The following is a 250,672-nucleotide window of genomic DNA, read 5'->3' on the forward strand; positions in this document are numbered from 1 at the left end:
ACCGCCATTTGTAATAACAGCATTTGTTGTTCAATATCCATGAGCTCCATCTCCAAAAACACCCGCTCCATCTCAGTTGCCATTGTTTACTGTCTGACCGGAAGAAAACCAAGGAATCCGATATGAACCCCCCGAAACCAAACAAAGACACAGCCACACCCCCCTAGCGGTTTGGCGGTGAATTGCAGAACAACGCGTTCCCTCGACGCAGAACTTCGAATGCTCAATGACGGCGTAGGTTCGACGACGCAGCTACGCCGTCGCCGCGACGCAGAAGCATAAACCAGGCTTAAGAAGGCTCGACACAACATGAAAATCACGTTAGTAGTAGCACCTCCGGCGCGCCGTCATTATGGCAGACAAAAAGTGTCGATCCCAGAGTGCGACCCAACGGGTAGGAGGTCCACCATTACTCTCCTGCCTGTTAGGTCGCACCTGGGGATAAGAAAGATAGTCTCCCACTACATTTTGGCAGCCTGCGGGGGCAGACTGGGCGGGAAAGGACAACAGATCTCAGGCCTGCCCCACATACAAGGGAGAAATTTATATTTTTTCTTCATTTACAAGTGATGCTGTCTACTCCCTCCCAGCTCACAAGTCTCAGGTATTGTCCTAAAAACCTCTCCAAAAAAACCTTAAACTGATAATTATGAAAAATTTTAATTAAATTAAGGTAAATTGAATTAAATCATTACTGTAATTTTATTTTTTCATTTTTTTCATTACAAAAATTATAAAAGTAATTTTAATCGTTATTATTATTTGTTTTATTCTTTATAAATAAAAAGTAATAACCTGAATTGAGGTATTTAAAGTGAAACTCTCGCCAAAAAGCAACCAAGACTTTATTTGTGGTTGAATATGAGTCAAACCTTCGTGTAAATGCATAATTACGATGAAAGAGGCACTTTTAAGATTTAACGTAGTTTCGTTTTCGGGCAAGCTAATTTTCAATGGAGTGCATGGGGCACTGGCACGCTACCATCAAAATCGCTATTTTTAAAACACTAAGAAGGATCGACACGACATGAAACTTTGCTCGTAGTATCACCAGGGTCTCTACACATGAACAAGAGCATTGAGAACATTGTTTGTGCACGCAGAGTTTACTAAAAAGAAGGTTTTTGAACTACTTACCATAGGAGCTGGACCTCGGTCAGGCAGACAAAAAGTGTTGATCCCAGAGTGCGACCTCACAGGCAAGAGGTCCACCATTACTCTCCTGCCTGTTAGGTCGCACTCTGGGATCGACACTTTTTGTCTGCCATGAGGGCAGCGCGCCGGAGATCCAGCTGCTACAATGTTTTCGTCATGGTGAAAGGACCTGAGCTCCAATGAACGCCTACTTTGAGACATTTAGGTGGAGCTCTAAAACACTGTTCCTTTTTGTGTCACATATAGATTTTGACTTTCTGTACATTAAGGTTCCTGAAATAAATAATAATAGATTTTAAGGTTCTTTTACTGGTTTTTAAATGTTTTAACGACCTTGCGCCCTCCTACTTATCTGACCTGCTTTTACCATACCAACCCTCGCGGACCCTGAGGTCCTCCGGCTCTGGCCTTTTATCCATACCAAAACCAAGAACTAAAACCCACGGTGAGGCAGCATTTAGCCACTATGGCCCCCGCTTGTGGAACAGCCTGCCGGAGAACCTCAGGTCTGCAGAGACTGTTGATATTTTTAGGGGAAGGTTAAAGACACACCTTTTTAATCAGGCTTTTAACTAATATTTTAAATTCTTATTCCATTCTTATGTGGTTCTATCGTATTTTATGTTTATTATGTATTATGTATATTTTATTTTATTTATTATTATCTTACGTATTTTATCCTTTTAACTCTTCACTCCATTTAATTATCTTCTGTCAGGGTTTTAATCCTATCTTATGTTTTTAGTTTTTAAAGGTTAACTCCAGAGTTTCCTCAGGGGGGTCCTCCGCACTGGGAGCTGTGTCTGGGATGCTGCTGGGGGTGCTGTCCTTGAGTCCCTTTGGCCTGGCCAGCTGTTGTCTGTCAAGGTCGGGGGGCCTGGGCACTGCTGCCCCCCTTGGCACAGCCTGTGACTCCTCCCAGTGTGGATGGCCCCAAAGGTGGCGTTTCCTCAATCCTCAGTGCCTTGCCATGTCTCCCTATTGCCAGTAGTAAGAGTGTGTAGGTGTGAGTGTGTGTGTGTGTGTGTGTGTGTGTGTGTGTGTGTGCCTGTGTGTACGTATGTGTGCGTGTATGTAGTACGGAGGGTGGGAGGGAGGGGCTTTCTTTATTATTGTTCTATGTTTCCTGTGTAAAGCACTTTGTGCTTCATGCTCATGTATGAAAAGTGCTCTATAAATAAAGTTGATTTGATTTGATTTGATTAGTAAAGTGGCCAAACATGTACCAAAAGTGTTATGACGCAGAGATAAAAGCAGGTTAAAATCGTTAAAGTCCGGCGGGGAGAATTGGAGCCTCCGCCTCAGCTTCGCTGCTCCTCAGCTGTTGATCCTCGGTGGGACTGATGCTGCCGTCGCCGCCGCCACGGCCGGGCTCAGCTACGCTCTGACCGACCGGGAGCCTCATGGAGCCTGCTATATAAACCTAGCAACAGCGATTAATTAACATAGTGTAGAGTTATGATTAACTGTGCTATATGTGACTTTCACCCAGCTGGAAGAAAACATAAAAGATGAAATGAGATGGCTGGTATGCTCTGGCTTTACCGGTGTTCTACTGAGGAAAGTACTCTTAAAGCTGCTGGGTTAAAACTAACCCAAATTGGGTGGAATTGCTAACCCAGCGCTGGGTCCAAAAGGGACAGAGCCAATGCTGGGTTATTTATACCCAGCATACTGGGTTGAGGATTTGACCCAGCACGCTTGGTCAAGATTTTGACTCAGCAATGGGTAAAAACTACTCATGCTGATGAGTTAAAGCTACCAAGAAATGGGTTACCAGGTTATCAGTATAGCTGTGGTTAAAAACAATACTAATTTAATTCCCAACATTTTCTAAAAATGTTACATATGATTTGATTCAACTTCAGTAGCTTGTAATTTGATATAAATTACTATTAAATGATGAAACAACAAAATACTATTGCAAACATTCTTTTATTGGTCATGAAAAACAAACAATAATAACAACCTGGGAGACCAACGATTATTAAAATGTTTTGATTTCATATTTGATCATAAATCCTAAAATCATCCAACACGATTTATATTTGATCTTGTTTAATCTACAAAGTTATCAATCATCAACACTTGGTCATCTGAGCAGTTGTATTTCTTACCAAGAATCCTTTCAGCAGTCTGTTTTATTTCAGGTATCTTGTTGATTGTGCACAATCAACAAGATACCTGAAATAAAACAGGGAAGCATTTGAATGTTACTTTAAATAATTGCAACCTGGATGATTCACTTTTGCAGGTAACAACATTTCAGGTTACAAAATGGAGGACAGGTAATACAAGGTGAAAATGGTTTCAAGGTTATTTGGCACACAACGGCATGTGTTGTTATCAGTAAATCGGATTGGTAGCAGGTTTATTATATTTACAGCAGGTCAAAGCCTCTTTGGGCTCATCAACTAAAATGCCAGCTGCAGATCTGATGAATCTGTTTTAACTTGTTCTGACAGTTACCACTGTCACTTAATAGGAAAACTGATTCCTCAGTTTGCCTATTAACATCATTCAAGTTAACTCCTGGCTGATTCTTTTAAAACATACAGAACATGAAAACTTTAACCCAGAACCCTATTCTTGCATTGCATTCAATTGTGCTCTCATGAGCTTCACAACATTTGAAACATCTCCTGGCATTTCAAAAATTGAATTGAAAGAATTCCCAAACCTGGGTGCATGATTCTGGATAGACAACATCGAACACAAAGTATGCCTTGAAGCATATGAGGTATCTGGACGGCAACACATTCTGGCCCTTAATTCAACTCAGTTAAATTTAATCTGTTCCTCCTTGTGTAAGTTAAGGAATGTAGACAATACGGGGCTCACAGCTCCAAGGGACCTTGGAGGCAGCACTCAGCTGTGTGTGGGTCAAAGGTTAGCAGGAGACAAGTCCACTACTAAAACGGAGCCTGACTCCTATGTCAGATGGAGGAAGATATCTAAACGTGTACATCTCCAGAAAAGGATAGAGAGATCATTTCGGTAATTTCGGTACAAGACCCAAGGAGGGACAGTAACAGATTTAGCCTTTTATGGGAGATGAGCAGGGAGATAGACCACCTCCTTTTCATGTCGATTGGATCGATGGACCTTCAACCCACCACAGTGACCAATTAGGAGTAGGCAGGTACAGCCCAAGGGACTTTAAGAAGGCTCCTACAAGTAGAGACGGGGGGGTGGTACTTGGTAAACCTCCTAAGGGCAAAGGCTGAGGTTTTGATGGAGCAGAGGGCAAAGCATTTTGGCATTGTTTTGTCCACAGATTTGATAATATCAGAACGCGGCCGCTTCTGATCCAGACTCAAGGCTCTAGGTTCTGTTTTAATAAAGATTGCTCTATTATTCCACCCAGCCTTGCCTCCGCAGAATTCTTTTGTCATCAAACTACACGCCGACACCTTTGAGGAGGGAAGCCCAGAAACTACACATACATCAACAGCACCAAGAAGTGATGGCTGCTCCTAAGCAGTCCCATTTACAATCACAAATGCTTGGGAACACTCACGCTCCTCCCCCAGCATCAGAACATGTGGACAATCTGTAGCTGCCCTTGAAAGGTACTCCACCATGTTAGTTCCAGGCTGAGAAAAAAAGACAAAACACAATTGATACAAGTTATTACAACAGGCTAGGTTCAGTGAGGGAGATGTACAGTACTTCTGGAGTGTCACAAATTGAAAGAAATATATAACTGTGACAGACAACATGACCCCAAAAATCTGTATGGATTGCACCAAGGATTTATGAACCATTCCACCCCTACCCTTAACTCACCAGCTGGACATCAATAAAGGTTTTTCGACTCTCCAAGCTGCTGGGCCGGAATACTCTCCTTCCAACTTTGTATGGTGCAGCTGGGAGCAGGACGGGGAGCAGCAGCAAGGCAATATCCCCTTCTATGTCTGATAAATCATTAAAATGTTACATAAAATATTTAAATCATTTCATACAAGTTAGAATCTGAATTTTATTCACTGGATCCATAGGGGTCCACGCAAACTATAGACAATGACAAAATAGGTGTTATAGAATGCTACAGATGGCAAAAAGATGATTACGAAGGTGTAAATGCTCTGTCCTATGCAAAGTTAGGATGAATGGACAAAATATATGGCCATATGTTAATAACTCTGCCAATGACAAAATCAGTAAATTAAAAAATCTGATTACCTGCCATCTGTGAATGTAGATTGGTGTCAGCAGGCTTCTCCTTCTTAGCCATGCAAATAATGTAGAATGTATAATAAAGAAAACATAGGCAGATGTTAAATAAACTATCATCGATTGTTTACAATTTCTTCTGAGGAGGAAACCTTACCATGCCTGGAGTGTCCACTAAGCAAGGAAACTCAGCAATGATCTGAGGAATTGACACCGTGCCATTTGAACTGATCCACTGTGCCCTATGGATGGCAGCGTCACACATGTACTGGACAACCTGGGATTGGGGCCAGATGTTATTTGTTAGCCACTCTTTCATCTGGATGGCCCACTCTCCAGTTATCGGGGATTCTGCAATATGTGACAAATTAGTGAATTCTAAGGACCTGCAAGACAGACACAACTTTAAAGTGTGAAATTTGAGTGAGACAAGTTTAGTTTGTTGCAAACTAGACAATGTGTCGCATTTCACATTTACTACAGATAAAAGAACATGGCCTCTTTCTGTACTTGGCACAATGATCTGGGTTTCTCTTTGTGGCACCTCTGCAGAATTCTTCTGCTTGCTGCATCGGAGCCTTTTCCATACATTGCGGAGGCGCTCCTCCAAAAACCCTGTTGCTGGCCTATGATTCCTCCCAGGCGTGAACCATGCATCCTTAAGATTAAAAGTTAGAAAAACAAGTATTAAAATCGCATATGGGAATAAGAGAACTAGCAACAAAAAAGAAATGAAGATCGAATGACAGCTACATGTTGTCCTGCAAAAAATCTTAAACAAGCATTGTTTGAGCTGAGACAGAGAAGGTGAGGTGAATATATTTTGATGAATAGTTAGTTCCTTAGTTAGGAATTGCTTTATTTAGTGTTGTAAGGAACTTTACTCACAAAGCCTGTGCCCAGAGAGTCTCTTAGGCATGGAAACTGATCCACAATCACTGACGCCAACATTGTCTTCGTACCTGAGGTTGGACTAAATGACAAAATGAATGTAATCATCATTTGTTGACACTGTCAAACAATTAACAATTATACAGCTGAATATTCTGTGTGACAAACACTTACCTCTCACCGTAGCGCTCCATCAGGTGCGATACAAGAATTCGCACCTTCCATCGTCTTTTATTTAGAGAGATGAGGTGATGTTCTTCAACACTTGTAACAAACCCTTTCCCATCAGTTGTCTTATTTAATATTTCACAGATATTCTGGAAAGTAAGGAATGATTTAAGGAATACAAATGCAAGAAATTAACTATATTAGTTTAATGTAGACAAATCCGATATAAGATTTTTTTAACAAGCTTTAAGTCAACATGCAGCTATGCTTGTTTACAGGATTCTTAAATTCATAATTACACATGCTTACAGAGAACAGATTAACTTACAAATTGTGCTTGTTGCTCCACAAATACAATGTGCTGCACTGCAGGTGACTCTTGGGCAGAAGCTCCAGCTGCTGACACTGGTTGGGGGCTTGAATTCTTTAAAAAGTGAAGATCCAGACATAGTGTGAAGTGGTTAAATGGTTCAACAAAATGATAATGTGTCATGATGAAAAAAATACAGATTCAGACTGGGAATACTTACAAGATATACTCAAAACATGACTGATGGACCTCTCCCAATAGCACTATTAGTCTTAATTTGCATTACTTAAATCAATTGCAATAAATGAGGTGCACTGTCACAGCTCTGGACAAACAGCATCTAATCACTACATTATAACAATATTTACAATTATATACAGTATGACCAGAGGAGGATTAAGGTAGTCATGGGCCCCTAGGCTATTTTTTTATGTGGCAAACTTTTCAGTTTCAGATTCAGATTCAGCTGCAACAGCACAGACCACCCTGTTCTATAGCAAAGGCACATATCAAACAGTAGGGCTGACAATCAAATTCAACAGAAGCATTAACACAGCAGCAGAGAACCTACAGGTGTGCGTGTGTGAGTAGTGACCTCTCACAGATTTGAAAATTCCTTCACAATAAGTGTCTTATAGAGTATATACAAATTTACAGCACATTTCTGTTTCATGAAACTCCATTTGTCCAGGAGCAAAGATAATCTGAACAAAAAGATTACAAAGTGTCTTCATATTTCTTGCAGAAATAAGCCTTTTAGAAGAATTGTTTTGGTGCTTAGCAAAGTCTTAGCATCACAATATCAGTGGAATATTTGAATTAAATATTAGATAAATGTAATATCTCAAATGAAATGGTTTTGGAGGAGAATTGAAAAAAGCTTTTTCAAACGCTGCTTGGTAAAATTATTCATGCACCAAAAGCTGTGGTGGTTGCCCAGTGAAACCATGATTATCTTCAGATAAACTGAAGAGTTTGTGTTTAATTTACCTTTACATGGCTCTTTTCCTTGCTTTCCTAGCTGAGAAGTCTTTGATGAGGCTGGTAAATTCCAGTTTTCTGAGAACATCACACTCAATGGACATCAGAGACAGATGATTCAGTCTGTTTTGGCCCATTGTGGATCTCAGTTTATTTTTCACAAGTCCAAGTTTTGAGAGCAAACGCTCCCCACTGGCATTGGTAACAGGTAAAGTCAAAAAGAGTCTCAGTGCTATATCAATACTTGGAAACACAGCCTGTAGTCTCCTTCCTCTTACAAGACTCAGCAGTAGCCTAGCTGAGGTGTCCTCCTGTCCCTTAATTAGTTCTCTGAATTGTCCAAATTCATTCACAAAATCTTCTTCCAGATCACCTGGATATTTCCTCTGGAGATCAGCCGCTGCTGAACGGAGGTCTTGTATGGAGATGGATGGAATGTTGTTCAAAAAATCCAAATGTGTGCTGAACATGTGTGTAGGAGTGATACCTCCGATCCATTTCTGCAACAAGACGATGGAGAAGACGTGTCCGCTGGCTCTGGAGAAGATGTGTCGGCGGGCTCTGGAGAAGACGTGTCCACTGGCTCTGGAGAAGACGTGTCCACTGGCTCTTTGGAGAAGACGTGTCCACTGGCTCTGGAGAAGACGTGTCCACTGGCTCTGGAGAATACGTGTCGACGGGCTCTGGAGAAGACGTGTCGACGGGCTCTGGAGAAGACGTGTCAACGGGCTCTGGAGAAGACGTGTCCACTGGCTCTGGAGAAGACGTGTCGATGGGCTCTAGAGAAGACGTTTCGGCGGGCTCTGGAGAAGACGTGTCCGCTGGCTCTGTCCGCTGGCTCTGGAGAAGACGTGTCTGCGGGCTCTGGAGAAGACGTGTCGACAGGCTCTGGAGAAGACGTGTCCGCTGGCTCTGGAGAAGACGTGTCGGCAGGCTCTGGAGAAGACGTGTCCCAGGCTCAGCCTCCTCACTAGCTTGAGTAGATGACGAGCCGCGGTGGTCGCGGTCAACGTCCTCCACCTCCGCATATTCTTGACCCCGACAACAGGCCCGGTTCTAGACTGCCTTGATTGGGGAGGCAGTAAGAAATGTTGATGGGTCACCAACTGCTACTGTTTTGAGTGCCATAGGGATGACGTTTTTTTATGCCTACCAGTCTATGATGCCAACCCAGAAGTAAGCATCGGCAAAGCTCTAACGGGATTTCTTTTTCTGGATTGACGAAGAAAACAAATTCTGTGGCCAACAAATTATTGATGTCAGTCTACTAACATATTTTCTATTTAAATTTGAAGCTACACCTCCACCTCCCCAATGTAGGACAACTTTATCAGTGCCCAATTATAATTAGTTATCTAATATTAAATGGAATCTAAACCTAAATATTGCACAACTGGCAGAATACACACCTTTGAGCCCCAGTGATGCTATAAACAACTGCACCAAAACATGGACATATCAATGCACAACCCCAATGCATAAAAAAAACTAAATCATCAGAGCCAGCTGTTCCATAATAAAAATGTCTTGCCATCATTTGTTATCCATGTTTACCTCTCCTAGATGAAGCTGCACTTGATTTTAAAAACAAATCAGTCGGTTTGCAGCATTTTTCAACGTCAGCCTACAGTGCTCTCAGATTTCTCTCTCTCTCTTTTCTCCGCTCACCCCTTGTGTCGCTTGATGCCTTGATTCATTTTTTTGCTAGCTTAATCTCAGTCAGCTTCTAATTTTGAATCTCCAACTTCCAACAACCACGCAGACGCGGTCCACTCGATTCAGTCTTGAAATTCCCCGAAGGCATTGCTTCATTTTTAACTTTTGCAAACAAATAAATCAAATAAAAAAATGGAGGCAGATTTGTATTATTTCAAACCATGCACGTTTTTGAACATCTGAATAAGAAATTCGCTACAAAAGAATGCAGACTGATGTAAAAGTTCGTGACTGTAGAGGGTAACCATGACTGTGATATAGAGACTTATATGTGGTATATAAATAGTGATCAGATTGTTGTTTCAACAGATGTGAAGAAATTGGAGAGACTAAATTGTCATTTAGCCTTTGAATAATGCTAGACAGGGAACAGAGTGATTAGTCAGCTGGCCCATAAGGGCTTGTGGTTCCTCTGGCATCTGCCAATGTTTAAGATTGTCAGTCTGTCACATACATTTTGCCCCACCGCCAAATTTCCCAAATTCATCGTGGTAGATATGAAGGGAGGTTGGGAAATGTGCTGGTGGGGCAAAATGGAAGTTTCTTTATAATCTGTGACAAAGCAATTTTGTAAACAGCGCTATAAAAATAAATAAATAAATCTCGTCTGATTGGTTGATGCTATATTATTGTGCACCACTTTCTTGCACTTTGGAAAGTCATGTGTGCCTGCCTGGGTTCCCTATTTCTCCCTGCCAGATGCCAGCAGCCTCAGATTAGCCGCTATCGGAGGCTCTGGCCCCAGGAAGTAATGTTAAACAGTGGCCGGCGGCGCTAACCTGAATTTACAGGTTATGGAGTCCCCTCTCACTAACGTGTGTTGTTTAATCCTGTCGGTGGGGGTGGGGGAGGCTCGCGGGCCAACAGGACTAACAGCGGGGCTGGCAAAGTTTGAAAGTTGAAACCCGCTTCACAACTGGTACGTAGCCTGCCCGTGTGGCGCTTCCCATGCCGCAGAGTGGGACAGAGACAAACTTGGCAGTAGGCCGGCCCGAAAACCAGCAGCCTTAAAATATCCCGTTAATTTGGGAATCTTCCGTAATAGTTCTCTGTCCCTCTTTTCTTTCTCCCGCTGCACTTTTCTCTTCTTTGACCTGCTAGGTTTTTTGTCAGACATTTTGACACTGCAAAACTTTGGTTGACGGATAACGGCCGGTGATGTAGGTAGGTCAACTCCAATCGATGAGCTTGATTGGATGAGGTGACCTATGTCTGCCCAATCAGTGCTGTTTTGTTTGTTTATTACCCCACGGACCAATAGAGATCAATGTTTTTTTTTCCATTCAAGTGTATTTAAATTTCAAAAAAATAATCTGACCAATTGAAGGACCCCTCCACACGTGGGGCCCCTAGGCTGCAGCCTAGGTAAGCCTGTGCATTAATCCACGCTTGAGTATGAACTATTCCCAGTCTATGTTTAAAATACCCTATACCTCATGGAAACATAATGGTTGTCATTATTCTCCTTGTGAGACTTTACTACATGGAGGGGGTGATAGTCACAGATGCAACCAATGTCAACTGCCTGGTTTTCTGTTGTTAGACACACAGTGAAGGCAAAGACATGCCTCGCAAAGCCTGTTGTCTCCCATTTTCGCACAATCCGTTTGACCGTTGAATTCACCAACACAATCCTCTGAATGGTACCAAACTGCGGCTCACCATCAGGAGAGTGTGAAAGCAAAAGTGTCATGCCTGGCCTATACCTGCTTCCTTTGTACACTATCCAGTCTGACAGATACACTTCTGTGAAACGGCCTCTCAATCAAAACCACTTTTCACCTCCTCAAAGTTATCTATGGTACCAAGAAGTGAGGTGCATCCTGGTCCAACTACAAAGTCGTGATTAAACATTTGGCCAGAGAGCAGAGTGTAGCACATCATCATCTGATGTCTATAGGCCTGTGTTTTACAAATGTTCTTAAAGTTGCAGGTCACATGGCTCACCCGTTTAAAAAATCCATGTTTTGCCTCAAAACGCATGGACCAAAAGTGAACCAGAGGCCCAAGCTTTCTGATGGCACGAGGGTAATGCAGCATGAAAGCACGTGTTTTGGCTTCAAGTGTCTGTCTGGGTAAAGCTCGGCATACAGACAATGATGTTCCTCAATGAGATAACCCAAAAAGATTACTGCCCCTTGTGTCAGTGCAGGAGAAAAGATCAACTCCATACAGCTCAGTAATAAAAGGAGCAGTTCCCAGTGTTGGTTCCCCTCAGGCACCAAGTCCCCTATCATTAGAGGCAGCAATCTTAGTAGGCACCAGGTCTGTGATGCCCTTTGCCGAAGAGCTCCATCAGGATTTTTCCAAGTCCTGGGGTTTTATGGCAGATGGCTTGTTGTGAACATCACAAAACCCATAGTCAAAGCTGGTCAGTCTATAGTTAAGCTGTTCAAGTGTGAAAAGTTTTTGTTCAATCAGTGAATTAACGACAAGCTTAAGTTCGTAACCACCAATGCCTTCAAGGATGTCATGCATGATGAAAACATTGAAAGTCACATGATAGAACTCCAACTTGTTCAGGGAACTGTCTCTTTTGATCCCAGTTTCACTTTGGTTGTTTACAAGAAGATCTGAGCTGTAGTTGACTTTATCACAAATCAATGCAGAATCCTCTACAGTCTGAACCTTGAGAACCTCTCTTTGTACCCGACACCATCGGCACACACTCCTTGCGGCAAAGCTTTCTGTGTAACCAAGGATGCTGTTAAGTCCAAGGTTATCTCCAGACCTGTGCTACACCAGCCCTTACAACACCTTTGAAATGAGTGGTGTTAATCTGAATACCTTCCTCTTCCAGTTCCTTGATGTTGTTCACAATTGGGTCAAGAACTGCATTCATGCCATACATCTTAACGTCATCAGTTTTGTAAACTGCCAACAAGAAGTGAGACTTGAGACTTGAATGATACTCTGGTGGCAAACACTTAATAGTGTAATAGATGAACCCAAGCTTGTGAACTGAAATTTTTGAGCCAAGGGGATTAACCATCTCACAATCATCACAGTAAAGAAGTAACAGGACAGAGAACTCTTCGAAGAAAAGTGGATTAGACTGGAAGGCTGTACCATCTTGAAAATCCTCAAGGGTTGTACTTTGCTGTTTTCGCCACTCACTGAGTTTCTCCATTGCCCCTGGACTTTCCAAGACGAGACTGGATTTGTGTTCAACAACATCTCTGATGGCACTAAATGTCTGTGAGGGCTTAGACTTCAGGTGTATGGAAGCAAATTTGTACCATAATTCAAATTAAAATGCATTAACAGAAATGCTTTTTCATTTTCAGAATGTAGCTGCATTTTTTGACTCATAAATGAAATTAGTAATAAGTCATCCAAATTGCATTTTCATTTTCTTCTTCAAGACTGCTCATTTTGTAACTTAATTCAAATGATAAAGAAAAGGACATTTAATATTCAAAAGATGACCCAGCAAATAGGTACCAAAAATCAATTTGAAATGTCAAATTTGAAAATTAAAATGCATTAGCCGAAATGCTTTCTCATTTCAAAGTCAGAGCTGCATTTTTGACTTTTGACTTAATAAAATTAGTAATAAATCATCCAGATTGCATTTTCATTTTCTTATTCAAGACTGCTCATTTTGTTACACAAAGAAAAAGAAAACTGCTTTTTCGTTTTGAAGCCCGCCCCCTGCAAAAAAAGGTCCAAAATTCAATTTGAATTCGCAATCCCAAGCGGCGCAGGAGAGTGACGTCAGCGCCCTCTCTTCTTCTTCAGCCCCCAGTCTGACCGACCGTGCTACGCTACGTTAGGGGGCAGCGGTGTGCTTATTCGACACTGGAGCAAGAAAAGGGACAAGAGGAGAGTGTGAAGGCTGTGTTGGTAGCATAGACTGTGGTACATGTTTTCAGAAACAGCGGGGAAATCACCACCATGTCCAGGGGCCCGTTTCAGAGAGCGGGTTTTGTGAAAACTCTGAGTTTGTTAACCCTGAGATGAGTTGAGAGAGTTCCAGAAAGAGAGGTAACTTAAACTCTGGGTCTGTTACTGCGGTAACTTACTCTGTGAACATAACCTGCTCGCTGGCAGGTTTACCTGAAGAAACCCTGAGTCTGACGGAGCTGTCTGACAGCAGCTGTCCTTTCCTTCTCAGCCCGATCATGTTGAAGCAGAAATAATTCACATAATTTTACACCAGGAGGAGAATTTAGATTCATTTACATGAGCTCTCACTCCCTGACGAGGACTGAACCGAACAGTAGACCACTTCTCATCAGTCCGTCATTTATATTCTCTGGCTGCACAGCGAATATCAGGCTACATGTCATCGCTGACGTGCTCTCAGATCTGAACAATCCTCTTTGTTTTTTTCTTTTTTTAAATCACTTCGAAGGTTAATCAATCACCTTCCAGAAGCCAGAAAAAGAGAAATAACTCACATTTCATTTGGCTTTCTTTATTTCCCACAGATAACCACAAAAGTAATCATCAGTATGACAATTTAATTCCTCTCTATTGCGTGACAAAAAATTCAAAGCTCAGTTTGAAAGTAATTCTAAAGAGTTTTTGGAGTTTAATGTTGGCTCTGTTTCAGATACAAGGATACTTTGGGAGGCAGTGAAGGGCTTTATAAGGAGTAATACCACCTTATACGCTTCAACACGAAATAAGGAACGTGCAGCCAAATTAGAGATTTGGAATTAAGATATGTGACCCTTGATGCGAGTTTGCAACTTAACTTTAACGATCATATAGCCCTGCAGAAGGAACTGACCAAGAAAGAGATTAACTCTCTTCTGAGGCGCCGCTCAGAGTTTCTTATGCATAAAACAAGGCAAACTTACTATTTCAACTCCTCAAAACCTAGTCATCTGCTAGCAATGAAGCTTCGGACTGACGAGCATTTTGCTGATATTTTTTGCATTAAAGATAAGGATGACATTCTTCAGTCTGACCCAAAAAAATGTAAACGCTTCCTTTGCCTCCTTTTATCAGGAGTCATATAATTCCGAAAGTAATTTCAACAAACATGTCTGTAATAATTTCTTGGATAGCACCAAACTGTCTCGCCTTAATAATGATGACTTCGCTAAACTAGATGGTCCTATCACATTGCAGGAGTGTGAGGCGACTGTTAAGGACATGCGTAAAGGCAGATCACCAGGGCCAGATGGTATCCCACCCGAATTCTACCTCATTTTTTGGCCCTTGATTGGCCCACTGCTAGTGGACATGATTCAATACTCAATCAAAGAGGGTTCATTTTCTAGGGATGTCAATTCGGCACTAATCTCACTACTTCTTAAAAAAGGAAAGGACCAGCTACAGGCCACTTTCACTATTAAATGCAGACCTAAAGATCTACGCGAAAGTATTGGCCCGGCGGCTTCAAGGCCATATGACAGAGTTGGTTCACAGTGACCAGACAGGGTTTATAAAATCTAAACTGGCCACAGATAATGTTAGAAGATTATTACACATTATAGATGGCGCTCAAGGCTTAAGTACCCCTGCTGCTGTCCTTTCACTAGAGGCGATGAAGGCTTTTGACCGCCTGGAGTGGCCCTTCTTATGGTCAGTGCTTGAGTTTATGGGGTTTGGCATGCCGTTCATTAACATGATTAAAGTACTGTATAAAACTCCAACAGCCGTAGTACTCACAGGCAAAACTAGCTCTCCTCCCTTTGCTGTCACGAGAGGTTTGAGACAGGGCTGTCCTCTCAGCCCTCTGTTATTTGCCCTTTCTCTCGAACCGCTAGCACAAGCAATCCGCAACTCCTACAATTTCTCCAATTTCTATTAACGGAACTCACCATCACATTTCACTATATGATGATGACGTCTTATTATATTTAAACAACCCAGTGCAATGTATTCCACATGATTTGTCAATCTTTGAACATTATGGCAGCCTCTCCAGTTTTAAAATAAACTGGCAAAAATCTGCTTTGCTACCTTTAAATCAGGCCATGTGTAATGCTCCCATCCCTGCATCTATCCCAGTTACTAAAAACTTTGTTTATCTGGGGATAGATATTTATCCCTCCATACAGACACTAACTAAAAACAATTTTTGTAATACACTCAACAAAGTCGTGGTGGACCTCGACAGGTGGTCGGGCCTCCCAAATTCACTTCGTGGTAGGGTGGCTATAATTAAAATGAATATTCTGCCCAGAGTCAATTTTGTGAGTTCAATGCTCCCCCACCCCCTCAATATTGGAGAAAATTGCAATCAGCAATAACAACATTTCTTTGGCGTGGTAAATGACCTCGCATTAAGTTCACCACAATGCAGCGAGAGAGGCAGGCCGGTGGCCTGTCTCTCCCGAACTTCATTCATTCTGAAGGATATTCAGTAGCTTGTACATAAACATATAGACACAAACACATATTGTATAGATTCCTAAAATTAAACAATAATGGTTAAGATTTTGTACAGATTCATCACGATAAAAAAATTATAGAACCTAATGGTAAAGGTTTTGTACACATTCATCAAAGATAAGCACTTATTTAACAAGGTTTGATATCATTTGTGGATATCAACATTACAGCTGTATATATTTACATAGCATTACCACATTTCAAAAGACAGGACCTTGAAAATTTGTTAAAAGGGCACAAACACATATTGTATAGATACCTAAAATTCAACTATAATGGTTAAGATTTTGTACAGATTCGTAGCGATAAAAAAATAATAGAACCTAATGGTAAAGGTTTTGTACACATTCATCAAAGATTAGCACTTATTTAATGAGGTTTGAAATCATTTGTGGATATCAACATTACAGCTGTATATATTTACATAGCATTACCACATTTCAAAAGAGAGGACCTTGAAAATTTGTTAAAAGGGCACAAACGGCCCACAGTTGGTTAATGGAGCCCACAAGTGTCATGGGTAACACTTTATCAAATATATGGTACTCTTTAATCAGCCTAATGGCACGCTCTACATGGATTCGCAGTCTCGCTATTGCTTGAGTTTTTCGAACTTCGTCTGCAGTGAAATGCCCACTTGGACCTAAAAAAGGAGGGATTACAAGGGAGACCTGTATTTCAAGGAGAAGGTCCTTGATGAGAAAGCCTTTGTCAGCCATGACCATATCTCCTTCTTCAAGCAAAGAAAGTATACCTGATTGTTTGGTAATCTCTTTGTCAGATATGGAACCTGTATACAGGTCACTGACAAAAGTGATTTCTCCTGAGGGTGCAATGCCAATCAGACCCTTGAATGTGGTGTTGCCTTTGTAGTGTGAATAAGTCACTGAGTTGAGGACCTTGGAACTGGGCTTCTGAACGTGAATTTCTGTACAATCCAGTATCACCCTAGTACCTGGGAACGTGCATTTAAAACACTCTGGCATAAGCTCATCCAAGGTTTTTCTTGTAGGCCAAATTGGAAGTGTTCCCAACATGTAGTACAGAAAGTTGACCCACGTCACACAGATCCTACTAACTGTTGACTGAGAAATGTGGAAATGGGTAGCAAGGTCCTGCTCAGGAAACCCCTGCCTCAACCTGCAGAGAAAAAGAAAAAACTGGTCCATAGTGGACAATTTAGAGGCACTAAAGCCTTGCCGAATTACCTCTAAATTTGCCTGTTTGAGTCGCTGAGCCTGACTCCATCCCACCATATTTTCTGCAGTAGGTTGCAGGGCCAGAAACACAGCTTTAAATGTGGCATAATCTGGGAACCCTGTATAAAATGATATCAGTTTATCATCACCCTTCAAATTTTGCACCACAAACTTTTTTTGTTGAAGCTCTTTTATCAACACTCCTTGCTCACAGATGGTCTTTCGAGCTTCGTAAAGTTGATCTTCAAGTGAGGGAGGCAGTACAGCATATTCGTGGTCTGGGTGTGGAGGGGGCGTCTCTTCACTGGAAATATAAGAGTATAAGAGTACATTGATAGACACATTAGGTCTTTACAAGGATACATGGATATGTGGATTAAAACATGGATTTTAATGTCACCTACCGTGAATTACCAAATAATAGCCGGTTTTCAATTAACCGCAGGGTCCCCTTTACACGCCGGGTGCAGGTGTATATTTTGATAAATAACAGCCGGTTCCAAATAAATGCCGGGTCTGATTTATTTATTTTTTCTAAATCAAGGAAGAAGACGTGTTCACTGACACTGCACGTTTTTCCTTTTCGCCTTTTTCACGTATCATGCTGCTTTCCGTCAGTCAATATCACATCAGCTGCTGCTAGACGTTTCTCTGTCAGCCCCAAGAGAGTGAGAGATAAAACTGAGATTCAGCGTCTGTCCGAGGAGGACAGCAACAGGACCAGGCTGGTGGTGGAGAGAAGGCTAGTGAGGAGCCTGAGATAAACTTGCGGGGATGAGTTACAGCAAACGGGCACGCCACGAGAGAGTGTCCCACAAAATGATCAGGGCGAAACAAATGTCCGCCACCATGAGTGACAGCAGAGATGAGGAGTTATCTGTGAGTGCTGGTTGGCTGAATCATTTCCTCCACCGCAACAACTTCACCTGCACAAGACAACTATTGCCCAGCAGGATGCCGGAGAATTCACAGAGAAGCTGGGGAAATTTGTGACATTTTCATCCCGGATTTTTGAGAGGAAGGAATTAATCGCCTGTCCCAAATAAACGCCTGGTCCCAATTTAACGCCTGGTCTGTTAAGTGACTGAAACAAATACATGCCCTGGCTATTATTTGGTATTTTACAGTATACTGCAAAACATATGAAATAGCATTTGAATGTTTGTAAAATAATTCACGTTTCATTCATCAACAGCAGCATAACAATGGGCTCAGAGACAGTGTTGTAAGCACATACATGTGTTGCTCAATATCATGTAACCAAATACACCTTTACATACCTCAACACATTCACGACACCATCACCATCAACAGGGTCCGTGGAAACATTACTGGAATTAATCAGTGGAGAAATAATGTCATTACACTGTTAATAAATGCACTACAAACTGGTAGATTCACTCATCTAAACACTACCTTGCAGTTCTAACAACAACTCTCCTCTCTGGTCTGACCGAGCTCCAGGCAAAGACAGTGGGGAGAGCACCTTCTTTCAGCTTGGTGAGGCCATTCTTGGTTTTAACGAGACAGTCTGGTAGGAAATGCTCTGAGCATACCTTTGTGTGTGTTTTTATCTGCACCAATAAAGAAAAAAAACAAGAATCATTGTATTGATCAGACTCGATGTGACTCCTGAGCATCCTCTTTCTAGCTAGCACTAGGGACACTGACGTGTACACTGGTGTTGCCTAGTGATGTAAAATCAGATAACTAGCTGCTAGCTAGTGACTAGAAACTAATACATACAAGTTCACTCAGAATACACTTATATACGAGTGAATATGTGGTGGTAGATTTAATTAACATACTACTAATTTTGGACTAGGCGGTAAATGTAAAGAACCTGACTCTGCTAGTTCTAGCTAGCCTGGTTAGCGATACAAGCTAGTTATGGAGACTGACTCTGAGCACCAACTATCTGAAAACTTACCTTAAAATTACGACCAGGGTCCCTTCTGATGTTTTTAATCCACTCCCGACGTAGTCTCTTTTCCAATGGGAAACGGTGGAAGGTTTGTCCTCTATTTGATTTTTTTCTGTGTGAAGACGTACACCCGGGAACACAACAGTGTGGCGCCATTGCCGATAAGAAATAGCGACTTGAGAATTACTGGAAGTACGACAATTTTATTACACATGGATGATATCCTTCATAACTTTACGACTTAGTATACAGGAACCACAACTGGTCAGAACATAAGATAACAGGTCATTCAAAAACATTGAAAGGCACACTGGTCTAGGTTTGTAAAGGTAACTTTGTACATGGCTATTGGCTGGGAGGAATACAGTCAAATGGCCTGCTTGTAATACTGTAAGTATGGAAAAGGAACCAGAACAGTTCAGAACATTAGAAAAAATTACATTAGGAACAAACAATTAAAAAACATTAACAAAAGAGAACTATATACATAAACAGATTATCAATGATGCATTACATGTTCTTGTTACACACAGCAGGCAGAAAGAAGGTGAAAAAGAATGTGTCCAATTTACATTTCATGTTCTCCCACCTCTTTGGTTCAAAGTGCACCCGCTCCAAGTGATGGTCATCTTTGCATTTCACAAAAAAGTCACACCACTTCAACCCAGTGATGCCCATCTGCCCCATCACTTGAAAGTAGTACTCATGTGTGGTCTTGAGGCTAAGGCTACCATCAGTGTTGCAGTGCAAGTACTTGCAATCCCTCACACTGTCTTTGTTGGGGCACTTGATCTCGAGGACGCCATGCGTTGGTGAGGCACTGGGGTCAATCACCTTTCGATCAGGTGACGCACCTAGGTGTGGGGCGTGGTGGTTGACGACAAAACCACAGGGGAAGATCTCAAAACCGGTGAGGTCTTGATAGTCGGCCGCAGCAACAGGCTCCAGCTCCAGGCCTCGCTTCATCGCCTTTGTCTGCACTGTCTTTTTTTTCAGGTTGTCAGCTAAAACGTTGAAGTCTGCCACCCTTGAACAAATCCTCTTGAAGGAAGAGGAGGTGAGACGGTTGGTCCGGACTTTATGCCAGGTCTTACTGTGGCTCTGTTCCCTAGTGTCTATTTCCAGCTGTATTGCAACAGCCTGAGTGACCGTCAGGCCACTATAGAAGCAGGCCTCAGTGTCATCCAGAACTGTGCTGAATGAGCATGGCTGTGATGGTAGAGGAAACGGAGGATAATCACCAGCCCTGGTAGACTGTGCTGTGTGGTAGGTAAGCACAGATCCCTTTGGAAGGTCTCCGAAGTTGGTGGAGACAGGAGCAGCGGGCTGCTTTCTGTTCTGCTCCAGCAGCTTGAACATCTGGCTCTTGCTCTGTATTGCACTCAGGTTTTGGTGTAGGCTTTCTGCAAAGGCATTTGATGGAAGCGGCAATGACACAGGGCAGTACAGATTCGACATCACACCTTCAGAAGCGCGTTGCCTCTTTGGCGGGGGTGCGTTGGCCGCTAGTGGTTTCAACTTTGAAACACTCACAGAGCTCACCGTTCTTGGACTGACACCCAGGGCCCTTGATGGAATGTGCCAGGCTTGAGGCAATGACGTTTTGCTAGTCGCTGGGGGGACAGACGTGTAGCCCATCTTGACAAAATGAGCCAGGGTATAGAGCAGCCCGATGAGGTGGTTGCACTGTCCCAAGCCAGCTTTGCAGTTGCACTGGGTCTCCCTTATGTATGGCTGCTCAAGTGACAGCTCCACCTGAAAAGATAATCAAACTTTACACACTTGACACTTCAGAGTTGCTATTAAAGTGTAAGTTTGGTGTAAACTGACCCATAGCCCTGTTGTATAAGCTCACCACATGCAGCCCATAGGGAAAAGAATGAGATAATTTGGAACAACATACCCATTGGGGCATGGAGCAGTTAGCAATTAGCACTGCTCCATGCCCCAATGGGTATGCTATTAGCTGCCTGTCCATGACTTGGCCTATGTTGTTCCAAACTGTCTCATTCTTTTTCCTATGGGCTGCATGTGGTGAGCTTATACAACAGGGCTATGGGTCAATTTACACCAAACTTACACTATAACAAATACGCAACATATGTATTAAATAAATATACATACACTGAGTGTGCAATGAATTAGGTCCATCTGGCTTTTCAATGTTCTGCCATGAAAATCTTATAGGTTGTTTACAATGATATTTGCAGACACAACTTCAAATATACCTAATATCTTGGACACTCATTGTACAAAAAAGTCAGGGTTGTGGAATAGCTCACAGTATGGATTTTAGACATAGTTACTTGTGTTATTTTAAGTAATGACATTCTATTGTATTATGTCAAGCCAATTTTAAACAGACACGTGATTTGTAAACCTAAAGCTAAATAGATTTTGAAAAACCTTCCTCAACCCTGGATACACTGCTCCAAGAACTGAGCAACTCTTATCTTAAAAAATGTTACTTACCTTACCTTATCACTTACCTGATACTATCATTACAATATCCTTAACCACAAACATGCACCTAGCCCTGTCTTGCTAATTTCAAACATAATATTTTGGAGGATATCAATGAGGAATGTGATATCACATAAATTACAGGCAACACAGGTTTATTTTGTTCTTCTACAGGTTTAAAGTTGTTGTGTCATACATTCACAGTGTTGACTTTAAGACTGTGCAGAAGAAACAAATAAACCTAAGTTAAATCTGAAGGCAAAATGAACCTATTTAGTATACAGGTAACATGTTCATGAGATAAAATAAACATATTATTTTCAGTCAGACAGGATAGGTACATTGTTGATATTAACTCATAATAAACATTTAGCAAGCTGGTTTAGCTGTGACACTGCTCTGCGAACTGAGCCGTTTGTCCACTTAGCACAATGATACCTGTATGTTGTAAGGTGCCTGATTTTTCCGCATAGAGGGAAAAGATCTAGCCCTCACGAATATCCGTGAAGGACTCCTACCAACTGTCGATTAAAGACATGTTAAGTGTTTTAAAATTGCAACATAGCGGACAGTCTTTCAACAACTCCACATCACTGCTAAGCTTACTATCCTAGCATAACAAGTTAGCAGGAAAGTCTGTAGCCCCTGCTACAGTTTAAACGTTTGCTTTACCTTCCACGTCGTGGATATATCCTTCAACCCAGTTACTGTATCCCTTTAGTAACACAGCCAGGGGGATGTTGCCGTCCATATTGGCCCACTGCTCCACATTTTGGATGGTTAGTTCAGGTAGACCAGTCAGATTTGTTGTCCACAGAATTTCCATTGCTGCTGTCGTACCGAATGTATCGGAGTGCGACTTCCGGGTTTGTGTACCCCTCAACGGCGTCCGAGTTTTCAAAATGGCCGCCAGGTGAATAAGACGAATTGGCTGTAGTGTGGCTGAGTGTGACAATCTGTCAATAAAGATCAGCCAACACTTGTTCTCCTCCGATCTACATCAATCTTATAAGTCGCCTATTTGAAGTTTGAATGACGGAAATTCGTCGTAGTGACGGAGAACTTTAATCCATGCATCTTTGATGGGAACCTTTCTAGACTACAGAACGAAGGTTTTACATTTTCCCCACAAAAACGTGACAAATTGTGTCCCGGGAGAGATTTATGTTTTCCCGGGACAGCTGATGAAAAAAGAGAACAATTCTGGGAAAAACGGGACGGGTGGCAACCCTACGTCAGGCACGAGCTCAACTTAGAGTTAACATACTCAGAGTCGACTTACCTAACTCAGATCAGCTGTTCTGGAACTGAAAACTCAGAGTTTCACTTCACAGGGTAAGTCAACTCAGAGTTTCGGTTTTGACTCAGAGTTTGTTAAACTTGCTTCCTGAAACATGCTCCAGTACTGCGGTCAAGCCAGCCATGGTTCGCGTTTGCTTGGTTAAATCAGCCGCACATTTTTTTCCAGTGCGCAAATGCTCTTACATTTACGGTGATCATAATGAAGCCGCTCTGAAGAGCTGCTGGCAGTGACTGTGGGTCAGACTGCAGTCTCACAGTCAGACACATGAAACACACACGGTACTTTACAGTCAGTATTCCCGGTAATAAACTGAAGGTATCAGCGCTGGACCGTACGTCGATGTCACCACCATATAGGATGTGGCAGCTCAGCCCCGTAAACTAATACAAGTCAATGGAGTGAACTTTATAAAGCTCCTTCTACAAAGTGCTATAAGCTAATGTCTCTCTCTCTCCCACACCCACGCACCTGCAGCGGGTCACAAAATCACCGGCCGCTTTATAGCCTGGGCCTCGCGCCTCCCCGTACCTGACTGCCCTCCACTACTCTGCTCCTTCAAGTGGGTTTTGATGTAGTTGAGGCCTATGGGGGATACAAAACCAAATGAAGAAACATAATTAGCATAAAAGAGAAGGGGATGTAGGGAGAAAGGAGGGGCCGGGAGCAAGGGAGTGCGAGGAAACGAGGGAGTAAGGGATGGAGGTATGGAGGAGGCAGGGAAGGGTTGTGGGGTTCTAAGCAGGGCTGTAAACTAACTTTTTGGCTCACCTGCCAAGGTGTAATATTCCTCCTTTTCCAAAAGCCGCCTCTGAGGTAGGCGTGAACATGTGACGTGATGTGAAGCTCGACGTTGGGCTGTGAACATTGAAAACGAATTTGTCTTCAAAATAAGAGCTACATTGCACCCTATCGGAGTTTAAAACTGGGTTCTTAGCGGGGGGCTTTTAATTTGAAAGTAGCGACCGTTCCTACTAGCTTGCGCTACAACAACTAGCTAACACAACCAAACAGCTACAGAGACCGAGGAGACGCTAGCATCTCCTGGATCTCAGCGGCTGTCCAGTTGCTCATCTTAATGTCCGCGGATGAAGTGATGGACTGGTTTTACACCTCCGCCCATCTCACCCACGGCCGGCACTTTTCCGGAAATAAGTGTACCCTCCAAGGCGGAAAATCGGTGGACCAAAACAGACCCCCAATTTGCCGGCCTCTGTCTAAAACCGCGCTGCCAAAAGGACGGGCAAATTGGCGGCTTGGTGCTCTGTCTAAAAATGGCTACAGTCACTGCGCCAAACTTTTTACGAGCGGTGACGCTCACGCTACGTTGCTTCTGAGGGGAACTATTTTCTACAGCGGTGACGTCGGGGGAGCTACTTCAGTGCGACACACAACAAATCACCGGTTAAGCACTGATGTTTGCTACCGTCATAATTTATCACTTTACAGCTACTACAATGTTTTGTTGTATCATGCATAATTTATTGCAAGAGCACGACCATCGGGACAAACATTTACCCGCCCCATGGCATGTATCCCTCCAAAATGAAGTCGCCAGGGGAATATTTTAGTCGCATTTGGCGAGTGGCGACCGCTAGTTTACAGAACCCGCACGGGGGGCGCCGTGACATTCCGACACCTCTCCATTGCGAAACACCACCCTTCCGAAACACCCCCACTCCGAAACACCGCTGTTCCGACCCTCCCCTCAAAACACCGCCGTTCCGAAATTAAACACCGCTGTTCCGAAATTGATTTTCAAGTTTACATTACTTCCTACATCAAACACTGCCGTCCGCATTCACACAACTCATTGCTTTTTATTGCTAATAGGCCTATGTCACTATCTTCATTTATTATATAGTATATTTTCGCTTGCAGCAAACACATTTAAACGTTTGTCTAATCTTTTTACACGCACTATCCGTGGTGCTGAAATCCCCACTTCCAGCCGCACTCGCACAATTCTGAAATAAGCTGTGGCCCATGGGTGCGATCTGCTGGGGAATGACCCCTCTGCTCGTTCGTTTTAACATAACTTGTCTTTGTGGAAGGTTAAAAATGTATGAGTGGATTGAGCACTGCTGCTCAGTTTGTCTTTGAAAAAAAAAGCAATTCAAAAAAGCATTCAATAAACATTACATGAAATTGATTGTGTATCCATCTCTTATAGCCATAGACTATCATGACCACGGGCCTACACACGGAAACTGTGCGCACGCAAAGGCGCTGTAAGGCAAGGCTGTTACATAATTACATTTTATGTAATAATGTCCGCAAACGTAATAAACCTCAAACACCTACTAATACTGACCGTGCGTGCAAAATTCAACTGCTGACCCTCCGCTCCGCTGTCACACAACGGATCCCCCGTCCGCGCTCCCTCTCTCTTGCCCGAAAAATAATTTCCATGAAGAAAACATCGCCTGACATTTAAATTTAAATTCCCATTGAAAGTACAAATCTCAAGAAATCTGGATGTATTGCTCATTTGTAAACACAACACTTGTCAGTCTGTAAGGCAAGAATCTAAAGGTTTATTAATGCAATTCATTTCAAATTCGCTTTATTGGCATGAATGCCACAACAACAATATTGCTCCAAGAACCAAGAACCACGAAAAGAATACCTAGCACAGTAAATAATAATAATAATAATAATGATAATAATAATAATGATAACTTTGAACATTATCACAATTAAGTTATCAATCTGCGATGTAAACAAAATGCAAACATTACAGACTTCTAACCATTTTTTCTAAAAGTGTCTGTATTTTAATTGAGAATAGTTTTTATATAAATTACACAAAAGGAAAAGAAAATATGATTTGTTTTACCTATTTCAGCCATAAGCGGTCATATTGACCGCACATCATTTTGCGGGATTTCATACATTGTCTCTCTTGTGTCTAACTTTGTTAGCGGTCTCCAGCTGTGCGACTGTAACACAACTTTATATGAAGAAGGACTAACACTAATAGCCTAATTGATTGTTATTCCTTACACTTACAGAACTGTTTACGACTCGAAACAATGTTATTATATATGACGTTTCTGACCAAATGTCGCGGCTTCAAATGCATCAAATTCCCACATCCAGTTACGCAGGCAGCTGTCCAGGGTGCTGAACCAGGTGACAGACAAAGGCTGCACTCTGCGTTCTGATGTTTGCTGGGCAGATCTGTCCCCCTTGGTTTCTCATCCACTCTGTTGTGGGAGATCTCCCACAGAGCAAAAGTAATACACATTTTTTCTCTCCCCGCTCGGCTCGAGCCCGGCTGAACTCTGGCTTGAGCCCACTTCACCCAGGCGCGAGCCTGCAGCCCCCTCTCCTGCTGACAACAGACCGGGGGAGAAAACAGACATTCCTTTGCTCGGAACCCATATCAGGCTGTGTCTGAATATGTCCGAAGATCGGTATAACGCATTGGAGCAATTTTCATACAATTTCGGATATTTAGCATGATAAAGTAATTTCAATTCAACATAGCCATTTTTCCAGCTGAAGCATAATGAGCATTATGTCATTTATATGAAGTAGGCTTGTTTTGCGGTTAATCAGCCACCTGATCCGTTTGAACCCACGAAGAAAAAAAGGATAAATGCGCAGCCTCCGTTTCCTTTCTGATTGAGTCCGTTCGGAGTGGGGGGGTTTCGGAATGGAGGGGTTTCCCAAATAGACTTTTCGGAATAGCGGGGTCTTTGAAAAAAAGGGAAACCCCGCCATTACGATGAATTGAAGTCTATGTTCGGAACAGCGGGGTTTCGGAAAGGCGGGGTGTAACCCCCTGCACGCAGGTGAAATTCTTACTGCTCCCATACATAATCTGAACGCCCAGCCCTGAACCACATCTAATAATCCAGGAAAAGTTTTGATGCAGACCCATTAATTAAACTTCAATAATCTAACCTCTGTTTCTTTGTTTATTGCAAGATTCCTTCATCCTGTTTCCATATGATTCTAATGAGGCAAGGGATATAAGTCCCAGTGAGAAACAATGAATCCACAAACTAAACACAAAAGCTAAATATTTGTCCTTGTAACATTTTCTTCATCTAATTATGACTGTTAATCCTATACGTTCTGAATTCCATTCAAATTAGCGGTTTGTGAAGGTATTTTAAAGGAGATACAGTTATATGCACTGAGAGACTATCGATGGCTGTGTAAAAACAAATCACATCTGAAATCTATCATGTGTTTTTTCCATTTAGTTTAACTATATCTTAATATCAGGTCTTAAGTATTTATGACTTGGACATAGAGACATGTTGTTGAAAGCTGTAAATTGCATTTTGCTGCCCGACATCAACACTCATGTAGTGAGTCACAGTAGAATGAATACAGTGGTAGTATAATAGAGTATTATTTCTCGCAGCCCTTTTAATAAGCTATCTGAACACTCTATGATTGATATCAAAGTGTCTGTGTTAGTCTATTTAGTGCTCAGTAATAGGAGCTGTGTGCATAACTCAAATTAATCTGAGAGAGTGGGAATGTGTGGAGGACTGTTACAGTAGATTTAATTTCAAACAAAAACAAAGCATTCTTGTAGGCTTTAAGTACAACAATTAGCCCTGACGTAGACAACAATCTCTTAGCATAAATGTCTTTGCAAGCAATGATTAGATAATAATTGTAAAAAAAACTTTACGCAACACAAAGATATCTACACAAACTAAATTAAACTCTATTGGCTCTTTCTAGCCAAAGTAAACTCAGAGGGTGTAAGTATGAATCATAGAATCAGTAATGTAGAAGAGATATCATTCACCTGTGGACTAGCCTCTATTCCCTGCCCATTCTTATCCTGAATGAATAAAACCCTTGACATTACAGACTACAACACCATTCATGTATCTAGCATCCCAGAGATCACAAGAGCAGTATGTGGTTTGTATTCACCATGGTACAACCGAGATGGCTGTGGACCAATCCTTTGTGTTTAATGACCATGGCTATTTCAGGTAAGTCATGCTCAGGCATTAATAGCTTGTATTTCTATCATTTATAGGTCATTCAGGAAAGTCCTGCTTGAAAGATTATTCTGTTGTTTTTCTTTTAAAAAGAAAGGTACAGTTCTATAAAATGAGATGTGTGAAATATATATAGAATCTGTGGGATTAACTGAGGAAGCTGAGAGACAACAGATTTTAGATGCCAAAATCCTAGTGGCAATATATACATGCAGCTATGAATCATGCATCTGAACAGCCAGTATCAGAAGCCTTGTTTTAAATGGTAGTGTTATTATGTTTAAATCAATTTGGTATTAATAATTATATGTGGCTGTTCTATAGCTGTCAGTCATATCACACAGTCTCTCTCTACTGATAGAGTTTAATGGGATTGTAGATGTTCAAATTTGCCATTCCTCTGAGCTCATCATTGACCTTGGAAGTTGCATTTATTATGGTTTTAAATTCCCCTCATCTTAATAATGAACAAAGAACCTCCCAACAGCTGCACTCCCAGGGACGCAAATCAGAGCAATTTATAAAAAAGGCCAGGCTTATTCTACTGTTGATCCAACATGAAACTGCTTGTTATCCAGACAAAGTCACATATTTCTACAATTGATATTTTCAAATTCACCTGATATATTTTTGAGTATTTTTATCATGATTTTCAAACAGTCTGTCAACAGCTCATTCAATAGAGTTGGGAATAGAATACATAACAATGCCATACTCAAATTCAAGACAACCTAATGGTGTAAACTGTATGATTGGAACCTACAAATAGGGTCTGCAGTTGGAGGAAAAGGTAAAGAAAAGCTGCAATAGACCTTATGTTGCTTAAATCAGTCACTTATATTATAGACAGTGCTTTTGACAATATGAAAATTATTTCTATCCATATTTTGCTACACTAATGTTCAATCAATTCTATATACAGGGTTTTGAGGTGACAAATCAGATCCAAAACATGAATGTGTGATCCATATTTTTCTCCCAGTTTAATGATTATATGTCCTATTGAAACCTGCAGGGCTTGTGGCTGTTCAGTCTCTGCACCTGAAAGATGTTCTCAGTGCAGAGCAACTCAGCTCTGCTCAATACAGCGCCTTCTACCTGCCATTGGAGATCACCAACAGAAATTTCAGCTCTGCACTACTCAATCCAGCATCTGAGAAGTATCAGACCATGTATAAAGAAGTCACTGCCTTGGTAAGATAAATAACAATAACTGACGATGTACCACCAGGGTTTTATCTACAGTTTAGGACAGTGAGATCATGACCTGGACGTGGAAAATGTTGTTGTTCATTGTCATGACACAATTAACAAGACAAAGTTGAGACCTGGTCTATGACTGGATCCTGTGTGCCTGGCAGTGACGTCATAGCACCTCATGTGTCAGGGCGTAGTTGTGCACTTCCCAATTTTTGAAACTAGATGTCCACTGTAGAGCTGGACTTTTCATTTTAAGATGGAAGTTAGAGAGGGTTCTGATTTTTCTCACTGTGTTGAATACAAAATATCTGCAAAACATAAAAGATCTCGTCTGTGAAATGTCACTGTGATCTTATTAAAATGTCGGATTTGTACAGAAGCGTATTAGGGCCATGGGTGAGAAAACAAAGTTGAGGAGGAAGTTTTTAAAATTTTCATTATGCACTTTGAATCCAGACACCAGATGCTCGGGCAGCTTGCAGAGGTGTCAGTCACTCCCAGGTCGCTCCCCTAAATGGATTTCAGTGACCAGAAGAGTTGACTTTATTCTCAACATTTCAACCTTATTCATTACATGGTATTTAGACTTTATTCTCAACATTTAGACTTTATTCTCGACATTACAATGTGCATAATGAAAAAAATAACAACAATTTCCCTTGTCCCTGGCCCTCATACTATTCCATAGATTTTGGTGTCACATGTTTAGCAAATTTAGGGCTCCTATGTCATCTTTAAGCTTTCGTGGTAGTGAACATTATTTTAGCTTATTGGCAAGCTTACTTAGCCTATACAGTTAGAAAATTATCTTGCTAAACCCACAGTAGCTCATGTAGCTTCAGTGCTAATAAGGTACTAGAGTCTAATAAGTTGATTTTAGTTACTTAAAGACATGCAGTTAGGGATTTTGTTCAGTTTTACTGAGGAGTTTTGTTCGATTGTACATATTTCATTTTGGGGACATTTTACTTCCAGGAAGCACATTAAAATAGCCCTGATGATGTAAGAGGGCTATGATTGGTTGATCACAACATTGGTCCAGGAAATTCAACAGTGTGCTGCAGGAATTAATTCTAAAACACAGAAAATAAGTTAGCATTTTTGCACTTCCCTTCCCTCAAAGTCAATTGGCTTTTATGAAAGGATTTTCTGTAAGAAGCTTGAAACAAGGTCTGTCTGAACAAAACTTTCAGAGATTCTCACAACAACCTAAAATTCATCAGTAAATACCCTACATTTGAATAATAAAGTGTATATATGCCTTAAAAAGGGCAGTCGTTAACGGGGCCATTAAATGATACCGGGCCTGATACAGACTCAGTCACTCTGTCTCCTGCAGTCCCTTCAATTGATACCCTTAATAATAAAGAAACAAGACAACAGAAGAACTGAAACACAGTGTATGTGTACAACATTACATGTTTCATCTCTGTATGTCATAGAGACTGTATATGTTGTTGAGTGATATTGTTTTCTGTTCTTGTCTTTCTTGTTTGCAGCTAACAGGTGTCTATGGCTGTGCTGATAGCACTGTATGTCAGACAAATAACATGTATTCAGGTGTTGTTGGAATGACCTTCAGGTATTATCAATATCATTTATGCTTTAATCATCTACAAATCATATTTAGGGGTTTACACTATGTCCTATGATACTGGCAGTGTGGATTCATCAAATCATAAGTGATACCCCATATAATATTAGCATCCATGTTGCCTGAGTAAAAAAATATGTGTACAATAAGGTTAGACATGTTGAATATATGTAAATGTTTGAACCAGCAGTATCAGGTGAGGTGTGCCAGAGACTTTGTGAGGAAATTTTGCTGCAGAAATTCAGTATTTTTGATGCAGCATTCTTTCAGTATTTACATCAGAACAAGTACAAAATTTAGGAATATGATATCACAAATGATGAATAAAAATGTGAACAACTTTCTTTTCACAGCTCTGGATCAGTGATTGCCAATGCAACTATAGTCTTCAATACCTCCTTTATCAATCATATAGTTGTCTTTAACTACTTTCAACTCAATGTCAACAAGGTGCAACCCCAAACTCTCCTGCTGAATATGGACTATACAACCAGTAAGATATCACGTTCTACAGCTCATTGCTACTGCTCCTCCTCACTTTGAACATGTTGGCTCTTCGTGTTAAGTTATCGAATCACTTCTTCTCCTTTTTCTTCAGTCGACAAAATAAAAAGGACTGCTTTCACGGCTGCTACTACAATCACCACAACTACAACACGTACTACCACTACAACACCTACCACAACACCTACAACTACAACACCTACTACAACTACGACACCTACCACAACACCACCTACCACAACTACAACAACACCTATCACAACTACAACACCTACAACTACAACACCTACTACAACTACGACACCTACCACAACACCACCTACCACAACTACAACAACACCTATCACAACTACAACACCTACAACTACAACTACGACACCTACCACAACACGACCTACCACAACTACAACAACACCTATCACAACTACAACACCTACCACAACACCACCTACCACAACTACAACAACACCTATCACAACTACATCACCTACAACTACAACTACGACACCTACCACAACACGACCTACCACAACTACAACAACACCTGCAACTACAACACCTACCACGACACCTACAACTATAACACCTACCACAACCACAACAACACCTACAACTACAACACCTACTACAACTACGACACCTACCACAACACCACCTACCACAGCTACAACACCTGCAACTACAACACCTACCACAACATCTACAACACCTACCACAACATCTACAACACCTATCACAACACCTACAACACCTACCACAACACCTACAACTACAATACCTACCACAACACCTACAACTACAACACATACTACAACTACAGCACCTACAACTACAACACCTACAACTACAACACCTACATCAACTACAACGACACCTACAACTACAACACCTACCACATCTACAGAAACACCTACAGCTACAACATCTACCACAACTACAACAACACCTACAGCTACAACCACTACTAGAGCTACAATACCTACAACTACAACCACAACCACAACACCTGCAACTACAACAGCTACCACAACTACAACACCTTCAACACCTACGGTACCTACTACAACTACAACACCTATAACTACAACATCTACCACAACAACGACAACACCTTCAACACCTACAACTACAACGCCTACTACAATGCCTACCACAACTACAACACCTACCACATCACCTGCAACTACAACATCTACCGCAACTGCAACAACAACTACAACACCTACAACAACTACAACCCCTACTACAACTATAACACCTACCGCAACTACTACAACTCCTACAACACATTTAACTACAATACCTACCACATCATCTACAACTTCAATACCTACCACTAATACATTTATTACATCTACAACAACAGCTACAAATACAACCACAACACATACCACAACTACATCTACCACAGTCAGAGATCCTGAAACAACATCTTCAAGCCAAAGGAACTCCTCTACTGATGACACAATCATGGTTTCAACCATCAGCTCTACTCATGGGAACCACAGCCACACCTTCACAACAGAAGAAAGAAAAAAGCCAGTTGTGGACAGCACTACACCTGACAAACACAAAGTGTCAACTGGACAGCCCAGTGATCCCCAGACACCAGGAGGTGGCAGCAGCAGTGGGAACAGTGATTGGGTACCTGGATGGGGTATTGCCCTCTTAGTATTAGCTGCTGCCATCTTGTTGCTACTCATAATCATCTTTATCATGATGGTGAGTTATTAAGCAGGTTTTACATAATCTCCTTTATAATTTCTTAGCTCTTTTTTTGATGATGGCTGTGTATGGCTGGATGTTGCAGAAATATTACTGCTAACTTAAGTAGAAATGGTTATATTAGCAAGAATGGTGTCAAAGAAAGTCTTAGTCATAACAGTTTATATGTGGGAGGAGAGGTATTGCCTTCAGGCAGGCACAGAACATACAGACTTGTTGGCCACAAGCTGTAGTCTTTGCAGTGTGATCAAGTGTAGCTTTTTGGCCAAGACAAAGGAGATGTGAGGTGTGGAACAGCCGGCCTTTGTCACACCTAGTCAGCTAGTCAACTGTGTGTGTCAGGGCCTTAAGGCCACTGACCAAACTGCAGTACTTGATAAATTAGGAGTGCGAATGTGCTGGCAGAGATCACTGCCGTTATTTCTCCACTTTCAGTTAATCATTTTAGTCATTTATTAGATTTTTGTACACATTATATCTTTAATATCTGAAAATCTGGCTGTGTCTCTCTGAAAATACAGTAGCCTACTTTTCTCATGACAGTCAAACACATAACTGATCAAATTAAGAATGGCTGATCAACATTTAGGTGTGTGAGTTCCCAGGGCCTGCCTAATGTGGTGAACGCTGACTTACTGCAACAGAGCCAGAACTGAAGCTGCACGAGTCAATATTTGGAGCTTAAAGGGATAGTTCGGGCTCCAGCCCAGACGCTCAGCTTTGTACTGCAGTGAACGGAGTCCAGATGCAAAGAAAATTTTAACCACCTAAAACAAGGCCCACCTAAAAAAATCTATATCAGTTCAAGTGTACGTTATATAGAGAAAATTCACACCGCTTTACATCGCCATCAGACCGCCCTTTCTTTTGGCAATACATTTTCTCAACCGTAGAACCTCTGCATCCCTACGCAACAGGTGATCTGCAAGCAGCGAAATACAGTGCGAGGCCCAGTTGTCGGACGAGAGGTTTATACACACAACTCTTTTTACTTTTGATCAAAACAAAACTTAACAATTTAAGACACAGACCGTAGAACCTCCATATCCCTACGCATTTATGCGTTTTAGGTGATTAAAATTCTCGTTGCATCTTGACTCCATTCACTGCAGTACAAAGCTCAGCGTCTGGGCTGGAGCGGCTCTCTACTTCTCCAAACTGAGGCTGCGCTGATTGGTGATAACGTTAGGGAACAGACCAACTATAGATATGTACTTTATATGACCCCACTTCAAAAAACACTAACTATCCCTTAAAGTTAAACTCTCGCCAGAAAGCAACCAAGGCTTTATTTGTGATTGAATATGAGTCAGACCTTCGTGTAAACGCATAATTGCGACGAAAGAGGCACCTTTAAGATTAACCGTAGATCGTTTTTAGGTAAGTTAATTTTCAATGGAGTGCAGGGGCACTTCTACACTAGCATCAAAATCAATATTTTTAAAACACTAAGAAGGCTCGACACACAGGAAACTTTGCTCGTAGTATCACCAGGGTCTCTACACAAGAACACAAAAACACAAAAACCTGCTTTTTAGTAAACTATGCGTACACAAACAATATTATCAATGCGTGTGTTCATGTGTAGAGACCCTGGTGATGCAACAAGCAAAATTTCATGTTGTGTGCGAGCCTTCTTAGTGTTTTAACAATAGCGTGGAAGTGCCCCTGCACTCCATTGAATATTAGCTTACTTCATCGTAATTATGCTTTTACACAAAGGTTTGACTCATATTCAATCACAAATAAAGCCTTGGTTGCTTTCTGGCAAGAGTTTCACTTTAACATGCAGAAGGTTACTGATGGAATTAGTTGTTCAATCAGACACAAACTTAATGTTATAGTAATTGCACTGTACATTTATTTGTCTGTTCTGAGCTACTGTAGAAACACGGCAGATTCTGTGGGAGAGGATGTACTCCCTTTGTAGATATAAAAAACAATATTATATTCCTTAATTTCTGCCAGTGTATCTCACTAAATCATACACATTGGACCTTTCAAAGGCCACATCATTTGTAAAAGGACCTGAAGCAGGATGAAGCTCCCTGACATGGTTGTTCACTCTAATTTCTCCTCTCTGAACTCTGTTTTGATGTTCTATTGTTCCAGTTGATTCGATGGAGTAGTAAGAAACCTGAAAGTGGCTACATGGACACTACTCAGGATCCATACTACACAGAAAAGACACCACACCCCCAGGACCCACTGCCAGTGTACACACCACAAGCCCCAGTGACACCGGGACCAGGATCAACCCCCATCATTGTAAATACGACCTGTGCAGTGTTTTTGTTCTGCTTATAAATTTGTATCACTTTGTATGTGGAAATAAACTGTTGACATGTCTAATACATGGAAACATTCCCAAATACAGAATTTATTGATCTTGTCCTCTCATGTCAACAGGGGGACACGCCCAAGAAGAACAGGACAGGATTTTATGCAGTGAATCCCTGAGACAGTCTGGATAAATAATATCGATCAAGCAACAGGTGGGCAACTTAATTCATCCATGTCAAGGCCCAAAAGTCTGAGACCACTAGTCAAGAAACTATTCAGTTGCATATGCTTTGACTGTAATAATATTTTTTTCACAACAAATTAAATTTTCAGCTTAACGCCTCCAGTGAAATGTCAAAATTTGAATGATGAAGGTCAGAATATTTCAGTTTTTGCTTTGTCCCCCTTTTGCTTTAATGACAGCATGCACTCAAGCTGCATGGAAGTTAGTATAAAATCTGCTGACTCATTTTATCCCAGTATGATGTGACAGTGTCGCACAAAGCTTCTTGTGATGTTAAGTTATTAAGAGTTGTCATGTTGGTGACAGGTGTTTTTTATCCACAGGAACATTGTAATAAATGACTAAATAAATAAATACAGCTGAATTTTTATTCATAACTGATTGCTGTTATATAACACCTTGTTGTAATTTGGAGGGAGTGACCTCTCTTAATTTCAACAATAGGTCCTAATCACGGCTCGCTCATTAGAAGATTTGTTTGACACTGACATCAAGGCAGTCTGACTGTCGAGGAAGATGGACTTTGTATGAGTTCAATAAATAAATCCTACTCACCCAGACAACAAAATGTGCATGCTTTCCTGTATGTATATGTATAAGAACTAAGAAGTGTGGTCCTGCCTCAAAAATGCATCAGGTGAAATGTCAGCATTCATCCCTCTTACTTACTGAACCACATTTGTGCGTGTGCTTTCAAGGCAGGCTGCGGTGAGCAGAGGCAGAGTGAAGGAAATTAAGCCTGCAACAGTCAAGAGCAACGTGGACAGTGTACAGCACGGATTAACACTTATTTATTACACAGTTGTTTCCTTTTTATTTCAGTTCCAGTTCAGAATGCTGAAGTATAAATTGTATATACCCATATAGACTGTCGTAACATTATTTATCTGCATAGCAATATTTAATACAAACCAGTGATGAATAGCTTATATGTTTTCTTTAGTAATGTTTCTCTGCATGACTTTAGGAACATTAATCACATCAGAAATCAAAAGAACCAAATATGTGCCCTTGAATATGTGTTGCAAATGTCACATGTTTTTTTTTTATTATTGTTAAATACTGAAAAAAAATCTGATTAAATCTGTTTCAAACTTGCCAGTGTTTTTGCGTGTTTGGATCTTTTGTTGTGTATTTCTACCCTCCAGACAGCCAGACTTATTCATAATTCATTTTCATCCACACATACATACATACAAAATACATAGCCAGGCATAAGAAAACATGTACAGCGAGCATCAGAGACATCCCTAAACATATTTCAAGTTAAAAACAATTTAAATCCTCTGTAATTCATACTTAAAGGCAGTCTTTACTCGAAAGGGAATAGGAGTTTAACAGGCCTGACATCTGCTCTGGTTCTAAATGAGAGAATAGATGTAATTAACCGAGGTAGCTTTTTGAGAAGACAGTTATGAATGAAACAAAGAGATATACTTCTCTTCCTGTTGCTATGAGGGCCACCTGACCTTTTCATTTCCTACTGCAGCTGGCACTACTCTTCAGTTTAACATCAGAGAGATGTTGGACTCAACCATCTAATATTGAAAAGATGTCGAATTTTGACTTAAATCCAAACAAATATCAACATCAATACTGTATGTCAACTTGATGCTGGTATTAAACGTTTTCCTGACATTTCATTTAAATATATTAAACATTTATTTAAACATAAATATAAACATCATCCTCAGTACTGAGACTGTCTCCTGTAGTAAAACACGAAACACAACAATAAACTGCAACATTGTCATGTTAAGGTCAAGTGAGGAGCTCCACAGACACTACAAAGTTAGTTTTATCGTTACATTAGTAGTCTTAGCTTTAATTTAGTGATGAACTGTCTCAATGACTTTCCCAAATCCATGTATTAACATCCTTTATACATTGAAATTGGTGTTTGATGCCACGAGGGGTCACCGACATTCTGAATCTTTTCAGGAAATGATGGATTGTAGATGGCGAAATACCTATTACAGTCATGCATTGATAAACATTCCTGTTTGCTGTTTTCCAAACTGTTTTGCTTATTTGGTTTTGGACAAAGTCTTGAACCTTGCCCCACCCTTGCTTGTTAACAGATTTCGAGGATACTCCTTTGATACCCAACTATGATCCTGTCACCTGTCACCAATGCTTGCAATGTTTACCTGTGGAATCATCCAAACAGGTGTTTTTTGTGCTTTCCACAACTTTCTCTTCAATCTTCTGTTGCCCCATTTCTGACTTGTTTGAGACATGTTGCTGCATCAAATTCACAATTATTATTTATTACTGTTATTTTTACGAAAAGTAAAAGTTTACCAGCTAAAACATTAAATATATTGTCTTTGTACCAAAGACATCAAATCATTGTGAAATCTTTGTAGGCGAAGTGAAAAGGTGCATTCTGCTTTGAGGTGCAAATATTTGATTGTGATGTTTTCCTCAGGGTTCTACAAGGACTTGTGATGGCAGCATGCAAACATATACCTGTTAGGGATGTATTGTCAAATTGTAACTACTGTTTGAATGGTATTGTGGTGCCACAGTACTGGGCAGGTAACACTACTGACAACTCCTCTCTTAACTCTTTTAACAGTGGCTAATCAGTGCATTAACCACAATTATATAATACTGAGTGCTGTGTAAACACTTAACTCCTGCTCTTTCTTCCGTGCTGGAGAGGCAACATTTACTCAGAGCAGTTAATCGGAAGATTAATGGCTGCTGCGTTGTCAGTAGAATAGTAGGCAGAATGGAACAGCACAAAGGCAACCATACAACGCAGGGTGTAACCAAATACGATCCTAATGTGGCCACACACGCAGACGTGCATGCACGCACGCTCACACACACACACACACATACATACACACACACACACACACACACACACACACACACACACACACACACACACAGCACTCTCTTGGTATCATTGCTGGAGGAGAAGTACTGTAGGTGAATATATATCTTAAGATGTGTTGCTGAGTACAGCATCAATGACTTTTTCAATGTGTGAAATGCAAGTTAACAAGTTATTACAAGTTTTATTACATTTGAGAAATATAGGCATAGAAATTACATGTTACAGTTGCTTCATTGACTTACTGAATGCAAGTTAATCATTTTGTCTCAACAATTCGTTTAATCTATTTTAATGAACACTGTTCAAGGACAATGATTCAGTGATTCATTTTACTAACCTGCTGACTGTAGTGCAATGCATTTAAATGAAATGCTTGGAAAAACAGAAAGTTTCAAGCGGAAAGATGAGGGATATTGATATTGGACTGTATTTAAAAACAATTGTCCAGCAGAAAATGCTCTGACCCCATTGTTTATCACATCAATGTCATGATGTGAGGCGGGAAAGCACCACAAAACTAACTCATTCAGGTGCAAAATGCATTTTCTACATATAAAATATCTAATTTTCCATTCCAGCTCAGAAATGTGCTGTATATAGCTCAGTGTCTGGAATACTTGTAGTTTTCAACAAATTTACATATTACATTGTACTGCTACTAGTTAAATATGTTTGGATGGTACTCGTATGCGTGCTTTCTAATTATCTAGGCCCACAGAACTTCTCCCTACAGCCCTTTTTAGGTAGAAAAGGTGGCACATTTGCTCCAAGGTAAGGGCGGCAATTTGCCGGCCTGTCTTTCTAAAACGGAGGCGTAATATTCCTCACCTCTGGGGTAGGCGTAAACATGTCACGTGATGTGAAGCTCGAAGCGAATTTGTCTTCAAAATAAAAGCTTTACATTGCACCCTATTGGAGTTTAGAACTGGGTTCTTAGCGGGGGGATTTAAATTTGAAAGTGGCACCCGTTCCTAGCTTGTCGCTACAACAACAAGCTAACACAACCAAACAGCTACAGAGACAGAGGAGACGCTAGCATCTCCTGGATCTCAGCGGCTGTCCAGTTGCTCATCTTAATGTCCGCGAATGAAGTGATGGAATGACTGCTGTGATCAGCTGTTTCCTGGTTTTAAATCTTCCCCGCTGTGGGTCGCACAACAGTGCACGTCATTGACACCTCCGCCCATTTCACGCAGGGGCCGGCACATTGACGCCTCGGTTTTACATAGCAGGCGAGGCAGAAACAAGTGTACTGAGTACCGCAGCTCAGTTGGCACCAGCAGCTGTCACACAAAGCTTGACAGCTAACTCAAGTGACAAGTCATTTATTTAGAACAGAGCTGCTAACATAGCAAAAAACAGAAGTGAGCAGTTTACTCCAACGTTCCACCGGACTGTGCACAGCTCAAATAGGTACCAATCAACAACAAATGGCCTGAAAGGAGCCATGTCCATCGCTAAAAGTGCCCATAATGGCCACGTAAGCAGCAGAACTGAACCACAGAGCAATAGAAGATGGCTGGGTCTGATGTCCGCCTTGTACCTGAGGAAGGGATGGCACCAGGAAAACACATCCTCACAACAAAACAACTGGATAGGTCAATTATCAGCATCTCCAGAAAGGCCTTTCCTCAAACTACAGTGACACATGTACGAGGTCTTCATCGTACCCTCACAGTTTGGTTTGTTAGTTTTAGTTAAACTGATACAATTTTTAAAAAGTTAAAATAATTACACTTCTTTTGTCACATCGGTTACAAGCATATCTGCATCACCTAAGTCATTTATGTTTTGCTATTTCACGTTACGCCTTGCTACACTACACTATGCAATGCAACATTAACGTGTTACGTTGTGTACGTTACGTTGTGTACGTTACGTTGTGTACGTTACGTTGTGTATGTTACGTTGTGTATGTTACGTTGTGTATGTTACGTTGCATTGCATTGCATTATGTTACCTATTTGGTGTTTTTTTCTGACGAAGATGGGATCCACCAGGATGCAACATGGGAAGAGTGCTGTTCTCTGCAATGTTCTGCTCAGAAACCTTGGGTTTTGGTTACTTTGACATATACCACTGATCCAAACATTGCAGACCACGTTCACCCCTTCATGGCAGCAATATTCCCTGATGCCAGTGGCCTCTCTCAGCAGGATAATGTGCCATGCCACACTGTTCAAGAATGTTTTGAGGAACATGACAGAGTTCTCAATGTTGATCTTGCCTCCAAATTCCAAAGATCTCGGTCTGATCGAGCATCTATTAGATGTGCTTGAACAAGAAGTCTGACCCATAGAAGTCCCACCTCACCACTACCAGGAGTTCAATGCTCTGCTGCTAAGGTCTTGGTGTAACATACCACAGCACAACTTCAGGGGTCTGCTGGAGTCCAAGACTCAACAACAGGTCAGAGCTATTTTAGCAGCACAAGGGCAACCTACACGTTTAATGGTGTTGCTGATTGATGTTGTTCATAAAGAGAAAGAACCCTTAATGTGTACTCTAAAAGTCTTTGTTCGTTTAATTGACATTGGCAGGGCAAGTGGATGACTAAGCAAACCAGCGTCATTTAAGGACAGCGTCACACAAATGCTTTATCTGTTTCCAATTTAACAAGTATTCATTTAGTCCTATGTTATCCAGATAAAGGCCATATGAAAAGGGAGTGCCTACAATGTTGTGGGTTGCTTGCTTTCAGCCCCACACTTCTGTGCATGTGACTCATACCGGTAAAACGGTGTTTCATGTTATTTGTTGATCTATGTGTAAAGTAGCCACGAATCATACAGCTGATGTGAACATGAATGAATAGATATTTAGTCGATGTGAAGGAATTATTTTGCAATTCAAGTTTTTATTGTTGTTGTCTTTGGTGTAAGACAGTACAATAATTCACTTTATGAGACAAACCTTGTTAATTACCACGTACATAGTATCAGTGGTTAGATGAGGAAAAGAAACATGGTAAATTAAATAAGTACAACACAAAAGCCCTAAGGACACAAACATAGCTTAGAAAACATTTAAAAGCATGTGGTAGTGTTCATACGGCAGGTTTATCAGACAGTGTGATATCCAGAAAGACCCCACATTGATGCTTTTCGGTTGGGTCCGTCACTTGTCCTGTTGAGCATATGGTCATAGGAAGCTGTTCTCCTCATCATATTTGCCCATTCTTTTAGTTCAGTAGATTTTGGCTTTTTTCCAGTGCCTAAGTATTATCCCAGTGGCCACTGTGGTGCTTACCATGACCACCGAGAATTCTCTGTCTGAAATGTTGTGTATTTGGGTTCTGTCCCCAAGTAAACTCAGTCTTGGCGATACAGGTAAAGTCTTTCCCAGCCAGTTACTCAAATATTCCAAAATTGTCCTCCAGAAGGGCTGTATAACTGGGCATTCCCAGATGCAGTGTGAGAAAGTGCCTATGTCTCTCCGACATTTCCAGCTCAAATTGCTATTTATTAAACCCATTCTGTTGAGTCTTGACGGTGTCCAGTAAAATCTGTGTGTTATCTTATATTGGGTGAATTTCCCTTTAGCTTCCCTTATGTGCTTCCCATTGTAAGATATCATTTTCAGCTATTCATTGTTCTCAATTTTATATCCCAAATCCTTCTCCAAAAGTCTCTGTAAACTTTTACACTCAACAGCAAGCAGTTGGTTTGTTGTTCTGTAACAAACAGAAGCAGGATGTTGCTCCACTGGTAACCTGAAGCAGTCCGTGATGTAATTTCTATCTTTGAACTAGATCCTGGAGGTTATACAGTTCTGGATTTATAAATATTCCCAAAAATGTTATTTTCCTCTAAGGTTATAGTTCCTCATCTGAACTGGTCAACTAAGAACAGTACAGAAGACTTGGATGTCTTACACCTTCTCCTTGATCGAGTAGGCAGTAAATGCATTACCAGACTCATCTGTACATACACAATGACTCTATTGGCTATTGGAATCTAAACAAGAAACTGTTTAGTCACACTGTGTGGTCACATGTCATACACTCTAATAAGAGACGGTCTGTCCCTCTGTCTGCAAGAGTCTGAAGCAGAGTACTTCATATCTATTGGCCTAGCTTGCCCCAGAGACAGAGACAGATTGGGACAGCTGTGCTGACCAGTCCTCCTGAGGTAACACAGAGGTGAACTAACCCCAGAAGAGACTGTGACACTTCACCTTTAATAACCTAAAGAAGGAAAATTCTTTCAGTCTATACAGTATGTGTATGATTACTGTACATAGCATCTACAGGTTGAAAATGAATGGTGAGGAGAGAAACTTTCTCTTCTGACTGATATGATCTTCCATCGTGGTCCCTTACAAAACCAACGTTGATGTTATGTTGTTGTCACTTTGCTAAAACTTATTCTAATTTTATTCTATTAACCAGAGTGGCAGAAAAATGTTGGAAAACTTTAACTCAGGTAAAAGAAGCAACAACATTATGAAGCCAATTTTGATTATTTACTCTAAATACACTCAGTTATGTAACAGTGGCCAGAAGTGTCTGAAAAACAGTAAGTTCCTCTCTGGTAATTTAACAGCATCAGTGTATGTTTCCACGGTCAGAATTCTGTTCTCTACTGACATCTACTGCTTACAGCACTGAACTGCATGCCAAAGAGGCTATAACTCAGATCAGTAATCTCAGTGCCTATATTTCTCAAATGTATTTGGCACAATGACGTGATGTGCAATTTTGATGTCCAAAGCACATTTATGGAGTAAAAATACCAAAAATGTTAATAAAAAACACATTAATTCAATCTATTAATCTAGGAATAGAATAGAATAGGAATAGGAAAATGTATTGAGGGTTTTACAAAGTTTAAGAGTTATTAGACACAATGGTCACAAAATATTATACCGGATAACTGTCCGGACCTCATGGTGAAATGCAAAAAAGCTACATAAATAGTTAAGTTAAATTAAAAAATCTCTGCCCCAGGCATTATTGTATGAGTGTTGCCTTTGATAAACGAAAATGTTACAAAAAATATGACATCCAGTGGATTGTTATGCTCAGGAGCAGCTTGTCTCAAAACTGGAATGACAGCCAATGTTATCCGGGATAACAAGCAATCTGGAGCAAACTTATGGGGCATTTTATTTTGACACATTATCAGACAGGAAGTCAGGCCATCAGGAAGACCCAAAAGGACCCCCAAAACATGGTGAAAGGTTAATAAGTCTCTCTTAAAATGTGCTTTATTTACTCTTTTCAGTCACTGGTACACTATGTAGTAAAATCCTGTGTCATATGGGATAACACTAAAAACATATAATGTTGATTTTATGCATCCATTATACAGGATGACACATATTTGATATTAGTACTGTTTTCTGCTTTTATTTGTATAATTTCCCTTCTTACTGTGATATTAACACATTATCATGCACATTTAAATGTATTGCTGGCATATTATATTTTAACAATGGTATTTTTAAGCACTTTTTAGTATTTGAACACTTTAAATTGCTTTAAGTTTTTAAAATATGTTATGTGTCCCTGAGTCGACTGTCCCCCAGTTACTCTGATGTAATTCCCCTGAACACGGCCCCTGACTATTCCTCTACTCACATGACTCAGAAGGTAGCATACATTTTTGGCGGGAAAATCATCAACAAGAAGCAGAGTGAGTATCACTCGTTAATCAACCTTTTTTCAATGTTTTAGAATGCTTGACTGATGACATGTCCCCCCAATTTCTGAAAAACATGATTGTCCCCCCCAATAAAAATACCCTTAATTATTCAAAATTGAACAAATGTATTTTCAGACATCACATTCTTAACATTTTAGATTCATATCTAAAAATAAATAATTGAAATGCCGTTTTTAGACAGGGCAGCAAGCCGCCAATTTACCCGTCCTTTTGGCTGCTCGGTCCACGGTTTGAGACAAAGGCTGGCAAATTGGGGGTCTGTTTTGGTCCGCAGATTTGCCGCCTCGGAGGGTACACTTATTTCCACCTCGCCTGCTATCTAAATTCGAGGCGTCAATGTGCCGGCTCCTGCGTGAGATGGGCGGAGGTGTCAATGACCTGCACTGTTGTGCGACCCAAAGCTGGGGAGTTTTGAACCAAGAAACAGCTGATCACAACAATCAGTCCATCACTTCACCCGCGGACATTAGGATGAGCAACTGGACAGCCGCTGAGATCCAGGAGATGCTAGCGTCTCCTCGGTCTCTGTAGCTGCCTTCGTTGTTCGCTTGTTGTTGTAGCAGCAAGCTAGGAACGGTCGCTACTTTCAAATTAAAAGCCCCATGTAAGAAAATTATATAGTCTTCCTGTTAGTGATCAAATGTGCTGTAAGGACAGGAGGAGGAAGGGAGAATGTCATGTTGCTTGAGGAGAGATCAGAATCAGCCACAGGTGGGGCCCTTCCTCCACATGGGAAAATATAGAAATGTAGGCCTAAATAAGATGACATTTGCTGTCCCATCTGCTGCATCAAAGAGTCACTATCCTGGGAAGGACAGGATACACCCAAACATCAAAGAGTCATTGTATGTAAAGAAAATGTTTTATGACTGTTGTAAATGAAGGTAACCTGAGTATTCTGATTCTGTACTTAAGGGATAACAATTTAGAGTTCGGGAGAGAGCGCTTTTGACTTCTCTCCACGCTGCATGTTATTAAAGAGATCAGGGCCCGTATTCACAAAGAATCTTAAGGCTAAAAGTAGCTCCTAACAGGCGAATTTAGGAGCAATTTCTAAAAATAATGGGCGTGTCAGTCGTAACTTTAGGACTCCTAATTTTTGAAAATAAGAGTTATGCACAAAACAATTTAGGCCTAAGTAGCACCTAAGTCTGGGAGACCTTAGAAGTAGTCCAGAGGACTCCTAACTCACTAAGAACTAGTCACAGCCGAATGTTTTGGAGACGCTAAATAACAGGGAATTATTAAAACGATGTTGGGTGGACCGCGAAGGGATTGAAGTTGTGGTTGAGTTGGTGAGGGACGTAATAACGTTCCCAACCAACCGAAACAATCCAATAAACCAGAGTTAAAATGTTTTGCAACACTCTGGTATTTGGCTACAGGGACTAGTATTACCTGGGGACCTCAAGTGATTTAGAAATTATCCCACCACGTCTGTGTTTCGTGCGGCGCATTCGCACAGGAGAAGCAAAGTCTGTGTTTTAACTCGGATTTACTGACATCATCCCCGGGTCGATCACACCGGAGCCCTTGTTGGAGCAGCACAATGGTTAGATATGGATATTTTTAATATAATAACTGGTGAGCCTGTTGAAAGATGGAAAAATGTTCCTTACCGCATGCTGCCATGCATGTAATCCATCGAATCATCTTTCGAGATTTTGCTCTTCTGATGAGCCTCCTGAATTTGCACCCAAAATGCTGTCAAAACTTTCATTCATAATTCCCAACGCAGCCTCCATAATTCCCGACCGGGAAAAGGCAGAAAAAAGGTGTGGAAAACACAAAAAACCTTAAGAAAAACGTACTTAAACTTAACTCGTTATCACGGGAAAAGGGAGGAAATAAAATATAATAGGGCTTCCATAGTTAAGTTAACAGTCTCCATGGCAACCCGGATGCGAGAGGACGCTGGCCTGAATATGGCTGCATATTCGACTCTTTTAACAGAAAAAAGCTGTTTTGACCTTATGCTGTATCTAGACCTGGAGAAAATTAAATATAATCTGAGGGGAACACCAAGAAAATTTGATTCTGTTTGGGGCTGTATGATTAGTTACATAGCTAAATTAACAGCTACAGTAGCTACACTACAGGACAAATGAAATGCTCACCTCTGACAATTAACCTCTTACCATATTTCATTTCCCTCTATGCCTCATTCTAACCCACTGACAATGCCACCTTTCTGTATGTTGTTATTTTCTGTATACTTATTTATTTGTCTATCTGCTTACGGTAAAAAGGAAGGATGTGTATTACTTCTCACCTGTACAGATCTGTAATAAGATTATGTAGGACTGGGAGGGGGGGAGGAAGGGATAAGGGATTGGTGTTTTTTGTTTTTTGTTTTTTTTAAGTCCTTATTTGTCATTTTATGCACTTTTGTCTGTCAAATTAATAAAAACATGTATGTGCTAATAAAGATGCAAAGGCGATACTATCCTTAAACTTCTTCTTAATTGTTTGAGGGTCTGATAGTACTCCAAAAATGGCCAATTCTGCACAAGGCGTCAACTTTATATTTTGTGCTTCTGCAAGATGTTAAGAAATAGCTGTCCAGTAATCTTGCAGACGGGGACAGGACCAAAACATGTGTGTCATATTTGCTGGTGTCAAGTAACATCTGTTGCATGTGTCTGCGATATTGGGATACATTTTGGAGAGTTTGGAATTGGTAAAGTAAATACGGTGGATGACCTTAAATTGAATCAAATTAAGCCTGGAGCAAGATGTACTGTTATGCAGAGTCCCAGTCACTGTCATCTAAAACTCTGCCAAGTTCTACTTCCCAATCTTTTCTGATTTTATCAAGAGATATATCTCTAAGGTGGGAGATCAGGGTGTAAATTTTTGAGATAAGGCCTTTCTGATTTGTGGGAATGTCCAAAATTTAGTCAATTACTGAGTTAGGTGGAATATTGGGAAAAGAGTTACTATTTGATTTAACAAAGTTACGGACCTGAAAGTATTGGAATAAGTGAGAATTCAGAAGGTTAAATTTTACACATAGTTCACTGAAACTGGCAAAAACATTGTTAATATAGAGGTCCCTTAGCCTGACAAGGCCTGAACTCTGAGGCATTATCTGTACTGGGAGTGAGGAAGAGATGATTATTATGAATGGGGCTGTGATTAGACAGTTCTTGAAGTCCAAAAATACATCCAAATTGAAACCAAATTTTAAGGGTCGAGATGACAATTGGGTTACATGTAAACTGGGATGGTCAGAGGAGCAATTTTGATGTAAGCCCTGTGCAGTACTTTTTGAATGATATGGCAAGCCTCTACAAAGTTGTGATTTATTGTGGCATGGTATGAGTTGCATATAGGCAAAAAAAAAAAAAATCTCTTTTGTGTCCCCCTCAAACCTGACATTGGATCTGCACCCCTGACTGTAGAGGATTTTCAGACATTTTGCAGATTGAATCACTTTGCAGCATTAAAATGTAGGTGAGAACTTGAACAAGTAGGGTCATGTCTAGAGCAAACGCATTATAATGAAAAAAAGGAATTGTCTAAGTTTCATTTTCTGAGCTCTTGATAAAGGTAACTGTCTTACTTTATATTTTTATGAAGCATTATTGACTTTAAAATGTCATATATAATAATATTTTGAAAATTCATTAACGTTATTCAGTATGACATTTTTGACTGGTGTCATCAAATAACTCTAAATTAAAACACATAAAATACATCTGCAGTTTTAACCTATTTACATTTTTGGTCAACTTGAAACCTTATTCATCACAGAGAAATGTACATGTGAATAATTAATTGCAATTCACACATTGAAAAAGGGATTGATGCTAAACTCAGCAACACACCGTAAGATATAGCTTCGCCTACAGTACATCTCCTCCAGCAATGATAGCAGCAGAGTGAACATTTTCTAGTGTGATGTAAATGTGCTGTGGGACACAATCGGTGACGTGATGAGCAGTGGTGTGCACAAGGGGGGGCAGGGGGGGCGGTTGCCAATGCCCTGCGTTCTCTATACAACATACACTGAACTGACATATACTTTTTTAGGTGGGCCTTGTTTTAGGTGGTTAAAATTCGCTTTGCATCTAGATTCCGTTCACTGCAGTACGAAGCTCAGCGTCTGGGCTGGTTCGGCTCTCTACTTCTCCAAACTGAGGCTGCGCTGATCGGTGATTACGGTAGGGAACAGATCGACTGTAGATGTGTACTTTAATGATCCCACTTCAAAAAACACAAACTATCCCTTTAAGAGAAAGCATGTTTGCCATAATATTTATCAAACTTCAAACATTCTTTAGTAGGAACATTGCTGGAAATACATTTCACTGAAATATAGCTTCATTTAGTATACTGTGATACAATACGCTTATTTCGCAGAGAAAAGCCCAAAATCAACATGACTATCTTCTACACAAAACATGAAGTGGACCTCAATTGAAACCATGTTTGCCATAATATTTATTCAAACATTTTGGAGAGAAACTGGCTTGAAAAACCTTGTTTTCACTCAAATGCAGCTTACTTGACCACACTGTGTAAAAAGATGCTTATTTCGTTAATAGACGCTAACAATAGCCAGAAGTTTTGACCAAAAATTTATTGAACTACATGAAACATCATAAATATAATTGTTTCCTTAGTTAAAGCATGTCTAATGTCACTGCTAATCTGAAGCCTAAAGGCCCACTAGTGGCTATTGGACTCTGCAGTGTGTATTACACTCAATACAAATAGTGTTAGAATGAACACATAAATTATTTGGTTAAGAGTTTGTCCGTCAGGAAATAGGAATGTGTTCACTCAGCAACACTCTTAGCAAGCTCTTTGGATAGATTGAGACATATTTTTACATACTTTTATATAAAGTAAAGTTTTTGCAAAATGGAATGTTAAAAAGTAAAACGTACATCCTCTGGGGAGCATAAATGTGATCAGCAACTTTCCAGGCAAATCTGGATTTTTTTTTAGAATTTGTTGCTTACAAATCAGACCTAAGGATATGGTAGAGTAAAGGCTCAAGAACCACTACAATTTACGTTCATCTGCCGAGACCATAAATTGCCATAGCAAATGTAATGTCAGTCCTGTTTGTTGTTGTTCTCAATCCTCTCTTACAGACAGACATCACAATCACCATGCATAATTGATAAATGACAGACACTGATCATTGTTAGATCATATGTTTATTTTATTCTCACAAACGGTATTAACACAGTGTGGTTACTGCAGCAGGACATGTGGGACGTAAGCAACACAGGACCTGGTGAGTGTTGGCTCTATACAGATCTGACAGATAAATAAACACCCGCTACTGCAGCATGCTTTATATTGCTTGGTTTGAAGAAGCACTAAATATTATTGAACCATGTGAAACAGTGAAGTCACAATATTTTCTTTAGCAACCTGTCTGAGTATGTACAACTCAACTTCACAACCACATTTGAATACAGTAGAAACAGCTTGTATACAGAGATTTCTTTGCAATAAGCATTCATGACAGTGACATTTAGTACAGGTCAGGTCTTTTCGAAGACAGAGAGAGATATTCAACACACTATATAGTCTATATCCATGCATCAATGACAGTTTACTCAGTTAGCAAGTCTCTGTTTATTCCTTTGTACACAGAGCAGAGCAACAAGTGCATCTTCTTTATTTTTTTGCATTTTACAAACTGGATCCTCTCTGTTGATACTACTGAGCTAGTGCTCCAAGTGGCTGCCTAACTGGAAGAGTTAATAGATGAATGTCTATATTAAAGCCTTCCAGATGTTGTTCTTGTGGATATTCTTTTGTTATCATTTAATAACTGGTTGATGAGGTGGTGTGTAACCGCATCAGACATATCACTACACCCATACATCCCAATTTATATTGGCCTAAATCACTTGTTTCGCTGCAGAGTCAAGCTGAATTTTCCCCAAATGTTTTCAGGACAATGTCAGGAATATGAGTGGGAAAGAACATCAATACAGTGTTAGATTGTATGACTTCCTTTTACCATACATTATCGATACAGTGGTGCTTAAGACTTAATTTCACAGATTGAAATGAAGTCAGTGAAACACCTGCTGATCCTTTCCAATGATATGGTAACTCTGAAACGGTTCTGCTTTCTTGTAGCTCAACCTTTGCTAGTTTAAAGCTGTCGTGTTACATCTTCAATAATGGCACATCCAGACTGGTGTGTCATTGACGCCAACATGAACAAAAATCTAATAAAATGAAGCTATGTATTTGCCAGGTGTTTCGTAAGAGTTAAGTCTTCAGTGAGAACCAAAGGGCTTAAGTCTGAAAATGGTTTTGAGAGACTCACTAACACATTGTTGGTTTCAGCCTGTACATAGGATTTGTTGATAAGAAAAATACACAGCGATCAGCCACAGCATGAAAAGGGCTACCAAGTGAAGTAAATAACATTGATCATCTCATTACGATGCACTGTTCTGCTGGGAAACCTTGGGTCCTGGCATTCATGTGGATGCAACTTGACACGGACCACCCGCCCAAACACTGTTGCAGACCAAGCAAAGGCAGTGGCTGCCACCAGCATGACAATGTGCCCTGCTTTACTGCTGAGGAATGGCCCAGTGAATGTGACAAAGGCTCAAGGTGATGACTGTAGAACTATAATCTGAGCTGTAAGGCGCACCAACACAGAGAACATGCAAAAACCTCTTCAGCAGTTTTATCAGTGTTCCTCTGAGAGTGTATTTAGTGTGATACACTGAGCCAGAGGTAAAGCCAAGATCACATGCAGGCAGTATGCACATAACCTTTGAAAGCAGTTGTGATTTACACAGTATGCATTGTAGATTTAACCAAAATAACTTCTTTGATCAGCAGAAACACACAATCATTCCATTATTGTACCAAGACATGTTTGAAAATACTTCCTCTTAGAGCAATAATGTATATTTTTCACAAATTTCAATTTATATAGAGCTAAAATTCAAGTCATGAATGTGTGCAGAGAGGCCCATGTCTGTCAACAGTCATTGTATACTTACATGCTAGTCAACTATGTTCTACATGTGCTATGAATACGTCATGGAGGGAACCAGACGTCAGAATCCATTGCTAATGACTGAAAACCTCTCGAGTTGAACCTTGGCAGGGTTCTCTCACACTCCACTTCAAAACAGGCTGGTTAAGTTTCATGGAAACAGTTACATCTTCTCTAAGTTGACTCTCATTGCAGTTGGCAGTTAATAATTAGTGTAACTGCATGATTCAATGGTTTCTGGTGATGATTTTGAGTCTGAAACATTCTTTTGATTGATGATCTGAAGTTTGAATAAAAATAAAAAAAATTGCTTCAGGTGACCCAATGTGACAAATACTGAAATTCTCCTTTAACATGCAGACATGACAGATCGACATCTGTCTTCTCATCTTACCAACAGAAGCATTATTAAACATATATTGGACCACTACCTTTAAGGAGGATTCATTAATTGGTAGTTGCTTTTTTGGCAGCTAGCTTCATGTAGCATCACCATTTGCAATGCATGTTTCTGCAGCTGATGTAAGCATTGCATTACAAATATGAGATTTCAGTCATCATGAAGTATGTCCTGATGTTAGAAAACATCTTTAATGTCTATCAGTCTAATATTCTTATCAGGTTAACTGAATTAAATGAAAAAACAACGACATTCTCAAACTTCCAATAGTTGCGTTTGACAGCAGGATGTTTGTTGTACCTTTAAACGACTGTTTTTAATATTTATTTCTGTTGTCAAATGTGATCAAATGCAAACAAAAATGGTTGCTTTAAAACAGCTGACTGGCATGTTGTGTGGCAGTTCTGTATTGAGATTAAGGACTTTCTTCATTCCTAATAATGACGAAACTAAAATTAGATAAAGGAAAAGCAGAGTAATGTTTTGAAGTTCTGTTTAATTCAGGGGCAACATTATGAGATTCTAAGACTGAGTTCTTAAGCATCCATTTTACTGTGTTCCTATTGAGAATGAATTAAACTTTGCAGAGTCACATGGACCTTGGACACACCATTGATTCAAGTGGCCGTTTATCCTCTAATCATTGTCCTTGGGTCAGTTCCTGATCTGTCGTAGCGAGGACAGGAGGGAGGGCAGCAGGTTGAGGGCAGGTCGATGCTCTTGCAACCCGAGTGCAACCAGTGCCCCTGCCATGAGAGAAGTTACTCTGGGTAGGACAGGTGGCAGAGCTGGCATCATCTGCAACACAGAGAGACGAGAATCAAAAAGAAACCTCAGTCGGACACATTAAACAGCTCAGTAAATGAGTAACTTCATTTCCAGAAAAGTCCTCTTCCCGTGAAAATGTGGGATATTAAGTTGATTAAGTTATGTTGAACTAATAACATCTGTGAATGTTTTCACAATCTTTTCAACAACTGCTGGCAATTAGAGACAGTCACTGTCTATTTATTGTTTATTGTCTTCAATGCACCTTATTCACCAAGACAAATCCCTTGTTGTAAAATCCTTCTTGGCAATAAATCTGATTCTGAATAAAGACTTGAACTAGAGGTGGATTTCAGTTTCTGTCGGTCAGTTCGGCAGGAAGAATCGTTCATGTAGTTTGTTCGTTCGTTCATTCAGTCGCGCTTCCGGTACAACGTCATTCAGCGGTGAATCACGTAATGCACAGTTCTCAGCTCCTCGTTCTCAAACGATCGTGCTAATGGTCAACATAACACTGTAGTACAAGGCAAACACATAGCTGAAACTTCATGATTATGTGTACTTTTAGACAACACAACAGTTAGCCGCTAACAGCTAAAGCCGGCTAGCCAAGAACGAGTGACTGATTGAATGGGAACGAGAACGAGCGGTGAATCATGTAATGCACAGTTCTCAGCGCCTCGTTCTCAAAATATCGTGCTAACGGTCAACATAACACTGTAGTTCAAGGCAAATACATAGCTGCAACTTCATGATTATGTGTACTTTTAGACAACACAACAGTTAGCAGCTAAAGCTGGCAAGCTAAGAATGAGCGACTGACTGAGCGAGAACGCCAGGAGAGGAGTCAGTGAACGAACGAGAACGACGAGCTACGAACGAAATGAAATGGGGTTTTTTCCACGGAAAATGGTTGCTATGCTTTGCTGTTTCTCATTGGCTAAAATTCGACGACAGTGTCCTAGACTCAGCATACGATTGGCTGACTCTCAGTCCTCCTCACCACTCTGATAACTTAACAGTGAACAACACAGCGACTAGTCTGTGAGAACGAACAAACAAACGAGAGAGAAGTTAAAAGGGGAATCAGGTCAGTTCATTCACGTTTAAGAGTCATTTGTTGGAACTGATTCGTTTGCGACCGAGCCTTCACTAACTTGAACATTCCCTCAGTCAGTTTTTAAATGACAACACGAGCATCTGAGTATGCTAAAAGCAGTGGCAGTTGCATTGATTCATACAGTAATTCAGAAATGCTTCCATTGGTACCCTTTTCCCAAACTTTTCCATGGGAAGATGCCATCCTCCAACAGTTTTTGAAACAGGCAATATGTGTTGGAAATAAGATTGTGAGCCGCTTCTCCACAAGATCCACTCCAGTATGAACTTAATGGTATAAAACACAGTTTAGATGCTTACCTTTTCAACTTTATGACAGTGAATGAGTCCATCGTGTCCAATGTAAAAAGTAGAGAATGCATCATATGACCTATAACAAATTACATATAGATGAAGTTAGATTACAAACCATTGTGGCAAAAGACTTAAAAACAACAGAAAAAACATTTAAACATTCCGTGTCATCAAAAATGTTATCAAAACTAAAGAAATATAAATATTATTATCTTTATTGACAGACTCGAGGTCCAGATATAAAAGACACACACAATAAACAGACAAACATAAGATTACACATAAATAGACATGTGTGCTCAATGGTTAAAAAAAACATACACATGTTGGTTCCAATATTTCCAAAAGCTGGAGAAATATCTTGTCTCACTTTGGGTAGGGTCAGTCAAAGATATTATAATCCCATTCCTTGAATCAATCAGCTGACGCATACATTTATACATAAAATTCCTAAGTAATGCCTGAAAAGTGGGAACATTACAGTTCAGAAACATCTTGCTAACACTTTCCCACCTTAGGTATTTAAACAAGATTCTAAGAGCATCATTATATGCCACCTTAATCTTATTCATCTTTGCTTTACTATGGCTACACCACAGGTGTGCTGTGTAAAGCGGAGTGCAGTATGCTCTAAAAAGAGCTGTTTTAACTTCATCAGTGCACATATGAAATTTGCGTGCCAGCATATTTGCCTGAGCATATAATTTATAGCACTGGCGCTGAATATCATCATCATCACTAAGGTCATTTCTGATGATATGCCCTAAGTATTTTATTTTGGTTACAATATCTAGCTCTTGGTCAGACATGTAAAAAGAGGGAAACTTTAGCTTCTGATCCTCCTTAGTTCTAGCTATCATGATAACACTCTTTTTGGGATTAAATTTGATGTCAAACTGCAAACCATACTTCATACAAACTCTGAGCAGTTGCTGTAAGCCAGCACTATATGGTGACATAATGATTAAATCATCAGCGTACATTAAATGGTTAATAAGTTGATTCCCCACCATACATCCAGTCTTACACTCTTCTAATTCTCTAGACAGACCATCCATATACAGGTTAAAAAGGGCAGGTGACAATATTCCGCCTTGTCTGACCCCATTGGTAACAGGGAATGGGGTTGATATTGTTTTGCCCCATTTAATTTGCATGGCTTGGTGAGAGTACCAATAATGCAGAATAAATAAATATTGATACTGAATATTTGAATGTGTTTGAGTAATCCTCTTCACAGTATCGATACAGCGCCTACCAGGGTTTACATAAGCCGCTATTGCGTGTAATTGTTTGCCAAATGAAAATATCAGTCAAGTGGAAAAATTTGTCAAATACATATTAACAGCTTATTAACAGCATATCAAATAAATAACTTTGTGTAACCAATATCATATTTTGCCGAGGCAACTTAAATACAAACTTGTATTATGCAAAAGTTTGATTTTACCACCGCTGTAATGACACTGAGAGATTAAACACTGAGTGTTTAATCGTGTCCAGCGTTTTTTTTCCTCTCACCGCACAGGAGCTTCATCTCAGCGTGCAGCCAGTGATTTCTGCCCCCAAAATATGTATGGAGATGACATTCTGCATGTCAGGTTTTTCTGGCAGTTTTTGGACTCAAATAGAAGTAAGAATATTCTCGACTCTTCAGTGCAAGTCACCGAGCTGCACTAATCAGCACTTGCCCCAACAACTATAGCACAGAACCCAGCACCACAGGCGGTGTACAGGCATTTCTCCGCGCTGGTCAATTCTGAACTCTATCAGAGAGAGGGGTTTCTCTGCTGCTTGCAGCCTATATGCATGTGTATGTCTGTTCAGCTGAGGAATAAATACCGTATTGACCCGAATATAGGACAAGGTTTTTTTCGATGAAAATAATGTGAAAAAGTGGGGTCGTCTTATAATCGGGGTTTAACCGTTGACATATGCTGATAGTTGTCTGGGTCGCTACACGACCGCAACGGCAGAGGGCGCCACCTTATTGTAGAGACATCACTGACACTATGGCTGGGGTTATCTGTCAATCACAGAGGAGAAGAAGTGACAGGAAATGAAAAATGGAGAGACGCTGTGATTTTACGGAGCAAAGTGGATCAAAAGTGGGGCAAGTTAACAGACATCTGAGGCGGAGCTATGATCCAAATTTAAGATAAAGGTGATCAATGCAGCGGAGGCGCCAAACAACTGTCAGCCAGCCAAGAAATATGGAGTTACGGAGTGTAACGTCCAAAGACGGCGGGTCCAAAAAGATCGTCTGAAAACGCTAACAGTAAGAAAAAAGCTTATAGTGGTCATCTAAGCGGCTGCTTCCAAGAGATTGACAGGAGGGTATGTGAGTTTGTTATTGAGAAATGAATTTTGGTTAGTCTTGAAAAGAGGGGTCGTCTTATAATCAGGGTCGTCCTATATTCGGGTCAATACGGTACATAAAAACACATCACGAACAGCAGTAACACCATTTCTAATAGATTTTCTGTGTGTTTTTTGTATTCACTTGTGGCAAAGTAAATTAAAAACTAGAACTGCAAGCAGTTATGAACAGGGGCCAAGCCCCCCGCGCGACTCGGACCCCGCGCACCGCAGAGCCCACAGAAGTTGGCCCAGGATGACGGGCTCTGGGCAAAAGTGAAGACACAGGCCTACGTCTGAGCCGTGGTATTCACTGTAATGGGAAGTGCACTGGAAGTGCAAAAGGCTGAATGTGTGCCAAAATTCTTTTGATAACTTTAGATCAGGTCCAGCTGAAGAGTGTACGTGGCAAGTTTCACGCAGATCGGACAGAATCCCAAGGAGGAGTTCTAAAAAGTAGGTTTTGCATATGTGGCGCTTTAGCGAAAGAAATGTGCAGCAGAAGTGGGCGTGTCCTATGTCAGAAAACCCAGCTGTATTCAGGGAACATATGGATATAAGGTTTGCAAATGTGTTGTTTAAAATGTGGAAGTTACAGGCAAAAACGCGACTGCATCCATTATAACACCACCTAGTGGAGTACAAGTGCAATTTTTGGTAACGAAGAACTGTGTCCTATCTAGGGCTGAATGATATATCGTTATCGTATCTATATCTAGATATGAACATTCAAGATATTCATATCGAAAAAGCAACGATATAAACGATATAGATTACCCCGCTCACCCTGCACGTACAGCTCTGGCAGTCACAACAAACATCCTTTTTATGATTGCCCTTGAATGCACCACTAAGGCCAGCCAACCACAAAGCTTATTTCATGCTTGCTGTGGATCGACAGCTGAAGCCAACCAATGACAAACATACGAGGGCGGGAGTGTGGGAGACAGAGACTGAGACGCACACACACAACTTGGCGACTTTCTAGCTAGTTTAGCGACTTTTCAGACCCTCTTAGCGACTTTATTTATAAAAAGCGGCTAGCAACAAATTTAGCGACTTATTCAGATCATCAGGGGAAAGGCGAGAAATATATTATATTGTAATTCTCCCACTGCTCAGAGACATCATTCTGTGGCTTCCCTGCAGCAGTGCCGGCTCTCTGTCCTCTCACACGGCTGCAGGCGGCAGGCCGGTGTGTGTGGGGGCTGGCTGGGGCAGCAGGAGCGGATGCTGCGGCCGCTCGCTCTGTGGATTTGAGCCCGGATAGCTGCCGTCTACTCTGTTTTGATCCGTTAATTCTCTGACTTCTTAGTCTTTCTAAATTCCACTGGTACTTTACCAGCGATAACCTGAAGCTGCTGAGTCTCGATCTTCACTCTTTCTCTCCAGATTAGGATGTCATCGTTCATCTTGTAAAAATGCACATAGTTCGTTTGATCTTCTCCCTCCCTTTACTGTTGTCACTTCAAATATATTTGTCTCTGTATTGAGTTTGTAATTATTTGGTAAAGATTTCTCTATCAACCATTTGTATATGGCTTAAAATAATCTCTTTATTTTTCTGAAAAATGCTTGGTTTTCACTAAACCCGTAGTCATATCGTATCGTATCGATATCGAGATATCTGGCATGAATATCGAGATATGAAATTTTGTCCATATCGTTCAGCCCTAGTCCTATCCTATCCCCCTAGTGGCCAAAATTCTCCAAATTCGGCTCATCCCTTCCCAGTCTCATGGCAGCCAAGGATCTAAAATTTGGTGTTAATAGCATTTAGTTTGATCGAGATATCAAACAGTTTACATTTTTATAGCTAGCTACCGAAATGTGTTCATTAATAATTGGCACATTATTTGACCGAGCAAAATTCTTTTGATAACTTTATATCAGGTCCAGCTGAAGAGTGTACGTGCCAAGTTTCACGCAGACACAATCCCAAGGAGGAGTTCGAAAAAGTAGGTTTTCCAGTTTTTGCGATTTTGCAAAAAAACTTTCTAGGCGGAAGTGGGCGTGGCCAATCGCAAAGTGATTCAGCTCCATTCAGGGAATCTTGGGATACAAGGTTTTTGAATGTGCGACATATGGTGTGGGAGTTATAGGCAAAAACGTGTTGGCCTAGGTTATAGCGCCCCCTGCAGGCGGATATATGTAGTTTTTTGTGTCTGAGATATTCGCAGGAGTCTGGACCAACCCTCCAAATTGCACCGCCCTCCCTTGCACGGTTTAGCCTGCAGCACCACTTTTAGCCGGAGAAAAATAAAAATAAAAATCTTTACAATTACAATAGGGTTCCTAGCACCGCTGGTCCTTAGGGGGCCAAGCCCGAGGGGCCAAGGCCCCCTAATAAAAACTAAAGCTGAAATGATCAATAAAGCCCCACTTAAAAATGTAGTCTGTAACTATTTTGTTTTGTTTCTTCTGATGTAAATGTAAACATTTCTATTTTGTTACATTTGCTAAAATTGTCATCATGATCTGACAGTAGAATAAGATACAGGTCAGCTGTCTAAAAAATCCACTGTCTGTGGGTCCACCCAATGGCTGCAAGTTGATTTGCAAGAATCCACCGCTCCCAGATCAACACAACCAATCAGAGCCAAGGGGAGTGTCTGAGAAGTTTCAATCATTCTCGTGCCTACGCTGCTGGCAGCCCCCCTCCCTCACACAGCGTATACTGGGGAGTGCCCCTCCCCCACGCAGGGGCAGTGCCTACTCTCACCTGGTCAGATGTGTTCCAGCTGAAACTCAAACTGTAAACAATGGTGAGGAACAGACAATAACAACAGCGGAGCAGAAAAATCCCCCACCATAGCCCACATCAAAGAGAAGAAATAAGAAGACTGACGAAGAAAAGCAGTGTAAAAACAAAGAATTGGACTGAGCCAGAGAGAAAACAAGGACAAATGTTGGAGCGTCATTTCAGAGATGGAGGGATCTGCAGGATATGTAAGGACTTTTCTGCTGGACAGGTAAGGACCCCTGCTTGATATGTTTTATCCTATGATTAAACCACAAGGCTATGGTGATGGCGTCACAGTAATACTTGCAATACTACTTGGTGATGATGATTACCTGAATGATTACCTGGTAACTGTCTACCGCGATGTGAGGAATATTGTTTATTTGTTGGGATATCTACAGTGACTCGGCATGAGCCACTCGTCATTGTAATTTAGTTGTACTGGTCAGAAATAGAACAATCAGGGGCTTATGTTGTTATTTTGAATGTGACTTCTTGGTTCTCTGGCTTCCTTCTTCCTCTCTGCTGTGCAGGAAGCAGAGAGGAAGAAGGAGGGACCTGGGAGCTGTGCTAATTCACATTTTCTGGCTTAGTCCACTTTATGCTTAAAACTCCAGACTGCAGCTTTTAAGCACTGACCGCAGGTGCACCACACACACAGGGCATGAAAAGGTGGAAAGAATAGACCAAATGTTCTGCACCAGCAGTTTTGTTGAAGAAATGTTAATGAGAAGAGTCATTCTTCTTTTACTGAATAAAAAAACAAACTGAATAAACAAACTGACCTTGAAGGACAACACAATTTCATACTATTTTACTTTGTTTACATGTGTCGACCCTGACACCATTATAGCTTCAAACAGGGTTCTGGGACCTAATTTTGAGAACAGCTTGTTTATTCTTAACTACATAGTGCCCCTTTAATGCTGTTTAAATGTAGCCTGCACTATATATAGCTATTGAAAACGAATGTTTGTTGGTTGATTTTTTGAAAAACAGTGAATCAAAGTAAATCACCAACATAACAGCTGTATAACAGCACCAGTTCCAGCCTGAATATAGTATGTATTACCTGTACAGCTGAGATTTGTCTCGCCGATAGAGGCGCAGCAGCAGAGAGTGAAAGGGAAGGCCTCTGACCCTCCAGCGAGCCTTAATGGTCCCGTCCTCTATGTGCTTGGTAAGCTTCAGCACCTCCAGCTTAGGATTGGTGTAGTACCACACACATAGAAAGCGCCACAGGAAGAGAGTGAGCTGGTACACTGCAAGACCTCTACAACAACACACAAGGACAGTCAGATCACACAGGGAATGACGCAGTGAGACAGCTGACTGTAATAATGTTTCGCCATTAGCCCAAGCTGATTCACCTGGTCTTGGTATTGAGGAGGCCGTTGATGAATTCCATATCATTTGAGTACATGGTGTAATCATGGTTCTTCATAAAGAAACTGGGAAGCTGCAAAGTAAACACAGAAAAAGTACTGCCTGATTACTAGCTTTACAATGAATTACCAGTTCAGTACAACTAAAGTCTAAAGGCCCCTACACACCGCCCAGACGTCCAACTGCCTTATCCGACCACTCTGTTGCCTCTCGTCTGACCCGTTCGGCAGAAAAGTTGCATTGAACACACTGCTTCGACGTGCTGCCTACTCGACTGTAGCGTGTACGTTCTGTGCCTGCACAAGATGCAATAAGCCTCCTTAACAGCGGGTGGCGCTAGTCTCATGCCAGTAATCCAAAACACGAAAACAGGAAATGACAGAACGAAGTGAGGAACGGAGTGCATAGAAAAACAAAGCGCACACAGTATTGATTCAGTATTCGTCCGACCCGAGAAGATGTTTGTGGACTAAATACTTGGCATACGTGAAAGATGACTATGGTTAGGCTGACACTCGCGTTGTGTGCTCTCGGGCTCGTTATGATACGAAGCCGTCACCATCGTCACTTCCGCCCCTCCCACACACCGCGCTGATTCGCTAGCACACCGCCAATCAGAGAATCCAATGGCTCAGACATCCAACAGCCCACCTCCTCAGACTTCGCATGCTGAATCGGAGTCGACCAACGTCCGCTGTATAAGAGCTTATACAAACACTATAGGAGCAGAAACAAATATGGCTCTGACGCATATTCTTAAGGCAGGAACACACCGGCCCAACTGTTGGACGTCTGAAGCGTTTGGGGAGACTCGGACGAGGTCAGGAACAAATCTGTTTGGTGTGTTCAGCTGCGTCGGAAGCTTTTGGAGCCGCGAGGACGTTGTCTGATCCGATTCAACATGCAAAGTCTTAGTAGGTTGGTGGTCGGCCATCTGAGCCAGAGTGCTAAAGTAAACAGAGTGGCGACACTCCCGTAGACCTCCGTTGTAAAAAATGGCGGCGCTTTTTACCATCTGCTTCCGGGTTATGGAGCTCGGATTAGTTCCAAACACTGTCATTTGGGTGCTGGACCCTTTATTCACTTACATTGCTGCGCATCGAATAGTTCCAGAGGTAAGTTGCTGAAATATTGACCTCTTTTGAAATGTCAACTGTCTATATTGTATCAGAGGCCCTTTGTGATGCTTATACTGGTCTTCAACGATGGCTGAACCTGACCGTGTCAGCCATCGTTAGTCGGTTATGTGTGCGATATAAGACTAGTTGTAGCTGCTAGAACTAGTAGAAATGAGGGGGCGTTTGTGATAAATATTTCATATAATATTTCATTAAATTTTGGGACACACTAACTTTTTATTATGTGACGTGTTGTTGGCTGCACTTAATTTTTGTACTGTTCCGTGTTCAATTTAACATGGTTACTCTCTTTCATATAGGCTACTGCGCTTTATCTTAAGTGGCTGCTGCTGGTGGTCACAGCGGCAGCTGCTTGTGGTGGTCACGGCGGCGGCTGCTGGTGGTGAAGTGGCTGACGATGGTGGCGGTGGCTGCTGCTAATGGTCTGCGAATTAGCTGCTAATTTGGTCCTTCTCCTGAGTTTTTTTTCCTCATTTGGTTCTTCATGGTTGCGGTGTCATGGATCACCTGCCCCTTGTTTTTGTTTTTCTTGTTCACACATACAAACACACATTCTTGTTGTCTGTCATTGTTTAATACAAAATACTTTCTTTGAAATCCTTCATTTGTATCAGCCATCCTTACGCTGATGTCTCAATAACTGTAACAGGAGTTACAAGTGTTTTGTTGTTAATTGCTTAAGTTACTTGGTTGTTGAGTTACAGCTAATGTTACTAACCCAGAACCACAGAGAAAAATCTTAATAGCTCTGCACTTACCTATAGACTCAAGCATACAAGCGTAAATTAGTTTTTATTCTGTAATAGTTTTGATAATATGTGTATGGCTTAATCTTAAATAATGTAGTAATATTCTTAACATGATCATGTTTCACGTTGTGGTCCTGGGGGTGGCCACTTTCATCAGAAGAAGTGAGCTAGCTGCTAGGTGGATGCTGAACAGACCACAGCAGACCTCTTAGTGCTACCACGAAGGTAAGCTAATGGCTGAATTAGAATTTATAAGGCAAATCACGGGAATCAATAATACAGCCCAGTTGCACTAAAATGAAAATCATGAGACGTCTATCATCGGATGAATGATAATGAAAAGAAAACTTAAACATGAACACTAAGCTTTTCCCTCCAAAAATGTAAAAGTTATCTAGGTAATACACAGCTTTTCGTTGTCACCCTGCCTCTCAAAATGCAAAACTGACATTAAGAACAATGTAATAATGCCATAATAGCTGAAAAGTACTTGGGTGTGTGTTTTTTATTAATATTTACCGTTCAATAACGCAATCGCTGCTGCTGTCCCACAGAAGAACAGGACAGCCTGCCTGTGTTTTGGAACTATTGAGGCTTACATGAACCACGTGACTGCCCCGGCAGCGACATCACAGAGTGTCACAACTCTTTCTCTCTATGGTACTGGTCTGAGCCATTGGATACTTTGATTGGCGGTGTGCTAGCGAATCTACGGAGCCCTGGAGGTGACATGGATAGGTTTTTTTTTATCTCGCACGCGCCAGTTACTATCTTGTGAGTGCGACTTATTATCTCGCACGCGCGACTTACTATCACGCACGTGTGACTTGCTGTATCTTGTGCGCGCGAGATGGTAAGTCGCGCGCGCGAGACAGTAACTGGTGTGTGCAAGATAATAACTTGCACTCGCAAGATAGTAAGTAAGATGCAGTGGCACTCTGGCTCAAATGATTGAATGAAGTGAACGTTGTGGTGTTAACTCAACAATGATGGGACGCTGGAATCATGAACAAGTGCCGTTTACTTCAACAACTTATACTGTAACATTGTTCTCAGTAGCAGAGTCATATCGCACATAGTCGCCATGTTGTTGCACTCTGACCTCTCTACGTGCAGCGTGTTTACTATAAACTGTCTTATACAACAGCGCCCCCTTGTGGTATAAAGAGCAAGAGTATATCTGTTTTATATAATAACAGAAGACAACAAAAGTGTTTAGCGTACTGTGAAAGCCGAGAGAATGTGGGCTGTGTGAGAATGTCGTGGACAATTGAAAGTATTTTAGTAAATGTAGGTTTTCTGTCACAACTTTCACATGAATATGATACTATATGCACCTGCATCCATTGTTAATCGTTTGTCCTGATTGCCAGTTGTGACTGCTGCAACGTTATTTCCTAAATTAATTATAACCAAACTACTATTACCTTGACAACTCCTCCATCATGGCTAACATAATAGCCATTAAAACAGCTATTAAAACACCTGGACACTCATCATGGATCATCAAAATACCTGTTACATGTACCTCTTACCGTTACACAATAACAATAAGACACTTTATTAACTTTAATTAATTAATTAATCAATTAAAATTCTGAGATGGTCTCGATCCATGATAATAAGCCTACATTTAACCGACTGCACTGTTTAATTATGTCAAAATGCGCTTGAATTAATATCTTGCACGTGCGAGACAGTAAGTCGCGCGCGCGAGATACAGTAAGTCGCACTCACAAGATAAAAAAAAAAAACGACCATGTCACCTCCAGGGCTCCGTACGAATCAGTGCGGTGTGTGGGAGGGGCGGAATACTGTTGGTTTTCTACGCACTCCATTCCGTCATTTCTTGTTTTCAGGTTTTGAGTACTGGCATGAGACTAGCTGTTATTATGTCCGCTCAGGACAAATTAATCTGTGTTCGTTTGGTAATGCCACGCTGCATGTTCAGTATGCCGCTGTTTTTGTCTGAAATAGTTAAGTCTGGTTTTGATCGAAAGTAAAGAGAGTCACGTGCATAAACTTCTAGTCCAGCATCTTTATCACTAGAGCCGCTCGCTTATTGCATCTCGCGCAAGCGCAGAACGTAAGCTGCTGTGGAGCTGGCATCACGTCGAAGCGGTGTGTTAAATGCAACTTTTCTGCCGAACGGGTCAGACAAGAGGCAACAGAATGGTCGAATAAAGGCAGCTGGATCTTGGTTTGAGTCTGGGCGGTGTGTGGGGGCCTTTAGCATAACGCACAAGACCTAATTTCAAACAAAAGACCAACAGAATATGTTCACAGGGCAGCCTTTTTTCTCTGACATGATGCTCAGGGTGGGAAGCTCAAATGTCATAGTGCTGTGCTCCAGGTTGCAAGTTGTATAAACGCAGGGAATCTGAAATGGTTTTTCATATTATTAGATTACTTAATTCTCAGCGCTACTCACGTTAACATTTATCCAATTCCTAGCTAACATTACTGTCTAATAGTGTGACATGATAGTAAAGCTTAAATAATTCTAAAATATCATACATCTTAAAACATATATTTAAGCCTGTAAATGAGTAAGTAATCAAACATCAGTGTGAGCATGGAAAATGTTGGATGCTAATGTTAGCTGATGGAATATGACCCAATATCCGTCCACATCTTGTCAGGGATGTGGTGAAAAAACATTTATCAGATTCTCTATGTTTAAGTGACTTGTCTTCTAGAAGACAGCAGTATAACTTTAGCTTCCCACTCTGATGTGACACCAGAGGTAAATGGCTGCTGTGTGTACATGGTCCATAACACACATTGTGCTGCCTCCTCTAAATGAACCTCCTACCTGCATGCATCTAGGTGAAAAGTTAGGCGAACTTTAAGTGTAGTGCCACATCAGGTTGTATAGGGGGATTTTAGCTGATGTCAGTGCCTGCTGCAAAACTGTTAACTTGACTCATACAGATCTACAACTAAATATTAGGTCCACTGTTAGGTGGAAGAAAAAATCTGAAATTTCTATGACGGAAAATACATTAAATAATATTAATACTATATCTATTTTTCCCTCAAAGCGGCAATATCTTTTTAAAAATACTAAAACCTTTATTCTGTTGGATGTCTCAAATGCAGACCTGCCAACCTTGAAAAAGGTACCAACCATTGATTGATTGATTGATTATTAGATATTTTGCGATAATAAATGATTGCTTTTTATAACATTATTTTAAAATAGAATAAATTCAGAACATGAATTGGAGTTTATTTATATTTGAAATATAATTACATGTTTTTAGAGAAGCAATGTTTACAACCGCAAAGTCAATATATACACTCAATATTGTCTTACTGGAAACACATTTTCCTGACATCATTAAAGAGAGAATAAAAAAAGTAAGGCATCAGTCAGTGTCACCAAGGCAGTCAGAGCCTCTCTCCTCCTGCTTCTGCTGAGGGGATTGATTGCCTACAGGTAACCTCCTGCTGGTAGAGGTACGACAGGCCAGCTTGTCTCAGCCAGTAGCAGTTTACAAGAATTTGACAAATATTTAAGACATAAGGCAAACTATGCTAACCATTAAGACTCCATACAGACTAGTTTTGGCTTATTTCTAACCATTTGCTGAGCTGATAACTGTGCTTTTTACTCCGGTATGTTTTATTGCACAGTATAACAGGCATTAGAAGGAGGACAGGGGCACGGCTGGGACAGCAGAGGAGTCTGTGGTCTTATTTAGCTATAATTTAGTCCCGGGGTCCGTTTCATACAGTGTTTCCCATCGCCACGCTTACTGTGCAAACTTCCCCGCTTTGCCGTGTTCGGAGAGAGCCGAGTGTCAACCAGACGAGCCGAGCGTCACCGGAAGGACCCGAGTCATCCCGAGGGAGCAGCGGAACAGCCCGAAGGCAGCCAAGTTACCTGTTGAGTGCTGCGCACATCCTCTCTGGTTACAACAGTGCTGAGCAGAGCCGGACCGTGGCTGTCCACGTTGTCACCTTGTGTTTGTTGTGAGTGAGTACAAAGTGAGTTTGCATCAGTTAATTGTTGTATATTCAGTTTTCTAACGTACTTTGTGTGGATCCGGACCAGCCACCATGTTGTGATGCGTACTCTCGCACACAGAATTGTTTATATAAATATGTTGCCACGAGTTGGTTAATATGTTTGTCTTCTTTCATATACATGTTCTAAACGCATAATGATGTTCGGATTGAGTGTTCGGTGCTGCGGATGAATTATGTATCTGACTGTTTTTACGCTTGTCACAATTGTGTGTTATATTGTAATGACGTGGTCTGAGGCGCCCCCGTGCTGTCATTAGAGTATTATTTGAACTCAGTTGTTATATCACTGCATTCTTTGGATACGTGTTTAATTTACAGTCATATAACTTCATCTTTATCTGTATATCATATTAATATATTTATTGTTTGTTTGTACATTTCAAGGAAAACCACAACTCAACACATCTTGTACATTGTCCATGTGGAATTAATAAAGAAGGATAAAGGAACTCTCTGGAGTAGCTGCAGTTTTTCTAACCGAGAACTAAGGCCAGACTGTGTACACCAGCATCCAAAAACAAATATAATCTACAAGTGGTCCTTCGAGCCGGATGTACACAAGCTGCGCCATGGCTACAAGCAGAGGATATTATGATGGGCAGCCGCCACTGAGTCCCCGTCCCAGCAGGGTGCGACGCATTCCCAGACATCTAGAGGACTATGAGCTCAGCTACCCATTTCCACCCCTTCATCCCACCATAACAAAGACAGTGTCACCGACGACATCAACATATGTAGCACCACCCAACATGGGAGGATTCCTTCCCCATCCAGTGCCCACATATCAGTCCTATGAGAGCCCTGATGATAGACTTCAGCACCTAGAGGCACGCTGGCAGACTATGACACACCAAATGAGAGAGCTGAAGGCTGAAATGGACAATGTAAGACTAACTCCTCATCCTCAGGGTGGCTATACTCAACCCACTTATCACTTACATCAATATGCTGCATATATGCCTCAGTACGGGAGCCTTCCCTATCTAGAGAGGATCTACATGAGTCCCAATCCCACTAGGATGACCGAGGATCCATCTGCATCACACATTCCAGCTCAGATGGTCCCCCTCTCTCAAGATCAGGACACAGTTCCACTTGAAAAAATTACATATACACTCAAGAAAGACTATAATACTTTTACAGAGATGTGGCAGCCTTATTTGGCATATATGGACACATTGTCCACTTCTATGATGGACGGGTTGTAGATTCTTTGCTGTCAGTGCTTATTGTTTCGCTCTTATATGTTTATGTATGTACGCACGTAAGTATATGTGTATATATATTTTTTATTAGGGCCCGAGCAGGTAGACCTGCGAGGTCCATATTGTAATTGGAAGGAAAGAAATTTTCTTCTCCAAGTTTGACTGCAGTTTTGGATGCCTGAACATACCTAAAAACTAACCAAATTTGGAATATACGTCACATCCGGCAAAAATTACGCTCCTGCATTGTCACTGGGCGTGGTCACGACCTGCGGGCTCTGTAGCGCCCCCTAATGTTCTTCCCTGCCTTCCACATGCGCATAGACGAAGGAAATTCGGTTCGCAGATTCATCATGAACAGATGCACAAAAAAGTCTGAGGGGCCCATACTCTCAGTCCAACAGGAAGTCAGCCATTTTGATGTGTGGCGGCATTTTTGTCCAATTCATGGTTACTTTGAAAACTATCTTGTCCTAGAGCTTAAACACCACAGTCTTCACATTAACTCAATTATCATCTTCATGCCTTGAAGAACAAAAGTTATTAAAATCTTTCAGCTGCGTCACACTTTAGTAGGCAGGACGGTGGAAACCATTTTTTCTCCTCGCCTCATGCAAAGATATGGTCAGCCCAGACAGCTTGTGCAGGGAGAACTGAATGCCATCCTGAATGGTCCACCAGTCAAGGCCGGAGACTATCAAGCTATTGAAGATTTTGCAGCATCAATTAGAACATTGGTGGGCATGTTAAGCACAATACAAGGTCCCTCATCTCCAGAGCTGCTGTATGGTTCTCATGTTGACACACTGCTCACTAAGCTGCCTGCTAACTTCAGAGATGCCTTCACTGAATACTGCTTCAATAGAGGAATTATCCAGAGTGGCAGTGACAGGACATATACTCTTCCAGATCTGGCAGAATGGCTTGAGAGGAAAGTCCAGACACTGCAGGTATCTCGTCGGATAAGTGCATGTCCACCAGAACCCACACATGCTGACAGCCGGGAGCGCAGATCAGCAAAGCAGCCAAAAGTGAAGTCTGCATCTATTCTACTGGGTAACCACCAGGGGGCTCAGCAACCTAATCCATCTCCTGCATCAAGCACCCCACTACAGTCAAAGAAGCGTGACAGGTTTAAACCCTATTGCCCTAACTGTAATAACCAAGAGCACTACCTCAACGCCTGCAGCGACTTTGCTAAGCTCACAAACAAAGCAAGGGCTGACTGGGTAAAGGAGAGGAAAAGATGCTGGAGGTGTGGGAGAGGACACACATCTGACAACTGCACTTTAAAGAAGCCATGTTCATCTTGTTGAGAACAACACCTATCTGTGCTCCATGATGTGGCACAAACAGAGACTGTCCTGACTGCGAGTACATCCCCCAGCATGATTTACATGGACCAAATTAGCCATTCAGGTAGGGTGATGCTGAAGGTTGTCCCAGTACGCCCGCATAATGGGAAGAAAGCACTCAATACTTGCGCTGTTCTGGATGACAGATCTGAAAGGACAATCATACTACCAGCTGCCATGCAACACCTTGGTCTCAAGGGAAAGGAAGAAATCTTGTCCCTGAGGAATATTCGACAGGACAAGGTGCAATTAAAGGGAGCTACAGTCTTACTCAAAATGTCAACCCAGATGAAGAAAGGGATGAAACATGACATTCACCATGCCTTCACAGCAGCAGAGCTGAATCTGGCTGAACAATCATGTGCAGCTGAAAATCTGAAACAATGCTACCAACATTTGAGAGACATTCCATTGCACTCCTACAATAGAGTCAAGCCTATGCTGCTCATCGGTTCTGACAACCCGCACCTGATAACACCAGTATCCCCAGTCCGGTCTGGCCCAATCGGCGGACATGTAGCTATATGCACGGCTCTTGGATGGGCTGTGCAGGGACCTGCCACCTTCCTACAGCATTCATCAGGTGAGAACAGCTGTCTTCATTCTTCATTTCTCTCCCCTTCAGAAGAGCTACATCAAAATGTTGAAAGACTCTGGAAGCTAGACACATTGCCATTCAAAAACAGTAAGGAGGTGACCTGCTCTGGTGAGGAAGAAGCAGCTATGGAACAACTGGAGCAGAAGACCATTAGAGTCGCAGAAGTCTATTAGAGTCGCAGTCGACGGTGTGTCCCGCTATGCTACCCCATTGTTGCATAAACCAAACGCACCCACGCTCCACCCACAGCCGTGATGGCTCTCCTCAGAGCAACAGAGCGCCGCCTTGCTACCAACCCTGAACAATTTGCAGTGTACAATGATGAGATACACAAATTAGAGAAAGCTGGATATGCTGTTAAGATCAATGCTGATGAGGTGAGTAGGCCAGAAGAATCATGGTTCCTCCCTCACCATCTTGTTTATCATAATGGTAAAGCCAGAGTTGTCTTCAACTGCTCATTCATCTATCAACAAGCCTGCCTTAATAGCAACCTGCTTCCTGGTCCCACTTTGAGTGCGCCACTGCTTGATGTGCTACTGAGGTTCAGAGAACACGCTGTGGCCATCAGTGGAGATATCCGCGGCATGTTCCATCAGGTACGTCTCCTCCCTGAAGACCAACCACTTCTCCGCTTCCTGTGGCGTGATGGTGAGAGAGAGCACAGCCCAGATGTCTATGAGTGGCGTGTTTTGCCATTTGGGACTACCTGCAGCCCATGCTGTGCAACCTATGCTTTGCAGCGTCATGTGCAAGAACACAATGAGGGCAATGAAGATGTGGTCCAATCTGTGCTGCAAGCTTTTTATGTAGACAATTGTCTTCAGTCTCTGCAGTCTCAGGATCAAGCCAGACAACTCATTGACAAGATGAGAGCTCTCCTTGCAAGTGGAGGCTTTGATATGAGACAGTGGTCCAGCAACATGCCTGAGGTTATCACCCATCTACCTCCTGAAGCCAAATCAGCAGGATGTGAGTTATGGCTGACTGCAAATAAGACCGACCCACAGGAGTCTACACTCGGTCTCCTGTGGCATTGCAGAACCGACACTCTTGGCTACAAACACCGAACCATCCCAGTGACTGAACCAACCATGAGATATGTATATTGGCTTTTAGCCAGTCAATATGACCCTCTGGGCTACATTCTACCATATACCATGCGTGCCAAGGTGCATCACTACCACAAGCTGTGTATCACAACAGTGACCTGCTAGGACGTCGCCGCTGGAAGCCACAGCCAGGTACTGGCAGATCACTTCTGGCTCCAGTTCACCAAGAACTATCTTCCCAACCTTCAACATCGTCGGAAGTGGCATAGTTCTACTGTGGACCTCATTCCAGATCACATGGTCATGATCATCGACCCACTGCTGCCAAGAGCACTGTGGCCAGTTGGACGAGTCACCAAAGTGATCCCCAGTGATGATGGCCGGATACACACAGCTGAAGTAAACATTAAAGGATCTACATACACACAGCCAGTGGCTTAATTCATCCCCCTGCCAGAATGCCAGAGGACTAAGACTGATCTCACAGCACAGCAGGGACCTTTGTGGTACTGCAAATTAACGAGGTGAATTTGGGGACGGCTGTGCAAACTTCCCCGCTTTGCCATGTACGGAGAGAGCCGAGTGTCAACCAGACGAGCCGAGCATCACCGGAAGGACCTGAGTCATCCCGAGGGAGCAGCGGAACAGCCCGAAGGCAGCCAAGTTACCTGTTGAGTGCTCAGTGCTTTCCACAAGCGCCGGCTGCCGGCCATATAGCCGACTACACAGTTAACTCCAGCCGGCTACTTTAATGACTATTGTTTTTCGATTTTAATAAAGTTAAATGTTTTTCTAACAGACTGACAATAATGTCAAACTGAACCGCACTCATTAAAATTGTTTTTCGCTGTGCTTGTACTGATAATAATCACAAATTACTCTGATCATCACCGACTTCATTGATCACAAGGGAGAGAAACTCATCAGCGGCCCCGACACGCGGTGTGTGTGCGCGTGCACTCAGCGGAGTCAGTGTGTCGGCCGTCGGAGGCGAGAAGCAGGGCTCACCATAATACGCTTATTTTGTCACCGGTAATCCACTCTTCTCTTCCAGCGTCCATTTAGCAATACCTGCGACACGTGCTGGCATCAAAAAACACTGTCGGTTGTACAAATGAAACCAAACGGACTCTAAGAGTGTATTTTCATTAGTTGCTAAGGGAGAAACGTTCACTGAGTGTTTAATTGTGTAACCACCACTGCAGACTGTGAAGGTGTCATGCACCGACAATAAGATATTTACAAGCCCAGAACGCCTCATGATGCAATATTATGTGAGCTTGTACAGCCTATTATTTATTATTTTCAGTGCGCAAATCACAGTTTTTATTGGTGCATTAGCGTCTGGCATACTTAGTTACACTAATGAATAAAAGAAGATGCGATATTTTGTAATAATAATAATATAATATATAGAGTAGATATTGATGCTGATAATAATAATATTATTAATAATAATAATAATACTAATACTAATACTAATAATAATAATAATAATAATAATAATAATAAAAATAGAGCAAATGTCTGAGAAATTAATATAGGCTGCCTGTTCTGCAGGCACACTTAGGCTAATAATAATAATAATAATAATAATAATGTAACATTATTATTATTATTATTATTATTATTATTATTATTACATTTAAGACCAGTGTATAAGATCGTACCCCCCCCCCCGCTGGCTACTTATGTATTATGGCTGGCTAGTCTGTGTCTTAGTGGAAAGCCCTGAGTGCTGCGCACATCCTCTCCGGTTGCAACAGCGCTGAGCAGAGCCGGACCGTGGCTGTCCACGTTGTCACCTTGTGTTTGTTGTGAGTGAGTACAAAGTGAGTTTGCATCAGTTATTTGTTGTATATTCAGTTTTCTAACATACTTTGTGTGGATCTGGACCAGTCACCATGTTCTGATGCGTGCTCTCGCACACAGAATGGTTTATATAAGATAGGTTGCCACGAGTTAGTTAATATATTTGTCTTCTTTCATATACATGTTCTAAATGCATAATGCTGTTCGGAATGAGTGATCGGTGCTACGGATGGGTTTTGTATCTGACTGTATTTACGTTTGTCACAATTGTGTGTTATAATGTAATGACGTGGTCTGAGGCGCCCCCGTGCTGTCATTAGAGAGTATTATTTGACCTCAGTTGTTATATCACTGCATTCTTTGGATGTGTCTGTTTAATTTACAGTCATATTACTTCATCTTTATCTGCATATCATATTAATATATTTATTGTTTGTTTGTACATTTCAAGGAAAACCACAACTCGACACATCTTGTACATTGTCCATGTGGAATTAATAAGAAGGTTAAAGGAACTCTCTGGAGTAGCTGCAGTTTTTCTAACCGAGAACTAAGGCCAGACTGTGTACACCAGCATCCAAAAACAAATATAATCTACACTTACTTAACTGGACTTTCCAGAAACACTCCAGTCTGGTTTACCATTGCAAAGGAGTTCTAAGAATGGATTTTAGGAACTAGCCAGCTGAAAGAAGGCACAGCAGGACACAATCACAGTATAGAGTGTTGCTGTCAATTTGCTGATCCAAGCTAGTCTTTGTAATGACATTACAGATTTTGTCTATCATCCCTTCTTGCAAATATTTGTTTCGTAGGTGTGTAAAGGCAAGGAAAACAAATCTGGCAATATTTGGTTTTCAGCAGGGTACATGCTTGTTGGTATATTGCTGCTGCCTCTTTCTATTAGACATGACTACTGCTGCACAATTTGTCAGATTTGCAAGGCATCACCAGCTGTTTTTGTGTGTTACAGTGACAAAATGTACAAGCGTACCTTGCTCTCAAAACATGTACCAGCTGTGCATGCAGTACTTTTGCAGTAAATCGGCCATGCTGGCCACTTACCCAGAACCTGTGTGCATTCTTACCTCTATCCTAAGTCTTTCGTACATCATGGCAAGTTTCTCTTCCCTTTCACTGTTTCCTTCAGTATGCTCCCCCTCCATTTTCTCTACATTGCTACACAGATAAGTCAGAGGTAGCAGAGGCAGCTCCACAGGCTTGTTGTAAAGTCCAATATCCAGCCTGGATTTCAGCCCGCTGCCAGGTACCGGCTCTGTACCCGGGCAATGAAAACAATAAAACTGAGAGCCATACATGAATGGTGCAGGACACCTCTCTGCTTCAAACAGGCTTCTGAAACAGCCATGTTCTCTTTTTACAGCATCAACATTGTTTTGGTTGAAGCTGTCAACGCTGATGTCATCCTCTCTGCAGCCATCCACTGTCGTCAATGGAAAGGAGAACTCAGAGGACTTGAGAGTTTCCAGAGTGAGAAGCTCTCCAAGTTTATTGTGACCGGATAGAGGGATCTCAAGCAGTGTGTGGAGGCCGTCCGACTCACCGTGTCGCACCAGCACACAAACGCTGAGTGACTCCACCCAGTCCCCCATGTAGTAACCACCTCTCTGAGACTGGCTGGCATGGTGGAACGGGTGGGACAGAGCTGGCTGTTTAAGGTTTTGATACCTTAAGCTGTTAGGCGGCGCCAGGGCCCATGATGCACTGGTCAGGGGACGTGTCTGGCAGATCCACCTCCAGTCAACAGCCTGAAGAAGCAATAAAGACTTGGTGAGATTATAAACAGACAAGACTGTGAGAAAAACATCTGCTCAAATACTGAGTTGATAATGTCATTTCATCACATTAGCAATCTGACATTTTGAGAATCTTTTTTATAGATAATAATATATTTGTAAGCTATTATAATGTCAGATGAGACATTAATCTCTATGCATCCAGCACAGAGACACAGTAGGTTAAGGATGGTTAGGCTAGCATAGCACAGTAAGTAAAAGCAAGCAAGCAATATGGAAGCTGTGTCAATTTCATGCTAGTTCTTACCAGTCAGTAATACAAATGTAAGAAAAAAAGAAAAAAGTTTTCAACATACCACATTCATATGATGTAATGAGTTTTGTTATCACCTACATTACATCTGACAAACTGTAACACAAGTGGGATTTCTATATACTACAGTGATGTTGAAGTAAGAAACTGTAGGTTTCATAAAGTTGCTTCAAATACATAAGTCAAATGTGAGATGGAAGAGAAGATCTTAAATCAAGCACTTTACCCGACTGAGACTCCAGCTCTGTTTTGTGATGGGTTGCCTTCTACCATGGCTGCAGACACAACCCAACCAGAAGGCTATGCCCCCTCTGCTCACAGCCATTCACAACAGGGGCCAGTGTAACCCCGGTCACCAGCTGACCATCACCCAAAAATATGGGGGACAGCGCAGGTCACAGAGATCGTACCCTCAGCACCTCGCGCTTTCCGAACTACAGCAGCAGGCTCTCTACCCCAACAAACCTGAGACCACAGAGAGGACAGAGCATGGCAACAGTGAGCGCTAAAGAGTTTCTACCAGGACATTGATGAGCAGAGTGTTAAACTCAAGTGATTCCATTCAAGTGCTATCATAGGTCATATGAATATAAACCAGAATCAGCATAAGAAATACTTTATTGATTTATGAAGAAGAAGAAGAAAAAGAAAAAGAAAAAGAAGAAGAAAACAAAAATACAAGAAATGTACATTCTACTAGATTATATCTATATTCAGGGTAATAAACAATGCTACAGTTGAAAAACAACACAAAATAAAACAATATCACAATATTTTAGGCCATATGGCAATACTACGGTGGCCCTGACAGCTCACAGCACTGCAACTTAAGACAAAACACAAGCAAATTAAGACAGTATCATCAATTTGACAACACATGCGCAGCATTTTAAAAAAAGCGCTGCCAAGACCACAACACAACACATTAGAGAAAAAAGCGCTGCAAAGACCACAACACAACACATTAGAAAGAAGCGATGCAAATAGACCGCAACACAACCAAAGTGTTTCCAGAGGACACTTAAAAGTGATGCACACATCCAGACACGCTTGTTGATTTTGAGTCACACCGCTATTAAGGTTCTCTTTCCGTCAGTGGTGTTGGAAAATGAGATTAAAAAAAAGTGTTTTTGATTTATTTTAACATTGTGATCGCATGATTCAGATAATAGCCTATTGCAGTGATCTGCTATTAAACTATTGTCAGCATTTTGCTTGTGGTTAGCAATAGTTTAACAGCAGATCACTGCAATAGGCTAATATTATATTATATTACATTATATTATATCAAATCCGAATCAACAACAAGCGTGTCCGGACGTGTGCATTTCTTTTAGGTATCCTACTGTGTTGCAGTCTATCTGCATTGCTTTTTTTCTAATGTGTTGTGGTCTTTGCAACGCTTTTTTCTAATGTGTTGTGCTCTTTGCATTGCGTTTTGCTAATGTGTTGTGTTGTGATCTTTGCAGCACGCTTTTCTAATGTGTTGTGGTCTTTGCATTGCGTTTTTTTAATATGTTGTGTTGTGGTCTTTGCATTGCGTTTTTTTAATATGTTGTGTTGTGGTCTTTGCATTGCTTTTTTCTAATGTGTTGTGGTCTTTGCATTGCGTTTTTCTAATATGTTGTGTTGGGGTCTTTGCATTGCTTTTTTCTAATGTGTTGTGTTGGGGTCTTTTGCACTTCATTAATGCTAGGACGGGGCTAGATAATCAAACATCACAATATTTGTGACCAAATACACCCTACTTTGATATTGATGTTGAAACATTATTGTAAGGATGATTCTTGGTGCTGTAAGCATTATTTTCCTATTAAAAGGTTTTAAAGCCATATTAAGCACCACTATTGGTAACAGTTCAGCACCAGCGTTAGACCCAAACAATCTGGTGTGCCGGCCACATCTCCCCTCTCCCTGTGTTTCCCACTTGCCCGCTCTCTCTAGGAAGCATCCCATCAACACAAAAGATAACGGAATAAAGCTACACTTTTGTGGACCATGTCAAGTGACGATCTAATTACATTAGGCAAGTAGGCTGAACCCCTTGCTGACATAAGGCCCAAAATGTATCCCCATTGTTAACTTGCAACCCCTCTCTGTGAGAACTGTGTTGGGATCCAAATTACGCCTCAAAGTCACACCCAACTCTGCCTGTGATTGGCTGGCTTTGTTGGTTGCCTTCTCGATCCTTGACTCAAACGGTTAACTGTTACACAGTAGCTCTTCTAATGTCTGTTTTCAGCTTTTTTTGAGCTGTGTTTTTTTTGGGGTAAAAACACTGACCTCGTCAACACCCAGCCTGTCTGTCTGCTCTACGTAACGAGCTGAGACACACTGCAGCTGTGACAGCCAAAGTGTAGGTGTGTTTACTGGCAGGGCAGTTACTGCTCACAATCAAAAGCAAAGAAAAAAGCTTGAAGAGTAGGCAAAGGGAGCAGCTGCCTCGGAAAAAAAAGAAAGAAGTTGTGAAAGTGTGGATATGTAGAGTGGAGGGATGGGATAGCTAACTTCAAAACAGACAACAAGTTAGCTTAAAGCAGTGGTTCTCAAGTATTTTTTGTCATACCCCCCCTAGAGGACATAAATTTTTTCACGCCCCCCCCCCGAATTGAAATACTATTGAGAACCTGATAATATTTATTTATTTATTTGTATAAACCACTGTATGAGTTGCAGCATTCTGCATACAATCGTACATCGTCATAATTCCTGCTCCATAGTTCTGGACCGAAGGATTAGCAGGAGAGCTTGTGAGCGCTGATCGGTGATTACGGTAGGGATCAGACCGACTATAGATATGTGCTTTATATGACCGCACTTCAAAAAACCCGAACTATCCCTTTAAATGATGACAGTGCAGCTTTAAGTTCAGTAGTCACTCTCGTTAAAGCTCTAGTTTACCTGGCTCTCATTCATTTAAATGGCACCGTTGAGGCCATTAATCCATTGTTCATATAAAATAATCCGTTTTAAGGAGGGAAAAGGAATATCTCTGCACAACAATAAACCGGAATTTATATAGGAAAAGAAAGTGAATTGAAGCAACTGATGGATTTGCCCTGCCTTGCTTCCACTGAAATTTTCAGAGACTTTGCCAGGAGCACATGACCAATTGCAGACCACAAGTTTATAATCAGACATCCTGGTGACAGCTGAGACTGAATTAACCAGACATGAACATTCTGACGTGAAAATCATCTCTACAGTAACTGTTGTAGTCTTTTACGTATAAATCTTCACAGGCAATACATCCAGGTAGATTACATCTCCTTTGGCAAATGTGTCATCTTTTGGTAACCTGTGAAGGGCATGTCTGTTTTTTGACATCTGACAAAATAAAAAATGAATCTAATATTAGCCATATAGTCAACAATTATCAAAATAACCTAAGGTCAGTCGCATAATGTGTGAAAAGTAATTTAATTTCAAGGCATATTAACAGTCGTGAACAATTGCAGCGTAAATCAAGAATGATTCTGGTGACAGAACGGGGTCAAAGTATTATCACTATCTAGGTTTTATAAAATTGCATTACTAAAGAAAGTCGATCGTCACTGTTAGCTTTTTGATGTTTTAATTCCCAATCACCATCTTAGGTTATACTGGAAACAATTGCATTGACGTTGGTATTGATCGTTTATTTAGTAGCGTGTATGTGGACAATACAAATAGCTGGGTCTTTAGACTCGAGAAATTTTCTCTTAAACGTTGACATTAAAGGACGTGCAAGTTAGCTGGTTAGCCGGCTGACACCCGTGACAACCGATGATATCTGCTAGCTTGCTAGGCCAACTAGCTACCAGCTAGTAGAGAGCTATGCACCGGCTTGGCAAACGACCATCTTAATGTTACCTTTTACAGACGAAAACTTGCTGAAGTCAGTCTAGACGCAGTGGTTCTCTGGGTCAAGTTTTGTACAGTGGTCACAGATAGGTTAATGCTCGTCAAAAGCTAATAAGCATTACTTGGCTAACTTACACAAATGTCATTACAGCCCAGTATGTCCTTGCCCAGCCAAACACGCCTCACGCAGTCAGTCGTAATGCCGCCTTCACTGCTGTGGGAAATTGTGGCACTAGCTATTGTACCTCAAAACGACCCGGTGTTATGCCGGCCGCTGATAGTTAGACTTAAGCATTACAGTATTTATATGCTTTTTTAAAAGCTTTGTAGCCTGTAATTCTGAATTATGACGTGACCGAATGCCATTGTATGTCTGCTCTACATGATTCATGTAACGTTTAATCTCATTGTTTTACACATACCTAACAAGTTCTTTTCTTTGTTCTTTTGTTTTTTAGTTGGCAATCAAAAAGACGAGCACATGGCAGCCTGGCTAGAAAACCTTGTCATATCATAGCGAAACAGTGCACTTAAATGTGTATTTGAAATCGTTTGAGATAAGACTAAGCTATGCAATATTAGGATTAATCATTCAGTTGTGACTAGTGTGTGTTCATATGCCGTGTATATCTGGTAGAGGTACACATCCATATATTAACTTTTTAAGACCATTATTTTATAGGAACATTGTTCAGGCTCTAATGACAAATTGGACTAATGTCACACTTAAGCAGTACTACTGTGGTCCATGTGCCCCCCTGGGTAGCTTGACAGTACTTTAGTAGCTATGACCTCAGTGGAAAGCTGAGGTCTATGTTTCTACCAGGGGCACATTAGTTACTTTTATTCTTTCAAAGGACTTCCTACTGATAATGAGTGGAACCATTAAAGGAGGTCTATATTTGTCCTAACAAGTGTAAAGTTAAATCTTTGAAATTGGTCAGGATAAACCCTTCTGTTACTGACACTAATCTATCACTGTGATTCATCAGTAAATCAACTTTTTAAATTTTCCACTGTGAAATTCTGGTATTTCTTGGCCCACCTCAATTGTTTTTCCTGGTTTCCCTCCTGAGAAGTGGTTTAGAAACTGTTGCAAGACAGTCTTCTTTTCACAGGACAGCTGCTGATTGAACTCTTGTGTCCTTTATTTAGTCAATTCTGTATCTGTGATTAAGTTGCTTTTCTGTCTCACCGTGAACTAAGCTTGATGCATTGATCTTCTGATGGTTTGGTCACACTTTGGATACAACTGATCCAGTTTATGTAAAATGTATTGGAGTTTCATGCACTGCCCATTTAGGAACCTTTAGTCTAGCCACAATTTGCGATGACTTCATACTGCAGCAGGATAATGAGCCCAAACACACCTGAAAGCAGGAGTCTGTAGTTTTGTTAAAGAAATATTAATGAGAAGAGAAAGTTAGCTTTATTTATTTCTTCCTAAACAAACTTAAGGACAACAAAATTTCAGTTGGCGGACCCTGCCACCTCTCTAGCATAAACAGTCTTCTGAGACCTTATTTTCTTCTGAGAACTGCTAGTTTATTCACTTATGTAAAAACGTTATTACCTCATTAATATTGTACCCTTTAAGGGTTTGCAGGAAGAACTTGAAGACCAAAGATGACCAAGGAGTCATTATATAAATTATATAAGACTTAGAAACAAATGCAAAATGCAAGTTTTTTCACTGGGGGTCTCAGACTTTGTGTGTGTGTGTGTGTGTGTGTGTGTGTGTGTGTGTGTGTGTGTGTGTGTGTGTGTATGTGTGTGTGTGTGTGTGTGTGTGTTTTCTATTCCCCCCTATTCATAATGCCCAATAGTCACTACTCAGTCCAGACTAGAACCTTGTTTGGTTTCATTTTGGTCTACACTTCCACATTGACTCTGAAGAAATTAGTATATTCCTTGTTTGTTTGTTTATTTCAACTTTGTGTCCAGGAACTACCACAGCATAATGAGTACATCCTGCTATTGGATCTTCTGTTCTGTCTGTAAAAACCTGCACATAGTCAGTATACAGTACATTCCTTATAGCCACTAAACACAGTCACTAAATCTATACTTTTATTTCTTGCATTCATTTGAAGTAATTCCCATACCAGCAGCGTTTGTACAAACCACAGGGATTATAGGTGTTATCACAGTTGGACAGAACTCTTCAATGCTCCCAGGTCTTTTGCTGCTGCATCTCCTCTCCAGCCAAACTCCCAGCAGACCTGGAGCACTTTTTGGTTGGCTGACTTAAAAATATATCCAAAAGTTGACGAGGAGAAAAGAAGAAATGTTGTCCAGTTAGAAGAAATGTTCAGATGCTTTATGAATTATGAATCTTTGAATATTTCATTGAAAACAAGTGCCTTTGAGAATGGGAGTATGTGCTTGTTAGAGCGACAAGTCATAATAACAATAATATAAGATGTTTGGTTAGCCTCCAAGGCAGAATAGGACTGATGGGAAGAATCTGACGAACAGCACAGTGTATCACACAGTTTACTCCAGGAGAGGGCAGTATGCAACAATAAGGATGGCAGCTGCCGTCATCCATCGATAAAGAAGAAGAATGAAACTTTGTTGGTGACCCGGCATGTGCATCATCATCGCTCCGTAAGGCCACAGGACATGTGTCTAGCTGATGTAAATCTTACTGGATAGAAAAAGGGCACTCTCTTAGCTACTTTATTCCCAGTACTTTGCAGTTAAAGCAGCAAAATGCCCAAGAAAGTGAAAGAAGAAGCAGAGTGGGTGGGCGATGAAGTGGCGGCCCCTGCAGCAGGTAAGATAACGTTCATGTTTAGTGAGAAGCTAGCCAGTAGCGTCACGGCTGGTTCACATTCATCTAGCAGTAACTTAGTCCAGAGAAGGTGTCGTTTACGCCAAACTCCATTGAAATTCTTGTATTTTCACACTTAAACTGCTTATTAGAAACGGCGTCTATTTGGTTTTAAATGACTTTAGCTCATGAATCTCACGCAGCTTCTGATCAATTCGGATTAACGTGGAATCGTGCGAGGGCAGTCATTCCTTTACAGCCCGAACTTGTATAACTCAACTGACATGCTCATTAGCTAGCTTACGTTAGATACATTGGGCCTTTAACGCTAACGTGTGAGGAAATGTAGTAGATAAAATGCCACCCTGTCATGAGGAGGCTGACCAACAGCGTTAGCGTTAGCATCTAACGTTCATTAGAATAACTGCTGCCAAAAGAATGTACTGCTTGGAATGTAGAAAAAAAGTATTGACAAAACAAAATCATGTGACATTGCTCTGACGTGATTTTTGAATTAAGTTTGGTATAACGTTAACGTTACAGTACATGGACGGAGCCATTTGGCCGGCAGATGTGACTGTGACAGCATCAGTTTAATGTTACAACGTGATTCAATATGAAAGAGTGAGCGGCTCCATGTTTCTGTGGATTCAGGCGAGCGCCGCTCTGTGTCGGCTCATGAAGTTGTTGCAATACTACTACAGGCACTGACATGTGTTGCCTGGAATAATAGGAAATGTTCGTCTCAGTTTGAAAGCAAAATGAGATGCTATTCAGACTCCAGCATTTACTCTATAGCTTTGACTGTCTGTAACTGTAGCACACTGATGAAGTGAAACAATAACGAGGATGTTAAAAGTGCTGACTCTCATGTTTGAGGGTGTTCAAATCCCAGCTGAGTGACCAATGAAGGACCACTATCTCTCTGTACAGATGGGTGACGAATGAATGGCAACGGGAGCCTATAGAAGAGCTTTATCCTTTCCTCACAGATCCTTTTTCGGAATCATATGCCCCAGCAATTTTCAGCCTTTGACTACTGAAACTCATTTTACACCAAATATTATAAATAGTGGTTGTATTGGGGTGTATTTTACCCTTGTCCAATTAATTCTGTTTATTGAGAAACCATGTTCTAAAAGGCCTACAAGTCCTACACTGTTTATCTGTGGATTTCAACGCCTCAAATCGAAGCTGAGAATCAGCACCTGTAATTTGAAGTACAGCGTGCTGTAATACAGATGTGACAAGATTTAAAGTACCGGGTGTAAATAAAGTAACGTTTTTCAAACTTCTTTTAAAAAAAATGTAAATATCAAATTATTGATTGTCTTAATTATCAACTATTGGTATCTCCTTTTATAGTGCCCCCCCAAACAACCGTATCATCGTCATATTACAATTCGGTAGACATTGCCCAACCCTCAGTAAACCTATTTATATATTAGAAGGCATTGTCCTGATAATATCTGTCTTCTAAAAGTAGAAGTACTGATTCAGCTTCTTAACTCCAGTAAAAAGAAGTCAGTGTGCAGATCAATTATGTTTTTGTGAAATTAAAATTCTTTTTTCTTTTTTCAACAGATAAAACTGTGAAAAAGGGGAAGAAAGACAAAACGGGAAAGAAGAGTGTGAGTATGCACAATAGCTCATTGTTTAGTTTCTAAGTATTTAGTTTCTTCACAGCTGATATTTCTTTTCATTTCTGTGACAAAATGCTTGTTGTGTGATTGTTCTTCTCCAGTTCTTTGAGGAACTCGCCACAGAAAGCATACCTGAAAAGACAGATGAGGCGGCTGTGAAAGACACACGAGGAAAACAGGTAATCTTCGCTCTGAAGTAGTTCTGTGACTAACACAATGATTGTGTCCAGAGTAGATACTGGATTTTTTGGGGGTTGAAGCCAATATGTGTTCTATTTTCGAGTGTTCATTTGCAATGACTATGACAACTAGGTAGTGATTGATACCACAGGTTTGGCCAAAACCTGCTGACTCATGTTATCCCCGAATGATTTGACAGTTGATTAATATACAAACGTAATTTCTAGGAGACAGCTTGGGACTGAAGCAGGTACATAACTTTTCTCCATCAATGCTTGCATTGTTCTGAAGCGAAGTTTTATATGCACACTCTGGTAATGACACATTTTATTGGAATCAACACTGAATAAAGCCAATAAAGTAATCTGGCTGGACTTAAATGTGTAATCGCCCCCTGTGGAAAGCACTGAGAAAAGGATTGGTACTGCAGCAGGATAATGAGCCCAAACATACATCAAAGCTTTGACACAACTATTTGAAGACCAAAGAGTCCTGACGGTCAAGGACTGTCCTCTACAGTCACCTGAACTCAGCCCCATTCAACATTTATGGGGCACTTGAAGACGGAGAAAGCCAAGCAATATGTGACATCACGAGAAGCTTTGTGGAACACTGAGATCATGCTGAGATAACATGGGTCAGCAAGGTCTGTGCAAAAACATCAATCCATGCAGCTCGAGTGCACGCAATCATTAAAGCAAAAGGGACACACCAGATATCAAGATATTTGGAAATTCATCTGTCGTTGTGCAATATAGGACAATGTCCACAGTCTGCTATTAAGCACCTGTGACTGATGTTAATTATTTTACTTTTCAGCCTCAGAAAAAGAAGAAAGACCGGCGGAAAGTAAAAGGTGTAGATGAGGATGATGAGGAGGACGTCATGCTGAAGCTGAAAAAGCTTTCTGTCCAAGCAAGTGATGAGGAAGATGAATTAGGTCTGATATTTCAAGACTGATCCACACATTTTAATCATTTTTATTCTCTAGTAGTACAGTCATTCATCTGTGTTCTGTCTTTCCTTTCAACAGCCATCGTCCCCAGCAAAGGAAAAAAGAATAAGGTTTGTCATCAGACTATATTGTGCTTCACCTCTACATTTCTGACCTTTAATGTATCGGAAAGTAAAGCCTGTCTGGTGTCCTTAGGGTGGAAACATCTTTGCTGCTCTCAGCCAGAGCCAGAGCGATGATGAGGATGAGGAGGATAATTTAGATGAAGAAGATAAACCAGCAATAAAGGTACAGTGCTGAATTTCAAGTAGCTTAAATACCACAAAAAAACAGCATTAGTGTTTGGTGTTGACTGATCTCATCTCTGGATGTTGTACTTCTTAGAATGTAAATGATGCTACCTGTTGTAACTGCTGACATGAAAAGTTGGAGTGTTTTTTCAGGAGCTTGTAAGTCCACATTAGTGTTTTATTGAAGTGAAGTTTGCATCTGTCACTTGTTTCTGTCATTTGCAGAAGCACACCAAGAACCCACATCTGTCCTGACCATTAAAATTCCATTGTGTGTTTACCCACATTTAAAAATGCATATACACGCTGATTTTGGTGTTAAATGAAAATTTCAAAAACAAAAACTTAGTACTTCAGAGGAACTTGAAATTAGTTGACTCAGATTAAATGTTTTCCCCCAAGTGGAAATGCAGCTGTTTCTGACTCCAGTCCAATGCAAAACTGCACAACATAACATGCATTACACATACATTAACATGTTAACTCTGTTGTTAAATAAAGGTTGGCTTACTAGGCTATAAGTGTGTGGTGTGCATGCTCTAACTAACTGTTAGACTAACAGTCAGTTGGAGAACAGTTCTCTAACTGACCTGCTGGGATTTAAATGAAGCTAGACAAAATGAGTGTGACAAAATGACTATGCTCGGATATCTCCAAATTGGTGTGGAAAGGCAGAACCTGGAAAATAGAGATCACTCTCAGTGAAACCTCGCTGAATGAATAAAGGTTAAAAAGAGTGATGATTTCCTAGAAGGAGCATGTGAGAAACTGAGTTGCCCTTATGTTAAACACGTGAAGCCTTCTGCCAGTTCTTCCAATACTAATGCATGTGAAATTTGTAGGCACAAATGTACAGCATGATAATCGTGAGCCCTAAAAGCATCTTAATGTGCTTAATGTTCTCCTTTGAATCTGGTGCTTGTAGTGGCTACTTCTCTGCTTTAACAAATGTATGAATTGACATTCTATTAAACTTCTGGCTATTTTTCTACGTGTCTGTGCGTCTTTGGTACAGGAGGTTAAGAAGGACAAGAAAAAGGACAAACCCTTTCCCAAGAAGGCAAAGGTGGGTGCTGGAAAATCTAACCCCGGCCATCTTTTCCCTGCTTTAACTTCTCTTTTCAATCCACTCATCAACCCCATGGACAGAATGCGACTCTGCTGGGGTCTGCCTGAGAGTTCACGTCTTTTCCATAACTGAATCAGTCGGTCTGTAGACATTTCAAAGTTGCAGCAACTTGCTTCAAGTGATTTGTGTGTATGCATTTGTCAGGCTGCATCTTATGAAGAGGATGAGGCAGAGAAGGATGATGGTGACGAGAAAACCAAAAAGAAGAAGAAAGTAGAAGAAAAGTCCAAGGTGGGTGCTTTCAAGCTCTAAATGAATGAATCATGGTCATGTAAAGTTGCCTTGTTGAGACATTTCTCTTTATTTTGTTGAGTGAATGACCTCTTTAGTTACCAGACTGTCAGACTGACATGCCCCTGTTCCACGTCGCCGGCTCATCCGTTCACGCGGGTATGGTTTGCCAATGCTGCGCCCCTTATTTCATCTGGAGGCGCATGGCTGCCGCAACGAAATTTCACCCCTCGTCGCATCTGAGACTTTCACACGATGCAAAGAATTGGCGCAGGATCCCTGCACTCAAAGGGCAGTGTTAACGGGGCTACTGCAAGGCCCAAAATGGCATTAACAGGAATGGGACAGCAGTGTGCAATAGGTCACTTTAACCAGTTTATGTTTTTTTGTTTGTTTTTCTTCACAGCTGAGGAACTTAAGTCACTGAGTGCCTGATTTGAACATCTTCCGGGCTCATGCCTTACAGAGTGGATGAGAAATCATTGTCAAACAATCCAAACAGTCAACACTGCATATAAACTTATTTTTCTTATTGTTGCTCCTGTCACGTCCAATGTCTGTTTTATTTTCATTAACAAAATAAAATAAGCCTATTAAAACCTTCACAAAACTAATAGCTGCACATACGAATAACATTTAAAAAAAATGTAAAAGAAAAATGTAGAACAGGAGCACACATACACTATATTGCCAAAAGTATTCGCTCACCTGCCTTGACTCGCATATGAACTTAAGTGACATCCCATTCTTAATCCATAGGGTTTAATATGACGTTGGTCCACCCTGTGCAGCTATAACAGCTTCAACTCTTCTGGGAAGGCTTTCTTCCAAAAGCACATTTGTGAGGTCACACACTGATGTTGGACAGGAAGGCCTGGCTCTCAATCTCCACTCTAATTCATCTTAAAGGTGTTCTATCGGGTTGAGGTCAAGACTCTGTGCATTAGAGTTGGGCGGTATCCGTATTTTGATACCGTCAAACCTCCTCCCTCATAATTAAAAAATTATGACGTAAGGCTCAGACAGCGTCACCAAACTGTTAACTTGTGCCTTCACCATTCAGAAACTGAATACCAAAGACTAATACTGAAACAATAACAACATAACATGCACAATATTAACAACTTTTATAAGAAACAAATAGCAGCTTATAAAGTGCAAATACAACAGTCAAACATAATTAAATTAACCTAAACATCCAGAATGGTTTTCGCGCACACAAATCAATTAAATTTAATCACAGCCCGAACGACTTTTAATAACAACAAAGAGCAGCTTATAAAAAAGTGCAAATAGGCCCACAACAGTCAACCAGAGTTGAATGGCAACAAATCTAGTCGAGATTTTTCACCAGAAAAACCAGCATGTTCACTTTTTCCGGCTTTGACAGGCCACATTGTGGATTTACAACTTTATCTGCGGTGCTGAAAACTTGCTCCGATGGTGAGCTTGAGGCACAGACGCACAGGTGCTTTCGGGCCACTCGCGACTTCTGGGGAAAACGCCCGGCGGCACATTTCCACCAGAGAAATGGGTCCTCGTCCCCTTGAATAACAGGCAGTAGGCTGTTATTTCAGCTCCGGCCCGGTCCTCTAGTGTGCCAACGGGACCTGCCACTGCATCGGCTTGTTTTTGCAGAAGACTTCCCAGAGTCATCTTTTTCCGTGGTGGTTCGGGTTGTGCCTCTCCCTCTTCCACTCTAATGGCCACTGGACCTGCTGGTGCTTGCCCCTCTAAGCTCATGATCTCAGCCTGTAATTCAGCCTTGGTCTCAGCCAATGCGTTGTCGTTTTCTGACACAGCCAACACATTGTCCCTGCAGAGCTGGAGAATGGAGAGGATAGAGGAACTGGTCACATAATTCTCTCCCGACAAAATATCAGTGAAGTCACCGACTGGTTTAAGTGCGTCGTGAACAGCTTTCAAGACGTCCATGTCCTGCCAGGTCAGGGACAGGCTGCTCCTTCTCTCATCAGACAGGACGTGTCTGATCGCTTGGGTCTGCTCGAGGATGCACTCCACCATTGCCAGTTTGGAGCCCCAGCGAGTTGCGCAGTCCTGCCGATGGATTAATGAATAAATAAATGAATAAATAAATAATTAAATAAGCCCATTAATGTATAGTATACCATTATATTCTTAGTTGCATCATCTAACCTTAACAGATTCAGATATTCAGATACAAATGTATGCTACCGTTATGAGACTATGTTCTGGGAGTCCCAACTCCACTTGCTTCTTTTGGAGTTCACTCATACGTTGCCAGCTGTGTGAAAAGGCCCCGACAATATTATGGCACAGTCCGAGGGCGTGCTCGTTTTTTAGCCTCTGGTCATGCAATGCATTTGTGATAGCCAAGTTTTAGATTGTGACCGAAGCAGTTAAGCCACGGCCAATTCAGGGACTTGATTGCAGCAGAAATGTTGGCAGCATTGTCAGTGGTAATGGCTGAAAGTTCTTTCTCATCAAGCTGCCAGTCCTGAAGTGCATCTCTGAGCGCAGCAGCAAGATTGTCCTCCGTATGACTCTCAGGAAAATACGTAGTTTGGAGGCATTTGGATTCAAGTTTCCACTCAGGTGTAGGCCTAATGGTGTGGACAGTCAGCGACATATATGGTGTCATGTTAACTGACGACCACATGTTAGTTGTTAAGGAATAACTGTCTGCCTCTGACAGCAGCACTTGAACCTTGTCTCTAACTTTATTATATAAATGTGGGACGGCTGTTTGAGAGAAGTGTTTCCGTCCAGGTAGCTCATACTGGGCACCTAGGACCTTTACCATGTCCTTGAACAACTTTTTTTCCACCGTGTGGAAAGAGACCATTTCCTTCGCCAAGTATTTTGTCACTGTATCAGTACAGGTTGTCCAACAGACACTGTCCCGTTTGTACTTTGTTGCTTTCCCAAAGGCCCCCATTATCGTCGGCTGTGTATAACTGGCGGTAGACCGAGTTGTAGTTGGTCCTGCATCGGTATCAGCGGGAGGTGTTGAAACTGTTGCGCTGAGTGAACTGGGGGCTAAATGCATCCTCGCAGGTGGGGGGTGGTTGATCCGGAGATGCGTCCTTAAGTTAGAGGTGTTTCCATCTCTCGCGGTCGACTTTTTATTGCACAATTTGCGAATCGCCTCGTCAGTATTTGCCGCTTCTTCCTTCTCGTTCGGTCTGAACCCGAAATACTGCCAAAGTGCAGAAGTCGTGTTTTTCTTAGAGACCAGGGGCCTCATGTACTAAGACTTGCGTAGATTTCCTACTGAAACATGGCGTACGCTAGAATCCAGAAACTGTTGTACGCACAAAAAAAATCAGATGTATCAAAGTGTGCGTACACATGGAGCCAAGCACTTTTCCTTTGTCCCTGTCCACGCCCCCATTTAAATATGCAAATTAATTTAAATAGGGCCTGCACCGGGGATTCCCTTCTCTGCACCATCAGATTCACACCATGAGTAAAGGGAAGAAGCGCAACTTCACCGAGTCTGAGCTCGAAACTCTATTAAATGAAGTCGAGACGAGAAGATCTGTATTATTTGGTAGCCTCTCATCAGGGATAAACACCCAAAAAAAGAAATGTGAGTGGGAGCGTGTGTGTGAAGCAGTGAAACACTGTGGGATCAGAGCAGCGCACACTCACTGAAATTAAAAAAAAAATGGTCCGACGTGAAGGTGAAGCGGAGGATTTCGGCCCACCGCCGAAGTGTAACCGCAACGGGCGGGGGGACAGGAGTCAAATGAAGGAAGAATACAACATGTGAAATAGATTTAGTTTCCTTTGTTCATGCACCACTTGATTGAATCACGATTGCTTTTTTAAAAATAAATATACAACAACAACAACCTATATAAGTGCTACCGTTAGTGGAAAACAAACAGAAGGACAAAACAACTTCATTACAAGGATTGACAAGACTGATCACAACTGTATTAATGACTGCAGAAGTGCGCCGTGGCTACTGCAGAGTGACATTTCCAACTTTACGCACGCGTTTATTGACACAAATACTGAACACAAGGAGACAATAAAGGGCTTGTTAGATAGCTCTGCCGCTCTATTTTCACCAGGGAAAAACAAATACACATATTTGAATGCATGTGCCCAAATGAGCATTGTGCTGGTTGCTGGTTTACATTCGGGGCGCAATTAAACGGATACATTATTTACTCACGAGAAGCTACCCATCGCACACCGTGCCAGCCTCCAGCCTGTTACCAACCATGCTATTGGTAAGAATGAACGAGTCATGCGTTGAACCAGGCCACCTTGGTGAGCTGCATTTGCGCATCACATATTATTTGAACATTAATTGAATGAAAATGTTTCCTGTTGACAAAAACAAATTCATCCTGTGATGGCGCTTTTATAGCAACGTGTGTGCAGTCAATAGCTTCGATTACATTTGGGAAACTGGCTCTTGCTGCAAATTGCGCTTTAATATTGGCCTGTTCAACAGCATTGTATGGTAATTTGATGTACCTGGATGACATTCTTATGATCCCATCCCACACAGGTGGCATGGCTCGGCTCAGAGTGGAGTGGCACACTCCTGACCGGTCGGCCAGTTCCCTCTGGAAGGCTCCTGTTGCCAGAAACCCCAGAGTGGTCAGCACCTGTGTGGGCACGGACAACCCCTGGCTCCTGGCTGTGTTTCTTTCCAGGGCCAGCCGCAGCTATGCGCACAGCTCCAGTAACACTGGCCTCGGCAACCTAAAACGACTCATGAGCCAATTTGCCAACAGATCTTCCCGTTCTCTAAACACCCTCTCACGTCTGATATAACCATGAAGCTGGCGTGGGGTACCGCACATTTCCACGGTCATTTCACTTTTGATACATCTGAACGTTGCCGTGGAAAATGACGTACACCACGTTTTTGTGCGTACGCAACATTGATACATGAGGCCCCAGGTCACTCGGTGTGCGACTTGCCATCTTTCTCTCTGTCTCTCTCGTCTCCGCGCTGTCACGTGATGGCAATCACACGTAAGTGCTCCTGGACATAGAATCATTTTTAGGAATTAAATAAATTATATTTAATATTTAATCCTTATCTCCTACATAAGTGAATTGCAATTTTTTTTAAATGACGGTATTGAAACTGATACCGTTGCTATTTTTATGACCCCGCGGTATAACGTATTACCGTATTACCGCCCAAGCCTACTGTGCAGGCCAGTCAAGTTCATCCAAACCAAACTCTCTCATCCATGTCTTTATGGACCTTGCTTTGTGCACTGGTGCACAGTCTTGTTGGAACAGGAAGGGGCCATCCTCAAACTGTTCCCACAAAGTTGGGAGCATGGAATTGTCCACCATCTCTTGGTATGCTGAAGCATTCAGAGTTCCTTTCACTGGAACTAAGGGGCCAAGCCCTGCTCCTGAAAAACAACAACACACCATAATCCCCCCTCCACCAAACTTTACACTTTGCACAATGCAGTCAGACAAGTACCATGTCTCCTGGCAACCGCCAAACCCAGACTCGTCCATCAGATTGCCAGATGGAGAAGCACGATTTATCATTCCAGAGAACGCGTCTCCACTGCTCTAGAGTCCAGTGGTGGTGTGCTTTACGCCACTGCATCCGATGGTTTGCATTGCATTTTCTGATGTATGGCTTGGATGCAGCTGCTCGGACATGGAAACCCATTCTATGAAGCTCTCTATGCACTGTTCTTGAACTTATCTGAAGGCCACATGAAATTTGGAGGTCTGTAGTGATTGACTCTGCTACAGACCTCCAAATTTCCCCCGCTCCGTCATTTTATGTGGCCTACCACTTCATGGCCGTCGTTCCCAATCGCTTCCACTTTGTTATAATACCTCTGACAGTTGACTGTGGAATATTTAGGAGCGAGGAAATTTCACGACTGGACTTGTTGCACAGGTAGCATCCTATCACAGTACCACGCTGAAATTCACTGAGCTCATGAGAGCGACCCATTCTTTCACAAATGTTTGTAGAAACAGTCTGCATGCCTAGGTGCTTGCTTTTATACACCTGTGGCCATGGAAGTAATTGGAACACCTGATTTGAATTATTTGGATGGGTGAATGATACCGTTGGCAATATAGTGGATATACAAATGGAAACATGCCCTGCCCTTAAGTCCGTGAGTGTGGACATTGTCTTTGGGTCAAAGACAAGAACTGTGGAGGAAAAAAGCTCTCCAAATTGACTAGTGAATCCATAAATAGAAGCACATGACATGAAAAAGGATTTTTTTTTAAACAGTGTTTCCTCTACATTCATTTAGCATCATATCTCCACCTTCACAGCAGAGTCCTGCACTGGGTCGGGTGTTGCAAGTGCTGAGGTAAACTAGATAACTATCTTGCTCAGTATCTACTCTTTGGAGTAGACCCCCCCCAAGAACTTACTGGTGCCATCGACGTTAATTACTCGCGAGAGCGCGGCCTTGAAAGTGACATCATGTCAAGCACCCAGGCACCAGGTCGGAGAGTCAGAGGAGTGTCATCTTGAAAATAGGGCAACGAGAAAAGGTAGACTTATTAGCTTAAGAAAACTTATAATAGATTTTATAAGTTCAATAGACATTTGCAAAATATTGATGGCCAGCTAAGGTTACGTAACATATCGGTAGCTTAATTAATTGGGCCCGGTGCCAACTCAACTCAGTGTCGCTAACGTGAGTAAACTAATTGATAGCATTAAGCGAATATATACACGCCATGATGTAACTGCTGACTGCATTTTCAGATGAGCTTGTTCAAATATTTCTCAAAGAAGAGAAAGACACCTGATGAAGATGACGCTAGACAGGTATCATTAGCCTTTTACTGACTCAAATGATGATGGTTAGGTAAAAAATTGTGTTCACACTTGTAATCAGATGTGATGTGTAAATGATCTAACGTTAATGTTTTATGTAATCGTATAAGACAAGTAACATTAGACAGGGAGGAGCAGTGGGACAAAGTGAAGGAGAGCAGAGTACAGCAGAGGGAGAGCCGAGTGAAGGAGCAGGAGAGCAAAGTGATGGTGCAGGAGAGAGAGATGAGAGTAGAGGAGAAAAACCTAAAGGGAAGCACAGGCTATCAGGCTGGGACCCTAAATGGGTTGAAAAAAATACCCGGTTCCACTCATGGCTCTACCACACTGATAATGGTGAGTGTTGATGAACCTTTTTTTTGCATAATATACATGTAAATATTTCTGTTAAATGAATAAACAAATTATTATTTATTGTTTTATTATTTTTATTTTATTGTTGTATTTTTGTTATTTTTTATTTTTACATTCAGCCTTTAAAAAGCCATTTTCCATGCCAGCCATTCAATAGAAAGGGGGATCATGCTGGGCATAAAAGTCAAATCTGCAGTCAAGTGTCATTTGTTTACGCCGCCACGGCTCCCCGGAGAGCCTGCCACCCGCTGCTGAAAAAAATCCTAGAGGAAACACTGTTAAATATTCATGTTTTTAGTCTGTTCAGTTGGTACTGTACTGTAGGTGTTCTTCCTGCCTAGCTCCAGGCTTGTTACCGGTGCCCACATTGCCAGCTGCAGGGTCATCACATTACACTAACACTTACAGTTACACAGTTCACAGTGTAAAACATTATGTATATACAATGTATATGAGTCCATTTGTATTTTCTGTGCCTTTTTGTTATATTTTTTATTCTTTTTATTAATGTCCTTGTCTGCTGTGATGAAGAAATTGCAAAGGGACATTTCCTTGACCCCTCCTGCAGCTAGCATTCCTCAAGAGTTGCCCTATCCATTAATCTTGTGCTTTTTCAGCCGTAGCCAGAAACTTGACCTCTCCGCCTCTATGGTTATTTCCCTGCTGCCATTGTGCATCCTGGCGCCCCATAGCCCTAGGTCCTTGAGCAGATGTGTTGTCTCCCACAAATCCTCTAGCACCCACCTCCACTAGGTGAAGCCTCATGCTCCATCCACCTTCTGCTCTCTTCCTTTTGCCTCAGCCCCTCCTCCCATGGCCCTGTGCAGCGCTGATTTTCTGGCTGTGGTCCACAGTACGATGTCTGGCTGCAGCGTAGTGCTTTCTCCATTTTCCACTCCAGGCATGGTTTCAGGACCTTAAGTGCTGGACTCGTGTTGATGTTGGGTGTAGGGTCCCCCTACCTGAGAAATTGGATCCTCCGCTGGTTCCCTGCTGGACTCTCCTTGTTAGCCTCCCGCCTAGTTTTCTCCACCACCTCTGACAGTTTACTAAACACCTAGATGTGCCGACATCATTCTTTCATTTCTATTTCGTGGCTGATAATGTTGTAAAACCGTAACAGTACAATCTCTTCTATGAGTTGACCTTCCCCTTGTTGATGGTCAGTGCAGGAAGATTCATAAATAACTAATATCTTACTCTGAGTTAGAAATAGTTGTAGCCTAGAAGTAGTTGTAGTCTTTTAGGGGGATTGCGGTGTTCTGTGTTGAGTTGGTTTCGTGTCCAGTCCACCAACCCGTTGAGTGTGAACAGTAAAGTCTTACATTAGGTAGATTACATTTTTTGGCACAAGTTAAAGTTGCATTCTAAATTTACAGTTGCACATTGTCTGCCTAGCTTGAACAGATCAACAATATGGCATGTACAAATAAAACCTAGATTGTCCTACAGTATTTTACCTCATTTATTAATTAAAATGAATAGTCCATTGAAAAGCTTAACCTGAAATGAAATTCACTGGTTGCTGAAAAAAGCTGTCTTTGATGTGGAACAAATTTCACTTTATTTCATTTCACATGCATTTTTGATGCAGAACGAAATGTGTTGATTTAGCTTCAGACACCTATCTCAATAGCATGCCTTTGTAATACCTACTTTTTTATTTTAAATGGAGTTGGTTTATAATATCAAATGTTTTTTTAGTCACCAGAAACTGATGAGAGCGAGAAGCCAAAGAAGGGGAAGAAAGAACCCAAGGCAAGTAATGAGCAATGATGTTGGCTTTGTTCTTTTAATTTTTATCCCATTTCAACATCATCCTTCTAACCTTGATGTAATTACCCATGTAGAAAGGAAAACCTGCTGAGCGATCACACACTGAGGGTGAAGATGAGGCGGAGGAAGAAGAGAGTGATGGAGGTGACATGATGATGGTATGTTTGTCCACCACAAAGCTCTCTTCTCCTTGTATGTTTTGGATCCCTGTTAATGTTTCTCTTTTCTCTGGCTGTAATCGTTAGAGTGCTGAGGATGTTATTGCAGAACAGGCCAAGCAGAAGGAAGATGACCCATTTGCTAACCTAAGCAAAAAGGAGAAGAAGAAGAAAAAGAAAATGGTAATTACTATTTATTCAGGTGCAACAGTTTATTTATTTAACAAGGCAAAGTCATAAGGAGTCATGTTCAGCCTGTGAAAACAGTAGTTCCCCAGCTTTCTTTAAAGACATTGCCTCATTGATGTTATTTTTCCTCTCCAGCCTAAGAAAAAAGATTTTGATGCCATGCAGATTAACTATATATTGAACATAAAAAGAACAATGAGCTAAATTAAAGCAACATTATATAACTTTTGAGCTGAGCTACCTACTCAAAGTGAGGACCCAAGGATGACACTCCACAATTAACTATCCACTATCTCTTTCCAGAAAATTACATATTGTTGCTTTCTATAGAGAGTATTTGAATTTCGAGGCTAAAGAATTGTGTTTTGTCTGAAGGCAACTTTAACTATCGCAAGCTAAGTTCTTCACATCCCACGTGTTTTTAATCCGTTTTTTTTATTAATAGACCGTCCTGGACTTGCAACCAAGTTCTTTCAAAGACATGCGCTGTCCAGGTACTATCTGATATTGCCATGTTGGTGTTGTTCCTGGAACACCGTAATAATGTTTCTCTACATGATAGTTGGAGAAAGATAATCATGCAGCTGTGGTGAGGGAGACATTAAAGCACGATCTGTTTGACAGCAGTTTTCATCTCAAAATGTTGAGCTGAAACAACGACTTGATTAAGCATTTTACATCACATCTGCAACTATATTTATAATTTATTTAATAATTTTCAATTTTTTCAGCAAAAATGTCAAATGTTGCCTGCATCCCCCTTCCCCAGTGCCAGGATTTGTGTTTTGGATTTGATCTTTGGGAACACACTAATTATCAATTAAAGAAGAGTAAAGAAATCTTGCTGCACCTCAAATCAGTCCTCAAGACATTGTTTGTGTTGGTGTATATTGTTACAGATGGAGTATGAACGTCAGGTGGCCAGTGTTCGTGCTCAGAATGCCTTGGAGGGAGATTTCTCCATTTCCCAGGCTGAGATGTCCTCCAGACAGGCCATGCTGGAGAATGCCTCTGATATCAAGGTTGCACACAAATAACAATAATTTTCAAATTCTTGCACCATAATGAAAACGTGATACCTATTATTTATAAGGACTCGATGTACAAGCTCTAAGGTGCTTTTAACAATGAACAAAGAGTTTTGATGTTGCTTGTGCTGCAGAAACTGTATTGTCTTTTTGTGAGGATTTGTTGTGTGTTCTTTTAGCTGGAGAGGTTCAGCATATCTGCTCATGGCAAGGAGCTTTTCGTCAACGCTGACCTTCTGATTGTGGCAGGAAGGAGATATGGTTTAGTTGGACCAAATGGGTAAAAAAAAAAATTATAATTTTATGAATTACTGGCAATGAATACATGCACAGAAATGACAGTACTTGGATAACCAGGTGTTGGGTGGAATGTGTAACCATCCTAACAGGGTGGAAATAATGTGTAGAACACCTCTGATCATGGAAAATGTTTATAATTAACCTGAGTCTTACAGGATCTGACCACAAAGGACAGCTTTCAGTTGGAATTCACACCTTGCATTAACATGTCTTGAGCTCTTGAGTGACCACTTGTGATCTGTTCTCACTTCCCTGCTCTATAAGCAAATTAACACATTCAATACTAAATGTAAACGGACACAATGTTTTTACGCAAAGAAGGAAATGACTTATTTATAACATTACATTTACAAGACGGCCCAAATAGTTAAACATTTGTCACAGTGTTTCTCAAATTTTATACAGTGACTCAAGTGAATCACTGAGTCACTGAGTGAACTCAGTGAACTCAACATCTCACAAAATTGAGCTTTTTTTTTTTGTTTTTTTTAATTGGCTGGTTGTAAAAGTAGCCAGCGCGTTGCTCGATTTTCACCTGTGTATTGACAATAACTGATACAGTGTTCTCTTACCTTCTCATCTTTCAGCAAAGGAAAGACCACATTACTGAAACACATAGCCAATAGAGCTCTCAGTATTCCCCCCAACATTGATGTTCTGCTGTGTGAACAGGGTAAGAATGTGCTCTCCAACATGTCTCCGTCCATACTGTTATCATCCACTGACTCTGTCATGTACTTGTGTTTCTGTTAGAGGTGGTAGCTGATGACACGCCAGCAGTGCAGGCAGTGTTAAAGGCAGACACCCGCCGTTTGAAGCTTCTGGAGGAGGAGAGACAGCTCCAGGCTCGTCTGGAGAAGGGAGAGGACAATGTGGCTGAGAGACTGGAGAAGGTGTGTCTGTCTTTCTGTCCGTCCGTCCTTCCGAACTGGCAGCTTGTATTGCTAAAAAATCATTGCGACGGTCAGCCCTTCTGACTGGGACTTCAGCATTCTTTCTTCTGAAAACAGCATCCCTTCCTGCTATTAGCCTCTTTCACACTGCTGTTTGCATGCGGGGATTCTGCGGGGATTCTACGCCAATTCTCCGCACCCTCTGTGTGAACGTTTCAGATGCGGAGAGGGGGGAAATTTCGCTCTGGCCCTGATACTACCTCCAGAGGCGGATCAGTGCCGGAGCGAAATTTCCCCCCTCTCCGCATTATTGGTGAGCCGTCCCAGTGTGAACGGATAATCCAGAGGCGCGGAGTGAGGGCGTGTCAGTCTGACTAGTCTGATAACTGCACAGGTCCTTCACTCAACTAAATACAGAGAAATGTCCCACAAAGCAACGTTACAGGACCGAACAAAAGTAACGTAGTAACTGTAACTGTCTTTGGCAACTTATATGAGGAAAACAAATACCACAGCTGTACGTGGAGAAGCGTCTGTCCTCCTGTCCGTCCTCCGCCTGTCCTCCCGACTCTTCCTAACATTTCTGCTCAAAAAACAGTAAAGGCGGAGATGCTTCGCTCTTTGTGAATCACCATCGGCGGAGAATTGGCGAACCACCGCTCCGGAGATAATGTGGAGACGCTGTGTAAAAAGGGCTTGTGAGAGAGTCAGACAGGGTCTGCTGTTTACTGATAGCGATTATGTTATTAAGAGTAAAAAATGTAACTCTGTCACTTTCCACGACGCATGTTGGGTCAGCATTTCATTCATGACACAACTGCATCCATATAATTATAAACAGTCTGCGGATGCGTAAGGCAGAGTCTCTGTATAGAAGGCCTCTGTAAACATTACATCACTGTTTATTTCATGGCTCAGTCTCCAAGCTTTCTTTTGCAATCGGGGATTTTTGGTCACCTTCAGTATTATGTTCAAATATTGGTTTAGATAATCTAGTTAAACTGCTGGCTTGTTTACAGCCTGCCTTATGCCTACAATTATCACGTTTACATGCACAGCTTAGTCAGATTACAGCCATAGTTCGACTATGCTACTCAATCGGACAACTGCAATTGTCTGAGTATACATGCCAGTAGGAAAATCAAATTATTGGCCGAAGCATGTCATACCCCGGTACGATAGGTGGCGCTGTACCCATTTTAACTAGTGGTAATAGAGCCACCACACTACATCACCAGCAACAACAAACTCTGCCTCGGCATTCGAGAAAGATGGTGTACAGCAGGGTTTCCCCCAGAAAACTTGCTAAGCCCAGTGTTAGGTCGGAAGACGTTCTTTTTTGTGACAGGGGCCTGACACAGGCCAGCAACTGACTGATGGCAGTGCCCTATAGGTAACAGATTCATGACGTAGTAGAATTTAGAGAGGTTCCAAACTGCCTTGCATTAAATCAGAGTTAAAAATTAATTGGTGGGCAATTGCGTGCTTTAGTAGCCAGTAAAGGCATTTAAAACCACCAGTTATGGCTTCATGCTCCATATTAATCACTGGCTCGAATGCTGCAGCGATTGACAATCCTACAACATGAAAACAGTGCAAGCTAACTATTGGATATTTCATAATAGATATTTCATTATAATCAGTAACATATATTTACATTTAAAACAATGTGGCACTGTTTACATTTGCTTCTGCTTGCTATTGATGCTGGTGTGATGGTGGACCCAACATGAGCATTTAGTACATCTTGCCTATAAGTAGTGCAAGGAGCTTCAATAAAAGCTCTATAGCTTGTGTTCATGTCAGGAACCTGAGACAGTGCAACATACTTTAAATTCTTGTAGAAACTATGACTGCCAAAGACAAGATCTACTCAGATAATTGCTGAAAAGTATTTTAGAAGTAGTGTCAAGCAGGAGGGGAAAATGCTGTTTTTTCAAATTCTTGAAAGACACTGGCCTATATAGCAGGATATAGTGCACTAAGATGCTAGTCCCATCAATGGCAGCAACGCAACTTTTGGATGCCGGCTGCTGTAAAACCCCGAAGAAGAAGAAGAACCACTAAAACCACTGTGAAATTGGCGCACTTATTATTGTTAATATTTTCACGTAGTGCAAAACAAACAACATAAAACTTGCCATAATTGGTCAAATACAGCCACCCACTGTACAAACTAATTTTGATTAAATCCGCTGGTTGTTTCCCATCGTGGCATGGAGAAGGCTGTTCTGCCACTGCAGCGGTCGATGAGCATGCTACATCCATGCTAGCTCCCTCATCGACTAAGCCAACGTTGCGCCGCTGCACACCTGGTCAACAGGTGAACCAATGGGTTCAACGTCTCCGCCTTTGTTCGTCCGATTTCGGAAAATGTTTGGCTTTTTCTTTGCGACATCCCGTTATGTTCAATCACAAGTAGCAGGGTTCGTATGGGTGCTTGAAATCCGTGAAAGTGCTTGAATTTCAATGTTGTGTTTTCAAGGTCTGAAAAGTGCTTGGATTTTAGTTTAAGTGCTTGACATTATAACTCTATGTCTTTCACAAAATTGAGATCAGATCGGATAGTTTGCTTATTACAAGGAGAAATAAAATCAGTAAGAGGACCTTATGTGGAGATTTTTTCTCCTGGGCTCCGCTGAGCCTCTCCGCGACCTGCCGGGCTGTGTGTAACCCCGCCCCCTTCGAAGAGAGACAGCAGGAGATGATAAAATGCCGGGAGGCTGCCGTTTTAATGAGCGTCGGCTTGAAAATGATAACTACAAACAATGGTTAAGATAAGGACCGAATCAAAGAGTGCCGTCATGCAAGGTCTGCAAAAAAGATTTGCAGATTTGTGCAATGGGAGAGTCTGCGCTCTCCAGTCACAAGAAATGTAAGTTAAGACTTTTTGAGTAACTTAGGCCAATGCTGCACGTTAACACTTTGTTTATGTTAACCGCTAATGTTAGCTAAACCATAACACGCTAAAGAATAATTAACGCACCGTTAATCACGTTATGTGACCTCGTTAAGTTAGCGCCTGATTGTCTTTGTGTCGTTACACATGTAGCCTGGTAACAATAGAGAAGGATGGCTGAGGAGAAGGTCGAATTTGATTCAATTTGGACTGATGACACGTTCAGTATTAACAAACTTTGATGAATAAGCAAACAGCGCTCTGTGTCAGCAGCAGGAGAGTACTCTGCAGCACATTAACACCAGAGCTAATGTGCCAGAGTCAGAAACGGGACTGTTCAGTTTGTCTCTGTAACGTCACACGAGGCACCACCATACGTAAGAGCTTTAAGTGTGAAAAGGAAATGTTCACTTTTCTCCCCTTTTCATGACTTACTTCTAATAAAGTAAGATTAGATGGAAGCCAAGACTTCTTACAGATAGGTGACACATTTTGACAGTGTTCGGCAAGTTACTCCAAACATGTAATGCATTATTTTTTACTTGTTACTGTCATTTCAGTAACTTTGTTACATTATAATATTACTGTCTTTGAATTGTAAGGCATTACACTACTATTGCATTACTTTTAAGTTACTTTCACCAAAATTCACAACCACCACCACTGAAAACAACAGTTTGTGAAGGGTTGCCATGCTTAACATGAATTGCAGTGTTAAAATTGAAACATTTAGGGTGCACTACCTGTTTCAGTCCCATGAGAAGATTTACATTCTAAGGCCCTTTAGCTAAAGTTTATGAATTTTTTGTATGTTTTATCTGGATACAGACTGACATGAAACAGATTGACGTTATGTCGCTGTTCTATTGGCTGATATATTATAGTCAGTAGCCCAGCAGCACTAACCTGTTGAGGCAATGATAGCTTACCTTGTTATTGCTAGCCTGGACGGGGATCTTGCTCACAATTTTTCTAAAAGACGAAGAATCCACTGTTGAAAGTGGCAGCGTATCTTTGACAACATACTCTGCCACAGTCTCCTCACTTCTCGAGGTTCAAGCTTCGCACAACGGGAGATTGTTAGTTTTTGCTGTTTAGTTTTCTCCGCTTTCATTCTCAGTTTGCTTTCTTTTGGTTATTAGCTTAATGTTAGTGTGGCACCGCTCTAGATGTTTTGTTAAATTACTTATGCTATTTCGCGTGGTAGAGAGATCTTTTGGTTTTGCACATTAAGTGCACTTAACTATAATGTTCTTCACATCCTTGGCTCTGAGGAACTGAAAATAATGAGCGTATGTCCATCTCGCGAGAGTAGAGTCCAATTTGTTTGCTGCTGCAGTCGTCTTCTCCTCAATCAATAGCTCTCTAAGCACTAACAGGAAGTTGTTGGCGAATTTGTATAAAAACAACACACCACTTAATTTCGGGTTTAAAATGCATTGTAACGCGCGTTACTGGGATTTGTACCGAGTAAAATATTTTTTTTTGTAATGCCTTACATTAATGCGTTACAGCAAAAAGTAATGCATTACAGTAATTGCATTACTTTTGTAATGCGTTACTCCCAACACTGCATTTTGAAACATAAAAATGTATGTCAAAAAAGAAAATTACAGGGTGCTCTCAGGTCTCTCTTTGTCTTGGTGCAACTGTGCCTGAAGAACGCCAAGTGGCTTCCATTTTTTTGGATAAAACTTTGTGTTCTCCTTTAATTTCTAAACTTTTTGCTATTATGAAACATAATTTTAGATGTTTACAGCATAATACAATGTACATAATTGTGATAAAAAGTGAAAAAAAATAAAAATGAGTGTATATATTCCCGTAGATATGTATTTTACCACAGCGAGAAGGTGCTGGAAAAATTTGAAAATGACCCTTAAAAGTGCTTGAATTTGACCTTGAAAAATGTGTACGAACCCTGAAGTAGCCTAGTTAGCGTGTGGTGACAGTAGCAGTGGTTTGTGGGGCGTTAGATGATGAAAAGACACCTGACCTCAGACCCGCCATGTGTTCACGTGTTGACCATAAGATGTCGCCATTTAAATAAATAAACAATGCTTAGCCTGGCGGTGGTAAATTGTAGCCTGGCGGCACTGGGGGAAACCCTGGTATGAAGAGCAAGATGAAGCTACATCTTAGTACATTTCGTATAAGGTGTACATGATAATTACACAAACTAGATGCACAATGGCGCTCTTGCTTGTGGTTATTTTGGAGGAAAGACGCCGCTGCCGCCATTGTCCTTCTACTTCCGGCTCACGGCCCTTAGTATAGCAGATAAGCAAAAAAATCTTTCAAATCTGGAAAGAAGCACCAAAATGTACCTCTTGGGTCATTCTTGGGGAAAAATCCCATTAGCCACGTAAATTTCAACATGGCTGCCATTTCGGCCATTTTTACTGTAGAATTTCATTGTCCTGGCTGAATTTGATGATTCTGGTGTCGAATTACAGGTTTTTAACTATGGAAAATTCAAATGTATACATCAGAAATCCCCTATTATATCTCCTCTAGCCATTTACTCAGAATAGTAATGTGAAAAATATGTTACAAGTTCGCGTTTGTGACTTAATTTCGGTCGATTTCAATTTAAAATCAAAATCGTGACACCCTCATTCAAATGTCTTTGAAGTTCGTGGTGGCAGACTGGTGACCAATGCCGAACTATCAATGATGATGCCATCAGCCTCTGGTTCCATATCTGGGATCTTAACAAGGGTCTCAAGAATAGAAGCGAGCTGAGATTTCTGACAGGTATGACTCAAGGCAGCAGGGAATGGATGGTTCTCATGGCAAAAAAATTCATTGAGATCATATTCTCTGTTCTGACATGAGACGAACAATTTAGAGAAGAGTTGGCAGTCTTTCTTTATGACCTTCTCCTTCGAAGAGTCCGCAGAGACTGGTTCCTGGCGGAAAAAATCATTTCGCTTTTTCTTGATCAGTTCATAGAAGATGGATACATTATCTCCTTCCATTTTCTTCAGGAACTTTTGAAATCTAGCTCTGCCTTTCTCATAATGTGTGGTAATCAGTTCGGCTGCGCTGGTGTGAGCAATGTCTTTCGTGTCCAGTGACAACAGGTCTTGACTGTCTTCTTGGAAAGGATTGCCCATATCTGTCATGACATGGGAGAGTTTTTGACTCTCTCAAGGAACACTTTTTGAGCTCGCTGAGTCTGTTCATGGTGGCTGGCATGTGTCTGGCACTTGTCTCTTTGGCTTTGAATGCTGCCTCATACTGTGCGACTAAGTAGCTGACTTCAGGGCCAGCTACCATCCATCTTCTTAGTGCTTATGGATCCTCAGTGATGCCAATTGCTCCCCCGTCAGCCTTGATGACTGCATTGTCCTGCTCATGAGCCTGGTTGATAGCCATTACTGAGAAATCAAGACACTATTTATGAACAAATTTCCCACTATGGAACTCCTGGGCCACCTGAGGATGTTTCTCCTCCAGGGTCAGCACATCTCTCAGGTGGATTGGAAGCCATCGTGCATAGTCCACATTGTTGTTTGCAAAGAAGTATGGTATCAGCTCAGCCAATGAATGACAGCACAGGATGAAGTTGGCTTCCCTGAAGGATGGGACCAGTAGCAGGATCGCTAGCTCCATTGACAATACCAGAACTGAAAGTGGGGACTGAAAGTGGGGACTCTGCTGTTTTGCGAATATCACACCAAGTTTCGAAGCTGGATATTTCCTGGGAGCTTCCAGCTGTTTCATTGCAGTAATCAGTGTAAGCTGTCTGAAGAAGCTTATATAGACTGCATGCTGTTATCTGCTGTGCCTGACGTGTCCTGGTGATGCTTGAAGCCACTAGAAATGATTCTGCTGTCCCAGGAGATGCAATCCCTGCCTCCACAAGGGCCGCAGTCCAGCCACTGTCCTGGAGAAGACTGCCAATGGACTTAAAGGGATAGTTTGTGTTTTTTGAAGTGGGGTAATATAAAGCACATATCTGTAGTCGGTCTGTTCTCTACCGTAATCACCGATCAGCACAGCCTCATTTTGGAGAAGTAGAGAGCCGCTCCAGCCCAAACGCTCAGCTTTGTACTGCAGTGAACGGGGTCCAGAGAAAAAGCTAAATTTAACCACCTAAAACAAGGCCCACCTAAAAAAATCTATAACAGTTCAAGTGTACGTTATATAGAGAAAATTCACACCGCTTTACATCGCCGTCAGACCGGCCTTTCTTTTGGCACTACATTTTCTCAACCGTAGAACCTCCGTAGGGATACGGAGGTTCTACGGAAATGCATTGCCAAAAGAAAGGGCCATCTCAATATGTAGGCCTCAAAACATGACAACAAACTTGTCTTCACCTTACTTTTCAGGCCAATGCCACTTAATCTGTTTTGCTACTGCATAAATTGGCTGATCAGCAGCAATGATAGGTAGCCTACCTGACCTGGATTCAGGAAAGTCACTATATCCTTGATCTTGTCTATCACATTCATCTGTGGCAACTGAGTGAGCCTGATCTCGAAGGAGAGGTAACAGATGTAATGCTCACTTCAAATGGCGGGCTTCTCTTCATTGAAGAATGGTGGGCTTACCAAGTGACGTTCACCACCCCATCCCTGCCCTCAATCGCTGTGACCTTCTGCAGCCATTCGTATTCATGTCCCATAGCCTCAGCAAGGTGGCTTCTGGATCAATCACACCACCATGTGGAGGAGATGGCTTCTTCTTTGCAAAGAAGGCAGGGTGAATGTTGGTAAAGGAATCAGGAAGTTCCGGAAATGTTCTCACTCTCTCTTCCCCAAACTGTGTTGTTCACACTCTTCCCCTCTGTCATCTTTGGTTGGATGCTAAAAAACTGTAATGCTGGTTCCATGGAAAGAGGTTGTTTCTGTTGTTGCAGCTGAGTTATGATCGATGTTATCCATGGTAACAATCCTCTCCGCAAAACTAGCAGCCCAGAGCCCAGTATGCAGATTTTTTTTCTTTCAATGGCTGAAATATGGTAGAAGGAAGCTTTTTAGCCTCTCCAGGGTTATAAATATGGCTTCTCTGTGGTCAAAAATATATGGTTTGATAGCAAGATCTTTCATATTGGACAATTCAACAAAAAGTTGCCCCAAAAATAGTATTCCTGGGCCCGAAATGGCGTCCATCTTGGAAAAGTGGTGAGTTTTATCAAAAGAACAATCCCCAAGGAATATTTGTGCCAATTTTGGTACTTCTTTCCACTTGTGAAAGATTTTCCTGAAAACATGCAACTAGCCGGTCCAATTTTAGTCAGACTAAGGTGTATACATGCATCTTAAAAATCGATCATAGTCAGACTAACCCAGTAATTCGGTTTTCTTGAGTGTCATGTAAACGCACTGATTATCTTATTGCTCTGGTTTCATGATCCGCCTCCATGTTCATCTTCCTTGACAGGTCTATGAAGAGCTGAGGGCAATTGGAGCTGCAGCAGCTGAGGCCAAGGCGAGAAGGATCCTGGCTGGTCTGTCATTTACCCCTGAGATGCAGAACAGACCCACCAAGAGGTTCTCTGGAGGATGGAGAATGAGAGTTTCCCTGGCCAGGTACACCAATAGAAACTTCATGAATAGAACTGGTCCACTATAGACTGAATCACTGTTAGTGGCACTGATAACATATATGTGCTGTGTGCTCTGCCAACATATTCTGATAAAGAACAATTTGAAATAAGATCATGAAAAAAAGACAATTACATTTGAAAGAACATACATTGTGATTTCGTCCATGAACCTGTGAGAGGTTATTTTTCATTCACTCTTACCTTCCGTACCTACAGAGCTCTGTTCATGGAACCCACTCTACTGATGCTGGACGAACCTACCAACCATCTGGACCTAAATGCTGTCATCTGGCTCAACAAGTACGAAGCAGCACTTTGAATTAATGTGATTGCCTATATTATATCAATCAAATGGTAACTTTGAATTAGAATTAATAATGGGAAGGAAAGTTTGTATAACAATCAGTGCTGGTCTGTGGATGAAGTTAATTTAGCAAATCTGAGTTACAAGTATGCCAATATCTGTACATTTCAAAATCCAACAACTCTTTACATAACTATTACTAACAACTTAACTTTACTAACAATGCCAGTCTCAGGCCAAACTTCGTTGTGGGGCTAGGCAATATGGCCTCAGCATACTATTGTGATATTTTTAGGCTATACCACAGTGCACAATATAAATGCTTGTGTATTTATGCTAAGTGCTTCATAATTATTAAGACTAGGCAACAAAATCAAATATCACAATAATTTTGCCCAAATAAGGAGGGGATGACTAGTGGTAGTTTCACAAAATGTTAGCACGCTGAGATTTACATTTTTTTTTTATTACCGTCAGTATTGTGGATAAAATGACTGAGTGGGTAAAGACAAGTATTAGAACATGTAAGAACAGTTTGGGAAGTTCTGGTAATGACATCATTTCCCTGTAATATAGCCTTTAAACCAGGAAAAAGAAAACCATCATGCATATCCATATGTCACGGGGCAGAGTGGTTAGCAAAGTAGCCTCACAGCCTCAGCACTATGAGGTCCTGGGTTTATCAACCATCTGAGGCAGGACCTTTCTGTGTGGACTTTGCATGCTCTCCCCATGCTTGGATGTGTTTCCTCAGGGTGCTCTAGTTTCCAACATAAAAGCATATTCATTTATATTAAGTTAATTCTTCAGCCATTGGCACTGGCTAAGATCTGAGTTGGTCCCTAGGCGCTGTTGTTTGCCACCCACTGCTCCTCTGGGATGGTTTAATGCAGAGATCCAGTTTCACTATGTTGTATGATATGTGATCAAAATTAATATTTTTCTTCTATCATGATAATCATATTCAAAATCTAAGACCATATATATTCCTTTATCACAATAAAAATATGATATCCATTTATTAACCAGCTTTGTCTTTGTCTTTAGTCTTATTTAGTGATCTGCCTCCATCAGCAACAGACAGCTCAGCCATTTGGCTACAGAGCTGATAAGGCAAATTATTTGATGTAGCTCTAAAATATTCATGCATATTTGTGACTTTTCGCTTCCACTTGCAGCTACCTTCAGGGCTGGAAGAAAACTCTCCTCATTGTTTCCCACGACCAGAGTTTCCTTGATGATGTGTGTACAGATATCATCCACTTAGACAACCAGAAACTCTACTACTACAGAGGGAACTACTGTAAGTATCCTCATAAATTGGGGATATTTGTCATGCTTAAGATAACTTTTTTTTTTTTTTTGGCCTTGTTATGGCTTTATTGACAGTACAGCTGAAGATATGACAGGAAACAGGGGGAGAGAGAGAGGGGGAGTGACACGCAGCAAAGGGACCCAGGCCGGGAGTCAAACCCGGGTCCGCTGCAGAGCCTCAGCACATGGGATGCCACCAACTGAGCTAAACGGCGCCCCTTAAGATAACTTTTTAAAGGAATTTTTTTCACACTTATATGAAATTCAATTTATAGAGCAACTGGATTGTGTATTGATATTTTCGGTTTTATTACAAATTTCTCTAGTTCTCGGTGCGTGGCAATACCAAACTTTCGTGAACTTGTGACTTTCGCCAGCCATCTGCACAAATATCAAACTTCCATGCTTTTACTTCAACGGATGGTCTCGTTTTCATGGAGACACACGTGGTGTGCATAGAGGGGAAGGGCTGAGTGTGTGAGATACGTGAATGACAGTGAGACGGAGGGAGAGTAGGGAAAGGAAATGCAGCTGAACAAATAGGCTGTGTTTTTTAAATGGCAACAAACACCGAAATGCAATCGTTTTGCATTCGAATCGTTGACAGCTGAATCTTAATCGAATTTTGAGGCCAGTGAAGATTCATACCTCTAGTTCTCATACATGTCATGTCATGTCATGTCATCGTCCGTAACGGCTTATCCCTTTCCATGGGGTCGCGGGGCGTTGCTGCTGGAGCCAATCCCAGCCTTGTCTCAGGGCGAGGGCAGGGTACTCCCTGGACAAGTCGCCAGCTCATCGCAGGTCCCTCACTGATGAGCAAGGTGGGGTTCAGTATCTCGCTCAAGGACACTTCGACATGCAGCTCAGCCCAGCCTGGAGCCGGGATTTGAACCAGCGACTTTCCGATCACTAGTCGACCTGCTCTACCCACTGAGCTACAGCCGCCCCTTAGTTCTCATACAGTTGGAATTTAATGAAATTTTAATGATTAATGAGCATAAACAGAATTAATAGAAGATCACAGCAACACAACAGTGAGAGTTGAAAATATGTACAAATTTGTGAAAAACAAGCAAGACTGAGATGTGAAATAGGTAGACAGTGGTGTGGTTAATTACTTGGAGATTGATTAAATGTTTCTTTTTTATTCAAGTGACCTTCAAGAAGATGTATGTGCAGAAGCAGAAAGAACTTCAGAAACAATACGACAAGCAAGAAAAAAAACTAAAAGATCTGAAGGCTGGTGGCAAATCCACCAAACAGGCTGTGAGTATGTCTCTCCACCCAGGATCTAGTTTCATGAATCTCTATTGTTTTGCGACTGATATCACGTTTTTGTAAATGTCTCCTCTCAGGAGAAACAAACTAAGGATGCCCTGACCAGAAAGCAGCAAAAGGGCAAGAAGAAGGGAGGTCAGGAGGAGGAGAGCCAGGATGCCACAGAGCTGCTGAAGAGGCCTAAAGAGTATACTGTCAAGTTCACCTTCCCAAACCCACCTCCTCTCTCACCACCCATACTGGGACTTCACAGTAAGAACATCTGCAGACTGCAAATTCATTTATAACAAATATATTAGGGTTAATGTTGCTTGTTTCATGTCATATCGTCAAATCCACTGGGATGTAATTGCATAACAGTAGTTCAATAGGGAGAGTCTGTTGTGATTAGACCCCAGCATGCCCCCAAGGGGGCAATAAAGCCTTTGTGGTATACTATCCCCCCCCGACTGAGTACCATGGTGGTAGTGAGTGGATGAAGAGAATGGCTCAGATCTAGATGGATGTGAAGAGGAGTGGGCCTCTAGGACGTTGGAGGTGAATGGGGTGGAACAGCGTTGTGACGATTCGCACTGAAATTACAGCTGACAGCAGCAGAGAAGAACAGATTTAAACTTTTGCAGCAACGATATGATTGACTTAATAAGATCGTGGCATAATCTGGTTGGTTAAACCGAGAGTAAATTGTCAGCGTTAGCTGATTGTGAAGGATGTGGGTGAAATATAAATGATGAGCAACATAAAAAGTCTTCCTGATTGAACTTCCGAAATTTGCCTTAAAGTTTGATTACATGGTTTTCTCCCCTGTACAGGTGTTGACTTCTGCTATGACAGCCAGAAGCCTCTATTCAGAAACGTGGACTTTGGAATTGACATGGAGTCGAGGAGTAAGTATGCTATAATCTACGGGTAACTTGAGAATTTTGACACATATGCAACAAAGAGACAAACAGCTGCAACACAGGTGGCACATATTTTCATGGGTACTTCATCTGTCGGTGGACTGTTATAAATGATATGCACTAGAGGGGGAATCGGGGCTGAATCAGCCCTTTGCTAACAACAGAAAAACTTGAGAAACGTCTTGAGATTTGTCACTACTCATCACTTGTCACTACAAGAAGTTCTCAACACCTAAATAAGATACTTTATTGTTGATTTTAAGATCGTTGGAGAAAATCCACCATTGTAGATTAGTTTCTCTTCCAAACTTCCCTCCGTTGTTGTTGTGGTTTGTCTGTCCCTGATAATCTCATCATGAAGTCCTGTCCTTACTGTTCCACTATTTATTTCAATTCTGAAACAAGTTTTTCTTCGTTCTTCTAGTTTGTATAGTTGGACCCAATGGTGTTGGGAAGAGTACTCTGCTGCTGCTGCTCACTGGGAAGTTAAATCCTGTAAGTATGAAGAAAAAAAACGCTAAAATACATGTGTGTACAGCTGAGTTTTTTTCCTTTTCAGTAGACATGTCTTTATTGAATTTTGGCATTACCAATTTACTAATCACAAATAAGATACTAATTCACTAATTAACTTCTTCCTTTTTGTACAAGAATGAAAGAAGGAGAATCCAAACCTCATGAAATTTGGCAGATTTTTTTCTTCATTGTATGTGTCATTATTTCAAGGAGGGGGCATTCATCGAGCTCGTTAGGCCAGTGGACAAAGGAAAGAGCTTTTTACATCCAATCCAATCCACTTTATTTGTATAGCACATTTTAAAAACAACAAAGTTACCAAAGTGCTGCACAACAGACACAAAACAGTAAAAACCGTAAGATCAAATAAAACACTTAGAAATTTAAAAATACAGTAAAAGACAGACAGAGACCACACAACTCTCACGCTGTATTAAAAGCCAAGGAGTAAAAATGAGTTTTTAGGCGAGATTTAAAAGTATCCAGGGTGGGGGCCATTTTGACATGGGTGGGTAGCTCATTCCCTAGCTTAGGAGCTACCACTGAAAAAGCACGGTCCCCCCTGGTCTTTTGCCTGCTTTTTGGCACAACAAGACACAGCTGATCAGCATATCTTAATGCTCTCGGTGGGTATAGACATGTATAAGGTCAGTGATATACTGGCGTGCCAAATCATTTAGTGACCTAAAAACAAACAATAAAATGTAAAAATTTATTCTAAAATGGACAGGGAGCCAGTGGAGGGAAGCAAGAATGGGGGTAATGTGGTCATGCTTACGAGTTCCTGTTAAAAGACGAGCAGCCACGTTTTGGACTAACTGCAAGCGAGCGAGGGAGGCCTGGTTAATGCCAGTGTAAAGTGCATTACAGTAGTCCAAATGGGTCGAGATAAAAGCATGAATCAAGCACTCAAAATCATGAAAAGATACAACGGATTTAATTTTAGATAAAAGCCTCAGATGATAAAAACTGGTTTTAACTATTGAGTTTATCTGTTTATCAAGTTTAAGATCACTGTCCATTTTTACACCAAGGTTTGTGACTATGGGTTTTACATATGGCTGCAGAGAGCCCAGGTCTATAGAAGAGACACCACAGGCTCGACTGGGACCAAACACCATGACCTCAGTTTTTTCGTCATTTAAGTTTGAAAAACTAAAATCCATCCATGCCTTAACGTCTTTTAGACACTCTAGTAAGGATATCAGGGAGCTCTTATCGTTTCTCTTAAGCGGCAGGTAAATTTGGGAGTCGTCCGCATAAAAATGGTAGGAGATGCCATGTTTTTTAAAAATTAAACCAAGGGGGAGCATGTATAAGGAGGAGGGGATGGGCCCAAGAATAGAGCCTTGGGGAACTCCGCAAGACAGGGGAGCAGAAGACGATGCAGTCACCAAGCCTTACTGAAAAGCATCTCTCGGACAGATATGATCGGAACCACTCCAAGGCAGCATCCCTGATACCCACACGGGAGACGGGAAATGAGAATTGTGTGGTCACCTGTGTCAAAAGCCGCAGTAAGGTCTAAAAGCATAAGAATGGCAGAGTCAGTAGTTAATAAAAGATCATTAAAAACCTTTAAAAGTGCAGACTCAGTGCTATGTAAGGCTTTAAAACCAGACTGAAAAATCTCAAGAATGCCATGTACTTCTAAAAAGGACTACAGTTGTACAAGTACCGTTTTCTCTAAGATTTTAGAGATAAATGGAAGCTTTGAGATGGGTCTATAATTAGAAAGGACTGAAGTGTCTAGATTGGGTTTCTTTAACAGGGGTTCCACAGCTGCTTCTTTAAAATATGCTGGGACCACACCTGAAGCAAGACTACTATTTATGATTTTTTGGACATTAAGTCCAATAGTCTCCCAGACCTCTTTAAAGAGGTGAGGAGGAACAATGTCTGTGGGACAGGTGGAGGGTTTAAGTTGAGTGACAATTTTTGTGAGAGTTGAAAGCGACACAGGCTCAAACCGATTTAAGACAGATGAGCAAGTGATGGGTATGGAAGGGTCAAAAGACGGGGGTCAAATATGAGTTCTGATGGTTGCAACCTTATCAATAAAATAGCGGAGAAAATCTTCACAGACTTGGGGAGAAGCTTCCAGACAGGTGGATTGGGGGGCATTTAAAATTGAATCAATAGTTTTAAAAAGAACACGTGGTTTATTAAGATTTTGGGAAATTATGTCAGAGAAATAGAACGTTTTTTCTGCTTTGACAGTTTTTTGATATTTTCTCCAGCTCTCTTTAAGAATATAACGCAGAAGAAAACTGAGCAGTGGTGGAGGGTTTTAGCATGCAGCAGTGGCGCACAGGAGCACATGGTTTTAAACTATGACAGGGCAAATTAAAATCAAATAAAACAGGCATGTGGTCAGAGAACACTTTGTCACATACCTGAACATTTGAAATGGGCAAATTGTGTGATAAAACAAGGTCTAACGTGTGTCCATGTTCTTGTGTGGGTCCAGAAACATATTGTACAAGGTTAAAAGCATCAGCCAAGTCTAAAAAGTCTGTAGCCAATGGCTTTGAAGGGCAGCAGACATGCACGTTAAAATCACCAACACATAAAATCTTGTCATAGTTGGTCATAACACCAGCCAAAAATTCAGAGAGGTCTTTTATGAAGTCTCTGTTATATTTAGGTGGCCGGTAAAAAACCGCACATAGTACTGGGTCGAGCTGACCCAGTTCAAACAGGTTCAGTTCAAAGGAGGAAAACGACATAAGCAGTAAAGGCTTGGAATAGAGGCAGTTTTTAAGAACAGTCGCTATTCCTCCTCCATGACCAGATGTCCTCGGTGAATTAATAAAAGTACAATCAGGAGGCAGAAGCTCTGTGAAGGCGGCTGACTCACCCACATTCATCCAGGTCTCAGTCAAAAAAAGTACATCCAAAGCGTGTGAGGTGAAGAAGTCTTGGAGAATGAAAGTCTTGTTCATCACCGTTCTTGCGTTTACCAGCGCACACCTTGTCGAAGCCGGGGAAGCCGCCGGGATATCGGCCGCGTGAGCTGCGCAGCTCAGCGGCTTGAGGTTGCGCTGGTTCACTCCACCAGGGCGCCGGAGGCGTGGTAGGCGAGGGTGCACGGCATGAAGCTCCTCATACGGGCCAACAACAGGTACCAGCCAGGTGCTGACCTGAATGAGGGCGCGGCGGGAGACAAACCGGCGAAGACAGGCTCCATGTTCCTGTAAATAGCTCCAGGGAAACCGAGCCGTCCCGGACGAGGAGGCCAGCCAGGCTTTAATCCTGACTAGCCGGCCACTACGCGTTCCTCTGCGTCTACGCCTCCGGGGAAGTTGAGCTCCAGCACGGAGCAGGTGTGCGGGGACATCCGCCCGGAGCGGCGGAATAAATGTTTTTTGTTCACCCCGGCCATAATTCGCCAGAAAGTTTGCAGAGGTTTTGATTTTTAATAACTCCTGGCGATCATATACCAGCAAAGAGTTAATGGTCCTCGGGACAGACGCCAATAACGGAACAAACACAAAAATTGCCAGCGTTAGACGGCCTGCCAGACACACCGGCTTGGAATTGGTACATACTTCAAACAAAGACAGGTTTAGTAATCTTTCTTGCAATTGATTTGAATCAGTCATTTTGTTCTTTTTGCTGTTCAAAGTACTATCCTCTTGGAAAAAATAAAGAATACAAAGTTATGGGGATGGGCGACAGGATTTTTAAAGTGAAACTCTCACCAAAATACAACCAAGGGTCTCTTTGTGAATGTGCCCGAGTCAAAAGTTTGTTTAAAAGCATAATTACCACGAAAGCCCCACTTTTAAGATTGACCGTATTTTTGAAACACTAAAAAGGCTCGACACAACATGAAACTTCATCAGGGTCTCTACACATGAACTGGATTATTGAGAACATTGTTTCTGTACACAGAGTTTACTAAAAAGAAAGTTTTTGAACAACTCGCGTTACCAGTTGTTTTTCCGAGAATCTCCAAATGCGACGTAACACGGAGGACAGTTAAGGTAGACCGCTCCTGTAGCTTAGTTCCATATAAATGCACGGATAATTAGTTGTTTTGTCGTTAGTGAAAAACAATATATATGTTTTTTTCACTTCAGTTTTTGAAGGAACAACACTGACAATAATCCCCCCCCCCCCCAAAAAAAAACAAAACAAAACAGTAGAGGGAGTCACTTTCTTGAATATTTCAGTTTTCGTTTCCCAGATCTTTGTGTCTATCGCTGTTTGAGTTCTTGTATATAGTCCATTTCTCCCGTTTTTGTTCACCCTGCACCTCTTGTAGTCTCCTATGAAATGTCATCTTCTCCATTATGTAGATTTCCTCGACAATTGCCATCCACTGATCCTGGTTAGGTGGGTCTACCTTACACCAATTTCTAGTTATAGCTTTCTTACTCGCAATCAATAGTATCTTTACCAAATATCTATCTCCAATATGTATATGTCCTTCATTCAGGTTACACATGTACAGAGTCTCACAGTTCATTTTCTGCATGACATTGTGTACCATCCCCCAAAACCTTACAATTTTATTACATTTCCAAAAAATATGAGCATGGCCTGCTTCTTATTCGCCATATTCTCTCTAACGCAAGTAATTGGTTTTTGAATATTTATTTTTAATTTTAGGTGTAATAAAGAATCGTATCAGGTTTTTCCACGACAATTCCCTCCATGACTGTGAGCTGGTGGTTGTTTGATGTGTTTTCCACATCTCTTGCCATTGTTGATCCGTAATGTTTATGCTGAGTTCCAATTCCCATTTTTCTTTTACATAATTGGTTGAATTTTTATTTGCTGTCAATGCTTTGTATAATGCCGATATAATTCTAAAAGAAGTTCCTGTGTATGATTTGATTAGAAGTTGAGTTACACCCCACACTTCCATGGAGGGATCTCTTCTGATTTTCTTCTTGTAATAGTCCCTTAGTTGTAGATATCTATAAAAATCATGTTTCCCCAGATCGTATTTATCCTTCACATTTTGAAAACTCTCCAGCTCCCCTTTCTCCTCTAAAGTGCATCATGCCGTGATTCCCTTAGTTAACCATGTTTTGAATCCCCTGTCTTATTCGTTTGGTTTGAAACTACTATCAAATGCCAGCCATTTTAATTGGCTTATGTCCTTTATCTTGTATTGTTGAACTACTCTGAACCATAGATCCAAAGTGAATGAGGTAATTGGGTCTATTTTTTCCTGTATTTTTTTGTAGATTTATTTTTCTCCAATGATGCTCTGAATTGGGTACCCAACAAATTCCTTTTCCATGTCTTTCCACTTAGCCACATAGTCCAGCCTACACCAACATTCTGTTGATCTAAATTGGGCTGCATGGTAATATCCCTTTAGTTTTGGGAGACCCATACCTCCCCTATCTCTTGGTAGCTGGAGAGTTTCATACCTTACTCTGGGGCTTTTTCCTCCCCAAATAAATCTTGATATTACTCTATCCCAATTTACAAATTGAGTTTCGGGGACCTCTATAGGTAAAGCTTGGAACAGGTATAAAAGCCTAGGCAGTATATTGATTCTGACTGCCTTAATTCGTGAACTGAAATCTAATGGTAAAGTAGAACATCTTTCTATGTCCTTTTGAATATCCCGATTAAGATTGTTGAAATTTGCCTTATATAATTTAGTTAAACTTTTAGTGATGCAGACCCCCAAGTATTGATTGTTTTCTGCTTCCAATTGAAACTGAAAGATTCTTGTATCAACCTTCATGGGGTATTAGTGTAATGTTAAAACCTGTGTTTTCAATATATTAATCTTGTAACCTGAGAGATGTCCATATGTTTCGAATAGTCTCATTAGTGTAGGGAGAGAGTAGAGTTGCACGATACCCGCGGTACCCACGGTACCCCACGGTGCCAAATCCTAACGGTTCCTACTATACTAGAAATTCTACACAACGGTACTACCGTGGATTACTATACTACCGGTGCCAGTTTCCGCTACATAGCGGCCGCTACTCCCTTGTAAACAAACCCACATGCTAACTACTGCAACCGAACTACACAGCTGCTGAATGATTGGCTGTTTGCCTGTTACTGGTGATGTCCGGGGATATGATGCGCTGTTTCCGCACGCTGGGTCCGCCCGTCTGTTAGCTGATTGGCTGTTCGTGTGTTTCTGCCGGCAAGAACGAACTCCATGAAGACATCTCCGCTTCGATAGAAATTCGCTTCAGAACAAACAACAAGCTAAAGTTCTGTCTCACCCAGATGCGAGCAGGGCTTACAGTCACTAACACGAGACAACACACTCACCATGGCAGAAGCACCAGTCCCGAGCGGCGAGTTTGCTGCTGCGTCGTCGTCAGTGGCACCACTAATTTTGCTCAAAAAACCAAACTCCAAATGTCAAATTTGGAACTATTTTAGCTTTAAACAAGGCACAGACGGTAAAGCAATAGACGATGGCCGTCCACTGTGCAGGCGCTGCCACCAAGCTATAGGAGCCAAAGGAGGGAACACATCCAACCTCATAAACACCTGCAGGGTCGTCACCCAGATGTCGAATACCAGGTTAGTATGCCCTGTTTATTTTCTCATTGGCTAATATTAGTCTATATGCTCCGTGAACAGGCTGAGGAATGAAGAGTTAAAGGATGTCAAAGTATAAAGCACCTAGAAAATGCATAAAAATATAGTTTTCACAGGGAATCAGTTCTTGTTTATTGTATTTTGTCCTCTATGGTTTATTATGTTATATTATTGTCAAATAGATATTTTTAAAAGACAGAGGATTTGTTATCCTAAGTTGATTATTTATATTAGTTAAACATAAATAATGTGCAAAGGAAACTGAATGATTATATGATTTCAACCATATAAATACTAACTTCATTTATTTGTTTTTTATTGCCAAACCATTAGGACCATTAGGCTAATTCATGTTATGTATTTCCCACTCCTTATTTCAGAGAGAGCCATCCAACCCAAAAGGGAAGCAACCCATGGCCAAGACCATACCTTTTTTTTTTTTAATTTTAACTTTTTAATAAATGTTGTTCATAAAAATATTTGTTTCAGTCTAATTCATGCTTCACTAGTATTATGTTTATCATACACCAAACAACATAAGTAATTAATAAGTATTTATAACTTGTACAAATACATTGCAATTCATAAAAATAATGATAATAAAAAAAGGCTGCAGTATCGCGATATTACCCGGAACCGTGATACTTTGTCTGGTATAGTATCGTGGTTACTCATTTTGGTATCGTGACAACTCTAGGGGAGAGTCATCCTGCTGACTGAGGTAGGCCATGATGTCATCAGCAAAGAGCCCTATCTTGTGCTCCACACCATTTATAATCACTCCTTTAATTCCTTCATTCTGTTGGACTGCTTGAGCTAGTGGTTTGATAAAGAGAGCAAATAGAGTCGGTCGATAGGCAGCAACCTTGTCTCGTTGATCTTTGAAGATTTATCCTATCGGTCAGGCTGCCATTGATTTTGATTCTGGCACTGGGTTGATGATAGTGTTTTTATACATTGCACTGATTTACTATTATATCTGAGTCTTTCTATGACTTTGTTTAAAAATTTCCAATTTACAAAATCGAAAGCTTTTTCGGTGTCCACACTTATTAACAACATATTCTGCTTTTCCTTTTGAGCTTGCTCTACAATATGTATAGTTCTCCTAATGTTATCCTGTTTGTCTATTTTTTATGAATCCCGTTGGATCTTCTTCTACGATGTCTGTTACAAATTTATTGATTCTGTTTGACATAATTGATGTGTATATCTTATAAGCTACGTTCAATAGTGAGATTGGTCTATAATTTCCACATTGCTCTTTATCCTTCCCAGGTTTTGGGAGTATAGAAATTATCGCTTCATCCCATGAGGGAGGTACTTTGTTTTCCTTAAGTGTCCAATTGAATGATGCCAAAAGTAATGGTGCCACTTCACTTGGGGGCGGCTGTGGCTCAGTGGGTAGAGCTGAGGACTAGTGACCGGAAGGTCACTGGTTCAAATCCCTGGCTCCCCTGGGCGGGACTGAGCTACAAGCCGAAGCATCCTTGAGCAAGATGCTGAACCCCAACACTGCTCCTGATGTGCAGTTGGCACCTTCGTGGCAGCCACTGCCATCAGTAAGGGCCCTGCGATGAGCTGGCGTCTCATCCAGGGAGTACCCTGGCCTTCGCCCATAGAGCCACTGGATTTGGCCCCAGTATCCCCGCTCCACCTTGAAAAGGGTGGTATAAAAAGCGGTAACATCACCCGCGACCCGCATGGATAAAAGCGGAAGAAAACGAACCTCCTCCATTGTAATTTCAGTTAATATTTCATTTTGTGAGGAGCCAATTGAAGGCAAGTCCAAAGAATTCAGAAATTCCTCCATCTTATCTTCTCCTGCTATATATTCTCTGCATTAATGTATATAGACCACCCCATCACTCTACTTCCTTTATCAGTGAATTTTCTGAACTGTTATCAATTATCCACACCTCTTATAGCAGGATTTTATTAACTGGTGATTTTAATCTACACATTGATGTTGCCTCGGACCCGATTTCCAGAGAGTTTTAAAATCTTTTGAATTGTCTTGATTTTAAGCAGCACGTCATGCAGCCGACTCACAACAGAGGACACACCCTGGACCTGGTCATAACCCATGGCCTGTCCATCGGTGTGTCCTCTGTTGCCGAACTGGCTGTGTCTGACCACTACTGTGTATTTTTTAACATCACCAGTTTTAACCAAGGGGAGGCCCCGGTGAGAACAGTGAGGAGGCGCTATCTAACTTCTGAAGTGGCTGCAAATTTCATGGGGATTTTACAGAGCACTCCTGCTGAAATTTTACCTGCACCTTGTAATTTTATCGTTGATAATTTTAACAGTAGACTGAAGTCAACTCTGGACTCAGTAGCTCCACTTTTAACAAAAACAATAAAAAGAAAACCTACACCCCCGTGGAGAAAAAACGATGAAATCAATTAACTGAAAAGAAAATGCAGGAGTGCAGAGAGAAGATTGAGGAAAAGTAAACTGACAGTTCATTACGAGATTTTACGTCAACAACTCAAAAGCTACAATAATGCAGTCAGAAAGGCACGAACTTCCCATTTCTCACAACTCATCACCAACCATAAAAATAACCCCCGACTCCTCTTCTCCACTTTTAATATTTTAACAGGTTCTAACTCTAAAGTTTTTAAGACACCCACAGACGATCTTTGCGAGAACTTTGCAGACCACTTCAGAACCAAAATCAAGGATATCAGATCCTGCCTCTTATCCCATCAAGTTTTATCTGTTAACGCATCTGAACTGTTGTCCTTGCCTGAGGAAACACTGGAGAGTTTTGCCCTGGTTGATGCAAGGACACTTGGTCGTGTATTCTTCCAAGTAAACCCAACAACCTGCCTTTTAGACCCAATTCCCACATCACTCTTAAAATAATTTTATGGATTCTTTGAGGAACAGTTTTTAAACATCATGAACTGCTCTCTTCAGCCGGGTGTCTTTCCCACCGCCTTCAAAACGGCAGTGGTGAAGCCCCTTTCTTAAGAAGAGCAACTTAGACCCCAACGTTTTTGATAACTACCGACCTGTATCCAACTTACCGCTTTTAAGTAAAATTTTAGAAAAACTGGTTTTTAACCAAGTTAATGACTTTTTAAACAGAAATAACATCTTGGAGAAACATCAGTCTGGTTTTAGGAGAAACCACAGTACCGAGACAGCACTTTTAAAGATTTTAAATGACATCAGATGGAATTTAGATAACAAAAAGCTCACAGTGTTGGTTCTACTGGATCTAAGCGCTGCTTTTGATACAGTAGACCATCACATTTTATTAAACAGACTCAGCCATCTGGTCGGCCTCTCTGGTACTGTCCTCAAATGGTTTTGTTCCTATCTCACAGATCGATGCTTTTATGCAAGTATGGATACATGCTCCTCAGGAACCCATGAAATTGGATGTGGGGTTTCCCAAGGGTCAATTTTAGGTCCACTTCTTTTTAATCTTTACATGCTTCCTCTTGGGGATGTCATCAGGAGACACGGCATCAGCTTCCATAGTTACGCTGATGATACACAACTGTACATTGACGTGTCTCCTGATGACACAGAGCAAATTGATGCCCTTCTTAACTGCATTGTAGACATCAAGTCATGGATGGCAGTGAATTTCCTACAGCTCAACCAGGACAAAACTGAGGTTTTAGTTATAGGTCCTGAAGGCCAGAGAGAGAAACTTTTTCCAAAACTACAAGATCTTAAACCAACACAATCAGTAAAAAATCTGGCCGTGATTTTTGATTCTGAGCTGAATTTTATTCCACATATCAGAAATATGACAAAAATAGGTTTTTATCATGTTAAGAACATAGCCAGAGTCCGCCCGTTTCTCTCCCAGGCCAGTACGGAGGTGCTAATGCATGCTTTTATTTCCTGTCGCTTAGATTATTGTAATGCCCTGCTCTCTGGTCTTCCTAAAAAGAGTACTCTAAATCTCCAATTATTACAAAACTCAGCCGCACGAGTGCTGACGAGGACCAGAGGGCGGGACCACATTACACCAGTTATAGAGTCACTGCATTGGCTCCCCGTGCGCTTCAGGATCGATTTTAAGGTTCTTTTACTGTTTTTTAAATGTCTTAACGGCCTTGCGCCCTCCTACTTATCTGACCTGCTTTTACCATATCAACCCTCGCGGAGCCTGAGGTCCTCCGGCTCTGGCCTTTTATCCATACCAAAACCAAGAACTAAAACCCACGGTGAGGCGGCATTTAGCCACTATGGCCCCCGCTTGTTGAACAGCCTGCCGGAGAACCTCAGGTCTGCAGAGACTGTTTATATTTTTAAGGGAAGGTTAAAGACACACCTTTTTAATCAGGCTTTTAACCAATATTTTAAATTCTTATTCCATTCTTATGTGGTTCTATCGTATTGTATGTTGTTGTTTCTATCTTGTTTTTAAAAAAAAAAAAATTTTCATCTTAAATAATTTTATTTTTATTTATCTTCGATACTATTTTATTTTATTTATTATTATCTTATGTATTTTATCCTTTTAACTGTTCACTCCATTTAATTATCTTTTGTCAGGGTTTTTATCCTATCTTATGTTTTTAGTTTTTAAGGGTTAACTCCAGAGTTTCCTCAGGGGGGTCCTCCACACTGGGAGCTGTGTCTGGGATGCTGCTGGGGGTGCTGTCCTTGGGTCCCTTCGGCGCGGCCAGCTGTTGTCTGTCAGGGTCGGGGGGCCTGGGCACTGGTGCCCCCCGTGGCACAGCCTGTGACTCCTCCCAGTGTGGATGGCCCCAAAGGTGGCGTTTCCTCAATCCTCAGTGCCTTGCCATGTCTCCCTATTGCCAGTAGTAAGAGTGTGCAGGTGTGTGTGTGTGTGTGTGTGTGCGTATGTGTGCATGTATGTTTGTGTACGTATGTGTGCATGTATGTAGTACGGAGGGTGGGAGGGAGGGGCTTTCTTTATTATTGTATGTTTCCTGTGTAAAGCACTTCGTGCTACATACTCGTGTATGAAAAGTGCTCTATAAATAAAGTTGATTGATTGATTGATATAGGTTGGGTATACAGTTTACTATAATACTCCCGGAAGACCTTCTCTATATCTTCTGGTGTGCAAAACAGCTCTTGTGTGTGGGGATCTCTTATTTTATGGATGCTATTAATTGTTTGCTGCTTTTTTATGCGCTTTGCCAGTAATTTAGTAGCTCTTGGTCCTATTTCATGATGATTCTGTTTCAGAAACCTATTTCTTTTCTCTACTTCGTCTGTTAAAATGTCATTTATTTTTGTCTTTAAAGCCTTAATTTCTCTGTATATATTTTGGTCTTTTGTACTCTGAAAGTTTCTCTCTAGTACTCTTAATTTTTTTGTGTATTTATTGTATGTTTCTAGTCTAGTCTTTTTTAATAGTGCTGTTTCTGCTATCAATTTTCCCCTAATAACCACCTTCATGGCGTCCCAAAGTATTGTTGGGTCTACTTCACCATCGTCGTTTTCCTCAATATATGTGTTGATTTCCTTTCTAATCCTTTCCTTTCTCTGTTCATTATTCAGTAGGCTCGTATTTAACCTCCATGCTGTTTGCCGTTTCCATTTATGAAGGCTAATTTTTAAATATAGTGGGTTATGGTCTGACAATACTGCCCCCCCAATACTACACTCCTCTACAAGATGACACTCTCCCACACCAATAAAGAAGTAATCTATCCTTGAATGTATTTTATGGGCAGCTGAATAACATGTATATTCCCTTTCCAGTGGATGTAAATTTCTCCACACATCGATTAGGCCCATCTCTTCCAGTGATGTATTGATAAACCTTGATAATTGTTTTCTATTTCTTTGAAGACTCGTTGTATCACTTCTGTGGAATAACGCCACATTTATATCACCTCCACAAATTGTAATTCCCTCTGATTACTTAGCTATGACATCAAATAGGTACTTGAAAAAGTGCTTATCACTTTCGGGGGGCGCATATACATTAATCAATGTTATTGATTCTTCACTTTCTTCCCCTTCATTATAACAAACCTTCCTTCTTTGTCTTTAAGTTCCTTCTCGCAATCAAACTGGATTGAGTTTGCCAGCAATATTATTACACCTCTTTTACGGCCACCTGTATATGTGCTATAATATAGATTCTTATAACCAAACTTCCTATCTGTGATAAGTGAGTCTCTTGCATCAGTATAATTTGTGCCCTTTCTTTTCTTAGTTTTGCCATGACCTTCCCTCTTTTTGCCTGTGTACTCAAGCCGTTACGTTCAGCGATATTAATTTAATGCTATCAGCCATTTTTGCATTTCTTTAATGTTTTCAGGTGTACTCCCCAACAAGTATGAACAGAATAACTAAGAACTAAATAACTGTGCACATATACACAAAACACAAACACAAAAACATAAACAAAACACAAAAACAGGGAGGTTTTCAAACTCCGGGGCGGTTTTCCATGTGTCCCAGCGCCCCTGTTACTGGGTGTAGAGGAAGTCCTCTGGTAAGAGGGCCTCTCCCTAGACCTAACGCTATATTGCCTATTTGGTCTAGACATACGGCTGAACTGCCCAATTAACCCATCCTCCCCTTATGACGGCCACTGTTGCCTTTGGCTATTCCAAATGTTTTGAAATATTAACACTGGACCCACTGTGGATTAAAAAGGAGTAAAATAGCCCTTTGCATTTTCTAATTTTACTAAATTTTTCCTCCACTATTATTCTAACTTAACATTATTCCTGGATTTCAATTAGTCAATTAGTCCACTGCTCCATCAGCTCCTCGGGGTTGAGTCGAGTCTCGCTCCAGAGCCGGTGCGCTGTTACTACTCCTCGCTGCCGGTGCTTCTCTCTCCCCACCTGGATCTCCCATCGTATAGCCCCTCGCTCTCTTATCAAGTGCTGCCTCTCTGGCATCTTCATACGTTTTCACTCCGTCATCCCAGTATATTCTTATTTTAGCAAGAGGAGTCTGGAACCGGATTCCGTCTCTTTTTGATACTTCCATATGTTTTTCGCTTCTGGATGACTTCGGTCACGTAGTCATGATCAAAGAAAACTTGTTTGTTTGCTCTCTTTATCGTTTTCTTCTCTTTGCCCCATACCTTTTGTAGGATCATTTCTTTAGTGTCATATTGCAGAAAGTTGGTGACTATTGATCTGGGAGTCGCGTCTGGACCAGGTTTTTTCATGAGGGCTCGATGACGGCGCTGAATATGGAGCTCGGTTCCTTCTGGCAGCCCGAGTTCAGTAGTCAACAAGTGCTCCACATATTTGCTCAACGAACCGAAATCCTTTTCTGAGTCTTCCGGGACTCCATAAATACGGAGGTTATTTCTCCGGGATCTGCCTTCTAAGTCCGTTAGCTTCTCTTGGAGCCGGCGTGTCCGCTCCGACATCTCCCACATCAGTGTGCCCGAGTCTGCCTGCCACTCCTCAAGTTCCACTATGCGTGTCTGTGCATCCTCTATGCTAGCTGCCTGAACCTGCAGCTCTTTTTGGTTTTCCGAGCATTTGCGGTCGATCTCTGCTCGCATTGCGCTTATCTCACCCTTTATCTCTCCTTCAAATGTGGCCAGGTCACTGTGGAACTCACTTCTGAGCTCTTTTATTTCGTCCTTGATAGCAGTTAGCCCAGCTCTGAGCTCCTCCGTGTACTTCGCCATTTCACTTTTCTCTTTAGAAACGTCAACACAGACGAAGAAGCTAACTTGCTGGGGGTCCATTTCAGATTTTTCCTCTTGTTTGTTTCTACTCTTTTGCCTTCTTAATACTTTATTACTTTATTCATATCTTGCCTTTGGCTGTCGAGTTACATATATTATATGTATTTTTCCTACCGACTCGAGGGAGCTTGTCAAGTGCACATCCACTCACTCTTGAAGAACCCCCCTATCGAAAAACAATATTGACCTTGAAGTTGAAAAAGGAGCCTCATATAAGAAACAATACTAAAATCAAAAGCCTGAAAAGTCATGTGAGATATCGCGTGGATAGTTGTTGCAGGAAGACAGTAGCGGTCCACTTTAACTGTCCTCCATGTTACGTCTTGAGTCCCAAGAAGACCCCAAGTTGCATTTTGGCGAGAGTTTCACTTTAAGGCAATTTGAGAAGTATGTTTTAAAACTGCACCCGGAACCTTTTTATGTTGGCACTATCAGGAGTATTTGGATTATTTCATTCAGTCTGACTGGAGTAAGTACTCATTCCTGATTCAGTTGTAGTGAGTTAGTCTGAAATGGGTTTCACTCCTAAGAATTGAGCACTTGAGCATATCTCAATACACTCTTAACTCATTCATCCATTGAGTTAATTAGTGCTCGAAGGAGTCCGCAGGGTTTTAAAAAGTCTAAAATTCTGAACCTTAAATTTAAGGCCTTAAAACGTCTTAAAAATGGCCACATTTTCATTCGAGGTCTTACATTTTATTCAGTCAGGTCTAAAAACTGTTTTACCCTCGTTCATCCACAGAGACGCTGGCCGCAGAACTTTGGTTCGATGTGTAGTTTCTGGGGGATATTCGTGTTGGATGTGTGTGCAGTGTTGCCAACTTGGCGACTTTCTCGCTAGATTTAGAGACTTTTCAGACCCTCTTAGCGACTTTATTTCTAAAAAGCGACTAGCGAAACATTTAGCGACTTATTCAGATCATCAGGGGAAAGGCGAGAAATAGATTATATTGTAATTCACATGCTGCTCAGAGTGATCGCAGTCCACGGCTCCTCTGCAGCATTGCCGGGGGCTCTCCTGTCCCCTCTCGCGCAGCTGCACAGGCGACAGGCCGGTGTGTGTGGGGGCTGGCTGGGGCAGGCAGCAGCGGACGCCGCGGCCGCAGGTGGATTTGAGACCGGATAGCTGACGGTCTCAGAGAGAGAGAGAGCGAGAGAGAGAGAGAGCGAGAGCGAGAGAGAGAGAGAGCGAGAGAGCGAGAGAGCGAGAGCGAGCGCGAGCGAGAGAGAGAGCGAGAGCGAGAGCGAGAGAGAGAGAGAGAGCGAGAGAGAGAGAGAGAGCGAGAGAGAGAGAGAGAGAGAGAGAGACCAAACCAAATTATCAACCAACAAAAAGAAATCTACATCGCATACTGGAAGGAAACAACTAAAAGACAGAGTAAATTAAAATGTTATCTGACCCTAAAAAGAAACTTTGCGTTAGCAAATTATCTGAGCACAGTAACAGATCCTAAATTAAGAAAAGCCTTGACTATGTACAGACTCAGTGAACATAGCCTGGCTGTAGAGAAGGGTCGGCACAGACAGAGCTGGCTGCCAGAGGAGGAGAGACTCTGCTCCCACTGTGACCGACAAGAGGTCGAGTCAGAACTGCACTTCCTCACCTCGTGCCCCAAATACCAGGCTCTGAGAAATCAACACTTTCCCAAAATAATACAAATACACCCTGAATTTGAACACACAACAAACATGGAGAAACTCCCATATTTACTTGGGGAAATACCCAAATGTGAGAACATTGCAGCCAAGTTCATCATCTCATGTCACGACCTGAGGACAGCCAGTGGAACCTGAGAAACAACTCAGAATTTACTTCTTTTTATTTGTTTTTAATTGTTTCACTCTTACTTATTCATTTATTTATTTACTTATTTTTCGTATCAACATAAATGCACACACACGCACACACACACACACTTACACTCACCAACACACACACACACACACACTTACACTCACCAACACACACACACACGCACACACACACACACACACTTACACTCACCAACACACACACACACACACACACGAACACCACCACACACGCACACACACACGCACACACACACACTTACACTCACCCACACACACACTTACACTCACCCACACACACGCACACACAGACACACACACAGACTTCCACAGTCTTTGTGCCTGCCATAGACTGAGAGACAGGAAGTGACAATCATTTTTTGCTTTTTTTTTGTTTATTTGTTTGTTTGTTGTTTTCTTATTTTTGTTATTACAGTCCTGATGTGACTATGACTGAGTCAAATCATAAGTTATACATATTATACATACAGTATAACTCATTTATTGTAAATATTGTTCTCCTTTATTGTTATTATTATTTTGAATTCTAAATGCTTGCTTTGGCAATATGTACGGTGTTACCTCATGCCAATAAAGCTCTTTGAATTGAATTGAATTGAGAGAGCGCGGGTGAGTGTGTGTGTGAGAGTGTGAGTGTGTGCTTCTTTTCTTGCATATGTAAGTTGCAGTGTGCTTTTTAATTAATATGAAATTAAATATATTCTATTTGAAGGCAAGTTTGTTTGGCCTGTTTATCTGTTAATGACTGAACTCATTGTAATACAAGGATTTTTTCAGAATTTATTTGATTTTAAATTTTTTTTGGTAATTTGTCGTGAAGGTCTTAAATTTAAATTTTTATGGCCTTAACATGTGTTAAAAAGGTCTTAAATTTGTCTTACTGAAACCTGCAAGAACCCTGAATTATTCACCGGTACATTTTCTGATAATTTCTGATAATGGAGAAGGAGGTTGTTAATTAGCATGTCTGTGCATATATGAAACTCATACCTGATGCATACCTGAACTTAAAATATATTTAAAAAGTTTGTCTGAGGTATACCAAATACCGTGTTCTTGATGTTTCTATTTTTTTTTTTTTTTTTTTTTAGACCAAAGGTGAGATGAGGAAGAATCATCGTCTGGTGAGTAACATGCTGATGATGATCGGCCTACCAAATATTGTTGTTACTGTTCTAGCATTGGTTTTGATATGTTTCATTAATGTGTTCACATGACCTGACAGTTTAGAGCTAATGATGGGTGCAGATGGTAAAGAAACGGTTTTTCAGAGAGATTCGCACATCTTGTCTGGCACAGTATATACTTGACAGTGGAAACTGGAAAGGTTAAACTGTTATCAACTTGAATGATTTGGCAGCTTATTGACCACAGGTGAGCAGCTTTCAAAGTGAATGCAGAGACACAGAGCAGATATAAGGGCAGCAATAGCTCAGTCCGTAGGGACTTGGCTTGGGGACTTGAAGGTTGCAGGCTCAAGTCCCACTCGGACCAAAAAAAAGTACGATGTGGACTGGCAGTTGGAGAATGCTAGTTCACATCCTGGGACTTCGGCAAGGTGCCCTTTAGCAAGGCACTGCTCGTTGGGCGCCATGGCATGTGTGGCAGCCCCTTCGTTCATCTCCTGTGTGCGCACCTGTGTGTAATGTTAGTGGAAAAATTTGGGATGAAAATAGTACATTAAAAAAAAGATGTAAACTAATTTGTACATTGTATCATTGCAGGTAATGTCACTGCCAACTGTATCTATACACCTATCGGCCTTTCTGCATTTGTTTTGTATTTCTCCATTACAAATGATACCATTTGCTTGATAATTTGAGGAAAATATTCAAGATTTTCAGAATATCTAATATTTGGTATTAGGGATGTATATCGTTAGGATTTTATCGATACTGATACCGCTACGCCTTATCGGTACCGATACTTATCGATACTCTTATCGATACTACAACATGTAATTTTGTGTAAAAAAAAAATAAAGACTTTACAAGATGTCAAAAGATTCAACCTTTTATTACCACAAGGTAATAATAAAGCTTCAACAGAACAGAAGCTATGCAATTACAAATACTCTGGAACAGATAACCAGGACTTTTATATCTGGCGGATGCCGGAGCACGACGCAGCAAATCAGCTGAATTTGGCACCGAGCAGACAGGTAGTTAAGTACCGAAATATCATTATAACATCCAGTTACTTTTCAAAATAAAACAGTCCATGTTGACACCAGCACACAAATCTCCAAAAAGAGACAAACACAAGCTCTTCTACTAATCCTTCGGTCGGGAACACTCCCTGTTGTTGTTTTTATGACACATACCTATAACTGCGGTCGCTAGTGATTATGTGATTATCGCGGAAACTCCTCGGCCTCGCGATGCCAGCTGTCTACCGTACTGTGCAGTGGCTGACTCAAAACGCAACCGGTGGGGGTTACCAGACGGCAGAGCAAAACCGGATTGGAGCCGTAACGCAGCGGACAGTATGCAGGGGAAATTCGGGGTAAGCAACATCACCAAACACATAGTATGAAGCTAAAGGAGTGCGGCATGTTTGATTGCTATAACAAAGCGAGTACAGTTCGCAGCCCGGCTAACGCTAAAGACTGCAGCACCATGACAGCGGCACCCGGTTTCGTTTCTGCGACGTCAAGTCACGGAGTTTGTTGTTAAGTTTAAAGTCATTACGGTTGGGTAGACGTTCAGAAACCATCCATGTCAAAAAACGATTAAAAAATCGTAAAAAAAAGGGTTTTTTTGTCTTTTTTTAAGTACTGATAACAGTACCGTTTGTCCAGAATCTTAACGGTACCCTGGTACCGACCCAATTAGGAGCCGGTACCAAAAAGTACTGGTCCTCGGTATACATCCCTATTTGGTATGTCCTCCTCTTGCTTTAAAGCAGCTTGCACCCAAGTTGGCATGGACTCCACCAGTTTGATGACTGTGTAGTGAAGTCCATGAAAGTAAATAGGACTTCATCATCACCATCTAATATGAAATTCTGGTGTTTCATAGCCTAACTCAAGCGTTCGTCTGTATTGCCCTCCTGAGAAGTTGTTTAGAAACTGCTCCTCATCGAGGAATAACCTTCTTCTGACAGGACGGCTTGTGTTGTGTATTTAGTCTGTATCTGTATCTGTGATGTAGTTGCTTTTCTGTCTCAGTGAACTCGGCTTGATGTGTTGATCTTCTTATGGTGTGATCTTTGGCTTAGCCTGAGCTTTGAATACAACTGATCTAGTTTCTGCAAAGCCTTTGAGTTCCATGCACTTCCCACCTTGAAACCTTAGTCTCGCTATGATTGGTAAAAAGGCCCTTTTTGGTTTGAATACAGTTTGACTAGTGACACTTTTGTTTACTTTCTGTATCTTCAAACCTTTGATTATTTTCAGGTTTACGTGACAATATTTGAGTTTTTTCAATGTGGTCTCAGACTTTTGAACCCCACTGTGTCTGCTCTGTTCTTTCTGCAGTGAACAGCCCATCTGTCTACAGCGTGAACACTTGGTCATACAGTAAACACTCTTCAGTGGCTCCTGAATATCAGTATACATGAAGAAAAGTTGAAACTTTGGTGTTCTGTCTGCCTACAGAAAGTGGGTTTCTTCAACCAGCAGTATGCTGATCAGTTGAATATGGAGGAGACCGCCACAGAGTACCTGATGAGGAACTTCAACCTTCCCTACCAGGATGGCAGGAAGTGCTTGGGACGTTTCGGCCTGGAGAGCCACGCCCACACCATTCAGATCTCCAAACTCTCTGGTATGAACATCTGTCACACTTGTACTTTGTCCTGTAACACTGTCATGACGTTCTAACATTGTGTCTGGATTCTTTTTCTTACAGGTGGCCAAAAGGCCAGAGTAGTGTTTGCAGAGCTGGCCTGTCGTCAGCCTGATGTACTGATCTTGGTAAGGGCCACTGAGCCTTTGAACCACACTGTTGTACCACGAGAATAAGTACTACGACTAACTGACTTCTTTTCTCTCGTAGGATGAGCCCACCAACAACTTGGACATTGAGTCCATTGATGCCTTATCGGAGGCCATCAATGAATACAAAGGAGGTAAGAACAATGATTCAGTGACAATGCTTTCTGTGCATCTTTTAAAAAAGGATCATAAGAGTATGCATCCGGGCTGTCTATGCAGTAGATAGCAGAGGTGGATTTCATCGTTCGATGTTGAGATTCAGTTCCCGTCGGTCATTTCGGCATCGTTCGTTTGTTTGTTTAGTTGTTTGTTAGTTCAGTTGTGTTTCCGGTACAACGTCGTTTAGCTGTGAATCATGTAATGCACAGTTCTCAGCTCCTCTTTCTCAAATGATCAAGGCAAATACATAGCTGCAACTTCATGATTATGTGTACTTTTAAACAACACAACAGTGGATAATGTGTATATTCACCTTGACATTAAATTGACATGTATTGAAGGTAAGCCAAGGATGACTGACTGACTGAACGAGAACGATGAGCTGCGAACGAAATTAAATGTTTTTTTTCCCATGGAAATGGTTGCTATGCTTTCCTGTTTCTTATTGGCTAAAATTCAACAACAGTGTCCAAGACTCAGCACACGATTGGCTGGCTCTCAGTCCTTATAGTCACCACTCTGATAACTTAACAGTGAACAACACAGCAACTAGTCTGTGAGAACAAAAGAAAGAAAAAAGAGGGAAGTGAAACGTGGAATCAGGTGAGTTCGTTCGCGTTAAAGAGTTGTTCTTTCAAATTGATTAGTTCGCAAACGAGCCATCTTTAGTAGATAGATGCATATATTTTAGAAATTGACATGACCAGCAAAAACAGAGAAAAAGACAAATAAACAGTCAAGCTGATAGTCCACAACATGTCCATATCTGGTTGATTAGACAGTTTTTATGAATGAGTTGCACCACTATTAAAGCTCTCCAAATTTGAGGATCAACACAATAAAGGAGGATGAGCCACAGGAGTTTGAAGGCCATTAGGGATGTGATGCACTCCAAGCCAGATGACCAGAGTGCACTTTTTGTTTATTATCTATGTTTTCATATCACAGATGATGAGCATTATAATATGGGTCTTAATATATTTATTATTTCTCATGTTTGTAAGTAAGTTCTATACAAGAAAAAAATCTGTAATATAACATTTTTATTTATAGAAACAGCAAATAGCCATAGAGGGTTGGATTATGAGCAGCAGCATGATGCAGTGGTTAGCACTAGCCACACTGCCTCTTAAAGGTGGGAATCATCTGTGGGAAAGTACCAGAGGTGGAATGGCCTCTGATCCGCTAGCTGAGGTAGTAACTGAAGACCTTTTCACACAGAGACGCCTTTTGTTTGTTCACACTGAACCAATCAGCGCCAGCATGAAGCTGCTCAAGTGTGTTGCGAAACCCAAAGTGGTGTGAGGCTACACATGATGATGTTAAGTGTCCACCCGGTTACCACCTTAATCTGTATGTATCGACTGACTGTTTAAATTGTATGGATGCTGTTATAAAGTGTTGTCATTAAGATGCTGACCCACCCTGCGTTGTGGAAGGTGCAAAAGGGAAATGTTTTGTTCTAAATGACATCATGTACGTCACCATTAGTAAAAGAAGACCCTGTCTGGCTGGTGATTTGTTTTTCTATACAAGTTGTCAAAGACAGTAAATACAACAACACAACAGTGGAAAGAGACGAATGCACATAATCATGCTCTCGCTGCCGGAGATGGATGCAGTTTTTCAGGCAGAAATGTTAAAAAGAGTCAGTAACAGACACTTTACAGGGACATTTCTCTTTTATTTGATGAGTGAAGGATCTGTTTATTTCTCAGTCTGTGAACACCATCAGACGAGACACTCCTGTCCCATGCTGCTGACTTACACGATCACACAGACATTGTCTCGCCTCTATTGTGGCTCTGTTACTACCTCCGGTGGTGGATCAGAGGTGGAATGAAACCATTCTGCCACTGTAACGTTCACAGGGATGACGAGGCAGAATATCGTCACAAGATTCCCACCTTGAAAAAGGCAGTATGAATTGGGCTGGAGCCTTAACAGAGGCGAGACAACATCAGTGTTCTGCTAAACATATCCTTCACTCATCAAATAAAAGAAATGTCCCACACTTCAACCCACAACATAACATGCCACGACACATTAAAAGCATCCATATGATTATAAAAAGTCAGCTGATACATTTTTAGATATACAGGTTTTGCCCTTTTCTCATTGATAAACTGGAGGGACCATGGATACAAGCAACCCAGTATAGCTACTTACAGTCCTATTCTTCTACATAGCTTGCCTTTGATAGTGATCAACAATCAATAAAGATGATGACACAACTCTGACTGTATATGAGCAAAATGCTCTATTTAACTAACGGGGTGTGGGTGGGTGAAATAATTAATCTTTGATGAGGAACATATTAATAACATAACCTGCAGGATTCCAGCAGCAGAAACATTACTTCTCACCCTTTAGAGGGCCAATGCGCACATATATTTTAACTTCATTGATCATTGAAATCTGACTCCTGAACTCTCACTGCTGGTCTGGAGAATGTCCTCTGTACTGTCTTTATTACTACAGATTTTAGTCGTGCTGCTTAAGTGAGCCATGATGTTAGCTATAGTGACATTACTAAAGCCTTTAAATGACTGAAAGCAGCCTCTCTAATCATTACAGCACAGTGTACATGTTTTGTGAACCTGCCTATGAATGCATCATGCATCTTACTTGATGAACACTGAGCCCTCAATATAGCAGGTGAAACACTGCGACAATGACTTTAGATCCAAAGCCCATGTGATTACTGCAAATGCTTTCTGCTGCTCCCAGTTGCTTACCAAAGCACCTGATCACACCTCATTTTGGTGCTGTCAGTCTAAAACCAGTAACGACACTTAAGCTGCGCTTTGCGCCACTTTAGCCAGCAAAAAGATGATCCCTGATGCTGTAGGATCTCGCAGATTATGAAATCTCTGTGTGACAAGGTCTACTGGTGCTGCCCAACAGTAAGAAGATCCTGGGTTTGAATTCCAGTCCTCCAGTTTCCACCACCATCAAAACATCTACATTAGGGTTAATTCTCCGATCAGTGCCTTCGATCTGGAGTTGATCCCTGGCTGCTGTACATCGGTTGCCTTATGCTCTTCTGGGATAGATTAAACACAGAGTACCAGTTTCACTACGCTGCACATTATAATATGTGATAAATGTGATTGAAAAATAAAGTTTATTCAAAAAAAGTTTCTCCATAAGGAAAAGCAGGATTCACAAAAAAGTGATAATTAAAACTGACCACATAGAATCCATACAACAGTTTGTAAACTCATTGAGCCTGTTAACAGTGAGTATCATTCAAATCACTCATGTGATTATAAGGATCAAGTCTGCTCCACAGTATTCTTAGTGTAGGCGAGCCACAGCATACTTTAAAAAATAGACAGGCACATGGCATTGTTGTGGAGAGAAAAAAATGCATTTATTGATTCTTAAAGGGATAATTCGGGTTTTTTGAAGTGGGGTCATATAAAGTACATATCTATAGTCGATCTGTTCCCTACCGTAATCACCGATCAGCGCAGCCTCAGTTTGGAGAAGTAGAGAGCCGCTCCAGCCCAGACGCTCAGCTTTGTACTGCAGTGAACGGGGTCCAGCGAAAAAGCGAAATTAACCACCTAAAACAAGGTTTTAGCTTTACATCGCCGTCAGACCGCGCTTTCTTTTGGCACTACATTTTCTCAACCGCAGAACCCCCGTATCCCTACGCATGAACGCTAATGAGGAAGGATACGGATGGTTAAGTTTCGTTTTTATCGAAAGTAAACCTCTCGTCCAGCAGCTGGGCCTCGCGCTGTATTTCGCCGCTCGCGAATCAGCTGTTGCCCAGTTACGCTAGTGCGTACCTATACAACGTACACTTGAACTGATATAGATTTTTTTTAGGTGAGCTTTGTTTTAGGTGGTTAATTTCACTTTTTCGCTGGACCCCGTTCACTGCAGTAAAAAACCTCAGCGTCTGGGCTGGAGCGGCTCTCTACTTCTCCAAACTGAGGCTGCGCTGATCGGTGATTACGGTAGGGAACAGATCGACTATAGATATGTACTTTATATGACCCCACTTCAAAAAACCCGAACTATCCCTTTAAACTTGTACAATAAATGCCTGTCTTCATGGTTCTGCATAGTTAAGAGGGGGAGATGGCATGACCTTAAAGGGGTATGACACTGATTCTACACATCAAAGTGTGGTTATTGTTGAGAGGAACTGACCAAATTGGTACAAGCTGTGTGAAGTGACAAATGTCCTCAAATTATGTTAGAGAGGCAAAAAAGATAACTAATCCTTTAAACAGTTGTTTATTGTAACGTTACAACTGATTCTTTTTTAATACTTTGTAAATGGTTAATAAATACTGTGTAGTTCATTTATATACATTTGGATGGCCATTATAAACTTGCATCTGGTGTTTAAATCACTATTAACCAAAGTTTAATTAACTATAAACTTAGTATTTATCAACGATTATCTGACATTTCTCTGACATTGACTGTTACTGATCAGCTCATATATAGTGGAAGACATTTATATCAGGAAAAGAAAAATTTAGATTAATGAGATATTAGATGAACAAACTCAATAAAGAGTTAAGCTCTGATTTTGCAATAGTAAGCCAAAATTGAGGTAAAGTGATTTTGGCTTACTATGACTAAGTGTCTTGTAATTTTGATGTGAATTACTCACAATATCTTCTGTCAAAATTGCATTAAATTAGTAATTTGTCATTCCTCACACTTCATTGATACTTTTCTCAGTGGAAAAGCATTCAATTGTAGTTTTATCTGTGATAAGCTACAATTGGGTAATATGATCCTAGAATGTTCTGATGAAGCTCGGTGTTGGAAGTGTGTAAAAGCTCTGTATAGACATATGCTGCATGTTGTCAATGATTGATGCCTAAAGAGAGACGCTAATGTTCTGGTAACTGGTAGAGCAGTTTCCCATTTATTTAAACATCTGTGTACTGGTTTGCTTGACATTACTAACATACTTTCCATTCTTGTCCAGCTGTGATTATTGTAAGTCACGATGCCCGGCTCATCACAGAAACTCAGTGTCAGCTGTGGGTAGTGGAGGACCACTCGATTAACCAGATCGATGGAGACTTTGATGATTACAAGCGGGAGGTGCTGGAGTCCTTAGGAGAGACCATGGTCAACAAGGTCAACCCATGATCACACTGAGCCGCTGTCAGGACACATTACAGAATTACAGTGTCCATCAGTCATATGCTAACCTTGCTCCACATTAATAATAATAAAAAATGTTGATTTCTTCTGGATGGTCTTTAAAGGGTTGAATGTCAGATACTGCAGTGTTGATCCCATTATTAATTTCCATAAATATAGAGGGAGGTGAAAATGTCTGGATTATTATCGGTGGTTGTGATCTACTAAAGTGAAACAATAAAATAAATACAAGTTTTCATGTGTGAGGTTTTTATTTGAATACCTGAGCCACATAAGCCAATAGACATGTACATATGTATAGCGGACCAAAGACTTGCAGTTAGTTATTGCATTATTGGAAAGAGTATCACAGCACAGTCAACAGGACTGGTTGTGTAGTTTCGATCATTTCAGGTAAGCCTTGTACGTCTTCTTGACTTTAGCCACTTGATTTTCATCAGGTGTCATTTCACTGTACCATTTATACCAAGTGTCACCAATGGTTAAGGATGGGGGAGAAGGTGTTGTCCCCACAGCATCATGGGAATTGGAGTAGTCCTCGCCTGAATATTCCACAAATGGAATCTGAAAAGGAAGCAAGCCTAAAACAGGACAAAGGTTGTTAGTATGATACTAGGACTTTAAGAATGTCAGTTTTTCACTGGATGATTATTGTAAAAATAATCCATGATAATGGTATTATAGCAATATGAAGTGCCTATAAAAAATTGTTGACTGCCTTGGATGTTTCCCCCTTTTATAAATAGAATCGCTGTCAATATTATTTGGCTTTTTTGACAATTTCTCTAAGTGAGAACACATTTCTACAAACTCATGTCAGTTAATTAAAGATATATTATGTAATATAAGTGATTGTTCAAGTATTCACCCCCTTTAAATTAACTGACCTAATTCAACAGAGGTCCAGCCAATGGTGATAGCAGTCTAACAATTAGTGAAATGGAGATCACCTGTGAATGTGTCTCAAGTGCTTGTAGTATTACACCTTTGTTACAGCCACCTGTGTCTAAAGGTCCAGTCACTCTTAATCAGTACTTGTGGCTACAATTACGCTATAAAGACAAAACACGCCATTTAGCTCAGTGGGTTGAGCTGGCGTCCCATGTACAGAGGGCTTTGCCCTCGCTGCAGCGGCCCCTGGTTTAAGTCCCGGCCTGGGGCCCTTTGCTGCCTGTCACTCCCCCTCTCAACCCTTTTCCTGTCATTTCTTCAACTGTCCTGTCAAAAAAAGGCCAAACAAATATTCACTCCAAGAAACTCTGTGAAAAGGTTAGTGAAATTTTAATCTAGGGGATGGATACAAAAACAGTGGAAAACATGGAGTTCAGTTAACTCAATAATTAATAAATGGAAGGAATATGGCACATGTGTAAATCTGCCTAGAGCAGGCTTTCCACACAAACTGAGTGACGGAGCCACCAAGACACCTATGAATGAGTTAAAAAGCTTCAAACAGCAGAGCTGGTAGAAGATTGGGAGATAGATTTTTTTTGTGCAACCTGACAAAGCTTGAGCAGTTTTGCAAATAAGAATGGAGTGAAATTGCATTGTCCAGATGTGCCGGCCTGTCTGTCGTTTCGACATCATTTTGCACAGCAGTGGTAAATCAATGACTTGCAGCCACACACTAGCTAGCTAACAGTAAACTGGCATTACAGTTTTTTCTTCTTTTTCTGTGTATGGTGGCAGGCAACTAGTGTTAAGGCTCTTGGCCACCACCTACTGTAACGTGGGAATAGAAAGAAACAAAAACAATTGGAGAGGTGCCGTATTATTCACGATATTAACATAAGTATTATTATTATTATAAAAATATTTCATTTTTTGAATATCACAGTAATTATTAATATTGGTTACCAATGACACCCCTTGTGATACCTGACTGGTTCTGGAAAAAAAAATCACTTTGATCATGTGATGAGAATTTTTAACAAATTTAACAAAGAAATCCCTTCAGGTTGGTGTGGGTAGACATCACTCAGTCAGTAAAATCCAATTTGCTCTAGTTCAACAAGTTGATAACCACCTTTTTCCGCAGTGTGGTGGGTATAGTCCCATGAGTCATTGCTCCAACAAGTTTTTCCAGTTTGAATGTGTAAGAACTGAATTCTGGGGTAATGTCCAGGAGATGTGTTGGCTATAGTGGCATGTAGTGGTAATGTAATATTGTCGCTACATAACCTCGTCATATTTTGCATTGTGATAAATCTTAGATGCTTGACGAGGTTTGTGATGTTGCCACACTACCTCATAGTTCTCCCACATACATCACATACAGTATCGTCGTTTTGAGGACTAATTATGTTCCACATGTGATTGCGTTTACAGTCGGCCATCATCAATGTCCTCTCTCTTGTCAGTGAGTTTGTGCATTATAGAACCACACTTGGCATATGACTATGACAAGCGGAAGGGAAAGCAGGTCTTACCAACTGTGTATGATTGAGTTAAATAGTGATAATGCAGTTAAACCTTCTATTGTCTTTGTCAACGCTGATGACAAATTACACATTTAGACCAAGTGACTGAGTTAAATAAGAAAATCAATCCTGCGACAGAAACATTTAGGATCAGAAGTATCAATACTTTTGTATTGTTCTGCACACCACTGAAGAGGACCTTAAAGGGGCTGTTTATAGTTGAGCACTCTATATTTTGAATCTTAATGGTCTTACATACCATGATCTTGTGCTGTGGTGATTGCCTCATTTAGCTTCTTCTGCTGTTTCATACACACTCCTGGAGACAACAGAAGCATCAAATCATGAGCCACCTGGTAATAATCAACTGGATTTACAAGAGCTCACTCTGATGACATCTTGACTTCTTACCAGTTTGAGTGGAATCATACACCATCCCAGTGTGGGGGCTAATGAACTGCTGAAGCAATTTCACATTCTAAAAGAGAAGACAGAATTGAGTACACTGAATGAGGGGAAATGAGGCAATAAGCTGTTATGCATAATGCAGCAAGCTACAGCCATTTAAAGCCAACAGAAATAAACGCTGATGCCAACTATGAATTGATTCAGAACTGTTCTTTTTAACTACAAATGTTTCTGCCCTCATACTTAGAAATCTGAAAACTCTTTATTCATTTCAAAACCAGTGATTTCTTCATTTAACTGTTTTCACAAACACACCCCTCCAACATTGACTATTCTTGAACATATGATCCCAGTCCCTCTGTAAGGGAACTTGAAGAAAATTACTATTTAACAGTGGAACGAAGAAGAACTCATATTGTTTACAGACAACAATGTAAAAATAACAAGTAAATGCACAGCAGTATTATCAGTAACATTAGCAAAAAGTGTAAAAAGTAGAAGTACTCTATACGCAGTAAAATGTCCCTCGTGACTGATATATTTTATTATTCCATCTGACATTATTAGAGCGATTATTAATACTGATGCATCAATCTGTATGCAGCATTTTACTGTTGTAGCCGCTTGACGTGGAGCTAGCTTTAACTACTTTGTATAAAGTTATCTACTTTAGTCCGGTGGTTCCCAATCTAGGGTTTAGGCCCCTCTAAAAGGTCACCAGATAAATCTGAGGGCTCATGAGATAAGTATTGGAAGAGTTCTAATACACAAGTCTGTGTTTAATTTTTTGCACTTTTCTCACATCTTTGCTTTTGTTGTGAAATATTGGTCATTAGACCTACTTTTGAATATAACCATCTGATGTTTGGATGTTAATAACTTCTGTGAACATCTGAAACATGACACAAGTCCCCAACTTGACACTCTTAGAGGTCACAAGCTGCAAAGGACGGAAACCAATCTTTGTTCATCTTTCCAGAGGCAATTACGGGGCAGTTAAGAATCATTTTTTAAATTATTGTTTGAGGGCACATTGTGTTGTCAATGTGCCCATAAACAGTAATCCTTTTTTTTCTGGGTAAGAGATTTATTTTTGAACTGAAAGGAAAAGAATTTTTGACATTGTTTAACTTTCTCTCCTTTTTGAAACATTATTTTTTAAGGAAAACGCCAGCCATTTTTAACCCGGCGTTCTCCTTTAAGTTAAAAGGTATTATCGCAAATATGAATATGAATGAATAAAAATGAAAACAAATGTATAATAGAACACAGCAATGCAGTGTAAATCAATGGTGTATGTGTGTTTGATGTCCGTTGAGACCATTACAGTGATGCCAACCAACCTGATGGTGGATAATGATGTTTGGATCCCGACAAATTGGACAGGGGTTCCCACATATCTTGTCTCCTCTCTACAGAAACAGAATTTATGTAAAATGAAATTACATACCTGATACAAGGAGCAAATGCAAGGTGGATTAAAAATCAAAATTTTACTATGCAGGTTTTGCGAGTCTTCTGTGGCGGAATGCCTCCCTTGTGGTTCCTCCTGTATCCTTCCCACACTGGACTGGTTCCATACCTTTCAATGTACTCTGTCAGGAGAAATTAATACTACTGTAAATACTACTGTAAAACCAGACATTACTGCCAACAATGAGACTTGATTTTCCTTAACATACCTTCACTCTCCAGGTAATCCCAGGGCCTGTCCTTGTAGCGAGAGAGTGCCTCAGCAGCCTGAACTGCATCCTCATGAAGTGATGCTGCTTTGCAGTAAAAGTGACTTGGAGGTACAAGCAGAGGGAGACCCGGGCATGTTCTTACAGGGAGCCTCTGCAAAATGGACTGAACGCAAAAGACAATCCCTCACCACTGTTATCATCACAACATCCAAAACACCTTCATAATGCACCACCTGCTGTCATAAGTGTAAAATGAAAGGTGCCACTAGAGCTAAAATGGATGCACGAAGCCTTTCGGACACCGTAATTAGCTATATTGCTTGTGCACTAGTGATCTCCGGTAAGCCGGGGACAATAACACAAGTGGGTGAAATAATAGTGTTCTGTATATTACCGATAACATATCGCTACTGACAAGTTGTTAAGAGTTCTACTTGAATTACATTCTCCAGAGAGTGATTTTATACTGTGCAAGACATGGTTCAGTTAGCATTGACTAACTAGCGAATAAACGCCATACACGGCAGCGTCCAGCGTTTCGTCCAACTTCAAATAAAAAAAACAACAACAAAAAACATTTGCATAGCCTCTATAAAAATAAGTCAACCGTTTGATATATACATTAACAACATGTAGTACCGGATACTGTCGTAATGGCTGTAAAGTTGAAGACGATAGACGGAACAAAATCCTCACGGTGCGCTGGATGGGGGCAGCCATTATTCTTTCAGTGAGGTCGTGAGTGATTTTTTTTTTTTTTTTTTTTAACTTTATTCATGATACATAACAGAATACTCTCAAACGGCTCACAGCTATACAATGAGTATATTTTAACGCAAAGTGCTCTAGCAGTGGTTGTTATTTTTGAGGCTTAATAAATAAAACATACCCAACTGAATTAACAACAATATAAAGAAATGTAAGAGCAGGGAAAGCTAAGTAACTAAATAATAATAAAAATATGGAAAACTGGCAATAGGAAAGAGTAAATCATTGATTGGTTGTAGGTGATGTGACAGTGCTGTGGTTAAAATCTGTTTTAGTTTAGGCACAAAAACGCCTGGTTAGGGTTTGGTTATCACTGTTGGATTTAAATGATCACTCTCGCGAGACGTTTCGCGGGTCGTGTGTTACTTACCACCCATGGTTACGCATGACCACGGCCCTGACAGAACAGTCGCCATTTTGAAGAAATAATATTAACTAAATGTATAAATGAATAATTACTAAAACCCAGTTTAATCAACAAAACGCGTTGGTGTTCTCTGTTATCTGTTTAATAATATAACTATACAATACAATCAAGTTGAATCAAGGGAGTAGTTACAATTCTGAGTTCCCAATATGAGAGGAACGCCATTATGCCCTTGAGTGGAGAGAATAGGTCGGTTATCCACCATTTTGTTTAAGCAAATACGGAGGAAAACGCAGGCCATGACGTAAAAATCGTCACCCAGTATAAAAATTAAGTCCCTCCTCTCCGAGCTCATTCCTGGATTTGGTCAAAGGTAAGTGAAGTCAGAAAGACAACAAGGCTTATTTTCAATATTCAACATTTTTTAAAGCGAAATTCCTTCTGAATTTATAAACAAAAGATCAGTGGACTTTGATCTAGACGATGGACGACGAAATTAGTCAGAATTGAAATTAAATGTGTGTTTTCTGTGTGTTTTGCAGGTATGAATTTGCTTTGCCGAAGACTGAATCGTCGAGGACTTTGAACAACTCTACTCAAATTCATATTTTTTTCTTCAAGTAATGGACATTTGATTACTATTTTTGCCTCCAGTTTGTTCCCGAAGGAAAGGCTAGCCTTTAGCTTTCACAGCCCCACCCATAAGAAGTATTTCAGTTGATATTAAAACCCTGAAGGTTGACGATATGAAGTTGATGAAATAAGAGATATAAGTGCCTGAAAAGCACACTCTAATATACCCGAGGCGCTGAGGATCTATATTATCAATAGTAAGTTGATTTTGAAGTTAAGTTGAACCGAGATCAAAAGAAAATAGTCGTAGATAATAGGCCAGCTAGCGGTAGCTGGCTAGCAGACACCGTGAGTTAGCTTGGTAAACAATTTGAGCATAGACAATGTGATAGTATGAGCTCACACAGGAAAGTGGACGGAGGCACAATGCTCCGTTTCTTTGTGTGTGAGACTGGACTGGGCGAATTGTATAAATAAAATTGTAATATAGCCAACAAATTTGTAAAATAACCATAAGCAATCTACTCATAAAGATTGCCATAGGCATAGACAGAAAATTCCAGCTCATGAAGTCGGACTTTTTGCCTACCAGATTTGTTTTGTAGGGGCTGCTCCATGGAACGAACACCCACCGCAATCTATACATAAAGATTGCCTTAGTTTGAGGATTGTGGACATTTTATGAAGCACTGTGTGTGTGCTGAAAAGTCGATAATTATAGCACAGGGACTTCCCGAAAGCCCGCATCACGTACTCGGCAATCTGTGGATAAAGATTGCAGGATGATTCAAGCGAAGTGGTCTTTCGAAGCACAAACAGTCGGGATTGACAAATGTGGTGGATTGGTTGTGGTTTGTTCTTCACCTCGGACAGATCCGGGGGCTAGCCGTGTTCTCGGAGCACTATTTGGGAGTTTTCTGTATTTCTTTTTCTCTTTTTTTTTTTATATCGAAACTGAAATGCAGAGCAAATAGACATTGATGTCCATTTCTTTGTCCGAGCGACATACACGTATGGTTCGTTAGATATCTGGTGCACGTCGTCTTGTTTTTCTGTCACCCAGTACGATCTTTGCTATGAGCCATTGTTGGTTGTGCAAAGATTGGTTTGTCGTCGTCGAAGTGGTTAATGGAGGGAGGGCTCTGAGAAGCAGTCAGCTCCAAGCTCACTTTTCTTTGTCAAGTCAAGCTGCTTAGCCACAGGAGCAGGCATGTTCTCAGCAATGACAGATGTCAGGCTAAGCGCAAGCCATTTATAGGCTTCCTGACCTGACCTTATATAACCGAGGGCGTTTTACACTGATACTTGATTAATCCGGGCTTCCTTGATGAATATTCCTCGTTGCCTCACGTATGTTGTTGCGCAACCGAAATCCAAATTGTAGTAATACATTGTTGTTGTAGAGGGCTTGGTCATTGAGCACAGCCACAGATTGTTTTGCTATAATGTACCAGTGGTATATGGAATAACGACACAGTATGACTTAACACAAATAATGTTCTCTCCCCAATTGAACCAGGAATCAGAGCCATGTTTAACACTGACCTTGTGTATATGTGTAACAATTGTGACATTTACAGGAGTTGGGTTATTTGCAGTGTTTTGGAGTTCTGAGACTATATAAAACTTCTACTGCAACAGTTACCCGGGTAAGACCTAACAGATTCCTCACATCATGACATTTCCAATGAATTGAATTCCACCAGAATTGCAGGCTCTGTACATGAATTAACAACCTGCCACGGAAACATTAACATTATAAATGCATAAACATGGAAGAAACAAGTGCATGTCTAAACAAGGCTGAGTCTAAGCTGTTCAATCCGGAACTATTGGAAGACTATATAGAAGACTGTCATCATATTATTTAAAGTGAATGGAAGTGAAGACACTCATGAAGGCCAGTGTATTGGCCGTATTATATGGATCACAATAGACTTTTCAAAGATAATTCATATGTGGTGAAATTATAAGTCATAAACACCTTTCAGCGATGAGCTTGTTTAACATATTAATGTATAGCAGTTCAAATCATTGTCATGTAATGTTGCACTAACAAATGTAGTAATTTGTAATGCATTTCTCTATTGTGTAACAACACAGACAGTATAGTGCCAGTGTGTAAAAAATAAAGTAACCCTTAGGTGGCAGTAAGTGGTCTGAATTTTACCCTCCGGAACAGTTGCCACTGATGTCATTAACACTACTGTAGTCTAGTATAGGGATGCTTTAAGGCTGATAATCACATTTGCAGGACTCTAATTCTACAGTTTTCAAGCATTACATCCTTCATACAGTTACCTTCAATCACACTTTAATTTATTGGTGTGCACAATTTTAAATGGATCATTCATCGTCTCATCAGATACCATATTAATAAGTGAAGAACTGGCTGATAAGGTACTATTGATGTTTCTGTGTCCATTCTCCTTGTTTGAGTTGCATTTTTGCACAAATGTCCATAATTGTGATAGAGTTGTGCTATTAAAAAAAATGGATAAATCAATATCAGTAACATTTCTTGCAAAAATTCCTCTCTTTGGTTACTTTTATTATAATCAAACTTTTACCTTTCTTCTTGGTCTGTATTTGAATTGTTTGAATATAAGACTTATATTTCTAATAATGATAGTAACAGTAGTCATAGATATTGAATACATATTAATAAGTGCGTTTGATATGATCAGCCAAACAGATAAAGTAAAAAGTTATGCAAATAAACCAAGAATGTTTATACTGTTAACACTTTATGGCCATTTTTCAAACAAGCGTTTTTGTTGTCTGCATAGCAGCCTGTTGAATCAGACTTTGAACTGGAATAAACAATGCTGGCCCACATACACACAACTGTCTATTTGAACAGACTATATGTCATGTCCTGCAAGTGAACGAGGAAACACTGGCACTGAAGAATAAGTTATAGCGTCCTGCCCTTGTCCCTGCTCAACTGGTGTGAAGCTTGCCTCACAAACCTTTTCAAACATCTTAAGTATGAGGCAGCACACTGAAGCCATTATTCACTGTGGATGTTTGACTACCAGAGCAGCAGCATGCTGGTAGCTGGAAGAACATGCTGCTGACTTTAGTTATCATGTCAGTTAGTTCTGTCTTTCTAAGCGTGACAATCAAATAATGTACTGAATAGTTGATCAAGGTGGTCTGCCCCTAATTTTCTATGTTGTTAGTTGGCTTGTAGCTAGGGCTACTCAACCCTTGTTGGCTGTCTCATGGTATTGATCTCCTGACTGGGGTGTTGTGCATCAGTTCTTTTGACCTTGATGTAAATGGGTTGGTCTTGTCAACCATTAAATCACTGAAATGAGGTGATTCAAAATATAATCTGGATGGTGTTTAGCACTAAGTAGAGTCTGGCTCTGTGGTGACCTTGTTAGCCTGATACAGTTTTGATCCTGTGGTGATTAATGTGAACTGGTTTTTGTAGCCCTGGTGGGCCTTTTTTAAACAATAATGACAGTTTGGGTGGAATTCTGTAGCATGGAGCTACCTTTTCTCTCTGGTGGGCAAACAGTCCTCAGTAAACAGCACTTAAATATGTCTACTGTAGACAAGATTGACCATATGTATTATAAATGTAATATATCTGTGTCCTTTTGACATGAGTTATAGTGTGTGATGTGTGTTTTTCAGATATGGCCGGGGGACCAGTCGACCCCAGAGAGATTCTGAAGGGGGTCGAGGCTCTGTTGGGAAAAGATGGAGAGCTCCGCAGCCTGGAGGGAGTCCCAAAGGTTTTTAGGTAAGAAACTAAAAGGAGACATGATATTGGTTTGTGCTTTTACTGTAAGCTTAAACAACTAAGTTACAACTCCTACACCATGGTGTCTTACCACTTTTTCTCTTTTTCAATGCAGCCTGATGAAAGCTTCTACGAAGATGGTCAGTAGATGTATGTATCTTAACATCCTGCTGCAAACGAAATCCCATGATGTGCTTAACAGGTAGGCCTTACTTCACTTAGTGTTCTTTATATATGAAGTCTTTGTCTTCACTAAAATATATTAAGGGCATATTAATGATGTTATTAACGCAGGGGTTCTTACATCTATGAAAACATTCCATTGAAGTAAAAGAGGTCTAAACTCTTAATTACAACAACTCACATAGGTCAAGGTCTGCATTGTGCTTACTAGCTTTTACCATAGATCTTTTAAAATTAAATGTTGTCAAAGTTAAATGTTGCTCGGACGCGCAGGTGGTTGAGTGGTTAAAGCGCGTGCCATATACGCAGCCGACCCCGGTTCAATTCCGGCCGGAGGTCATTTGCTGCATGTCACATCCCCCTCTCTTTCCCGTATTTCCTCAATGTCTACTGCTTAATAAAGGTGTCTATGCCGAAAAAAAAAAAAATCTAAAGAAAAAAAGTTAAATGTTGCTAAAATGAATGAGTGGAGAATTCAATCCTAAATTTAAAATGGCCGCGTGTGGACAAGAACAAAGTAAAATGGCTCTAATAAAAATTCTCTTGCAATTTTACACTTCTCTACTGTGAAATAAATACTAACCCATAACAGCGGGAGCAGGATTTTTCTTCAGACTTTAAAAGTACTATACCTTGGTTTTGGCAGACTAGTTCATAGAATATTGTTTTATGACATGTTTTTCGTCACTAACTCTTTGTAACTACTGCGTGGTGGAAATGAATACAATAGTTTGATGTTAACCTCAATGTATTGAAATACTTATTTGTTGAAATCATGTGCTTCTTCCATTCATTTGCAGTACACATTTTATTTTATGAATAAATTGCGGTTTTCATTCAGGTTTATCAGGGTTGGAGGATACAGGCTGCTCAACTCCTGGCTCACCTACTCTAAAACCACCAACAACACCCCCCTGCTGCAGCTAATTCTGCTCACACTCCAGAAGCTGCCTCTCAAAGTGGACCACCTCAAACAGGTACTGTCTTCAGTTTATGACCTAGAACACAGCTCCAGTATCTCATACAAGCAGCAGCACAATCGAACCTGCTTTTTATGCTTTTATCTTCTCCCAGAACAACACAGCTAAGCTGGTGAAGCAGCTAAGCAAGAGTGCAGATACTGAAGGTCAGTTTGCTCTTGTGCATCTGAAATCTAAACTCTTTTGGAGGGAGCAGCATGTATCCAGCTAATATTTTTGTCTTTTATTTGCAGATCTGAGAAAGTTAGCATCCGTGCTGGTAGATGGCTGGATGGCTACGATCCGATCCCAGAGTGTCTCGAGCAGTGGCAACTCTCCTGCCGGTACAGATAGACCATTTCTCTTTTTGAACTTATGTCTCTGTTTTACGCTGTCTCCTCATCACACCAGGTTGTAACACATTTTGTAATTGTCTTCTAGATAAGAAAAAGAAGAAAGAGGAGAGCAAGGTATCTGTGAGGGATGTGAAGGAAAAGAGTGGAGAGGAGGAGCGGAAGAAGGAGAAACCTAAAGCTCATGCCCCCAGCCACACAAAGATTCGCTCCATAGGTAAGCTGAACCTGATGGCCTTTAATTTTGGATTTTGAAGTTCTGTATGAAATACTCATACTTTTTCTGTATGTAGGACTAGAGATGGACACTCCTAACCCAGCCCCTCCTAAGAAGACACCTGCTGCCCCACAGCTCGGTGACAAATACAACATCAAGCCTCCGGTTCTCAAGAGGCCAAGGTACTGTACCATGTGCCTTGTTGCCTTAGTACCACCACAGCACTATCTTGTGGTGTATTAATGTAACTGCCTCATACCTCACTGCCCTGAGGTTGTGGTTGATAGTGATGAAGACACATGGCAAATTAAAGGAAATACAACATAAAGCGTCACAGTCAGGTGTTAGGCTTCCACATGCTGCCAGAACAGCTTCAGTTCACCGTGACAATTATTCTACAAGACTCTGAAACTGTACTTGAGGGATGAAAGGTGGAGATGGTGGAGAGCGCTGTCTAACAAGTTGATCCAAAAGATCCCACTTATGTTAGAGTGGGTTGAGATCTTGTAACTGCATACTCTTAAGCCATTGAATAAGCCACATGACCTGTTCCTATTCAGACATTAGCTAGTCTTTTGTGAGTAAAGCTCCTGCCATTTGTCTTCCTGCCATGAACATTTTTTAAAGTCACTCACATCTTGATTCAAAATCAGAATCAACCGGGCCTGCTCATCATTTTGATACATTCCACAGAGCATGATCGGATGTTAACTGCTGAATTTTCAGTGCATTGCACCTGTGTGGAATCTGAATTTGTCATTTATTCAGGTTTTTCCTTTAATTTGTCAGACGTCGTTACATGTTTCTGTATGTTAATCTTTATTATCGTTCAACAGCTCCGGTCCATCAGATGCTCCGCCTCTTGAGAAAAAATACAAACCTCTAAATACCCCCTCGAACTCAGCCAAGGAGATCAAAGTTAAGCTCATTCCAGCACAACGTAAGTTCAAGCATACATTTAATTCTGTTTTAAAGAGATGATAGTGATGTAGCAGGTGTAAGTGTTCATTGAACTCTTATGTCCTCACTGCAGCAATAGAGTGCACAGGGTTCCTAGATGCCCTGAATTCTGCCCCAGTGCCTGGGATCAAGATCAAGAAGAAGAAAGCTGGCACCAGTACTACGCCTAATACCAAGGTGGTCTCCCCTACATCTAACAAGGTACTGACTGATCTCAGTAGATTGGTATCAGCATGTGTTATAGCCACTGTCAGTCCAGGAGATCTTCAGAACATTTTTAAATTTTGATGTTTATTTATTAGTTTATATTTAATTGTATCATTATGTATTATTGTATTTTTTTCTGAATTTTAACCTGCCCTTTGCTGTTTTAATAATAATCTCCACTCTGATTCAGCTATTTGACCACTTATTTGCAACATCACTTCACATCAGAGCACCAATCTGTTTCCTCATCCAAGACTTTAACCTCTTAGGGTTTAACAACTTTGTCTTTTTACATATACATTTAAATTTAAAACTTGCATTAAACCAGTTGACTCACTCTGTTTGTCTTTTTCGTCCTCAGATGAATCCATTTGATAGCAAACCTTCTACGTATTCTTCATCTTCTGCCAAACCACCATCTCCAGAAACTGCTGCTTCCAACACTCCTGCTGATGAAAACCAGGAAGTGGAGCAACCTGGGACCCCTGTTCCGTCTGAAGACCCTGAAGTCTCTGACAATGGTATGGACCTTTCAAACTCACCTATTTGATTCTTGATGATAATGATGTATAATGAGCTTCTTTGACATTTGTTTGTTGTCTTGTGTTTAATGTGTTCTGAATATCCTAACATTTTTCTTTCTTTTGTCTCTTATTGTTTGTAGGCGAGAAGCCTAATGCCCTGGCAGAACCACGTGGAGAAGAGGAAAGCTTGACCAAAAAGGGCAAGAAGAAGAAGACCGTTCACTGGGCTGAGGAGGAGCAGCTCAAACACTACTTCTACTTTGATCTGGATGAGACAGAGAGAGGTAAGCCAGATGGTGAATACTTAATGTTTTGTATGGGTCACATTCTCCTAGATTCTTCTGCAAAAGATGGTCTCATAAAGGGTATCGCTCTTCATAAAAATATAATAATGATATTATTCCACTTTGCCTTACAATTCATAGTCAATGTGAACAAGATTAAAGACTTTGGTGAGGCTGCCAAACGAGAGCTCATGATGGACCGACAGACGTTTGAGATGGCCCGTCGGCTCTCCCATGACACCATGGAAGAGAGGGTCCCCTGGACACCCCCAAGGCCACTGACACTGGCTGGCAGCCTGGTCAGCCCTGGAGCTAACAGCAAAGAGAAACTCACCCAGAGGGACCGTGAGATGGGCATCCTGCAGGAGATCTTTCTCAGCAAAGAAAGGTAGGACATTACACTAAACCTGCTGTTTCTGTGGTAGTTGGCAAGTTTTTATTTTTCCAGGATCAAAAATATGTAAGCAATCAATGCCGCGAACTGAAGACAGTGTTTATAAGAAATGTTATTTATAGACCCTCTATAATGTCTACCTTTTTAAGAATTTCACTGTTTCCTTAGTCAATTGGGTCATTCATGTGAATCGCGTAGAACCGGAACGTTTTTTTTGGGGGGGGGGGGGAAATAGACGGGACATGGACGTGTGCCAGAGATTATCAGTGAACCGCGAACATGTGCGCACCTATTGGGAGCCTTGAATTCGATAAAAACAAACTTTTCTAAAATCTCTACAACTCATTTTTAAGACGTGTGGATGATGCTAGCATCTCCCGGATCTCAGCAGCTGTCTAGTTGCTCATCTTGACGTCCACGGATGAAGTGATGGACTGACTGCTGTGATCAGCTGTTTCCTGGTTTTAAAACTCCCCGGCTGTGGGTCCCACAACAGTGCAGGTCATTGACACCTCCGCCCATTTCACGCAATTGCCGGTATATCGACGTCTTGGATTTAGATTGCAATGGAGTTGGAAAAAAGTGTACCCGCCGAGGTGGCAAATTAGCAGACCAGAACAGACCCCCAATTTACCGCCCTCTGCCTAAATCCGCGGACCTGGCCGCAAAAAGAACGGCCAAATTGGCGGCTTGCTGCCCAGTATAAAAACAGCTATTAACTATGCAAACAAGGGCAGCCATGCACTGCAGGCACACTGTCAAACAGAAGTGCACAAGAAGAGGGTACAGGTCATAGCATCAACACAGTGTAGCCAGCACCTTTCTTCCATCTTGTCAGTCTCATTTCTTATATAGCATAATGTGGCCCCCCCGGTGACACTGTCACCTTTTTTACTCTGAGGAGTTCGCAGGTCTGGAAATAAGGGTTAAGGCCTACAATGTTTGGTAATGATTTCTCATCATTTCTTATCACTAGTGTGCCTGACAGTCCACATGAACCAGACCCAGAGCCTTATGAACCCATGCCTCCCCGTCTCATCCCTCTAGATGAGGTAAGTACACCAAACACTCACTCACACACCCTAACCCCATCTCATATCTCTTTGTCTTATTAAACACATTGTATACGTGTGTGTGTGTATACAACGTCTTGCCTGCTAATCTGTCTGTCTGGCCTTCCCTGCAGGACTCGTCAATGTTGGATGACAGTTACGGTGAGCCCATGGACACCACATTACAGCAGGGATCTGCCATGGCTCAGAACGAGAGCTCCAAGCTACCACCCGTCCTGGCCAACCTCATGGGCAACCTGAGCAACAACTCCCGCAGCCCACAAGCCACTAACACTGTCAACAACCCTGTGGCTCCCACTGTCAATGTACAGGAGCTGCTTTCATCTATTATGGTAAATATATAATAATGCAGTCAATAATAATAATAATAATAATAATAATAATAATAATAATAATAATAATAATAATAATAATACAGTCGGATAATACAATACAAATACGTGACAGAACCATCTAAAAACAGGCATGAAAACAAACAATAAAAAAGACAGAGACAAGCAGCAACTCAATAAGCAAAGAATAAGAAAAAAAAGTCAAAAATGCATGCATTATAAAACATGTTACTCAGTGTTCACAGATTGGCCTTTGTTAAAGCCATAGTATTGCCTTAGTATAGAAATCTAATCTAAGGTTAGTTAATGCTTGTATTTCGGATCTCAGGGTATTCCAAATCTGTGGGCTGTAACTCTATAAGAAGGACTGACTGAATTGCTGTCTTGTGCTTTTCTGGGCTGCAGCTCATTTCACCATCATAATTTGAGCCATTCGGTCCAATAACATTTGGAAAGACTAGAAGAGATCCATGATTGAATTATTTTATCCCCATTAAAGGTAGCCGGGTGCTAAACAAGAAGTTAGCCGTCTCAGTCTGCGATCCAGGTATTTTCATTGCCAGGAAGTCAAGCTTTTTGGCTTTGAAATACCACTGAGCAGCTTTCATAGGAATGAACGGGGCCCCACCTCCACCACTGTGTCCATTAATGAAATGTCATTGATGAGCCGAGCCGATGTGATAAAAACCCGGGTCTACTGCAGAGTCATTTGACTCAGGTGTAAATGCAGAATTTACACATTTCCATTGCACTCAAAAGCACGATCTCAGCAGGTTTAGGTGGGGTTTTTGACAGTGGAAAACGGATATAAATTTTCTATTTCTGGATTTTGCAATGATTGGCCTCTATCTATCTGCTTAGTTTATTGGCTGTTTGGAGCCAGGTTTACTTTTTATCTCATTAGTCAAAGACCATTTAATTCACATTTTACTTCTCATGACATTTTAATCTCAGTGTAATGCATCTGTGCAGTTGAATGTAAATATGTCTGTGTTGAGTAGCTAATAAGAGCTGTTTATCATTAGGGTGCTTCTGGTAACCAGTCTACTGAGGACTTAATCAAGCAGCCTGACTTCTCAGACAAGATTAAACAGCTACTGGGCTCCCTGCAACAGACCCAGAACCAGAACCAGGGCGGACCTCCACCAGGTAAATTTAATATGCCTTAATCCATCGTCAAACTCCATCTGTGCTCCTGTTGTCATAGCATGACTCTGCTGATCCTTGTGTTTCTTAACGTTGTTGAACCGGTTTTCTTTCTGTCTAGTTAACCAGGGCTTGCTGGGACATGGTCCAGGCATGAACAATATGAACAACATGAACATGCACATGCAGATGCCCATGAATGGTGGCTATCCGCCCAACAACCCACCTGGTGGGCCTCGCTTTAACCACCCCCCACCCCCCCATAACCATGGACCACCCTTCAACGCCGGTGGAGGCCCACGCATGATGGGGCCACCGCCAGGCCAGGGCCGGGGAGATAATGGCAACTACTGGGGAGATGACTCCATGAGAGGAGGCCCCCACCGAGGGGGTCACTTCCACCGAGGAGGCCGTGGCCGTGGAGGAGAGCCAGGCTTCAGGGGCCGAGGACGAGGAGGGCCCAGAGGAGGACACAATAACATGAATGGTATGTGGGACATAGGGCTTCAAATTATTTTATCTTTAATGAGTTATTAGCTTAAAGTCTGTGTAAAGCAGCAATAAATTTGTGTTATGAGTTTGTCACACCACAGAAACATGTGTCATTGACCACTGAGCCAAAAATTGAAAGATTAAAAAAATTGCTAAGTATATAAAATTGGGTCTCAAAATCATGGAAAAACTAGCACTTCTCTCTGCTGTGAAACGCTGGGGGCATGTCAGTTAGAGGTGCTGGAACCACGCCCACACGCGGAAGGGGAGCGTCCTCCATGTACTTACTTTCCATACTTCTTTCATACAGTTATTTTCTGATAGTTACTTTATTACCACAAGCTCCCCAATTACTCCGTCTGCCCAATTTTTATCAGTTGTGAGGGATAATACGAGCTGTGGAGTAGCTTTATGAAATCATGTATACTGCATGCGCACAGAAAATGATAACTCACATATTGACTCTGTCTGAGCTAGCATTTTAGGTGTCCCTCGGTCCATGTTTTACAGTACACACAAACATAAAACCCCAGTCTTCATATAATTCCTTGTCATAGCTTTATTGGTGCACATAAAATATTACCTGTGGGTTATCATTGTGCTGTCAGATGGGCTCTGCTCAGGGAATGAGGCCAAATCATGTCATGATTAAATGCAATAACATTTGCTAACATTACATGGGCATGACAGGATGCACGATGTAAAATCACTTTCAGGATTTGCACCTTCAGCAAAATGCATTTAATTGCCCAAATGTACAATACTTATAACATACATAAGCACACACTTGCACACTCTGGCGGGCATGTAATAATGGTGGCGGAGATGAGAGCACCTGTTATTTGGCGGGACGGAGAGGGGTGGTGGCGGGCACATAATGCCGGGGGCCGTGATGGTGGCACCCACTGTAGGCGGGATGGGAGGATGCAAGCCGGGGACGGAGAGGGTCGGTGCGGCCCCACTGACCAGTGTCAACGGACTCTTCAGAAATCCAGACTTTACCCCCGATAGTTACAGCAATTGTCACCAGGAAAAGTGGATACTGCAGAAACGGGTGTTGGTGGTGATTTTGAACTCTCCACAGTAGCTCCTCTTGACAAAATCGATCCACCGTTTCCTTATGTTGTAGTCTGTAGGAAACTTAAATAAGCTAACGGTGCCGTTACCCTGCACACTGTGGCATCCAGGAAAGATGCACGAGCGATGTGGAGGAGACATGACTGTTTAGCTGACTGGTTAGCTAGCAGCAAACTATGTAAGAGATGCTAGCCGAGACTCGAGAGCGAGTGGAAAAACCACCTAAGCTAATGCGCTGAATGTATTTATACCGCTTCCGCAGCAGAGCCGGGTTTATGCAAATCATGGCTGCGTTACGTAACGGGGCCTGCCCATTAAATCCTGAACACAGAAATTTTGAAACACAGTTTGTGAGCCTACCTCCAAAATTGAATTCTAAATGGCTGAATGGCTTTTTACATGTTTTAAGAAAATACATTTATGACCTATTTAACGTGTTTAGAGGAAAATGGCTGAATTTGCTTTACACAGACTTTAAAATAATCTGTGGCCCGGTTCGCACAAATCCATCGGCCTGCCAGCCGGCCGACCGCAAAAACTCTCAGTCGTCCCGATTGCCACTCTGCCTCTGGTGGCCAGCCTAAACTAATAAATTCCATCAGTACAACAACAGTCATGTCATACTCCCCACTTTGCTGCTCTCACTAAATCTTGACAGTTGATCCTTGATGTTCTACTGTCTCACATGGTTCTCAGCAGTGGAGTCGTGAGAAGTAAAAACTTGACACATTGACGTAAAAGTTGAGCTTAATGAGTCATTCAAAGCAGTTGACAAAAATATCTCAACTTCAGGCCACTTGTCTACTTCAACATACTAACAATTGTTTCCTAAATGGAAAAAAAAAGTAAACTGGATGTGTTTCTGTGTGGTGGAAACAATGTTGTGTTTCATCCTTTCAGACATGTCCAAGAGGCCTGTGTGTCGTCACTTCATGATGAAGGGAAGCTGCCGGTACGAAAGCAACTGTGCCTTTTACCACCCTGGGGTAAACGGACCGCCACTGCCCCCTAACCATCCTGCCAACAACCAACACAACCAACACAACCAGCACCCATAGCATGGACACTAGGCCACACTGCTGCCAACCTATATCTGTGGGCCTCTTGAACAGCCATTCTCTGTGATCAAACCTCTGCAGGCTGTTATAATGAGCAAGAGCCTGTCCTACACTCTGAAGTCTACATGTGGTCACTGTGTAGGTGAGAGACCACTTCAGAACAAACAAGAGGGAGGAGAGTTAACCTGAGGGACTTGACGGCTATGAGATGATCATTGAATGGACTGCCTGTTTTTATTGTGATCACTTTTAACTCTGAGACTGAAACAAGCCACCACACTTGACCACTGTGTCTGAGCTGCTGCAGCTATCTGCCTATCTGCTCTATCATTTAACCATTAACATGGTCGACCAAATGGAAGTCTCCTACTCAGCAGAAAGCTTTCTACACAGCTGAATTCCTTTCTTACTCTAGCTGTTGTACTGTGTAACTACATGTGATATTGCTTTCATATTTGTGTTACTTCATCAGTGAGGTTTGTACAGTAGAGTCACAAATCTTTTCCCTTCTTACACAATTCTCAAAAATGTGAGCTTAAGATTTAGGAAGCACTTTATAAAGACAAAGGCCACCAGAATTTATCCACAGCTATGATTTATGAAACTGGGCCTGAAGAAGAGTTGCATAGTATTTAAACTGCTTTATTTCCCTTAATTCTGATTTAAGAAAAAGAAATTATAATTACAAATGAGCTCTGCTGACCTGACAAGGATGGACGGCCTTTTCTGTTTTTTCTTGCAGCAGCCGGTACTGAATGTTAAGAAACTGAAGAAGCAGAAGCAGTGTGTTCTATATACGCTTTCTCTCCATGTGCTCTGGCCCAGCAGCTAACAGTTTGACCGTCAGATGATTTGTGTGTGGGTGGTGTGACAATCATGAGCATCAAATCTGGTCCTATGGTCCTCTAAAAAAAGCAACATGTCCCTGATATCAGAGCTGCTGCCTATGTCTTTGCACTCCCATCTAAACCCAGCAAGGTTTGTACCGTCAGTGTTAAGAGGACAGATAAATGATGAACTGCTCTGAAGGTCAGCTATAATGAGTGTTTTCTGTGAAAACAATAACTTTTGTGTCTCTTGTGGGACTGTTAGAATATAAAGTTGTGTTGCTCCCTCCAACCTACATGTGTATTTTTTTTATATATTTTTTTTAAACAAACATGGGGTTCAGGTTTTTGTCTGTATGAATGCAGAGTACACATTCATACACATGTCATGTTTTCCGTTGAACTCTTTTGTACACAGTGTATTGAATAAATGTCCAAATAGCAATGTTGCTGTGTTTCATTTGAAAGATGGATTGCTGAAAACAAGTAGTTTGAATGAAATGAGAAATCCTTAGTAGACTTAGTAGAAATGTGGACATCATACAAGGTATGTGTTTTCAGTCAATCTTTCTGTCCATACTGGCTATAAAGCGATGTCATCCAAGCATAGCTCCACTGTAAAAGATGGGAGACATAAGTGAAAAATCAACCTTATGGTAATTTTATGCATTAACGGTTCAAAATTTTAGAACACCCCAATTTTTCCAGTTTTTCATTTAAATTTAAGCAGTTCAAGTCCATTGAATAACTTGAAATGGAACAAAGGTAAGTGCTCAACTGCTAGAGGTGAAAAATAATGTACATTCAGAATTGTACAAAAAGGCCTTTTTCAGGGAGCAAGAAATGGGTTAACAACTTAAACCTATTCTGCAGCAATGGGGGTTGATCAAGCCTTGAAAGTTGGTGCTACCAATTCCTACAGGTGTCCCAACTTGTCTTGATTACTTTTACGCATAAAAGTAGTCTTGGAACCATGGGCGGATCTACTGGGGTGGCATAGGGTGGCAAATGCTACCCAAAAAGAAAGCCTTGCCACCCCAGTTGGCAGCAACGAATTCAAAGAAAAGCTATGGCCAATTTGACATTTACGAGTGCGAATCTCCAATGTCCAACTGTAGTGAATGGAGCACGAGATAACGTCAGTGCGGCAAGAGATTTCTTTGTTTGGAAAACTGAGTCACGAGGAAAGAGGTAAAAACTGATAAACTGTCTATCAAGAAATTAAATAATAATGAAAGCACAGTGCTACAGGGCTGCTGGAAGTGATTTTGAACAGGGGGTGCTGTGAAAAAATTGTTTGTTTTTTTTGGACAAAAAACCTATGAGCCTATAGGCCTATTTAAAATACATTTTAAAAATAAATAAATAGATTGAGATTTACTACTTTATTGTCATATACACTTCAGTGCACACAGCCAGGGTCTGTAACACAAAGACATCATCAGTTCTCAGATGAATATGCGCTATTAATTAAACTTCACAATAACGCTATAACAATGCAATAGATTTGGTCAGCTGGCATGAACCTGGGTCACTGCACCATCTACGTTTATGTCACACGCGACTCTATTAGCTCCAAAATCCTTTGACGCACACCACAAGGAAATAGTCTCTGACTATTTAAGTGTGTAATTGAACAGCTCTCCACATCCATTATGCAAAGATCACATGCACAAAATAACACTTTCCGTCTACATCTCCAACCTTATTACGCAAACCACAAGGAAATAATCTCCGACTATTTAAACGTTATTTAACAGGTCTCCACATCCATTACGCACAGAACACATGATCAAAACAACACTCTCCATCTCCATCCCCACCACCTTGCAAAAATACTCTAGTGTGACGTTAAACTACATGAATAGATATGAAGGTGCGTGGCGACACCATGCTCTTACTTTGAGCTGCAGGCAGGGTGCCCTGGTTACAGGTGTCAAAATGTCGAGGTGTGCTCTGGGGTCGTGGAGATAAAGTCTCTGATGAGGGGACGAACGTCCAGGGAGTTCAGAATGTCTGTGTGGGCATGCATCAGCAAAAGGTGTGTGAGTCTTTTCTGGGTCATGGTGCTGCGTATACATGTCTTCAAAAGACGCAAGGCTGACTTCCAGCGGCCATGCACCCAAGTACTTTTTCAGCTGATGGCATTATTACATTTTTCTTAATGTCAGTTTTGCATTTTGAGAGGCAGGGTGACAACGAAAAGCTGTGTATTACCTAGATAACTTTTACATTTTTGGAGGGAAAAGCTTAGTGTTCATGTTTAACTTTTCTTTTCCATATCATTCATCTGATGATAGACGTCTTATGATTTTCATTTTAGCGCACCTGGGCTGTATTATTGATTCCCGTGATTTGGCTTATAAATTCTAATTCAGCCATTAGCTTACATTCGTGGTGGCACTAAGAGGTCTGCTGTGGTCTGTTCAGCATCCACCTAGCAGCTAGCTCACTTCTTCTGATGAAAGTGGCCACCCCCAGGACCACAACGTGAAACATGATCATGTTAAGACTAAGAATATTACTAGAATATTTAAGATTAAGCCATACACATATTTTCAAAACTATTACAGAATAAAACCTAATTTACGCTTGTATGCTTGGGTCTATAGGTAAGTGCAGAGCTATTAAGATTTTTCTGGGTTCTGGGTTAGTGCACAGAGTAAGAGTAACGTTAGCTGTGACTCAACCTAACTTAAGCAATTAACTATTATAACAAAACACTTGTAACTCCTGTTACAGTTATTGAGACATCAGTGTAAGGATGGCTGATACAAATGAAGGTTTTCAAATAAAGTATTTTTTATTAAACAATGACAGACAACAAGAATGTTTGTTTGTGTGTGCGTGAACAAGAAAATAAAAAACCAGGGCAGGTGATCCATGACACCGCAACCATGAAGAACCAAATGAACAGCAGCCGCCGTCGTGACCACCAGCAGCCGCTGCCGTGACCACCGCCAGCAGCAGCCGCCGTTACCACCAGCAGCAGCCGCAGTAGCATATGAATGTTATATTGATGTTAAATTGAACATGAAAGCCAAATTTTATACAGGAAAATATATCAGGTATTACCAAAATGTTTATCAAAGCCTATAATACAAAACTGTCCAGAAAGATCATTGGTGAACTATATAGACATAGGCTATAGCTGAATTAAGAGGTCATTCAACAAATTATATTAAGGCGAAATGGGAAAAGGAGTTGGGAATCGTTATTACTTCTGAAGACTGGACAAATGTAATTAACACACAAATCACTACTACAGCCTCACAACTGTGGAGAGATTTTTCCCGGAAAAACTATATCCGATTCTTCATAACACCAAAGCAAAAGTCTAAACAGACAGGACTACAACCTACATGCTGGAGAGGGTGTGGACATAGTACGGCAGATCATACACACATATTCTGGAGCTGCCCCACACTTAAATCCTTCTGGGAATGAGTTCAAAGTATTATCAGTTAAGTCTAGCAGTATAATTTTAATTTAACTTGTTTGTCATTCTACCTGGGCAATATGGACACAGAATTACCAAAAAACGACAGATACCTCTTAAAAATCTTCATGGCTGCCAGCAAAAAAGCCATAACAAGAAGATGGCTCAACACAGAACCTCCTACGGTTAATCAGTGGGAAGCCATAATTAAAGACATCCAAACAATGGAACTACTGACGTTTAGTCTCAGATTACAAAGGGACAAAGGTGATGCCCTCTGGGAAAAATGGAGCACTTATATTACAAGAAGAGGTGATAACCAACCTTAATGCTTTATATATTTTGGTTTTAAGAAAAACAATGACTATATTGCTGTAATGTTGGTACGACCCACACGGTTCTTTCATGTTTCGTTCCTATGAGTGTTCATACGTATGTGTGCAACTGTGTATGAATGTGTATGATTATTTAGACATATGTAGGTGAACGTGTGCACTCGTGAGATCAGGTGCACAAACATATGTGTACATATACCTTTTGTTCTTCTCTCATTTTTGTTGTTTCTTTTGTGTCCATAAGGGCACTACATGGCTAGCACTTGTATTACTTAGCCTCATATATTGTACCCATACCTACTTTGCTCATTACACTGATTCTGCCAATGTTTTGAACAAAAAAAACGTGAAAAAATAAAGTTTAAATTTTTTAAAAATTTTTTAAATAGCTTTTGTAGGGTCCGTGTATCTTTTGGTCATTCGATTTTCCTTTCAGAAACGGGTATTAAAAAACAACGGAAACGGAAAAAAGGCCTGTTTATTCATTTCTGAGACCGGATGTTGTCATTTACAGGACGGTGCTGTAAAGGGGCAGGGGCAGGGCAATCTACTGTGACACTCACTCACTGAAATATAAAATGAAAATCGAATTATTTTTATAATTTCGCTCATCCCTTTTTGACCATGAAAAAGAAAAACGCCTTGTACTTAAATTTAATTTTTGTTTTCTAAAACGAAAATCAAATAACCACTAGTTTTTTGTTTTTTTAATACCCGTTTCTGAAAGGAAAATTGAATGACCAAAAGATACACGGACCTTGTAGCCTACTTTCCACAGAACTAACGTCAGTCCTAGCTAACATTAGCGAAATAACGTTCTTCAACCTGATTTTTATCATCTCAAAATCAGCAGCGTAACTAGCACTGCATGGCCGCTGGAAGTGGGGGTGCTGCAGCACCCCCTAGTGGCGAGAGGGAGATTTTTTTTTTAATGTGTTTAAAATATTTTGCACAATTTATAAATTCCGTATGAATATTTTGGGAAATGATTTTGACACACGTAGGCTATTATTTTTTAGGCCTAACACAGGTTCACGGAAGTTACGTTGTCAGCGTCAGGCAGGCTAGTGGTCGGCCGCCGAGTAAAGAGGTTTCCTGCTCACTCCATGCAGCATACATCCATGGCAGCAACAGACTAGTAAATTTACATAGTCTTATGACAGAAACGAGGAGGAAACATGGCACAAAAACGCATTTCGGATTTTCTTGGAAAACCACCACCAGTGAGGAAGAACACTAGTACCACAACCATGACAACGGAGAGCAGCCGAGTGAGGAGACTGTCCGCCCGCCGCTGCCTGCAGTTGCACTGGCAGGCCCAGCCCCAGCAACCGCAACCTAACCTCGCGTGATTGGACAAAAGTTGACGCAGACTGCCTTGAACTCCAGCTTAAAATGCTCGGGCCAAGCATCGCCAAGCAGCTTGCCGATGTCACAAAAGACAGAGGGTCTGAGTGTGTCACAGTCCAAGATGTAGCATCATGTTTGACAAAGCTCCAGCCACAAACAAGAGCCATGTTTTCAGAGACAGAAAAACTGATCGAGTTATGCCTGTCCATCTCCGTGGCCTCATCCAAGCGCACTTTCTCAGCCTTGCGTCTTTTGAAGACATGTATACGCAGCACCATGACCCAGAAAAGACTCACACACCTTTTGCTGATGCATGCCCACACAGACATTCTGAACTCCCTGGACATTCGTCCCCTCATCAGAGACTTTATCTCCACGACCCTAGAGTGCACGTCGACATTTTGACACCTGTAACCAGGGCACCCTGCCTGCAGCTCAAAGTAAGAGCATGGTGTCGCCACGCACCTTCATATATTCATGCAGTTTAACGTCACACTAGAGTATTTTTGCAAGGTGGTGGGGATGGAGATGGAGAGTGTTGTTTTGATCATGTGATCTGTGCGTAATGGATGTGGAGACCTGTTAAATAACGTTTAAATAGTCGGAGATTATTTCCTTGTGGTTTGCGTAAAAAAGTTGGAGATGTAGACGGAAAGTGTTATTTTGTGCATGTGATCTTTGCATAATGGATGTGGAGAGCTGTTCAATAACACACTTAAATAGTCAGAGACTATTTCCTTGTGGTGTGCGTCAAAGGATTTTGGAGCTAATAGAGTCGCGTGTGACATAAACGTAGATGGTGCAGTGACCCAGGTTCATGCCAGCTGACCAAATCTATTGCATTGTTATAGCGTTATTGTGAAGTTTAATTAATAGCGCATATTCATCTGAGAATTGATGATGTCTGTGTGTTACAGACCCTGGCTGTGTGCACTGAAGTGTATATGACAATAAAGTAGTAAATCTCAATCTATTTATTTATTTTTAAAATGTATTTTAAATAGGCCTATAGGCTCATAGGTTTTTTGTCAAAAAAAAAACAAACAATTTTTTCACAGCACCCCCTGTTCAAAATCACTTCCAGCGGCCCTGCTTGGGTGTGTGTTTTTTGTTTTATATATTTACCGGTCAATAACGCAATCGCTGCTGTCTGTCCTATCAAAGAACAGGACAGCCAGCCTGTGTTTTGGAGCTATTGGGGCTTACATGAACGGCGTGACTGCCCCGGTGGCGACATCATAGTGTCACAACTCTTTCTCTCTAAGGTACTGGTGCTATCTAGCGAGCACAGAGATCGTCTATGCAGCACACATCTCACGCTGCCCCCTGTACAGTGGGCTCTCGTATTTGGTAAAGTGCCTTAAGAGAGAGAGTGGTGACAACAGAAGTTCAAAACGCTGGCTGATCACGTGGTCCATGTGGCCTCCAAAGGTTCCAGGAAGTGCTAGTGGGCAATAGAAAACAACAGAAAAACCACGACAATCGATAAATAATGGTCAATAAATGCTTTGCTTTGCAACATTTACATGCTTGTGTTATTGCTTTGAACTCTGTTAAGTTTACTAAACATGTACAGTCGTTGACGGCAATAAAATCGTAATTTTTTCTCTGTTATTTTTCTTTACTTTCAGACTTGAATGAGGCAGACTAACAGGTGACAGACAAGTCTGGACTAACAGCAGCATTACGATGATAACTGTGTTCTAATCGGAAATCCATTACAAATAATTTTAATTTTGATTTGAATTCATTGCAAATAAATGGAATTCTGTCACTATTTAACTATTCTTATTAATATATATGCACTTCTATTAATTGCTTTGAACTCCGTTAACTTTACTAAACCTGTACAGTCGTTGACAGCAATAAAATCATAATAATTTCTTTTTTTCTTTTTTTCTTTTTTAACTTACAGACTTGAGGGAGGCAGACTAACAGGGGACCAACATGATTTACCAATTGACTTCACGATAAGTCTGGACTCACAACAGCATTATGATGATGATGATATCAGATGATGATAACTGTGTTCTAGAAGGAAATCCATGGCAAATAAATTAAATTTGGATTTGAATTCATTGCAAGTAAATGGAATTCTATCACTGTTTATACTTATCACAAACTTACTCTGCTGTTGAATAATGAATCACACATTCTTGTTTTTCCCAATGCACTTAATACCACCATGAATTCCTTAAAAACAGTATCTAAAGAAGTCAAACAGATCAGCATGTCAAGCTGTTTGTGTCCTTTCCGCTATGTTGTCATGAATACAGTCTTCACCATGGTGTGCTGTGCTGCATAGGGATGCTCCAATCGCTCGGAGAAAGGCGTGCACATGTATGGCTTCCCCAAAGAAAGAGACAGGAGAAAAGCATGGGTGGCTAAAGTCAGAAGGAGCAATTTAAGCACCTACAAAGATTTTAATAACAAAAAAATATGTAATCATATTCAAACAATGCATTTGCGCTTTCAGAGAACAGAGAAAAAAAACAGAGAACACAGAACAGGAAAAAACAATGCAAAAACCAAGAGAAGTCAAGTTGCAAATTGCCACTCCTCCAAAGAAGCCTATGATGTCATTCACCACATCGAGGAACTGTTTAGGATAAAGACTGGTTCCTCCCTCATGGAGCTTCCAAACGCAGTGGGTGTGTTGGAGAAGGAAGCTCTGGCACTCTCCAGCAGGCTTCCATCATGCTGTGGAGTAAAAGAAAAGATCACCAGGAGATTTTTCAGGTAGAGGTTGCAGATTATAGCAAAAAAAAAACAAAATGACAAAAAAAACAACACTAAAAAGATGGCCATCTTGGAAGCAAGAGCCAAACCAAGAAGGTGAAAAAGAACAGTGGAAAAGAACATCACTGACGCTCCACAACAAACGTGGCACCCGGCGCCGTCTGATTAACTTTATGTGGAAGAAAAAACACATCCCTGCTTACATTACAGTCACTTGCAAACGTCAGGTTCAAATTTCATTTGAAGCAAGTATTCTAAAACTTGCTAACATCAGTTTCAAGATACATAAGAAGTCTTTTGAAGCCACTCAAGCAGTTGGAGCAGGGTAAATACAATGAGCAAATTGTGTGTTGTGTGGGTCTGCATAAAATCAAAATGACTTGTGTTTTGAACAAATATAGACTAATTCACTACTTGATATATTCATGTCAGGAGACAAACTTTGTTTTTTATTGTTATTATCACAGGCTTAATTATATTACAATTACATATTCTAAGATTTACTTTTTTCAGTGTCCATGCCTTGACAGATCAGGGCTGTTCGCAGCAAAAGTGTGACCAACACAATATGAAGCTGGGGGTCATATTGTTATGCCTGATCGGTGTATGTATATAAATGTGTAAATATATTTATATACACACATACACTCACACACACAAATAGGGAGCTTAGACGCTGCTAGCTATGCAGCTAGCACTTTGAACTCACACTTGTAGCACAGAAACCTTGGACCGCTGGGGCTAGCTGGTTAGGATGCTAACTTAAACACAAGACGCCAACACTTATATTTCACCACAATTTCAATGTGATTTTATTTAATTTTTTTGTTTTAAAAATATAATTGAACTTTGAGTGCAGTTGAGTATATACCTATTTGAAATGTCAGGGAATCCTGTAAAGTGTTTCCACTGATGTCTGCAGACACCTGTCAGTTTTAATGTAAAACACAATGCCTCCATTGATGTGATGGTTTTAGGTACCTAGTGAATAGATTCAACACTGATAATTTTGGCTGTATTCCTTTTTTTGTTCTTCTTTCGATTTTTCGCTCAAGGAATACAGCTTTGTTGCTGTTGGACAGAAATCAAGTACTCAAAAGAGAAGAATTACCTTAAATTACAGAAGTGACCTGGGGTGAAGCATTGAGTGGGTGTGTTTAGTGACAGACTGTTGAGTGAGCTAACACAACGTGTTAGTATTTCTCAGCTTTATCTCAGGTGAGTTCAGTTATTCATGAGCTGCTGAATTGTGCCTAAATTCAAACCAGGAAGTTGCATCCTATTTAAGCGGGCCGGCCAATGGCAGTTTGTGTGTGTGTGTGTAAAAAGTCAGTGTCAGATCTGTGTTATCAGGATAGGGCTGAGTGCAGCTGGTGAATGTGAAGTGTTAATAGGAGTGGCCTTTAACGCTGCCCTGTAGTTCAAATATTGACAATGGAGCTGTGACAACACACAGTGACGGATAGAAGGAGTATAGCTGGGAGTGAAAGCCGGTACAGAAAGAGCGGGGGGGTTAAGGACACCTCAGCACTAAACTGCTCCCACATCCTAGTGACAGACCAACATCATAGCACACAGCATCTTAAACAATTATTTATTTAGTACTTTGGGACATTTGGTTTGTCAAGTGCTTTGCCAGAAGAATGAAATGTGTGTAAAACATAAAACCATGCGAGAAAACAGCTTTACACAGGAATAAAACAGGAATAAAATTATATCAAAAGAAGATAAAATATGACAAAACAATAACACATTGGATATCTAAACAATAATATAAAACAACAAAGGCAGAAACAAGAACAAATATACATTCTTTTGATTAAATGGTGCAGGCATAAAGAACATGACATCTTGGTTTGACGGCAACAGCATTTACACAAGGTCTTTTTCAAGGAGTTTTCAGACAAATCTCATAGTCTTTATCAGGAGATGCAGTTTGTTAGATGGTCTCTGATGCTCTGGCTGTTGTCCATCTGTTATTGCATCACCTTTGACCTATAGTGGATGCTGTAATTAATTGTGGTCTGAAAATCAGGATTTAAGTGGTGTATCTTTGAAACTGTGTAGTTGTCTGGCTTCACATGGCCATCTCTTTTGTTAATAGTGCACTGTGTGTTAGACTGTCAGATCCATCACATGCCATCCATGTACAAATGAACATTATCTGTCATTACATCTAAATGACCTCAAGTAAGAATGTACAGTCAGGCCACACAGACCTGTTACAATAACAGCACTGAAACTTGCCTTGCTCTGAATCTAGGACAAAAGGTAAGTCAGGTGGGAATCTTTATTTTTCTATAATCAACCAGGTCCTACAAAACCCACAATGACTCGACTAAATGAACACGTATTATGTCTGTATGAAAGCCTGATATGTCTTCCTCTCTGCCATAGAGCTCCAGTATGGTTCACAAACTATAAAAAGACATCAATAAGCCACACTGTTGAGCTGTGTTACACTATGCTACATAGTATGTCACCCAATCTAACATGTTAAAAAGAAAAGCTGCACCTTTAACAGTAGCAGTAGATGGTTTGTGGAGCTGAGAGTGACTCTGACAGTATAAACAAATGTTGCTCCCGGATTCAGGAAGTCGAGTAAAAGGACTGATTCATTAGCTGAGAGGCAGATTGGTTGTCAGGAGGCCCAAACCGGGCTGAGACTGAACAAAGCTGCCATTGATAGCAGCAAGGCACCACTGAGTCACAGTACCTGCTGCAGGACACAGGAGACTGCTGAGTTGCTTCAAGATAAAGCTCCCAGAAAGTACATAATACCAATCTGAATTTTTTTCATGTCCGTTTACATTCACAGATTATACAATTTACTCAATACAGATTGAAAATAATCTTGTAGTGTAAAAGCTTATTTCAATTGAAAGAACACAGGATTTCACAAATGTTCATCATTAATTGGCACAGTCCCTGCACTCCTGTTTGTTTTAGTTTCTCAAAGGCTGTGCTTGTGAAACTTAGATGTCAATCGTTTATTGCTCATGACTGAATCAAATGTTGACTTTGTAGGAAAGACTATTTCTGCTGTTCCTTTGTGTCTTCAGCCAATCACATAGAGACCAATCATCATCCAGCCTGTCATCCATTCCTCAACTAAATGCTGACCTGTCCTTGGAGCCAAGCCAAACCTGATATCACTGTGTACAAAATATGAGTAAAACCAATTATTAATTATCTATCACAGTGTCCAAACAGCATGGAAGTATTAATAAAATACATGAAATAAAATAAACAACAACCCTATTTGGTTCCTATTGTCACTATGACGGTTTTATGACGTTAATTAACAAATGAAGAGGCTCAAGAAAAAATGAATAGGATTTTAATACGAATAGATGCAACTCGTTGATTGTGGAGTATGCCGATTTTAAGGAGCTCATCATCATAGAGCAAAATGTTTTCATTCCTGATCATACACTCCCATGTATTTGGCAGAACACACGGAAACCTGGAATTGCCAGTTTTCTCAATGAAGTTTGGTTTGCTGACAAAAACGTGTCGGTAGTTTGAGTCATCATGGCATGGGAGGAGGGCGGGTCCGCAGGCGAACAGGTGTTTAAATACGGGACAGGTGAGAGTGGAGGTACAGCATATTCTGCAGCTGTGGTCCGTCTACATCCTCACCTGAGCAGCCGGGAACAGGTAAGACACAGGGCCGGTCCACACAGGCCGCCCGTGCTATGCTAATTTTTAACTGCATCGAAACTACATTTCAGAAACTACTTTTTTCTCTCACTTCTTAGGCTGTGCACCTAGTGAAGCAGTTGTCAGGGCTAGAGAAACTGCTAAAATTGTTCGGTTAATTTACAAAGTTAAGCATAGTGGTGATAAAACTGGTATTTAAAAAAATATAGACCAAAGAATAGTATTAAAAATAAGAATTATAATATTTGCAGGATAAGAGAGAAAACTTGTTTCATAGCAAGATGGAAATATTAATAAAGATTTAAAATGTAATGATTTAAACTTAAAAGGTAACAAAAACAAACAATGCAACACAGTTACATGTCTTCATTCAAGAGCTTATAACGCTGCGTCGCATCCTGTAAAGGTAGAAACTTGTATACTTACGTTTAGTCCCGCTCTGCTAGCACCACAAGGACGTTAATGATAGTTGAAGCCACACTGCACTATTTGATGGGAAATCATCTCTCTTCCAGATAATATCTGTTCTGTACAGACATGTTTAATGTTTCTTTTATGATTGAAACAACTGTAAACAGCAAGAAAGGACAAAAGTATGTGATTTGAATTCATAGCATACTATTATTTTTTAAACAACTTTTAATGGCTAAGAAATAACTTGATATGGCTTTCCTGAAAGCCACATGACAGAATGCTTATCTCTTTTCTATTGTTTCCAGTTTTGTCTGTCTACAAAAGCCAACTACATAATCTTCAAAAAGGAAGAGTCCAGAGGACTGATGTGATGATTCCCATGATCACAACGTTTGAACAGTTGTGTGATTTGTTTTTCCCTCTCTTTGTTTGCCTCTTTCAGTCAGTTTATAAAGATGATCAAAGCCGTGTTGTCTGCACTCTTGGTCTTGGTGGCCCTGTCCTCCACCTTCGGGAAATACATCCCCAAGACTGGCAGGAGGACTCCTCAGACTCTGTCCAGAGGTCTGTGAGCATCTTCTGTGCCTCTCAGGACAAATGATTGGGTTTAAGTTACAGTGTTGTAAATACTGAAATAAATTATAGGCTGTTATTTAGCTATAAGGCTGTCCATGTCTGTTCAGGTTGGGGTGATCAGCTGATCTGGGCCCAGACTTACGAGGAGGCTCTTTACTGGTCCAGGTCAAGGTAAGAAATAGTCCTGACCGACACTGCCATCAAAATGTTGGTCTAACTCTCACGCTGATGCTTACCAAAAAGCTGCTCTGTTTTGTGCTTTAGAAACAAGCCTCTGATGGTCATCTTTCACCTTAAGGACTGCCCACACAGCCAGGGTAAGTCAAACCCCCAGGGATTGCTTATATTTGAGTTACTGAGTCAGTCATGCTGATAATAAAAATGTTCTGTTGAATTAAGAGCCTAACCTGTTTGAAGAGTCATTTGTTTGCTCATGTGTGATGTCACCTCACACATCCTGGACTGAGGTGTAGAATGAAGTACTTGTTTCTCCTGCAGCACTGAAGAAGACCCTCTCTGACGACGTTGAGATCCAGAGGGCTCTTGATGAGGACTTCATCATTCTCAATCTGATGGTAACTTTACAGGACTTTTCAGATCAGACTACCGGGCTCCTTCTGTCATCACATTGCGATTCACATGTGATTGGTACACAATATGTTGTAACAGCACCTTGTTCAAACTGAGCCTCACTTACTGAAAGGCAAGAAGAGCTGAGACACAATCACAAGATACAACAATCTCTCGAGATAAAATAATAACCCAAAACATTTCGTTCAACACGCCATCTGAGTAGTAAGTTGATTTAGAGAAAAGTTTTTTAGGGCCTTTTAGAGCTGACTTTGATGTGTTGGATGTTAAAGTGTTATGTTGTTTCTCACTTACAGTATGAAACCACAGACAAACATCTCTCTCCTGATGGACAGTATGTTCCCCGGATCATTTTTGTCGGTAAGAGCTATAGCTTGTTGCTTGTTTCTGTAGGCTAAGCCTGTTGAAACATTCCCTTTCATAGATCCTGTTACTTACCTTTAAACTTAAGACTTTGTGTCCTGTAAGAACAAACAGGCCTACTACATCCTTGGGTTTTTTAGTACTTAAAATATCATAGTTTAGTTCATACATGTTGTCAAGGGGTAAAGTTTCAATTTTCATGCAGATCATCAAGATATTTATTGTCCCTCTGGTTGTACAAGTAGACTTGTGTGAAAGTTTTTGGCTCAGAGGCACTCGACACAGTAAACTAAACATAATGTATAAAACATGTGTGAGTCCATGACATTTTAACCTTTGTTATGACATTATCTGATTAGCTGTGTGCTTCCTTTCACACCAGTGCAAGTGTATTTACTATGTCATCACTAGATTGTTATCTGAACTATTAACTATTTTACAGAATGCTGATGTGGCATGGCATTCAATAATTCAATAAAGCTATGGAGCAAGTGTCCTTGCAGAGATACTTACAGTTCAAACTAAACGTGCAGTAGAAGTGTATGCACACAGCTCCTTTCTGCTTCAGGATCACAGCTGAATTCAACTTTGTCTCCACAGACCCCTCAATGACAGTGAGGGCCGACATCACCGGTCGTTACGCCAACCGCATGTATGCCTATGAACCATCTGACATCAAAATCTGTAAGTAACACAGTGTGAAGCTTACACAAATCTGTCTTCTGCCAGCAGTGTCCGTTTGTGTCTATGAAACTGATTCAATGTAATTGTTTCCTGCCGCTTCTTTAGTGATGGACAACATGAAGAAGGCCAAGAAGCTCCTGAAGTCTGAACTGTGAGCACGAGGATGAGACACCCTAGAGTTTGTCACCATTGATGCCGATAACGTGCTGTCACTACAGTTTACACATGCAAAACTAAGCACTGGAAAGTTTCTTCTCTTCTTTATCATCTTCTCTTCTCAAATTCCTTACCTCTTACCTTTGTTATCATTGCTGTACATCCAGACTGTCTTTTGAATAAATATGGAACTGTTCATACATACAAGATGTTTTAGTCTGCTTTTTTTATTTGCCAACAGACTGCAGGGAAGTCATGAGTAATATGCACACAAAGTAGTTTAATACTTCAATCTGAAAGCGCTCATGCTACTGCTGCTACTATTATTACTGTTAGTGCTACTAATGATGCTACTCCTACTAGTGAATTAGAAATGCAAGAGAAGTCTATAAAATAAAGGGAATTAATTTTGAGCTTCAACATAGAGCAGGCTATTTTAAAGGAAGTGTTAGGGAGGGAGTTCTCATTAAGGGCTGCAGGATCTATATTCCCTCAGTAAGGCCTGCAGAACATATTACTCCCCTACATATGTAAGGTTGCCGGTTATTTGGTTGATTAATCTGCTTAATCCATCAAAAGATTTTAGAGGGTTGCTGATAAAATGAACATACTTTAAAAAAAATGTTAAAACTGGAACCAAACCTGGTGATGCTAAAGAGTAAGACAGTGTGGGTATAACTGCATTACTCAAGGTTTTCAAAATGAACATAGTTATGTATTATCGGCAGAGTCCTGTGCTGTGCTCAGTCTACACAACTGTAATTACCACTGTCTAAAACATTCTAATACTGTACCATCCATTTACGTCAAGCTCCAACTGGTCAGGGATTTTTCTCTCTCTGACTCTGACTTTGCCAGTTATCTGCATCCATCCATGGCATGTGTTTAAAGCATACACGCAATGTCCACTGGGAAGAGGGAAAACATGGAACTAATGTGTTGCATTAACCTGGCAAGCTCATGGTCTATAATCAAGGAAATTAGCAGAAAGATAGCTTCAGGTCAGGTTTAGGTCTTGAAATTTGTACTCACTACTAGATGCTGACATTTGTTTGGGAATCCCACGAGTCACTGGATTCTCGCGGGATGGGAGTCAACCTCACTATTAATAACGTGATTGAGGAGTCACGTGATGCAGCAAGGATAGACGGACGTGCCTCCGGGAGCTCCCGAAAACACCTAGTTAAAATTATCCTCTTACTGACTAATACCACCCAAACTCTGAACTAAAGTCGACTTCAAGTAAGTGTATGAATACCAGATCCAAAGGGAAACTAAACTACCTTGCTGGTCCTGCACTTATGATGGATGCAAAAATGCTAAGGCTAGCTCTAGCCATCCACAGGCTAGCATCTGACATGACGAGCATGGCGAAGAAGGAGGGAACTCAGGTGAGAGTTCGACTCACATTCTCACAGAGATACGGGAAGGAAACCAAAAATCACAATGCAATCACAAAGCTGGATAAAACAATGAATGGTCTGGTCACGAGAGTTACGCAGGCTGAAAACCGCATCAGTGATGCAGAAGATACGCTAGTGAATCTGGACAAAACAGTGCTTCAGCTATGCAAATAGAATGAACACCTGCTTGAAAAAGTTGACCAACTTGAAAATTACAGCAGGCGTAACAACATCCGAATCATAAATCTACCAGAGGGTTGTGAAAGCACGAATCCAGTTAAGTTTTTCACTAACTGGGCTCTGACAACTTCCCCGACTCATCATCATAGAGTGGGCGCACAGAGCACTCTTCCCCAGACCACCACCAGGAAATCTCACATTTAGAGAAAGAACATCAAATGTCACGCTCCAGAGAAATATGTCGATCGTTAGTAAACAAAAAGCTTAAATATAATTTGTTGAATACTTACAGAATAGAAAAAACATCCTTAGAACCAAACAGAGACATTATGAATTGGGAGAGAAAGCACAGAAAGTTCTGGCCTGGCAGCTGAAGGCAGAAGAGGCCTCACGAGCCATCAATTCCATAGAAACTGAAAATGGGAATGTGACTTATATACCTGCTTGTCCCCCTTTTTATGGATGTTGTAAATTTGGCAACTCAAACTCAAACTCTGCCCAAATCCTTCACAATGGCCTTAATAACAGTTATTTATAAGAAAAATGAGAACCCCCAAAAATGCTCCTCTTATAGGCTGATTAGCCTTCTTAATGCAGATTTTGAGATCATTTCTAAAGCTTTGACCAATAGACTAAATAGGTTTCTCCCAAAACTTATCAATATAGACGAAACAGGTTTTATAAACAAATGACTTTTCAACATTATTCATTTAGCAAACACCAGAAGTGATCCCACTAGTGCACTATTGCATCATTAGATGCCAAAAAGGCCTTTGACCGCCTTGAATGGCCATATCTCCTAAAGGTTCTTGACAGTTTCGGATTTAATGCATCTTTTATTAATTGGGTGAAAACCCTATATCATAAGCCACAGGCAAAGATAGCCACGAATGGCATAATTTCAACTCCTATCACACTGCAAAGAAGCAGCAGACAGGGCTGCCCACTTTCAGCCAGGCTTTTTGTCTTGGCATTAGAACCACTGGCGCAAGCAGTGAGACAAGACCCAGACATTAAAGGTGTCCAGGTTGGTCAACAAATTCACAAAATTTGTCTATTTGCTGATGATGTAATTTTATTTCTCACGGACCCAAATCAATCTCTTATCAAGCTACAAGCTCTCCTGAGAAGTTATAGCTCAATATCAGGTTATAAGGTAAACTATGGAAAAAGTGAAATATTCCCTCTAACTAAAGTCGACCAGAGCGAACTATACCAAACAAACTCCTTTAAATGGGCTCCAATGGGTTTACATACTTTGGTATCCAGGTGGATAATAACTTGGAAAATCACCCCCCGTCAATGCTCCGTCCAGAGCCTTTTTCGTGGCAGCCTTTTCTGTCTCAGGCTTTCTTTTCCTTGCCTTTTTAGCGGGGTGAGCTGTTACCACTAACGCTGGCTGCATTTTCTCTGCCATTGTAACCAAATGAACGTCTTCTCCTGCAACTCCGTATTTCTGCAGAGGAGTGTGCTGAATATTTCCAGCATCAGTAAAAGGTGATGTGTGCACAGGTGGAGGAGGGAGGGGCAGAGGGGAGCGTAGGCAGAACGAGACATGAAGGCATCTGATTGGTTTTTTCTATTTTCTATTTTCAGGCTGAATAGCATGGATTGGTCAGCTTTTTCTCATTCCTGCAGCTGCCACAGAGGTCTGATTATTTTCGTTCCTTTTTCTGAATACATAATGTATTGACTACTCTCAGGGTAGAAGGACGAGTTCACCCAGTATAACAAAATGTGTTTCTGACTAACATTACAGACCCTAGCTTTAATAAAAGCATAAGTGAATTCATCTGGAATCATAAAGTACCTAGAATAAGTGTAGAAAAACTATCATGGGATTACAAGATGGGTGGCCTCTGACTCCCCAACTTCAAATTCTATTATTGGGCAGCACAAATTAGATTTCTCTTACCCTTATTTGAATGAGACTCGAGCCCCTCTTGGACACAAATTGAAATGTATGACCTTGATGAAGAGGTGAAAAGTGATTTTATTTATAAATGGAATCTCAAAAGTATTATTAGTAAAACCAAAACTCCACTTACTATCCACCTGATAAGATCATGGTATGAAGTCCATAAAATTATTGAAGTGAAGGTTGATTTTTCACCCAAAACACCCTTGTGGAAAAATAAACTCATACCAATGTTCTCTGATAACAACATTTTTAAGCTCTGGCATGATAAAGGAATAATGTATTTTGAGCAATGCTATAGTAATGGGACTCTTATGTCCTTTGAACAACTAAAAGCTAAATATGACTATAATAATGGAAGAGTATTCAAAACAAAACATACACCGATCAAGAGAGAGGTGGGAGTCAGACCTGGGCATTAAACTACATGGGGACCTGTGGTCTGGCTTGTGTCAGAATAGCTTATTCACCACTATAAATGCCAGATTCAAACTGGTCAACTACAATTTCCTTCATCAACTTTACCTCACCCCTCAAAAATTACACTGGTACAATCCCTCAATTTCAAATATCTGTTTCAGATGTGGTATTGCTGAGGGTACCATGTTACACTGCAAGTGGCAATGTGCTAAAGTAACCACAGTTTGGTATGATATATGCGACACGCTATCTAAAATCATGGAAACACAGATTCCATTAGATCTCGGACTCTGTCTTTTAGGAAATGCAACAAACTTGAATTTGACTTAGAGTTCCAGGAAGTTTATTGACATAGCTTTTACTGTTTCCAGAAAATGCATCGCATTGACCTGGAAATCAGACTCCCCCCTCTCCATATCGAAATGGTTATCAGAAATGATGACATGTTTACCTCTAGAGAAGATCACATATGTCATAAGAAATAGATACGACACCTTTTTGAGGATCTGGCAACCTTTTATTGAATATATCAAAACTTTATCCCTAACAACTGTAGACTCTCTGTAAACCCTGAACTGGTTCAATATAATGATCAACGATCAATAATAACGTCCAGGTACAATGTTTAAGGTGTCATAATGTAATCATTGTCCCCCCCCCCCCTATTTTTTTCTTTTTCTTCTTTCATCATTATTGTTATTATTTTTATATATATAGTTTGTCTTTTATCTATTTTCCTAAATAATTTTACTATCTTATTATTTTTATTTAACTGTCTTGTTATTTATACTATTTGAGTTGTATTGTTTTGCATAACTGAAAACTTCAAAATAAAGTATATATAAAAAAAATGTGATTGGGACGGTACAGGATAAAAAAGTTAACGGGAGCAGACAGGAGCGAGAACCAACCAATAGGACAGCAATGGAGGGAGCAAACACCAGCGGAGAAACCGATGTGGTAAAAAATAATTTGCAATGCAAAATCAGAAGTTACAACCTATTAAGCTCACAGAACTGGCAGGGAAGTTGCAAATATTACTGAACTTCATGAGAGTCGAGTGTGAAGGTGCTAAGACAGTGTACGCTGCTTGTAAAATGTGTTTAGTCTTAAAAGTAATGTCACTGTGTAAAGGAAACAATTGCTCAAAAAATGTAAAATGCAACATTATATGTTCTGTTTGGGTTTATTCAACTAAGGTAGGCATGGTGTAACCCAGGTATTGTTTTCTTGTTTGTGTGTTGTTTTTTTTTTTACTGTAACTGACCTCCAAAAGAGCTAGAAACAGGGACTTAGCAGGTGGTCCTCCATAGAATCAACACCAAGAATCAACACCAAATCAAAGTTCCTTGTTGCTGCCTTAAACTTTTAACAAGCATATCCCAGCTAGCAGGGAATGTTCCCACAACATTGGCTAACATTCGCTACAAGTTCTTATTATGTTTTAAAAAAACGTTTTTATCTAATGTTTAAAGAACATTTTAAGGATGTTTACCATTTCAAGTAATGTAACGTTAAATGTTAAGAAAGGAAGAATGTTTTAGTTGCAACATTCTGAAGATGTTTTGATGATGTTGTTGAAGTAACAGATTATAGAATGCTCTTCTATAAAACATTCCCATAATGTTACAAAATAGAACATTCAAGAGGCAACATTTAGAAAATGTTTTTGGCATGTTTTTAAGACCTCCGATTAAGGAACGTTTTTTTTTATAAAACTTTCCCACAATGTTATATGATAACAAAGGAAGAACATTGTCAAAGCAACATGCGGTAAATGTTTTCAGAATATTGTTAAGGCCTGCAATCCCAAAACATTTTTCTAAAACGTTCCTGTAATGTGATATGTTAACAAAGAAAGGAAGTTTTAGCTGTAACATATTTGGGATCTTTTGGGGATGTGGGTGAGGTAAGATATTCTAGAATATAGAATTCTATAAAACATTCCGAGAATGTTACATGAAAACAAAGGAAGAACATTCCGAAAGCAACATTTAAAAAAATGTTTTCAGGATGTTATTAGGGCCTCAGATTACATCACGTTTTTTATAAAACATTCCAATGATTTTAAATGACAACAAAGGAAGAACACTCTGTAAGCAACACTTTGAAAATGTTTTTGGGATGTTATTTAGGCCTCAGTTCACAAAACATTTTTTCTACAACATTCCTGTAATGTGATATGTTAACAAAGGAAGGAAGTTTTAGCTGTAACATATTCAGGATGTTTTGGGGATGTGGGTGAGGTAAGATATTATAGAATATTCCTCTATAAAGCATTCCGAGAATGTTACATTAAAATAAAGGAAGAACATTCCGAAAGCAATATTTAGAAAAAGTTTTCAGGATGTTATTAGGGCCTCAGATTACATCCTGTTTTTTTATAAAACATTCCAATGATTTTAAATGACAACAAAGGAAGAACATTCTGTAAGCAACACTTGGGAAATGTATTTAGGATGTTATTAAAGGCCTTAGATAACAGATGACAAAACCTTTTTTAAAATAAAATGTCAAAAACCCATGCCAGCTCCAGGCAAGCAGGCTAAGTTACCTCAGAAAAGCCAATGCAAGCCAAGACAAGACCAAACACACCACAATGACGTCGCTAATCCATCCAGACTCCCAGCCGTCCCAGGGATGATAAATTGGCTAGGTTGCCATTTGCAAATGACTTTATCAGCTACAAAGCTACTAATGCCAGATCCATGCTGTCTGGCCACTGGCTGCTCGCTCCTGTGCAAGGTCACTGTCTGCAGTTGCCCTAATGGCCATCAGTGTCATTCTGATTCTTACACATAGGCCTAGTAGGCCTACCTTTACAGTTTTTCTCAATTGTTTACACACAAAAACTGGTACTTGAGACACAATGACCACAACATGTAACTCATGCACCAACCCCCTGAATCAATTCTGCTAAACTAGAAGCACAATTCCTGCTTTACACTCAAATTGCAGTTCTAAAACACACTTTTTTCAAAACACTACACACAATTCTCTGCATTTGGCACAATTTTCATGAAGAAAATCTCTTGCTTTCACAAAGAACACTCTGTCATTCAAAATTCTAAAGTGAATTGCCCTACTATGCACACTGACTCATCAAATGGGCAAACACCTAGACACCCTACACAACACACTCATTCCACCAGAGCAGCTCAGGTACATTGTCATTTGGGACAACGTAAGTTTCCACTGGGCTGCTCTGGTTCGTAACTGGTTCACTGCCCAACCACGCTTTATCTCCCTCCATATTCTCCATTCCTCAATCCTATTGAGAATTTTTTGTAAAGTGTATGACCAAAATCCACAAATCCACAAATGTGTATACCCCTTCTCCAAGCTATGGAAGACGCATGTAGATATATAGCAGTTGGTGCTTTTCATGGCTGGATTCACCATGCTAGGTGATGTTTCTCTTGCTGCTCGGCCAGGGAAAAAAATTGCTTGTGATGTGGATGAGGTGCTGTGGCCAGACCGAAACAGAGGAGATCATGCTGCACAGTTTTTTATTTTTTTATTTTATTTTTTTACTGTAACTGTGTACAGTAAATTCTTCTGTTGTTTTGTAGGTAGACCGTATATTGTTGTATATGCACTTTGTGTTGGTTGAGATGTACACTGTGTACATTGTTTTTGTGGGAAAAATAAAATATATCTGTTACCGTGTATTTGTGTGTTCTGAGTATAAAAACAATATTCTCAAATATTTTACATCACACTTATGTATGTACTGACTGTAGTAAGTCTAACTGAACAAAAAAGGCCTAAGTCATTATGATGAATGAAGAAGAAGTGTTTTCCATTCATCATAGTGTTTTACACTGAGCACATCAGTGTTCAACTGGTTCTAATAAATGTCTATTCATTTGATGGTTTGTGTGTGTCATTTGAAAACAAAATACCATTTTGAGAAGAAATAACATTGTTTTGAATGTAAAGTTTAATTTTGCAGGAGAATTGAGGGGTTTTGCCCGTTGTGTGTGTGATTTTTGATTTGTGTGTAGAGTTTTGAGAGCATGAGGCATGCTTTCAGAAAATGTGTGTAAACAATCGAGAAAAACTGTGAATTGGTGAGAACATCCAAGTGTAGCAAAACATCTTCTGAATGATATAGGGATAGGGGATTAATTGACATGACTGTCCCCTTCCCTGATGTCCATTTGTCCTAGTCTCTACTTTTCCAGGACAAATTGAGAATATCAAAAGAAAGGTGACCAGGTGGCATTATTACCAGTGCCTACAACCTGGTGTGTACTGTATCTTAGATGTAATTAGCTGGGTTTTGTGAGCTTTATCTCCAACAGGCCATTTGTGGATCATGACTCCTAGCATGCTACCTAAGCGTAATTCTAACCTGTGACAATCACAAGCAATCACAATCAATGAGTCAAGGATATTCAGGTAAAATCAAACATTTTATAGCCCAATATCACAAATCACAAAATTACCTCAAGGGGCTTTACAATATGTATTCTAAAGCACAGGCTACATGGGACGGATTTCCTACTGGGTGAGCAATGGAGAAAACCTCAGGAAGAGCAAGAGACTCGGATCCCTCTCCTGGGATTGAAAGACATGTAATACGCATGTAAAATGCCAGTATGGACAATCTGGGTGACACAATTAGAGATAAATTCAGGAAGATGACAATGTCAGATCAAGTGTTTTACAGTACATTTTACATTATTGTTGTTGCCAAAAAGTAAAGCTTAAAGTTTAGGTTTAAAGTGCACAAGTCTGGGGGCTTTGCCAGTTTTTGTTGATTTTTTTGTCTTTTTGGTTCTAGCAGAATGTCTAGTGGGGAAAGTGCAATCGAAAAAAACGTAACCCTAACCCTTGTTTTAACTAAAAGAATATAAATAAATAATTCTGTTGAAATACTTTTGTATATTGATGTTATTAAACCTTTACATGTGTTAATAGTCCAATTCCAATAGTTAAGGAAATTATCATAATGTTGTCATAATGTTTTAATGTTTAAATATATTAATGACAAGTAACTGCAAAAAAAAGCTTGTTATCCAACCCTTAAATAGTATAATTCCAGGAACATTAAAAACTTTCATCTAAAAATGTTTTAAGAACATTTTGGCATAATGTTCTAACAGGGTAAACATTTTAAGAAGGTTATCACTAAACATTTTTAGAATGTTTTTAGAGGACATTAACCTCGAACATTCAGTGACATTTAGGACGAGATGTTCAGGGTGGCTATAACTCAGTGGGTAGAGCAGGTTGTCTTGTCATCGGAAGGTCGCTGGTTTGAATCTGTGAGAAAATTACATAGTCTTCCTGTTAGTGATCAAATGTGCTGTAAAGACAGGAGGAGGAAGGAAGAATGTCACATTGCTTGAGGTGTCAAAAGAGCCACAGGTGGGGACACATCCCCAACATGGGAATATACACAAGTTTAGATAAAATGACATTTGCTGTCCCATCTGTTTACATCAAAGGGTCACTGTCCTGGGAAGAACAGGATACACCCAAATATCAAAGAGTCATTGTTATGTGAAGAAAAATGTTTTATGACTGTTGTAAATGAAGGTAACCTCCTCTTTGCTCTTACTTAAGGGGTAACAATTTAGAGTTTGAGAGAGAGCGCTTTTGCTTTCTTCTCCACGCTGCATGTTATTAAAGAGATCTGATTCATGCGCCGAAGTCTGAAGTTCTTCGGAGACTTAGCAACTCTCTACCTCACAAAGGAGAATTTCCACTACAAATCCCAGCTCCCCCAGGCTTGGTTGGGCTGCGTGTCTAAGTGCCCTTGAGTAAAATACTGAAACCCAAATTGCTCCTGATGTGCAGTTGGCACCTTGCATGGGTATGAATGTGTGTGTGAATGGGTGAATGTGGCAAGTACTGGAAAAAGCGCTATATGAATGCAAGTCGGTTATCACAAAACATTTTTGGAATGTTATCCTCGAACATTCTGGGAACTTAATGAAAACTTCCCGCTGAGAATGTTTTAAAGAACGTTATGGCATAACGTTCAAGCAAGGAGGTTAACCAAATATTCCAGCTGAAAACATTACGAACATTCTCGGTAACATTCTCAGAACCTTTTTAGAACAATAAATTGCTAGCTAGGATGTAGCATACTCTGAAGCTGAGACAACAGCTGTGCTCTCATTCACTAGTGAGAGGAGCTCCACTGCTAAAAGCCTCTTATTTGGTAGTGATTCACTGGAGTCAGTCCAGTTTCATTATTTGCTGCTAAATATTTGCTTGTGCAGTACTGGACACCTCTAAACAGTTAATTGACCACATGACTCAATAAGTTCCCACCAGGTCTCCGTTCCAGACATAGAACTGAGGCCCACCTAAGGGTAGTGTGAGTTTGATAATAATGACATTTCTGTTTAAGTCTGTGATTTGAAGTAACTAAGTGCCTCTACTCAAGTACTTTTACTTCAGTTGCACTATGTAAGAAAATAAAAAAATGTATTCAGATATTTTTCACTTGTCTAAGAAAATATGAGTTTAAGGTCTGAATAAATATTTAGTAGGTGAAGTAAAACATTGTACACACTCCCAAAAAAATCATTATTATGTAGAGAAAGTGATATTCTTTTCTTTTCTTTTAGTGTTTTATTGTGGTTTACAGTACAAAGGCTCCGACAGGTGGTTTACAGAATCATGATTGCAGTTCTTATAAAGTTGCTTATATCTGCAGAAGAATCATGCAAAAGGCCAAATACACAGTATGCAGCCAGGAGCAAGGCAGACTAGCAGGCTAGTGACACACACACCCGCACACATTCTCATATAGGCTTAAACAATCCCAGGTTACCATATTAACACTTTCATGGTCAAAATAATTTAGTAATCAAAATGCAGAAAATCACACTCCTCAGCCTCCCTGGGAAGAGAGAAGAAAAGTGGCTGACATTATTGCGTTCAGTGGGACCGACAGCAACGAAAGAGAAAAAATAGTGGATCAGGGTCAACATCCGGCAGGCTGCATAAATACTTTTGGAATATACAGCAGACTACTGTAGACAATATTCCCTCTTTTATCAGTGGTCAGTGTACTAACTATATATGTCCTTTGTGTGCAGTATAAGACACCTATCCAGGCAGAGCTTCATGTTAGAAGCAGTGCGTGCACCGTTTCTACACACAACTTCTTTTCAGAACACACTTTCATTCTTGAAAACCAAACACATTTGGACAGCATTGCTGCAGCAATCAGTGGAAACACACAGGTCAGTCTTGTATTTACAGGAAAAGACCAGACAAGGTCCATAGAGGTGGTGAGGTGAACGCAGAGAGGCTGGAGCTGCTGCTGTCTCACAGGAAAGCACTGGGGTTTGCTCGGGGATCCTTCTGGTTCCTGTAGCGATACGTGAGCCACACTCCCAGAATCTGACACATGGACACAGTAACAGTCAGTCAGTGAAAGCACAGACAATATAACATTGGCTTATCTTTGTGTTAAAGAACACTGGCAGTATTCTATGCAGTGTTTCCTCAAGGATTTTATTGTAGCAGGGTGGTGAACATGTAAAGAGTGAATTATCAGTAGGTATGGTAATTAACTGGCCCTGAATGTCAATAAAGAATACATTGCCAATGCCAATGTTGATTTAAACTGTAAAACCTTACCTGAGTAATTGAGTGATATCAGATTCTGTGACCCAAAATGGAAAGCTGAGCTATGTTGCCCCTGCAAACCTTATGAACAGCACTTTTTCTTTTAACATATTCTCTTTTTCAAGCAGCTGTAACAACATTTTTTCCTCTACTATTAAGAAAAAAACAAACAACTATACAGTAGATACAGAGAGGGTAAAACATTTTGATGGTTGTGATTGAAGAATAAACAAGCTGTTCTCAGAAAACAGCTTGGGTCTCAGAGGTCAAACACTATTTGAATCTAGAATGGTGGCAGGGTCTGCCACATCTATCTATTACAACAAGATAGCTGTGTGTGTGTGTGTGTGTGTGGCTGAAATATCTCTGCAGATCAGGATCAGACTGACCTGAGATTTTCAATATGGCTGCTGCGTGGTTGAAGGGTGTGCCACCTCGGATTTGTTCAGGACTACAAAGATACTGTTAATAAATTATTTAAGAAATGATTTACGAATTCCACCAGCATTGTCAACCATAGCCACCATAGCCACGCCCCCTGAATTTGTGTGCACTAGAGCCATTTACTGCAGAGCCCACCCCCACGCCCTACCTCCTGTGTTCCGAGTCTCAAACAACACACCATAAGAAACAAGCTACTTTGAGTGGAGGTATATGCGAGAAACACAACAAATGTGAACCGGCATCGAATACTTGCACAGAACACTGGTGTGCGAGAGAAAAACAGAAAATTGTCTTTTAAAAAGAATTAAAAGGCAGACTGCAGTTGCAGCAGAATTTGTTCACCAAAGCTACCGCTACAAGTGACGCAGCAGTGAAAGCTAGCTTTATTGTGGACAAAGAAATCAGCCGGATGCTTTTCGGAGGGCGCATTATTGAAGCAGTGCATGCTAAAGGTATGTGAGCAGGTGTGCCCCGATCAGATACAGACTTTTAACAATATCAGTTTGTCAAGTAACACCATCGTAGACCAAGGTAAGGAACTGGCAGACAATCTGACAACACGGGGCCGAAGAGTCACGCAGTTACCTGGCTTTTTCATTAGCTGTTGATGAAAGCACTGACAACATGGATACAGCCCATCTGTCTGTTTTCATAAGAGGCGTGAAGGCAGACTTTACTGTCAGCGAGGAGCTCTTGGCTGTAGCTGCCATGCATGGGACTACGACAGGCAGGAACATTTTTGATGCGATGGATAAAATTAAATTACCTTGGGAAAAGTTAGTGGGGCTAACTACCGATGGACTTTCTTCTATTCTGGAGTTGCCCATGGTGAGAGGCGGTGAGCTGGTGTGGGCTTGCTTATAGCTCCCCAGCTCAGCCACCATGTGTTGGAGTTTTCCCCGGTGAACGAGAGGGTCGCTTCCCTGTGCCTTCGGGTCGGGGATAAGTCTCTCACTGTTGTTTCGGCTTATGGGTCGAACAGCAGTGTGGAGTACCCAACATTCTTGGAGGCCCTGGGTGGGGTGCTGGAGAGTGCTCCAACCAGCTCACGTGGGCAGCGACAGTGTTACCTGAAGGGGTGTGATTGGGTGGAACGGCCTCCCCGATCTGAACCCGAGCGGCGTTTTGTTACTGGACCTCTGTGCTAGTCACAGTTTGTCCATAACGAACACCATGTTCAAGCATAAGGATGTCCATATGTGCACTTGGCACCAGGATGGTCAATGATTGACTTTGTAGTCGTGTCATCTGACCTCCGGCTGTATGTCTTGGACACTCGGGTGAAGAGAGGGGCTGAGCTGTCAACTGATCACCACCTGGTGGTGAGTTGGATCCGCTGGCAGGGGAGGAAGCTGGACAGACCTGGCAGACCCAAACGCATCGTGAGGGTCTGCTGGGAACGTCTGGCGGAACCCTCTGTCAGGGGGGTCTTCAACTCCCACCTCCGGGAGTGCTTTGACCAGAACCCTGAGGGAGGCTGGGGACATTAAATCCGAATGGACCATGTTCTCAACTTCCACTGTTGACGCTGCTGTCCGGAGCTGTGACCGTAAGGTCTCCGGTGCCTGTTGTGGCGGCAATCTCCAGACCTGGTGGTGGACACCGGGAGTAAGGGATGCTGTCAAGCTGAAGAAGGAGTCCTATTGAGCCTGGTTGGCTTGGGGGACTCCTGAGGCAGCTGACGGTACCGGCAGGCCAAAGCGTGCAGCAGCAGGGGCAGTCGTGGAAGCAAAAACTTGGGTCTGGGAAAAGTTCGGGGAGGCCATGGAGGAGGACTATTGATCGGCCTCGAAGAAATTCTGGCAAACTATCCGGCGCCTCAGGAGGGGGAAGCAGTCCTCCACCAACACTCCACTTTACAGTGGAGGTGGAGAGCTGTTGACCTCAACTAGGGACATGGTCGGGCGGTGTAAGGAATACTTTGTGGATCTCCTCAATCCCACTGACACGCCTTCCATAGAGGAAGCAGAGGCTGGGGACTCAGAGGTTGATTCATTCATCACTCAAGCTGAAGTCACTGAGGTAGTCTGGAAGCTCCTCAGTGCCAAGACACCGGGGGCGGATGAGATCCGCCCTGAGTACCTCAAGTCGCTGGATGTTGTGGGGCTGTCTTGGCTGACACGTCTCTGCAGCATTGCGTGACAGTCGGGACAGTGCCTCTGGACTGGCAGACCGGGGTGGTGGTCCCCCTATTCAAAAAGGGGGACTGGAGGGTGTGTTCCAACTATTGGGGGATCACACTCCTCAGCCTCCCTGGGAAAGTCTATTCCAGGGTACTGGAGAGGAGAATTTGGCCAATAGCCGAACCTCGGATTCAGGAGGAACAATGCGGCTTTCGTCCTGGCCGCAGAACACTGGACCAGCTCTATACCCTCTGCAGAGTGCTCGAGGGTTCATGGGAGTTTGCCCAACCAGTCCACATGTGTTTTGTGGACCCTCACCTATGGCTATGAACTTTGGCTCATGACCAAAAGAATAAGATCCCGTATACAAGTGGCCGAAATGAGTTTCCTCCGCAGGGTGGCGGGGCGCTCCCTTAGAGTTAGGGTGAGGAGCTCTGTCACCCGACAGGAGCTCGGAGTAGAGCCGCTGCTCCTCCACATCGAGAGGAGCCAGCTGAGGTGGCTCGGGCATCTGTTTCGGATGCCCCCGGGACGCCTCCCTCGGGAGGTGTTCCTGGCATGTCCCGCCGTGAGGAGACCCCTCGGAAGACCCAGGACAAGTTGGAGTGACTATGTTGCTCAGCTGGCCTGGGAAGGCCTTGGGATCCCCCTGGAAGAGCTGGAGGAAGTGTCCGGGGAGAGGGAAGTCTGGATGTCCCTGCTCAGGCAGCTGCCCACGCGCCCCCGCCCCGGATAACGCGCAAGAAGATGGATGGATGGATGGAACTACTGATGGCACACCTGTATGTATGTGTGGAGGAAAAACCGGCTTGGTTGGACTAGTATAAAAAAAGGAAAACATGAAAATACAATTGTGTTGACCTTTAAGGTATGCACCATTGTTTATTTGGCTGTCATGACTATGCCAGTTATTGACATCTATTGACTGTTTCAGCTGCTCATCCTTAAACTGGAGAGAGACCGGACGGCCATTTGTTTTCTGGACCGACATTTCATAGAATTAAGTGCCAATGGTGACAATAACATAAGCACTTTTGTTAACCTTTCATATGAAAAGACACAGATGTTTTAGACCATTACTCAGCCTCTTTTTTAGAAAAAAGAAACTATATATATTTGAGATGTTTTTAACAACTTAACTTTAACAACCACATTTTTTTAACTGAAGCTACTGATGGACATTATATTGCACAATGTTCAGTCTCTTTAAATATCTCACAGTAAGCATTTTCACAGAGCTATATTCTTCGGGGTGCAAAAGTGTCTGAGGTAGCATTTTACATTTTTTATTTGAAAATGATATTTATTAAATGTTCACGATTAACTTGACAAATACATAAATGAGGGATTGCATGCCCACATTCATAAAGAAAAGACAAAACCAAAGGTGGAAAAAATTATAATAATAATACAAAAAAACGTATTACCCTGCATTTCCTAAGTAGCTGTTGTGCTGAATATCACAATTTCTTATAAACTTATACTTTCTTATATACTTCTTAGGTCATTTACAAGTATTCAACTTCTTGATCTGTGATTTTCAATAAATTCAATGAATTGTCCCTATAGCTTAAAAAAGCTCTGTATTTTGCCCTTGGTGGCATAAGTCAGTTTCCCCACGGCCAGAATGTTGGATACGCTTCCAAACCAGTGTTCAACTGAGGGAGGCTCAGTGCTCTTCCAGGAAGTTGCTATACAGTGTTTAGCCTGAAGTGAGCAAAAAATGACAAACTTTTTATTTGCACCTGACACTCCTAACTCAAATGGAACTTGTCCTAGGATAAATACCCGAGGGCAAACAGGCAGTTTGACAGTATGGCCTTTTCAAGACTAGGCAGGGGGGTTTATGAGGGGATTGTTTAGATGCTGTTAGAATGTAATTCCTAACTTGTTTGTATTTAAAGAGGTGTTTTCTCAGGATATTGTAATATCCATATCCATAATTTTGCTGATCCCTCTCCCTGCCCTGAATTTAAAGCCAGGGTCACCTCTACCTGCTGAAAATCTGTGGTTACCCCGTATTGGTGTGAAACATGATATATCTGACATTATGTTTAAGTATGCTTGCATTTTATACCACACCTTAATAGTGTTCTTGACCAGTTGCATAATATCATGGTGGAAGGCCCCGGTGCAAATATTTTTTTGGTGCTCCCCACCCCCGCCCCGCCACAACCACACACTCGTGCGTACTGCACGCACACACACACACACGCTTGGACACACACGCACAGCCACTCGAGAAAACTGCTATTGCAGGGGTGGACTGGCCATTGGGAGTACCGGGATTTTTCCCGGTGGGCTGATCAATAATGGGCCGATGGACAGCCGTAATTTATTTCATTATTTCATTCTTTCTTTCTTTTTCTTTCTGCTGCGCCTTGCCTTGGTAACTGTGGTAACTCTCCCGGCCCGGGGAGAGAGACATGCATCGGGTTGACCCACAGTGCTAAGCTGCAGACACAGCAGAGAGGTGACGATTGGCCCAGTGGCTTGTCTGTCTAAAGAATACCTGGCCTCCTCCTATACCGGCCACTCAGCGTTACCTTACCAACCCACCCCCAGCTATTTTATTCACAAAAACAGGGGCCTGTGGCAATTCTAGACTGTTTTTTTTTTTTTTTTTTTCTTCCTTCATGGGCCCCTGACGGCGTCTGGGCCCCGGTGCAGCTGCAATGGTTGCACCGCCGATACTTACGCCACTGTTCTTGACAAATGGATTGTGGGCAGTTTTTAACAGGTTTTTCAAAGAATCCGCATACAAATAAAGATTTAGGGGTAATGGAGATGTAGTGGCCTTTTCTATTGTAACCCATAGCACAGAGGCACCGTCCACGAACCAGTACATGGCTGCTCTAATCTGGGCTGCCCAATAAGTTGTGTGAGGGCGTTTTGGGTAAGATATTGATTTTAACAATGTTGACACATCCAATTAAAGATATGGGAAGATCAGACCATCTTTTAATGGATTCTGATACAGATGATAAAATAGAATTATAGTTCTCTGGAACTAGGTCCTTTATGTCAGGGGTAATTTTTATTCCCAGATAGGTAAAGCCACATGGAGGGCAGTCTCTCTCATTCTTCCCAAGAAACAATATTTTAGACTTAGAGTTATTCACTTTGTAACCAGAAAAACTCCCATAAGACTCCAATAATTTAGTAAGTGTTGGTAAGGACTATGCCAGATTTTTTAAGAAAAGTACAATATCATCCGCATAAAGGCCAATACGGTGTTCGTGGTTTCCAATTGTTACACATAAAGGCCAATACGGTGTTAATGGTTTCCAATTGTTATTCAAGAAATTAGGGGGTGGGATCTGATTGTCAAAGCGAGGGGTTCAATTGATAATACAAACAGGACGGGTAATAGCGGGCACCCCTGATGTGTTCCCCTGGCCAGGCTAAAGGGTTTTGAAGTAATGGTATTAGTCAGAACCTCTGTGTTAGGGCTACTGTATAACAGTTTTATCCATTTAATAATATTTTCTCCAAGGCCAAACCATGGGAGTAATTCAAACAGATATGGCCACTCCACCCAGTCAAAAGCCTTCTCGGCATCCAGGGATAGAATGGCCGCATCTGGACGCCCCTCTTCAAAATGTAGAATGTTAGGCACCCTTCTCAGATTGTGAAATGCCTGCCTGCCTCTGATAAACCCGTTTTGATCTACATGTATAAGATCTGGCAGGTATTTTTCTAGCCTTAGTGCTATTATTTTAGCTATGAGTTTAGTATCTGATTTCAAGAGTGATATGGGTCGGTAGGAGTCACATTTAAATGGCGGTCTACCAGGTTTCAGGATGTTCGTAATAAGGGCTCTGGAAAGAGAAGGTGGCAAGTAGTTGGTTTTGAATGCCAAACATGTTTAACAGAGTAGGCAGCAGCTTATCTTTAAAGGTTTTGTAAAAATCAATGGGGAGCACACAAGGGCCTCCTGTAACTCTGAAAACTCCACTGGCCTGTCTAAGGTTTTTTGGTCCTCAGAAGAAAAAGAGTGGGGAACTCAAGCCTATTGAGAAATCTGATCCATAGAGTTTTTCATAAAATAATTTGAATGTTTAATTTATTTCCTTCGGGTCAGTTGTCCTAAATCCATTTAATTTTCTGCCTCATGAATGCTTTTTTCATTTTGTAAAGTTTTAAATCTTCAAGCAAGCAGTTTACCCACCGTCTCCCCCGGTAGTAGAATGACTGTTTTAGTTTGTTTAAATTTGTTAGAGCCTTATTTGCTGACTGTTCATTATAATGGGTATGGTCAGTATGGTCAGTTTATGCTCAAGGGCTGGAGTTTTCTTAATTATGATTTTGCTTTCTAATGATATAATTTCTTTTTCAATTTCCAACATTTAGTTTTAGAATTGTTTAGATTTAAAACTGGAATAGCTAATTATTTGCCCTCTGATATAAGCTTTAAAAGCATCCAGTCTAACTAAGGGTGAAGTTTCAGACGTGTTGACCTGGAAGAACAATTCTATCTGTTGGTCAATGAAGTGGATAAACTCTGGGTCCTGTAGCCACTTGGTTTCGAATCTCCACTTGGGAGGTCCGCGGAATTCTTTCGAAGTACTGTATTCTATAGACCCTGTAGCATGGTCAGAAATTATTATGCTACTGTAATAGCATTTGTCAACATAAGAAAGTGAAGTCCTAGAAATCAAAAAGAAATCTAGTCGTGAAAATGTTTTATGAGTTGCTGAATAGCAGGAGAATTCTCTCTTATCTGGGTTAAGCTCCCTCCAGACATCACACAGGCCCAGCTCATCCATAAAGTTGAGGATAACTTTCCTAGATTGATTGTGGGAGGAGTCTTGATTACCATTTCGATCAATATTGGGGTTCAATACTCAGTTATAGTCCCCGCCCATAATAATTTCCCCCCTTGATGATGAAAGTGTTAGAAAAATGTTGTTATAAAATTGTGTATCGTCTTTATTAGGGCCGTAGACATTAACTAAATTAAGATATTGGCCAAATAAATGACCTTGTAGAATGATAAATCTTCCCCCAGGGTCCAGAGTGGTGTTATTTATTTGAAAGGGGATGGACTTGTGAATTAATATGAACACACCCCTAGCATGGGATGAGTAATTAGCAGCAAATACCTTTCCCTTCCATCTTCTTCTTAACCTGATAACCTCACCTGAAGTCAAATGTGCCTCCTGAAGAAACAAAATTTTAGATCCCAGGTGTTCAAGCCAATAGTCATAGCTTGTTTTAATTTCACCAGTCTGCCCAGGCTTGGACATTCCATGATGATATTTTACATAACTGGTTACTAACCATGAAGCAATTTAAAGGGCATTCTGTTAGTGGGGAAAATCCTGAATTTGTGTTTCCGTATCGCCGCTTGTAATATCAATGTCACAGGAAAAACAAGGAAACAGGGTAGAACAATAAAAAAAAAAAACATTGAAAAGATACTGAACATTTTGCTAGAACTTGCAAAAACAACAAAACTTTATACTAAAAACTACTGACTGTCTTTCTATTCTACAGTCAAAACCATATTAATATACCAACTTCCTTGGCTATTATTGCTCCTACACAGAGGAGCTACTATACGTGAAATTAACTTACCTCTGCTACCATTTATCCCTGACCATCTGTCTCAATTGTTTAATGGCCCCTTTGTATGTGAAAAAATTATTTTAATATTAAATAGTATAGTTTGTCAACCCCCAATTATCAAAAAATAGGAGAACTCTCCTTAAATAATCAGTTTATATTATTTGGATAGCAGAATCTATTACTCAGCTGTCCTCTCAGATCAGGGCCATTTCTGTCTTTTTGGGGGCCCTATGCAAGATGCAGTTTGGGGGCCCCTATTTTGTCAAACTACGATGGATAGATTCCTAACCCTTTTGGGTGATTCATAAAGATGCAACAATCTGTTACATTTTAAGAGGAAAACAGGCTAGAGTCGTGAAAACCTCTCTCAAATTACAATCAAACATCTTAAGTTGACCCACACTAGTAAGTTGAACTGATAGAAAATGATAATACAAGGTAAACAATAGGGATCCTTGATAGGTCAATAAATGAAACTGATGGAGTGTTCCTCAATTTTATTTTATTTTAAGTTGACATTAAACATATAACATACATACACCCACAACTAAAGTTAAAGTTGTAGAGAAAATAAGGCTATTACTTATAAAAGAAAATCACAATGAGCCAGCATCCATATCAATATGCAAACAATAAAAACAAACAAACTAACAAGAATAATACTGTTGAAGTAGTAAGGAACCTTTCAAATGTAACACAAGCCCTTCAAGTACAACACAATAAACCAGCATACAATAAAAATGCAACAATGAAAACAAACCAACAATAAAAACAATACTTTAAAGGAACCATACAGAACTATATAACACAATCACACCACTTTGTGATGATTATCAGTATCATCTGTGTCTTGTGTTTTAAGCAGATCTACCCTAAGCCCCACCTCAAAATTTCTGCTTCCTTGCCAGCATATGAGAGCTGCTTGCGAATCTCTGGTGCTGAAGGCGACAGTGCTGCTTCCTGTTCTGCGGCTCCAAAATACTTCAGAATTGCTTCTGCAAAGACGAAACTCCTCAGGTTACCAAGCAAAACAGATCCTAAACAAATATTCATACTATACAATTGAGTTATGTTACACTAATGGAGAAATTCATAATCTGTTTTTATTTTAAACCTTGCAATATACAGCACAGTGTCCCTTTAAAGCATGCACCCAATTTCAAAGTTGTCACTTTTAAGCAGTTTCAAAGAGTTATGAAACAAAGATAAATGACTGATGAGCTTTATGTGATATTGAAGGAATATCTTTATATTTCACAGAGTATTACAAAGTGAACTACTTGCTTAACTGATGATTTTGTCTTAACATATATTCAGTGGGCAGAACTAACGGTCCTATATAGTATAGTTCACTTTAAATTGACTTTAATTTGTGTTATTATGATTCTTTTGAATAAAACAAAGTAATACATCAAAAACATTAGGAATGTAGGCAAATGTGTTCAAATTATTTTGTCACAATAAATATTCTAATAAATGTGGAAAAGAAAGACGCAACTAGCTCAGTAGAGTTAACAATCATCCACTCAGAGCAATAATCTACTGCCACAATAGTCCATAATAATCCACAGTAGGCCTTATATGCATTAGGGTTGTTTAGCACACTTCACATTAGAGACCTACAAACTGAGTAAACACTAAAATTGATAAATTAATCATAAAAACAATCCTAAAGTGATGTTATGTGACAAATATTGAAGAGCAGAGGAGGTCTATGACGGAGCAGCAGCTCCACTGGATGAGGATACAGCAGACATGACAGATATCTGCCCAACACACACACCCTCCCTCACAAATGTAACGCCAACGAACTGGACCTGCTGTGATTCACCAAAACGGGTTTCACTTCAGTCAATCAGTGTTATGGCATTCACATGTGAGATACATTTTATTTTAGCCCTCTCCTAAAGCAAACACTTAAGCTAGCTAAAAAAAATCGGCATTTTAGCTAGCCCCTCCAACCCACATAATAAAAAAAAAAAACCTTACCTTTATCCAGCGAGCGTTTTTCTTCATCTAGTTTCTTCTTTTTTCTGCGCCAGATGAATACGCTAGTTTGGACGCCATGCCGTGAATGACCTGAACTTACGGCTCGGCGCAACTCCCCGCCCCCTCCTAGTTTAGTAGTACTGGTCGTCATAGCAACGCGGCGTGGTAGACACCAGATCTGACCAATCAGTGGGCCAGGTGTCAGGTCCTTTTCACATCTTTTCCTTCGGGTCATTCCTCAGGTATTGCAGCTGACCTTGTAACTTGAGGGGGCCCCCGAGTGGCGCGGGGGCCCTATGCACCCGCATAGTCCGCTTATAGCAAGAAACGGCTCTGGTGTGAAATGATAAAATAAGGTGAATAAAATAAAAACTTGGGGGCATCCTGGATCTGTTTCTTCGCTCTTCTTCATTTTTTTAATGTATTATAGAAGTATCGGATCGGGACTTGGTATCCACCTGTTTCCTCGGGAGCCTATGGGGGCTGGCTGCCATGACAGATAACTACTTCCGCCGGCGGTTTTCTGTTTCCGGTTGCCTTGCAACTGCATGATGGCCGCTGCCGCTAAGCTAGCCCTAAACAACTAGTGTTAGGTCATAAGTGCTAAATTGTTTTTAAAATGAGCTCAGGTACAACATGTGCCGTTGTTGGTTGCCACAACAATTCATGAAAATTGAAGTTTTTTTCAGAAACGTCTCGTGTAGTACATCAACCACTTAGACAAACTTGTCCTGCCCTGCGCCCTACACGCCATGCTGAGGAAGGAGGAACGGAGACTAGCGCTGCTCGCGGCTTTGACACTAAAATAAATATTTGGGTTTATGAATATCTTCCACAGAATAGCTGCTGCATGACTTTCCCAACCTGGCAACGTCCGAGCAGCCGCCTATCTCCAACAGTGTTGCCAGACTGGGCGGTTTTCCGCCCAATTGGGCTACTTTTGTTGACGCCAGGCGGGAAAAAAATACACTGGGCGGGTGAATAAAATTTTGCTGCTTTTGTCCACATTTTGCAAGTTTTTAAAATTGTGAAAACAGCACTCTGAACTGCGGGAGCGCATCAGGAGCGCCGGAGGAGCAAGTTAAATCGAACAGAAAAGCGCCAACCCCACCCCCCGGCTAACGGCGAGGAGCATCTCTCTCTCTCTCTTCGTTAGCTACATCGCTAACATCGGGCTAATGCCGTGCTAATGCTTCATGTCATCTGACGGGTGAGGCACTGTGAGCGCCTGTTGACGCCAGGCGGGAAAAAAATACACTGGGCGGGTGAATAAAATTTGGCTGCTTTTGTCCACATTTTGCAAGTTTTTAAAATTGTGAAAACAGCACTCTGAACTGCGGGAGCGCATCAGGAGCGCCAGAGGAGCAAGTTAAATCGAACAGAAAAGCGCCAACCCCACCCCCTGGCTAACGGCGAGGAGCATCTCTCTCTCTCTCTTCGTTAGCTACATCGCTAACATCGGGCTAATGCCGTGCTAATGCTTCATGTCATCTGACGGGTGAGGCACTGTGAGAACTGTCCTCACGACTTATTAAAACATCTGTACTGTGTATCCACTGCCGATTTGTATCCATTCTGTCGCTTTCTTTGTGTTAAAAGCCGTTTTTTAGAGCGAGCGTGACAGCTACGTTAGCGTAAACACCGAGGTCAGCCAGTTCAACCGGAAGAGCATAACCGAATACCGCTATGAACCATGGGTAAACTCACGAAGTCAGGAATAAGGTGGATAGCAAGAAACGGCTCTGTCACAGATTACTCACATCTCAAATGAAAAAAATGACTATTTTGTACAATCTGGGTGTACTTAACATGTAACAGTCTCTTACACTGGTGAACAAGCAATTAGATACACAAACAAAGAAGTAAACTGGTGCGGATTAGTTACCTTAACACCTGAAGTAGTCAGTGACAATAACCTTTTGTCTTTTCATAGTCCACCCTGGCCATCACCTCGTTACCATCCATAATGTATTATCTTCAGATGGTCATAAACACAAATTCAATGACTTCCCTGTGTCGCTCTAAACTTTCTGCCTTGTTGGGTAGTATTATCGGAGACTGTGGCCTTTTCCATTATGCTGCTTACATTAGCCGGGGCCGGGCTAGCCAGTGAAGATCTTGTTACAGGTAATTTAGTGTCAGGATGGCTTCTAGTGTTTAGCCTTGTTGGATTTTTGTTTTTTTTCATCCCCGGTGCAGTTTTGGTTTGTTTGCCTTGCTTTAGTTTCAATTAAGGACTTACAAAGGGCGTATAATTGGTTAATTAGTCAGGAGACTCATGGAGCGCGTCCCTCTACCTCGCCGCCATGACCGGAAGTCAGCATTTTACATGAAGTAAGGTTACTCGCTGTTTAATTTGCTCCTGAAACTTGGCATCTTTTAGCCTTCACAAGGCATCAATATTAGGCGTTATTTAAGCGCTTGTGTGAGCCTTGAGCGCAGCTTTGTTTTATTAATTCTCATTACAGGGAAAACTTGTTCACAAAGGTAGGTAGTCCCAAAAAAGTCCTTGGTAGTCACACAACCTTTGCAGCAAGGGCTGTCAATATGGGATACCCTGGTAAGAGACACTGATAAAATGTGTCCATGCCCACAGAGGCAAATTTGTTCTTCAAATCTGATCACACTGCTGGTCAATTATTTCAATTTGGATGTTGACAGGCAGATCAGAAGCCTGTGAATGATGAGCGAAAAACTGTGAAATCTGTCTCAAGTTAACCAGAGATCACCATCACTCAAACTCCTGCAGCAGTCCTGTAATCTTGTCTTTGTACCGATTCATGCACTGCAGCATTTTATTCAGATTATTTAAATGCTCTGTAATATCCACTATAAATGCTAGATCCTGCAGCCATTCTGGGATTGAAATTCCAACACTGGTTTGCACTTTTTGTCCATGTACTGTCTAATTTCATGTTGTAGATCGAAGAAACACTTCAGCACAGGACATCGGCTTAACCACCTTACTTTGGTGTGGTATGGCACACAACACTACTACTAACATCAATGACTTTGGAATAACAACTTTGCTTACAAAGTAAATTCTATTTCTCCGATTAAATTCAAGAAATCTATACTAAATGCATGTTTCTTGCTCTACAAGTAGAAGTTAACAATGCAAGAATGGCTTCTTTGCAATTTTTGGGGTGTTATTCAGTATTAATCATGTTGTTAATCCTTCCTGACTTTCTGAATATCAGTGCAGACCCACTAAATGTGAAGAGTTTCCTTCTTGTTTTCAAAATGAAATCACAGGCATAGGTTCGAGCGTGGTCTGATTCATAAAGATCCAGAAGTAACAGTAACAGTAAGTCAGTAGCTTGTGTTCTAGATGTAATCCGAATCCATTTTTCTTGAAGGCGTACTAAGATTTTTTGGCTGCTGTAAACCCGCCATTCCAAGGTGTAAGCTTTTCTGGGGAAATATAGTTGATTGTTGAATCTCATTCCCAGGTAGTCAAATACTGATATCTCCTTTTGGAGGTTTTCTGGGCACATCTAGCTAGGAGGAGACCCCGGGGCTGACCTAGAACTCGCTGGAGAGTTTATATTTCTCATCTGGCCTGGAAACGCCTCAAAATCTCCCAGGTGGATCTAGAAAACATTACTTAGGAGAGGGATGTCTGGAGCAGGCAGGTGCACACATAAGGCTCTTTTTACCTCCTATTAAAAAGTGCCCTTTCTGTGTGTTTTTTTAATGAATAAATAAATTCCTGTTGTGTAAAGGGATGTGAAAAAAACAGTGATATAAAAACGCCACGGTTACCTAGTGGACGCATTTCGTACGTAATATGGTGTTATGAGTGTGTTGAGCCTATAAAGCCACTTCTCTGTCCACAGCGGCTCCGCTCTGTCTCTCACAGAGGAGAGAGAGAGAGAGAGAGAGGGAGGGAGAGAGAGAGAGAGGGAAGAGAGAAGCCCCTCCCCTCTCTGGACCTGCACACCTGTTCTTAACTGACACTCACAGCTGCTTGGATGGTCTCGTTAATAGCCGATTCGGGGACGTCAAAACATTTTTCACCATCACAGTGATCAATTTTGGTGGTCCTAGTTTAAAAGATGTGGAGAGAGGGGGCGCCGTTTAGCTCAGTGGGTAGAGCATGCGCCCCATGTGCCGAGGCTCTGCAGCGGACCCGAGTTCGACTCCTGGCCTGGGTCCCTTTGCTGCGTGTCACTCCCCCTCTCTCTCTCCCTGTTTCCTGTCATATCTTCAGCTGTTCTATCAATAAAGCCATAAAAGGCCCAAAAATATTTAAAAAAATAAAAATAAATGTGGAGCCGCTGCCTCATCGAGAACTCCACCAAGCACATAGATGAGAGGTGACAGTGGAGCGACCTGAAACTTTGTGAGTTATAAAACCAAAAACATAACTTCCTTGTGGGGGCTAACAAATCGCCTTCCACTTATTCAACGTGCTTAAATATGAGTCATATTTCAGAAAAGCGCCCATTTGTGCTTGTTAAGCTAACTGCTTGTTAATGAGAGATAAGAATAATCAAATCTGACAGCTGTCTGTGTCGGCTGTTTATCTTGCCACAAACTTCTTTCAGATATAGAGTTTATTGTGACTGCTGTTGTAAACATTGCTGTTCCTACCAACATCCACAGTAGCAGTCACAGTAGTCATTTCTTGGTTTTGTCACATTTTTAGATGTGTAGCATGTATTTCTAGTTTGCACTTGCCCTCCAATAAATAGCCTAATAATAAACCAGTGTTTTATTGTTTTTTAAGAATTGCAGCTAAATTGCATGTCTTCCAAACCTTAGTATTATGATGATGTGAATAAACTCATGTTGACAAGGGTGAACGCAAAAGAAATGGCAATTGCATATCACTCACAGCTACACAGGATACACAGCTAAGTAGTTAGCTTTCTATGAGAACTTTGTTTAAAAATTTTACATCAATCAATCTACACATTGTGTAATTAAGGCCTGAAAAAAAATTTGGCACGCGCTGTGCACGCGCATGTACTGCCCTTTTCTGACTTTGAGCCCCTGCCCCTCTGTAATCATGTGCACGTCCTTGGTCTGGAGTACCCTACTTAGCCTGCTGTCTGCATGACCATCCCGGATAAGCAGAGGACGATGGATAGATGGACTATGACAGAATGTATGACTATTTTGGTCACAAGTTTCACCACACTTTCTGTGATAAAACTCTGAAAGGAACTTTCTTACCAGATGGGGTTCCATGTTCTGATCATGTGCCACTTATTTTCTCTGTCAGAGTTCCTCAGCACCAATCTATACTGACGTACGCAGTCTCTTGACAGTTCAGGTCAGGTAGGACTGTGCTAGGACACTTCATTTACAATGAACCCTAAGCTTAACCCTAGTACAAATACTACAAATACTACTAATGCTAATCCTTGTGCTCAGCAACTAACAACCTGTCAGCTCTGTTGTAGCTGTGTCTCACCTCGGTAAAGCTGAAGAAAAGTCCAATCCCTCCCACAAAGTGGAGAACCTCTCCAGCGTGTTCCTGAATTTTATTTGCACAGGGAGAACAGGAGTTGTTTGGAAAACAAGCCTGCAAGGGAACGAGAGACAAAAAACTTCAGACAAAGGCTTGTGACAGCAGGTTTAGATAGTTTTAAGATTTCAATTTGAATTCTACAGCTTTTCTTCAAATGATAAAATCCTAACAATGTAAAAAACACATTGATCTGTTTGAACATGCTGGAATGTGACAGGGCACAAGAGCACTGTATCAAACTCACTGCGTCACAGGTGACATTGGTGTAAAAATGTTTGAAACCACAGCAGTTGAGGCTCTTCTCCACATCCCTTTGAGTGCTCTGAGAGTTATTCCAGCCCACCTCCAGCAGCTCATCCTGCAGCACACAAACAGGAGCATTATGAAGCATTTCTGCTCATGATATTATTTTCATTTGCAACAGTTTGTTTGTAAATGACAGTCACAGCATTCTGACTTGTTTATTCCACACCGTCTTACTATAATGTGATTTCTTTTAATCACACATTAGGGAAGTATATAACATGTTAGCTGCATCATTGTTTTCCCTTTGGTATGTACTATTAATATACACTTACATGTTGATGAAGGTTCTCAGTAATTCTAAGTGCTGTATTGTTGGCAACTTGACTTGTTTCAGTTTCTTGAGAACGTTTCACCTCTCACTGAGACTTTTCTTTAGTTCTTACTAACTGGAGGGGGGCTGCTTTAAAACTGTCCTTACAGAGTAATTAGGGCCACTTTTAGGTCATTGTCCCAACCAGCCTTCATGTGGGTTGCTAGTGCTAGGTGAGCCAAGGTGTGAATGGTTGTTAAGCTATCTTGGGAGGGAACTCAGTACTGAGTTGTAGGTGGGTGATTAGTATGTCTTAGGCCACCTCCTCTGTTCAAAGACAGTCGTTCCAGTTTGACATAGATGGATTCCTTTACTCCTCTTTCAAACCATCTGTCATCGCCGGCCAAAATGATTACATTGTTGTCCTCACAGGAATGTTTTTTTTTTTTCCTTCAGATGTGAGTGGACAGCAGAATCTTGTTATTTTGTCTCCCCAATGTACACATTTGTGCAGTCCTGGCTGCATTGAACAGCATAAACTACATCACTTTGTTTATACCTTGGTGTTTTGTCCTTAGGATGGACAAGTTTCTGCCTCAGTGTGTTGGTAGGTTTGAAGCGAACTAGGATGATGTTTTTTTTTTTTTTTTCAACCATCTTTTTATTAATAACAAGGTACATAAAGACAGTTATATAAACAGACAAAGGACTTTTGGATTTTCTAAAGAACACATATACAAATAAACAAATACACAAATACAACCCACCACCCCCCCACTCTACAACATCTAGTGCATCCAAATTTATAGAGATTAAATATGTGGATAAATAAATAAAGGTTATGATATTAATAGGTAAAGGTATCATTCAACAGGTACAAAAAATTAGACAAAGAGAAAAAAACTAGGATGATGTTTAATGAAGATCCTCCAGAGTTTCTCGGATGTTATGCGATACAGGGAATGACGATGTTGTTATGTTTTCTCATCTCCTCCTCTCTGTCTGCTCTGGATCTTTTTTAAAACCCTGCAAACTCCCCTCCAGTTAGTTAGAACTGAAGAAGCCTCATGGATAAGAGGTGAAACGTCTTCAAGTATCTGAAACAAGTCCAGTTGCCTAGGATAAAGCACTTAGAATTTACACTTTCATCTTACCATGGTCGATGGGCAGTAGTGCCCTTAAACTTCACTACAGGTATTTTTAATAGAACACTCTTTTAATTGGTGTCCCACAAAAAGAAGTAATATTCAAGACTTCAAGTTTTGACCAGTAACTTTTAATTCTAAATCCTGGTACTCGACTGCTATTCTCCTAACAGCGATTCCACATCACATTCTGATGTTCTTGGTCTTGTCTTGTGTGGACTCAGTGTCAGACACTCGGGCTCAGTATATATCTCTGACTGTGGACATTCTGAACAACTTTTGGTCATTGTGAGAAGTAGCTTACAAACATACTTACACCAATATAGGTAATTTTATATACAGTGGCTCTGATCTCATTATTTGATAGTCATCAGTAGCATTAGCGAAGGTGTAGTGAACCATTCTGTTATTTCTGGTTGCAGTAGCTCAGTAGAGTCATTAAAGTTTGAACCAGTGCCCACAGGTCTCTTCCACTTCACCACAAACCACAAACCACAAAAACCAGCAAAACCAAGTCCTCGAAGGTTAACATGATATTCATCACTTCTGAAATAGTGCATATGATTGATGTTCTTCAGGGTGTTGAGGTTTATCAACATTAGTTTCTTGTGGTACAGGAATCAAGTCAAGACAAAAAGTGTCCCCTTGGTTGCTCATATCTTGTTAAATATGATGCGTCTGGGATGTTAAATCATTCCAGGAATATCTTTTGGTGTAGCCGCTTCCTCTTACCCTGCCCTGTCCTCTTGTACTTCACTGAAGGATTTCATACATGGCCCAGAAGGCCTTTCAACAACTCTTTTGTTTACTTACTGCACTGGTTTTGTTGCACGTTATAGAGGTCCGAGGACTGAGGACCACCTGAACAAAAATACTTAGGAGTAGGATGAGGTCACATGACTTTTTCTGAATTTTCTGAAGTTGAGGAGGGTTTCTTAAAAACACTATTAAACAAGTAAGTGACTTGCAGTTTGATTTTCTTGGACTTATACAAAGGAGTGACGGACCAATAAGGAAAAGTCAATAGTTCGAAATTTTGGAAAAAAGGCTCCTATCTTGAGTTTGTATTGCTTTAATTCATTAAGATACACAGGTAGAAGAGAAAAAGGAGAGGAGAATGGAAGTTATGAGGTCACTCAGAGGCTGACATTAAGCTGACAGTACACATAAACATACATGATTGATAGCTATCCTACAGCTAACTGTCATGGTCCTGTCCTTTTAGTTTCATTGTTTGTGTGTTCTATGTGTTTCTGGGATTTTGTGGTGTCTTTTGTTTGTTTCCCTCCTGTGTGCTCCTCCCCAGTCTGCTTTCCCTCCAAACCTTTCTGGTATCTGTCTAATTACCCCTTCCCTGTTCCTAGTGTTTTTTATCCCATTACCCTCACCTGTGATCTCTGCCTCACTACACCTGCACCTCCTACCCTCGTTAGTTTAGTTTGTATTAAAGTCCAGTCTATAGTTCAGTCTTTTTTGAGTCATATGTTGTGTATTTCAGTTTAATTTCTTAGAATCTTAGAATTTTTTTTTCCTACATAGAACTGCTTTTATTGTGAACTGAATGTTTTGGTTTTTTTTTATCTTACCTGTTGCTCTCTGTTGATGGCCAGACAGGCACTGGAAACAGAGAACTGCACAATAAATACCATGAACAGGATGATCATGTACTGAGCATCACTGTCAAGGAACAACAACAAACATTGTACATAATACACATAATCCTGCTTACAGCTGGTGTAACTGGCTGGAAAAAGTTATTTATCTCTACAGATGTCTTTTATGAATAATAATTGTGTTTTTCAACAGTTTCCAGTCTGGTTTAAAGACACAGTAAGCACCTGTTAAGGTAACTGACCTACTGCTGACTGCACTTTTACACAGTTGATTGTAATATCATCTTGAACAGGCACCAAGGGGGTTGGTTATTGGTTTATTATGCTCATACCTGTCCAACAGATTTGTTTTAATTGTCATGAGTGACTCAACCTAACTAACATCAACAGCTTGGTCTAGTTACAGTGTCCCTCAAGGCTCTGTACTTGCCCCTCCTCTGTTTTCTACATGCTGCAGGTTATTCATAATCGTGAAACACCTTAACATTTTTATGCTGCCGACACTGAGTTACAAATGCTGATAAAACCATAGATCTCAGTAGCTGAGCAAAACTCACATCTCGCCTCTCAGATATAAAATCTTAGGTTGTACCAAAGTGTCCTTAAATGTACTGCTCTTCAAATTCCATCAGTTTTAGCAATCAGTTAAATAATATGAAGCAGGCTACTCTGTATTTATCGTAATATTTGATGCTTACCTCTGTTTGTTATAGTCAATAGTCAGTTTATAGTTAGTTTTGATGTCAAAAATGTTGTTCAGTCCATCTACAAAAAGTTATACATGCTTTGATCTATTCTTGGCTTGATTATTACAATGCATTTTATGTGGGTATCAGCCAGATCTCTCTCTACCAACTCCACAATCACATCACCACCTGTGCTTGCCTCCCTACACTTGCACCCTGTTAGATTTCAAATCAATTTTGCCCTGTTGACCATTAAGAATTGTGGATGGAGTCCTGCTAGTCACAGTTTGTGAAAAAAGGTGATAGGACCTTTGCTCACAGGCCCACACACCACCCAGACTCAAACCAACAGCCAACTGCCTTTATCCGACCACTCTGTTGCCTCTTGTCTGACCCGTTCGGCAGAAAAGTTGCATTGAACACACCGCTTCGACATGCTGCCAGCTCCACAGTAGCATGTGTGTTCTGTGCTTGCGCGAGATGCAATAAGCGGGTGGCGTTACATGAAAACAGGAAATGACTGAACGGAGTGCATAGAAAAACAAAGCGCACACAGTATGCCCCTCCCACACACCGCGCTGATTCGCTAGCACACCGCCAATCAGAATGGTCATACAGCTAGCACAGATAATCCAATGGCTCAGATGGCCGACAGCCAACCTTCTCATACTTCGCAGGCTGAATTGGAGCAGACAACGTCCGCGCGGCTCCGAAAGCTTCCAACGCTGCTGAACACACTGAACAAATTTGTTCCCGACGTCGTACAAGTCTCCCCAAACGCCTCAGACCTCCAGGGGTTGGGCCAGTGTGTTCCTGCCTTTAGAGCCCCTGTCATGCTTCATGTATTCTGTGTCTTATGACTCTTGTCTTATGTTTTGATTTCCTTGTGTCTTCTTAGTGTTCCCCTCTGTGCTCTTTCCACTATGTTCTCTCCACTGTATTTTCCCATTCCTCCTTTCTTGTCTGTCTCCCCCTGTCTGTCAGTATTGTGTCCTTCATGCCCTCTTCTCTGTCTTCCCCCATCATCTCACCTGTCCTCCACCCTCCTCTCAATATCCAAATGTTTTTTTTGGATATTGATTTCTTATCCCTGAGTTTTGCCTTTTTACTAGATTTTGGAACTAGCTCCCTTGGTTTGTTTTTGTATGCAGCTTTTGTTTGAATAAAGCTCGCCTTCTGTTCTCCCTGATCCTGCCTCCTGTCTAAATCTGCATTTGGGTCCATCCTTTAGTTTTCCCCTTTAACCCTCTGGACTCTATGCTGGCCATTTGTGTCCACCTCACTTCCTTTTTGTTGATCATTTTAGCTGTGTTAATGCATATGGAATGATATTTCCCAAGGGTCTGGATTTTTGGCTGATCTTTCAATTTTCAAAACCTGCTCTTTAAATATGTCAATATTATACTGTGTATCTACAATTGTACCTTATGGCTCTATCGTGGACACTTTTGGCCAATTGAAACCCATTAAAACCACATTTTTTAATTCCTTGTGATTTACAGTATAAAATCATATAATTTAGGTAAAATGGCTTTCATTCTAAACTCAACACTTGAAAATTTTAGTTTTTAATGTTTTTTACCAGATTGTGTCATTTGTCCATTTTTGGGCAAGTGAGCAATTTCAGTTAATATTCTTAGTTTCCACTAGGGGCGTATGATGGCTTCCTGCACTCCAATGGAGCAAATGAATGACACAATTTTGACATATTTGTGATCCTAAGGATGTCAGGTAATGATGTGTGTTTGTGCATGAAAAATTTTTTTAGTATTAGCAAGATAAAGTGACATAAATTACAGTGTATCATACCATACAAGTTTTGGTGAATTACTCTTGGTACAGGTTATTGAGCTTTGAGTTTCCAAGGCAAACCTGGCTGTGATGCACAGGTTGAAAACACCTGTAACTTTGATCTTTTCATAAAAAAATGCCACACACAACTACACAATAGCCTTTACATTCTCAAATAGCTGCTCTCCAAAAAAAAGGATCACAGGTCATCTTGACCTCTGGCTTCTGGGGAAACAAAAACAAAGTCTGACACTGTTTATAAATCTGTCCTGGAGTTTTTGCAGGTGCAGTCAGTACTAATGCTATAAGTGAGCCTATCAGCTCCCAGATTCTTCTTTATCTGTAGGATGGCGAGAAGGTCATATGCCCTGACTGAAGCACTTGAGTATGTGATTGGCTCAGAGAGTAAAGATGGAGAGAAATCCTCTGCGGTTGAGGAGGAGAAATCTTCTACCCAAGATGAGGACACGTCCTCTCCTGAAGATGAGGGGACACCTTCCTCAGAGGATGACAGCAACACCACTGATGACGACTTCCAGCCAGTGCCTGATTCCTCTTCCTCAGGGGAAGAGGACAGTACAGACACAGCGATGGAGGCCGATCAGCTGATGGCAAAGACAGAGGGGCTGGCGGGTGAGTGGATGTCTCGTCATGGGAAAATAATGTGGTTTCCCACTGCTGAAGAGACCCTGCACCACAATCCAGTATCCACTGGTTTCACCCCAGGGCCCACCCTGTATGCAGTTGCCCATATCAGCAACCTGAGGTCTGCCTTTGACCATTTTATTACGGAGGAGATCATTCAGCTGCTGTGCACCAACACAAACCTACATGGAAGGCGAAGGTGTGAGGATTGGAAGAATGTGGATGAAGTGGAGATGAGAGTCTACATTGGGATTCTGATTCTGGCTGGCGTCTACTGCTTAAGACATGAAGCAACACGTGGCATGTGGGATGCCAAGACAGGACGGGCCACGTTTTGTGCCACGATGCCCCTCTACAGCTTCACTCAGATCAGCGCTAACATCTGCTTTGATGACAGGCTCTCCCACCCAGGACGCTTCAGGAATGATAAACTCGCTGCATTTTGCACCCTGTGGGAAAAGTGGGTTGCTTGCCTCCCCCTCTTATTTAATCCAGGGGTTGATGTGTGTGTGTGTTGACGAGCAGCATGTTGCATTCATAGGTCATTGTGGACTTCGACCAGTTGCGTGCACAGACCTTTTGAAAGGCAGGGGTGAAAGGCAAAAAAAGGGCACATACAGCAAGTTCTTGCGACTGAAGAGGGCACAGTAGCGCGCGTTTTGGCTCCGAGGAGGGCACTTTAGTGCCTGATTTTGTCACCCAAGAGGGCAGTTTATCATGTTTTAACCAGCCAAGGGGGCAGTTTGTTGTGTTTTGCCAATCAAGAGGGCACTTTAACGCACTTTTTGGCTCCCAAGAGGGCGCTTCAGCGCGCGTTTTGGCTCCCAAGATGGTGCTTCAGCGCGCATTTTGGCTCCCAAGAGGGCACTTTAGCACGCATTTTGGCACCCAAGAGGGCACTTTAGTGTGCATTTTCCAACAATTAGGCCACTGCCCACCCCCCCATGCACACCACTGACATCTACAATATATTCCCAACAAGCCTGCAAAGTATGGCATTAAAATCTGGTTCACCTGTGATGTGGCAACCTCCTATGCCTGGAGCCTGGAGATTTACATGGGAAAATGACCCAGTTAATTCTGGAATTGATTAAAATTTTGGTTTTCATGATCAGGACTGATGTCAAATTTGAAAAAAGGAGCAAATATTTTCAGTATATAGTGTTTGTATATAGCCTTTGGTAAGCAAACAGGAGGTGGACACTTTTGGCCACGAACAAGCTAAAAGGGAGTTTTTATGTTTTTTCTGGCACTGCACAAAAAACTAATGAAGCATAAAAATCATTGATACTGCTTATTATTGACAACCATTTAGCTGCAATGATGGTTAAAGAATAATTCAGGTAGCATGTATTATTTTGTAAAAACATGGTGATTTAATGCTATTCTCCCTTATAAATCATCAGAATTATGTTATCTAATAGGCATTTAAAGGGTTAAAATTCAGAATTTATATGAAATTTTAGTTTTCATGACCAGGACTGATGCAAATTTAAAAAACTGGGAAAAAAAGTGGAATTATTTTTATATATGTATTAGTTTTATAGCATTTTAGAAATGTAAACAGGAGGTGGACACTTCTGGCCACGAACAAGCTGAGAGGGAGTTTTTATTTTTTTCTGTCACTGCACAAAAAACTAATGAAGCATAAAAATCATTGATACTGCTTATTATTGACACACATTAAGCTGCAATGATGGTTAAAGAATAATACAGGTAGCATGTATTATTTTGCAAAAACATGGTGATTTAATGCTATTCTCCCTTATAAATCATCAGCATTATGTTATCTTATAGGCATTTAAAGGGTTAAAATTCAGAATTTGAATGAAATTTTAGTTTTCATGACCAGGACTGATGCAAATTTAAAAAACTGAAAAAAAAGTGGAATTTTTTAAATATATGTATTAGTTTTATAGCATTTTAGAAATGTAAACATGAGGTGGACACTTTTGGCCACGAACAAGCTGAGAGGGAGTTTTTATGTTTTTCTGTCACTGCACAAAAAACTAATGAAGCATAAAAATCATTGATACTGCTTATTATTGACACACATTAAGCTGCAATGATGGTTAAAGAATAATTCAGGTAGCATGTATTATTTTGTAAAAACATGCTGATTTAATGCTATTCTCCCTTACAAATCATCAGCATTATGTTATCTAATAGGCATTTAAAGGGTTAAAATTCTGAATTTGAATGAAATTTTAGTTTTCATGACAAGGACTGATGCAAATTTAAAAAAACTGGTAAAAAAAATTGAATTAGCATTTTGAAAATGTAAACAGGAGGTGGACACTTTTGGCCACGAACAAGCTGAGAGGGAGTTTTTTCTACTTTGCCTTCCCTGCACAAAAATAACAATGCATAATAATCAATGTTGTTGTTAATCAGTTACATATCTCAGACTGTGTTATTGATAATACAAGATAAACCGGTAGCACTGAGAAGATAGGCAGTGATAATTTTTGTGGTAGTTTTCCAACAAGCGCATTGTGCAAACAAATTGGCATTTGAGGGGTTAAAAAATTAAAAATGAATAAATTTTTTGTACTTATGACAATAACTGATATTCATTAAACATTTTATGCAGTAAAAGCATCAAAAAACATACAAAATCCCAAAAATTACAGACTCAATCTGTTGGTGGCCATTTTTGGCCACGAACAAGCTGAGAGGGTAGTAAAAACGAACAAGGCCAGAGGGTTAACCCCCCCCGTGACAGAATGATCGGACCCAATATGGACTCAGCAGACCTCCTCGTACTGAGAATTTTGGACAAAGGGATCGCGTTTAAACAAGGGGAGATGGATCTGGAGGAATGGCTTCAGATCCATCTTGATAATGATAAGGAACTGGTCAAGTGGCCCGCGCTGAGGAATAATTCTGGATTAATGTCACATCTCGCATGGGTTAAGAAAATGAGGGAGCAGGTAGAAGAGGCTCACAGCAACGGATACCACTTTTCTGGCAGCTGCCTGTCCACCGGCTTCCAGGGCGCCGGCTCCTGGGGATCCTCTGTCGGCTTCCAGACCGCCAGCTTCCAGGCTGACCGCTTCCAGCGAACCTCCGTCAGCTCCCAGGCTGACCGCTTCCAGTGAACCTCCGCTGGCTCCTGGGCCGACCACTTCCAGCGACTCTCCGTCGGCTCCCAGGCCGGCACCTCCAGCAACTCTCCGTAGGCTTCCAGGCCGCCGGCTCCCGGGAATCCTCCATTGGCTTCCAGACCGCCAGCTTCCAGGCTGACCGCTTCCAGGCTGACCGCTTCCAGCGAACCTCCGTCAGCTCCCGGGCTGACCGCTTCCAGTGAACCTCCGCTGGCTCCCGGGCCGACCACTTCCAGCGACTCTCCGTCGGCTTCCAGGCTGACACCTTACAGCATCCCTCAGCGGGCTTCCAGGCCGCCGGCTTCCAGTGGTCCCACGTCGGCTTCCAGGCTGCCGGCTCCCGGTGATCTTCCGTCTGCTCCCAGGCCGACCACTTCGGGAATCCTCTACTGGCTCCCAGGCCGCTGGCTTCTGGGCCGACTGCTTCCAGCGAACCTTCGTCGGCTCCCGGGATGATCGCTTCCAGCAAACCTCTGTCGGCTCCCGGGCCGACTGCTTAAAGCGACTCTCCGTCGGCTCCTGGGCCGACACCTTCCAGCGACTCTCAGGCCGACAGCTGTCAGCACCTCTCAGTCGGCTCCCAGGTTGACAGCTGCCAGCATCCCTTCGCCAGCTTCCAGTAGTCCCACGTCGGCTCCCAGGCCGCCAGCTCCGGGTGATCTTCCGTCGACTCCCAGGCAGCCAGCTCCCGGTGAACCTCTGCCGGTGGCCCCGCCAAGTTCCAGGGGGGTCTTCCTGTCAGCGGTTCGACATCTAGAGCAGTGGTCCCCAACCACCGGGCCGCAGAGAAAGAATAAATACGTTATTTTATTTCTGTTCCGCCCGCTTCCCGTGGGTCCCAGCCCAAGTCCCTGACCTCCCAAGGGCTTACGACTTCGTCGCCAGCTTCCAGTGGGACCCAGCCCATGCCCCGGCTTCCAGAGGACTTCTGCCTTCGCTGCTGGCATCCAGAGGATCTCAGCCTTCGTCTTCGCCGCCAACTCTCTGTGGGTCCCAGCCCACGCTGCTTCTGCCGGCTTCCTGTGGGTCCCAGCCTTCGACCCCGTCGTCGACATCCCGATGGTCTCTGCCTTCCCCCCCTCTGTCGACCCCCCAAGGGTCTCAACCTCGATCTCCTGAGGGTCTCAGCCTTCGCCCCTGCCTTCAGCCTCCTGAGGGTCTTAGCCCTCGCCCCCACTGTCGGCCTCCTGAGGGTCTCAGCCCTCATCCCCACTTTTGGCCTCCTGAGGGTTTCAGCTTTTGCCTCCACCCTCCCATCGTTGTTTGGACTTTGTTTGGATCACCTCACTTGTTCCTCGTCTCGTCATTAGTGTCTGTGTATTTAGTTTCTACCTGCCCTCTTCTCTTTGTCCGGTCATTGCTTCTGTCAGGTGTTTCTGTGCATGCAGCTTGTCTTCTCCGAGTTCCTTCCTTTGTGTTCCTTGTTTCTCCAGTTTCCCTTTGGTAAGTGTTTCTTGGATTTTGATTTCTTATTCCTGAGTTTGTTGTGTTACTTTGTTTTTGGAACTAGTTCCCTTGGTTTGTTTTTGTATGCAGCTTTTGTTTTAATAAAGCTCGCCTTCTGTTCTCCCTGATCCTGCCTCTTGTCTAAATCCGCATTTGGGTCCATCCTTTACTTTTCCCCTTTAAACGCCCCCATGACAGCCCCCACACTATGGAACTCTAAAGCCTGATTTATGCTTCTGCGTCGCGGCGACGGCGTAGCTACGTCGTCGACGCAGACCCCTACACGGACCCTACGCCGTAGCCTGACGTGCGCCTCCAAAAAATCCTGACTACGCGTCACGTTGACGCGTCGAGACGCGAACGACAAGGACTGCGATTGGTCCGCTCAGAACGTGATTTCCAGCAGTTGCTTTTCCGGTCAACAGTATAACAACACCGCCACCGCATTTGTTGTTCAATATCCACGAGCTCCATCTCCAAAAACACCCGCTCCATCTCAGTTGCCATTGTTTACTGTCTGACCGGAAGAAAACCAAGGAATCCGATATGAACCCCCTGAAACCAAACAAAGACACAGCCACACCCCCCTAGCCGCTTGGCGGAACAACGCATTCCCTCGACGCAGAACTACGAATGCTCAATGACGGCGTAGGGTCGACGACGTAGCTACGCCGTCGCCGCGACGCAGAAGCATAAACCAGGCTTAAGACTGAACTAAGACACACTGAATCTTCTTTGAAATCTCTTCTCAAAAGCTTTCTTGTTGTCGAGGCCTATGTCTTTTTTTAACGTATTATTTTACTTCCTCTGTGCTCTTTGGCCTTATATTCTCATTCTATCTGCCTAGTTTGGTTTTATTGCCTTTAGTAAAGCACTTTGTAACATGGTGAATAAGTGATGAATTCCAGGGTTGTAGTGATGTTTTACATATCAGAGCGCACCTAAGACATGCACACACAGTGTGCACACACAAAGTTACGTTGTTTTACAACTTTTACCTTTTCAGCTTTATAAAAAGTGAGAGGATGTTTTACTTATTTCATCCTGACTAGTTAATGTTGGCCAGCTGTAAACTTCACAAAGACTACCGGCTTCTTTTAAGTGGAATAATTTATTTCTTGCAGTCCTGTAGCCAGGATTTTATTAGTACTGACATCATGCGTAGGCCTATTAGATGGAGCAGCTTTAAAAAGGAATTAGAAAATCTTGAACAGCTCACTGACCCAGATGAGACTGACTTCTCTCACATACATGACTTTTTCATGGCCCTGATGCGATCTTTCCTATGGAAACCCAGTTCTGCCGATTAAAGACAAAACATTTTAAAACTTAGCCTTGATTAAAATATGCACATACAATACCAGTCAAAAGTTTGGACACACCTTCTCATTCAATATTTTGCACCAGTTGGCATTCTCTTAATCAGATTAATGAGGTAGATATCTAGAATATTTTTCAATTAAAAGCATAGAATATAAAACATATTCTGGTTTGTTTAATATTTTTTAGTTTACTGCATAATTGCATATGTGTTCCTTTATCATTTTGATGTCTTCAGTTTTGATCTACAATGTAGAAAATAATAAAAATAAAGAAAAACTAAATTGAATGAGAAGGTGTGTCCAAACTTTTGACTAGTTGTGTACATATTCCTGTGTAAAGACACTTATTTTAAGGATTTTGGGGATTAGAAGGCAGAATGTAAGAAGTAATAAATAGGACTTTATTGTTGACATTTTATCTCATAATTATGACTTTTGTGTCTTTATTTAGATTTGTTTTTAATCTCATTTCAACAGTTTTTATCTTGTAACTTGAACTTTTTCTTTCATAATTTTGAATTCCTAATAATAATGATGTTTTATTTAATGTCATAATCTCTACCTTTAATCTCATGATTATGGCTCTCTCATTATTTTGAATTACCATGTAAATATGTTTTCATCAATCTTAGTTTTCATTTTATACTTTCCTTTACTGGTGAAAATGGGCTTCCATATTTATCACCGTGAACCTTGCGTGAAGCACAGACACTCCTGGAGTGGGTGATAACTGACAGCAGCAGGTAGGATGATGGTTTATTCAACTGTGTCATAATGTTTTTCCAACTATGAATATTTTGCCACTGAAAATGCACATAACACCCAGAGTGAATGACAGGAAAATACTGTATGTGTTGTTACATATATGTCACATAATGTAACTAGCTGCGCATGCAGAGCTATTCAACTTTTCCAATGAGTAGATGCCAACCTATGTTCAAAACGTGGCATACAACTAAGTAGTTTTAGCAATTAATCACTTCATTTTTTAAATATTTAACCAGATTATGCAAACTGAACATTTTATTTCTTCACTTGGAGCAAAAAAGTGCCAGAGTGGTGCTCGGCAGCATTACACCTTTACTATGATGAATTTATTTTTAAATACTGAATTTATTCTATCACACAACATTTCCTGGGTGGCATTCATATACATTGTCATTCAAGGAGAAGTGATAACTGTCATAGAGTACGCAGTGTTAAGGATACAAAGAAGAGCAGGACTTGATGATGCTTCATGGCCCCGATGAGGCCGGCCAGGGCCACAAAGAAGAGAAAGACGCCCACACCGATGATGCCTCCCACCACTTGGAAACTGGAGACCAGACCGAACCACTTCCCCCACGCTGCGATGCCGATCATCAACAGGCTCACCATCTGTAAGACAGACACACAGACTGAGACTCAGTGATATAATTATTGTGTAAGAGTCAAACATTATCTTTTAAAACATGTAATCCTAGCAGTAATTTTAACAGTTTAACATCAAACCACAGTGGCACTGAATGTCTGCCAAGGCCCTAACAGTGTAGAACTCTATATCTTAAACCAGCCAACTGCTTAACCTTTGTTTTTTTTTATCCTGCTGACAAACCAACCAACCCACCAACATAAAAACTGACAAGGGTAAAAACATAAAACTGAAACACAGCAACATTATTTGTAAAATGTAAAAAGAGTCTAATCTGCTACATTGATTATATGAACACTGAGTTCGATGTGTTGCCGATGAACCAGATCTAATTGAGGCAGGCCTCATTTCACTTCCTGTGTGTTTCTGCCACCTCCTGCCTCACTTCCTGCTGCATGGTGTCTTTCTCAGAAACAAGAGAGAGAAACCACAGAGGAGTGTTTCAGTTCTGCTTAAAAAACAGAACAAACATGTATGCACAAATGACACTACATCCTCATCTGAGTGTTGTTTCCCCTTGAATTTAAATCTGATGGAATGCCACATCCTTACATCATCTTACTGCTCAGAATAACTGGGGCAGGCAGGTGTTGTTTGTTAAGATACTGTATCTTAGTTTTGCAAGTGACACTAAATTCTACTGATATTCTTAAAATAACTTTATTCCTTACGGTTGTTTTTCAGTGTTGTTCAACGTTGAAGCTGTAGAGGAACTTTGGTTATATAGAATATAACAAACTGGTGATTTTGCACTTTTACACCTACAAGATAATAGAAAGAAATGAATTATGTTTGGAGGTGCTGGTAGGTGGTAATTTTGTTACTGTTTGAAAGTTGGACGGCCAGGCTAGCTGTTTCCCCCTGCTTCCAGCCTTTATACTAAGCTAACCACTTTCTGGCTCCAGTTTAAGAAATGCTGTAGAGACACAACGATCTTCTCATTTAACTCTCAGCAAGAAAGCGAATAAGTGTATTTTCAAAATGATTCATTTACCTTTAGATTAACATTAGGGCTGCAACTAACGATTATTTCGGTTGTCGACTAATCGATTGATTATTTGTTCGATTTGTCACGATTATTTTGGCAGCATCTGTTTCGACTTTGGTTTTACCTCATATTCTCAGAGCAAATTAAAAACCCATGAAACATGCATTTAAAAACATAATATTTTGAAACACAACTGGATTTTTAATATATCAATTGAACTAATTAATACTAATTATTACAGTTTTTATTTGATTACATATCTTACAAATGAATTATTATGTTATAAATCATTGCATTAAGTGGAGGTTTACTATTCAGTGTTTTATCCAATTTATATCATTACTGTTTGGTACTGATTTAATATCCTACACAAGAATAGTTACTGATATTGTTGCTGTCAGACAGAAACCTCTTATTTGCAAATTTGACTTATCTTTTCATAATTCATTTCACTGGCGTCTGTACACATTATTAATCAGTGAATGTATTCAAAGACCTTGTCTCCAGTTGGCCTCTTGGCTGATGATACATGGGGGAGCATGAGTTCACAACAACCACACTTGTTGTCATTCGAGATCTGTTGCATTTTTAATAACTATGAATTTTGACTGAGAGGAGCCCATGCCAACAGACTCAAAAAACTGATCAGAAAGGCCAGGCCGGAGGTCCTTTGCTGCATGTCACATCCCCCTCTGTCTCCCATATTTCCTAACTGTCTACTGCTTAATAAAGGTGTCTATGCCAGAAAAAATCTTTAAAAAAATGATGTGATGTTGTGGGGGTGGAGCTGGACAATTTGACAGCAGTGTCAGACAGGAGGATGCGGGCGATACTGCAGTACAGCTCTCACCCTCTCCACAACGCTCTGGTCGAACAGAGGAGCACCTTTCAGATTGTATACTTTACTATTTTATTATTTATTTGTATTTTATTGTCTACTTTGATTTTTTATTTTATTTTAATGTCTACTTTAATATTTTATTTTTATTTACATCTTCATCTTTATCGCTTGTTTCCATTCATACTGTATTTCTATTTCTACTTTGCACGGAGCATTGGAACAAAAAACAATTTTCTCCCGGGGATTAATAAAGTATTCTGAATCTGAATCTGAATTCTGAATCTGAATCTGAATCAAAAACGTAATGAAAATATTAGCTAAAATTAAGACATCAGCCCTTCGAAAAGCTGTAAAGATGAAACCCCATCAGGAGGACAATCATCTGAATGAGCTAAATCTCCTTCATGAACTCTGTCCTGGGTTCAAAAAGAGCTTTATGACATACTGCTGTCTTACCACGCTGTGTGTGTGGACATTGACCACCAACAGTCTGAATGAGTCAGCGGCTTACAGCCAAGACACCTTCACCTGGAGCAGTGACGCAGTCTGCTGTTAGGTACAAAACAAATACTGTAGCCTAAATACACTCCTGATACACAAATACACACAAATATGTTAAACCAACCATTCAAGTCGAAATGTGTTCCTCAAAATCCCCTCAACCAACTGTACATATAGTGTGACAACTTAACACTATTTATGGCAATACTCAGAACTTTTACTAAATAAAAGTAGCAACTCCACAATAAAAAACACTGCTTTCCTAGACGATGTTACAAAATAAGTTAAGAGTACAGATGCATAATCAGTGAAATACACTGAAAAAAGGAGAGACAGTTGATTTCAAATCAGCCGTCATTTATCATCATTCATATTTCTTGTTTTAAGATACACTTGAAAAATGTGAGATTATCCTTGAAAATTGTACTGCAGCAAATTAGTCTTGTACTTTCATGAGGTTGTTACAAACTGTGTAATAAATTAAAATTAAGTAACAGAGTCAGTTATCACTCTGTCTGATGTGATGTCAATCTGAGACAAGCCAGATGCGTTATGACATCATCATTCATTTTCTCAGGCAGACAGACGGACAGACAGACAGACAGATGTCCACAGCAGTGTTCACTGGTTCAGTGTCTTAGTACTCCCTACTAGAGTTTGAAATCGCGTAAGTGCCCCTTTAAAATTAATGGAGAGTCCATGCAGGCCTTGTCTGAGACCTAGATGGATCTAAAAATGTGTCATATGAAATAACACCTTGTTGGAACCTGTGGGTGCCAGCTACACGTAAAGGTCATGTTTAGAAACCTACAACAAGATCCATCAGAGGCAGTGGCTGCGCAGACTAATTGAAGGGCAGGGGTGAAAAGAAAAATAAGGGCACATACAGCACATTCTGGCCACTAAAGAGGGCACTTTAGCGTGCGTTCTGGCTCCCAAGAGGGCACTTTAGCGCATGTTTTGGCTCCCAAGCCCAAGAGGGCAGTTTATCATGTTTTAACCAGCGAAGGGGGCAGTTTAGTGTGTTTTGCCAACCAAGAGGGCACTTTACCAGGCGTTTTGGTTCCCAAGAGGACACTTTAGTGCGTTTTTGCTCCCAATTGGACCATGAGTAGCCCCCCCTGCACACCACTGATCAGAGGCTCAAGCAAATCCCACACAGTGCAATGGAAGGCAATTACATTCACAGCCTTTCTTCTGAAGAAAGCAGGCTGCGTTACAAATGTGTAATTTCTCATATGTTGTTTCGGACGGATAGCCCATGGCGATCACCTGATCCTGCTGCCACACAATAAATAATTGATTAAAGCAGTGTCTGACCTCATCAGTGTGTTGTACACAGCGGGATATTTCCCACACTGCGTTTACAGAATAATAAAACAACGACTGTACTGAAGATACCACCTATACATTTATCCATATGGTGTCCTGCTGTCTGCGGATACTCACAACATAGAGGATGTTGAGCGCGCATAGGGAGTGTTTGGAGCAGGTGAATCCAGCGCAGTCCATTTTACTGAATGAACAAATAATCCCTAAAAATCTTTAAAATAAGTGTTCAATCAATATGTCGCCTCCAAAAATACAATCCACACAAAGAAGGAAAAAAACCGCTGAGGCAATAATTCCGCTTCCCCTCTGAAATAGATTGTCATCCAGCAGCAGGTCTGAGCTGGAAAGAACGGAAATTGACGCATCAATGACACACAGTGCAACAGGAGTGAAGAGGAAGTTGGAGATCAAGCCTTCAAAATAAATGCATGATTTTGCTACATGAATGATGATGAGTTCAGGAGTCATAGCCTGATGAGTGAAAGCAGATACTTCTGTATCAATTGTCAGGTGGCAGCAGGATGAACAGACTGTGGCTGGGTGGGTGTTTTAGTATCCTTTGGGTTCTGTACAGACATCTCACTTCACTGATATCACTGATGCCCTGTAGATGATACCAGTGATGTTCTTGTGGTTTTATTCATCCGCTGTAGAGACTTCCTGTCCTGGGCCACGATGAACCATGCCAGTCTGCTTCTCCACAAAAGTTAACCAAAACTTTTTTTTTTCTTTAACAACCAGGGTGGTGATGTGTGACAAAGACAGGTTTACACTTTATGTGATTGGTCCACAATTTTTAAGGCCTTACCTGGTTCCTGGATAGAACTATCTAAACTTGTGTATGGGGACTCTAGTTCTGACAGTAGTTAGAGTTTATATAATTGGCTTTATATATGGTATTATTAATAATAATTTTAAAGGGAATTCCCTTGATGGAACTGTATTTAGATAAAACATTTCAGTAAATATTAATTGAAACACACAATAAAATAAATATGTCCAGTGGGACATACCATCTTATGACGTGTGTTTCTCACTATCAATTGATCTGATTATACTAAAAATGCCAGTTTAAAAAGACAGTGTGTTGTAATGGTAAGAAACTTCATATGCTGTGATAGTAAGAAAAGGATCCAGTAAAAACCTATTGAAGAGAAATTGTAGTCAATAACTCATTTATAAAAATGGAATCTGTTTCATTTCATTCACAGAGGTGGTGATGTCAGCGTTTCCCCCAGTATTTTATGAGACTGTGACGGGGGGGAGAGAGAGGAGAGAGGAGTTATCTAAGTCAGAGTCCTGCACGGATGAAAAATAATGTACTGTGTCGGACACAGATGCAGGACATGCGGACGCCTGGAGACGTGGCTCGGGTTTTACGATTGCCATTTTCAAGGCGTCACTTATCATCAGTCATTATTAGCGACACAAATGATAAGCATTTATATTTCATATGAGCTCATTCATGCGTGCTTGCGCCCTCCCAGAACTCATTCCCTCTACGGTGTCTAACTTTCACTTTTAAAAATTGCGTCCGTCCAATTTTCCTTCGGGCGTCGGTATGAATTTATAGCGGGTCGGCTCGGGTGCAGAATGTAAGTTGTGTCGGAAAACTGGTCGGATGCGGTGACCCGTGCAGGACTCCGCTAAGTGACCATTAAATCCTCTAGCTAATTATCAAGCGAAATATCCAACATGCTAGTTAACGTCAAAGACTGCGGTGGAAGACGACGGTAAAATATTTCCTTTCTCTAACACTGGATTTATTTATGCCTGAATTTTGAAAGTGTGGCGGCTTTTATTTTGCCGTGGCGGTGCTCCACAGTCAATTACATGTAGGGAAAACCCTGGATGTGATGCTATTATTAAGCCTAGTGTTAATTACAGTAGCTGTTCAGAAGAACTAAACATTATGGCAGTGTCATTCTGGATGCATGGCCACTATTCCTGTCAATGGTTACACCTCTAGGACATTGTGATCAGGATAACCTCAGTAACTGTGACAAACAGTGATATAGCCTACTAATAGTGTTTTGCTATATAACTGGTTTGTTGAAAATGTTCACACAGACAAGTCTGTGCCAACATCATTACCTTTTAATACATGTTAAATGTATACTTAATTAAACTTACTTTTTGTTAACAAAATTAATATCTTTATGCACCATTTATTAAGAAATTCCTAACTGTAAAGTTACAAAAGGTGTATACAGTGCTTTGTAAATGGTTAATCAATTAAACTATTAATTTACTGTTTATTAATGGTGGTTATGATTGGTGTGACCAACACAATACCAAAAAATGTGACTATAAATAAAAATGTCTTGCCATAGAGTTAAAAATGCAATATATCATTAAGTCAGTGTTTCCTTGGGGCCATTTGCTGAGGTGATAATGTGACAACTTATGCTGAGGAAGTTTTTAAATATCAAAATATCAAAAACTTCAGTTTATTTGACGTAGCCTGGCATCTATGATGCAGTATGGTAAGGAATCAGGGTCCATGCTTTTATTTTGAAGGCAACATGAGAAAATGGCTGTGTTAGTGTGATCATGTATGTAACTTGACCCCGCTGTCATTATGGCTCAGAAAGGGGCGGGCTTCAAAGCATCCGGCCATTCTGTTCTGTTCATCTCCGGTTCTGTCCCCGGACACTCTTCAAAAACATTGTGGATCAGCAGTCTTGTTCTCAGTCTGCGTGGACGTGCGGTTATATTTCACCAGAGCTGCTGTGTTGCGGCTCCTTTGTGTCGTCATCCACGTTATTCTTCCTGTCTATCGTTACATCATTTATGATTCATCAGCGACCCTGCTGCCCTCAAGACAACACAGTCGTTTCTAGGTTACAGTGGGACTGCTCTCTCTCTCTCTCTCTCTCTCTCTGAAAGTTAAAATATTGTGGGAATACAAACTTGCCCACTTTTGCATGTGACTGTATATATTTTGATTATCTGATTCTAGTTTAAGGAGGGGCCCTGGGACATAAATGGGCTGACTGTTGGTATGAGTCTAATACATTCTGATTGAAAAATGTATAATGTGTGTGTGTTTTATCATGAGGGGATTGACAACAACTATCGATCAACAAAAGCTACAGTGCCAAATTAAACATAAAATGTACATTATCCCAACTTCATTCATATTTCTTTAGTATTTTAGCATAGTATAGTTCGATGATGTAGGCTAATTTGTAAAATCTAAAATACAATATAATGTATAGCACTTACCACGACGACCAATGTTTTTGATTAACAATACCAAATACTTCAAAGACAATTTAGTGAAGACATTTCAAACAAAGGATGGTTCATGTGACGGACATGAGCACCATTCAGCCCAGTTCATCAGAACACTGGAAGGTCTGCCGGACACACAGCCCAATAACTCATCTGACCAAAGCTGTAATCTTTAACGTCTATTCTTGTTTAGAAGAAAAAAAAAAACATTAACCAATAACAACATAACGTAACAACATACTACTAATAATGATAACTGTTATTATTATTATAATAGTAGTTTTGATAGCTGTTGTATTTTTTAATATAAGTCATATGACTATGACACGCTCATGGGTAAATGTTGGGTGTCTGTAAATTATGCAGACACCCCTCTAGGGGCCGTCCACACGGACGAAAATGATCTTTTTTTCCTGCGTCTTCGTCGGCGTCGCTTCAAGAATATTTGTGTCCCGAAAACGCTGTAGTTCGTATTCCAGGCCTATAGGTGGCGCTTGACATTCACCAAAAACGGAGAAGAAGAGACGGAGCATGCGCATACAGTTTGCGCTCTGTAAATAGACAGTAGACGGAGAAACCGAACACAACAAGAAGAAGATGAAAATGGCTAGTGCAAGGAAACCAGAATTGTTCGTGTGGACCGTTAATGAGGTCGAACTGCTGCTGCGACTCACACTCGACTACAAGGCGAGTAAGTTGCAAGAAAGGCTGTATATCTTCTGAGGCACGAACACGAGCATGTAGTTCGCCATTGTTGTTGTTGTTGTTATGAGACGTTGCAGGGTTCAGAGGTCGAAGGGTGGGGCGATGCCGCATCGATTTGGAAAGTATGCGGATTCGCTGTCCACACGAAAACGGGAGGGCTGCATTTTCAGATTTTTCCACCCTGAGACCCGTTTTCAAAAAAGTGCGTTTTCAGGCGCTGCATTTTCAGGATCCGTGTGTACGGTCAGCCAAACGATGCAATAGGCTACTTGTGCGTTTTCGCAAAAGAGCGTTCTCGTCTGGATGGCCATCTAGACCAGGGGCCCGTTGCACAAAAGTAGGATTAAGACATCCAGGATAAGTGACTGAGCTGAGCTCAATGAATCCAAAACAAGAGCGTCCAGGCTTAATTGGTTGCACAAAGACCAAGCCAGGATGAGCAGACACGGATTCATCAAGCCAGGTGAAACCAATCCTGGATAAGTGCGCGCTCACGGCTCCCTCACATAGACCCCGCTACCGATCACAGATTCACTGATTCACCATGGCAAGAAGAGCGGCTTACTTTTCCCCGCCAGAGGCAGAAATCCTCATGGAGGCATACGAGGAGGTAAAAGACATAATTAAAAAGAAAGGCAACAACGCCACAGTGATAAAGCAAAGAGAAAAAGCGTGGCAAAGTATTGCTGACCGCCTGAATGCGTAAGTAGTGCACAGTTACACACTCACCGCTCCGCTGAAACATCACAATTACAAAACGCAGTTGTACTCTGATTATGAATCAGTTGAATTTTCAATTGAAATGGACTGCAGATATGAGTGCAACTGTGTAAATGTGACTCCATCAGAATGTATAACTCTTTGATAAATAGATGAGTTAATAATAATAATAACCACCTCCGGCGCCAAATACAACTGGCAGATATAGATATGCAGTATAAGAAAAAAAAGATGGAAAACCTTGCACTGGAGTCCGAAATAATAATAAAAGAGGACAATTAGAAAATTGGACCTTAAAATAAAAAAAAAATTGAGCGGGAGGTGAGTTATGCCTTCAATGCACACTGTATGCTGACTGTAACAAATTTATTAATCATTATTCTCCTTTCCTCCCCCAGCTCCAAGAAGATGACACATCTTAAATAAAAAAATAAAAGGTCAATCCTCGTAAAGTCAAGTAAACCAAAAGCCTATATGAAGGCCCAAAATGTTGTGTTCCTTTCTGCTCTGACAATGGTGAGTGAGGGACCAATATGTGTTAAATTATTTTAGTTAATATGCATGCTTTAAATTTCAGTTAAACATGTCCTGCAGTGTGTTTTTTTTATTAATTTAATTTAAATTGATTTGGCCTCTTATGATGTTTGTGCTGTATACTGAAGCTTGCAGGGAGGCTACTGCATCCATTTATTTGTCTGTTCATTTGATGTGTATGGATTTGTCCTGCATTTATTTCAGTGTGCAGACATGTGGAGTGTATTATATACAGACCTTTGAATGTGTATTTATCCTTGTGTTGTATAATATGCTTTGATTCTGTGCTTTCCATCTTGTAGAGTCACTGTGTGACTTCAGTTTTGAAAGGAGCTGATGGTTTACCTGTTTTGCTTTGTCCTTATTCAATAATGGAACATAATGTTACACTTTGATGTGTATTTATATTTATATGGGATGTGTATTTTATACGACAGAGTATTTGGGCCACACTGAGGAAGAAAGAAAAAGTCATACATTTATGAGACTGGTTCTTTTACTCTAAAACAACGGGTTACAATATTATGACTTTATTCTCGTAAATGTATGACTTTATTCTCGAAGTCTGTGATTTATTTATTCTTTCTCTGTGGCCCTAATATTCCGTCATTTTATATATAGCCCTATAGTCTATGGGAAACTGTAAATTATCTAATGATAGCAACATCATCTAAAATCATAATTTATCCAAAATGATTGAAATTAATGATCACCAACGTTTAAATAATGACAGTGGGTCTAGTTATATGTGATAACAATGTGTAGTGGGCAGTGGAATAACTATTGGTTTCCGTTTGTGGTGACTGCTGACTGAGATAAGGGATGAGATTAAATAGATCCTGGAACTTAGCCTGGTCTGGAGCAGGCTAGCTCCACAGAATAAATCTCCATGGTAACTTATACCATAACATATCCTACTGGCCCCTATCCCGCTTTTGTGCAACCGGATCACGGATAAGTTGAGCCAGGATCACCAAGATATCCCGGCTTAATCCCTTATCCAAGTTTTGTGCAACAGGCCCCTGCTCTGAGACCTTGTCCACATGTACCAAAACAATTTTTTTTTTTCTCCGTCTTCCTCTGCACCGTTTCAAGAATATTTGCGTCCACACGGATCCACTGAAAACAACTCAAAACGTTGTAGTTCATATTCCAGGCCTCTAGGTGGCACTTGAAATTCACCAAAACGGAGAAGAAGAGATGGCGCATGCACATAAAGCTTGCGCGCTGTTTACAAACAGACAGTAGAAGGAGAATCCGAAAACAAGAAGAAGATGAAAATGGCTAGTGCAAGGAAACTAGAAGCATTTGTGTGGACCGATAATGAGGTCGAACTGCTGCTGCGACTCACACTCGACTACAAGGCGAGTAAGTTGCAAGAAACACGAACACAAGCAGAGGCCTGTACTGCGAAGGGGGCTCAACATAGCCAGGCTTTGTGCTCATGATGCAGCTCAACAAAGCCCCAAGTCCCCAATCAGAGTTAAACTGTACTGCGACTGTGGTTATCAACTTAATTTGTCAAGTCCAGTTCTCTGCTTTGTGCTCTGCGCTCGTTCACATAAAAGGGGGCATTTGACGTCATATTATTCTACTTCCGTGCGAAAATGGATCAATCCCGGGCCACATATTTTACTCAAGATGAGCAGATTCTTATTATGCAAGGCTATGAAGAAGTCAAAGAAACCATCACGGCAAAAAGTAACACTGTCGCCGCCAATAGAGCGAGGGAGGGCTGCTGGCAGAAAAGTGCTGACCGTGTAAATGCGTAAGTTAACAATGATTAATATTATGATCAATATTATATTAAGCTCTTGGTGTTTTAATTTCTGAAAGCTCAACATTATGCAACTTTTACATATTAACCCATTTAAAAAATAAATAAACTGAAGCAATAACTATCATTTTTCATTTTTGAATGATGTCTATATTGTTTTCACATTTTACTGATCTCAGAATGCGCGTGTGTGTTTTATTGAAAGCGAGGCTGAGTGTGCGTCGGCTATAAATGTTCAGTGTTTTTTGTATTACTGTGTCGGGATGAACAAGCAAATGAGGCTACTGTCCCTGTACAATGACAATAAAGACCTTTTTGACAGTGAAAATAGCTCAAGCCTGTAAGATTTGTGTTTGGGCGTACACTGCCCTACAACGGGTGAAACATTGATCAGTTCATCAGTTTATTCATGGACACATCAAAGAAATAATTAACTTTACTCATTATCTGTGACAAATAAATACTAGGTTGGCCTAATTAATATTTCATATTGCATTTTATTAAGATGTGGAAGCAGCAGTCGGACATGGCAGCAAGTTAGAGCCAAATACAAAAAACATCATTCAAAGTGGTATGTAGCCAAGCTGCCCCATCATTTTGTCAGTGTGTGTTCTTACTCAGATTTTCTGCATCACCAACTGAATGTAAGTAGGTTCCTGTGGCAAAAAAATGAAGGGCTACACAAACAGTTTGCCCGACAGTGAGCGCACAGCTTCTTCGAGTGGCATTCCTGACACTCGGCTCAATAAGTGAGCAAATGTACCGTATTCCCTCGGCTGAAAATCTATATCGCTCATAGAGAATTTCATCAGGAAATGCCAGCGGATCAGCGCGATCTCGAAGAAGCCGCTCACGTCGTAGTGCTGCTGGAATTATTCTTGCTCCCAGGTCCACCGGGCTCTCAATGAATGGTGTTACACAGTGAAACAGCGGTGCTTTTATAGCCGATTTTAAGCTGAAACTCTGAACATAACCTGGTAGTACAGGGAAGCCTGGCTTTAGACTCAACATACCTCGCTAACCCACTAAACTGGCTTCGCAGTACACCCCTCAGTAGTCCGGCATTGTTGTTGTTGTTGTTGTTATGAGACATTGCGGGTGTTCAGCGGGGTGGGGCGATGGCGTCATCGTTTTGGAAAGTATGCGGATTCCCCCCCAAGGATTCGCCGTCCGCACGAGAACGGGAGGGCTGCGTTTTCAGATTTTTCCACCCTGAGACCCGTTTTCAAAAAAGTGCATTTTCAGTCACTGCATTTTCAGGATCCGTGTGGACGGTCGGCCAAAACGATGCAATACATGTGCGCTTTCATACGAAAACACAAAAGAGCGTTTTCGGGTGGATGGATTTTTTTTATTTACACACTTATTATTATAGGCCTACCTATCCTGACTCTTTCCAAAGGTGCATTTTTTAAATAATTATGAATCTATTATATTGTTATTTAATATATTTTGTATTAGTTTTCTTATTTTAATTTTGTATTTATTTCTATTTTTGATATCCATTTTTTTCTTTGTCTATGCTACAGTGTTTAATTTCTTCTAATTGTGTGCCACAGACACAGTTACCTCTCTGTTGAAAAGTTCAGTGACAGTCTGAGGGATGTAACTGAAATGCTGGTGCCAGACAAAAGTAAAGATAGAGATAAATAAAAGATACAGCAAAAGTAAACTTTAAATGACTGTTTTTGTGGTGAACCAGTGTATCTCTCGCCTTCACAATATCAGTATGTTATTTGTAGCAATGAAGAATGAAATCAATGTTATGCATGTACTGAAGGTTACAATTGAAAAGCTCCCTCTGTGAATGGATTTGTGTTTAACTAATGGAGAAATGGAGCACGTACGCATAGACATATAAAACCAGTTTATTAATAAAAGGACGAGTATTGCCAAGTTACATCCATTTGACCTGTTAAAACTCTACTGCAAAAGGTCATGCTCCTATCTCTAGTTTTCAGACTTGTTGGTTACCTGATGGAGGGCAGAGGTTCTGTGGTTGCTGGTGTTTGAGTGCCCCCGTCTTAGCCCAGATGGACTCTACACAACATGTTAACTAGCTGCTACATTGTCATACAGGCCACAGGACACAGAGCACAAGGCCTCCTGCTGCTCCTCCTCTAGCCCTCCTCCCCCTCTGACTCTGACTCTGTGTGCAGGAAGAAAAGACAGCTTCAGACAACAGCTCCATCTGATGGTTACTTATTAGTCACTCATTACTCAATACTCTGTTTTGTGCTTCAAAATTAGCATAAATCACAAATAGTAAATATGATTTCATCCATAAATGATTAAATCACAAAGTCATATTTTTTCAATGTTTTTTGTTTTTACTTTTAAACAAGTGAAAAATCGGCCAATAACTTTTCTTTCAATATATTGAATTGTGAAGGAATTAAATGTCCAATGGCGTTTTCAACTTGATAAAAAGTGATTCAGGAATAACTGTTAAATCCTATAAATCTCAGAAAGCCTGGCAGGTAAAAAGAGCATTTTCAACTCAATAAGGTGTAAGACACTTTTATTTGATTTCTTAGTAACATTTTTCTTGTACACTTTTTTTGCTGACTGATAAATACATCTGTCTAATCCAGTGGATGTTAGGCACCCAAGGTATATTCTGTTTTATGGGCCTGGGCCTATACATAGTTAAAGCCTGACTTTTAATACTGCTTTTAATAATGCTATCCAAGTATATATTAAATCATAATTTAAAAACAAAACAAAACAAAAATAAGGAAGTATCTTTATCTGTAGAATATACCCTTAGAGCAGAAATCGTTAAACTTTATTAAATATCTATCCATGAATGTCCATGTTTGGTTGCAGTACTAACAAACACCCCTGACAGGTGTAGAGAACATGAAATAAATAATAATAAGTAATATTGTTATTGCCTTCTTCAGCACTCTGGAGCCACTCGACAAACTTCTTCATCTGTTCCAAGAAGACACTCTTCCCTTTGGCACCATGGGCAACTTTGTACCACTTCAAGATGGCCTCCTCACTAAGGACATCAGCTATGTTTAAAGAGAGAAACATTCAGTTCAGCAAGCTTTAAAATTCTGCTCATGGACACACAACACACAACACACCTGGAAAGAAACATAAGGACCAAAGATGCAGGAGGGTACAACTGAGATACTTGATGCAGTACATGATGCTGACCTTTGTAGAAGAGCACCACTATCTTTGAGAAGGACTTCATGAAGTGGATGTTGTCATAGCAGTACTCCTGGATCTTCAGGAGCAGCACAAGCTCAGACTGCCCCTGAGTGCTGAATACTGCCAGCAGAGGAGCATAGTGCTGACAAAGAGCATAAACATAGTCACACACTGAACACCTGAAGTCTCATTTACAACAGTCATTTTAATCCCATTTTTAATACCAAGGCTAACTGTAAATCTGATACAAAAACCCAAATTAATGCCAATACTAAAAATAATATTTATACCAAAACCAAAGCTGGGGGTAGTGTGCTGAGATGTCACTGACAGAGACAACCATTCACATTTACAATTCCACCATAGGGAATAAGAATTTGCCAGTTAACCTAACCTACATGTTTTGGACTATGGTGGGAGATATCTATTAATACTAAACTAATATCAAGTAAACACATAGCCTTTAATGTAGCAAAATGTGGCAACACTTTTAGTTTAAATACAGTACATTTCCCAGTGGCCCTCATGTAGCATCAATGTTGTAAGCCTGTTCCTTAGGAGGATGTAATGTAGCTTCAGACTTTCAGCAAAGGTAATAAGGTGTTGTTATAGCTCAATTACTTCAAATGAAGACTAGCTTGTATCTTCACTTGGTCCAAAATAGCTTTTCCAATACCTGCAATAGCACTGCTAATGCCTGTATGGAAGCCTATGGCAATATGGTGGCTAGAACATTATGTTTGTACTGATGTGTTAAAACACGTGCTATGGATTAGTCAAAATTCTAGATTTGTCCATACATATTGCTTTTGAATGAATATTTTAAACTGTTTCTATACTCATTGTCTGCCGTACATATGCACACACAGGTATCAGCTGTGCTTACTTGCTGTCACACACACACACACACACACACACACACACACACACACACACACACACGAGATGAGTATGAAGTTAGTAAAAGTAATGTTGTAGGAGTGGATCCAACAGTGTAGTGTGTTTACAGTTTGGACCACTTTCTGTGAATAAATGCTAACACTCCTCAGAACGGAAGCTGAGCAGTATCACAAACTAATTAAGGTGACGGTTGTAAGCCGCATAGTTAGCAAGAACCTTGAGTGACAGGCCAATACTTTTCAAGGCATTTATTGTCGTTAGAAATTCCAGTATTGTAACAACACTGATAAAGATCCTGAAATCCTGTTCGCTAAACATTAAATTCATCTTAATCTATGATTGTAGGAATCTTGTAACACTTCGGTATAATGGTTGTTATCTTTCAATAAATGATGAGAACAATTATAACAGTGTGAAGCCAATACAGTGATGGAATGAAACTAAGTACTTCCAATTTTTAATTACTTGTACTTTGAGTATTCTTAATTTTCTGCCACTTTCTACTAGACTAATTTTTGGAGGCAAATATTTTACTTTTTGCTCAATTATCTTTACTTGATAATTTTAGTTACTTTACAGATTATATACTGCATCATAATCACCGTAACTAAGAAGAAGACACTGATTCTGATAATCACAAAAATAATGAATTTTGGAACAGATAATCATAACATTAATCATAATATTTTTTGCTTTGTAATTTATGTTATTGGATGTCGCTGTTTGTAATTGGCTCCAATGTTATAAATAGGAACTAACCTTTTGCCCGGGCAGGTGTTTCCGCTTTGACAGGTAAATAGTTTCTGACCGCTAACACAGACGCACACGCTCACGCTGTGGCTGAAGCTGAGACATGTTGCTAAATTGATGTTATTTTTGTTTCGTTTACAAAGGAGGGGTTTTAAGTTTGATCTTTGAATGAACACACACAATGGACAATAAAGGGATAGTGTTCAATACAGAAACTGTGTCGAAGCGTGGATCAATCACAAGCTAGTTAATTAGTGTGCCAATTAAATAATCTGGCAGGAAGCAACTCAGTAGCTTTAAGTGTTGGCTTAGCTCCAGAGGTGGATAGTAACTTAAGTAGTTTTTTTGAGGATCTGTATTTTACTTTACTTTTACTTTTACTCTACTACATTTAAAAGTTAAAAAATATACTTTTACTTCGTTACTTTGACGTTTGCCACCTCTTTACACGTTACAAATTAAAATAGACATATAGTTAATCATCAAAGGATTATCTGGAACGGGCGAGAGGACACCTTCACCTGAAAGTGACATAAGAGAACAAGGGGATAACCATTTTTGGTTGTTTTGCTTCTTTTTATGCATACCATAAATTACCAAATAATATCCGGGTTTCAATTAACCACAGGATCCACTTTAAACGCCGGGTGCAGGTGTATATTTTGATAAATAACCGCCGGTTCCAAATAAATGCCGGGTCTAATTTTATTTTTTTTAACTCGAGGAAGAATACGACCTCAAGAGAGTGAGAAATTGGCGAAAAAATAAAACTGAGCTTCAGCGTCTGTCCAAGGAGGACAGCAACAGGGCCAGGCTGCCTGGTGGAGGGAGGAAGAAGGCTAGCGAGGAGCTTGAGATAAACATGCGGATATGAGTTATCTGCAAACAGGCACGCCACGAGAGACTGTCCCGCACAGTGATCAGGGCGACGGCGAAACAAATGTATGCCACTGTGAGTGACAGCAGAGATGAGGAGTTTGCAGCGAGTGCTGGTTGGCTGAATCGTTTCCTCTGCCACAACAACTTCACTTGCAGAAGACAACTATTGCCCAGAGGGATGCCAGAATTCACAGAGAAGCTGGTGAAGTTTGTCACATTTTCATCCCGGATTTTTGTGAGGAAGGAATTAAATGCCTGGACCAAATTGCCGCCTGGTCTGTTAAGTGATTGAAACAAATAAACGCCCTGGCTATTATTTGGTATTTTACAGTACTCTAAAAATACTCTGTACTTTACTCATTCTTGTAGTAAACTATCAAAAGTAAATTTTTTCACAAGATACTTAAGTACATTTAATGTGAGCTACTTTAAGACTTTTACTCAAGTAATTTTCTTATGGGTGACTTTTACTTTTACCAAAGTCATTTTCAGTTATGGTACTTTTACTTTTACTTAGTTATTTTTTTCAAGTACTTTATGCACCTCTGCTTAGCTCCTATACATAGTATACAGTATAATCATACATGTAAATATGTGTATACATTACATTTTAGATGCACTTTTGATGCTTGCATTTACTGGCAGAAAATGACTACTTACAATTAACATTAGATACTTTAAGAGAATAACTCAATTACTACTCGTATGGGAGACTTTCACTTTAACCAAAGAACTATTTCACTGTCTTTAGTTTTACTCAAGAATGACTTTTTATACTCTCGCCAATACTTATACCAACACCAACCAAAAGCAAAAACTAGATGCTTTGCATAGTACAGAACAGATGTGCGTTTATCTTAAAGGTCCAGTGTGTAGGATTTAGTGGCATTGCAACCAACTGATCTAAGGTATAGAAACATGAGTCCTAGTTTAAAGTGATTATAAACTGATAATTAAGAATATTCTGCCTTTAGATCTCTGTAAGTCCAACATACTGGGCCTTTACTCAACCGTTACCTCTGCTATCCACATGTAACCACAAGTGTATATTACACTTCCACTCGATTTTCCTCTGTTTTACCGCAAAACCACAGTGTTTGTGTGCTGGGCCTACACAGCAGTACTGGGCCTGAATGGATCCTCTGTGACAGATGCAGGACAGAAGCTGCTGCTGCTATGCTAACAGGCTGCTGTCACTAACAAACTTCCTGTATGGCTATTTAGATAACATTTGACACTGTTTTATTTGTATCAACAAAACGTGTCAGTTATTGAAATTATAAAATAATATCTGGATGAATATCAGGGTTAAAGATACAGTCTGGAATCATGAGAAAAAAGTGGACTTAGCCAGAATATTTGAATGAGCACAGCTCCCAGGTCCTTCCTTCTTCATCTCTGCTGCTGCAGCCCTGCCTTCTAAGCCCCTCCCACAGAGGAGCCTGCCGTGCACGAGCAGGCTTGTAACCACGGTAACAGGACACCAGATAACCAAGATGGCGCATTCAAAATAACAACAAAATAAGCCCTGATTGTTCTATTTCTGACCAATACAACTAAATTACAATGACGAGTGCCTCATGCCAATCACTGTAGATATCTCGAGTAACAAACAATATTCCTCACATCGGGGTAGATGGAGTTACCAGGTAATCATTACCTGGTGCAACATTTTTGCGATTGCTGCCTTTCTGAAGCATGAGTAACATTATTTCTCCAAACCAATTCAACCACTTCAGAGCGTCCTGAACACAAACTAATGTTATAACTGCCTGGTCACTTGAAAGACACTTTTGCTAACCAGTAGCCATAAAGACTAAGCTAAACACTGGAGTTAGCATACAAGCTGACGAGCCAGATTCACCAACAAGCTACGTAGCTCGACTGCAACATTGGCGATATACGCTATGAAAAATAGAATGAAACAAATATCAAGCAGGGGTCCTTACTTGTCCAGCAGAAAAGCGGTCAACTCTGCGTCACTCTTGAGTCCTTACAAATCCTGCAGCTCCCTCCATCTCTGAAATGACGCTCCGATATTTATCCTAGGTTTTTTTCTGTCTCAGCGCAATTCTTTGTTTTTACACTGCTTTTCTTCTTCATTCTTCTTTTTTCTTTCCTTTGACATGGGCAATGGTGGGGCACTTTTCTGCTGTTGTCTCTCCGCCATTGTTTTATTGTGCAGCACTCTTATTAACTTAAGACAAAAAAAGGAGTTCGACGGGAGCTCGAACAAAACACGTTTTACTCCATCGCCAGCCCAAGCACCCCTGCCTCTCCGCCATTGTTTACAGTTTGAGTTTGAGCTTGAACCAGGTTCATCTGACCAGGTGAGAGCAGGCACTGCGCCTTGCAAATGGGCCACTGGGTGGTCCCACAGACAGTGGATTTTTACACAGCTGACCTGTATCTTATTCTACTGTCTGATCATAATGACAGTGTTAGCAAACATAACAAATAATAGTCCACGGGATACAGCTTTAATACAGACAAAACAAAATTGATACAACAAGGGGTGGAAACCAGAACTCACGTGGCAAGGTGGCCAAATCATCGATCATAGTGACCAGCAACGTTACCAAGGGCACTATCTGATGTTGTAACATTGGGTAGTAAAAACTTGCATATTACACCTTTAAAATACATGCCTTATAGCTGTTTCCTGTTCATTTTGAAGCTGGAGCACACAGAATTTTTGAACAGCCTCTAAAAACGGCCTCTGTCAGAAGCTCTATTGACTGCAGTGGAAAGAATGTATGAGCTGATGTGGGACACTTTCTTGTACTGTGCAGCACTGTGATCAGCTGTGTGTGACCTACCTTGAGGTGCTTCAGAGCCTGTTCAGTGACCAGCTCCTCCTTCTTGTTCCACTCCACAGCGTTCATCAGGCAGGTCCACAATAACCCAATCACAGCTTGCTCCTGCAGCTCGTTCCTCTTCATCTCCTCCTTCAGATACACCACAATCTGAACACACACACACAAACACACACACACACACACACACACACACACACACACACACGCACACACACACACACACAGAGTAAGGCCCAGCTCAAACTGTGATGACACTGACTTTATGACTCCAACAGCAGTCTGTACTTCTCTGATGGGGCATTGCTGGGACAGGCGCTCCTGCAGTTCTTTCTGCAGCTCTTTACGGGTTCCCAGGCTTTGCTGCACACGCAGGAAGTCCGACAGCTCCTTGAGGCCAGCTTCGTTGAAGTACTTGGAGAAATGCTCCACATTCTGCTTGCTAGTAGGAAACAGCTCCTGAGGTCGACATGGGTGAAAACAAAACAAAATAAATTCCATTGCTTGAGGGGAAAAAATAACAACTCATCTGCTGGAAGAAAGGACAAACAGAAACTACATAGATAGATAGTGTGGAAATATGTGCGGTTGTATAAGTATTGTACTTCTTACTCGCTCACTAATATATTTCATAACTTTCATTACTAAAACCTTGCAGATGATATGCTGCATCAGAGCCAAATTAGAAGAGTTTTTTTTTAAAATACATTTATTTTATTGGAAACCAGAAATAAAAACATAAAAAAAACAGATACTGACAATCAGAAAAAAAGGCTGAATATCGGATCTAGTCAGCCCATAGTATACCCTGTAAACATTTGTATACATTTATGTTTATCTTACTCTTACTTGTACTTTGATACTTAAATACACTTCGGTCAGGAAAAATACGTTTAATATTGAAAACTTTGTGACTTTCATAGACACCTTTATTAAGCAGTAGACAGATAGGAAATATGGGAGAGAGAGGGGGATGTGACATGCAGCAAAGGACCTCCAGCCGGAATCGAACCGGGGTCAGCTGCGTCTATGGCATGCGCTCCAACCACTTGACCACCTGCGCGCTGTGACTTTCACTTTTACCAAAATGACAATCAAACAATATCTTTAAATTTTTTTATTTTTATTTTTATTTATTTTTTTTACTTTTGGGTACTTATCAGAGCATGTTAACACTTAATTACTTTTTTGTTATCATTGACAATGACAGTGACCATAGCACCTACACAAAGTCAAACATCGACAGGAGGAAGTGGTTTCCTGAAAGAAGAATACAAGACTGAGGAATGTGATTGACAGGGCATAGAAAAGGACTCAGAGGAAAGGAAGAAATCCAATCAAAAGTCAAACATAATGTAGATTACATTAGAGAGGCAGAAGAGAGTAGATTAACTGGCATCATGCAAAGGCTTACGGAAGAGGATTAGGGCCACATGTGAATTTTTTTTTTGTTCTGACTTTAAAGTCAGAATTCTGAGATTAAAGTCAGAATTCAGAGAATAAAGTCAGAAGTCTGCACATGACTTTATTCTCAGAATTCTGACTTTCTTCTCAGAATTCTGACTTTTTTCTCAGAATTCTGACTTTAATCTCAGAATTCTGAGAAAAAAGTCAGAATTCTGACTTTAATCTAAGAATTCTGACTTTAAAGTCAGAACTAAGAAAAAAAATCACATGTGGCCCTAATCCTCTTCCGTAAAGGCTCCACTTGCTGCCTGAGGTTTATTTTTACTACTGAACCAACAGCACTTACGTGCAGAAGGATCAATTCTATAGAACCAATCACAATGTTTGCTAACAAAAAACCCTGTCATGTCCACATTTACATACAATTTGATTTACATCTTACATTATTTTATTTCAAAGTGTATACATTTAATTCATCTAAAATGCACGTATGGTGTTTATGATCTCATTAATTACAACACTTTCACTAACAAAAGTTTTGAGGCCTTATTTGCACTACCTATTGACAGACTTGCCAACCTTGAAGACCTAAAAAGAGGCATTCTGGTGTTTTCAAAAAATTAAAATAAAAAATAAAACTAATAAACACTGCAGCAGCATATTTATGTTGAATTATTTTCAATTGACTTTTATTTTGTGAAATAATGCCGAATAATTTGCACCTCCAACAAGAACTAACAATCATTAGATTTAATTAATTAATTAACCTTTTGCCCCTGCCCTTTACAGAATCTGTGCATGCCACTGAGTTTGTCAGCCTCTCAGAGTGACTGCCAACGGTGAGGAACAGAAGAATCAGCACAATAGATTTTACAAAATACAGGCCCATTTCTTTTAAAACTGTCTGAAACAAACAACAGGTATTCTTTCCAGAAAATCTGAAATTTGCTTGAGTACTTCTTTCTCTTTTTCTTTTCTCACTCACTGAGGAGTCACACAGGAGAAATGTGACCCCGGGTGGAAACTTGGAGTGGAAGATGAATAAAGGAATCTGCTGGGGAAATTGGAAGGGTTGGGAAGATGTCCATTGGGCCATCGACTAAAGAAAATAGTAATTAAATTCACCCAAAACTAGCATTTAGTCTGATCATTGGATATATGTTGCTGCTGGGATGATATGGTTAATCAAAGATGATAGAAAGCAACACAGTACATACAATAAGCAGAAACATCACAGATCACAAACTGTTTAAGCAGGTTGGCCAATTTGTCTAGACTCCACAATGCAAAAAAGCTTGCCTTTGCATAAATCTGGGCTGTCATAAAGTTGAAAGACAGAAGTATTTCATTAATTGGTGTCAGAGAAAACAGAGAAAAGGGTTGTCTCTGCATTCCAGCATTGGTTCCCTACATGATAACTCTCTGATGCTAATTCTAGAGAAACAGATGGAGCTCATCACCACACTCTGGTAATCCGATCTTTCTTACCAAAAGTCTTTTATCAAGGTTTGCTTTCCTCAATGATGACGTTACTGAATTGGCATCCTTCTCTGAGATCCATGCTTTGAACATCTTCACAGCAAAGGATGCAGATATCCCTGCAAAAAGTCAATTTGGAGAAACAATCTTTCCTCTTCAGTTAACAAAATATTTCTTTGAGGTACAGTCAAATCTAATGAAAGGAAGGTGCTCTCATTTCTGCACTATGACACACACATCTTATAAAACAATACCTTCAAGTAAAGAATTTTTTTCAAGATTTTCAATTTCTCTTTGGTGTGAAGCTACATTTTATTCACATCTGCTTTTCTTTTTTTTTCACTGTTCTGATCTATTATTGATTCCCAACAGTTCCTGTTTTCAGCAAGGGGACTAACAACGCTTTAGAGAAAGTGTTGAGTTTCGTTAGCGGTAGCTAACAGTGCTTAAAATAAAAAACAGCAGAGTAAGAGTAGCCTGGAAATAATTCATAAATGGAAACAGAATTCTTGTCAAAAAGAAAAGGTAGTGTGGCAGATTGGTGAACATGACTCTGTTGTTGGGCTATGGAAATGGATATTACTGCTGTCTTCGAGATAATAGGCAAAATGGATGAGGTCTTGAAGTCAAACTTACTTTTGAACAGGAGAAATCAGAAATAAAAACCTGCTTGTGACATACAGAATTATTTTTTCAAAATAAGTTCTAGCTCTGGTTCAGATGAGTTATATAAAGGCCCCTGACGAAATTTGAGAATTTATGGCATATTTTCTTTTTTGTGTGTATCTTTGGCTACCCCATCACCCACTTACATGAGTAGTTTCATATTTTAAAATCTTAATTAATTTGTCGGCTTAACATCAAATCAGCTCTAAAGAAATTTCCTCTTAGAAATTACACATTTGGGGCATTTATATTTATGTACAAATTCCACTATAAACGTCTTTCCATCTCTACTGGTCCCTGTTAGATATGCTATAAGGCAGCTATCATATCTGGAGAGTAGAGTAGTCGTAGAGTTGTATTTTCACCTTCTTTGACCACATTTTCAGTGAAGAGGCTGGTGATGATGGGAGGTGGCAGGGCACTGTTGGCCAGCAGGATTCCTGTCAGAATGGCTAGCTTGGTCTGCTCCGACTCACTGAAGGCTTTCAGGAAGAGCAGCAGCTACATAACATAGAGCAAACCAATACTAACACTGTAGACATGAAAACCATTTGAACATAGCATTCATTTATGCATTTGTCCCCTTGCAGACCCCTTCTTTTTCCATATCATATAAATTAACTACTGATTAGAAAATAGTTTTAATGTTGTAGCTTTTATATAATAAAATAATGCATTTTAGTGTCAGTTACCCTTCTTTGTCTTCCTCCTTCTGATTTTTTTTTCCCACAACAGTGCTGCTGGAGGCGAGGAAAAAAACTTGTACTTGAATTTACCTTAATTTTTTTCATTTTATGCTATTTTTATATTTTTCTTTTTTATTGAGTTTTCATTTTACAGAACACTGATTTTACACAGAACTTACAGTGAATCAAGAAGTCCATTCCTTGAATGAGCAGCAAATCCGCTTGTAGGTTTATATATATGAACACACACACACACACACACACACACACACACACACACACACACACACACACACACATATCTCTCGAGATCTATATATTAAACTGCCCAGTCTTATTAATCCTTAAAAACAATAAGAAGCATCTTAAGTTGAAAAAAAGGGCCCTCAGTGTAAACCAGTGGCGGCTGGCCAATAGATGGCGCTAGGGCACCGCCCCCCCTTGAGTCACAATAAATAAATACATACATAAATAAATAATATCAATAATAATAAATCATACAAATTGTTAATATCTGTTTGTTTGACATTTGGGATACACCCAGTAATATGTGTAAAATATGATAGAAAATCATCCGTGCAAGATATATCCTTTTCCTACACGTCTCCTGTCATGCTTCTGCAGCTCTGGGGCGATGGAGAAATCGCCCAGAGGAGGCGGGTCTGTGTAACTGTTTAACCAATTGCTAATTTAAGATATGAACGCATGACATAACATTTAGCCAATCAGCGTCCTCAAATCCCTTTCGCTATGGGCGACAATTTTATCGCCCCAAGCGAGCTTGCTAAGGTCAGGGCTAGTCCGTACGACGCCATTTTTACAAAGCCAAAATGGCGAGCACTAGCGCTACTGCAGGACCCAACCCGAACTCGGTAAAATCTCTTGTTCAAGAGCCGTTTGAGAGGAGAACTTTGGCGGAAAAGCTACGGGTGAAAGAGCTGGGACCAGAACAACCTGACAGCAGGCCAGCGAAAAAGGGAGGTCGTACATGAGAGGCTTCTCTCGGAGCTGGTACACCAGAAAGGCATGGCTAGCCGGGTGCGGTCATGCTAATGCCTTATTTTGCTTTCCTTGCTTGCTTTTCAAAACAACGGGGACAGATCCAGCATGGACAGTTACCGGAGTGAGGGATATGAAGCACCTGTCCGAGAAAGTAAGGAAACATGAGAACACCAGGGCACACATGGATAGTTCTGTCAAGCTAGCCATGTTAGGGAGAGTGAACATCGCTACGCAGCTGGACGACGGCCACAGAATGGCTGTCAGGAAACACAACGAGGAGGTGGATAAAAACAGGCACATTTTATCCAAAATAATTGATTGTGTTAAGTTTTGTGGGGCTTTTGAGTTGGCGTTGCGTGGGCATGATGAGAGTGACTCCTCGGACAACCCTGGCATTTTCAGGGGACTGGTGGATTTTGTTGCCTCCCTCGACAGTGTGCTGGAGGAGCACCTTAAGACAGCTACCGTTTTTAAAGGCACGTCAAAGACCATACAAAACGAGCTGTTGGACTGTATGCTTTCAGTGCTAAAGGAGTACATTCTGGAGGAAGTAAAGAGCGCCGAATTTATCGCCATTCAAGCCGACGAGACGACTGACATTTCCACCCACTGTCAGCTGGTGCTGGTGCTACGCTATGTCGACGCAAACAGTCACATCCAAGAGCGGTTTTTCGAGTTCATTACCATCCAGAATGCAACCGCCGACACCATCGCCACAGCGCTTCTGGAGAGGCTAAGCACCATACTCCCAGATGGACAAAAGGCCAAACTTGTTGCCCAAGCTTACGACGGAGCTAGTGTGATGAGGGGAGCCACCGGCGGAGTGCAGCGTAAGATAATGGATGTGTACAAACATGCTCACTACGTCCACTGCTATGCGCACCAGCTGAACCTCATCATGCACCAGGCAACATCACACATTCCCAGAATCGGCCCTTTTTTCCGACCTCGCAGGATTTTCTGCCTTCTTCTCCAGGTCACCAGGGTGAACCACCGTGCTTGACCAAGTGGTTGCACATAGACTTCCCAGAGCCTCGCCAACACGGTGGAACTTCCACAGTCGCGCTGTTAACACTGTACGAGCACAAGGATGACCTCTTCAAGTGTTTCCAGACCATCAGAGACTCTGGGAACTTTGATCCCGCAACTGTCAGAGAGGCTGGGGGCTTTGTGAGGATGCTTGAAGACGAGGCTTTCTGTTTTTTCCTGGCATTGTTCCACAAGATCATGCCTAATGTGGACATGCTGTTCAACCAGCTGCAGAAGAGGAACATCGACCCTGTCTTCATTAAAGCACTTGTCCAGAGGTTCACAGACAGCATGCTAGCGATCAGGTAAATAACTATTTTTACTATTGGCTGATAAAGCGGTTGTTGTTAGAAAGATGAGTTGCTCCTTTCCAACAGTGTAAAACCATAAATGTGCCTTGTCATCATAGTGAATGATTATCATATAGCACATCACAATTATATTTGTTTTAATATTTTAAAAGGAAAGATTAGAGACAGTCAGATTCAGATAATAATGTAGGTAAAGTAGTTATTAATCACAGTTTGTAATAACAGACTTATTCAGATGTCCACCAGGTCAGTTTCCAGAAGAGGCCTAGTTGTTGAAGATTGAAGATGAACTTTATTGTCATTCAGACTACAATTTACACAGGACAAGTTCATGCAGAGCATAATTGCTCTGCATCCACCTCACAAATGTAATGAAAAAATGCTATTAAAAAAAAAAAAACTGACACAAGTAAAAAATACTAAGTTAATTATGTACATCACAGGTTAAAATCAGTTACTAGACATAGCCTGTTAGTGTTAGTCCATGAGAGTGTGTATATGTGACTCAGTGCATGTGTGTGTTGAGGGGGGGTGACTGGGAGTTAAGGAGTTTGATGGTAAATTAACAACTTAAACTTTATTTTTTGGATCAGGGCTTCCATTTCCTCTCAGTGTGGGGACAGCGCATCAGACCAGCAGCAGCAGCAGCCCATAAAGCGACGGAGGATGCTGGGACCAGGAGAACAACAGAGGCTGGCTACAGAGGTGAGTTGTGATGTAATTGTTAGTGTTTTTAGGCCTGGTGGTGTGTAGTCTAGGATTGCATATTGCCACAACTGATTTCAGTCAAATGATGCAGCAGGCAGTCTGCAGTTTATATTTGCATTCATAGTTTTGCTCACTCAGTAGATTCCAGGTTTATGACAGAGCAGTCACAAGCAGCATGAACATTTTTTGTCATCCACACACAGAAAGGAATTCAGTGTATAAGGGATCCTCACATGTAACAGAAAAATATGTGGTTTATTTATTGAAATGCTCCTGTAGACCTTGTTTTGTTGTGGAAACCAATACGAAGTTAAAGATCAGGAGAAGTAAAGATACTGTAAAAGTGCAATTAGAAATAATGGTGTTGAAACCTTAGTAATCATGTACTTGACTTGGACATAGCCATGTGTTCAGTCAGAATTACTTTCATCAAAATAGCTTTCTTGCAAATGTAAGCAGATGATGTATCTTTTACAGGTATGTGATACCATCCTGGTGCATGCCAAGGAGCGGTTCTCCTTCACCCAGCACCTCATCAGCACGACACTGTTGCACGGAGAGTTGTTCCCACAACACAGTGTGAACTTCCCAGATACAGCGCTTGAAACAACAGTGAAGGCGTACCCCATGTTGAACAAGGCCAAGCTCAAAACAGAACTGTCCCTCATCTATGAGAACAGTGAGTTCAAGGCTTGCAGTGGAGCAGTGCCTCTGTTCCAGTTCTTCATGGAGAACAATCTTCAGAGCACTTTCACAGAGACTGTCAGCCTCCTCAAGATCCTCATCACCACACCCATGACAACAGCTGAATCCGAGAGATGCTTCTCTACTCTGAAGAGGATCAAGACCTTTCTGAGAAACACCATGACACAGGATCGCCTGAATGCTCTGGCTATGCTCTCCATGGAGAAAAAACTTGTTAGGGACATTCCTGACTTTAATAATAGAGTCATTGAGAAGTTTGCCACACAGAAGGAGAGAAGGGCAAAATTCCTGTACAAATAAGATGAGACACACACACACACACACACACACACAGACACACGCACGCACACACTACAGCCCTGACCACGTTTCTTTGTATATAGTTGACCTTAGCATAAGACATCAATCAGTAATGTATAGCACTCTATTCATTACTAATATTTTGTCTAAATGGTGTGTTTGTTGGTATTAATAATTACTGTATATGTTTCTCGGTCATCAATGATGCTTAACACTATTTCTATATTATACATACATCCTTTTATACAGTGTAAGATTTCCTAGAAACATTAAGTAAATCTAGATATAATTTCATGTTATTGTATATAGTCCTCTTTCCACTCTGTTCTCATGGAGTGCCTCTTGCGTTGGCTATTTTCTGCTAACGGCACTGTTTGATGTGCTCAACAGCCAGCTATCCACCTCTATCACAAGGGGGCACTGGTGTAAGTCAACAGCCTTTCCAGAAATATGTGTAGAAATAAATAATTCAATTGTTTACGAGTTCAATTACAAATGGAAAGCTTGTGTTCGTGCAATATGTTGTTTATGTTTTTGTTTTCGAATACCTCAATGCCTCAACTTTTTGATATTGGCATTAAATAATTGCTGACTAATCCACAGAGCACTGGTTTCCTGTAGTTTGTGCTCAATTGTATTGGGATGGTTACTGAAACTGACTGAAAATATCACAGCCCCACCTAGAATATTTTTCACCAGCCGCCACTGGTGTAAACAAAGCAGTTTTACACAAAATCAGTTGTTACATTTTGTATGTGGGTGAGCAGAGGTGGCAAGTAACAAAGTAAAAATACTTTGTTACTGTACTTAAGTAGATTTTTCAGGTATCTGTACTTTACTTGAGTATTTATTTTTCTGACGACTTTTTACTTTTACTCCCTACATTTAAAAACATTTTTTTGTACTTTCTACTCCTTACATTGTCAAAACAGGCTCATTACTTTTTTTTTTTTTCTCTTTTCCCCCGCGGTTGACGACATGACGTAAGACGTAACTACCTGGAGAGGGAAAGTCAACCGCAGAGAGAAGCGCCGTGAGTTACAGGTTGTGTTAAAGAGAAAACTTGCAGCAGCGACATGGAGGAAGAAAGTGAACCAACCAGGGAACGACGACGCATCATATCAGAAGCAAGACATTCCCCATTCATGACCTTATTTAAGAGAACTGTTTGAGGTTGTCGGCTTCAAGAATGATTCATGGCGAATGCGTTGTGTCCTGTGCCAACCTAAAAACTATGAGCTTCTGGCGTTCAAGAACTCTCCGTCAAATCTGAATAAACACATCCAGGCAGTGGCGTGCGCAGACTTTTTGAAGGGCAGGGGCGAAAAGAAGGGCACTTTAGCGCGCGGTTTGGCTCCCAAGAGGGCAGTTTATCATGTTTTAACCAGCCAAGGGGGCAGTTTAGTGTGTTTTGCCAACCAAGAGGGCACTTTGGCATGCTTTTCTGGCTCTCAGGAGGGCACTTTAACACGCGTTTTGGCTCTCAGGAGGGCACTTTAGCGTGCGTTTTGGCTCTCAGGAGGGCACTTTAGAGCACATTTCTCAACAATTGGGCCATGAGGGGGGGCGACTGCCCCCTGCCCCCCCCTTGTGCACATCACTGCATCCAGGTAAGGTGTATTTTCAGTTGTTATCATTAGCTCATTTAGTATTTCTTGTAGGCCAGTTTACGTTAGCAATGCTATGGGAACACATTGTTTTGATACTATAGCGCTAACACTAGCTAGCGCTCGGTTAAAAAAAACAACAACCCAATAATCCTCAATTTATTGCCGTCTTATGGACGTGCAGATCATGTCTATATTGCGTATTATTATCATTTATATTATTATTATTATCATAGGAGTAGTACTAGTAGTATGGACATGATTATTTTGTGATTAAACATTATTTTTGAATAAAAGTAATGTTTTTGTTTGTTTACATTTTCCAGTTTTTCTTTTCTAAAACAGTGTAATTCTGTTTAATACAAAAATATATATATACATACAGTCAACGCCATTTTGATTGGCTGAGGCATTGCGTCATTACAACGTACATCCTAATAGCCATTCCCATTGGCCCAGGTGTTTGTCTTCGTTTGAAGCAATTGGCCGCTCGGCTCTGTGCACCGTTGACCTATACAACAACTTACAGCAGTCCGAAAATCAGCGTCCACTAAATTGCAGGTAAGTTCGGTCAGCTCATAGACCCATAAGTTAATTTTATGTTCATTTATGCATTTATAGCGTTTGCCGTTTCAGCTTTGTTGTGTTAATCTACTTCAAATCTGTTGTCGCTATAATTAGCATTACATCTCCTAACGTTAGCTTTTGAACACAACCAACTTTGTTCACAACTAAGCCGGCGAAAAATCAATACATAGAGTGATGCGCTTGAGCCGTGGGCTTTTACCCAACCATCGTCGGCAACAGGAGCCTCCAGTGTTAACGAGCAGGAGGGCCATTGTGGTGAGCTGGGAAGCGGGTGTTAGCAGCGGATGTTAACCGCTACCACTCGTCGAAGTTAGCATAAAGCTACCTCATCACAACGGCCATCATACTTGTTAAGTTACCGGTCAAGGCTTTTTTGTCGGTGACGGCCATGTATGGGTCCGTGGCTCCAGTGCTTCACTCAGACTGTAGTTATTTTTCTTTGTGGTGCTGCTGCTGACAGAGACGTGCCTGCACTTGCTAACATCCGGGACAGCTAATGGGGCTAGCAGCACAACAAAACAAAACAAAGCAAAATACTAATATACAGGCGGGAGGAGGGGGAGCTTCAGACACAACCACGTGGGGGTTCGCAGCCAAATGCATAACAATTTAGTGCAATGGAGCTCTGAGTTCAGTATTGTAAAGCTTTAGTTGGGTGTTTCTAAATCAGTCTTATCCTTTTGTCAGGTGGTGTTTGGTCCTCTTTTGAAAGTGGAGTGGGGTTTCCAGACCTTTGGAAGCCACCTAAACAAGGTACAGATTGTGACCTCATGCTCCTTTGCACACACCCAGTCAAATAAATTGTAAGACTAAACTGACTTATACTGCATCTGTGTCTACAGGTGGCTATGAAAATGAGAGAATGGCGAAAACACCTAAGAGACATGGATGAACTTCTACGTTATGACAGTGAAGATGGACATCAGAGCATTGACATTAATATCGATGTTGTGGCTGGGAGTTGTAGCAGTGTAGTTGTAGCAGTGTGCCTGGGACCCCACGCAGTTTAAAGGAGTCATCACCTGGTTTTTTACATATCCAGTCCCTCTTGGATCGCTTTGGATCAATTCTTAAAACTTATTAGAACATTTTTTTTGTTAAAAAATCAAACATAGAGCTTGTTCTGACACTTTTTCATACCGCGACTTTCTCACGCGAGATTATGCGCGAGGTTTTGACCGGTCCGGATGTGCATTGTATTAATATGTAATGAGGCGCGCGTTGATTAGCCGCAGGAAGGACAGAGCCGGAATGGGGGGCTAGCCTGCATGCACACACTGGCTGTGTCCAAATTCAGGGGCAGCATCCTTCAAGGACCCGTCCTTCGCCGCCAGCAAAGGCAGGGTCCTTCAGAGAGACCTGCAGGCAGCGTCAGCCTGTTGTGAAATTGAACAGTCTACCCTCGCAGCATTTCCTGGTGGCGTCACCAGATGTTCCCGCCCCGACCCGCACCTCACTATTTCTGGTGAGGTAAGGTCCGCGAAAGTGACAAGACGAGTAGTTTGAAAAGTTTGACTGTCAGATCTGTTTGAGCTGCAGGAATTCCTGATTTCCTTTTTAATCCTCGTGCTTGTGGAGGAAGAGTAGAAGCGGCTCTGGTTTATCTCGGGCTGAGAGGACCGTGGAGAGGTGAACCTGTTATTGAACCCACAGTAATGTTATCAAAATAATCATTATTAGCTAGCTAACAGTATGGGCTCATTAACATACCGATACATTACGTTAATGCTGACATGTAAACTGCTGATTGCAACATATGGTTTTAATTTATATTTTAAAGGCATTGTATTTAAAATGTTTGGTAGATAGTTTTGTTTGTTGTAATTTATTATGATTATTATTATTATAATATGAAAGCAGTATGAAATTATAATTCTTGCCTCTTTCTTAAAACATTCTTAGTGACATGGCAGCCGTGGATGGAGTCAGAACTGCAGACCCAGTTGATGGAGGATGTGGTGGACAGAGGAGACTGGACCCCCAAACACCCTGAGTACCGACCCAGATGACGTCCCACTGACACCATCCAGCCCAGCAGCACTGCAGGGACTCCTGCTCAGCCTGTTACTGTCCATCATCTGTTACTGTTTTAATATTGTTTTTAATAATAATTATTTTTGTTAATAGTTAATAATAATCTGTAAATAGTTATTTATGCTGTAATTTTGTAAATAGTCATAAATGTTAAGACCTTAATAATAAAAGAAAACATTCAATCCCTTGTTGTCCCTGAAAAGTAGCACTTGATGCCGTTTGCTGTTATAAATTGTACTTAAGCTTTAAATACCGAATGGAATAGACAATGTGTAACAATAAAACAATATTTTATTTCATGAATTATATAAAATGAACAATTATGAACAAATAATTTAAAAATAACTCATACATTTAACTAAATAACAGAAATAATATAAGGATTGTCCTCTGGAGCAGAGAAGAGCCTCTCCATCCTCTCTGCAGCCTCATGTCCTTCTTCATCCTCCCTCCTCGAAGCAAGAGAAAAGGTAAACTCAAGATCACATTAACACAGGGATGCAAAGATTTACAAAAAGTGACATCAGGACTGACAAATCGGCTATTTATTATTTATTATTATATATTATAGCCATACTCCCGTCCAGCCGGCGGAATGTTTCGCCCTGTGAACAAATATTGTTCTGACTTCGGACAGTGATGAAGCTTCTCTGTTTACTCCCTAAAACACGATGAAATGTGAAACACACCAAAGAGTTCTAATACAGCAAAATAATATAATCATAGGGATAATAATCATAAAAACATAGCTCTTTATTCCAACGTTTAACTAGACTTTACACGGATCACAGCCTGATCTAAATCTGTTCATCTTGGTCCATTTATGTACATGAAGTAAAACGAGTCTATAACATCTCCGCAGTCACATACGATATACGATATAAGTCAACCTCTGAACGTCTAATGGTTGAAAGTAAAAGGGATTAAGTTGAGCATTACCAACATATTTTAACTGATATTTTGAGGTTTTAACATATCTGGCGTTTGACGCTCAAATGACTAAAAACGGAGTATAGACCCAATACTTACATTTGAATGCGAGATCTGCGCCACTTGAGGTCACCATTATTTATTTATTTATTTATTCTCTTTAGGCGCGGAATGAATCTTGGGCAATTTGTAGCCGCGAGGGATAGTAGCGGTGTGTCCTCCAGGAACAGGCAAAAGAAGGAGGCATTTGTGGGGAGCATTTGGAGCACACTTTGAATTTGGACAGGCTTCGTGCGGCTTAGTGTAATTGCACTTCAAATACGCACTCCGAAGGATGGTGCCCCTGAATTTGGACACAGCCACAGACTCCAAAACATAAACAGCCCCTTGTCATGGCGCACACACTAAATGACGAACCTTACGGAATTCAGGCATTTATGTACGAGCCGGAGTCGGAACCCGCACGGGAGAGTGAAGAGGCAGAGACGGTGGAAGAGACACGTTTACAGCAGGATGTCTCTGAATGGTAAAATCTTTTTTTTTCCTTATTACTTTTCACACTCGTGTTTTACGTGTAAGACCTGAGTTTTAATGCTGGCGGTCACGATGTATGGCGTGAAAATGACAGAGAAATAAGCAGATTCGGCGTGCTCACTCTGGCTGAGGACGGCTGTGAGCCGATGCATATGCAAGTAGCCTCCTGTGGTAACGTCACCACAGGAGCAGAGTCAAAATCTCGTGCTTTAGGAACGCGCACTATTGTGCGCTATTCCTATTCGGAAAAAGAGCCAAAGCGAAAAAAATAAGCCACTTTAAAACTCCAGCTTTTCAGGCAAGTTTCAACAGAATATGCATGATTTAACGAGAGAAATTGCGATTTCCGGGTGATGACTCCTTTAACAAGTGACAGCGTTCCTGAGACATGACATGGTTTTGATTTTGACACTGATGTGGACTGTTTGTCCACTGACTCTGAATATGAACCAAATGATGATGAAGCCGAAGTGATCAGCAGCCTTGAAGATGACCTGAGACAGTGGGCTACAGACAAAGGGAATGTGTGTTTGAAAATTAACCATTTATGTGTGGAAAAAAAAAGCCAGATTTTTGTTTATTTTCACAAGATGAATCTGGTAAGCCCTTTAATTTTTCTGTGTTCAGTTTAATTTTTACCCCAGTGTTCACACTTAAAAAATAAATAAATAAATAAAATATAGATATATATATATATATGTTTTATATTTTAATTGTTCTTATGTTTGCACATAGTCACTCAGGACTAACCCTATTTTTGTAGTACAGACCAAAGAGGTGTCATTTTATTTATTGTATTTCACCACTTTGTTTTTTTCAAACTTAATGGAGGGTTATGCTGCCTGCTGTTAGCCTAGTTACTAGTATTTCTCAACTGAGTCCTGGAGATTGGATAGTGATTTATTATTTTTAACAGCATGCCACCTTCTGAAATGGGACTACATTTATGCATAGAAACTAGAAGCAGTACAGTATAAAAACAATGTCTAATATGAGTTCTAATTTGACGTTGAAATGACGTCCACAAAGACCATATTTGGACTAGAAATAGCTCCTGTACGGAGGTACTGTGGACGTCATAAATGGACGTTAAGTGTACGTCGAAAAAAAGACGTCATCTGGAGTAACAGTCTGCACCTTGAGGTGACCAAAATTAGACGTGCAAAAATGACTTGGAAAAGACGTCGTTTGGACGTCTCTCTGCGCAGGTGAAGTGGACGTCATAAATGGACGTAAAGTGTACGTTGAAAAAAAGACGTCGTCTGGAGTAACAGTCTGCACCTTGAGGTGACCAAAATTAGATGTGCAAAAATGACTTGGAAAAGACGTCGTTTGGACGTCTCTCTGCGCAGTGGGCTGTGTCTTACTTGTGTGTATTGTCACTCCTACAGAAAGCACGTGAGTCACTTGGAGAGATACAAAAACCTCACTGCACCTTCCTTGAGGAGGAAGTTGACCTCAGATGAAGGCCTATCCAAGCAGCATAAACTGTAGGAAACCAAGCTAGAGTCCTACCTGGCCTGCCCGGATGATACATGGATGCCCTGAAATCTTTCCCAGCAGTCTGCAACGTGTCACTGAAGCTCAACACACCTCTACCTACCTCAGCTGCCTGCGAGAGGCTTTTCAGCACTGCAGGACTGATTTTCAGACCCAAAAGTACATGCCTGGATTCAAAGAACTTTGAGAACCAGATCGGCTAAATAAACAATTTTGGGATTCCTGTAGAGATGAGTGAATATCTCACAAAGAAAAACAACTTGATTAAACTAGTTTCCATGTTGATCATAATGTTTTCAAGTTCTGTTGCTGAAATGGAAAACTGATTTGCACTTTGGCGTAAATTAAGCCTGTCAAAACAAAAGTTTTTCTATAAAAGTGTTAAAAGATACAAATTCTGTTAAAAGTAATATGTTAAGTATAGTATTGAGAGTACCAAAGCTGTTATAAAGCTGAATTATCTAGGTGCTCATGGAGGACCTCTGGTCAATTCAGTCTTGATTATTCTGTCTGAAATTTAACTTGCAGCAAACAGACCAGTGATTTATTTATTTTTCTCTGTACCAGAACTGTGCAGGTTGTTAATAAAGGAAAAAAACTACCCTATTTTGTGAGCCAAGAACTTTTCGTTTTGTTGAGTTATCAAAAGAGGTATTGTGTATCATTGACGGCAAAAAATATTTTTTACTTTTTACATTTGTACATTTCAGAGCCTGTACTTTTTTACTTTTAGTAAAGGAGCTGAATCAGTACTTCTACTTTTACTAGAGTAATTTTTTACACAAGTATCTATACTTCTACTTAAGTACCAAATGTGAGTACTTTTGACACCTCTGTGGGTGAGCCATTTACAGCCCTTCCAGAAAAATGCAGAGTTTTTTTGTGATTGTTGATTATGCGGCACGTTTTCTTAAAAAATGCGATGGAATATGCGGGATATTTATGCAATTTTATGCAATGAAATTGCGGGAAATCGCAAAAATTGCGGGACCTTGCAAAAACTGCGGTTTGATGAAAAAGAGAAAAAAAGAGATTCCCCCAACGCCCTGTTCTCACTAGGCTACTACCTTAATGTTAAGAGTCATTTCTTATTACTTCCTATGATAAGCAAGCTTACTACATCACAGAAAGTGCTGGGAATATTTAAGTTCTCAATGTGTTTTATTTCAGACCTTAATAAACACATGGCTCAAACTTACAAAACATTGATGAGTCAAACAAGTTCTGTAGCTTTAAAAAAGGAATATGCTACAACTTCTGTAAAAATGAATAAATAAAATATAAAAAATTAAATGTGTGCTTCCTGTTTTACAGAGGTAGCTATACAAAACAGACATCTTCTGTTAAAATAAGTGAAATCTCTTACTGTAACGTAAATTTACGTACTACTAATATACTTCCAACTGTAAGGTTTTTGAAACTAGTATGAGTTTTTTGTTGGCAAATGAAACTGATGTGCAGGCTTCATCATGGCTTCATCGCGGGGTTTGCAGCTTTTCGATGATGTTTCTTGTCGCGTAATTACGTCGCTTCATAACGTTCCCATGGCAACAGGGGAAAATGGCTGCTCTTGTGTGAAGTAAATGCAACATTTTTCAACTTTCTGTTAAGATATATGTGACTTTTTTTAAACGAAAATGCGGGGATTATGAAATCATGCAAGCCCTGCATATTTTACGCGGAAATCGGCAATTTATGTGCCGAAAGTGTGGTGTATTTGAAAAAATGCGGCCCCCGCATAAATATGCGGACTGATTACTGACTATTATTATTGGCTGATTATGTATTGAATTGTGCGATCGCATAACCGCGTTTTTCTGGAGGGACTGCATTTAGGCCAGTTTTCACTAAACATATAAATCTGAGTTCTTCTCTGTATGCGTATGGAGTGTGGTAGTATAGTACGGAGCTAATGAGCTTCGGGGCGCCGAGCACGGAGCATTAGCCCCAGTTAGCACAACAATACAGCAGTGCTCCAGTCTGCTCCCCGAGCTCTGTGCCACCATACCTCTGTACACGCATACAGAGACCGGACAATAAAGGAGAGTGCTTGGAGAAAATCCGAGAGGAAGTTGGACTACTTGCTAAGTTATGAAAATATGTGTCAGCGTTGTGGGTCACATCTGTTGTTGTTCAATTCCGTTGTTGTTCAATTCCGTTGTGACTTTTGTATTTGTGTTGTGGCTTTTGTATTTGTGTTGTGACTTTTGTATTTGTGTTGTGGCTTTTGTATTTGTGTTGTGACTTTTGTATTTGTGTTGTGGCTTTTGTATTTGTGTTGTGACTGTCATGACTGTAGATCTGTTTGTTGTGTTCTTGTCTGGTTTTGTCTTGTGGTTTCTTGTATTTGATTTCCATGTCTTTGTATCTTGTCTTGTGTCCTGTTTTTCCATGCCCTCATGTGTCCTTTACGTTCTCCTGTGTATTTTCCTTATGTTCTTCCCTCTAGCTCCCTCTGTCTATTGTGGTGTTCCCTTCATGTTCTCATGTGCTCCTCCCCTTCGTTATCTCACCTGTTGGTCCACCTCACCTGTTCCTCGTCTTGTCATCAGTGTCTGTGTATTTAGTCTCTGTGTTCCCTTCACTCCTTGTCTGGTCATTGTTCTTGTCAGCCTCTGTCTTTGTCCATGCTCCAGTTCTTGTGCCTCCGCCTATCTGTTCCTTGTTCCCCCATGGTATGTGTTTTTGGATTTGAGTTTTGCATTTTGCCTTTTGATTTGAACTTTGTGCTATTTGGTTTGTACTTTGTCTTGCTGTTTTTGGTTGCTACTTTGCCTTGCTTTCATTTGCTACTTTGCCCTTTGCCCCCGTTTCTGCTTCTGTTTTTTGTGTTCAGCTTTAAAATAAAGCTCGCTTTTTGTTTCCCCATATCCTTGCCTCTCGTGTGTAACTGCATTTGGGTCCACCTTCCCCTTATCCTTAGTCTCCCCTTTAAGCCAACCCTGACAGTGACTTTTGTATTTGTATTTGGCCTGACACCTCTGGGCCACCGTAAGGTTCCCCTTAATATCTACAATAATTTCTTTTTTGAGAGGGTGGTAATTAATTTTTCTCTAATTTAAATAAAGCAGTAGGTAAAGGGATTCCAAGGGGAATTTAGTTTGTAGCCTGAGTGTGACCCTTATTCATGCAGCACTGACATCAGCTCAGGTAAGGAGTCTGTTGGGCTTGAGAGATACACATGAATGTTGTCAGCAAACGAGGGCAAATCCTGGCATATCAATACGGATATTTTGGGTATAATTTTTTTCAAGTAAATGATAAAATACATTTGTAGTCCAGGTTTTGTACACTAATTGGTCTGTAGTTTGCACACCAGTTAACTTTCCCTTCTTTGGGTAACTGAGCTGATCGCATCCTTCCATGATGCTGGAATCTCCCCCCTTTCCAGAACCCGATTAAACGTACTCAGTAGAAAAAGTGTCAGGGCCTCTTTCAGAATTTTATACCACTTTGATGTAAATTCACCCACTCCTGGGGATTTATTGGCCTTCGATGTGGCTATAGCAGAACAAGGTTTTACTTTTTTAACTGTTAAAGAGATTTATTCTGGTCTTCACTGAGGGTTGACGAGTTAAAAAAATTGAGTGTCTGCATTTTTGGATGGTTGTCGGTCCGAAGTTGTGAATATAATTTTTTACATAATATTCCTTAAAACAATTTCTAATTTCCCTGATTTGATGGTGGACATCCTTAGTTTTTGGGTCTCTTATCTAATATATTAACTAGGGCCGGGAACTTTAATGCGTTAATTACGATTAATTAATCACACATAAAATAACGTGTTAAAAAAATTAACGCATTTTAATCGCACTAATTTTTGCACCGCGGAACGTTTCTCACTGGATGAGTTTCAGGGGTACCGATTATACTGGAGCACCAACAAACGTTCATGCATATCGTTCATGCAGTGTTGGGCAGTAACGTCGCTACAAGTAGCGGCGTTGCTAGTTTAACTACATTTCTCAGTAGCGTGGTGGTAGTGTCGCTACTTTCTGAGTGAAATAGCTTTTCAGTAGCTTAGCTCTTTTATTGACCAAGTAGCGCGGTAGCGTCCACACAAGCTACATTTTTATGAACACCTCTGAAGTTAAGCGCAGCGGAGCTTTCTGTTGCGGTCTGAAATGAAAGGATAAGTCGGTGATGCCACCGCCACACATGGCCGTGTATGTGGAGCCGACAGAAGCACTTCCGTATGACGGTGACACCACGGACTAATCCTTGCATACAACGTCTCTGCTGCACGGGAATACAGACAGGTTAGCTTCAGTGAGTTACGTTACTTGATGGAAAGATGGCAGAGGGGTAGGAGGACGGAGACGAGTTGATCCCGAGGGATGCAAAAGACAAACTTGAATATTAAACAAATACAGTGACAGAGAAACATTACTCTGAATTGTTACTTTTGTAATTTTTAACCAGCACAGGATACAGCAAAAATTCAATTTCTACAAAACCAAAGTATGGTGATTAGTCAAAATGATTAGCTTAACATGTATGTAGATATAGCTACTACTACAGAGTGGGCTTAATAAAAATACCACTTTTGAAACTGCCAGTTATATGAGACACTGGTTGATGGATGGAGTACTTTATTAATCTCAAAGGGAAATTAAAGTGTTACAGCCACTTGACATAAATCAAAATACAAAAACAATGAGGTAGGTAAAAGAAACAAATACAATTAAAAGCTGAATTATATACATTTACTAAATAGACTAACTCAAATATCAAATATAAATTATAAAGCTGAAACTAGAAGAATAGAAAACCTTAACGAAAACTACAACTATAATATACTATTTGCTGTTTAATTATGTTAATATGCTACAGTGTAGGACACTGTCCATTAGTGTAAGTCAGGTGGATATTGCTGTGGTAGCAAGGTGAATGTCTGTCCATGGATGTTAGAATTAAGTGTGCATTGATAGTTGAATAATAAAATATACAAAATAGTGAACGTAACATTTTTGCCTGCTTATCTGTCTGATTGATAGTTTTATTGATCACTGAGATAGCTTTGACTTGGAATGAAGTTGTTCCAATATAAAAAAAAATAGCTTTGATGTAGTTAAGTTACTTTTGCCATTTTGCTGTAGCTTAGCTTGCTACAGTTCTCTGGGGAGTAGCTTTGGTGTAGTGAAGCTTCATTTAATGTAGAGTAACTTGTAGCTTAGCTCACTACTTTTTTCGTGTAGCTTGCCCACCACTGCGTTCATGACTTCAGACAACAACAATGAACGAAGAAGCAGATGAGACCGCTCTGGTTGGCCCCGTGGGTGGGAAATTTTGTTTTAAAAAGCGGACGGATGGCAGCGTAGATAAGAGCATGGTTGTGTGCAAATTATGCAAGAAGGAGTTTGCGTATCACCGCAGCATATCAAGCCTCAGATATCACCTAAATGCTAAGCAACTATTTATTATGTTGTTGTTGCAACTGGCAGTTTATGTTGAACTGTTTATTGTTTTGGCCAAGGTTATTTACAGAGAGTTGGACTGAAATTGATTTGTTTAGATCAACTGTTGGTAAAGTCTGTTATGGCCTCTGAAGATAGATGTTTTCTAATAGTCAGGGTTTCCAATGTTCTGAATGTACTTGAAAGTATTGTGTTTTACTTAAAAAACAAAGTGTTATAGTTTACAGAAGGTCTACCTACCTATAGGCTACCTGAATCTCTGAAATGTATTCCTAAATAAGCTATTGCTACACTTTATGGCAAAAATTGCACTGGTCTGTTGGTCCCAAACAATGTTTTGTTGCTTAAGCTTCTGTATTCAGTCATTATTCAATGGTATACTAAAATCCATGTGAAAAAAATTGCTTCTCACTGTTCTCAGGTCAAATATTTATATGTGATTAAAATGCGATTAATTTCGATTAATTAATTACAAAGCCTCTGATTAATTCGATTCATTTTTTTAATCGAGTCCCGGCCCTAATATTAACTAATAGTTTTGTATATTTACTACCCCCTTCATAATGTTTTTGTTTAGTAAATATCAATTTGTTTAGAATTTCTTGAGTGTGTATTTCGTCTGTTGAGTTTTTCTTCTCTTTGTTTCTTAAGGTAGGATGTTACTTTCCCCTCATTGTATGGAGTAAGATCGCTGTCAAAAAGACGTGTGCATGATTCTAACATTCGTATTTGTAATGTTGAACTTTTGTGTGCAAATAAAAATGTTGTACACAAAATTCTATTGTCATATACGCAAGTCTGAGAAATTGTTTGGGTTAGGATTGTTTTTATCTGAGTATGAATCTAAAAGCTGTGAGTGCAAAGTCTTGTGAGCACGACTCTAATTTCTACGACTACGAAGTCTTCACTGTGAACACAAATTCAAGTTTTTGGGTATGAGTAGAAAAGTGTTGAACTGACGTCACGTAGGTCACAGGCAGGTCACAGGGGAAAATAATCGAACCTCGATCACTCCGACCGGTGCACTGTACCTGTCCTCTGTGAGGGG

General features: G+C 40.9%; 11 protein-coding genes and 1 long non-coding RNA gene across 35 annotated transcripts in view; 6 read left to right on the forward strand and 6 right to left on the reverse strand.

Annotated features, from left to right (window-relative positions):
- Positions 1 to 3,509: 3,509 nt before the first annotated feature.
- On the reverse strand, positions 3,510 to 8,429 carry LOC115578354 (uncharacterized). Its single transcript, XM_030411271.1, has 8 exons — positions 7,691 to 8,429; positions 6,719 to 6,814; positions 6,397 to 6,539; positions 6,220 to 6,304; positions 5,489 to 5,989; positions 5,341 to 5,383; positions 4,945 to 5,072; positions 3,510 to 4,751 (listed from the first exon to the last, which is right to left on the reverse strand). The coding sequence occupies exons 3-8, from the start codon at positions 6,414 to 6,416 to the stop codon at positions 4,632 to 4,634; spliced, it is 897 nt and encodes a 298-aa protein (XP_030267131.1). The 5' UTR covers positions 6,417 to 6,539; positions 6,719 to 6,814; positions 7,691 to 8,429; the 3' UTR covers positions 3,510 to 4,631.
- A 7,502-nt stretch (positions 8,430 to 15,931) lies between these two features.
- LOC115578353 (uncharacterized) lies at positions 15,932 to 23,676 on the reverse strand. Of its 6 annotated transcripts, none has more exons than XM_030411267.1 (5): positions 23,106 to 23,676; positions 18,878 to 20,626; positions 18,364 to 18,521; positions 18,228 to 18,278; positions 15,932 to 17,251 (listed from the first exon to the last, which is right to left on the reverse strand). In XM_030411267.1, exons 2-5 carry the CDS (start codon positions 19,025 to 19,027, stop codon positions 16,189 to 16,191), a joined length of 1,422 nt encoding a protein of 473 aa, XP_030267127.1. In that variant the 5' UTR covers positions 19,028 to 20,626; positions 23,106 to 23,676; the 3' UTR covers positions 15,932 to 16,188. The 6 variants fall into 6 exon arrangements, with proteins under 6 accessions (XP_030267127.1, XP_030267125.1, XP_030267126.1 ...); XM_030411265.1 differs by lacking the exon at positions 23,106 to 23,676 and adding an exon at positions 22,007 to 22,924; XM_030411266.1 differs by lacking the exon at positions 23,106 to 23,676 and adding an exon at positions 21,773 to 21,985.
- An 8,369-nt stretch (positions 23,677 to 32,045) lies between these two features.
- LOC115579196 (integumentary mucin C.1-like) lies at positions 32,046 to 36,163 on the forward strand. Its single transcript, XM_030412757.1, has 4 exons — positions 32,046 to 32,633; positions 34,749 to 34,904; positions 35,046 to 35,131; positions 35,862 to 36,163. The coding sequence occupies exons 1-3, from the start codon at positions 32,055 to 32,057 to the stop codon at positions 35,094 to 35,096; spliced, it is 786 nt and encodes a 261-aa protein (XP_030268617.1). The 5' UTR covers positions 32,046 to 32,054; the 3' UTR covers positions 35,097 to 35,131; positions 35,862 to 36,163.
- Positions 36,164 to 48,832: 12,669 nt separating this feature from the next.
- c3h6orf136 (chromosome 3 C6orf136 homolog) lies at positions 48,833 to 77,881 on the reverse strand. Of its 2 annotated transcripts, none has more exons than XM_030411801.1 (7): positions 77,736 to 77,881; positions 73,984 to 74,222; positions 72,776 to 73,456; positions 59,727 to 59,815; positions 59,429 to 59,629; positions 53,262 to 53,331; positions 48,833 to 51,872 (listed from the first exon to the last, which is right to left on the reverse strand). In XM_030411801.1, the coding sequence occupies exons 2-7, from the start codon at positions 74,080 to 74,082 to the stop codon at positions 51,729 to 51,731; spliced, it is 1,284 nt and encodes a 427-aa protein (XP_030267661.1). In that variant the 5' UTR covers positions 74,083 to 74,222; positions 77,736 to 77,881; the 3' UTR covers positions 48,833 to 51,728. The 2 variants fall into 2 exon arrangements, with proteins under 2 accessions (XP_030267661.1, XP_030267660.1); XM_030411800.1 differs by having other exon boundaries at positions 77,610 to 77,816.
- A 2,260-nt stretch (positions 77,882 to 80,141) lies between these two features.
- abcf1 (ATP-binding cassette, sub-family F (GCN20), member 1) lies at positions 80,142 to 134,595 on the forward strand. 2 transcript variants are annotated; one of them, XM_030412361.1, is made up of 27 exons: positions 80,143 to 80,379; positions 81,961 to 82,007; positions 82,121 to 82,198; positions 83,019 to 83,139; positions 83,233 to 83,264; positions 83,350 to 83,442; positions 84,460 to 84,510; positions 84,718 to 84,804; positions 93,656 to 93,709; positions 93,802 to 93,885; positions 93,973 to 94,068; positions 94,974 to 95,096; positions 95,282 to 95,382; positions 95,990 to 96,075; positions 96,156 to 96,295; positions 104,589 to 104,737; positions 104,971 to 105,054; positions 106,237 to 106,361; positions 107,529 to 107,641; positions 107,731 to 107,905; positions 108,466 to 108,540; positions 108,980 to 109,050; positions 126,208 to 126,240; positions 128,715 to 128,883; positions 128,968 to 129,032; positions 129,115 to 129,187; positions 134,176 to 134,595. In XM_030412361.1, the coding sequence occupies exons 1-27, from the start codon at positions 80,316 to 80,318 to the stop codon at positions 134,340 to 134,342; spliced, it is 2,556 nt and encodes an 851-aa protein (XP_030268221.1). In that variant the 5' UTR covers positions 80,143 to 80,315; the 3' UTR covers positions 134,343 to 134,595. The 2 variants fall into 2 exon arrangements, with proteins under 2 accessions (XP_030268222.1, XP_030268221.1); XM_030412362.1 differs by lacking the exon at positions 84,460 to 84,510 and having other exon boundaries at positions 80,142 to 80,379.
- On the reverse strand, positions 134,590 to 141,278 carry mrps18b (mitochondrial ribosomal protein S18B). 4 transcript variants are annotated; one of them, XM_030412369.1, is made up of 7 exons: positions 141,168 to 141,278; positions 138,868 to 139,033; positions 138,683 to 138,780; positions 138,529 to 138,597; positions 137,189 to 137,255; positions 137,037 to 137,096; positions 134,590 to 134,938 (listed from the first exon to the last, which is right to left on the reverse strand). In XM_030412369.1, the coding sequence occupies exons 1-7, from the start codon at positions 141,222 to 141,224 to the stop codon at positions 134,742 to 134,744; spliced, it is 714 nt and encodes a 237-aa protein (XP_030268229.1). In that variant the 5' UTR covers positions 141,225 to 141,278; the 3' UTR covers positions 134,590 to 134,741. The 4 variants fall into 4 exon arrangements, with proteins under 4 accessions (XP_030268229.1, XP_030268230.1, XP_030268228.1 ...); XM_030412370.1 differs by lacking the exon at positions 141,168 to 141,278 and adding an exon at positions 140,198 to 140,268; XM_030412368.1 differs by lacking the exon at positions 141,168 to 141,278 and adding an exon at positions 139,510 to 139,649.
- ppp1r10 (protein phosphatase 1, regulatory subunit 10) lies at positions 140,421 to 154,866 on the forward strand. Of its 3 annotated transcripts, none has more exons than XM_030412364.1 (18): positions 140,421 to 140,835; positions 144,227 to 144,335; positions 144,451 to 144,537; positions 145,360 to 145,495; positions 145,593 to 145,644; positions 145,732 to 145,821; positions 145,919 to 146,047; positions 146,124 to 146,229; positions 146,884 to 146,987; positions 147,081 to 147,208; positions 147,576 to 147,735; positions 147,879 to 148,022; positions 148,164 to 148,410; positions 149,393 to 149,468; positions 149,603 to 149,821; positions 150,847 to 150,970; positions 151,089 to 151,454; positions 153,437 to 154,866. In XM_030412364.1, the coding sequence occupies exons 2-18, from the start codon at positions 144,229 to 144,231 to the stop codon at positions 153,592 to 153,594; spliced, it is 2,433 nt and encodes an 810-aa protein (XP_030268224.1). In that variant the 5' UTR covers positions 140,421 to 140,835; positions 144,227 to 144,228; the 3' UTR covers positions 153,595 to 154,866. The 3 variants fall into 3 exon arrangements, with proteins under 3 accessions (XP_030268224.1, XP_030268226.1, XP_030268225.1); XM_030412366.1 differs by having other exon boundaries at positions 140,528 to 140,625; XM_030412365.1 differs by lacking the exon at positions 140,421 to 140,835 and adding an exon at positions 141,358 to 142,227.
- Positions 154,867 to 161,930: 7,064 nt separating this feature from the next.
- Positions 161,931 to 213,618, reverse strand: tspan13b (tetraspanin 13b). 6 transcript variants are annotated; one of them, XM_030410494.1, is made up of 6 exons: positions 213,356 to 213,618; positions 209,375 to 209,542; positions 199,142 to 199,222; positions 196,099 to 196,212; positions 195,798 to 195,908; positions 161,931 to 162,245 (listed from the first exon to the last, which is right to left on the reverse strand). In XM_030410494.1, the coding sequence occupies exons 1-6, from the start codon at positions 213,416 to 213,418 to the stop codon at positions 162,129 to 162,131; spliced, it is 654 nt and encodes a 217-aa protein (XP_030266354.1). In that variant the 5' UTR covers positions 213,419 to 213,618; the 3' UTR covers positions 161,931 to 162,128. The 6 variants fall into 6 exon arrangements, with proteins under 6 accessions (XP_030266354.1, XP_030266338.1, XP_030266358.1 ...); XM_030410478.1 differs by lacking the exon at positions 199,142 to 199,222 and adding an exon at positions 208,816 to 208,968; XM_030410498.1 differs by having other exon boundaries at positions 209,375 to 209,562.
- agr2 (anterior gradient 2) lies at positions 163,224 to 168,938 on the forward strand. 2 transcript variants are annotated; one of them, XM_030410519.1, is made up of 8 exons: positions 163,224 to 165,944; positions 166,804 to 166,925; positions 167,045 to 167,108; positions 167,202 to 167,254; positions 167,436 to 167,512; positions 167,825 to 167,888; positions 168,492 to 168,575; positions 168,681 to 168,938. In XM_030410519.1, the coding sequence occupies exons 2-8, from the start codon at positions 166,817 to 166,819 to the stop codon at positions 168,728 to 168,730; spliced, it is 501 nt and encodes a 166-aa protein (XP_030266379.1). In that variant the 5' UTR covers positions 163,224 to 165,944; positions 166,804 to 166,816; the 3' UTR covers positions 168,731 to 168,938. The 2 variants fall into 2 exon arrangements, with proteins under 2 accessions (XP_030266379.1, XP_030266388.1); XM_030410528.1 differs by lacking the exon at positions 163,224 to 165,944 and adding an exon at positions 166,311 to 166,353.
- An 8,446-nt stretch (positions 213,619 to 222,064) lies between the features above and the next one.
- Positions 222,065 to 250,672, reverse strand: part of bzw2 (basic leucine zipper and W2 domains 2) — a 78,721-nt gene continuing 50,113 nt past the window's right edge. For 4 of the 6 annotated variants that reach the window (XM_030412913.1, XM_030412911.1, XM_030412914.1 and 1 more), the window contains 7 exons: positions 232,639 to 232,774; positions 231,617 to 231,726; positions 229,010 to 229,180; positions 228,725 to 228,871; positions 223,380 to 223,518; positions 223,109 to 223,231; positions 222,065 to 222,360 (listed from right to left, as the gene is read on the reverse strand). In XM_030412913.1, coding sequence (XP_030268773.1) covers positions 222,332 to 222,360; positions 223,109 to 223,231; positions 223,380 to 223,518; positions 228,725 to 228,871; positions 229,010 to 229,180; positions 231,617 to 231,726; positions 232,639 to 232,774 — 855 coding nt within the window. In that variant the 3' untranslated portion in view covers positions 222,065 to 222,331. Of the gene's footprint in view, positions 222,361 to 223,108; positions 223,232 to 223,379; positions 223,519 to 228,724; positions 228,872 to 229,009; positions 229,181 to 231,616; positions 231,727 to 232,638; positions 232,775 to 234,078; positions 234,365 to 234,645; positions 234,721 to 250,672 lie in introns of those variants that run through there. The other 2 variants (XM_030412915.1, XM_030412910.1) reach the window with 2 other exon arrangements.
- Positions 234,773 to 237,619, forward strand: LOC115579399 (uncharacterized). The gene is made up of 3 exons (XM_030412917.1): positions 234,773 to 235,295; positions 235,895 to 236,006; positions 236,487 to 237,619. Exons 1-3 carry the CDS (start codon positions 235,138 to 235,140, stop codon positions 237,012 to 237,014), a joined length of 798 nt encoding a protein of 265 aa, XP_030268777.1. The 5' UTR covers positions 234,773 to 235,137; the 3' UTR covers positions 237,015 to 237,619.
- On the forward strand, positions 238,982 to 240,290 carry LOC115579400 (uncharacterized). Its single transcript, XR_003983641.1, has 3 exons — positions 238,982 to 239,182; positions 239,897 to 239,962; positions 240,052 to 240,290. It is a non-coding gene; the product is annotated as an uncharacterized LOC115579400 (long non-coding RNA).

This window comes from Sparus aurata, chromosome 3 (genome assembly GCF_900880675.1).
Source record: "Sparus aurata chromosome 3, fSpaAur1.1, whole genome shotgun sequence".
In the NCBI taxonomy this organism is placed as follows: Eukaryota; Metazoa; Chordata; class Actinopteri; order Spariformes; family Sparidae; genus Sparus; species Sparus aurata.

What these genes read in the sequence shown, in the direction of transcription:
- LOC115579399 (XM_030412917.1), top strand. Translation starts at nt 235,138, where the DNA reads ATGCTTGAAGACGAGGCTTTCTGTTTTTTCCTGGCATTGTTCCACAAG. An exon ending in GACAGCATGCTAGCGATCAG is followed by an intron (nt 235,296 to 235,894) that starts GTAAATAACTAT and finishes TTTTTGGATCAG; the next exon opens with GGCTTCCATTTCCTCTCAGT. An exon ending in AACAGAGGCTGGCTACAGAG is followed by an intron (nt 236,007 to 236,486) that starts GTGAGTTGTGAT and finishes TATCTTTTACAG; the next exon opens with GTATGTGATACCATCCTGGT.
- mrps18b (XM_030412367.1), bottom strand. Translation starts at nt 139,590, where the DNA reads ATGGCTGCCCCCATCCAGCGCACCGTGAGGATTTTGTTCCGTCTATCG. An exon ending in GGATTACCTGGAGAGTGAAG is followed by an intron (nt 138,781 to 138,867) that starts GTATGTTAAGGA and finishes TTCTCCTGACAG; the next exon opens with AGTACATTGAAAGGTATGGA. An exon ending in CACCACAGCACAAGATCATG is followed by an intron (nt 134,939 to 137,036) that starts GTATGTAAGACC and finishes GTCCTGTTTTAG; the next exon opens with GCTTGCTTCCTTTTCAGATT.
- tspan13b (XM_030410478.1), bottom strand. Translation starts at nt 213,418, where the DNA reads ATGGACTGCGCTGGATTCACCTGCTCCAAACACTCCCTATGCGCGCTC. An exon ending in ATCAAGTCCTGCTCTTCTTT is followed by an intron (nt 208,969 to 209,374) that starts GTATCCTTAACA and finishes GTGCATTTTCAG; the next exon opens with TGGCAAAATATTCATAGTTG. An exon ending in TTTTCTTCAGCTTTACCGAG is followed by an intron (nt 162,246 to 195,797) that starts GTGAGACACAGC and finishes TTTACTCCACAG; the next exon opens with CATGATGGAAGCCTGCTGGA.
- abcf1 (XM_030412361.1), top strand. Translation starts at nt 80,316, where the DNA reads ATGCCCAAGAAAGTGAAAGAAGAAGCAGAGTGGGTGGGCGATGAAGTG. An exon ending in TGGCTGAGAGACTGGAGAAG is followed by an intron (nt 96,296 to 104,588) that starts GTGTGTCTGTCT and finishes CTTCCTTGACAG; the next exon opens with GTCTATGAAGAGCTGAGGGC. An exon ending in ACCCATACTGGGACTTCACA is followed by an intron (nt 107,906 to 108,465) that starts GTAAGAACATCT and finishes TCCCCTGTACAG; the next exon opens with GTGTTGACTTCTGCTATGAC.
- c3h6orf136 (XM_030411801.1), bottom strand. Translation starts at nt 74,082, where the DNA reads ATGGCTGTGAGCAGAGGGGGCATAGCCTTCTGGTTGGGTTGTGTCTGC. An exon ending in AGAGCTGGAGTCTCAGTCGG is followed by an intron (nt 73,457 to 73,983) that starts GTAAAGTGCTTG and finishes TTGCTTCTTCAG; the next exon opens with GCTGTTGACTGGAGGTGGAT. An exon ending in GACAAATCTCAGCTGTACAG is followed by an intron (nt 53,332 to 59,428) that starts GTAATACATACT and finishes AATTTGTTATAG; the next exon opens with GTCATATGATGCATTCTCTA.
- agr2 (XM_030410519.1), top strand. Translation starts at nt 166,817, where the DNA reads ATGATCAAAGCCGTGTTGTCTGCACTCTTGGTCTTGGTGGCCCTGTCC. An exon ending in CTTTACTGGTCCAGGTCAAG is followed by an intron (nt 167,109 to 167,201) that starts GTAAGAAATAGT and finishes TTTGTGCTTTAG; the next exon opens with AAACAAGCCTCTGATGGTCA. An exon ending in ACCATCTGACATCAAAATCT is followed by an intron (nt 168,576 to 168,680) that starts GTAAGTAACACA and finishes CCGCTTCTTTAG; the next exon opens with TGATGGACAACATGAAGAAG.
- LOC115578353 (XM_030411267.1), bottom strand. Translation starts at nt 19,027, where the DNA reads ATGGCGCCACACTGTTGTGTTCCCGGGTGTACGTCTTCACACAGAAAA. An exon ending in ACCCTGGTCGTAATTTTAAG is followed by an intron (nt 18,522 to 18,877) that starts GTAAGTTTTCAG and finishes TTATTGGTGCAG; the next exon opens with ATAAAAACACACACAAAGGT. An exon ending in GTTGTTGTTAGAACTGCAAG is followed by an intron (nt 18,279 to 18,363) that starts GTAGTGTTTAGA and finishes GATTAATTCCAG; the next exon opens with TAATGTTTCCACGGACCCTG.
- LOC115578354 (XM_030411271.1), bottom strand. Translation starts at nt 6,416, where the DNA reads ATGGAGCGCTACGGTGAGAG. An exon ending in ACTCTCTGGGCACAGGCTTT is followed by an intron (nt 5,990 to 6,219) that starts GTGAGTAAAGTT and finishes TTTAATCTTAAG; the next exon opens with GATGCATGGTTCACGCCTGG. An exon ending in TAGTGGACACTCCAGGCATG is followed by an intron (nt 5,384 to 5,488) that starts GTAAGGTTTCCT and finishes TGCATGGCTAAG; the next exon opens with AAGGAGAAGCCTGCTGACAC.
- LOC115579196 (XM_030412757.1), top strand. Translation starts at nt 32,055, where the DNA reads ATGCCTACCACAACTACAACACCTACCACATCACCTGCAACTACAACA. An exon ending in TAATCATCTTTATCATGATG is followed by an intron (nt 32,634 to 34,748) that starts GTGAGTTATTAA and finishes CTATTGTTCCAG; the next exon opens with TTGATTCGATGGAGTAGTAA. An exon ending in CAGGATCAACCCCCATCATT is followed by an intron (nt 34,905 to 35,045) that starts GTAAATACGACC and finishes TCATGTCAACAG; the next exon opens with GGGGACACGCCCAAGAAGAA.
- ppp1r10 (XM_030412364.1), top strand. Translation starts at nt 144,229, where the DNA reads ATGGCCGGGGGACCAGTCGACCCCAGAGAGATTCTGAAGGGGGTCGAG. An exon ending in CAAGAGTGCAGATACTGAAG is followed by an intron (nt 145,645 to 145,731) that starts GTCAGTTTGCTC and finishes TTTTATTTGCAG; the next exon opens with ATCTGAGAAAGTTAGCATCC. An exon ending in TAAGCTCATTCCAGCACAAC is followed by an intron (nt 146,988 to 147,080) that starts GTAAGTTCAAGC and finishes TCCTCACTGCAG; the next exon opens with CAATAGAGTGCACAGGGTTC.